The sequence below is a fragment of the Nymphalis io genome, chromosome 26, assembly GCF_905147045.1.
Source record: "Nymphalis io chromosome 26, ilAglIoxx1.1, whole genome shotgun sequence".
NCBI lineage: Eukaryota > Metazoa > Arthropoda > Insecta > Lepidoptera > Nymphalidae > Nymphalis > Nymphalis io.
The window spans coordinates 7731597-7999080 of record NC_065913.1 but is presented as its reverse complement, the minus strand read 5'-3'; the positions used below and the strand labels follow the sequence as shown (position 1 = coordinate 7999080).

General features: G+C 34.1%; 9 protein-coding genes, 8 non-coding genes and 2 pseudogenes across 22 annotated transcripts; 10 read left to right on the top strand and 9 right to left on the bottom strand.

The window, feature by feature from the left end:
- The first annotated feature begins 47338 nt into the window (after window positions 1–47338).
- Trnak-uuu (transfer RNA lysine (anticodon UUU)) lies at window positions 47339–47411 on the top strand. The gene has a single exon. It is a non-coding gene; the product is annotated as a tRNA-Lys (tRNA).
- Window positions 47412–55798: 8387 nt separating this feature from the next.
- Trnak-uuu (transfer RNA lysine (anticodon UUU)) lies at window positions 55799–55871 on the bottom strand. The gene has a single exon. It is a non-coding gene; the product is annotated as a tRNA-Lys (tRNA).
- A 10115-nt stretch (window positions 55872–65986) lies between these two features.
- LOC126778561 (neural/ectodermal development factor IMP-L2-like) lies at window positions 65987–71897 on the bottom strand. Its single transcript, XM_050502230.1, has 7 exons — window positions 71799–71897; window positions 69919–70076; window positions 67514–67683; window positions 67255–67417; window positions 66717–66904; window positions 66480–66612; window positions 65987–66169 (listed from the first exon to the last, which is right to left on the bottom strand). Exons 2-6 carry the CDS (start codon window positions 70031–70033, stop codon window positions 66484–66486), a joined length of 765 nt encoding a protein of 254 aa, XP_050358187.1. The 5' UTR covers window positions 70034–70076; window positions 71799–71897; the 3' UTR covers window positions 65987–66169; window positions 66480–66483.
- An 18572-nt stretch (window positions 71898–90469) lies between these two features.
- LOC126778560 (neural/ectodermal development factor IMP-L2-like) lies at window positions 90470–165393 on the top strand. Of its 2 annotated transcripts, none has more exons than XM_050502228.1 (7): window positions 90470–90862; window positions 158014–158149; window positions 159612–159772; window positions 160324–160486; window positions 162328–162521; window positions 163549–163671; window positions 164047–165393. In XM_050502228.1, the coding sequence occupies exons 2-7, from the start codon at window positions 158041–158043 to the stop codon at window positions 164065–164067; spliced, it is 771 nt and encodes a 256-aa protein (XP_050358185.1). In that variant the 5' UTR covers window positions 90470–90862; window positions 158014–158040; the 3' UTR covers window positions 164068–165393. The 2 variants fall into 2 exon arrangements, with proteins under 2 accessions (XP_050358185.1, XP_050358186.1); XM_050502229.1 differs by having other exon boundaries at window positions 90472–90862; window positions 159615–159772.
- On the bottom strand, window positions 106166–106238 carry Trnan-guu (transfer RNA asparagine (anticodon GUU)). Its single transcript has one exon. It is a non-coding gene; the product is annotated as a tRNA-Asn (tRNA).
- Window positions 165394–169774: 4381 nt separating the features above from the next.
- LOC126778401 (uncharacterized) lies at window positions 169775–171505 on the top strand (annotated as a pseudogene).
- Window positions 170046–170118, bottom strand: Trnak-uuu (transfer RNA lysine (anticodon UUU)). Its single transcript has one exon. It is a non-coding gene; the product is annotated as a tRNA-Lys (tRNA).
- Window positions 171506–178668: 7163 nt separating the features above from the next.
- Window positions 178669–182955, top strand: LOC126778559 (pro-resilin-like). Its single transcript, XM_050502226.1, has 8 exons — window positions 178669–178746; window positions 179076–179113; window positions 179642–179700; window positions 180049–180147; window positions 180697–180974; window positions 181367–181437; window positions 181881–182015; window positions 182429–182955. The coding sequence occupies exons 2-8, from the start codon at window positions 179108–179110 to the stop codon at window positions 182558–182560; spliced, it is 780 nt and encodes a 259-aa protein (XP_050358183.1). The 5' UTR covers window positions 178669–178746; window positions 179076–179107; the 3' UTR covers window positions 182561–182955.
- A 2075-nt stretch (window positions 182956–185030) lies between these two features.
- LOC126778468 (uncharacterized) lies at window positions 185031–217164 on the bottom strand. 5 transcript variants are annotated; one of them, XM_050502046.1, is made up of 15 exons: window positions 216895–217164; window positions 214574–214716; window positions 206344–206436; window positions 197209–197223; window positions 196298–196451; window positions 194994–195187; window positions 193405–193605; window positions 192633–192782; window positions 191574–191781; window positions 190683–190858; window positions 190003–190255; window positions 188672–188823; window positions 188225–188384; window positions 187613–187716; window positions 185031–186980 (listed from the first exon to the last, which is right to left on the bottom strand). In XM_050502046.1, the coding sequence occupies exons 2-15, from the start codon at window positions 214708–214710 to the stop codon at window positions 186899–186901; spliced, it is 2079 nt and encodes a 692-aa protein (XP_050358003.1). In that variant the 5' UTR covers window positions 214711–214716; window positions 216895–217164; the 3' UTR covers window positions 185031–186898. The 5 variants fall into 5 exon arrangements, with proteins under 5 accessions (XP_050358003.1, XP_050358005.1, XP_050358004.1 ...); XM_050502048.1 differs by lacking the exon at window positions 206344–206436 and adding an exon at window positions 200093–200155; XM_050502047.1 differs by lacking the exon at window positions 197209–197223.
- LOC126778566 (uncharacterized) lies at window positions 204691–205760 on the bottom strand (annotated as a pseudogene).
- A 1707-nt stretch (window positions 217165–218871) lies between the features above and the next one.
- LOC126778557 (uncharacterized) lies at window positions 218872–223744 on the top strand. Its single transcript, XM_050502224.1, has 2 exons — window positions 218872–218936; window positions 222524–223744. Exon 2 carries the CDS (start codon window positions 222528–222530, stop codon window positions 223335–223337), a length of 810 nt encoding a protein of 269 aa, XP_050358181.1. The 5' UTR covers window positions 218872–218936; window positions 222524–222527; the 3' UTR covers window positions 223338–223744.
- A 1676-nt stretch (window positions 223745–225420) lies between these two features.
- On the top strand, window positions 225421–237812 carry LOC126778399 (uncharacterized). Its single transcript, XM_050501888.1, has 11 exons — window positions 225421–225436; window positions 226297–226415; window positions 227583–227767; window positions 228576–228728; window positions 229191–229401; window positions 234026–234201; window positions 234737–234989; window positions 235845–236002; window positions 236555–236663; window positions 237172–237275; window positions 237725–237812. Exons 1-11 carry the CDS (start codon window positions 225421–225423, stop codon window positions 237810–237812), a joined length of 1572 nt encoding a protein of 523 aa, XP_050357845.1.
- Trnak-uuu (transfer RNA lysine (anticodon UUU)) lies at window positions 235157–235229 on the bottom strand. The gene has a single exon. It is a non-coding gene; the product is annotated as a tRNA-Lys (tRNA).
- A 1674-nt stretch (window positions 237813–239486) lies between the features above and the next one.
- LOC126778586 (pro-resilin-like) lies at window positions 239487–250201 on the bottom strand. The gene is made up of 6 exons (XM_050502263.1): window positions 250136–250201; window positions 246457–246592; window positions 246257–246390; window positions 240972–241107; window positions 240099–240185; window positions 239487–239749 (listed from the first exon to the last, which is right to left on the bottom strand). The coding sequence occupies exons 1-6, from the start codon at window positions 250148–250150 to the stop codon at window positions 239652–239654; spliced, it is 606 nt and encodes a 201-aa protein (XP_050358220.1). The 5' UTR covers window positions 250151–250201; the 3' UTR covers window positions 239487–239651.
- On the top strand, window positions 242517–244244 carry LOC126778553 (ommochrome-binding protein-like). The gene is made up of 2 exons (XM_050502220.1): window positions 242517–242543; window positions 243226–244244. The coding sequence occupies exon 2, from the start codon at window positions 243231–243233 to the stop codon at window positions 244071–244073; it is 843 nt and encodes a 280-aa protein (XP_050358177.1). The 5' UTR covers window positions 242517–242543; window positions 243226–243230; the 3' UTR covers window positions 244074–244244.
- Window positions 244391–245563, top strand: LOC126778551 (uncharacterized). Its single transcript, XM_050502218.1, has one exon. The coding sequence runs from the start codon at window positions 244630–244632 to the stop codon at window positions 245488–245490; it is 861 nt and encodes a 286-aa protein (XP_050358175.1). The 5' UTR covers window positions 244391–244629; the 3' UTR covers window positions 245491–245563.
- Trnak-uuu (transfer RNA lysine (anticodon UUU)) lies at window positions 247772–247844 on the bottom strand. Its single transcript has one exon. It is a non-coding gene; the product is annotated as a tRNA-Lys (tRNA).
- An 8884-nt stretch (window positions 250202–259085) lies between the features above and the next one.
- Window positions 259086–259158, top strand: Trnak-uuu (transfer RNA lysine (anticodon UUU)). Its single transcript has one exon. It is a non-coding gene; the product is annotated as a tRNA-Lys (tRNA).
- A 2259-nt stretch (window positions 259159–261417) lies between these two features.
- Window positions 261418–261490, top strand: Trnak-uuu (transfer RNA lysine (anticodon UUU)). Its single transcript has one exon. It is a non-coding gene; the product is annotated as a tRNA-Lys (tRNA).
- The last annotated feature ends 5994 nt before the right edge of the window (window positions 261491–267484 follow it).

Sequence of the window (267484 nt, the reverse complement as noted above, 5' to 3'; positions counted from 1 at the left end):
TGCACCTGTGTTTGCGCACACACTTGCGCACTATAATATCTCCTGCGCAGTTGGCTAATCTCTCTTGAGATTGGCCGCCGTGGCCGAAATCGGTCTGGAGGACATTATTATTATTATTATTACTTCTATCATTGTGTTGACGAGACGAGAAGGGACTTAGATACATGTGGACGATGAAAGGTGATTCCAGGTCTAGTAAAGTTGAGTTAGACGTTAGTTAATAACAAGTTTTTCTGAGTTCGATGATCGCTTCAAGCTATTTACTTCATTGTGTTAGTGTACGATACGACGAATTATCATTATTGCAAATTGCGGTGTAGTGATGTGCTGATAATTATAATGAAATATATCGATAAATCTATTTTATTAATTTGTCGTTTCATATAGTTTTAGAAATTATTTTCTTTTTTAAATATTTTAGTTTTAATAAACGCAAAAATGACAGATGTATTATATAAATATATCAGATAACTTAGGTCAGGTGATGATGCTGAGCAAAATGTTCTTATGTGTTCATATTTATGGCTGGTAAATGATGGTTCTGTGCCAATAAAAACCGTATACTTGGCCATTTTTTGAACAAATGTAGGATTTTGTTTTTTAACGTAATTTTTATTTTATAACGTACTTTATTGTGTAATAAGCTTTCCTTATTACTTGGCGTTAGAACTTCGTGTGAGCCAATCCGGGTTGGTACCTTGGTGGCCAAGGTTGGTGGCGCAATGCCGATGTATGTTATGGCTAATATTTCTTGGTGGTGACCATTTACTGTCAAGTGGTCTAAATACCAGTTCACATACCCATTATATAATTTTAGATTAATCCACATTGATATTAAAGTATGTATGTATAACAACTGCGAATTCCTTTTAACAAAGTAATTTGGAACGTTTCTTGTATTATATAAAATATATTACACGCAAAAATATGTTAATGTTATAAATTAATGTTATAAAAAAAGACAATTAATCGAATATTTAAAGCTTTCTCTTAATACCGATTGTATCTTATAACTCGTAAGTTTGAATGACAGGCGTTGGTATCAATCTGAAATAATCGAATCGTTGTTATTATCGAAGTCAATTGCTAATCGATTTTTTAATCGCTTAAACATAAATTGAATTGCATAATCTGCAATTATCTATTCTAGTTTTTATTTCTGTGTGAAGTCAGCTTGACCTATTCCTATATATTAAATATAAGCGAATCAACTGTTTTGTCTGACTGTACTTAATCTTAATATTTCAAGTAACTCATAACACAATGCTATATTGTATATCGTAATAAATAGTTTTGATTCCAAATTGCATGTTATAATTTAAAAAATTTGGATTGATTGATCAAATTTTAATTAACTTGAACAGGGATTTTAGAGACTTGAAAGTTTCTACCGAGAAGACCCGACAAGAAACTAAGTAGTCACCATTTTTCACCTATATTAAATACCAAATAAACTATATATATTGAGCTGTGGGTCTATTTCTTTCAACGCGTTAATCTCAGGAATTATCAAAGCAATTTGTAAATCTAAAGTCACGTTGCGACCCACGGGGGAGGAGCATTAACGTTTAACGCGGGTGTCTACACGGAGTAAATTATTATATAATAGTTTTTCTATTAATAATATATTGAGATAAAAATATTTATGACTTCGTAGCTTGTTAGGTAATGTATTTAACTGTTATATTAATAAAACTTTTGTTATATTGATATCGCATGTTATGTGGCCATACTAATGGTTATAACCATTATATAAATAAAAATATGTGCGGTATAAAATAATATCAGTAACCAGCAATGTAAATACTGTGGTATTTAAAGTTAAGAGATGAATCTGTGGTTAGACAGGGGTCTATTTTGGGGGGGGGGGGTCTTATTAGTAGTAGGTTCATATCCTGGCACAAGTGAAATTTCTTGTACTTAATCTGAGTAATAATCTAATCGCGTCAATAACGCAATGCTTTATGGGTAGTCTAGTGATGTAAAAATCATCAAGCAGGTTTGATTCTGACCCTTTGGGCTACTGTCATCTCCACTTTTGAGGGGTAAATAGTAATATTAATAGTAACAGCCTGTTAATGTCCCACAGGCTTGAGCTTATTCCACCACGCTGCTCCAATGCGGATTGGTAGAATACACATGTAGCATAATTTCAATGAAATTAGACACATGTAGGCTTTCTCATGATGTTTTCCTTCACCGTCAAGCGCGAGATGAATTATAAACACAAATTAAGCACATGAAAATTCAGTGGTGCTTGCCCGGGTTTGAACCTACGATCATCGGTTAAGATTCACGCGTTCTAACCACTAGGACATTTCGGCTTTTAGTAATATTAGTAATCGAATTCAAAATATTAGCAAATGTATATAATTAAAAGACAATAAGCCTAAGCATGCTTAATGTTACAGAAAAAATCAGCTTCAAATCTTCTTAAGGGACGGGTTTAAAGACATTGCACACACGATTAATAGACCTTGCGCCCGCGATTGCGTCAAGACAATATTTTGTTTTTGTTTTATATAATTTGAAGATTACGTTTGATTGATTCATCGTGTTTCATAATATAATAAATTTGTTATAAGGTATAGTCTAATAAATGTTTCGCAATTATTAGACTTATTTTTTATACTATGATTTGAGAAAGATGGGTCAATTTTGTTGCATCTGCGAGCATAGCCGGTGACAGTTAAGATTTTACTGTTGATTACTATTCCTACTTATAGGGAAAGAAGAGAACTGCTTAATATACATATTAGATATTGTTATTATTCTATTTTTAACATAAAAAATAATATACAAAAAAAATATAATCAATTTTCTTAGTAACATTAAATATGTTTTTAATTTTACTAGTAAAACAGTAACAGTAACAGCCTGTGAATATCCCACTACTGGGCTAAGCCTTCTCTCCCTTTTTGAGGAGAAGGTATGGAGCTTATACCACGGAGCTGCTTCAATGCGGGTTGGTGGAATACACATGAGGCAGAATTTTAGTGAAATTAGACACATGCAGGTTTCCTCACGATGTTTTCCTTCACCGTATAGCACGAGATTATTAGAGAATTATATTCACAAACAAAATTTTACTAGTACCCAAAATTAAATTTTAAACATTCCTTTTTTTAAGAAAACCTTTTTTGTAATTAATAATTTAAACGAAATACAAATTATGTTGACATTTAGAACTATCGATATCGACAAATTGATTGAAATCACTTAACGCATCGTGCAATATGTAATGTATGTGACGAAACTTGGATTACGAGAAACTTGAATTAGCTAGATTACTACGGAACGGACTGGGATTTATATTTTATCACAATTTTTTATTCAAATCATCGAAACGCGCGTAAAGTCTGTTTTTAATGACAATAATGGTAATTATACATAAAGTAATACAGTTTATAGATAGCCACCAATTGAATAAACATAAAAATTGGACAAATAGATAAAATAATTGCATACGTAAAAACATTTCAGTGAAATAGAGTACCTTCTTTTGTGAGTCCGTTAAATAATACTACTTAACTCCATACAACTGTATCTAATTTCGTTTAGTACTATAATATAATGTTCATAGCCTGTTACAAGTTGCAAAATTTCTTTGATAAACAAAAAACTACAAATTACCTCAAAATCGTTTTAACCAATTTACGTATTAGAAACAATATTAAAAATATAATATCGATTAATATGATAGATACGAATGGTTTGTTGACTTATCCTTGCAGGTTACTGGGTGGTAGGGCTTTGAGCAAGCCCGTCTGGGTAGGTACCACCCCATATACCACACCATAAAAAAACAATTATGTATTATGAAAAAATTACCTTTCTTGTTGAGAAAGACATCTTCAATCTGAAAAAAGAAACAAATAAATTAAAACTACTAAATAATAAGATTATAGCAAATAAGTTATATTGACAACAAATCATCTTTTCATTTCTATCGTAATTTGAATTTAGAATAAGAATACTTTGATTTTTTTTACTAGGAAGGCAGATGAGCAAAGGTCCTCTTTATGTTTACTCTAAAAACTGTCAACACTGGTACTGCACGATATACATATATAAATATAAAAATATATACAGTAGTACAAATAATATTAAGTAAAATTTAAAATTTTTATTTGTCAATTTATCATATCATAAATTTATAATTGATATCCAATAAAATCTCACAGACAAAATGATGGTCGCAGCATTACTTTTATAAAAATACATTAAGTTTATAATTCATGGTTAAGCAAATTATTTAAAACCAAACCTTACGACATATTGCAAAAATAACAGATAATAAAAGTTTAGATTGATTTATTTATAGGTGATTTTATAGGTGTTTTATTGCCAATTAATTAATAAAATAAATTAAAAATAAATTAATCTTTTTTATAACAACCTCCTAGCTGTCATAAATTTAAAATATTAATATAAATCAATTAGAAAATATTTGTTATTATGTAAATTTGTTACGAATTTATTATGAATGTTTATTCGCTTAATAGAAAATAATTTTGGCGTTATTTATTAGATATTTTGCCGTTAGTCTTTAGAATAATAAAAATTGCAAAATTATATTTATTGCTTATTGGCATTTAGAACAAAATCTTCTTTCCGTTTCGAAGTGAATGACGGATGTGAACTGAATTTAAAATGTCGGTCGTGTTAATGTTTTTTTTTTTGTTTATATGGTAGATTAAACAAAGATCAATGTTTATACAGACTAATTTATTTTTTAATAATGATTTATTATAATCAATTATTTAATTTATTGTAATTTGTTGCACGTCCAATCTTCTGCCCTTGGACTACTGTTGTTCCATTGCTAAGATGAACTTAACGCGTCGTTAAAATTGTACATATAATAATATTAGTTATTATTTGTGTACATTATACTATGTTTGATTTAGAAAATACTTACATGTACTTGTTTAATTAGTAAGTAAGTGAGTTGTGAGTGGTTACCACCGTCCTTAGACATTGGCACTGTAAGAAATATTAACAAACCCCTATCGTCAATGCGCCACCAACCGTTCTTTTTTTTATTTCTTTTCGTTTCTTTATTTATTTCCTGTTGTAACACTGTCTCACTTACCCTTCAATCTAGAACACTACAATAATAAGTATCGTTGTCAGAATCAACCGTGTATAATGACTATTGTATAATAAAAGCTGCTAAGCACCTCCAGTTATTATACATAGTATAAGTATTTAAATAGATGTAGGTATTTAAAATATCAGTCTTTCCTTTGTAGTTATATGTAATAGTTTATTGGATATGTCAAATTCGTGATGCAGTAATCTTGTAAGGTCGGTGCATAGGAACGCTTCGAGTCAATAAGATTTAATTAGTTAGTCTAGACTTGCAAATGGACGGTTATTGAAAACTAACAATAAAAAACATGTTATTGTTTGTTTTTTTATCGTCTATGATTTTTTTTTTTTTTTTTTTTTTTTTTTTTTTTTTTTTTTTTTTTTTTTTTTTTTTTTATATTTTCGCCGGGAGGGCAAATGACTCTACTCCACCTGTTGGTAAGTGGTAGTAGAGTCCAAACGCGACGACGGCCAGTACAGACGGGAAAAACGTTCTGCACTAGCCGCCTTCGCCTTGCCGGCCCGCAAGATGCCTCTTCACGCCTCGTTTGAAGGAACCCGGGTTGTAAGAGGAGAGGAACACGTGAGCTGGTAAGGAATTCCATTTTTTGGAAGTGCGACAAAGAAAGGAGTTGCCAAATTTCTTTGTTCGCGATGGAATTGATGTCACAGTTAGGCGGTGACATCGAGAACCAGCTCGCGTGGACTTAAGAAGGAAGGGGGAAGCAAATTATCCTATTATATTATATAATTATATATTATTTTATCGTCTATGATTGTACCTTTGGGTTATAAGTTTAAAAAACAATAATAAAAGGAAACGCTGTGTACGGAAAAATAATACAAGCAAATATTTATACAGACGTAAAACTTGGTATGACGTCTGGGCTTCAATCAATCTGTAGAAAATAAATAAATAAAATAGTTAAACTACTGGGTTTTACCATGCAAACCGATAATTTAAGATTTATTATCTAATATGACACTTCAGCTGTTTGTAAGGGCTTAAGAAGAGAAAATACTTGCACAGCTGTAAACATTTATAGGCTTACTTACTTTACTTTCAGCTCTTTCCAAGAATGATTATATTGTTATACAACTCACGACCTTTGATGCAGTAAACCGGTGCATTCTACCATATGGTAGTTAAGGATACTTAATATTATTATTATATAAAACCTTGCACTCTGAGATCTTGAACTTAAGCTTAATACGCTATTGTAAAACATATAATGAAGCTTTTTAGTCAGGCGAGGTCGTAAGTTCGATCTCGATTTTGTTAATTTTTATAATAATATAATAAATAATTCTATTTTGATATAACAGGAAATTTCATTTGATCTCTTAATATATTATATAGTTTATTTATTTTGAAATAATATACCTTTTGATAAAAACAAAAGAGAAATAAGAATCCGCTGAGTATCTTTCGCCGGTTCTTCTCGGGCAAATGGGATACCTGATGACAAGCGGTCACCAACGCTCGTAGACATTGGCGATGTAAGAAATAATCACAATTCCTTACATCGCGAATGAGCCACCATCCTTGGAAACTGAGATGTTATGTCCCTTGTGACTGTAGTTACACTGGCTCACTCACCCTTCAAACCGGAACGCAACAATATTAAGTATTGCTGCTTAGCGGCAGAATATCTGATGAGCGGGTGGTACCCAACCAGACGGCCTGCACAAAGCCCTACCACTAGATATACGTTGTTATTATATATAAGAATATATTATTATTTATAGTAGACTAGGAAAAAGGTTCTCGGCAAGGAAATTGGCAACGATTACTTTTCGATTCGATTTCGATAGTGTTAAGTTGTTTGTAGACTTAGCTCCCAGCTCGTATAGTAAGTAACAGCCTGTTAATGTCCCACTGCTGGGCTAGGGCCTCCTCTCCCTTTCGAGGAGAAGGTTTGGAGCTTATTCCACCACGCTGCTCCAATGCGGGTTGGTAGAATACACATGTGGCATAATTTCAATGAAATTAGACACATGCAGGTTTCCTCACGATGTTTTCCTTCACCGTCAAGCACGAGATGAATTATAATCACAAATTAAGCACATGAAAATTCAGTGGTGATTATAATTCATCTCGTGCTTGACGGTGAAGGAAAACATCGTGAGGAAACTTGCATGTGTCTAATTTCATTGAAATTCTGCCACATGTGTATTCTACCAACCTGCATTGGAGCAGCGTGGTGGTATAAGCTCTAAACCTTCTCCTCAAAAAGGGAAAGGAGGCCTTATCCCAGCAGTGGGACATTAACAGGCTGTTACTGGCTGTGTTACTGTATACTAAACTATAATACAACAAAATTATAATTGTGTGCTTTTATTGATTTATATAAATACGTTATCTACTAAATAAAATAAATAGCGGTCATAGCTATCGCTTTTAATATACTCAAACGATTTTGATATGGTATAATTTTTACTTTTTAAGATTACTACAACAGAACATACAAATGTTTTTTTTTTTAATTAAGTTGTTTTTGTTTTAGCAACGTTCAAAGAGAATAAAAAGAGGATTTCGAAATCACAAAAATATACTTAAATTTTATTATAATGTTGAATAATGAAAGTAGTTGTGGGAAGATATTTGAAATAAAAATCGAGATTGCGCAGTGAATAGAAGACGTGGATCTTAACTGAAGACTGCGGGTTCGAATCCAGGCAACTTTATCGTATGTTTAATTTATATTGACTACCTCGTTGGTCTAGTGGCTTGATGTATGACCGCAGACTCGGAGGTCCTGGGTTCGATTCCCAGGTCAGGCCAATAAAAAAGTTATTGAGTTTGTCTGTTAGAATATTCGCAGTAGCAGCGCGGAGTCTGGAAGTTGGAAGTGTGTATACCCGTGCCTCGAAAAGCACGTAAAGCCGTTGGTCCTGCGCCTGAACTCTTTCCGTCCCATCGGATTATGAGAGTTAGGGAATAGAGAGTGCACCTGTGTTTGCGCACACACTTGTGCACTATAATATCTCCTGCGTAGTTGGCTAATCTCTCTTGAGATTGGCCACTGTGGCCGAAATCGGTCTGGAGGACATTATTATTATTAATTTATATTATTATTTATCTCGTACTTTATGGTGATGACGTAATATCCATTTGTAAGGAAACCTCCATGAAATAGTTTTCATTTTATCAGCCAAACTGACTAGCAAGTAATGGCTGTAGCTACACTGGATCACGCACCCTTCAAACCGTAACACAACAATAATAAGGTATAATAAGTAGCCGCTTGGCCGTAGAATATATGATGAATGGCTGGTATCTTCTGAGACGGGTTTGCCCTACCACCAAACCTAAGTTCTGTCCTTCTATTAGAAAAGGATAGCGTAATAAATTCCAAGACTTTTTAAGAGGTATTTACCCAGCGATGGGAGACTTACGAACGATATTATAAACGAATATAATATAGATAATCCCACAAACCTTAACCTTAAATCTGTTTTGCACACCATCACATAAACAAAGAACATTGCACGGCTGTTGCGAAATAATCCCACGCCGCACAATTGCGATGTTTGAAACTATACATATTGAACAAAATGGCTTTGCTTCAAAAAATGCAAACGATACATATTATATTATATCAAAATCTTTGCATTTTCTTTATATTATATGTATGTATATTTAGAGTAATCATTATTATTTATATAAGAAAAACACTTTTTTTTTTAATTATTATATATTTTCTTTTAAACTTTCATTAACTGTTATTTATATTCATGTATATATACTTAGTTTTATATTGTAAGGTTGCGCAATTAATGTAATTGTAACAAGTTTTGCGAACAAAATAAAAAAGTATGCAAAAAAGTTTTGGAGATCTACGAATAAATTAGATAACAAGATCATAGAAAGTGTTTTATTCAGCCGCGTTTACACGAGTATATTTATTAAGCTGAGCGTACATGTGTGTATTTGTTAAGCGGAGATTACATTAATGAATGAATGTTTTAATTAAACCCAGTTTGCATGAGTGTATTAGTAAAAGTTTTGCTTCGTCGAACACGGAGTTTTTATCTGTTTCCTTCGATGGGATATTTAAAAAAAAAGCATTGTTTAAGTAATAAACGCCCCTTAACATATATATGTATGCACGTTTGTAAGTGCGCGATTATTATAGAAAGTACATAAGCAAGGAAAAGTAAATATAGTTAAGGTAATATTTTAGTATGTAAAATGATAAGTTCATTCCTATGTTTAAACTTATTTATATAATGAGAATTAAATAATAGCCTTTGCTGGGTACGCGGTGGGAACACGTAAATGCATGTTTCAGGGACAAAAATAAGAGGTCTGTTACTGGATGGGTAATTACATACTGCCCTTTAGTATTATAATGTCATATCCTGCTCCCTCATAAATAAATCACAGCGAGGAGGGTACAAATTTATTCACAGTGATTGCCATCTGCATCACATCAAGGGCGAATAGTTAAGATGGGTTGGATCAATTGAACTGAAGATTTTAGATGAATGTGTTTGTGTGTTACACAATAACGTGGTGATATTTGAAAAGTCGAGGCTGTTCAGAGGTATGAGGACGATGCGAATAGGCTTAAACTAGTTTAGGTACAGTGTGAAAGGAATTCGTAAGTGCTTTTGAAGGTATTAAGTATTTGTATCTACAGCTGGTGGATTATATACGAAAATGCTGCTAAATAAATGTAGGCTCGTATGGAATTACCGTAAAGTGTAAAAACATTTAAATTATATATATCTACTAAAGACGTTTTTGTAAATGTTTTAAAGTTACTATGGAGTGATTGATTTTATAAAAAAAAATATTTTCTTAAAAATGTGATAAAAATTAGCAAAGACAAAACGGTTCAACATTGGTATATTTTTAAAATGACGATAAAAAATCCTACGTATGTAAGTAATAGATTGTAACTAAGCAATATATCATTTGAATTTAGAATTAATTTCGAAATTTGAATTTGTAGAACAATTTTCGTGTGGTTCGTTTGATCGTGACACACGAAAATCGTTACGTGGAGTTAAGTAAGGCCAAGGAACAAAATATAATAAATATAAATATAATATAATGATAAATATGGCAGTTTTTTTGTATATTTAAGTAAATATGTAAAATTTGCAATTATTAATAAGGTAATGAAAATCTGCAAATATGTTTACAATTAATAAATAATTACTTAAAACGCGCGAAATATCTTCCAGTAGGATATTGAATCAAATAATATACTTATTATTATAATAGACATTAAAAACAATTTTAAATACAAAATATTAATTACTAATTATTTGTATGTATTTTAATTAGTAAAATGAGTAAGTATTGAGTTTATTATCGGTTCCTATCTATGTAGAATTTTCATTACCAACCGGTAGTAGCCCGCGACATATATAATTAATCTTGTAAGATGACGATTTAAAAGTATGAACCTAATTGATTGTTATTGTACAATAATTTCGGCGTTTATTTTATCTTATATGTAGGATAATTATTATTTGCAAATGATAAGTAGTTATTAATTATCTAAACTCAAATATACCTGAATGCCACGACCATCTATAAAATACCTCAATTTAAAATATATAAAACGCACAGTTTATATCGAAATATTTTATATCTGTTTAAAATTAAATGTTATTTGTTGCAAATAAAAAATGTCGTCATGAATTGTTCTTTCCCGCCAAAAATGTTATCTTTGATTGCAAAAGTTCGTCATTTTTGTATGTTTGTCGATATATCACTCAAATAGTTTTATTATTATACAGACTAGGATGAACGGTAAAAAGTGACAGTAACAAAAATGACATATTTAATCTGTGGCGTGATTTAATTTATATATATTTTTTTAATTGCAAAATGAATTGCAGTATCTTAGGTTAGTTTTAAATACTGTTATCTGTAAAAGAATTATGTGAGAAAAATTAAATTGTTTCTTGTGCATTACAAAGGCATTATTGTTCGTCTCGGTTTGGTTTTGTTTTTAAATAAACGATGTCTTAACATGTTAAATTTTCGTTCTTTATGAAGTTAATTGAAAATTAAAAACATATAATGTCTAGATTATTGATTAAAAATATAAAATTATACTTCAAGTCTTTTATCTCACCGACGTTCCGTTTAAGGAATTCATTTAAACCATTAAAACGGTTACAACAAATTGACGTCTCATTTGAATAAAGTCGATGAAAATTAACATACTCACAAGTGCAAAAACATTATTCTCTATATTTACTGCTTTTTAAATAGCTTGTTTGGAATAAAAATCAATTAATAAGATATGCCTTAATGAAATAGTTAGAAAAATATATAGAAAATTTGAATATAAAATAGTGTTTATTCATAAAAACCGTTACGTTTAAAATAATCGCAAAAAATTACGAATATTTTAACGCGATTTTCATAACACATACTAACACTGTTGCGGATAATGGCAACACTAAATAACAATAAAAAAAATAATCACCTTTATTTTAATCCGTAACACAAACACAACACACACACGCGTGTAACAACGTGTAACGTTCAACTGAACTGCGTGAAAGGCAACCATCTTTTATAATATTCCTGACGAGACAAGGATGCGTATAGAGGGGAATTTTTCCGGAAGTTTTTTCTTAATAGATTGACTTAGATCACGACTCCTCTAAGAAGGTTTAATGTCTCGATAGAGTTTTTAAGTTACAAAAATATTGCAATGAAATTCGATTATAATTTTTGATTACAATTTTTTTTATTAATAATCATTAATCTTCTTACTGATACAGTGCAATGATGATCAGATATATTTTGTACAAATTTATAGTGATTAAGGAGATAACATTATAACATCGTAAATCTACATCGCTTTTCTCGAGCGGGTAATGAAGTTGTATACTTTCTTGCTAATCTGTGTTACATTGATAATTGCGTCAATAGGCCGTTAATTCAAATTGTTTTATAATTGAATAACATCTCACAGTATTATTATGTAACTTTTTAAAAATTACAAGGCGACTTTTTTCCTTATTGTTTGCAATCATTATTGTAATTAAACGATTGGCTAATATTAATAACAAATATTGTTATTAAATAAAAGTATTTGATTGATTTGTAATTTTTATATTGCAATAAGGTTAAATAGATATACTAACGATAAAAAAATATTGTTAAGTTTTATCCGCCGGTTCTTCTCAGGCCGGGTATTTTTTTTTTAAATAGGATGTCGTTATTACTCTGTATATTAATTTTAAAGAATGTTGTAATTATTTCAACTAAGCAACCCCTCTTTCGTAAGCCGTCCGATCTTTAGCGTATGGTAATACACACATGATTTCCTTCCCGATGCGGTCGGCGTCTAAAGCCGAGGTTCGGTGTCACAGATGGTACCCTAAGGACCGTATTGTGAGCCCTTACGTGGGCTTACAACATTCAGCCAAATGTTTATTAAGTGTTTAAGACTTGTCGGTTGACGATGGCCATCGAGGCCATTTGGGCCAACAGCTACTACGAATTCGAAAAAAGAACTCAGCAGAATAGCCTGTTAGAAATAACTGATATATATATATGTTAGTAATTACTGAGCTTCTCGCTGGCTCTTCTCGGTACAACCTACATTTCGAAACGGCGGTAAGTTTAGCTATATAATTAAAATTAATTAAAATGAGCCAACTTAAATAAAGTATATTTTGATTTACACAAAAAAAACTTTATAATCTGTACATATATTTTATAATATAATAAACAAATTGCCACAGCTGCGTACTGTTATGTACTTCAGGTACAGGAGTTTTTATATATAGGCAAAATTACAATCTAAATTTCAAATTACAAGTTGATTGAGTGTAATTCTGGATTCATAGGCTGGACTGGATTATAATCGGACAGCCTGGGGCCGAATTCTACTAATTTATAACGATTACGATACGTTCCCGATTTAATTCCGATCCAACTTTGAATCATCTGTATTTATTCGAGTCGGAACCGAACCGGTAATATGTTAACATATACCGTTATGTCAAAATCAAACGTATTTGTTTACTTTTATGGCTATAGTCGATAAGTAAATAAAAGAATAGAAAAATGGTAAAAAACGGTAAAGATCACGTTTCGATTCGCTCCCGATAAAGTGTCAATTTGTTAATAGAATTGTCCCCCAGTCCCTGATTGAGTTATCTTTATAATATATTGTGATTTTTATATTGTTAAAATATATATTATTTATTTATATAAAATATGACAAAGTTCGTTTAAATATATACAGTTTAAAAAAATAGAATATTACAGTACAAATCATGACTGCGTGGATTCATTCTATTAGCGAAAAATTAGCCCTTCCATCACAGAATAACGCAATGAGACGAAGGATTTCTAATTAAAGTAGCTTTAAAATAACTTCGATTATATAATTTAAAAACAAACTCGTTATTAATACCCGCTATTGTTTAATCAATATATGTACTATTTAATACAATTTAGTATATATATATATGCTATTCAAACTTTATTATATAATATTCAAACTTTTTATTCTCTACAGAGGTATTGTCCATGGGTGTATCATGTCCATTGTGTAAGCGTAAAGGCTTCTCTCATCTTGAGAACCTCAAGATACGTTTGGAGCTTATTCCACCACGCTGCTTCAATGCGGATGGATGCACATGTTTTTTTAGTTTTTGCCACCAAAATACTTGCTGGTTTCCTCGCGATCTATTCCTTCTTTTCCGACCACGAGATTAATTATAAGTATAAATTAAGTACATGAAAACTCTTTGGTGCTTTCCCCGCAATTGAGTCATATCGTCTCATCAGCTTGCGTATCTATCTATTATTTGGTTGAGTTTGGTAGTTTGATGTGCCTGTGTGTATTTATTTAATATTAATATATAATACTATATAATACTAATTACATATTGTATCCAGCAGAGCTATTCTGTAAGAACTCACTCACTTGACAACCGATTTATATTGATACGCTATTTTGACGCATGTATCTTTTAAATGGTTTACTTACTATTATTATTATTTTTTTATATGTCCGGGATGGCAAATGACTCTACTCCACCTGATGGTAAGTGGTAGTAGAGTCCAAACGCGACGACGGCCAGTACAGTCGGGAAGAATGTTCTTATTATTTCATAATAGTTATGTTTAAAGGCTACTTATTTTGAGTCGCTCTCAAATTTAAGCGTTAGTTAAAATTGATGTTGAGTATGCGAAATTTTAAGTTAACGGCGTCTCAAATAATTTAGTTGCACTTAAATATTTGAGTGACGTTTCAATATTCGGCCGTTAATGTCTTATATTACTTTTTGAAATTATACAATCGTATTCTGACTATTTCAAGTTATTTCTTACAGAATACAGCACTTAACAGCGTGTGCGATCAGATCAATTAATCAAACATTTAACGTGAAATTAAATTAAGGATTGTAAAATTTACTGCATTAATTTAGACACACGTTAGATAATATTAGTACTTGATCTTTCAATATATTATTTTTGTAAATTAGGTATATATGTATGGACATTAATGCTTAAAAATTAGGTTTAAACAATTAAATAAATAACTAAATACTACCTTATTAACATACGAAAATGCATGAACATTTTAATGTTATAGTAAAAACAATTGTTTTTGTTTAATTCATGTATGGAATATTGTATTTAAGCTAGGAAATTAAGTTTATAAATAAAAGCTATGTAGTTTTTGGCAATGGCATAGGCAATTAGGATGGTTATATGCTCCTCCCTCTGGAGAGTGGTGTTCTGGATCATCATACGCAACCCATACCAAGGAGTGTCAGAGAAAAGATTCCCAAGGAATTTCATCAGGCAGGCAGTCTGCCATTTGAAATTGTCTTACAATGTTATGAATAAGAATCAGTTTGCGTTAACCCTAAAATGAGATGAGTGGAAGGACTTTTCGTTGAAAGGTGGTTTACCAAATATGCATGCTGATTTTACGTGATCACTTGCCCCCATTACACTGGTACTGATATTGTTGACTTCTTACACCAATGTGTCACCAACCATGCATAGGTAGCAGCACTGAGCGCTTTCTATCGACTGTATCACGGCGAGTGCTCTGAGGAATTATTCTCTCTAATTCCTGCTTCCCCCTTCCTTCTTAAGTCCACGCGGGCTGGTTCTCGATGTCACCGCCTAACTGTGACATCAATTCCATCGCGAACAAAGAAATTTGGCAACTCCTTTCTTTGTCGCACTTCCAAAAAATGGAATTCCTTACCAGCTCACGTGTCCTCTTACAACCCGGGTTCCTTCAAACGAGGCGTGAAGAGGCATCTTGCGGGCCGGCAAGGCGAAGGCGGCTAGTGCAGAACGTTTTTCCCGTCTGTACTGGCCGTCGTCGCGTTTGGACTCTACTACCACTCACCAACAGGTGGAGTAGAGTCATTTGCCCTCCCGGCGAATATATATAAAAAAAAAAAAAAAAAGGTATTGAAGATGTTATTGCCCTTGTGTCTGTTATTACACTAGCATGCACAATTCAAAAAGGTACTACGATTTTACAGTTTGAAAGTTACATAACTTGCCATAACAAAGCCCTATCCCCTTCAAACTATGACCATATTTCCCTTTTTCCTATTCCTTCCATCCAAGCAAAAAGGATATTGTTTTGAATTTACGACGTTTATAACTAAGGACTATTAATAAAAATCTATGGCTGAATAATTTAATTCATTTAAAATGCGTGCAAATAGACGTCATCTAATTTATCATAATTTTATTTCAATTAGACTCATGTCACGTCAATCAATTTGTTAATAATTTAATCGCAACTTACGAGCTGTCAATCATAATAACATTTATTTAGTAGAGTTTTATATACTGCTAATGTTCCATACGGCCCAGTGGCTTCAACTTTAATTTCAAATCAAGCATAACTGATTTTTCATTGGAACTTATCGTCGGATAAAATTGTCGTTTATACTTTTTGAAGTAATTATTTGTAAGCGGTTGAAATAAAGACGAGGGTTTTGAAGTAGGATGTCCTACCACTATGAAGAAGCGGTTACTGATTAATTAAAAAAGCGTTTACTAATTTATGTCATAATATTTCTCCCGCGCGTTTTGTACGCTTCCTTTTCCCGAGAGATAATACTGCAAACCATTTAAGGCCTCCTTAATTTTAGTAGGAAAACGCAAATAAAAGTAAGTCAATAAATCGTGCTTAATTGTTTAATTATCAAATAAAATACTAATTACAAATAAATTAAAATATTAAAGACATTCAAACTTCGTAATCTTCTGTCATTTATGTTAAAGTTATAATCAAATGAAAATAAGGGATTAAGACGTCGACCATCTATTATTTTAAAAATACTAGCTGTTTGTCCGTTGATGTATACGCATGTAAAACAAAACGCACGAAAGTTATGTCGGTATCGATATACGGGTACCCGTGTCCGCTCCATCGCCGTGATAGGATATTTTACCACGTGAGTCTCGTCTTTATTTCAAGCACTTATTCAAGTAATGTCTATGTAAAGTAAAAATGTAAATTTTCTTCGTGAATTGTACGTTTTTTTCCGAACAAAAAAAGGGTAATCGCTATGGGCTCTTATGAAGTCAAGTATTTTAGGTTTATTATAATTTATTGTATTAGTATAATTATTGACGGGCCGGTTGGCTCGGTTGGTAGGTACTTGCCTTTCACGCCGAAGGTTGTTGGTTCGATTTCCACCAAGGACAGATATTTGTGTGCACGAACATGTCTAATTGTCCTGAGTCTGGGTGTAATTATCTATATAAGTATGTATTTACAAAAGAAAAGTAGTTTATGTAGTATATCAGTGCCTGGTTTCCATAGTACAAGTTCTGCTTAGTTTGGAATCAGATAGCCATGTGTGAATAATGTCCCAGGATATTAAAGTTATTTCGATATTTTTGCCGACAGTGTACACAGTTTGTCTTGTCTGAAAGTGTTAAATATTGTAACTGACATACGCAAAGATTTACTTGCTTTGTCTGTTCGTAAATATCGCTCGATGCGTCCTTTAGAAGTTACTTCTAGATTAGCAACTTTGTTGTAAGCTGAACTGTATTATATCTAATACTATATTTTATATAAAAAGGGTATTTCAGTTTGTCTTCATATTCGCAGTGTAATCAATTACATTACAGACGTGTTGTCCAATACACAAAGTAATGGATTACATCGATTGTTATTATTTTTTTCTCAAAAGTAATATTGGCCCAATATATTTGCAATTGACATTTGGAGTCAATAAAAATCCACCGCACTGCTTCAATACAGAATTGGGTGTCTAAAGTTTTCTCAAAATTTGCATGAAAACGCACGAAATACTAACGACAATGACGTCATAATCAAAGGACCATCAAATGTGACCTTTAAGACGCATGTATTCTGAGATATAAGTAGGATTGGTTTCAGGAAATTAGTTTTATATAAATCACACTTGGTATCTCTACTAACATTATAAATGAAACTATGTGTGTCTGTTACGCTTTCATAGCATTTTCAAGCATGCTTGAACCGGAAGGATATAGGCTTTACTTCCAATTTTATACATAACACTTATGAACACCGCACATAACACTAAATATTTATACTGGTAGTAGGGCTTTGTGCAAGCTCGTTTGGGTAGGTACCACCCACTCATCAGATATTCTACCGTAAAACAGCAGAACTTGGTATTGTTGTGTTCCGGTTTGAAGGGTGAGTGAGCCAGTGTAATTACAGGCACAAGGGACATAAAATCTTAGTTCCCAAGGTTGGTGGCGCATTGGATATGTAAGCGATGGTTGACATTTCTTACAATGCCAATGTCTAAGGGCGTTGGTGACCACTTACCATCAGGTGGTCCATATGCTCGTCTGCCTTCCTATTCTATAAAAATAAAATAAAAAATAAAGCTGTTTAGTGGTAGAATATCTCGTGGTTGGTACCCAGACGGGCTTGTATAAAGTAAATTTCGAGCGTATATATTTGTTAATTTAATTTTATCTAGCTAGATATAATATTATACAGCTGTGTGTTCAATACACATAGTAATAAATATCAGAGTAATTAATGTAATTATATGCAGACAGTAATCGTAAGCATCCGACATTATGAAGCATTTATAATAATTATTATTATTTCATAATTATTATTGCTCATTAGAGTTATCTTCTACATTCTTTGAGATATTATAATATTCAACCCTTCGAAAACTGTTGCGGGTCTTATATGCCTTATGTGCTTAACAATTAAGGGTAATTTAATACCCCTATTCTTTTGTCTGGTATTTATTCTAGTAATTTTAGGTTATGTAAAGTACATATTAAATACAGTTAAAAGTAAATAAAATTTGACTTAATTGGTTTGTTGTTTTTTATTGATTTCTGACAGTGAATACTAGCAAAACCGCCGGCTTCGTCAGTGTCAAATTCTGTTTGTGACGAAAATCTTTAAAAATCTGTCCATTTAACGTACATATATTCCAATTATAGGTACCTCTCATTATTCATGTCTGTCATAGGAGCGACTAAGGGGTTAATAGACATAAAATTTTAATTTTCTGACTTTATCTCGACATTATAAATTAATTAAAACTAGACTTTTTAATAATGTTGTTAAGATGAATTGTTTTATTTTATCTCCATCTATAAATGAATATGTTTTTATAGTATATATATCACACGCGCAAGTATTTTATGTTGAAGCATTGTCCATCTTTTTATTTATTTATTAAAAATATTTGCTTCACGTATCAATAATATAGACGAGCAAATTTATATGTCGTTTGAGTTCCGAAGATAATCTAACCTAACCTAACGTCATTAGGACTATAAAGATAAGACGCCTGCGGTGAACAGGGCACGTAGTACGAATGGACGAGGTCAGAGTACCCAAACGCCTCCTGGAAGGCCGGCCGGAGGGTCGCAAAGGTAGAGGCAAGCCCAAGCCCAGATGGTTAGACGGCGTCGAACGGGACACCAAGATCTTAGGGGTGACAAGTTGGAACAGGGAAGCAACAAATCCTTAAGGAGAGCTCCGCCGAGCCACGAGCGGAGCAAAGCACGTTAGAGGCCGCGGATGCGTTATATAAACACGATCCCGCAGCCTCTCCGATCCGTGCCGAGGACGACCATCGCAGTGGTTTTAGTGGGTAAGAATCTCACATAACCCAGTACCCCCCATGGGGGCTGGGTACCTTTCTGAAGGTTTCCACTGCGAGAAAAAAAAATGGAAGCTACAAATAGATCGATCGGACTGGAGAGATTTACTGGACCAGGCTAAGGCCCACAGATGATGATGATAAGTTCCGATGATAATGCTTTTTTATAGTATGCATGACCTGATTCTACATTATTGGTACAGTAAGATGGAGGAACCATTCAACGGTCAGCAATAACGTTTTATTATCATTATTTTTTATTGATTTGTTATTATGTAATTAATCTTATTGAAATTAAACTTTGTGGGGTATTATTGACACTTCCGTACTGCCTCGTTTGTCATTCATTGTCAAATAAAACATTACACATACTACCATGCATTTGGCACACACATTTTTTGTTGTAAGCATTGTCCATCTCTTTATTTATTTATTAAAAATTTTTGCTTTACGTATCAATAATATAGACGTACAAAAAATTGTGGTCAAGTGTAGTATCGACTTAACATCGCTGAATTATTATCTATAGGAACGGTACTATTTTTATTATTAAAAAGTTTTGACTGATTATTTATTTACTAAAAAGTTATCGTGTTATCTTTGATTTTACAAAAGATTAACTGTGCAGCCTTGGCGAAGTGATATTGTAGAAGCATAGACTTTGACAATATAATATAATATAATATACCTTAATAACGTCCAGACTTAAAATTTAAATAAATTATGGTTGAATTTCGACCACTGGGCGACCTCTAGTCTGTCCGTTGACTTGCTTGAGGTAAATTATCGACAGGATCTAGGGCGTAGAACGCTTGCCTAGTAGATACCTGTTTACTCTGGATTTGAAGACAAAAATGTCGCATATTATTTTCTGTCATATTACGACCGTTTTCTGCGGCGAGTTTCAACTTTGTTTTAACAGAACAGCCCTACAGAATCGCGAAACAAAGTAATTTATTCTTCATCCAATATCTATACATGTTCCTAAATAATTGTAATTCTATATAACATTATCGTAAGCGAAATCAACCAAGTGTTACATAACGTAATTAATTATATAACGTAATTCATGTCTACGATATGTATAATTCATATTTATCTGGGTTAATTATGCTCTACATCGTTAATTATATAGTTAAATACAATCACTTTGATCTCATAATATAATGTATAATATTAAACAAGATGTACGCGGTCTTATAAGATTATCACATTGGTCATTTTTGGTACATTGATGACATATCCATGATGTCGATGATGGCACACTGGCTAATGGGGTATCTGATAGTGATCTCCATCCCGTATGCCCCACCAGTCATTGGCTAAGATGTTGTGCCCTTTAAGCCTGTAATTGCCCTGTATTCAAGCCGAAACACAGCAATGTTGAGTATATTGCTTATTAGTAATATTAAGTATTATATCCACAATTCTGGTGACCGAAGAGCTGGCGCTTATTTAGCAAAAGGCTGAGTCTAGCGGTGCAGAGAGGATAGTGCCAGCGTCTTGTTTACAATGCCACAGGAGAACCTTCTAGACGGCGTGTTTTTGCTATAAAAAATTGTAATGTGTATTTTGTTTTTTTATTTTGATTTTATATATTATAAAATTTACTGTACATAATTTACTAATAAATATATAAGTAATTTAGTATAATATTTAGTGAGAGAATATCTAAAGAGTGGGTGGCACCTACCCAGACTTGCACAAAGCCACTATCAAATAAAAATCTCCAAAGAGAGCCAACTGAGCAGGGCATATAATGAATATTTATATGTATTATATAATTAGAATAAAGGTGCTTTCTATTCCCTGACTCTTATAATCCGATTGGGTAACCCAAAACTACCGGTAGGAGTGCAGGCACAGGACCAACGGCTTAACGTTCTTTCTGAATTGCGAGTGCGCCTTTTAATATTAGTCAAGAAGTTATTCTTATCCATTGAGTTGGTTATTATGATTATCGAGTTTAATATGATAAAATACGTTTAATATTATTAATTAACAATCATATTAATTATTTATTTCGTTAATATTGAAATTCACAAAAGTGTTGACCGTGCTTTTTGGGTATCCATTGATTAATTCAATCATTCGATCATTCAACCATTCATTCGTTCATTCATTCATTATTTTTGTTTATTTATTGTATTAAATCGAAAGCCAACGTGATACACAAAATACTAAATTAAATAACAAACAGATTATATTTGAATTATATAATTATAATATATAATTAAATAATTGATTGTTTACAATTGTGTATTATTATTTTCAGGATAACTAGGTATGTGTAACATTATGTCTAAATCTTACTCTTGTCTGTTAAAAAGTACAGTACATACATACACAACACATGCATATATGATGTCCCAACCCTCTTGACTGCCTCGTTGGTCTAGTGGATTGATGTAAGGCCGCAGATCCGGAGCCGGGCCGGGCCGGAGTCTGGAAGTTGGAAGTGTGTACACTCCCGTGCCTCGGAAAGCACGTAAAGCCGTTGGTTGCGCCTGAATCCTTTTCGGTAGTGTCGGATTGCCGTCCCATCGGATTATGAGAGTTAGGGAATAGAGAGTGCACCTGTGTTTGTGCACACACTTGTGCACTATAATATCTCCTGCGTAGTTGGCTAATCTCTCTTGAGATTGGCCGCCGTGGCCGTAAGTGGTGGAGGTCATTATTATTATAATGACGTCCTGACTGATTTTGTTATTTTCTATGGCTTTTATTCAGGTTATTTTCAATATTTAAGTATTTTTATTTTTAAACAGAACCTGATCTTAAACCTTGCCTTCTCAGAATCAATAATTTCGTTTGACATAATAATTATTTGTCACAAAACGGGAATCGAATTGAAGGTTACGATGTACAGACTGTGTAATTATGGTCGATTCTAATAAAAATGCTAATTATTAATGTTTGAGTAACTTTTTTTATCGCCGTGAATAATTTTTAATTTTGAATCTTCTTTACCAGTGGTTCTAAAAGTTTATGTAAATACATTTTTGTATGTATGTTAAAACTGCTGCAAACATACATATAACCTATTTGTGGGCGTTCTATTAAGTTTTCAAATTATTTTAAAAAGCATTATATGTATTTATTTATTTATTTATTTAATAGGAAAACTAGAAATATACATATTAAAAGTAAATAAACAATATACATACATAATACAGTGTCTTTGGATATTTTATGATACGTATATCGATTACAAGCTTACACAACATTCACAAAGTATCGCGTTAACATAAAAAAACGTAAAAAATAATAATTATTGACCTATGCTTTCTTCATTAAACATAAATAAAACAAAAAAAATTACAAAATACACCAAAAAATCACTATTTTGATGATGGACTCGCTGATAAAAAATTATCCATGAGCTTTTTTTTAAAAGTAATGAAGCTGTCATGAACTATTTCAATGCCATATATAACTTTTGACAATTCATTATGTCGAGCACATATGCGCACTATCGGAATCAGCTTTCCAATGGGTATGGAATATTTTAATGATATAATTATTGTGAAATGATATAATTCTTATAGTCAATGTATCACAACGTATGACGTTCAGACATTTGACGGTCATGTTCAGAGTTTATTCGTACTTTTTGTTTTAAAAAAAAATAAAAAAAAATAACGTTTTTGCAAATATTTATAAGTGGACATATTATTTAGGTCTTTATTCAAGCTTGTTACCACCCATCAGATATTCTACCGCTAAACAGCAATAGTTAGTATTGTTGCGTTCTGGTTGGAGGGGTGAGAGAGTTCAACTACAGGCACAAGGGACATCTTAGTTTAGAAGGTTAGTAGCGCATTTCCGACGTAAAGAATGCTGAATATTTCTTACATTGCCATTGTCTATGGGCAATGGTGACCTACCATCAGGTGGCCCGTTTGCTCGTCTGCCTACCCAGAACATAAACAAAATTATACAATTTGCTGTTCGCTTTTAAGGATGTTTTAATAGCGATGGACATTCTTTCACACATTGCCTCAAAATAATTATCACTTAAATCGTAGTAATTATTATAAGTTTTGTAAAAATGACTTTGTATGGTTTGTATATTGATACGATTGGCAAGGATCAAAGATCAATAAATACGTATATATATATAAATTTTCGCCTCAAGGTTACCTATTATTAGAAATAAAATATTTAATAACAAAAACGCATCACAATACAAGTTTGAGAGCCGCTGCCTCAATCTAAGTCGTTATTATCTGCCTACGTCTCGCCCTTTACCTAAATGGTATTAAATACTTACTTACTTTCTTTTGGTTCTCTACACACATATACAATCGAAATTAAAATATACTTTATTGAAATAGCATTTTTTTTTCATTTACAGGATTAAATAAAGTCGGTGGTATGTATGTACCACCTGCCGTTAGATTCCAGCCTTATTGATTTTGTTAGTTAATATTTTTGAAGTAAAACTTCTTAGGCGGGGTTGATAGGTAGACGAATAAGGATGCTTCACGTTTAGGTACATTTCGTTAAATGAGAGAGAAGTAAGATTTGACATTAAAAGAAAGAGAAAGAGTATTATATATTTCGATGCGATAGAAAGCGATAGAAGAAAATAGCGTCGCGCATGCGCGTGTTATAGATGTACGCTTCAGAAATTGAACGCACGCATGAATTTTGCTATTAGTATAATAGAAGTTTCGAGAAGAAGTACTTTTTTTATTTAGATTAACTTATCTCACTCGTGAAATGTCGAAAAAAAACTTACGATGATATATTTTGATACTTGTATCCTTTTAATGTTATAATTACTACAGGCAATTCGCTTATTAATTTCTGATAATTTACCATCGTGTTCTGCTTCGTTGTTATTTTAATAGAATAATTATACTGAATCCGAAAAAAAATTAAGTATATATATATAAATAAATTGATGACGTTTTGAGGTTCTTTCTATCGTTATTAGGGTAAGTGAGCCAGTGTAATTACAAGTACATGGGACAGCATATTAGAAGTTATGGTCGGGGGCGCATTGACAGTATGATACTCATATTTCTTACAGTATCAAGGTCATACAACAATCATTAAAGCCTTATAAATACAAATTAAAAAGTAAAAAATTGTTACTGTTCAAATGGTGACCGCTTGGAACGGTGGCACGAATGCTAGCAGCATTTCCCCGTTGGATAGCAATTCCGATTCTCTGGGCGAAATATAACAATATATAGCAACGTAGTATATATAAATACACAAGGCAATGGAGAGCAGTAGCGGAGAGACATGACGTCATAAGAGAGCGTCATGACGTTTGCCGTCACGGCATACAAGTCAGTCTTCCCCCCAAAGGGCGCGCCATAAATATTTCACATCGAATAACGAACATAAATTATCAATCTCTACACAGAGGTTATCTGTGATATGTAATCATGACAATTTGAAATAATAACTATAATTACGATTACGCATGTAATTTATTTTATTAATAAAAACAACTAATTCGACAACGGAACTCTACGAGGCCTGACACGAACTTGACCGAATTATTTTGTTATATTATCCATTTATGTGTATGATAATAACCCGAGGGGTTTGTTACGAAACTTATGGTTGTAAATTAGACCTTTAAATCGATTGTAGCAATTAAGTAATCGATCGTCTTATTCTTTTATATACATAAACGACTTTTTTTATGAAAATAGGGTCTTTTTTTATAAAATAGGGGTAAGTGATGGTAAGTGGACATCACTACAGACATTGGCGCTATAAAAAATATTAAACATTCCATAAATCATCTTTAGCCACTGGCTGACTCATCCTTTATACTTGAATACAGAATACATTAATATTTGATATCCATATCAATGTTTTCCTCCATTGACGTAAAACGCGTTAAGCGTTTCCCCCACGGGAAAAGTGGGGGGATATGTGGGGCTCGCCGGTGTCCAAGGCGCCGAGTGCGCCTCGAACATCGGAATACCCACTAAAAAACCAGCGGTACCCTTTTCGTCCTAACGAGGAGCGCCACGGGATGGCATTGCACACTACCGCCAAACATCACTATAGCCTGTTCCAACCGCCACAAGAGTAAAGACAAATAAGCAGCTTTGACATTGAGTTGAAGTCATATCATTGGTCATTGGTCGAGATACTAGTACAACATCATTGTCTAAATTTATTTATAAAGACTTCAAATCGAGAAGTATTTTTAATTTTTTTTTTTTAAATTTATTTAGCCTACAGTTACTCTTTATTGTATTAAATTGGCGAGTGTCGCGAGTTAGAGACTTTGAAATCTGTCTGTTGATCAGCCGATAGCCGGCAGCATCAGCTGGGGACGTCAGAATCATTTTCCGTCTTTCCTCCATAAGCCGTAGGGTAGAGGCAGAGATCTTTTTGGTTCCTTTTGTACGGCTGGTCTTGAAGGTCTTAGACCCAGCCGTATGGACAGCTTCCACAAGCCTGTCGTTGTATGTGTCCACTTCGTCGCAGTCTGCTAGGCAATCGAATCGGTTTTGGAGTTCGAGCTGAAAGGCTTCGGGATTTCGGATACTCTTTATAATTATTTATAAATCTGTTCAAATTTTATAGACTTATATTATATACTTTCTGTTACATTAAAAAAGTAATACTATGTATAGATAAAATATATGCTTATAACGTGTGCACACACGACGGTCTTATATCTTCGTGATTAACTTAGATTTGAAGTTTAATAAAACAGTGCTGAGGCTTTAAAAAGCGCATACTATATATATATATACATTCATTTTACTGGTGGTAGAGCTTTGTGCAAGCTCGTCTTAGTAGGTACCACCCACTCTTCAGATATTCTACCGCAAAACAGCAGTATTGTTGTGTTCCGGTTTGAAGGGTGAGTGAGCCAGTATAATTATAGGCACAAGGGACATACCATCTTAATTCCCAAGGTTGGTGGCGCATTGTCTATGGGCGTTGGTGACTACTATCAGGTGGCCCATATGCTCGTCCGCCTTCCTTTAAAAATAATAATATATATATATTTAAATTAGTTAACATAACTGTAGAGCTATTCTAGTTAGAACAAACTCGAAACTCACCGCAGAAAACGGTCGTGAAATGTCATAAAGTGATACGCGACATTGAACATAATAATTATAACATTACAAGAATACACGGATGAGTAATCAAGTAAGTTTTTAATAGTTCAGCCGTAATTAGACTACGTAAGCTTTTAACGAAAATTTAAATTTTAATAGTTTTTGAGGTTAACACTAAAAAACAAATGCGTCGTTTTGCATAATGTTGCGATAGTAATAACTTTTGTTTATTATAATTTAATTGAAAAAATCCACACCATAGATTAACTGACAAATACTTTCAACAATGCCGTTCAATGCATAAGATTTCTGATTGACAGCTAGAGGTCACGGGTTCGTTCCCAGGCTAGGTATTTTTCGACAGAAGGACGCGCCTTTTAGAGCGTAGGAATGTTGTTTGATTTTTTATGCACTAGTTGTAACTCTTGACTGTGTTCGATAATTTCATTTATTTATTTGAACTTGCGTTATTATTGCAGAAATTATCTCTGCACAACAAGGAATAGAGATTATTCCACCACGCTAGGACTACTAGGAATGGTGGACATAACTATGGCAGAATAATCTCTTACGACGACTTGCTTAATCGTCAAATATCATCCCATGAATTAAACTCAAATTAAGCACCGAAGTAAGAACATTATTAAATTTGATACCACGATACTCGATTAAGATCCTCGTGTTTAATCACTGGACCATTGGAGTTCGTTACAACATCTTTTCTTAAATTCATTCAATAAAACTAACGACTTTTACGATTGAATTCAGTATTTACGTTTTTTGTTAGAATGAAAGACTCGAGCTCATCTAAAATTACTATAATTCAACTTACGTAATACTTGAATGCAACTTGATAGCCTAACGCGCCGATAATGCAACTTAATATATACATTCATATTATGAGATCAAGAATTCGCTGCGATAGAATCTTGACACGACACTGTGGAGACCTCGGCGGCGCCTAGTAAAATCAACATCTAACGCGGCTTAAACATTTAACGCAATTACTTTAGTAACAACAGACAACATCTCTGTTATTTTTAATTGTAATTACAGGCACAAGGGACATAACATCTTAGTTCCCAAGCTTGGTGACGTATTGGTGATGTAAGCGATGGTTAACATTTCTTACAATGCCAATGTCTATGGGCGATGGTGACCACTTACCATCAGGTGACCCATATGCTCGTCCGCCTTCCTATTCTATAAAAAAAGTGATATAATAATTCAAAATTATTGATATTTACGTATATTTAGTCCACGTTCTGGGCCGTCCTGCATGGCTGGAGGTCTGTTGCCTTAGAAGCGCTCATGCTCTCACAGACGAGATCGCACAAGCAGACTTCTCCAGTCCCACGCGTTGGCGCAAACTGTCTCAGAGCGACCCACAGGCCGTGGGAAGCCAGCTTTGGAACGTGTCAGTGGGTTTATGTGAGTGTATGTATGTGTTCTTTATTCTCATACCTTGAACATGATATATGATACCGATTTCAACTTAATCCGATTAGTAAATTATATGCGTAATAAATAATTAAATATAGGATTCATTGAAATCGATTTAAAATGTTATTAACAAAAACTGCTTAGAAATTGGTAAATATTATTTTTAAGACACTATCGGTGGTAGGCTCTAGAGCAAGCTGTCTAGGTACCATGCGTTTATAAGATATTCTACTCTCAAACAGAAATAGTATTGTTATGTTCTGGCTTAAAGGGTGAGTGAGCTAGTATAAATACAGGCACAAGGGCATAATATTTTAGTTTCCTAGGTTGGTAGAGCATTGGAGATGTATGGAGTGGTTAATATTTCTTACATCGCCAATGTCTATGGGTTGTAACCAGATACCATCTGGTGGCCCATTTTCCTACCCATCTTTCTATTATAAGATCTATAAATAATTTAACCACTATTAAACCCTATGAAAAAAATAAAATGACAATTAAATTAAGTAAAATAATTTCAGGCATATATAATAACATATAAGTTAAATAACTTAAGCAACAAAGTACTTAAGTCAATGTATTTTGCATATGTACATGAATTACTTGACAGTAAGTCACAACAGAATCAAAAGGCTTTATTTAATATTGAAGTATCGCACTCATTAAATGTCAAAGTGTTATGACATAATATGGGCATAAACATTAGCTATGTAATTGAGGACACTTTAACTTGGTGCTTAGTGCGTGTTATTATACTGGGTCACTTAATTTTGTTACTAACGCATAGCCATAGTAAAATCAATATATTCTTCATTCAAGTAGGCTCTCGTAGGCACTAAATCGTCATGTTACAGGTTTAAATTAAATGTAAAGCTGATGCCCTACTGACCGGTTTCGACCACGGCGGACATTCTCAAGATAGATTAGCCAACTGTACAGGACATATTATAGTGCACAAGTGTGTTTTCAAAAACAGATGTATTCTCTATTCCCTCACTAACCCAAAAGAACGGTATTCCGACACGAACGGAAAGAGTTCAGGCTTAATACCAACGGCTTAACATTCTTTCCGAGGCACGGGATTGTACATACTTCCAATTTCCAGACTCCGGGCTCCTGCTGAGAATTTTCGACAGAAAAACCCAATAATTTTTATTAGCCCGACTTTATGTTTGAACCCAAGACCTCGATATCTGCGGTCTTATATCTAGCCATTTATCCAACGAGGCACTCTCTATTTAATGTATGTATGATATATGTACGTATCACATAATATCCTATATAAATATCCCAAAGCTGGGCAAAAAACTCTGCCACTCGTCCATCGCGCTAGTCCACTGCGGGTTGATATATATAAGGTCAGTATTTCTTCCGACATATTCAGGTACCTTCACGATGAGAATAATAAACACTTTATACTAAAAACAATTATTACATATTAACTGCACATTACAAGAATATATTGGTGATAAAAGAGCTAGTTAGTATACATTGATTTCAATAGTGAATATACAAGATTAATCGCCTATAGTTGACTAGTTTACGCCCGCGGTTCGCCCTTTTTTTCTTGTTAGAAAATAGGTGGAGGTGTAGATAGGCCTGACGGTAAATGGTCGTCGATAGAAATTGGCGCAGTATGAAATATTAAGCATCACTCACATTGGCAATGCGCCTGTTGTTTACATCTTTAAACGTATCAGTTTGTAAGAGTATCTGTTTAAGTCGTTAATTTTAAATGATAAGTTGATGATGTAACTCTCAAAAAAAATAATAATACATCAAACCTGGGCACTAAGATTTTATGCCTTTGTGAATGTAATTCATCTGGCTCATTCACACATCAAACCTGAATATAAACATACTAAATATTGCTGTTTGGCGTTTGAATATCTGATGAGAGGACTACACAGAGAGCACACAAATCTCTTCAACCAAGTGAATTAAAAATAGAATACATTTAAACATACGCCCAGCGAAGCGTTTATATGTTTAATAAGTTAAATTAATCAAGTTAACATAACGGAAAGAGCCGTACCATACATTATAACGTACGATACGATAGACTTACAAGGGCATATAAATAAATTGCAACTGTACTATTCAATTATTTACTTTGATATTATTATAATATATAATAAAACTAACATTAACACCAGCAAACAATAAAGGCATCATTAAGACGCCCACTCACGTAGAATCCTACACCATTACAAAATCCATTGTCATAGCAACATACTGATTCATCTCAACCTTACAATATATATTATAATAACTTACGCATAGCTATTCTAAATATATTATACGCAACGTATTATACAATTGTACTACAATTGCCACAAATTCACGATAAGGGAAACTTTAAATTACAATAAGACCAATTAATTAAATAAAACTCAATAACCGTGAGAATTTTATAATTTTTTATAAATATTTTAATGAACCCGATAGACATATGTCATTCTGCCACAGATTAATAAGTCATGAATTAAAAACGATATCCATGTTAAAAAAATGTATTATTTTCAATTAACATAATATAGTAAATTGGTTGAAAAGACTGACTACTGAGATTCTTGCCGATTATTTATAATAGGATACACATTCCGAATCGTTGGTAGCATTACATTAATTAAAATATGTCAAAAGTGCCTTAAGATACTTCTTAAAGAGTATTTTGACTTTATAAAGAGCTGTGGGTGAACTTAGTTCTTTTTTTATAAAATATGAGGATGGACCACTTGATGGTAAGTGGTCACCGCCAATCAATCATTCCCTCCACCGCCAACCTTAGAAATTAAGATGTTGTCTCTTGTGCATGTAATGTATCTTGTGTCTCTCATGTGTCTTGTTTGTATTAACACTGCCTCACTCACCCTTCGAACCCAAAACATAGCACAAAAATACTAACTATTACAGCTTGGAATTGAATATATGGGTAATGGGTGGTATCTACAAAAACGGGCTTGCACAAAACCTTGACAAACTTGAAAATTGAAAATGAAGTCTTGTTTTAATGAACACTCAGAAGCCAAAATACCTCTGTCAATTTGCCAATTTTTAAGCTTATACGTTCCATAAATCAAGCGATTTCACATTAAGCCTGTTATTGGTATTCGATTTCAATACAATTATATATACATTTCGTACAACCATGTTGAATAGTTAATGAGTAATGTTAACAAAACCAATCATTAGTTATTGACTAATGCCAGACACCCAATTACGATATCTGATTAATGATATAAGGACGTACAATCAATTGTTACACGTTCAAAATACAAACCGACCAATGAACGCGTAATGATATCATTAAAGCGATACCAATATTTAATGATTAAAAAAATTCACACAAATATCAGAAGCAACGTTATTTATTTTATTAATCGTGTTAATAATATTATTAGAATGAAATGATTGATGATTAAATTTAATGATGATAATGAAATCTAAAGTTTTGCTTTTGTTTTAAGATGATTTTGTTACGTCACGATTGCAAGATAAGTGGTCAGTAATAGTACACGTTATATGTACACGGTTATAAGGTAAAAGGCAAACTGAAATTATAATGGACTAATGATGATGTCTTCCTGACGGATTTCGGCCACGGTGGCCAATCTCAAGATTACCCAACTGCGCAGGACATATAGTGCACACATCGGACGGGCTAATGGGCTACCTGATGTTAAGTGGTCACCACAGCCCATAGACATTGGTGATACGCAAATAACAACAACTTTGGGATCGAAGATATTATGTCCCTTGTGCATGTAGTAACACTGGCTCACTCACCCTTCAAACATGAACGTAACAATATTAAGTATATAGCTGTTTAGCAGTAGAATATTTGATGAGTGGGTGGGACAGATGGGCGTTCTTACTCTACACCTAGTAGACTTAAAACGCTCAGCCAAATTGAGCCTAGAAAGCGGCACTTTGGAACTTAGGTTTATTTGATAAGAATACGAAAGATTTTGGGAAATTTCAATATTAAAAGGAAATGTTAGATACTTCGTATGAAAATTTTAATCGTACGAAGCCGGAACTGGTTGGTAGCAATATTTTTAACCTCAATAATATTAATTGTATTGATAGAAATAATGACAAGCATTGCATAAGCACAAGAAGTAAAACACAGTCCAAGGTTCCTAGTGTGGGTGGTCCCTGGATTGTAAAAGGGTAATCGTGAATTAGGCTAATCTATATTTAATGCAATAAAAAAAAATATCTCGCAATATACAAAAATGGTAAATATTCACTTTGAAAAACGTTGGTCTTTGAAACGTCTATGTGAATTGATTACTTAAGGAAGTACACGTTATATACTTTAAAATGTCTAGACATGACATGAATAAAAATATAACAAGTTTATGTATGATTAAAAAGCAAACGCACAACTATAAAGTGGGTTTGTCAACTTTCATGGTCATCGGTAAAACACATGAACAATTTTTTTTTATATTTACCGAAAGGCAAATGTCTCTACTCCACCTCATGGTAAGTGGTAGTAGAGTCCAAACGCGACGACGGCCAGTACAGTCGGAAAGAATGTTCTGCACTAGCCGCCCCCGCCTTGCTGGCCCGCAAGATGCCTTTTCACGTCTCGTTTGAAGGAACCCAGAAGATTCAGGTGCAGTAGAGCCATTTGCCCCCCCGACAAATAAAAAAAAAAGAACTATGGCCAATTCAAATATTAGATCTGCACAACCTCACAGTAACAGACTGTTAATGTCCCACTGCTGGGCTAAGGCCTCCCTTTCCTTTCGATTAGAAGGTTTGGAGCTTATTCCAGCATGCTGCTCCAATGCGGGTTGGTAGAATACACATATGGTAGAATTTCAATGAAATTAGGCATATGCAGATTTCCTCGCGATGTTTTCCTTCACCGTCAAGCATGAATGAGATGAATTATAAACACAAATTAAGCAAATGAAAGTTCAGTGGTGCTTGCCCTGGTTTGAACCCACGATCATCGGTTAAGATTCACGCGTTCTAACTACTAGGCCATCTCTGCAAAACATTAATTAATGTTTATTATCTAATTAATATTAACACCTCTAGCATTTAAAACTCTTTCCAAGATAATAAATCTATTAGTAAAAACGCTGTACATAGAGGACATTAATAAAACAATTATAGAATTTTATAATATAAAATAATTTTGATCCGTCTGTTCGAATGAACGATATTTTGTTCGGGGTTTTTTTAGACTATCAATTGATTGTTTAAAAAAATCATATAATTAATTTCAACTAATAAGTATAAAATAACTTCAATTACTAAAATGCATACTAATTATTATTTTGAGTATATTATTTTGAGTCTATTTATTTATTTATTTTTTTTTATAGAATAGGAAGGTGGACGAGCATATGGACCACCTGATGGTAAGTGGTCACCAAACGCTCTTAGACATTGGCATTGTAAGAAATGTCAACCATCGCTTATAGCCAATGCGCCACCAACCTTGGGAACTAAGATTTTATGTCCCTTGTGCCTGTAATTACACTGGCTCACTCACCCTTCAAACCGGAACACAACAATATCAAGTATTGCTGTTTTGCGGTAGAATATCTGATGAGTGGGTGGTACCTACCCAGACGAGCTTGCACAAAGCCCTACCACCAGTAAGATTTATGATGAAAACTAACTTGTTACATTTAAAACGAAGAGCTAATTCATGATTATTATATAATACTTCAATTTATTACATACATTCAACGCTATGTGCGTAAATGCTTCGTCAGAGCTATCCTGCCGACCTTCGAATCTTGGATGCCATGAAAGCGACTAGTCACCTTCCGACTCACGCAGGTAATATGCGTTTATGGTTGTTTTGACGAATACCTGTGTCAGACGGGAGGCGGATTGGTCACAAAATTTTACTACTGTGGCGTGGCGTAGCATACCCTTAGTATATGTTGGGTGGTGTGTCTAATTTCCTCATCAGATTATGAGACTTACTTAGCTTTTCTTTAAAAAAAATACCCCTCAAATTAAATGTAAAGCTTCTGTTAGGATTGGGGATGACAACAGCCCAATGAGACGCCATCGAAAATGCGACGTTTATATCGCCAGGCGGGCCAACCTAAGCCATTGTGCTATTTGTGAGTAAGAGAATAAAGTGGACTTGTTTTTGCGCATACACTTGTCAATATTAAGGGATCTATAGACCACCGTTGCCGAAATCAGTCAGTTAATTACGTCAACCGTAATGATCATTATGGTATTCCAAATAAAATACACGCAGAATCGCGTGTAATTGCTTTACATTACATCAATAGACGAACTACAACACCGCACTAAATTTATTGACTTCTTTTACTATGTGACCTTTAGATATTTATAGGATGTAATGCGATGGTAATTATTGCTAATAACGGTGGTGGCATTTATAAGATGGTACCTTTAAGCAGTAAAAAACCATAAATCGGTCGATTCATGTTTAAAAGACACAAGTATTACTGAAACGATCATCAAGAAATCATTCATACACGTCGCAAGATAGAAAAGGACACAAGACCTAACCCGTGTCCCACTCACAAGCCGCGGGCGGAAATTAGTAACAAATAATCTCATTCAAGCAGATTTATATTATAAACATACAATACAAAAGTATAATTTTATATTGAAGATTTATGATAGGTAAGGTTAATCGGAAGTTGTTAAAGGTCAATAAAAATGATGAGTTATTCAAACGCAATCCGAGTGCATTCGTATAATTAATATAATTATGTATAATTGTATAATAATACACCTGCAAGTCAGAGGAAAACGAAGGAGTACGATGATACTTATATGAGATTGTAGAATGCTTTTTTGATGAAATTAATTATAATATAATAAGTAAGCATTGGTAGTAAAGGTGGAATATGATGGTACTAAGTGGTTATATAAATATCAACCAACCTGCATTGAAGCAGCGTGGTTTAATAAAATCCAAATCTAATCCTCAAAAAACGAGCTAGCCCTAGCCCAGCACTGGAACAATCACAGGCTGTCACAATACTATAAGTGCTGAAAACATTTGGTCTTATATGGAAATGTCACATTATGTCCTTTTAGCCCGTTTGATTACCATATGGTTTGTATTATTACTTGCATTGTTATGCGGCGAAGCTCGCCCCTTGCTCCGCTCCGTCGAGCCACGAGCAGCATGGGCCGCGAATGCGTTATATCAACACGATCCCACAGCCTCTTCGATCCGTGCCGAGGACGGCCATCACAGTGGTTTTAGTAGTTAAGAATCCCACATAGCCCGGGGCCCCCATGGGAGCCGGGTACCTTTCTGAAGATATTCAATGCGTGAAAAAAAATATGGTTTGTGGCATCACAGTATTGACGACAATATTGTGTAAATCCATTCTATTATATCATTGATCATTTCAATAGAAACAATGCCAGGCATTGTATAAACACGAGAAGTACGAAGAACTCGTTACTCCAAGTTTCTGTCTCCGTAACTTCGATTCTTCCTTGGGGAAGGTGTATAATAATGCAATTGTATTTAATGTACATATGTAAGTTTAAAAAGAGTAAATACTGAGTTTCTTGCAGGTTCCTCTCGGAGGAGTCTGGTTGTTGCTTTCAATTTAATTTAATCTTGTAAAATGACGATCCTTGCAAGAGCCTTCTTGAATAAAGTTTATTTTGACATTGAGTGATCACGTGACCAATGGAAAATTAACTTAATTTTACAAAATGGTACAATGGTATATTATAATCAAATGTAAATAGACTATTATAAAAACATCTTGAATTTATATATAAATTACGAAAATTCTTTTATACCGACCTTATATTATACATTATTACAAACATTGCATGTGGGTAGTTTTTGTGGAATCTTAACAACTTCGGTCAAGGTTTTAAAACAATCCTACGTTTACAATTTTAGCTTTCCAGGCGCAGTAGTTATAATATATCAGTCGTAGGAAACAATTTTATAACTAAAGATATTATTAATTAACTTAAAAAGATCGTATAACATCCTGGGACATTATTCACACACGGCCATCTGATCCCAAATTAAGCTTGTACAGAGCTTGTACTATAGAAACCAGACAACTGATATACTACATATACTACTTTTCTTTTGCAAATACATACTTATATAGATAATTACACTCAGACTCAGGACAAACAGATATGTTCATGCACACAAATGTCTTTCCTGGGTGGGAATCGAATCCACAACCTTCGGCGTGAAAGCCAAGTATCTACGCCCGCCCGTATAGATAGGCGGAACGAAGAATTTTATAACTATGCACATTATTAATTATTAATTAACTTAAACAGAATTCAACAAAGTCTTCAAGTCAACTCGTTAAATCATTTGACGTTGAAGGTTCCCGATAGAATCTCGATAATGTATCATTTGCCTCGGTGACATGTTTATATCTGTTTTCGTTGTGAACCAAGTAAATAATTATAATATTTATAAATCATTGTCAATTGAATAACAAAATTATAATATCAAATGGTATTTCACGATCTTACTTATAAAGTTTAGCGGGTGGTTAGTTAAATAATACGGTCTTCTTCTTTCGATTGTGAAATCAATAATGAGAGAAAGAGATAATATGTGTTTGACTAAACAGCCGCGAAACTTTTATAATTAAAGCAGTCAATGTTAAATTAACATATATTTATAGTTAAAAACTTAATTGTTACATTTCTGAATCTAATTGCTGCATTAAAATAATATTAACACTAAAATGATTAGAAAAAGATTTATCGAATAAAGCATTTTTTAAATCTGCTGTAGATATTTATAGTACAATTCCTTAAATATCTACATGTGAATAAAATTTAAATAGCAACTGTATAAATAATGACCGCGTGTATTGGCAACTAAAATGCTAACATTATTCCATTAATTACATATAATACAATGTATATATATCATTTTATGTACACGATTTTTGGTGCGTTTATTAATAATAATGTATGTTTTTATCTCAAATATTACTAAACCTTAGATTGCTTAAAATATATCCTTATAAAGCCCACTGTATTACAACATTTCGTTAATAGCCATTCTGAACCTCTGGGTAATACATGAACCAGTTACCAGAGGAGACAATAAGATTAGGAATTAATAGATTATGACCAAATTAACAAACATCATTCTGTAAGAACAAACTCAAAAATCACCGCAGGAAACGGTCGTAAAATGTCAGAAAGTGATATGCGACGTTGACCATAATAATTATAACATTACAAGAATACACGCATCAAAATAGTATGTCACGATAAGTCAACATTTTACGGCTGAGTAATGAAGTGGGTTCTTACAGAATAGCCCTTCGATAGCGCGAATTAAAAACTATTGAATTCATACCGTAAAGGTATTTCACGATACCATAACGGAGTACGAAACATACTGCCACCAACCTTGAGAACTTAGGTGTTAAGTCCCTTGTGCATGAAGTTCCACTGGATCACACTTAAAATCGGAACACAACTGTACTAAGTATTACTGTTTGGCGTTAGAATAGATGAGTATGTGGTACGGCAAGGTTTTTAAGGCAAATTTGCCATTATAATATTTATATGATAATAGCAACATATAATTTACTTTATATTGCATATATTTTACTGGTGGTAGGACTTCGTGCAAGCTCGTCTGGGTAGATACCATCCACGCATCAGATATTCTACCGCATAACAGCATTGCTTGGTATTGTAGTGTTCCGATTTGAAGGTTGAGTGAGCCAGTGTAAGTACAGGCGCAAGGGACATAACATCTTAATTCCCAAGGTTGGTGTCGAATTGGCGAAGTAAGCCATGATTAACTTTTACTTACAATATCAATTTCTATGGGCGTTGGTGACTTACCATCAGTTGGCCCACCTATACGATAAAAAAAAATTGAAATGCTTAAGATGTTAGGAAGTACGGATACAGCAGACATATTGCCTGTTACACCTTATGAGGCACCACATGCATGATGTATGTCATCAATTGCAATATTATCAATTAATTAATGTAGTCTCTTTATGGTGATCCACTATGACCTTTAGCTTGTTGATTCAATAAATAAATGTGTTTTCCTTTACGGAACTGTACAAAGAATCTTATGTATATATGTTAAAAGAATGTAAAGGAAACAAACAATTTGTAATATTTAAAAAGTACTTATTATAAAAAAAAAATCGTCGAAATAGTTCATCTAGAGCATGTTTATCATGTTGTAGTATGGGCCGGTTGGCGTGATTGGTAGATACTTGCCTTTCACGCCTAAGGTTTTGGTTTCGATTTCCACCCAGGACAGACATTAGTGTGCATGAACATGTCTGTTTGTCCTGACTGTGTAATTATCTATATAAGTATGTATTTACTAAAGAAAAGTAGTATATCAGTTGTCTGGTTTCAATAGTTCAAGCTCTGTTTAGTTTGGGATCAGACGGCCGTGTGTGAATGATGTCCCAGGATATTATTCCACCGCATGGGAACACGCTTATACACCGAATAAGCTTCAAATATTCCCCATAAAATAGAGGTTTTGCCTAGAAATGACTAATTATAGAGCTGTTACTAGAACAAGTAATGTATTTTTAGAAATAAACAAGTAAATGTTTTATATATACAATTATATATTATGTATAAAGATTTTGATTTTGATTTAAGAGTAAATAGCCTGTAAACGTGTGGGACACTTACAAGCTCACCATGTTCCACAAATACCGGCTGGTGAGCACATATGTAGATGACACCCGCCACATGCAGGTTTATTCACCTGCAATCGAAATTTAAGATTCACATATTTTTCTAACTGGGTTAAAGGGCTCGGAGGCTTTCAAGATGATCGTCAATAATTTTAAATCTAATGAGTAATTTAGAAGATTATTGTATAGTAATTATATATAGTACCATAATTAGTATTCGATGATTTATCATACTTTAAAGTTCAGTAGTGCTCCTTTAATGTGCACTGTCAATCGTTAAGTACGGTTGACAAAAAATATATATTTTATATATTTTATTTTAAAAACTACTCCTAAACACCACACTGAAAAAATCAATTCAGTATTTAATAACATAATAATACATTTTTATACAATAAGGCGGTCTTATCGTTTCATAGGGATTTATTTAAAAAACCTAAGGATTAGGGATAAAAATATCAATAAATTATATTTACGGAATTATAATACCTGTAAGGTATGTAAAAACGTACATAATATTTTATTTCTAACCGTACCAAATATGATTATGAACCTAAAATGATATGTAATATGGATTAATTATTTATTATCTAATTTGTGGAATACTATTATAAAATCATTACTTCTTAATTTTGTATCATTATAATATAATGAAGCCGAAATGACGCAATGGATAAGTGTTAACGGGTTTAAATCAAGGTCACCACAAATATGTGAGATTTGACTCTTTTATGCAATTATTTCTAAAGATATTCTGACATATTAATATTTTGCAAGTAGACAAGAAGGTTATTTTTGAAAAATAGATTTTCCTACAATGGAATAAAGATGCGTATTGCATCTAGTCCGACTTACGCAGGTAATGTCCGGTCACGGTTGCTTTGATGAAAACATATGTACAATCAGACGACGCGATGACGATCTGTCACTGATATGGCACGGACAAGGACACTGCCCAGCATGCGTTGGAGACAAGCTCCGCAGGGAATCGGTAAAGCGATTGCCTCCTTCTGTGAGACCATCTTACACCAGAAGGAAACGGCCGAGCGGGAACGGGAAAAAGGGAATCTTGCTCGTAGAATACGAAGCAGGCTTCGTTTTGATCAGCTTCCTATGCCCAGCATTACATGATAGGACGTAACCCTGGGATCGTGGAAGCGTGAAGTAGGGGCTCACGTTTCCTAGTTCGGGCAGCCTCAGGAAAACCTCGCTCTGTCGTACGCACTAGTAAGGAGTGCGGGGGGAGGGAGGCGATGTCAACTTAGCCCCTTGAAGAGAGCTCTACCGAACCACGAGCGGAGCCCAGCATGGTTAAGTACACTCGGAAGCGTTATATCGACACGACCCCGCAGTCTTAAAAAAAATCATGATACTGTTGATTGATACATACATAATACATCAGCATCGTACTTTTGAATAATATTCTGTCACTGTTTGTCTATCTGTACACGAAATGACCTCGAGATCAGAGCAACTACATTCTCGTCATAAAATGTGCAATAAAAATGAACTACCTATAAAATAAACTAATTTAATCTAAGCGTGTATTTGAAATGAGTTTAATTAAAGTGATCATTAGTTTAACGAGATGAGATTTTATTTATAATTACGTGAATCCTTTGTTCGTTAGTCAGTATACCTTTCGATCAGTTTATGGGGGTGGCGTGTTAAGATTAACATCCAAAAGTCAGTATTAAAAAGTAGTTAACTGATTTAAATTTATGGAAAAAAGACGCATTATTATTCATGATCAATCAGGTAGTCTTCAATTTCTTTTAGAAAATTAAATGAAAAATTAATAACCAATAATTATGGAATGCACTTAGATTGACCTTAGGATAAAAACTAACTAACAACTCATAGTTTTCCTCACGACATTTTACTATCCAAGCACGTAATTTTGAATCCGAAACTAAGATACACGCATTATATCCACTGGGCATTCGGTTCAATATACATAATATATTACAAAACAATAAAATCGATTTAAAACAACAAACGAGACACGATTCGAACTGGACAACGTTATGTAACTTTAAACTATCTTTAATTACATCACCAGACAAACTAGATCTTTCTCACGCATAGTAAATACACGACAATATCCCTTAGAAGTCATGGAATAAGAGCTATTTTCGATTTACATAAATAGCATTGTGGTTTAAGTTGGTCGGTGAAGATGAATCGGTTCCGCTGTGAAGACGAAGCTAATTCATGTTGAATTTGCACCAATAGCAACTAAATTGTACCTCGAGGCGTCGAGGAAGGTTCCTTCGTTATTTTTTAAATTGAAATACGATTATATACCTAGTCACCCGTCCTGACTTCACACGGCAACAATTTGGATTATTGACATTTTGTAAATACAATTAATATTTTGTAAGTCGAGATGGCCTAGTGGTTAGAACGCGTGAATCTTAATCGACGATCGTAGGTTCAAACCCGGGCAAGCACCAATATTCATGTGCTTAATTTGTGATTATAATTCATCTCGTGTTTGAAGGTGAAGGGAAACATCTTGAGGAAACCTGCATGTGTCTAATTTCATTGAAATTATGCCACATGTGTATTCTACCAACCCGTATTGGACCAGCGTGGTAGAATACGCTCCAAAACTTCTCCTCAAAAAGGAGAGGCGGCCTTAGCCCGGCAGTGGGACATTAACAGGCTGTTATTATTACTACAAGTATAATTAATTTACCATTTAACAAATTAAAAAAATATAATAAGACATAATTGATCAATACATTTTATTACTCATTAAAGTAACACTTTATTGGATGTTTGTATTTTAACTCGGGTTCCAGGACTAATCGGGAACAAAAAATATTTGTGAATACTAACCACGTTATAAATCTGGGGACACGGTAGTGCACCCGCCAAGACGAGACAACGGAAGCGCAGGGCACTACCTACCTTTTATCGAATATAAATAAAAATTAAATATCGCATTTCGTCGTATTTTTATACCCTCATAGATTCGGTCTGGACAATGCTAGAAAAACCAAATTCTCAGGATATTATGTCAATCAACAGCCAATCATTGTCCACTGCTGAATATAGGCCTCTCCCAAGGTGCGCCAAAGTGATTTATTTTAATAATGCAACTACGCGATTTTTTGCCGTTACGTTTCGCTGGAGGCTGATTTGCTTTGAATCATTGAATAAAGTACATTTAATTTACAACTTTTACAAAATTACAACTTTAGCTTTAGTTTACTTAAGCTTTAACATAGATTAATTGTTAACGTAATGAAACATGTAAACAACAAGCAAAGTTCAGAGCAGAGATAATTGTACCGTAACAAAAAGCTGATGCTGTGCCCTTGACATTTATGAGGAACCTTTGAAGTGGTAAGAAGAACAAATTCCTTGACAAAGATTTATAATCGTTTAAGCTAGCTGTTTTCCGAGATTACACCCGCGTTTAATTTGTAATGAACATGGCTAAATGCATAAAAACTTTTTGTTGTGTATCATAATAATATTATAAATGCGAAAGTAACTCTGTCTGTTTGTGCCTTTCACAACATGAGGGCTAAGCCGCGGGCGACAACTAGTACGTCTATAAATTTCCTTAATATAGGGGAGGTCATTCAATAAACTGATGATAACGAAATCGATACATAAACTTTAGTGTTGCATCTATCAGTTACATTCAAATTATAATACACCACTCGATAGTTAAAGGATCAAAAAATTCGTTAACTTGAGTGAGGACTGTGTGACGTCGGTAGCATGCGCGAGCGATCCCTTGGCGCTCCGTTAAGACGGAAAGGGTATCGCTGGTTTTTAGTGGGTATTCCAATGTTTAGGGCGCACTCGGCGCCTTGTACACCGGCGAGCCCTACATACCCTCCCCCCACTGTTCCCGTGGGGGAAACGCGTAACGCGTTTTTCCAGCTATAAAAAAAGGACTGTGACGTAAGCGTCACGGTAGCATGCGCAAGCGATCCCGTCGTTAAAACGGAAAGGGTACCGCTGGTTTCTTAGTGGGTATTCCGATGTTCGGGGCGCACTCGGCGTTAAAAAAAGAACGCGATACGTTCGCGTGCTGAGGAGGAACTGTTTCAGATTACTTAAAAGTTGTTAACTTTATACTGCGTAATATGCTAAATTTTATTTAATTATCATACTTCATACTTCTTATAGCGGACCCTGACGTTACTAGGTCTGGAAATCGATAGGCAGAAGAATTTTTTGTACTTCTTACAGATATTATATTTCCGTAAATATATTTACTTTAAATAATATAATTGTTAAGGGCAACAAATATAGTTGTATTTTATGACACTTAGTGATGGAATGTGTTTGCTGCAAATCGATTAATCGGAAATAATAATTTTATACAGAGATATATTAGTATAGGAAAAAAATGACATCCACTGAAATTTCAATAAAACAGACAACAATCCTAATGATCTTAATATATAAATAAAAACCAGTGAAAATAAGCAATCAAATAAATATTTACAAGTTTTGTTACAATATATATGTATTTAAGTTAAACTAAAGAATCGAATTGATTTATTGTATTCTATAATTTGGAACGTTATTTACTTGAGCCTTATTTATTAATAAGCCCTTCTTAAAACATCATATAATATAATAAACTATGTATTCAGCCTTATATTCTAATCGGCTTCAATTTATGTAAACAGGTCAAATTCAATTAAACAATACATTTCTTCAATTCAGTTACAGTTTTCGACCTGGCCACAGTTTCGACACTACGATAACATCGACATACCGACAAATGTCTTCCACTCATTGTTCTGAACACAATAATTCCTCTCTACGGCCTTGACTTGTTCGGTTTTAATGGAGCATCTGCGGATATACATGTTGCGTTCGTGCGATTTGCTCGGAATTTAACCGTGTTATATATAAAGACAAAAACTTATAACAACAATTACGACTTTGACGGGCCGGTTGGCGTGGTTGGTGGATACTTGCCTTTCACGCCGAAGGTTGTGGGTTCGATTCCCAATCAAGACAGGCATTTGTGTGCATGAACATGTCTGTTTGTCCTGAGTCTGGGTGTAATTATCTATATAATTATTGTAATCCTATAAATTTTATTTTTTCAATATTTTAATTTTTATTAAAATATTGTATTTATTTTACCTAATCTAACCGGTTTATAAAATAAATTACGGTTATCTAATCTGCATTAATTGTTTCGACATTTATTATCTATGCTGTTTGAGAGATGACAGCACTACGTGGTTCGCCGGTCGGTCGTCTTTTTGATCGTTGAGCAGGCGCCGGTCGCTTATCGACGCCTGTCAATTTTAAACGATCAAATATATTTTCTGAAAGTATATTCGTTGAATTTAGTGGATTATTGGCATTGAATATATTGTTGATACATTTCGTATATTGGTTTTTAAATTCGTTTTAGATTATATATAAAATTATACTAACGGAGAGTTGCCTACGTCATCTACTTTGTAAAACTTATTTGAGAGGTTCGGGTTACCAAACCGTAAGTAAAAAACGTTGTATTCGTTTGGTCGAAGCATATTATTTGTTATTTAAGTAGTATTTAATCGATTCTTCGTTTAATTCCAGTCTTTGTATCAAAACCGTGCCACGTGCAATATAAGTCTTTCAATTGCCTTATTTCTACTTATTTAAACACTCCTGAGGTGAAGTGATGCATAAATTACATTATATAATCAATATACCACATGGTTCATTATTTATTTTTATCAATTTGTTCGTATTTTATTCAAAAACTGAACATAGACTTTGTCAACGTACTAGGTGACCTGGGTCGAATCCTAGTGTGATTCGAATTGTTTAAAAGCTTTGTTTCATTAATTTAAATATAGTTCTTGCTTTCTAATATTATTGTATTGCTAATTAAGCAATCATTTTCCACATTCTGACACTTTAAAAGATAACTTTAATAACCTCAATTGTCTAGGATATTACTTGGTTTTATTAACTTATTTTTCTTTGTACCTGTGTCTAGGGCATTCTTTGGACCTTCTTAGTGTTTATGCAAGATAGGTAATAAGCTGTTTTGTTCCCTGTGAACATTTGTTTATTTTTCCCTGTGTTTATTTTTCTTTAATTTTATATACACTTTGTATATTGCATTACAAATTAATATAATATTGTTTGGAGGACTCAACCGAGGAATTTTTGCTGATTTGGAGCTGTTGGAGGCTCTGCTGTTTTATGGAGGAGAGGCTGCTTATCCAGTGGCCTGCTGTTGCTGCTGGTACTTTTTGCTGCTTCGCACTGCTTTTATTTATTTGCTCACTCATTGTGACACTGCGTTCAGAGTTTGCAATATCCTGCTTATCTATTTAAATCTATCACTTAATTTTAACCACTGCCAACTTACTTACAGCTAACTCACTTGTAATATTTTATTGTATTAATGTTAACTTAATTGACCAGATACTGTCAACGGCCCACCCCCTGAATTTAATTAAAATTTTCTAAGCTTTATGACGAGTTTTATTAATGTAACGGTCTTGGTGGAACGAACCCCGTAAACATGAGAACCCCGTGACAATAAATATTTACAAAAAAAAAATATTGGTAAATGTAGTAAATCAGTTGTCTGGTTTCCATAGCACAAGCTCTGCTTAGTTTGGGATCAGATGGCCGTGTGTGATTAATGTCCCAGTATATTATATTACAACTACGACTAACTACAACAACCATTCTTTTGTTTGTTCGTTACGAACAGCAGTGTTATTCAGTAAGAGCTCAATTCATTACTCACCAGTAAAAATGTTGATAACCGACTTATGGTGACGTACTATTTTGATACGTGTTCTTGTAATTATTATGGTCAATGTCGTATATCATTTTGTGATATTTCACGACCGTATTCTGCGATAAATTTCGAGTTTTTTCTTTTACAGAATATACGTACAGTGGAGTTATTCTGTCAGAATTCACTTCCTGTCTCACAAGTGAAATATTGAAAACCGAGTTACAGCTATACGCACGCTATTTTGTTACGTATATCCTTTAAATGTTATAATAATTATAGTCAAAATCGCAGATCACTTTCTGATAATGCAATGAATTTCACGTTTGAAATTTTATAAAAGACAAATTTTGTATAACACGCAATAAATAACATAGAGACAAACTAGTCGATATAAAAACGTTATATACGCTAAAACTTACTTTATGAAGAAATTACACACATTTTCTGTTGTTTATTTCATTAAAAATAAATCTTATTATGTTCATTGACTGATAGATAATGTGAGCTTCATATGTTCAGTTTATTTATATAATTAGTTTATCATTAATTATAGGAAACTATGTACAATAATTTTTATAATATATAAAATTAAAATAAAAAAACAAAATATACATTCAAAAATACACTTCATTTAAAAAGTTCTTCTAACCGTATTTGGATCATTTTTCAGGACCGTTCCATATATGCGTCGTGATGCCTAGTGGTTAATAGACGTGAATCTTAACCTCATCGGTTAAGATTCACGTTCATAATTCAAACCCGGCTTGCTTACTATCGACTGAACATGTAATTAGTGTTTATAATTCATCTCGTGCTCGACTATGAAGGAAAATACCGTAAGGAGACTAGCATGAGGCGGATGAAAAATGCATATCCACAAATACGCAATGGAACCGCATAGGATACTCTCCAAATCTTCTTGTCAAAAACGAAAGGCCCAGCCGTGGGAAACATACAGGCTGTTATTTTACTTTCCATACGTGCATCTGTTCTCAAAGCACAGCGTTAATTCAACACAAAAAAAAAATACTAATACTTTATAAGTCAAAGTAAAACAAATAAATTGTAAGCTAATGTTAAACAATAGAAATCTCAGTGTAATTGTTACAACATTTTTTAAAATAATTACTATAGATTCGTAGCTTTAGTGTCTAGTTCTCATTTGTTATATGTTACGTGTATACTAATCTCGGTTAGGAAAGTGAGACAACACAAAATTGATATTACTTAACTTTAAAGATGAAATGAAGCTTACTTCTCAACACTGCCTTATTGCGGATGTATATATATATATATATGTACATATATATATATATATATATATATATATATATATATATATATATATATATATATATATGTAGGCCTGCCTCGTTGGTCTAGTGGCTTGATGTAAGGCCGCAGATCCGGAGGTCCTGGGTTTAATTCACAGGTCGGTCTAATAAAAAGTTATTGGGATCTTCTGTCAGAAAATTTTCAGTAGCAGCCCCGAGTCTGGAAGTAGGAAGTGTGTACACTCCCGTGCCTTGGAAAGCACGTAAAGCCGTTGGTCCTGCGCCTGAACTCTTTCCGGTCGTGTCGGATTGAGAGATGAGCCTGTGATTCTTGCCTCTCATTCTTCCAATATATATTATATATAATATGTTATTTAATTAATGAAATAGAGTGATTAGATTTTCTTGACGATTTATCTTTCAGAATTGCTCCCAAGGTTGGTGGCGCATTGGCGATGTAAGAGATGGTTAACATTTCTTACAATATCAATGTCTATGGGCGTTGGTGACCACTTACCATCAGGTGGCCCATATGCTCGTCCGCCTACCACTCTCATAAAAAAAGTTACTAAGCGTTAATACAATACCTTGACAAATACAATCCACATTTGTCTTTAAAACGAAATGAATTTTCAAGATATATATTCAATTTTAACTAGTAACATACAGGTTGTATGTCACCAGTTAAAGTTCATTTACAAAATTAAACATAAAATTGATCTAGCCCGGTGATTATACCGCCTAATAAAAATTGAGTCCAAGGTTCGATCTTTTACAATCGTTATTAAATATGATGAGTGTGTGTTTTGTGTTACGTTCTTATAAAACCTCGAGTGTGAAAGAAGTAACCGAATAATCGGAATTGCGTAATTACTTCCATTGTTTTATAATTTTCTTCACCTTTACACTAGCCACGATCTTGTTATTATGCCCTAAATATTCAAGTCATTAAGAGCCCGGATAGCTCAGTCGGTAGAGCATTGGACTTTTAATCCAAGGGTCCAGGGTTCAAGTCCCTGTCCGGGCGGTTTTTTTTCCCAGACAGACCTCAAAATTAATGGAGCCACATGTATATAAATAATGCCTTTAAACTATCAAAGAAAAAAAGCACACATTTTTTAAAATAATTATTATAGGTAGGCAGACACATGACCCATAGCCCATATGCATTGGCGCTGTAAGACATATTATCATCCCTTACATCGTCTATGCGCCACCGACCTTGGGAACTACGATTTTATTTCCCTTGTACCTGTTACTTTAGCTCCCCAAACCGGAACACAACGATGACAAGTATTGCTGTTTGGTAGTAGAATATTTGATAATTGGGTAGTTCATACCCAGAATGGCTTTCATAAAGCCCTACCATCAAATTAATAATAAAGAACACTCGTTATACATGTGTTTCTCATTCATTCTGTAGTAGCTTATTTGACTTATATTCACTTATATTATAAGATAAATATTGGCTATTAATTTCTTTTATAAACCCACTTATAGTCCATTTCTGAATAACTAGTTACTTCCGCGGCTTCGCGCGCGTGTGACGTTTTTGTGTGTTTGTGTCTTATATCCTTTTCTATTACACTGACAACGTGTATGTATTTCGTAACGATCGGTTGAGATGTTAAAATATAAAAGCGTAACAAACATACTCATTTACAATATTAGTGAGGATTTTGTAGATTATTAACATAGAAAGAAATTATATTTATTAGATAATAAATTTCGAATAGATTAAGAAGTGACATGCGACATTAACTATAATGAATAAAATATTACAAGAATTACAAGCAAATAGTATATCACCATAAGTTGGTTGTCAACATTTCACTGATGAGTAATGAAGTGAGCTTTGAATAGAACATTATTTCATTTAGTATATTAAGAGACCGCCAAAAATTGGAGCAAATCAGATGTTATGATTATTATATTTATAAAGCTGAGTTAAAAATACGCCGTAATAGTAAAAATTTCTGGTCATTTGTAAAATCTAAGAAATCATCTTGTGGTCTACCCAATAATCTATTTTTAATGAATCGTACTGTTTGCGGGGGGAGGGTTGTATGTTCACTTTTTAATGATTATTTTCAATCCGTTTATGAAATACCAGCCGCCTCTCCAACACTTAAATGTTCTTCTGGTAGCAATAGTAATTTGGATATTGGACATATAGAACTGTCTGCAGCCACTGTTGAAAAGTATCTGCAAAGGTTGGCTCTTAATAAAGGATATGGTCCTGATGAAATTCCACCTATATTTCTAAAACCTTGTTACAGATCACTTGCTTATCCAATTTTTATTCTGTTTAAAAAATCACTACGTAGCGGTGACATTCCGGAAATATGGAAGAGATCATACGTTGTTCCCATCTATAAATGTGGAGATAAAACATAACGTTCAGAACTATAGGCCAATATACAAATTTTGCACAATTGCAAAATTGTTTGAGAAAATTATCTATGACAGCATCTTTCCCTTCGTGAGGGGTACATTGTTTAATGAACAACATGGTTTTGTGAATAGAAGATCTACTGAGACAAATGTTTGTGAGTTGACACATCATGTTGCCATGGCTATGGATAGGGGCTATCAGGTTGACGTTGTGTATACTGACTACTCTAAGGCTTTTGATAAAATATCTCATACAATCTTATTGCATAAACTATAGCAAGTTGGTATACATGGCGACCTGCTTCGTTGGTTGTCCTCATACCTTCGAAACAGAAGTCAATCGACAGATCAAGGGCTTCTGTTCTTCTTTTGTTCCAGTTTCTTCTGGTGTACCTCAGGACTCTCACCTCGGTCCGTTATTATTTAATATTTTTATAAACGATATACATAAATTTTTGATCTTACATCTATACTGTTGTATGCCGATGATATGAAAATCTTTAAAGTTATTGCTAATCCTTCGGATTGCAGCCTTTTGCAAAATGATCTATATAAGTTGTGTAACTATTGTAACGAAATATCACTGTATTTAAATGTTAAGAAATGTTGCATTATTTCTTTTACATGTAAGTCAAATCCAATAACTTTTAATTATAAATTGAATAATGACAATATTACCCGAGTAACTGAGGTGAGAGACTTGGGGATATACCTAGACAGCAAATTACCACTTAAATTCCATATAGATTATATAGTTGCCAAGGCATTTCGAATGCTTGGCTTTATACTCAGGGTTAGTAAAGATATTAAAAATGACACAACCTTTGTCCTTTTATATAATTGCTTTGTCCGTTCATAGCTGGAATATGGTTCTGTAGTCTGGAATCCACAATATAAAACTTATACTGATACAATAGAAAAAATTCACCATAAATTTGTTAAATATCTTAAATCTAAATATTTCACTCTGAATCGAAATCCGCCTAAAATGATTTCCTTACTGGATCGTCGTACAATGCGAGATTAAAGTTTTTTATTTAAACTAATACATAACTTGAATGATAGTCCATCTTTTAAGCAAAATTAACTTTAGATGTAAAAAAGTGAACACAAGCAATAGTGCTGTATTCCACTTACCCTCCACTCGAACCAATTATGCTCAAAACGAGTTTATATATACAATAGGAAGTTTATTGACTTGGACATGTTTTATCTATTTATTTTTTATTATATATACATATTATTGTTTTGCTGTTTGTTAACTGTTTGAATCTTCATAATTATTATTTATAATTTACAAAATTGCTTGTTTACTGTCATACATGAATTAGTTTTAAGTGGAAACTTGATTGGTGTGTGAGCGAGTTAATTATTGTATAATGTATCTGGTGTGTACTGTATGTTTCCCAATTATAATAAAAATAAAATAAAAATAAAAAACTGCAGATTGCGTTTAGAAGTCAAATAAGAACAGCTACGTTTTATTTAATACTTTTCATTTTATATATAATCTTTTCAATATTCACGTACACTTGTTCGTGTCTTTGATGTTTCCGTCAAGTTTGATGGTATGGTTTTAATAATGATAGTAAGTTTTTTTTAAATATATATTATAGGTATGTGGACGTGCAAATGGGCCACCTGATGGTAAGTGGTCACCAACGCCCATAGACATTTGCAATGTAAGAAATGTTAACCATCACTTAAATCGCCAAAGCGCCACCAAATTTAAGAGCTAAGATGTTATGTCCCTTGTGCCTGTAATTACACTGGCTCACTCACCGTTCAAACCGGAACACAACAATACCAAGTACTGCTGTTTTGCGCTAGAATATCTTACATTACATTATAAGTTTGATAACCTATTAGTAATAAAAAATTCTGTAGCAGGTGGACTCGCTATTTAATAGCAAGAATAACTTAATTGCATAACAATTAAATGATATAAACATAAATATATATAAAAAAATAATAATAGAAAACTTAGTGGAAAAAAGCAAAATTATCCTAATTATTTTATAAACATGCATACAAGAAATAAAGAAGATTAAGACAAGATGCCCTATTGGTAAGAACGCGTGAATCTTAACCGATGATCGTGGGTTCAAACCCGGGCAAGTACCTCTGAACTTTCATGTGCTAAATTTGTTATTATAATTCATCTCATGCCTGATGGTGAAGAAAAACAACGTGAGGAAACCCGCATGTGTCTAATTTCACTGAAATTCTACCACATGTGTATTCCACCAAGTCGCATTGGAGCAGCAGGATTGAATAAGCTCCAAACCTTCTCCTCAAAAAGGGAGAGGAGGCCTTAGCTCAGCAGTTGGACATTCACAGGCTGGTACTGTTACATGCAAGAAATATGTGTATGAGGTGTGACGTGTCTGTCTACACACAGTAGACTCGTAGTCTGGTGAAGTATTGCATGAAAATATTTACTAATAAATAAATTCATGTTAAATAATAATAATATTAATGTCCTCCGGACCGATTTCGGCCACGGCAGCCAATCTCAAGTGAGATTAGCCAACTGCGCAGGAGATATTATAGTGCACAAGTGTGTGCGCAAACACAGGTGCACTCTCTATTCCCTAACTCTCATAATCCGATGGAACGGCAATCCGACAACATTTTCTGACAGAAAAACCCAATAACTTTTTATTGGCCAGACTTGGGAATTGAACCCATTATCTCCGGGTCTGTGGCCTTACATCAAGCCACTAGACAAACGAGGCAGTCAAGTTAAAAAATATATATATTTGGAACACCAGCATCTTTCATATTTTTGTGAAAAATTAGCGTTTTTTATCACAGTTGAAAAGCAAAACCTTATTTATATACAAAATTTGAGCCAAAAAGTCGTTTCAAAGATACATGAAAATCCTATATTTATCCAAAAATGGCTCATTTTATAGTATAAGATTAAAATATACTAATAATTATAAATCGTACCAATCTTTACGAGTTTATATAGAAGATAAAGCTTGAAGTATCCGTTGATTTTGACGAGTCGGTTGACGTGTTTGGTACATACTTACATTTCACGCCGAAGGTTGTGGATTCGATTCCCACCGAGGAAAGACATTTGTGTGCATAAACATGTCTCTTAGTCCTGAGTCTGGGTGTAATTATCTATATAAGTATGTATTTACAAAAGAAAATAATAGTATATGTAGTATATCAGTTGTCTGGTTTCCATAGTACAAGCTCAGTACAAGCTTAATTTGGGATCAGATGGCCGTGTGTGTTTAAAGTCCCAGGATATTATATTTAAAATTTTGTTACATACATAAATATAATTGAGTTCAGTTCAGTTCGTTCCAGATTTTAATAGCCTGAATTGTAAAAGAATTACAAGAAAAGAAGTATTGGAACGATCTTCCTTTAAATATTCGGGAGGCCAAATCCATAGATATTCTTCAAAAACTTGTGAAAGTCCCTTTTTGTCTCAAATGCCTTATTACCAATAATTTCTTTTATTGCAGTATTTTTTGTGTTATTCATTTGCTTTTCTTTTTTCTTTTTTGTTATGTTTGAGGACTTATCGTTTTATTCGTTGTTGCTGTATATAGTATGTATTTATATCATATACTTATAATATTGTATGTACTGATAATATAATTTATTTATGGATATAAGTATAGTATGTGTATTTTATATTTACTTTTGTTAACTGTTTTTTTTAAATTAAATATTAATATTATTTTATTCATACCACCACCTACCTCATATCCTATCTGTAATTACTTACACTCGGTTGCCTGGAAGAGATCGCTATGTAACGATAAGGTCGTATAATACATAATTGTACATTTATTTAGGCAGTATACATGTTTTGTTTTTTCTCTTTGTGGTGTGATGTACAATAAAGTATCATAATTGCATTATGTACGTGTTTAATGAAAAGAGTGACTAATGAGTTTGTAGTCGGTTCATATTTATAACATTATCATACAAAACTGCTTGGATGTCTACTTGAATAAAGCTTATTATAAATATCTCTATTAATATTATAAATGCTAAAGTAACTCCGTATGTTACGCTTTCACGGCTAGAACGTACTATTTTGATGAAAATAAGTATGAAGCGAGCTTGAAACCTAAGAAAGGACCATAGGCTGTTTTATAAACCAACCTTTCCCCTCAACACCAACATCTCTCCCCTAAAATTCTTGCGAAGCCGCGAGCGAACACTAGTTTATTATTTGTTAATAAATCTTCTAGTGAGTATGTTTAAAAACAAAATCTATCATAATATTATAAATACGAAACTCTGTCTGTTATGCTTTCACGGGTAGAACACTGAACCGATTTTGATGAAACTTGGTACACAAAAGCTTGAACACCAAACTCGAACATAGGCTCCTTTTATCTAACCTCACACGCCAGCAAAGTCGCGTTCGGAAACTACTTATAAGTATTGCAAGCTGACTGTACTTAATCTATTGATACTTAATATTTTTTTTCATTCTTAGTTTCGTTAAGACCTCAAGTGCATTAAAAGGTCATAAAGTACGTCAAACTAAAGTGCAATTTTGATAGCAGTCATTACGTTTGGTGTTGGTATTCATATAATAGCGATCAGAAGGCTAATTGCAGTCGCAATGGTATTCATTTATGTTGAAATTGTTGTATATAATTAAAATTAGAAATTAAATTATAATATTATATTAGTCTGAGTATAATGGGTTGTAGAAGTCGCTGGTGCATTTACATATACCCCACATGAAGTGGTGGTATGTGGGACTCGCCGCCGCCGTGTGCGCCGGAATACCCACTAAAAAATAGGTAATACCCACGTTGTCTCTTCAGGCTGCGCCACTGGCTCGCTTACGCATACTACCGTGATGCATATTGCTATGAAGACCAAACGGTTGGCCCGCCAATGCAGGGAATATAGGGAGGTTCAAAGAACCCTACTATTTCTGTTGACGCTTTCTGAAGAAGGCCCGCATAGCATCGACGAGGAGCTTTATTGTCGTCCACACGAAGCGAGGGCAATACATGGCGGGACGTGCTTACTTGGGGAGGAAACAGTTCCCCAATCGGGCAAAATAGGAGCGTCAGTGGTAGTGTTTCCGTCGTGGTACGCATATAAGTATATATGTATAAGACTTGGTCTTGACATTACCAGGAATTCGTTCCCGTCGGTTTATTTTCACTGCTATGATTGCATGATTAACCTGGACTCTGTGTATGTCAAATTGAATTAAGTCGCTCTGTGTCCCACTTGGCACAGAGGTTGTCCATTGCCATACAGCGCAGAAATGCGGCCTGCATTATGGGCAGCTTTGCGTCGGGTGGGAATCGGGAGGTACTATTTTAAATTTGACTAAAATAATAAACATGGAAAAAAATTGACATTAATCATCCAATAAAACCTTTATTAAGATAATAAAGATTAAATATATATATAAAAAAAATTGAATTAAGATCGATTTAATAGTTTACTCATTAAGAGGTAACAAACAGACCTAGCTAATTTCATCCTTATAATAATAGTCAGATATGGATAATTATTTTTTCGCAAGCAAAGCCGTGACCTGTTTGCGAAAAAAACTGTAACGTTTTTACGAAAGATTAATTATATATGTTATATCGACACAGAAGTTAAGATAGAATACATTGATCTTAATCTTAGGTCGCGGGTTCAAATCTGAACATGTAATATTTTTCTCAAGCTCGTACGTAAATCATTGTCAGGTGACCTGCATTTGTCAAAATTCTGAAATGTTACTTTGTTTATCCATTAATTATACGCTCATTGACTGTCGATCTATTACGGACTTAGAAAGAAATACCTCAGATTCTATAGGAACCGGTGGACGAAATTCAGCGAGACTATAATTTTTTTATAAACTATATCATTAATAACCCGATATTTATACATAAGGTATGTATTATTATAATCATGTAAAATGTCACTAATTTTTACAATATTTTTTTTTATATTTGCCGGGAAGGGAAATAACTCTACACCACCTGATGGTAAGTGGTAGTAGAGTCAAACGCGACGACGGCCGGTACAGTCGGGAAGAATGTTCTGCACTAGCCGCCCCCGCCTTGCCGGCCCGCAAGATGCCTCTTCTATTTATATCATACGCATACACATAGATACACGTGTGTTAGATTTTCACTCGTCATATTCACGTTTCTCCACGAAATGTACCTTCACCGACGAAATGAGACAAATTATGAGCAGTCAATGATTGGCCGGGCTTGAACCCGTTATCTTAGGTTGGGATTCAACCGTCCAATAAATTTAATAAAACATTATTTTTATTAGAAAAGATCATTCCCAGATCACTCATTATAATTATTAAGACGTTGTTTCTATTAATGGAATGAGATATGGTCGAAATAAAAAAAGATAAAATTGGAGAAAAGGAAATAGTTTTTTATTGATTAAAAAATTTAATGAAACATCATAAATAACATCTGTAAATATTGAAGATTGTGCAAGCATAGCTGTCTTAATTACATTAATAATTTTTATCTGTACAGCTTTATAATTCATTTATAAGTACATATGTATTTATTGCAGGGTCCTTATATATATCCAATGTGGTTAAAGTGCAGTTACAAAAGCAGTCATTACATTAAACGTCTAGTAATGAGCAAAAACTCGTTTGTCGTGATAGGGCAAACCTTGGCGGTGATTTGTCAAATTTGGATCAAGCGGACATCTTTAATTTATGTTCTGATTTTAAAATTAACGCTTGTTTATGCACATAGCTTGTAAATTGATCAATTGATACTGGCTGGTATATTTGACGTTTGAATTTTAGAATTAGCATTATACGTGTATTATGATTCTATTCTTGAATTGCTTAACATTTGGTATCCATTTTGAATTCATGTTCTGTTTTTAAACTTTGATATGCGATGCTTCGTCAAGAAAAAAGGTTTTTCTAATGACAAAATTAATGACGAAAGAAATAGAAATTTGATTGTTAATATACACCTACGTGTTATTAGTAAAAAGAGATAGATGCTATTACTATTTGTTAAAAAAAAACGCCCGGACAGGGACTTGAACCCTGGACCCTTGGATTAAAAGTCCAATGCTCTACCGACTGAGCTATCCGGGCTACATGAGGGGTAGTTAATCTATGGACTTATAACATACCCAACGGTAGTGCGTAGGCCTGGATGGGAAACACGCAGTCACAATTGTTTTATGGTTAAAATCGGGATATGACAAATAAAATCATTAAAAAAATTTTGAAAGTTTATTTTATACCAACGATACATTTTTTTCGAAAAACTAAATTATGGTCTAGTTCTTTTACAATAATCTATTAATCAGTGGTCCTGTTTTAATAAGAAATAAAGACGAATTATAAGATGAATTAAATTTGAATTAATACAAAAATAAATTAAACAATTAAAATTTAGAATAAAATAAATAACATTATTAATTAATTTGTATAAGTATTTAACTTATTTTCCTTCTTAAAACTAGCAAGGGTGTCATGAAAGATATCAATTTCATGACACCCAAATTTGTATGTACTTTACACATAAAGTTGTATATCTTATAATATGTATTACAAGTATCGCCCTGAAACTATTTTATCCCCATTTAGAACATAAAAATCTAATTTCACTTTAAAAAGTATCTCAAATTTATTTTGTATAATTTGTGTTTATTGTATTTTATATATTTTTTAAAAATGTGTTAATTTAATACAATACAGATAACCTTTATTTACTCTCACACCAATATAAAGAATAAGTTTGTAATAATACAGGACACCAGATAATGTCTGTCCCACCCAGGACAGACATTTGTGTGCATGAACATGTCTAATTGTCCTGAGTCTGGGTGTAATTATCTATATAAGTATGTATTTACAAAAGGTAAGTAGTATATGTAGTATATCAGTTGTCTGGTTTCCATAGTACAAGCTCTGCTCAGTTTGGGATCAGATGGCCATGTGTGAATAATGTCAATGATGTTCCAGGAATAGCACACAGTACAGTGTACGAACGTCGATGGACCGACCAAATAAAAACAACTGTCGGCGGTCCTTTGCATGAATGCACCAGGCTCACCACTGACAGGGACATATGGCGAAGGCTCGTGAGGCGAATAATATCTGCGCCGAATAATTCATAATATTTCATGGTGACCACGACCGCTCTGACAAGAATGTCACGACAAAGAAGAACAGTGTACGTTAAACAAATTAATCTTCTTTTTTTTCAGATAGGTTGAGAGTTGACACAGATGGTAAGTGGCCACAATCTGGTAAAGCTTTGTGCAAGCTCGTCTGGGTAGGTACCACTCACTCATCGAATATTCTACCGCAAAACAGCAGTACTTGGTATTGTTGTGTTCCGGTTTGAAGGGTGAGTGAGTCAGTGTATTTACAGGCGCAGGGGACATAACATCTTAGTTCCCAAGGTTGGTGGCGCATTGGTGATGTAAGCGATGGTTAACATTTCTTACAATGCCAATGTCTATGGGCGTTGGTGACCTCTTATCATCAAATGGCCCATATGCTCGTCTGCCTTCCTATTCTATAAAAAAAACCGTCCACTGTAAGATATATTAATCACCCCTCACATCTTCAATGTGCCACATACAATAACAACAATTATATAACAATACTGAATATTACTAGTGGCAGGATATGATGAGTGGTACCCAGACGGGCTTGCACATCTCTACGACCAAGTAAAACCAAGTGTGTTGCAACTGGTCCGTGTAATAAAAATATAATGTTACATAAAATTTCAATCTGTCTAAGCGGATTTTGATGTAGCGACGCCGTGATACGAACAACCTTGGCGGTGAATAGAATTACATCTTCATATTTTTTTACATTCCAAAATATTCGTGGAATGGTTTCACGAAATTCGACAATGCTGAGAGATTATGCTAATACATATTTACAAATTTATGGCTCTAGTGTTTCTGTCTATTAAGAACTAAATTATATTACGTAAAACCACAATTATTTTAAATAAATAAAGCAGTACAGCAGCAGTACATACATATATACGAAATAATAAATCAACCAAGTTTCCACTAATAACTATTACAGATAATTTAAAAAAAAAACCACAGAAATTGGTTTTAATGTTCACTGGTGGTAGGGCTTTGTGCAAGCTCGTCTGGGTAGGTACCACCCACTTATCAGATAATCTACCGCAAAACAGCAGTACTTGGCATTGTTGTGTTCCGGCTTGAAGGGTGAGTGAGCTAGTATAATTACAGGCATTAGGGATATATAGCATGTAAGCGATGGTTAACAATTCTTACAATGTCAATGTCTATGGGCGTTGGAAACCATTTACAAAAAAAAAAACTTAAAAAAACAAATAAACTAACATCGTCGTTATATAATTCGATAAAAATTACATTTATAAAATAATATTTGATTAATATTTCCCATTAAGATAATCTCAGATCTTTATAATGCAACGTAAAGACAGTCACGATATTATACTTACATATAAAAATAATATCAAAAGTTCAACATTGATATTCGAAGCATCAAAACGAAGTCACGAAATACGATCGGATTTGTTTTTAATGAAATCATTGTTATGATGCAATCATTGAATAAAACGGAGCGTAAACGATACTTTTAAGCAGTTTCTACACTCGTCCATAAAACGCTGCGAACCTTAGCCGCGGTTATTGAGCGAAAAATAGGGCCCTCTACAATCGCAACGTTCACGGTTACGTTCACAGTAAAACAGTTTAACCAAGCGCGAAATCGTTATTGAAACATTGATACCAAAACCAAAAGCAAAGTACCAACGCTAAGCCGTGAAACCATCTACACTTGCGTTTCGCAGCTTATATTATATCGACGGGTATTATAATCGACTATCTCACGACTTATGTTTGCTTGGTACTTATTAGCTGTCTCTTCGATCTAGTAACTATCTTATACTTGATGAAGAGAGCTGATGAGATTGACCTTGCGATGCCAGCGCTGTTAGCATCGGCGAGGATTGAGGGGACGATATCACTTATTTATCCCCGGAGGCAAGCTCCGATGAATGAGAGGCCGCTGATAAGTTACTCGAGGATTCTCCAGCGTAAAAAAAATACAAAACTTATAACTTTAAAAATACATATATGGCTATAAATCTCAGGTCGGAATAATATAAGTCTCTAGTTTTTTCTAAAAATTATGGTAAATTAGTGGTTCTGCGTCTGATTTCGGCTCTTGACGGATTGCTTCCCCTTCGGTCTCCAACTGGAGAGCGAGGCACTTGTGTATGCGTTTGTGGAAAATCATTCACCAAGAAGGCTCTTACAAGCAGTTTTGAATCATAAAGCTACCCGATAGATTGTCTGGTTAGAAATATTCATTTCTCATTAATAATAGTCACGATAAACTCCCTTACATGATAAAACACAATAAAAATGGCATTCACTATATGCGAGTATACAAATTACAAGTAATACATATTATGAGGGTAATCTTTAAAAATTATATTAAAAGCGACACACAAGTTATTTGTTTATAAAATAGAAAGGTGGACGAACATATGGGCCACCTAATGGTAAGTGGTCTTTAACGCCCATAGACATTGGCATTGTAAGAAATGTTAACCGCTTACATCATCAATGCGCCACCAACCTTGGGAACTAAGATGTTATGTCCCTTGTGCCTGTAATTATATGCTCACTCACCATTCAAACCGGGACACTTCAATACCAAGTACTGCTGTTTTGCGGTAAAAAATCTGATGAGTGGGTGGTACTAACACAAAGCCCTACCACCAGTTAACGAAACAATACATAGCCGGGTATAAAGAGTAAATGAATCTTAGTGGCAATAAGTTATACCGAGAAAAATCGGCAAGAAATGCAGTAGTTGGTCTTTTTCATAAATAAAAAAAAAATACACTATTATTTCTTGTATTATGGCTGATTTGTAGTTTAATTATCATATTGGAATTTTACGCTTCTCTTGATATTTTTGCTCTACAAGAGTGTTACTTATTAATGGCTTAAAATGTAATTAATGTTATATTTGGATCATTCAGTTGACATAAAAATAAGCATGCTTTTAGCTTACATTGTTTATGTATATTGTAACTTTTGGTGATAGTACGATATTAAATAAATAAATATGCAATTTATTTATTTTTAAGAAACGCCACATATAATAAACATATATTCAAAATTAACGACAAAAAATTACAAAAACAGTAGGCTAGTAAAGTGTGATACACAATTATGATTATGAATAACAATTAATATGAAATTACGATTATAAAATAAACAATCTACCTTTATATTTATAAAAATTATATCTTAGGACATTTTTTTTTCACACACGGCCATCTGATCCCAAATTAAATTTGTACAGAGCTTGTACTATGGAAACCAGACAACTGATATACTACATATACTATTTTTCTTTTGTAAATACATACTTATATAGATAATTACACCCAGACTCAGGACAAACAGTCATATTCATGCACACAAATATCTGTACTGGGTGGGAATCGAATCCACTACCATCGGCGTGAAAGGCAAGCATCCACCAACCACGCCAACCGGCTCGTCAAATCATTTAACTTTTGTTGTATTATTTTATATCTATATTTATTTTTGTTTTACTAATTTTCGTAATATAATTAACAATCTATAACTCATTACGTAATGTTTAATGAGTCATGTGACTCTGTCTGTTTGTCTGTCACACAGTAGCACGAGTTGAACATAACATCTTATCTAATGAACTTGATTGATGTTTTAATTACCGCTTAAATTAATTGCATTACATACATTATATATTGTTGTTGAAATTTATAAGAAATCATGTTATAAAAACGATATCAGATTTATTAATTAAAAAATATGTATAGAACATTATATACAATATGGATACATTGAATACGATTTAAAAAAGAAATGCTTAGCTTTTCCAAAAATTATTAAAACGTATTTAAAAAAATTGCCTGAATTAATGATTAAAATAAAATATCAGACTTTGAGATGGGTCCTTTGCCTATATTAAAAACAACGCACAGAAAAAAAACATATTACATACATAGGATTCACAGTAAGCTATCTCGGTTCGAACGATCATCTATATAAATTATTTACGTTTTACTGAGAAGTAAGATGACTTATATATTTATATAGATCACGATTTACATTATATATTCAAATATATAAGTGACAAGGATGTATAAATAATGGTAGGGTTTTTAATGTTAGATAAAAGATTATTAAGTATTTCATGGTTGAGAATGTTTATCACATAAACCGGACATATAACGTTATTTGTTTAATTTAAATTATTTACCTAATGGTAAATGGGTCTCATACACATTGACATGTTAGAAAATAAATCCCTTGAACAACTGCAAAGGCCGCCAAGGCCTCCGGTGTTGCATGTGTCCATGGGCGGTGGTAGACACTTTCCATTAGGTGAGCCCTGCCTTTCCTCCTATTCTTAGAGATAATGATCTTGAAACAGCTGAACAGATTTTCTTTAATCATAACTAAGAACGTTCTCGATGTTGATAAAGGTGATTAAGGTGAAATGATAAAGGTACAAACAAAAAAAAAACATAATCGGGTCATCCGCTTAGGAGCTACAATGCCATACAGACGCATAGATATGTCCGCCTAGGTATTCTATAAAAAAAAATATAAAAAACATCTACGTTGAATCGCAATTCCGATCCTCTAGATAGAAAAACTGTCGAGTGTCCAGTGGAAGCAATATATAAAACGTTTATAGTAAAAAAAGATCAAAATATAGAGGAGTCTGTAAAGAAAGGTACACCATAGATCAGTTCAAGGCAACGCGCTCACATTCAATAATATGCTACGAATTGTCCCGACGAATGCTATGGAGTCGATGCGTTTTATAAATTTTTATTACTAATTGTATTATGAAATGGGAAGGTAATAATGATAACAATATATCAATAATCGAATGTATATTTCTATCTTAATGCTTTTTTTTAATGATGAGCCGGTTGGCGTGGTTAGTAGACACTTGACTTTCACGCCAAAGGTTGTGGATTCGATTCCCACCCATTACAGACATTTGTGTGCATGAACATGTCTGTTTGTCCTGAGTCTGGGTGTAATTATCTATATAAGTATGTATTTACAAAAGAAAAGTAGTATATGTAGTATATCAGTTGTCTGGTTTCCATAGTACAAGCTCTGTACGAGCTTAATTTGGGATCAGATGGCCGTGTGTGAATAATGTCCCCGGATATTATTATTATATTATTATTATTTTTCCAATTCACAACTGTTATTTTCCGTTGTCATGGCCACATCATCTCATCCGTAATTTTGGTTGCCATAGCAACATTTTTGTACAAAAACGAATGACGTTCTGAAAGGAGCCGATCGGGTATTAAGTTCTGTTGTCACTCGAATGTGATGCCAGTAATGGTTACAGGCGGGCTTGTTGAACAGTACTGGCTATAACTGTCGTGGTATGACTTGGCTTGGCTTGGCTTGGCTTGGCTCGGCTCGTCTCGTCTGGTGCGTAGCATTATGTAAGGTGGCGTTATGTGGCATGACGTTATAATTATTATAACTATTATTCTTTATATACCAATTCATTTTACACGTATTAATTACTAGGCATGTTACTAGCAGAACTCACACGTAGCCTTATAGCGTACTGTCAATACTAACCAATCAAAGATATTAAAACCATAGACAATTTACTACTTTTTAGTGATTTTTAATATTCCTACTATTCATCCTTTCTTTAAAATGTATTATTTTACTGTGTATGATTGTATAAAATCAAAATAAACAACGAAAACCCGGCAAGTACGTCAGTAGTTATTTCTATCCTATTCTATACCTGTCAAATACATAATACATACTAGCCTCCCCGGCTAACGTATATACAAATAAATCTTTGTATGAAAATTAATAATAACTAACTGCACGCTAATATATAATACTATTATTCTTGTATTATTTAATTAGCTTATTTCTTTTTAAACATAAGATTTGAATTTATTAAAATTAACATTATTAGGTAAAGTTAAAAAAAAACAATATCTTTTATTTTTTTAATGTAATAATTTTACAAATTATTTATACACTGATACACACAAAATATTAATAAATAGCATGTTTTTTACATACACATATATAGAATATAAATATATTCTGCAATACAAAAAAAAATTAAGACAATTTTTTAACGACAAAAATAATACAACAAATATCGACTCTATTGCTTTGTTATTAACAAAACCTGCACTTCGTATCTGACCGGTTAACATTTTACAAAGGTTAAATTTTCTAACATACATCACATTAAGGCCATAACTCTTATCATTAAAGTAATAAGAGTCAATATGCCATAACAAATTATCGACAAATCGACCCACAGTATACATACTTGTAACTAAGTCTTATTCTAAACGTAGTAGAGTGCATTCTCGCATAAATTAGTTTACTTTATATATTTCACACGGTAATATATTGACTGTTAGTATTATATGTTATTAGTGCCATATTTAAGGATAATATTCGGATTCTGAAGTATATATTATAGCAATTTCGGGTGATGTCAACTTAGAAAGGTCAGCATAGGTTACGCGGTCTTTATAATATTCTGACTGCTTCAGTGGCTATTTTATAAGACTGCAAATCAACGCCCTGGGTACAAGCCGAATATTGGTAAAAGAAATATTCAGTTTTTTTTTTTCGATAAATTCTCAGTACAAGTTCAAAATTACCCGTATTTACAATACTGTGTCTCTGAAATCACGTCTTACGCCTGAAGTCTTTCAGGCCGGATTAGATTTATGGAAGATGAAAATTATGTATAATATTAAGTACTTATAAAAATAAAAGATATACAAAATATCACCGACAGCAGAAAAATTAATTTTTCTGCTGTCGGTGCACTACTACAAACGCAGAAACGTCTCCAAACTGAATTGACTGTCATAGATATTAATTCAAGCTATCTATTGGTACTGAAAAAAATTATTTCACGCTTCATGCATTTTTTAACGAGTTTATGTAACACATGGCATGACATTACATGCTAGTAATATAAGAAAACCTGATCGTCAAATTGCCAAATTGTAAATGGCAATGATTACAGTATGACGATAAAATTGAACAAAATATATGTTTTTTTTTATTTTTCAACGCCCAGAGACGTTGGCATTGTAAGAAATGTTAACCGTCGCTTAAATCGCCAATGCGCCACCAACCTTAGGAATTAAGATGTTATGTTCCTTGTGCCTGTAATGACACTGGCAATTTTGCGGTAGAATATCTGATAAGTGGGTGGTACCTACCCAGACGAGCTTGAACAAAGCCCTACCACCAGTAACTTATTTATAAATAACTAGTTTCGGCATGCGACTTCGCGTATCATGCGACTTTTCAGTACCCCTGAAAACGTATATGTAAAACTCCATGATGATCGGTTGATCATATAAGTGATCTAAATTAAAATATATAATCCCCTTTATAAAATTACTTTACTCTTTATAATATTAAGTATTTTTTTTAAAGATCGAAGATTTCCTGCATCAATGGTGGGAGTCACGGCGACGAATTGCTTACATTCCATCGTAAGGTGTGGAGATATGGACGAAGCATTCGCTGTGGCATTTGAGGGTACACTTAGATCATGAAAGCCAAGGTTAGGGATTTATTTAAACATATTACGAAAATATTTTGATGATTATATTGATAATAATAATAATAATGTCCTCCAGACCGATTTCGGCCACGGCGGCCAATCCCAAGGGAGATTAGCCAAATACGCAGGAGATATTATAGTGCACAAGTGTGTGCGCAAACACAGGTGCACTCTCTATTCCCTAACTCTCATAATCCGATGGGACGGCAATCCGACACGACCGGTAAGAGTTCAGGTGCAGGACCAACGGCTTTACATGCTTTCCAAGGCACGGACGTGTACACATTTCCAGCTTCCGGTCTTTCGGGCTGCTATTGAGATTCTTCGAAAGAAAAACTCAATAACTTTTTATTGGCTCAACCTGGGATTTGAAACTATGGTCTCATGGTCTGCGGCGTTATATCTAGCCACTAGAGCAACGAGGCAGTCGTAGTTCTATAGATTACATACAAATTAAAAAAAATTATTAAGTTAAGTAAAAGAAAGAGAAGTGAAGAAGTGTAACTACAGGCAAAAGGAACATAATATTTTAGTTCCCAAGGTTGGTGGCGCATTGGCGATGTAAGGAATAGTTATATTTCCTACGTGTATATGTATATAGGTCGTGAAGACCATTTACTATCAGATGGCCCATTTGCTTTATCACCATCACCAAGTATATCTATGTATATATTTTGTATTTTTAGTTTATTTACTTTCAGATATTCTTAATTTACTTTATTGTGTCTTCTACTTTTGGTATGTAAATACCAGTAATATATCTTGAAAGGAACTTCGGTCCAATCGTGTATCCTACGACGACAATATATATATAATAACAAATTAATAATAAAATATCTATATATTTATAATATATTATTTAATAATATCTGCTTATCATTATGGATTGTCCTAATTGAGGAGAGAGGCTGGCCAAAGATCTCCTTTCCTCTTGTTAGGAATCTTATTTAAGCACTTAATAGTATTTAGCCAGTATATAAAAATGACAATGTCAGCAATACCAGTTTATCAAAAAGGTATTATAGATATACTAATGTATATACTCTATGGTCAGTGATACACGTCTTGGAATAGGATGGATGTGTAAAAGAAAAACATATTTAAAACATATATTTGTATTTAATCACAGAAGACATTTATAAATATGTTAAACTTAAGCAAAAATACATTAAATTTAAAACGTTTTAAATGATTTTATTACAAATATATATTATGCGTGTAAAAATTAAAAAAAATATAAACAAAAAAAAATATTGTATGTATAAAACCTATTACTTATTTTAATACTAATATATTTCAATAAATTAAATATATTATGAAATAAAGTTTAAACTTACATTCAATAATAAAAATTAGTAATTTCATGATATTTTATCGCTCTACTAGCGCCATCTGTTATGTGGTAGCTGAGTTAATATTAATTTAATTATAATTATAATAATAACGAATGGCCTAATATCGACTTTAAAAATTAAACAGATATAATAGAATTATTTTAATATTTTTAATGAATTGTAACATAATTTAATTAACAAAGTCGTTATTTAAAAATATAATATTATAAAATAATAATCGCTTTAAGTATTAAGTACACAGAATGCCATTGACAAAGTATTTCTCTTCATGAGGACGTAATAACACATATTCCTTATTCTAAAAAAATAAGTTAGTCATAATAAATATATAATGTAGGAACATCGCACAATCATCGGCGGGTAGCTAATTTGGTCGCTCGTAGACATTCAATTGTTCTGAAACAAAACAATTTGTTTTAATATAAAAACATTTATAAGAATTGTTTACAGACAAAGGCTATATTATAAGAATCATATATAAATGTATGTCTATTTGTTTCCTAATCGCGACCAGCCCCAGATTTATGCCTAGGCTTATAAGGTAAGGGCTTAAGGTCTCCATCCGCCGAGGGGTCCTACCCAAATAAAAATAATATATTTTTACTCTAACCGCTTCAGAATTGGGCCCCAAAAATCAAAGTACCTTGGGTCCTAAATAAAATAAAAAACTTTTGTACTACCCGTATAATAATAATATTTTATTAACCTGTTTAAGGCTTAACAGGATAGAGGAAGGTCTCAGCCACATCCTTTCCATATGCGTTCTTTGCGGAACATGTGTAGCCGCCCATATCGGCCCACGATATCGCCTTTATATGTAAATCGCCGGATGGCAGCACCTGCCAAGAAAATATATTTTAAAGATATATGATAAAACTAGATGGCGCTAGTGGATCATCTAAATTATCTATTTGTATGTTACAATCTTTGATGTATAACTTACCCTAACTCTGCTATTTCCATAAATAAGTTTATTGTTATTGTCAATCCAGTACACTTGGGCCTTGGTAGGGCTGTAAACCCGACAGGGCAGTGTCGCGCTAGTTCCCATTAATTGAAAGATATCGTTGTAAAACGCAGTGATAACAGGTTTGGTTGGAATCAATGGAGAAAGAAGATCGGATTGTTCGCCTGAAAATAGAAAGGAGAACAATAGATTGACACATTTTAAATAATTGTTTCAGTGAATGTTGAAAAAATTAAAGCAATAACTCGAATATACCAAATTGCCTGTGTAAAACGATTGTAAGCAGGTTTTCTTGGTCTGGTTCTATTACCATAAAAAAATGTATTTTTATGTTCTGGATAAAGATTTGTATGACAGTAGTAGTAGTGGCGCAGTAACGTAGTAAAGAATGACCAAGTTTTGTTGTTGTTATTATTAGTAATTGTTCAACCTATTATTAATACAAAAAAAAAACCTTTTTTTACTGGTTTGTAGTCTTTTCTTTAAATTTTATTTATATAATAAAACAACTTACCTTCAACAATAACAGTAGTAGAAGCGCTAGTTTCCCTCAGGCCAGCGGTAGCGACACAAGTGAAAACGTCACCATTGGACGGCGAACGCACCACGAGTTTGGTTGTCATGCGCGCAATGCTGAATGTTGGTGGCGAAAATATTTCATTTACGTCTTCCTCGAACTAAAAATTTAGATTATCATATAAGTTAAATATATATGCTATTATTTATTTATCTTGATCAAAACTAGATTTTATATGTTTTCTAATTTAACTTACATCAGATATAGGTATGCCATTCTTCATCCAGCTCGACATTGGAGCAGGATTGCCCATCACCTCACATTCTAACACTAGAGTAGAGCCGGGCATGTGTCTCACTGTCTCGGGGGGGTGAGACGTTATCTTTACGTATTTCTGCACGACGCGACGTCTGGGAGGTGGAATATCTGGAATAAGAATAAATTTTACCATTAATGTCAATATGTGCCATCAAACCCAGGCTTGCATCTTGTGTTCGGTGGTGAAGAATAATAATTCTGTGCTTCATGTGTACCAATCAATACCAGCTTAGTGGAATAAACCACAAAATTGCTATATTCTACATATTAGACGCAATTTTAGAAAATCAACTATTATATTGTCTTAAAACATAATATTTAATCTCATATAAATTATGTATGAATAGGAAAATGAATTATCGATTAAAGAAATAATATCGATCGATCGACATATCGAATATAGCCGTTTGAAAAATCAGTAACAAATAGCCAAAATATATTTTGCATTGAATTTTTTTACGCGAAAAAACTCATTATACTTTAAAAACGTCTGGATTTTTGTAAGTCAAGCGCTATGACTGACCAGATGGTCAATTTATTCCGAATAATCTAGCAGCTTAGTTCTTATTCATACATTTCTTGGTATTAAAATTGACCGATTTCGGCTTTTCCATTGTGATAAATTGTAAATTAAAAAAAATTGAGTTCATTCGATTTGAGGGCTTTTTAAAAGGTTATTTTTTTATATAATTAGAAAGGCAACGAGCATATGGACCACTTGATGATAAGTGGTCACCAACGCCCATAGACATTGACATTGTAAGAAATGTTAACCACCGCTTACATCACCAATGCGCCACCAATCTTGGGAACTAAGATATTATGTCCCTCGTGCCTGTAACTACACTGGCTCACTCACCCTTCAAACAGGAACACAACAATACCAACTACTGCTGTTTTACGGTAGAATATCTGATGAGTGCGTGGTACCTACCCAGACGAACTTGCACACTCTATCACCAGTATATTATTATATATATATAAAATATATATATTATAAATATAACATAATCAATAAAACGTACAATATTAACGTTAGACAAACAGAATAAGTTATTTTTGTTGACAATTCCGGTAGTTATCATTTCAATTTGGCGATAGGTTTACTTATAGCATGACGTGTACGAAGCTTGCAAACCTAGTTTGAATATATTTATTATATGATTTCGATGAATATTACATGTATATGATTGAGGAAAAAGGGTAATTACTAAGTTTCTTGCCGATTCTTCTCTCTTCATTTCGTACCGAAAATGTGTACGCCATTCAATGCGCTGACGCAGAATAAATGGAATCGGAGAGTGCATGATATTGATACTTTACTACTTTAAGCTTTGTTTACTGAATTATATTATAATAAATTATTAATCGATTTAAACAATAATTAATAATTCTTCTTTCCTCTTTTTAGAGTTAAATTTGATTTGACGATTCCAAAATAGATGTAAATAATAACTTACGAAAGAAAAACTCGATACGAATGAAAATGAAAAGTGTGTTCTCTCCTGGGGTGTCATTTTTTGCGATTATATTTAATGACTTCCTTGAATAAATTGTTTATTTTAAAGGAATTGCGAAATGTATAGAAGGTATTTTATGTTTAAGTAAATATATATTCTTATATGTATTTATATAAAATGGACTAAAAGTCATGTCTTTCTGACCGATTTCGATCATGGTGGTCTTTCTGAATGAATACCAAATGCACAATAGTGTTGTGCACAACCAGTGCATACACTCGTGGACTTTCATACCTCTTTCTTCGATTCCGATGGGAAGGCAATACGATACAACTGAAAAGAGTTGAGACACGGGTACAACGGATTTACGTACTTTCTCCTACTGAAATTTTATTGACATAAACATCCAATAGCTTATCAATTTCATTATATATGAGAATTATTTACTCACTCATAAATATATAAAAATTGTAACTATAACTTTTTATTTGTGATCAATCAGTAATTTCACAAGATAAATAAAAGTATAACTTTTGTTCGGAAAGCTGATTTTAAGGAAGATTCGAAGTTTTTTTTATAGAATAGGAAGTCGGACGAGCATATAGGCCACCTGATGGTAAGTGGACACCAACGCCCATAGACATTGGCATTGTATGTACTGTAATTACACTGGCTCACTCACCCTTCAAACTGAAACACAACAATACCAAGTACTGCTGTTTTGCAGTAGAATATCTGATGAGTGAGTGGTACCTACCCAGACGAGTTTGCGAAGTCCTACCAGTTAATGTTGATAAATATAGAATATAGATAAATCGGTCCGATACGTTGTAATTTTCAATGAAACTCAAATTCAAAATTTATTAAAGCTTATATTGCTCACCATTTGGTAACAAATTGTTGTCCATCTCTAGTTTCCTTTCTATCTGTGCATATGTATGAACAGAATGCAGCGACACTAACGCCGCAACGACGAGTAGCGAGACTAAGCTGAACATGTTAATGTTTCGCTAGATGGCGATAGTTGAGTATTAATAAAGTCTGAAAAAAATAAAATAAAATAAGGCAACAAATAATAATTTATAATGTTATATCTTTATAAGATTCATATTTTACTTCACAGTAACTTGATATAACTATAAGGAACAATTATCAAAAGATTAATTTTAATAGGAGTAAGTTAATATATTTATAACATAAATCGAACGTAATTTTACTTGGTACTTGGGCTCCCGTTCATCAGAGTCCATCGCATGGACCATGTAATGGTTGGGTGATATTACAATGTCTATTGGCGGTGACCATTTAGCGACATTACTAAATATTGCTGTTTAGCGATAGATTATTTGATGACTGGTTCCTAAACCTGTTAGACAGACTATCACATACAACTAATAATAATAATATCCAGGGACATTGGGACATTCACACACGGATCCCAAACTAAGCAGAGCTTGTACTATGGAAACCAGACAACTGATACTACATACTTTTCTTTTGCAAATACATACTTATATAGATAATTACACCCAGATTCAGGACAAACAGACATGTTTATGCACACAAATGTCTGTCCTGGGTGGAAATCGCACCCAAAACCTTCGGCGTGAAAGGCAAGTGTCTACCAACCACGCCAACCAGCCCGTCGCACTCGTAAATGCTCGGCTAATATACTGTGATGTCCTGTGTTTTATATGTATAGCACAGCGTTTTTTCAATTACATGTATCTCATCTGGTTTTATAATAAATATTTAAACGATGTATGAGTTACGTCTATATTCGATGTTCTCGAATATAGTATTCGTCTAAAAGTTTCTTTATACATAAATATTGTTATACATATGTATTTATATATTAAAGGTTAACATATTTTACGTATGTCTTTTATTTGAAAACTTTTTGTGTTCCAATCCAATCCGAAATCTAATGCGATTTTTCAATGTGACATTTATTTAAACGTTAATATCAAACCACTGGACCGATTTTGATGAAATTTATTATGAAGCAAACTTGGACCCTAAGAAAGGACATAAGCTCTATCGCGCTAGTGAAGCCGCGGGGGAAAATTACTAAGTAATGAAGTATAGTGTTTGTAACGGGGTCATTATTTAAAAGGATATTGTTTTTAAAAAGAATTATCTTAAATATTATTTTTGACAGTTCGATCGTGTCTGAGAAGTAAAATGTTATATATCGAGCTCATTATTTTATTTCTTAAATACTACATAAAGATAAACGTAATGGTCTTGTAACAAAAATATATATATTTTTAAAGAACTGCCGTAAAATATTTGGCATATATTTTGCTATGTATTTGACAATTGTTTATATCATAGAAAATATTTCTTTGGTTTCATTCAATAATTTTTTGAAGGATAAGAAAATAGTTTTATAGGAGGAATGATAAATTATTAAAATATATAATACAATACACGAAACTAGTTGAATTACGCTATAGATCACGTGTTGTACTCATTTATTATAAAATAAAGTTTCATTAATGACACTGCAATTAGTTCATAATAAAACAACACTTAATAAAAAATGTGTTCATTTGATAAATTATTCAATAATTATTATTTGTAAAATTTAAAAACTTTTAATTTTTTTCTTATTTAAAAAAAATACCGAATGTTAGATATATATATAGAGGCAATATTATAACGAATCAAATCGATGATAATATTTTAAAATCGCTTTTTTTTGTCAGACTAAATATATATTTTTTTTATTATCGAACTAAAATTGTACTCAATACATACCTTATAAATCACTTATAAAACACAGATACGAACAAGTCAGGTCAACTAGGATTGTCCTAGATGTTTCCAGGAATATGGTTTCTAAGCGAGTACTCCGATTGAATAGAATTCATCCCTTATATATGCTGCGAGCGGCTTAAACACACTACGCGGTTTTTCGTCTGCAAGATATTAAAAAAAAAAGTTGTTTTAATTTTTTTATATCCGGTAAAAAATTATAATCTTGTTAGAGATTATTAATAATTTTAAATTTTTAATAAATTAATTTAGTACATTAATATATTTATATATTTAGTATGTTATTAATGTTATATATTTGGATGGACCAAAAAGATCTTGTAAAATACAAATTTAATAGACAAATAAAAATATTTTTTGACAAGTACAGATAATAAAGGTAAATTCCTTTCATTATGTCTCCAATACAATTCTTACATCATCATCGCTTTCAGAGTACTGTCAAGACACCCAAGTGAGTCATTAAGCTAGTTTTAATAACGATTTAACGATTGTACAATAAATTAATAATATATATAACGGAACACCGACTTATCCTTTTTGATAATTTTTAATAAATATATAATTAGAACTTAATAATTAATTTGTATATTTAAATGACTTCATTGTATAATGAAAGAAATATAAAATAAAATGAATGAACTATGCACACATAAAAAATACTAATAGATAGGGTTTATTATACTGTACAAAATTACATAAATAAAAAAGGGCTTAACGTCAGTATTATATTTAAAACAAGTTATATAAACAAAATTGTATCGTACTATTGTTATGAACGCGAACATTTGTAAGGATGGATGTTCTTTTGTTAGTCTTTCAAAAACTACGAATGGATTTAGGTATAATTTGGTATAGAGTTTATACCCTTTTTTAACGCTGGAAAAACGCATTACGCGTTTCCACCACGGAAACAGTAGGGGGGTATGTGGGGCTCGCCGGTGTCCAAGGAGCCGAGTGCACCCCAAACATCGGAATACCCACTAAAAAACCAGCGGTACCCTTTCCGTCTTAACGAGGAGCGCCACGGGATCGCTTTCGCATGCTACCGTGATAGAGTTTATACCCTGATTTAACCTTAAGGCTACCTTAACCCCCTCAACTCACACGCTCCAGTGGAAGCTAGTCATATCATGTCAATCGAAGTCCATTGTAGTTCTCATAAGAAAATACACGATTCAAACTTGTATATTTTTTGTATAGTAAGTTTCTCGTCGGTTCTTCTCGGTAGAATCTACATTCCAATAGTAATTTATATTAAATTCAATCTAAAATGACAGTGACATAAGTGCTTTTAGGAGTTTAATCAAATAAAGTATATTATTAAAAGTTTAAATCTATAATATTTAAAATTGTAAAACAATTTGGTAACTTGTGCTTGGAGTCATACCAAATGTCAAAATCTTGGTTCAACACAAGCAATCCAACAGCAAGAGTTGTCCGCCATTAATTATATACGAAAACTGGTGGTAGGGATTTGTGCAGGCCCAGGTCTGGGTGCGTACTACCAACTCATCATATATTTTGCCGCCCAGCAGCAATACTTAGTATTGTTGTGTTCCGGTTTGAAGGGTGAGTGAGCCAGTGTAACTACAAGCACAAGGAACATCAAGGCACATCTTAGTTCCCAGGTTGGTGGCGCATTGGCGAGGTAAGGAATGGTTATTATATCTTATCTCGCCAATCTCTATAGATGGTGGTGACCACTTACCATCAGGTGGCCTCCTGCTCGTCTGTCTGCCTATAACATAAAAAAAAAACTTTCTCCGTAACACGCTGCAATTTCTGGTATAACTTTTACATATTTTGGATTAGTTTTTTAATTATGTAATAAGTTACGGGTTACATTTTCTTATTGGTTATCAAAGATCCACCATCGGTTAGGAAACAAACAACTCAGAACTGAGAAGAACAGGTGAACGTAACTCATTAGGATTTTGTATCTTAAAGGTTAAGCCAATGTACTCACATTATATTTACTAAATGCTTAATATGAAGCCCTTTGGTAATATAAGGTTTGGTTCATACTGGCTACAAAGAAGATATCTAAATCAAGTTATCTGCTTTTTAAAATTCCCAGAAAAAGTGTGGTAGCAATTTAAGATTAAATTTAAATATCTAAGGTTAAATGTTATCTTTATTATATAAGCAATTTAGAGCAGAGATGACATAGTGGTGAGCAGGCGCGAAACTTAACCAATAATTTCGGCGTCAAACCAAAACTTAGGGTGAAATCCGTTACAATTACTCGATTTGGGTTTATAATTCAGCTTTGCCTGTGGGTAAGGATACATCTTGAGGAAGCCTATATGTGTGGGGTGAGAATCTTCCACTTACGTTTCAACTACTCTGCATTGGAGCAAAGTGGCCATAAGCTCTAAAATCTCCAAGTCGTGGAACATTTACAGGTTTATTCTCTTATAAGCAAGTGGCTTTCGCCTGCATAGCACGCTATGCCCTTTACTATAAAAACATACTTTCGCACTTCTAACCTAGGATTATACATAACTTTTTTTCATAGATATCTAATATTATTTTGTAAAGTACAATAATACGAGTTTTATATATGTATTTGTTTTTTATTTTTATAATGCTCATGGAATCGATTACACGACATAAAATTTTAAATGTTAGCTATTAATAAAATGATTATACATTCCCAAAGTATTCTATACCGAGATTTTATCTGAAGTGACTAATACGACGTTTCTAGGAATCGATTCTTATCGTTTAAATTCAAAAGAAGAATTACTGTTAAAATAATTCATAAGAAAATATAAGACTAAAAGTTAAATTATTCTTAAACACTCAGTACTACTTTGCTTGAAGATATTTTTTATAAGAGTTAAGTGAGTGGATTACTTTTTCTAGCTCCAATTAGAATCATTGTTTTGGTATAAATGACAAGTAAGCCAGTGTAAATACAAGCACAAGAACAGATTTCATGGCAATGAATTAATGGTAAATGTTTGTTATACCTCTAAAGGCGGCCGTTTATTTTCTCACAGGCCTCCTGAGAAGGTTGGTCCAGCTCGTTTCTCGACACTTCTGCAATGCAGGATGGTTACATATGTGACTAAATATCATCTGACACAGGCAGGTGTCCTCGCAATGTGAATACAACAAATTACATGAAACTCAGTGGTACCTGCCTGGGATTGAACTTGGAATTATCAATTTCTTATGTTTCATCTACTGAGCCATCTTGGCTCTTGATGCAGTTTCGATTTATACGTTGTGTTCACTTACCAACAGGTGACAATTTAGCTTTCACTTGTGACCACTTGTAGTAAGTAAAGGAAACAGTAAGTAGAAAAGAATAATACTATCTGGATCGTGGGTTTCGTAAGAGCCGATGGGAAATATTTGTATATTAATAGTAGTGAGAAACCAACTCACCAGCAAAAGCATTCCCAAGAATAACCTTCAAACAGTCCTCCGGTCTTAAAAGTCTATTCAATCCTATTTCTTACAAGAACAAATTGCGTTAAATATCGAAAGAGATAAAATAAAAAAGATGTTTTAAATTTCGAATAGATCGCTGTGTATGAAAACGTTGACGACCCACAAATAATTTATAATAAAAATGTAACATATTTTTTTACACATAATTCGGCAACGTAAAGCATTACGAAGCACGTGGTACGTATGACGCAGTTACCTCCACAATGCTATTGTTAGGCGTCATCAAATAAATCATTGGCCGAGCATTTTTAAGTGGATCATCCACAATATCTTATTGATATAGCAATAAAGCTCAAAGTTGCTTGACATCAAAAATGTTCTCAAGAGTTACGTGACACAAAAGTCTGATTATTACATTTGAATGAATGGAATGTTTATTCTGAGAAATACTACGAAGTGCGACTTACTATAAGAGAATTCGGAACACACGTTAACATAAGTAGGTATCATAGTTGAAGCAAATGTTGATACATTGTTTAATGTTTCTTATAATTCGTTTTGTAATTAGATATTAAGCTACTAGCAGACGTATATAGGTAACAAATTCAAAGGATATCTAATTATTCTAATAAACAGTAGTACTTGGTATTTTTGTTTTTCTATGAGCAAGTGTAGAATACACATGTGACAGAATTTCAATGAAATTAGACACATGCAGGTTTCCTCACGATGTTTTCCTTCACCGTCAAGCACGAGATGAATTATAAACACAAATTAAGCACATGAAAATTCACTGGTGCTTGCCCGGGTTTGAACCCACGATCATCGGTTAAGATTCACGCGTTCTAACCACTAGGCCATCTCGACTAATTACAATTACAGGCACAATGGACATAATATCTTAGTTCCTAAAGTTGATGGCTATGTAAGCGATGGTGAACATTTCTTTCAATGAAAATATCTATGGGTGGTAATGACCATTTACCATCAGGTGGCTCTTTAGTTCCTCCACCAACCTATACCTATAAAAAACACAATAAAAAAAATATTTAGGTTATTTCAATCTAAAAATCCTTAATACAAATACAATGATTCCATAGAATTATTAAATGCTACTCATTTCCTGTTTAGTTACTACATTAATCGCTGTAAGCATCTGTAAGTAGGAAAACCCCTATGTGATGCAATATTAGGAATTGTACATGACATAATATGTGTTCAGAATTCAGATAGCCATCGTGACATAAATGGTGGTGATTCTAGCTTCATTGCTTTAATTGTGATTATTATTATTTGAATTCCAAATGATGTATATACTTTGTATATATATATATATTTTTAAAAGAATTTGATATTTGGGACAATTGAGTTTTTATCAATTTAAAAAAACAATGTTAGATCATTAATAAATATAAGATAAAGAAAATGACAAAATTGTTCCTTGTGGGACGCCTATATCTACGGTAACCTCATTCCAATTCGATTTTTATGTATAAACGGTTTTTACAGTATATAACATTATATTTTCAATTGCCACGATCAAGATTATGAAATCAGCAATCTTTCGACGGTAATTTTTTTTTTATAGAATAGGAAGGCGGACGAGCCATATTGGCCATCTGCTGGTAAAGTGGTCACCAAACGCCCTTAGACATTGGCATTGAAGAAATGTTAACCATCGCTTACATAGCCAATGCGCCACCAACCTTGGGAACTAAAATTTTATGTCCCTTGTGCCTGTAATTACACTGGCTCACTCACCCTTCAAACCGGAACACAACAATATCAAGTATTGCTGTTTTGCTGTTCTGTAAATGACAATGTACAACATTATTTGGTGGTAGGGCTTTATATAAGCCCGTGTGGCTTAGTACCACCCACTTAGCACATATTCTACCACCCAACAGCAATATTGCTGTGTTCTAGTTTGAAGGGTGAGTGATATATATGACATCTTAGTTTCCAAGATCGGTAGCGCGTTGACGACGTAATGAATGGTTAATAATTCTTACAGCTTGTGGGCGATTCTGACCACTCACCGTCAGGTGGCCCGTTTGCTCGTCCACCTATCTATTTTATAAAAATAATATCACGACGATTACGAATCGTAACTTATACGATTAGACGATAGTAAGTTCTATAAAGTAAGTAAGTTAAAAAATATATTTAGTAATTTTACCGCCTCTTGAAATCTCCGCCTTGTGTTCCGGCTTAAAAAAACTACTTTAATATTTTAAAAATAATTTAGAAATGAACTCATGTTATCTATTATAATATAAATCGTGACTGCCTCGTTGGTCTAGTGGCTTGATGTAAGGGCGCAGACCCAGAGGTCCTGGGTTCAATTCCCAGGTCGGACCAATAAAAAGTTTTTGGGTTTTTCTGTCTGAAAATTCTCAGTAGCAGCTCGGAGTCTGTAAGTTAGAAGTGTGTACACTCCCGTGCCTCGGAAAGCGCGTAAAGCCGTTGGTCCTGCGCCTGAACTCTTTCCGGTCGTGTCGGATTGCCGTCCCATCGGATTATGAGAGTTAGGGAATAGAGAGTGCACCTGTGTTGCGCACTCACTTGTATCTCCTGCGCAATTGGCTAATCTCTCTTGAGATTGGCCGCCATGGCTGAAATCGGTCTGGAGGACATTATTATAATATAAATCATATATAAAATCAAACGAATATAATTATAGGGGTACCCCGATGGGGTAGCTCGAAAGTACGAGTTACTACGACGAGTATCTTAAGAACCATCTAATCTTTTTTATTTAGAAGCATCTCCAAGTATCGACCTCAAAAAAGACCGGAAGAAAAATTCACACTACCCCAAATAAATATTAATAAAACCAAATTATAACACGAATTATTGTTTGTAGTTTCATATTTATAAAAATCACCTAATGTGGGCCGATGATATCCTTAATGTTATACAAGAAGCAGATAATTTCGGACACGTTTAGTCTCAGTATCAAGGACATGGGATCGGACAGAGAAAATTTTAAATGACTTTTTTTTTTGTCGATGAGTAAAGCCATCCTGAATCTTTAAGCTGAGTCTTTAACTGAGTCTTTAAGCTCGTATGTGATTTGCCCTCACATCTGATTATAAGAGAGTAAATGAGATAGATATAATGTACTTTTATTTTATTTTTACTAAATGTTAGCTCCATTTGGACCTGTGATATTTGATGACTCACGCTCGGCACTCGGTTAAAGAAAATACAGAGGGAGCCTGCTTGTCCAAGCCTTGTCCTCGAGAGAAGAGGCCTTTTCCAGCATTTACAGGCTAATTTACTTTCAATGTCTTTAAGTAAATTTAAACCAGTATTAACGTTAAATATTCCTTGACTAACATAATGTTTGACCTATAAAGCATTGGTATAACTAAAATGGAGCCGAGCAGAGCTAGTTTAAGGTAGAAAGAGCTAGACATAACAATATATAATGCTAACATTATATATTAACGGTGGTAATTTTTTATTTTTTATTATTATTATTATTTTGTTTCACCTTTAGGTCTAGTAAGTTATAGTTTAATTATTTAATATGCTCTTTTTTGTCTGCAATATGAGGTATTGATGCTTTCTCAAAATGTCTATGCAGTTGATTTTATATAAATCATATTGGTAAGGCTTGCTATTGGAGAGCCAATAGAAATGCCATATATTTATATATGCCTATGTCCAACAGTGGACGAGAACAGGATGCTGTTGTTGTTGATGACGATGATTGGTAAGTTCCGTTAACAATAATTTTTTCAATTAACAATATTTTATGTATATAGGCCAGTCTGTATATCACTTTGTCAGCAATTATCTACCGCCAAAAAGCAATTCGTTGTATTGTTGTATACGGGCAAATTGACGGTAAGAAATGGCTTAAATGGTTTTCATGTATATAATATTTGATTACTAATTTTATTCACATTCACTATAAAATCGTTATTTATTATTAAATTAATTTAGTTGACACGCCTATGTCATTTAAGTGTCGAAAAGGAACTACTGCTTCCAGTGTCCTGGAGTAGAGCGAAAGGAACGATCACTCGAGTGATTTTTCAATTTCCAGGAGTACGTAAGCGTTGTTTGATTTTTCTAAATGTAATATTAAATGAACTGCAATTTATATGAAATGAAAGCATCGACCAAAGAGCCCTGAAAGACAATCTCGCTCTACTCTGATCAAGGGTCAGGTCTGGCGCTGACTGTGTCCCTTGCCAGTTCTTCTCGGTAGAATCTACATCCCGAACCGGTGGTAACTTTTTATTTTATATTTTAAGATGAATTTGATTCGAAGCTGATAGTTTCTAGATACGATTAAATACTTACGACTTCGCCTATAAATGACGTTAAGGTATAATTAGTAAAAAAAACACCTACCCTCTTCATGATGATGATGACAGAAAGAGAGAAAATAAGGCCGTTAATGTTTAATGTTTTTGGTGAAAATTGACCATAAAAATAATAATAGGAGTTTATTAACACCTGTTTGTTACTGTTATAACCTTATGATGTCAAAAGCATCGCCACTGTTGAGAAGTTATGGAACTCGAAGCTGCATCAGTGCAGGTTGATGCTGGATTTGAACCCGCAGCCTTTGGTTAACATTCACGTGTTCTTTGACCAGCGGTGGTATATTTATATGCACTTTTATCACGTGATGCATGCACAAAGACAAGCTTAAAAATACAGTAACAGCCTATTAATGTCCCACTGCTGGGCTAAGGCCACCGCTCCCTTTTTGAGGAGAAGGTCCCTTTTAAAGCGCATTGGAGCAGCGTAGTGGAATACCACCACGCTGCTCCAATGCGGGTTGGTAGAATATACATGTGACATAATTTCAATGAAACTAGACCCATGCAGGTTTCCTCACGATGTTTTCCTTCACCGTCAAGCACGAGATGAATTATAGTAAAAAATTAAGCACATGAAAATTTAGTGGTGCTTGCCCGGGTTTGAACCCACGATTATCGGTTAAGATTCACGCGTTCTAACCACTAGGCCATCTTGGCTTTTTTAGCTTAAAAATATTGAAAGACATATTATTTATATGTATTTTTCTTTTTATTCTCTAAAACATTCCTATACCAAACAAAACCCCATCACCGTTTAATACGTATAATGTCAGTAAATTGGGCATAATTATGTAACAGCGGGTGTCGTCGACTCTTAATAAATACGAGATGTAACCTCATTAAAAGTTGTTCAGCCAATGATTGCCACTCGGGGGGTGATAAGGATCGTTCGATATAATAATTGCAGTTCTTGAATCAATTGAAAATGTCGAACGATAGGGAAAATTATGGAGGATTTTTTATGTGTATGCAATGTTTCACGATGATCGGTTGACTAGTTGAAATTAATATAAAATCATTATTTTTTAATATTAGTTAGGAGATTGGAAACTGTTTAGATATGATCTGTTTGTTGTAGGATTTTTGTATTGTATCAGCCTTTTGCCGTCCATTGCTGGACGAAAGCCTCCCCATAGAACGCCGACCATCCCGATCTTGGGCAGTCCGCATCCATCCCGAACCTGCCACCTTTTTTAAATCGTCGGCCCATCTTGTCACAGGGCGTCCTACACTACGTTTGTCTAAGCGTGGTCTCCACTCTAACACGTGTCGGCTCCATCGGCCATCAATGCGCCTGGAGACATGACCAGCTTACTTCCACTTCAGCGAGCTAATTCTATGTGCGATGTCGGTGACTTTAGTTCTCTGGCGAATGTCCTCATTTTTTGTAATATTATTATACAATTACAATAGTTGTCTCTTTATTTTTTGGCTAGTATGCCGTGACGGCAAACGATATAAAACTCTCTTGTGCGTGTATATAGCTTATTACATTAATACGATAAATGGTATGTGCAGTGATTTTTTTTAAATTAAATTTTAATTTTATATATTATAAATGGTAAGTGTTTATTTATTTTACTCCATATTTAACTCCCAATATCTGAAAAAAAATGTTTTTGGGTACATACGTAACATCTATAATCAATTTGTCTGGCTGTCTCATAAAAAGTTATTATATATATAGTATATATATGTTATTGTAAACTACTATAGTACATACGTCGAAATTTGCAAATATAATGTTGCAATATGTGTAATGGTAACAAATTATAGTCCCTAATTGTTTTAATCATTATAATGGTAACATTTATGTTATAAATATTTATAGATATTATATTGTTTAATCTCCGCTGTATTAATAGGAAATCTATAATATTTTTACATAATAAAGGGGAGGTATAAGCTTATGTCTGTTGAAGACAGACTGGCGACAAAAAGTCTTCATTTTCGTAGCAAAGCGTATCTGCAATCGGTGTTTTTTTGTTTAGAAGACCAGATCTTTAATATTGAATATGATTGGGTTTCTATTTCTATTATAAGGATTTTATATTCTTGGTATATATTTATTTATGTAAACTCCTCTTAGGTACCGACTAAGAGGGGCTTTCATCAGACATTCTATTGTCCAACAGAAAAACTTAATATTGTTGTGTTACGGTTTCAAAGATGAGTGAGCCAACAACAAACAGTAACAGCTAAGTTCACAAGGTTGGTGGTGCATTATCCATCTAAGGAATGATTATTATTTCTTATATTACCTATGTCTATGAGCCTCTTACCATCAGGTGGCCCATTTTTTTCATTTTACAGAACAGTAAAGATAAGCCAGTGAATAATAAACGTGGTTTTAAGAGAAGACCGCAGTTTTCAATGTAGCTTATTCCATGGTTGGTCGTAAAAATAAATCATCAAAATATTTTTTTTTTTTGTTGTGTATCCAGGCATCATGGTAGAATATACTCTAAGCCTTTTCCCTACCAGGAAACCTTTTTAAAACAATATTTTTTTTGGCTGATACCATTTGTTCTACGGCCGTTACTGTGTTATATAATGAATTAATTACGTTTTAAATATTTTTTACTTCTGTACATAGTGTAACTTGAAGTATCATGTTTTTGACGACTTAACTTTTCAGGTAGCATCACACGTCATTCGGCTACCCCTATAAAAACTATATAAAGTAAAACTATATATATGATATTGGAATTATAACTTGAAAATATTAAAGTCGTTAGTTTGCGCCCAACCTTATCTGAGATTAGCGTGGGCCGAAGATTAATATATTAATTATAGCATTTGTCAATACATAGGCGTTCCCATGCAACAGGCACGGAGCAAACACCATCACCCTGTGTTTAGTTAATTAATCAAAGTAGCTTATATCAGATTATAGTGTAGCGAGGTCATGATATAATGGGGTTTTTTGCTGTATATTATAAGGTGAAATATTTGAAATAATAGTTTAGCGTGAAATATTTAAAGTAATATGCATAGCATGGTAGGGCTTCGTGCAACTCGAATATGAATCATTCGTTTTTACCGTCAATTTTGTTTTAGTACTGATATGATTGGTGAGCCAGTGTAATTACAGGCACAGTGTATAGGATAATTAAATGGTATTTTATAATTTCGATGTGGCCTTGTTATCATTTATATAATAAAGATTTATTATGTACTTATATTTTTATTTATTAATCGCATTAATTCGGTGTATACTAAGTCGAGATGGCCCAGTTTTGAACCCACGATCATCGGGATCGTGGGTTCAAACCCGGGCAAGCACCACTAAATTTTCATGTGCTTAATTTGTGTTTATAATTCGTCTCGTGCTTGACGGTGAAGGAAAACGTCCTGAGGAAATCTGCATATGTCTAATTTCATTGAAATTCTGCCACATGTGTATTCTACTAATCCGTATTGGAGCAGCGTGGTGGAATAAGCTCCAAACATTCTCCTCAAAAAGGAGAGGAGGCTTTAGCCCAGCAGTGGGACATTAACAGGCTGTTACTGTACGGTGCCATACTGGGCAGGAAATTACTGTCGTTGGGTCGCTGGCGAACAAAATTTGTATATAATTTGCTTATGTGGCAGATATTTATTAATAGTGCCATAAGAAACATTGAGAAGCATGTCTGTCACCACGGTCGCGCTGCGTTTTCAATTGTCAAACCTTTGAATTTTTAAGAAATACTTTATTATTCGTCTGCCAGACGCTTAAGTAGAGGTACAATTCTACCAACAAACTGTCATTTTATCGCAATCGATCGTAAATCGTTGCTGTTTATCCGTTTTTTTTTTAATTTAATTACCGACTATCGGTATACAAGTTAACAATTAAGTTTGGTTTTAACAAAACGGTATATGCTAACATCATATTGGTTCGATTTCGATCTGAATAAAGATAGAATAGTTTGGATTGAAATTGAATAGAGAAGGTATGGTAATCGTTATAGATTAGAAGAATTGGCCCCTAGATTCCTTCTAAATGCGAAATCTGAGAGGCACAATCCAGGACTTTGACCTTTGTAGTAATAATTTAAAAAAATAAAAATATTTTGTGCAAACCTGGCAGACCTGAGTTGCAATGGTCTGGCAGTGTTGCCATCGCGTTGTCAATTGAGAACGTTTCAAAAATGTAAAAAATTATGTGTTATGTAATTGTCTCATTGACCTCTTGGGAGATGTTAATATTTCTTATAAAAAGAAAAATGTCGGCGTATGAAGGAGATTTGTATAAACCCATTTCCTTATCTATACCATTGACAACATATATACAAAATCACATGATCAGTTGAATTAAGACTACAAAGCTTAACAAACAAACACACTCTCGAATCCATAATATAAGTAGGATATTAGCAACAGTAAATTTACAATAAAATAAAATAAAAATCATCTAATATTTCTAATTTTAACTGAATACCGATTGGGTTGAATCTCAAGTGGACCATATTTGTTTGAAGTCTAGATTAAAACTACGTGACGACACATAATCGTCCTTCCATTAAAACGTTTTAAGCGTATTACTTAAATTATTGTTTGAGAGCTAAATTTAGTTTCGGGAAAGATATCTTTGAAATTAGACGAGAATTTATCGATAATCTGATATATATAGTTGATGGATTTAGGAATAGCTTATTAATGTGATGGCCTCGTGGTTAGAACGCGTGAATCTTAACCGATGATCGTCGGTTCAAACCCGGGCAAGCACCACTGAATTTTCATGTGCTTAATTTGTGTTTATAATTCATCTCTTTTTTTTATATGCGCCGGGATGGCAAATGACTCTACTCCACCTGATGGTAAGTGGTAGTAGAGTCCAAACGCGACGACGGCCAGTACAGTCGGGAAGAATCACCTTGCCGGCCCGCAAGATGCCTCTTCACGCCTCGTTTGCAGGAACCCGGGTTGTAAGAGGAGGGGAACACGTGAGCTTGTAAGGAATTCCATTTTTTGGTAGTGCGACAAAGAAAGGAGTTGCCAAATTTATTTGTGCGCGATGGAATTGATGTCACAGTTAGGCGGTGATATCGAGAACCAGCTCGCGTGGACTTAAGAAGGAAGGGGGAAGCAGGTAAAAGAAAATATCGTGAGGAAACCTGCATGTGTCTAATTTCATAGAAATTCTACCAACCCACATTGGAGCAGCGTGGTGGAATAAGCTCCAAACCTTCTTCTCAAAAGGGAACGGATTCCTTAGCCCAACAGTGGGACATTACAGGCTGTTACTGTTAATGTTATTAATTTATTTTATCCCTGTTCAAAAATTTATCGATATGTTGATAGTTGATGGGTTTAGAAATACATGAAATGTTTAATTTATTTAAAGCTCGTTGGTTTTACTATATGATGCCGAGTCCCGGGTTCAAACCCCGATTTAGGCCAGTATTTTAGTTTAGTAAAGAAGTTATCAATAGTAGCTCGCTGTGTCTGTGTAGTACTCACATACTCAGCGGTACAAATTTGAATCAAATTTTATCAAATCCTACTGAGTATTTATGTGTTTTGTTTCAAATTCATCTACTAAAATACACTACACATCCACGAGCGAATAAGAGCTAAATGAGACGAACATCTTGCAGATAGTCAGTTTGGCTTTCGAATAGGAGTAGGCACGAGAGAGGCTCATTTTGCAATGCAGGTTCTCGTACAAAAATGCAGAGACATGCAACAAGACGTTTTCCTTTGTTTCATCGATTACGAAAAAGCCTTTGACAGAGTACTGCACGACCGTCTAATTGCAATATTACATGATATCGGCTTAGATGACAAAGATGTACGCATTATCCAGAATCTGTATTGGAACCAGAAGGCTACTGTACGAGTTGACAATGAGGAGACTAATGAGGTAGAAATAAAGATAGGAGTCCGACAGGGCTGCATATTATCACCCACGCTATTTAATTTGTACTCGGAAAAAATAATAGCAGAAGCAATTGAAGGCCAAGAATGTGGAGTCAAAAAAAATGGCCGTTATATTAACAACATCAGATAAGCTGACGATACAGTTCTAATAGCATCATCTCCTGAAGAGCTGCAATTAATTATGAGCCGTGTTAATGAGTGCAGTGAAAACGCTGATCTGAGGATGAACCTATCAAAAACGAAGATCATGGTGTTATCTAAACATAGCTTCGATGACATTGCTATCATTGTAGCAGGCCAAAAAATTGAGAGGGTGCGAAAGTACAAATATTGGGACATGTCTTAATGACACCTGGAGCTGTGAACAGGAGGTAAAGAATCGCATCGAAATAGCTCGAAGTGCCTTCTGCACGTTGAAAAAAGTACTCTGCAATCGCAGACTTAAGATCCCTGTGCGCATACGACTTCTACATTGTTACATCTGGCCTATACCTCTTTAAGGATGCGAGGCGTGGACAATTAAAGAAGACCTCAAAAAACGTATAGAAGCTTTCGAATAGTGGGCATATACGTATGTTGGCCATTAGTTGGACTCAAAAGGTCTCGAACGTGGAAGTTCTGCGACGCGTCAACCAAAAACGGCAACTTTTGGAGACTTTCAAGAAGAGAAAAGTTGCATATCTCGGACACGTGCTTAGGCATGAAAGATATGAACTTTTGCAACTGATTATGATGGGAAAAGTTGCCGGAAGGAGAGCTGTTGGGCGCAGAAAAAAGTCTTGGCTGTGCAACATCCGTGAATGGACGGGAATCGCGAGTGCTGCCGAACTCTTTCGCCTCAAGAAGAACAAGAAGGAGTATTTAAAGCTGACTGCCAACCTTCGCTAGTCGGAGTGGCACTCGAAGAAGAAAATAAATGCGAAAGTGAATTTGTTTGTTATGTTGTTATATTTTAATTACTCAATCGATAATCATGAAATCATGCATTTTTAAGGCATTTCCTTGTATGTATGTAACCACTTTGTACCAAATTTCGTCGGAGACTTTTTTCAAGCCTGTATGACAAAGAAACCTTCAAGAAAAGAGTGTATTCATTCCTTAAAGGCCGGCAATCCACTTTTAAGCATTCTGGTGTTGCAAGTATCCAAGGGTGATGATAGTCACTTTCCATCAGGTGAGCCGCCTGAAAAAAAAACTAAAAAAAATGATAATTTCGGAAAAACTGCCTCATCTTTGCCCGCGTATAAGGGAAGGGCCCATATACGCGGGCAAATCTGAGGGCGGAAACTAGTCATTATATAACGAAACAGGAAACATTGCATAGTTCTGAAGCAAATAAACCGAGAACAGTTTTCTTAATTAAGGTAATTTCTGTATCTGTTATTAAATGTATAAATAACAAATATGGCGACCCGCCTTCAACCATAAGTCTATTAATGCGTACTATTATTAAATGCTATTAATAATTATTGCTTATTTAAATTACAAGTTTTGTGTAAATCAATTTGCGTCAGATATATAAAAAAAAGAAACATTAATAATAATATAATATTTTTGTATTGTAACAACTCGTTTATTTAAAAAAGGGGTAAATAGTAAAGCGACATCCTATAGATATCCCACAGCTGGGCTAACACCTCTCCGTTTGTGGAGAAGATTAGGAGCTCATTTCACCACGCTCTACCGGGTTTGTTTAATATACATGTGTGAATTTTTCATCCAACACATGCAGATTCCAAATCTCGTCAAGTTGTTCCCTTCGCCTTCGAGCACGAGATAAATTATGAGAACATGAAAGTTAATTGGGTTAAAATATTAACATCTAAATTACAAAGATAGAGGTGCTCTAACCACTGGGCCATATTTGCTTTTAAAAAGGGCACAGAGTTTGGAATATAAGAACGAAGTCACGTGTAAGCGTTAGTACATATATATATACAACTAAATAAAATTGAAGTGTCTTTCTGTGATTTCTGTGTGATATATATATTTCATTTATACGGAACTATATAATGTATGTTACTTATAATGGTACCATTATTCAAACAACTTCTTACACGCGTATTGATAATTTGATCTACGAGCTTTTGTTATTCTAGGCGCACATTAGTGACTTTTTAAAGTGTAATTGAATGTTGCTATTAAAAATATATGTTTTGACAATACTAAGTAACTAGTTTCCGCGTTTTATCTGGATTAAAATGTGATCCTTGTATAGTAGCGTGATGTTATATAGTCTATAATCTTTCTTAATAAATCGTCTATCTGACGCATAAGTATTTATTCAAATTGGCTTCCTGGCTTGGTAGTCCCTGAGATTAGTAAGTTTTATCGAACAAACTCTTCAGTCTTATATACTAATATTTTTAAGATTTTATTAACAACATAAATTGTATTTTTATTTAAATTAAACATTATTGAATTTATGTTTATTATTTTATCTATATTTTATATTTGTTTTTTTTTTATGAAAACAAATATTTGATTCATAATATTATTCAACAAAACAAAAATTATATTTCAATATTTTTAAACATCAATTTAAACTTGTGTGCGTTAGGCTTAAAAAAATATTATCTTTGCCAGATAAATTTCAAGTACGCCGTGACGACACGACACGCCCACGACGCGTATCCGTAGTGGTGGCGCTTGTATCGATGATCTATTTCATTAAAATAAATAATTTTATAGGGGGATTAATTTATTTACTTTTAATATTTTTTTATAATCAAACAATTTAGTATATCTTTTAATGTTAATGATAAATAACATTTTTTAATTTGATTTGATTAATCTTAACAATATTATAAATGAAGGGAGTTTGTTTGTTTGTTACGCTTTCTAGTCTTAACTACTTAACCAATCATCATGATATTTTGCATATGCGTACAGTTAACCTAACTACACCCCTTCTTACTTGAGGGTGGAAACTAGTAATTGTGTAAATATTTATTCAAATATAATAACACCATATTGTTTTTAAAGGTCATTTGAATTTTATTTTTAATCGCTATTTATGTTTTTATCTAAGCTTTATATACCGTAGTACAATTAGAAAATAGGTTTGTAACGATATCCGACTGTAATGTGACGTGATCTTGTGTTGCGTGATTAAAAAATTACGCTGTTATTCGAGATCATGGGTCAGTGACTTGTGCATCCTATGTAAAACCATAGCAAACATTTTGTAATGTATTTATAGTTTAATATTTGGAAAGTTAAGTTTTATGTGAAAATTATTTGGTAAATGAGAGAATATAACATAATAGAACCGATATTGATGTAGATTTATCAACTTGTACTGCCTTGTCGTTAGATTGCCTAGAGCCTAGATATAAAGTTGCACTTTTCGAGGTCCTGGGTTCACACCACATGTCAGACTGATATTAGTGATTAAGATTTGGGGCATAGCTTTGAAAATTACGACAGGACAATGTGTGAAATATAAAATAGGTCCACTTCACACTTCTAGTTGTGATGAGTCAGTAGCTTTTATTATATCAAGATTGTATAACAAATCGTTAAATTAAATATTTATTATAATACGTATTGTTTTGAGTCCTATTATATAACAATGGAAAAGACACACGCATCTATATGTATGTAAGTTACATATTGTGGAAGAGTAATTACGTCATTACTACGGACGAGCATATGGGTCACCTGATGGTAAGTGGTCACCAACACCCATAGACATTGTCATTGTAAGAAATGTTAACCATCGCTTACATCACCAACCATGCGCCACCAACCTTGGTATCTTGACCCTATGTTTTTATGGACAGACAATAAGGCGCATTCACCTCGTTTAGTAAACATAACTTTAACAATAAAGTCCACAAATTTTATAATGTTATCATTAAAAACAAAATAGCTATCACTTAATTTAAGCCTTTAATAGGCCATTTTCTGGAGGTAGAGCTTTGTGCAAGCTCGTCTGGGTAGGTACCACCCACTCATCAGATATTCTACCGCAAAACAGCAGTACTTGGTATTGTTGTATTCCGGTTTGAAGGGTGAGTGAGCCAGTGTAATTACAGGCACAAGGGACATAACATCTTAGTTCCCAAGGTTGGTGGCGCATTGGTGATGTAAGCGATGGTTAACATTTCTTACAATGCCAATGTCTAAGGGCGTTTGGTGACCACTTAGCATCAGGTGGCCCATATGCTCGTCCGCCTTCCTATTCTATAAAAAAAAAAATATTGCCAATTGCCATCTGTCAATAGACATATTGCGATGTTAAAATACAAACATATTTATTTCCGAACGCAGCTAAATATTTATACGTAGAAATATGTCTATTTCTTTCAGGTATTAAAAAAAGTCACGCCGTTAAGGTTTAAAAGTAAAAGACATACTTATAAATCAATTACATCTCTATCATTTTTCATGACATATATATAATATATATGTAATTAATCTTTATATCACTAAAACACGGAAACGTTTTACCAATTCATTGTTTCTTGGCACCGATATTGACTAGCCCGGGCCAATTCGTATGATATTTTCAACACGGAATCAATTATTACCACTATTGGAAATTATGAAATAAAACTTTGTACAAAATCTTATTATAATATCGTTATTAACTACAGTTATACAACGACATCGGCTTAACAGCATAAAAGTATTATAGATATAAAGTATTTTAATTTAGTTTAAAATATATAAGGAAGTCAACAAAATATTAATCGTAAACGCATTCACATTAAAACGATTACACAGGAAAACATAAAAATCATGCATTATGAGTATAAAGTATTAAACACAAAGATAAATATAAAAATATATATTATTATATATTATTCGTATCATAAAACCTTTCACGGTGAATATATTTTAATTAAAAAATTCCCATCGGTGAATAACAAAAGCTTATGCGCAATCATCAATGTTAAAATGTGTGTTCACGGCAATCGGATTCTGATAATGCGGAATAATCGAAAATCGATACAGCCGTGCAATCGTGCTACACTACTGTCAATAATGTTGATATTACATTCTTTATGTTAAGCTACAAACCACTGATAAAGTACCTTCCGACTTGGTATAAGACTCGGCATTCGACATTGCGCAGTCGCGAATAAAAGACGTGTATATTTTTATCGATTTTATCGATATCCGAGCATTTTGAGTGTACACGTCACTATTTTCTCTCCGACGGGACTCGCGTTCGATTTTGAAACATACCGCCATATTACTATTTAACTTTTTTTTTCGTTTGTGTATTTTCGCGCGTTTTTGTGATGCCACTTATGTATCTGTGAAAACGTGGGGATCATTGCAATATACTTTTTTTTTATAAACAAAATGTTAAATGTGTCTCGAATACAATATTATACGTATTTTGCTATAAAGTAGTTCAATTTGAATAAAAACTCTGCAAGCACATCCAGTATTACTGCGTGAACGCGCCTAAAATAGGTAAGTTTTTATTTAATTCAATTAAAAAATTAGCTTTGCTTTACAAATATGATTTTTATACCAAAATAACAGAGTGCATTACAGCATAAACGATTTATTTAAAAAAAAATAACTGTTTCTTTGTAACGCAATAATTAAGAATACAGTTTTAAATTATTCTATTAGTAGTTTCTGCCATTTTTTTTAACAATTTTAAATTTAAATCGTCAAGTGGGAGTTGATGTCATAACCAAAAATAGATAAGATAAGATTATATTTATATCATAATTAAGATATGTAACTGAACATAATTTTTTATGTAACTTATAAGAATCTTTGTCCCATTGAAATGCATCAAAACATATTGTTAAAAAAATCAGTGTCATTAAATTGTAATGACAGTACTAAAGAGGTTACGATTCCGGATTAAGCCGGTTTTATTTGGATTGTATGACATGCGAACACTTTTATTGTTTATTTTATGGTAATTTGCTATCGAGCGATTATTTTATATTAAAATTTAAGGGATATATTAAAAAAACTGAGTTTATAATTTAATTTTAGATAGTCAATGACATTAAAAGGTGTCCTTATAATTATTGTAACAAATTTTAAGTGGTTTTTTTTTTAATTAGTTAATTAAAAGACCCTAATCCATTTATATTCATCCAAAAATAATAATTAAAGCTTGCAATTAATAATGTTTTGTCTAATCCCTAATGAAACAGAATATCTTTACATTCACTTATATACTAAAGAAATTATGTATTAATTTTTTATTTCATTTTTTAAATTAAAACTGAATCAATTCCGGAAATTAATGCTATGATAATATTTCTTTTTTCTCCAATTAATCGCTTATACGTATTTCTTAATAATTCAAAAGAAATCGTCACGTTCTTGAGGTTTTTTTTGGCAAAGTTTTGGTAGCCGTTGTCTATTGGCAGGCATTTTTTACGTCGTACTAACAACTTGGCGTGTCGCAGTGGTGCTAAATATGTAGGAATCTAAAATTTAGGAATCGTGTTGACACAACATATAGACACAAGTATATAAGCGTAACATTTTAACGCAATTAATTAAAAAAAACTACATTGTTATGTTGCATCGAACGAAGTTATTTGGGGTTATATAGACCCTTAAGCGGAATGAATGAGTTGAGTATATAATGTACATAAACAAGTACTAATTATATCGTTGATTACTAGCACTATTAGATATCATGTCTATTGTAGCAGATCCCAAGACCTCAGCAGGTCTGGAAGTGTGTACACTAAGGCACGGGACCTCGGAAAGCAAGTAAAGCCGTTGGTCCTGCGCCTGAACTCTTTCCTGTCGTGTCGGATTGCCGTCTCATCGGATTATGATAGTACGGACGAGAGAGTGCACCTGTGTTTGTGCAAACACTATAATATCTAGTTCGCAGTTGGCTAATCTCTCTTGAGATTGGCCGACATCAGTCTGGAGGACATTATTATTATTAAGCTTTCTTAAAAAATGTTCTATCTTATACAATTTTTTGTATCGAGTATTTTTTGCTATAAGCGTGCACTAACAAACAAACTCATTATGTATTAGTATAGATAAGCAAAATTCATACTAAGTCACCAAAATCATGTGTGGCAAACTGGCTTTCGCCCGCGGCTACGCCTGCCTATGAGTGGAATAAGGCATGTGTTAGCGTTAGTGTCAATATAAAGTCTATTCGAAATTTCATCCATAACCAGTCAGTGGTTTTTACGTGTAAGAATTGCAAAGATCGTACGTCACATTCGCGTTTATAATATTAGTAGACTAATGTTATGTTATGCTTATGTTAGAGGGGAGCAAACTGTCAGGAGGCTCATCTGAAGGAAAGAGACTACCACTGCTCATGGACACCTGCAAAACCGGAAGGCTTACAGCGTTGCCCGCCAATAAGAATGATTACGCTCTTTGCTTGAAGGTTTCTATGTCATATCGGTTCGGAAAAGTCGCCGGCGAAAGTTGGTTCCAAAGAGTGGTTGGGCGAGGTAGCAAATGACTTAAAAATCACGCTGTTATAAATCTACATTGTACCAACAGATGTAGACAATCCCTAATTCAAATAAATGAGATTGTAAAATTTAAAATGAACACCTTTATTACATATTTTGTTATTACGTTTTTGATATGTAATGCCAATGCGCCACCAATCTTGGGAACTAAGATGCTATGTCCCCTGTGCTTGTAATTACATTGGCTCACTCACCCTTCAAACCGGAACACAACAATACCAAGTAATGCTATTTTGCGGTAGAATATCTGATAAGTGGGTGGTACCTACCCAGACGAGCTTGCACAAAGCCCTACCACCAGTATAATCTATTGGCGCGCCTTGGGGGTAAGACCCGCTCTCTTACACCGTCACGCCCCCTCTCCGATGCCACTCTCTATTCCCTTATGAATGCGTGGCGCGTACCATATTCTACGTTGTCATATATTACTATACTTATAAGAATATATATATATGTACTTAACAAAACTAAATTGTAATTTATTTTTTTATAAATATATATTAATTTAAAGAAAATAATCTATTTCGACGTTTAACATCAGCCGGTAATCTCCTGACTTTCACATTTATATTTTTATCATGATTAATGTTCAATGAAATTAATCATGATTAATGCTTACAAAATGAGATAAAAGTTACGCTCTTTAATTACACTAGTTTAATTATTTAAATGTCAAGGGAATAGAAATTATTTGTATTACCTTAACATTTAAAAGGGTGTTTGGCTTTTAAAATAATTGGCGATGTTATAACATACTACCAACAATGTTGCCTTCAACGCGGAATATATACTAGTATTTTTAATTTTATCGCAGACGTATTACACTTCGAACCTGTTTGAGCTTCAATTGCAAACTTTGGCCAAGCCTTGGATCCGACGGAATCCCTGCAAATATTAAAAACGAAATGCTTAAAATATTTTACACAAATATGCAGTATATTCAACTCTTTATACAGTGTATATGCTAGTCGACACAGCCATGTAAGTAATGACGTAATATATACAGATTTCTTCTCGATATTTTCCTTTACTGAGCTAATTATAAATGAAAAAAAAAACAAATGAATTGAGTTGTGTTTGAGTTAAGATTAAATAAACTATATTTTGATATCAACTTTGAACTTATGAAGACATAATGTTTAAACTTAGTCAAGTTAATATATTACAGTTCCAATATAGCCGTATTGAATGTAACTGAAATTTCTCATAAATTCAATAACTACAGATGCTTTACTGGTGGTAGAGCTTTGGCAAGCTCGTCTGGGTAGATACCACCCACTCATCAGATATTCTACCGCAAAACAGCAGTACATGATATTGTTGTGTTCCGGTTTGAAGGGTGAGTGAGCCAGTGTAATTACAGGCACAAGGGACATAACATCTTAGTTCCCAAGGTTGGTGGCGCATTGGTGATGTAAGCGATGGTTAATATTTCTTACAATGCCAATGTCTATGGGCGTTGGTTACCACTTACCATCAGGTGGCCCATACGCTCGTCCGCCTTCCTATTCTATAAAAAAAATGTTAATCGGCTGTCACGAGCATTGAATGAAGGAATGAGCTGATATGAGTCACTGAGCGGTGACACCAATGAGTGTAATTATTTACGATGATTGAGTGAATGGTGAATAAAGTAAATTGACCTCCATACATTTTTCAATGTTATTTAAATGTATGTGTACGTGATAGCAGTCTTGTATGTCTGATAGTGAGACCTTTACCTTAAACGAGACCCTGTATAGGGCAAGTCTAGGGCTGCCACTCACTAAAAATATTATTATATACTACCTAGCCACTTCACAATTATTGTATTTTTTTTTTCTATTAACAATGATAATTAATTTTATTATAAATTACAATTTATACACTGCTTCAGGAATATTTATTAGCTTGTAATCTATATCATTGTTATACTCTTAATAAATGAGTTGTTTTATAGCGTACCTGATGAAAGTACTAAATCAATTCGATATTCTTTATTCCTTTCATCACTAGAAAGTTTATCTGTAATAATATTAATATCCTCGGACATTGTTCACACACGGCCATCTGATCCCAAACTAAGCAGAGCTTGTACTATGGAAATCAGACAACTAATATATACTACTTTTCTTTTGTAATTACATACTTATATTGATAATTACATCCAGACTCAAGACAAACAGACATGTTCATGCACACAAATGTCTGTCCTGGGTGGGAATCGAGCCCACAACCTTCGGCGTGAAAGGCAAGGTATCTACCAACCACGACAACCGGCCCGTTATATTTTAATATTAATTAATATAAAATGTCAGTGTATTTGTTTAATAATTATTATTGAACATTTATAATATACAGTCATAATAATTAATATAATTGTAAGAAAGCTTAATAATATTCAGATAAATTGACATCCATGATTTAAATTGGGAAGGGTCATTGACCGTTTGACGTTTCTAATCAGATCAAGGCCGAACACTATCATTACGCGTCTCCTAGACTTCGTTGCGTATCTTATATAACTGTACATTTGTTATGAATAATCTCTTATATATATATTACTTTTAATGTGTGTTTTAATTCAAAGGACGTGAAGAAAGTCGCGAGAAACTTCTAAACGAGAATATATCGGTGCCTGGATTCGAATCCGCAGTCATCGGTTAAGATTCAATTCAATATATATAAAAAATACGAAAGCAATAGCATTACTTAGCACCGTCATAAGTGCTGTTTCTACTTCCGTCAATGCGATCTCTATTCGTAACGGAACTAAAAATACTGATAGCATAGTATGACCATAAACACCTTCGTGGCTTAATGCAATATTGCTTTTTTAATATACCAGTAACAGCCTATGAATGTTCCACCGGTCAGCTAAGGCCTCCTCTCTTTTTTTGAGGAGAAGGTTTTGGAGCTTATTCCACCACACTGCTCCAATGCGGCTTGGTGGAATACAAATGTAGCAGAATTTCAGTGAAATTAGACACATGCAGGTTTCCTCACGATGTTTTCCTTCACCGTCAAGCATGAGATGAAATATAATCTCAAATTAAGCAAACGAAAATTCAGTGGTGCTTTAACCCACGATCATCGGTTAAGATTCACGCGTTCTTACCACTTGGCCATCTCGGCTTTGTATGAAATTTCTACTACCTGATTGTAAGTGGACTAGACCTACCACAATCTTGCTGTGGTGGTGCATCAACCACATTGGATCAAATGGAAGTACTTTATATCAAGACTAAGAGCTTGGCAAACAGCTTCACAATGCGCACAGCCATATTGGAACTCACAATCGGCATCTATATTTCCGGTCACTTATAATGTTTTAAAAGTTGTAGTGAAAAGGTATTCGATCACATTTTTACGGAACAGTTCAGATTAAGGTCAAGAGCAACGTATGTATATATAATTTTAAAAAATGGTCACATTACATAAAATGATCGCTTATAATTTTCCACACGCGTAGAAAACAAAAGTAGACTCACACTAAGATACAGTAACTGCACGATAAGCGTACGTTAAATTGGTCAAACGTTTATCCTTAGACATTTTACTAGACTTTAATAGGAATTGAAATAGTATATAAACGGAAATTGCTTCCCTGTCGATCGAATATAACCTTGTTGCAACAATGATAGGAAATAACAGTAGCATACACTTATATTAAGTTCCTTTAATATTATATTTAGTTTTAAATATAATAAATTATTACTTGATAAGAATAATGTGGAAGTCACAAAGGCTCGACAGATGCAAAACGTCAATAAAATTGTAATTAAAGAAAACCGATAATATATATTTATTTAAAATTAATATTTATTAATATATTCTAAAAACTAAAATAAAAACAAACTACACATTACAAATTTATAAAATAATTAAAGTTATTTTATAAATTTGAGAGAAATTCGAGTAAATTTTATAAAAACAGTGATTTTAATAAAATAAACATATTTTTTTGTTATTATTATAATAATAAATAGCAAGGTGTATATTATACATAAAGGACTGAGAAAGCACGAAGTCGTTTGTTCTCACGGCATAAAAGACGGTCCCTTTTTTTTTTTTTTTTTTTTTTTTTTTTTTTTTTTTTTTTTTTTTTTCGGGGAGGAAAGGCATTTACGCCTGCCGCCCGGTCCGGGGGGACCGGGACGGGTATGTGGGACTCACGGGGCAGAGGGCCACCGTCCTACCCACTAAAACCTCCCCGGATTTCCGCCTCTCCGCAAGGCGGCGGGGTCACGGGAACGTTGTGACTTACAACCGCAACCCCGCCAGCGGTCGTCGCCATAAGGCGACCCATCTCGAGAGCGCGCCAGGATGTTGGGGCGCGCCTCCCTCCTCTCTGTGCCTCCGTCCTGTTACGTGACGGACTCCCCCGAGTCCGCCACTGGAGGCTGGGCGTCAGGGCTTGAAGCCCCGCGGCGGATCAACAGACTGGCTAACTCTGCGGCAGCGTCCGGCCTGCGAAGGCACGTCGCCGTCGAAGAGGTCTCCTTCTTCGTTGCGGGAGCGAGTCCACGTCGTCCTCCCGCTCCCGCTCTGCCTCCTCCTTTTGCGACATGACACATGCGCTGAACCGTGACACTGCCGCCCAGATCTCTTCGCTTCCGGCCATCTTCTCGACGACGGCCGGAAGCGACAGGTCCCCACCTACAGCCGTGGATAGGACCGCGCGAGGCTCCGCCCAAGCCGGGCACTCTACGCGCGTGTGTTCCGCCGTATCCACGGCTCCTCCGCCACAATGGTGGCACTCCACCGTCGGCTCCCTACCGACCACCTCACACAGGTACCGGCCGAAACAACCGTGGCCGGTCAAAAGCTGTGTGAGGTGGGTGGGCCGTGCTTGCGCTCGACCCACTTCCTCAGCACCGGCCGAATGGCCGCAACGAGGTCCCGGCTAGCACCCGGGACACCCAGTCTCTCCGACCACTCGGCGAATACCCTCTCGCGGGCCTCCTCTCGCCACGTCCGAACCTCACGTGGGTGGGGCCGGTTCTCCTCCGCTCTCACTGCCGCCTTGATCCGCCAATAGACCCTCGAGTTAGCCTCGGCCTCGAGGTCCCATGGCGGGCTTCCGGCGAGCAGGCACGCCGCGGTGTACGACACCGTGCGGTACGCCCGAGCCGCTCTGAGCGCCATCGCTCGCTGCGGACGTCGCAGCGAGGCGACGTTACGGGCGCTCAGAGCGTCCGCCCATATCGGCGCCCCGTAGAGCGCCATCGAGCGCACGACGCCGGTGTACAGGCGCCTGCAGGCACCTCCTGGCCCACCCACGTTCGGGAGGATCCTCCCTAGCGCCCCGGCTGCAGCCACCAACTTTGGGGCCAAGCGCCGGAAGTGCTCTTCGAACTTCCACCTGCCGTCGAGCACGAGTCCCAGGAACTTCATCGTCGACCCGACGGCGATGGAAGTTCCGCCCACCGTTATCGCCGCCCCCGGAGGTGGCGCGTTCCGAGGCCCGTGAAAGACGAGGGCCTCGGATTTGTGTAGGGCCACCTCGAGGCCCAACGCGCGGATTCGGTGGACTACGTGCGCCACCCCAGCCGTGGCGCGATAGGCCGCCTCCCGGTATGAACTGCCGCGGGCCGACACGAGGGTGTCGTCAGCGTAGCACGTGACGCTGACCCCCCGCAACGTGGCCCCGCGCAGCACCCAGTCGTAGCCGATGCACCACAGGAGCGGTCCTAGTACCGACCCCTGCGGAACACCGCACGACAACGACCTGACGGCCCATCCGTCCGCAGTCGGGAAGGCCACCGCCCTGCCCGAGAAGTAATCGGCCACGGTACGCCGCAGGTAGCCCGGCACACCGTGGAACCGCAGGGCCTCCATCACCGTTTCCCAGGGCAGGGTGTTGAAGGCATTGGAAATATCCAGCGACACTGCCAACACCACCCCGCCCCGAGACACCTCCTCCTCGGCCAGGCCCCTCACCCTGGCGATCGCGTCGAGCGTCGAGCGGCCGGGACGGAACCCGTATTGCCGCTCGTCGAGTCCCGGCTCCATACTGCCGACGAGACGGGCAGCGAGCACCCGCTCGAAGAGCTTGCTCACCTCGTCGAGCAACACGATCGGGCGGTAGGCTGACGGCTGATCGGACGGACGCCCGTCCTTGCGGATCAGAACGAGCGTGCCCGTTTTCCACCGTCGCGGGAACCTACCCTGAGACAGGCATGCGGTGAAGAGGCGCCGCATGCTCTCGCCGAGTTCCTCCGACGCGATCTTCAGGGCTCGACCGGGGATTCCGTCGGGCCCAGGGGCTGTCTTTTTCGACCCTAGTCTGATGACAGCCGCCTGCAATTCCGCCTCGGTGATCGGAGTCACCGGTGACCCGTCGTCCTCCTCTTGGGGCCTGCTCGCGGGCGGCACCATGGCCGGTGGCACGAACTCTCCCCGCTCGGGGAAGAGCGTGTCCACAACCCTCGCCAAGAGCTGCGGCTGGAGACTGCTGGTCAGCGGAGGAGCCCAGGGTCGGAGCTTTTGTCTCACGACCCGATACGGACGCCCCCACGGATCGCCGTTGAGCGTCTCCAGCCATTCCTCCCACGCCGCCTCTTTGGCCTGTGCTATGGCCTTCTGTAGGGCCTGGCAGGCGGTCCTATATCCGGTGTAGAAAACCCCCTCCGCGCATAAAAGACGGTCCCACCCCAAGTCCATAGATTTCAAATAAATAATTATATGTAAATTAACGTTTTCAATTATAAATGAATACCTGAATCAATTATTATTTATCCTGCTTGAAAATCAACGATTGCCAAAAGCACGATCTTTATCATCAATATAATCTTTTATGGACTAATAACGCCTTATATATAAAGGTTTTTTTGTAACATGTGATATAAATGTATAAATTGGCAGAATTAAAAGTACCTAAGGATTTTTCTTATAGTTTTAGAATATACACATAGTTTGAGAGTTTGTATGGCAGAACGTCCGAATATAAGGTGGACTTAAATAATTCTTTGTGCTTTAGTTAATCCTTTTATTTTTATCCTTTTATATTTACTGGTGGTAGGACTTTGTGCAAGCTCGTCTGGGTATACCCGCTCATCACATATTCTACCGCAAAACAGCAGTACTTGGTATTGTTGTATTCCGGTTTGAAAAGTGAGTGAGCCAGTGTAATTACAGGCACAAGGGATATAACATCTTAGTTCCCAAGGTTGATGGCGTATTGGCGATGTAAGGGATGGTTAACATTAATTACAATGCCAATGTCTATGAAAAATTACCATATAAATATTGAGCGAAACGGTTACTATGAACATATTATAAAGTCTAATAGTCCCGGCTTCGCACGGGTAGATAAGAAGAAAGAATTATTTTGGATAGGATTTGCGTAAAATCCGTTCCAAGTGAGCGTCTACGTCGGGGAAGGAGTAACTGTGACAAAAGCCGAATCAATCGGGCGGTAAGTTTAGGGCCTCTCGTGATGAGTAGTATTTCGCCTATATATAACATTAATTTGAAAATGTCCCGCTAATAGTTAACCGCAGTCGTCTGAAATCGCAGGACAGCTATAATAAAGCGAATTCAGTAAATTTATACTAAAAAATACCGGTCAAGAGCGAGTTGTGTCTGTGACAGTTTTTTTTTCGTTTGACCTCATTACACAGTTGTCTGTCTAGTTTTTTTAACAAGGATAAATTGAATAGCGTTGAATTTATCTAGAAATTTGAATACCTAGCTTGACATTCAAGATAATGTGTTCCATTTGATTAATAGGGTTTAGGTTCAGCCGATTCAGCGAATAAAAAAAAATACTAAACAAAAGATGATCTCTTTTCAATAGTGTATTAAAAAACTTTATTTAAATTATACGTTTATTTAAATTGTACAACTCGGTGTTATTTTAACGCTTTCTTATCTAAATAATTAGTCGTAAATTATTGACGACACTACTAAAACAAATGACATTCCTTTCTCATTGTCTGTTCATAAGATTCTAGTATATAGCCATATACAATTTTTTGAGAAAATAAAAAAGTATAGCTTTGTATTTGCTATTGTGCGATCATATAAATAATACAAATAACCTTTATATGCATGTAATATATAAAATGAAATCAATAAAGTCTTGCTTAAAATATTAGAAATACAAATAAAAACGTTAAAGCAAAGAAGCCTTTTCACATAGAGTAGTATTTTAGAGTAGAGCGTCAAATTTTCAAATATTTAGATTGTTCGCGTTATAATGTATAAAAATAGTCTTTAATTAATCAAAGAAAAAAACTGCATATAAAATTATTTATAAAATTATTTGCAAGATTTCACCCACACATACACAAATGCAGATAGAATAAAGTTTCTAAAATGGCTTCTGAAACAGATATAATGTTCTTTTGCCTTTATCTTAAGTATCTTGTCTTGTATTATTGTATTATTAAGAAATCTAGAACGTTCCTTTGTCTAGCAAAACATTACTAGATTAGACCTCTTTCTCATTTAACTAGAGATAATCTGAGCCAGTCAATTGTGGATGTGTCGAGATTCTCTGTTCTAATGTAACAATGAACCTTCGTGTAATAGCTTTTGTTTTTTTTTTTAAATTTATGTATGTCCAAGATTAAAAAAGTGCTTTCAATTATTATTAATTATTTAAAAAAAAATTTAGATTTCTTAAGAACGGAATCTAATAAAAAAAGCAATTCGTCAAGCAAGTATATGTTGAGGGTATTGCTAACATTCAAATGTGAATTTTTTATAAAAACCCATAAAAATCCCATACAACTTGCCACACATGACAGTAGAATCATTTTTGAGTTTAAAATAATAAGAACAACTTAACTTACTCTACATTAGTAATAGTATAACTCTACCAAGTGCATTGTCCTCTTTACCTTCGTAGTTGGGTAAAGGTATTTCATGTCATTTTAATTTTGTGTCATATTATTAATAACCGTATCGAGATAGTATGTCGAATTCCTTTAAAATGTATGTTCAATTTTATTGATTGAATTTCAACACGTATCAAGGTCATTGACCTTAGCTGTATCTCACGTACTGTGTAGTTACAACTATTATAGCTTATTTTATGTATTATGTATTAGTTAGGTATGTATCAAACGAGTTGTTTAAATTGTATATAAGAAATTTTATATATTATATTAAGAACAACCTGAATTTTGGAAACGTTGTATGTAAAGTCCCTCCCATGCTTGAAAATTGATTACAATCGTTATTAAAAAATTACATACGAACTCATCCTTTTTTTATAAATCTTTTTTGAAATAGTAGTGTGAACATATATTAAAAGATAGCCTTAGCATCCTAAGCTAGGAAGACTTCTTTAACTTTAACTGGTGGTAGGGTTTTGTGGAATCTCGCGGGCGATCCGCCTTGGGAGCTCCAGGCGGAGGTGCTCGCGGAAGTGTACCGGTTCCGGGCGGAAGTGAGGTCGCGTGGCGACCGTCCAGGGTTGGAGGAGGTGCTGCGAATCAGGACTCTCGCCCAGCAAGCCCTGATTCGCAGGTGGGAGGAGGATCTGAGGTCCCCATCAGCAGGCCTGGCGACAGTGGAGGCGATCCGTCCCCACTTGAGTCGCTGGGTAACGAGAAAAGGCGGCACACTGACCTTCAGACTGACTCAGGTGCTTACTGGACATGGGTGCTTCGGTAAGTACCTGCACGGAATAGTCAGGCGGGAGGTAACGCCCTCCTGCCACGAGTGTGGTGCGCCTACGGACACGGCATGCCACACTCTGATGGAGTGTGCCGCTTGGGGGCCTCAGCGCCTTTCCCTGGCGACTTTAATCGGCGGAGACCTTTCGCTGCCGAGCGTGATAAATGCCATGCTTGGTAGCGAAAGGTGCTGGATGGAGATGGTCTCCTTCTGCGAAAATGTCATGTCGCAGAAGGAGGCCGCGGAGCGGGAGCGCGAGGAGAGTGCCTCCGCTGACCCGCTTCGTCGAAGAAGACCGGGGAGAAGACGCCAGCGCTATGCGCATCTTCTCCTCCCGCCGTGAGTGTCGCCGGGGCCAGAGGGTCTCTGTACCCCGAGTACCCCCTAGGATTTGGAGGCCCGCAGAAGCGGGCCAACCGTCGGGACGGCACGGTAGTATGCGCAAGCGATCCCGTGACGTCCCCCGACAAGATGAAGTGGGTACCGCTGGTTTTTAGTGGGTATTCCGGCGCCTTCAGCGCCGGCGAGTCCCACATACCCCCCCACCTTATGTGGGGGAAACACATAAATGTGTTTTTCCAGCGAGAAAAAAAAAAAAAAAGGGTTTTGTGGAAGCTCGTCTGGATAGGTACCAAACCGTCATCATATATTCTACCGCCAAGTAGGAACTTTTAGTATTATTGTGTTAGATCCGGTTTGAAAGATGAGTGAGCCAGTATAACTACGGGCACAAGGGACAGATATTATTTCCTATTTAGTTCTCGTTAATATTTTTTATAATTCCAATGTATATGGGTGGCGGCGACGACTTACCATCAGGTGGCCCAATTGCTTCATTATACATTTACCGAGTGTAAGCACTATCAACTTCCAATCACCGAGCTGCCTGTTTCCCTGACGATAAAACCTAATCGTTATTAGCCCAGTAAAGAACCCAGAAATTTAGGGCTGAAGCTTAATAAGCGAGCCACTAGACTAAGAGGCACTTGGACGAATAACAGCTTAATTATATAATATTGACCAAATTTCTGGTGATTTAATTGTGCGTTGTGTCGGTGATAGTTTTATCATAATGTTCATACGTCATCGTGACGCGATCTCCGTCCTCGACCGACATACATCTTGGATGATTTCTTTTATTATTATTCATGCCTGTATACTTGATAACTTACATATCCGTTTTAGTGAAACATGCTATCATTTTTTAGTGACAGAAATTAACTTTAACTTAAGGAAGTAAAGTGTAGGTAGGCAAAAAAATATTGCTCGAAAAATTCGACAAGAATTCACTAACAGTTTTTGTATAAAATATAATATATTATACAGACACTTTATTATTTATTTATTATTATTTTTTTATAAATAATAAGCAAATCGGCTACAAATTATGTCCAGATATGATTAATTAGAGTGATTTATATAATATGGAAAGTGATTGTCACATCTTGTCAATAGACTTTGGACTTCCATTTTATCAGTTAAGTATCTCATTATCATCTTTTGATTAATCTTATTTACTTAGGGTTTATAAAACTGCATTAAATAAGATGTTATAAAGGCTTGGTACCCACCCTCATAGGAAATGATTTTGCTAGAGAGGGTTACCTAGTGGTTTTCTATAACCTAATCGTACTAATTTCGAATTTTTGAGTAATGAACATTGAAATACATATTTTTTTTTAATATAAATAATAAAAACAGCTGAGCTAGACCAGTGGCTAAACACGTGAATTTTAACCGATGATAGCGAGTTCAAAATCAGGCAAGCACCATTGGAGCAGTTTTGGGGCATAAGCTCCAACTCTTCTCCTCAACTAGAAGCTTCGGCCCAGTGTGAGTCTCTGGTTACTGACTAGTAAAAAATAATTGAAGTATCGATGATATATTTACCAGTATGTCTCTTAAAAAGTTTCTTAAATTATCAAATGGAAGGGTCTAAATAAGTACACACTTAAATGAGTTGACATTCAATGAGTGGGCAATAGAAGTAATATTCAATCAATGAGACCACCGGGCATGAACTGACGCAGTTGTTGCTACATGACAGAACACAGAGCAGAGAAAAAATAGAGTTAACCTTTTTTATTTATCCTCTTTTCAATATTTTCACGCGAAAAAATCCGTCACTGTCAATTTTCCTACTTTTAAGAGAAAAGTCAAAAGTATAACAACATGCAGCCTCGTTTATAGTCATAAAAATTTAATATCATTTATTTTCTCAATGTAATTATTGTTGATAAATAAAATATTTCAAATAAAAAGCAAGAATGTACAATATTAATTATTTATACATTTTTATTACTTATTTAATATGCATTTAAACAACTTGATAATGAAAAATATTTCAAAGCCTTAATCACTCATTGTTTGAGCAGTCGTGTCTAATACACCGTTTACAAAATGATATTTCAAGGTTTTGTTTTATCTATTATGCAATAGAATATTATAGATAAGAAATGTCGCATTATAATTAATTATTAATGCTTTTATTTTGTTCGCATTCCTTGATTTCTATTTAGGTTAAAGTTTATATTTTTAATCTTACTCTTCAGCCATTTTGAACACATTACAATAGTGTATCTATGGACTATATGATATATGACAGCCGAGATAGCCCAGTGGTAAGAACGTGAGAATCCTCACCGATGATCGTGGGCTGAAACCTGGGCAAGCACCACTGAATTTTAATGTGCTTAAATTGTGATTATAATTCATCTCGTGCTTTACGGTGAAGGAAAACATAGTAAGGAAACCTGCATGTGTCTAATTTTTGAATTCACTAAATTCTGTCACATGTGTATTCCACCAACCCGCAATGAAGCAGCGTGGTGGAATAAGTTCAAACCTTCTCCTCAAAAGGGAGAGGAGGCCTTAGCACAATCAGTGGGACATTCACAGGCTGTAACCATTTATGGAATAAATAAATGTACATATGTGTATTATATAGCCGAAAATATTTCTTTTAAACAATCTTAAGGTTTTACAGTGTGTATATATATATATATATATATATATATATATATATATATATATATATTAAATAAATAATATATGTCACGTTGTTGATTGCACAGTAACAACTAATATAATATGTTTGTCTCTGTCAAATCTGCTCTGCGCAAGCGCAGTCAATTGACTTCAAGAGACTGCATGGCGACACTAGATTGGAGTGCTTGCAATCATTTGATGGACTTTGGATCGTTGCATCACACCAAATGAGTCGATTTTAATATATCACTATACGTATATATATATATATATATATATACACTTTTTTATATAGAATAGGAAGGTAGACGAGCATATGGGCCACCTGATGGAGCTTTGTGCAAGCTCGTCTGGGTAGGTACCACCCACTCATCAGATATTCAACCGCAAAACAGCAGTAGTTGGTATACTTGTATTCCAGTTTGAAGGGTGAGTGAGCCAGTGTAATTACAGGCGCAAGTGACATAACATCTTAGTTCCCAAGGTTGGTGGCGCATTGGTGATGTAAGCGATAGTTAACAACAATGCCAATGTCTATGGGCGTTGGTGACCACTTACCATCAGGTGGCCCATATGCTCGTCTTCTCGTCGCCTTCCCATTCTATAAATATAAATATATATAAACAAAAAAATAGATGTCAATGCAATAAGATAATGAAATATGATTTATCTTTCGTTGCAAAAATATATTCGCCCCCGGGTGGGTTCGAACCACCAACCTTTCGGTTAACAGCCGAACGCGCTAACCATTGCGCCACGGAGGCTATATATCAAGGGTAGGAATTAGAAGAACCCACAATCGAGATCCACTTGTTTCATTGAATCATTATGAAGTCCCTTCACGCATTATCGTTGGTATTATATATAAATCTTTATCTGTGACTCTTCATACATCTACATACATTCGGGAGGGAGATGTTAGGGTGTATGGCCTTTTGTATACTCCTAATACAGTATGCAAAGTTTCGTGATAATCGGTTGAGTAGTTAAAATGTTAAAGCGTAACAGACTAGCTCACATCTACTTTCGTAACATGGATCGTCATTTAACATGATAAATTAATGAAACCATCGGTTAAATTTAATATAATAATATATTAGCGAATAACACAAAATTACACATACAAAAATTAGGTTAGTAACAATATTTTTTTTAAAAAACGTAGTAACGTATGCTAATCCCTTGAAGAGATTTATTTCAGAACACCTAAGAAAGAAAAAAATATTATTTATTCAAAACAAATCAAAATATCATTCAAGTTCACTTTTAAATCGTTATTTTTCATGATAAAATAAATATAAAGATATGTGGTATCAGAATGTAGATTCTACCAATTAAAACCGGATAAAAAATCAGTTTTTGGACAGATAATTAAAATGTACATACAAAATATACTGTAGTTACTACTCTTTCAGACTTCTAATCTTCGAACTATCTTTTACAGTCGAGGATTTTTGTAAAAAAAATAATGTAATTTTTTATGTACTAGCATTTTATTGTCTCTATATTTCCATATCTAACTACTAAACTCGAAATAATAGAAAAACAGACGCAGGATGACACGTCTCTGGTGATTAAAAAAACAAAACAACAAATGAAATAGAGTAGCTATTGAGCGTTATGCGTAAAAAAATTGTGTAGACGTAATTACACGGTCGTCTTCGTGACATCATAAATTATAATCTAACTCGCAATTATCTTAAATAAGTGTCATTTTAATTATATCGTAAAATGAAACGGTTATAATTATATCTTTGTATATTATAGCTTATATTTGGGTATAATTTTGTTCTTTATAGGCTACTAAAGGAACTTTTGAATAGACATTTTACAAATCAAATTTAAAACCGTTGGTATGGAGAATTTTGAATGAAAAATAAATATGAAAATACTACCATGATTAACTGGAACGAGACTCATTAGTTGCTCCTTTTCATTAATCATATATATATAATGAAATGAATAATCATATTTAATTTGTAGGCAAACACAAAACGGTTCATTACCTATTTCTCCTCTGTTTTGTCAACCGATTCTCTTTTTATTTTGTTTGCTTGTTGAGCTTTCGTGTTATCAACAAAAAAATATAACAAGAAAACAAATTCATTTATATTGTTTCAAATTTTCAATACTGATTACGTTCATATTACAAAAACTAAGCATGTTTTTTTTTAAATATGACATACGATTACTTCTGTACAATACCAATGACATTAAATGTTATTGAACATAAACACAACTGATTTCAATACATTGACACACCTCTCAATTAATTAATATATAAATTGCATAGATTGCAAGAAAATTATATTTGATTGGACAATTACTTATTATATATATATAGTAATTTGGAGAAAACCTTATATATATATACTTTTTATTTAATATTACAGCACAAACTTCCTCATATCCCATGAGTTGTTACTTACACCGTTGGTTGCCTGAAAGAGATGGCTATGTAGCGATAAGGTCGACAAATTGTTGTGTTGTACAATAAAGTATAAAGTAAGTAAAAGTAAGTATATTTATGTGTTGTCTCAAATCAAAGTCTTAAATACTAACATACGTAATGTTATGTGCTTAGTAAGAGCCAATGGACTTCTGGGTGTGAACGCTTGCAGGTATTATATTCCACATATAAAACATATTTAGCATGTTTTTCCTTCACAACCTATTACGAGAATTATTTATAATAAATTAAGAGAAAATTCAACTCGAACCTAAAAACTAAAGGAAGATTCTCGTGTTCTAAAAAGAGCGCCATCTTGGTTAAAATGTAAATTATGTAATCTAACAGACACTCCCACTTTCAACAGCTAGCATGGCCGTTATCCTTCTCCTTTTTCTTCTACCATCCTCTTATTATCCATGAAATTGATATTCAAGTGAACAGTTATCTCTAAAAATGAAATACAATTTATATTTTGGGGTCATCTTACCTTAAGTAATGGTAATGTGGTCAGTGATAACGGATTCGTCAAGTATTTGCATTTATATCACAACGAATATGAAATACAACTCTAATGTTTTAAGCATTATTATACTACTAGCTGCCCGTTCCGACTTCTTACGGGTAAAATTCATATAATAATAATAAAATTTTTTATTTTTTTTTTTATAAAATAGGAAGACGGACGAGCATATGGGCCACCTGATGGTAAGTGGTCACCAAACGCCCTTAGACATTGGCATTGTAAGAAATGTCAACCATCGCTTACATAGCCAATGTGCCACCGACCTTGGGAACTAAGATTTTATGTCCCTTGTGCCTGTAATTACACTGGCTCACTCACCCTTCAAACCGGAACACAACAATAATAAGTACTGCTGTTTTGCGGTAGAATATCTGATGAGTGGGTGGTACCTACACAGACGAGCTTACACAAAGCTCTACCACCAGTGATATCCTGGGATATTATTCACACACGGCCATCTGATCCCAAAGTAAGCAGAGCTTGTACTATGGAAACCAGACAACTGAAATAAATAAATATACTTCTTTTGTAAATACATACTTATATAGATAATTACACCCAGACTCAGAACAAACAGACATGTTCATGCACACAAATATCTGTTCTGGATGGGAATCGAACCCACAAACTTGGGCGTGAAAGGCTGAAGTGAAGTTTTTACCAACCACTTACCACATTTACCACTCCCATTTACCATTCAAAAATTGAAATCCTTTCCTAGAGGATGCTTACTTCTCCATGAAAAAATAAATCCGAGTACCATCTTTTATGGTGATCTATCAAACGGTATCGGACATACCTTTTTATAATTATCTAATATTCCAACGACAGTCTAGTACTGACTTAACAACTTAATGATGGTCAAATGTTTTTTAATCGCAGGAAAAAATTTTTTGACCCTCGACTCGATTTCTTTATAGAAATTAATATAAATTATAGTTATGGGCTTAAAAAAAAACAAAACATTTATTTTTTGGTTAAAATTTCTTCATTAGTTCTTCGAATTATGACTAGGGGTCATCCAGAGATAGAAATTCGGCCGTAATTCAATAATTTCGTAATTTGTAGACGTGTAAGCTTTTATAACTTTTTATGTATAACATAAATTTCATATTTATAATCTATTCTTCCATGAATGCTATACTTGTAAAATTCATACTCCTCCGTGAGTGCAATATATAAATATTATAAGCGAAAGAAGACCGAAAATGAAAGCGCATTTACGAGTTTTGTGAGCAATAGTTCTATGAGTGTTTATATTCCTAGCAAGCTTACTTTGCCCATCAAAAAAAACATACCATCAGATAACTCAAGGCCTTTAAAACAAAAGAATCTCCAGTTAAATTTTCCAATAATACGTCACAAAACTTCACTTTCTAATTTTAATTTAATCCACAATCCACAGTCATGAAGCTCGCATCGCATGCATGATGTGTTGCTCTCATGACGTATATGCAAAACGCTCAAAGATGCTGACCCAGATATGTCGTTGCTACGGTGGACATGCGTCACACTCATCTTGAACAAATGGAATATACATACAATTCAAAGTTTCACTAGTTATTGAAGTGAAAACTTGTTTAGGCGCGCTGCGCTGGTGTATCGTAGGGGATAAACTCGTGGTTTTGCGTCACCGACATGATAATGTTAATATAATAAAATCGTTGAAAGTACAAATTTAAGTATTTGAAATTTATGTGCTATGCACCTGGATTGCCAGCTTCCTACACAAGCGTAGCCTTCGTGTTTTAGTAGATATGTAGTGAATGCTGGAGTCATTTGCCATCCCGGCGCATATAAAAAAAAATACTAACAGTATAATACAGATAATATGAGTGTATTTTAAGTACTATGTATTTAAGCTGTATTGCGACATACTGTGTATTTATATATATATATATTGTATGAATATTTATTTATTTATAATTGTACGGTGAAGGAAAACATCGTGAGGAAATCTGCATGTGTCTAATTTCACTGAAATTCTGCCACATGTGAATTCTACCAACCCGCATTGGAGCAGCGTGGTGGAATAAGCTCCAAACCTTCTCCTCAAAAAGAGGAGAGGAGGCCTTTAGCCCAGCAGTGGGACATTCACAGGCTGTTACGGATTGTATGAATAAAAAGCTGTATAATGAGAAGGGATAGAACATTGATATATAAAAAGGTTTTTTTTATCAATGGAATAGAATTATTACTCGGAGTGCCAATAGTTGTGGAAATCGGACATATATATTTAACGGTTTCAAGTTTTCATTTCTATCGACAGTCCTTATGACTTCCTGTTTTTCATATAATATGGTAAATATTTTGTATACAAAAATTGGTGCAAATTACCAATTTTTATTATAGTTAGAACACGTAAACCTTAATACTCTTTAATGTTAATTTTTGGTCATAATTTATTTCATCCTCGGTGGAAGGAAATTGTCGTGAGGAATGTGTCAACAACAGCCTCATAAAATCAATGTTGTTGATAAGCATCAAAGTTTCTCTTCCAAATTAGATTAGGCTTTTGCCCACCAGGGAGACAGGCAATGATCAGCAGAGACTAGCCTGAGACCTTTCCATCGAAATTTCAAGGTAAGGAAAAAGACAGTGCATTTGAGTTTCTATATTATACATACATTTGTGCACTATATTATGTGCATTTGGGAGGCGTTGCGATTGGGTTACAGGCTTTTTAAAAATAAAATAAATAAAACTCTTTTCTCACAAGTTGGGACGGGCAGCTAGTTACTTATATAAAATGAAGCCTAACCATAAACACTCTCTTTGGTGGTTGGTATGTGAAAGCCTATCTGGCCAAACAGCAATACTTAGGATTTTTGTGTTCAGGTTTAAAGGGTGAGTGAGCCAGTTTAATTACAGACACAAAGGGTCATAGCATCTTAATTCCCGTGGTTGATGACGCTTGATGATGTAAGGAACGTTTAATATTTCTTACAGCGCTATTATCAATTTAGTCCATTTGCACTTACGCATACCCATTTTATATAAAAAAGTGACAATCAATAATCAAGTTTAATTCATCTTAACCGATTTTATCGACGTGCCTTTCACTATATTTAAGTAATTTATGTAATACAGTACACGAGTTAGTGAGTCACAAAAAATAGTTAAAAATATTCTTAACATTAACTAAGTGTACAAAATATGAAACCGAATGTGTCATCCGAGAAATCAATTATAATTATATTTAATTTTATACATACATTAATCGTACAAGAATAAATTCGGACCAAAGACTTGAATTAAAAAAAAACTCGGAAATGACGTCACAGGTTACGCAACGTTTTACTTTTTATTGCTCAGTTTTTTACTTGCCTGGTTTTGGATTACCGCAAAAAGTAAAAGAGGTCAGTATCGGTTGTCATATGTTCATCCTGTGACTTCGTTTGATAAATATAAGTTATATACGTTTCTATCTTCTTACGTAACAAATGTCAGGGAACGAAATATTTTAAGCAGATACAGGTAAGTTAGGATAAATTTTATTTAAAAAAACCATGTTATAATGGTTCATCCCATAACTATACAGGTGTAGTTACTGTCCCTGTTGAGCTGAGGCCTACTTTCCTTTTGAAAAGAGAATTGGAAGCTTATTCCACCATACTGCTCCAATACGGATAACGTCACTTGAAGGTTTCCTCACGATGTTTTTCTTTACCGCCGAGCACGGTTTAAATATAAACACAAATTAAGCATATGGAAATTCAGTGGTGCTTTCCTGAACTGCCGGAAATCACTCCAGGAAATCATCAGGTTTAAAGAATTTTTCTTATTTAACATTAGTCACACACATGAGAACAATATATATAATTAGTTAATATTTACACGGTGCGGGTAGATAGAAAAATAAGGTAAAGAATACAAAGTTAGTTTGAGTATCGGTTATTAACATTGAAGCAACTTCATTGTTGTAAGGTGCTGGTCCAAGTTTGAGCCCACAATCATCGATTAATATTCACGTATTCGAACCTTTGAGCCATCACGGAGTATTTTATACAGACATAGTATTTTTTTTAATGTCAAAATTGGTCTGATAATTTATTATTATTGGATGATTCAATGTCAAATAATGTTTTTCATAGAATGATCAACTTCGAAGCTGCCATTGCCAAGTATTTCTCAACAAAAACCCGTAAATGGAGTCATCTCTTAATAATAATAATATAAGCATTTACTTGATAGCATAATTGAAAAAATCTTAATTCGAAATCATTGTTATATATTATATATTTATTTACATACAGAAAAACATTTATATATATATATATATATATTAAAAGGAGACAAGGTCAAATCCTAACCAGTTTTCGTCTTACGTCATATACATTACTAACTTTTTTTTTAACTTTTTTTTGTGAGAAATGAATTAACACACGAAAGAAATTCTTTTTCGAGGTTTTTTTGTTACCATCCAATGTAAAAAGCCATTTACAGGAAAACGGTCTTTATATCACAATTATAAAGGTGAAATTTGTATGTGAGGATACTAGAAGGTATGTTGTTCAATATTTATATGATTTGAATGTAATGAGTGTTAAAATAAAATAGGTTCCGTATGAAAAACTAGTAACATAAAAAAAATTATCATTTTTTCAACGTTCAACGGTCAAACGTTTAAGATTCATTAGCCTTGTGAGGCTTATTTTTTTAAATCATCTATTAAAATATAAAGCTGATAATATTAGGTGAATTACGTGTTGCAACGATTTGTAATGCTATTTTCCAGAAATTACAGGCATCCCATTATACGTAAATCTTAAATCCCATGCTTAGTGCATTAACTATACCAAGAGTAATTTAAGCATCTTGCAGTGCCAGTCTCTATGGGAGAGGGATGGGAGAGGGTGACGTTAATCAGTTAACCAATTCGCTTATCTGTTTTCCTGAAAAATATTTAAGCCGTCAGAGAATACTCGGGAGATCTATCACATCGAAACCAATTTTTATTTAACGCATTTAAATGTAATAAATAAATAAAAACATAGTTTCGTTAATATATATTTTATACAGTTCTTATTATTATAAAAGTATATAAAAATGAAGGATATAGTATATGCGTCACATACACAAAACCTAGGATATAATATATACAAATATAAAATGTCGTCAACGTAACGATCGTTTTTAAATGTTGCCAATATAGTTAGCAAATGACGGTAAGTGCTAACTACCGCTTAAGAACATAACTAGTATAAGAAATATTAACCATCAAACCATTTAAATTGATGTCATGTCCCTTTATGCCTCTAGTGACATTGAGTCAATATATTGATTCTAATGGAGTTGAAGACATAAGTCAAAGCTATCATGAAACATAAAGACTTGATAAGAAAAGAGAGACATTGAGATTGAAACAGAAGTGTTTGACAGTTTTATGTTTTCTATTAGGTGTTCACATCTATGTACAATAATATATTAATTAGTATTTTATAAAATAAATATATATTATCTGTGTATATATTATCTGTGATCTCGGGTGACACATCGCGGAGCGCGGGAAAATACAATAATATATATTGGAATTATTGGCGCGAAGTGAAAACGGTGTGTGCATAGCGAGTTGATATATAAAATATAATAAATCTTATTTAATTTGTAATACCGGCAATTCATCCATTACGTTTATGTCTCTAAAGTTTTGAAACTTGATAGCTGTAAGTACCATTTTGTTTTTTATATAGTAGCTTAAAACATTTATTGACATCTTGAATTATGAATGCAGTTTTTCCTTATAATTTATAATTTAACGGATTCATCGTTTCAAAGGATCTCTAATACTTTTTAAATTCACAAAGCGACTTTCATCGGCACTCGTCCTTCGTACACACCTGCTGGGTCGTTTTTGCTGATTTTTTTGTCCGCCATCTTTTATACCGCTGAGTCATTGGTAACTAACGCTTTCTTGTACATTTAAAACTGATAGTGTGCAATTTTTTATAAACTTTATTTTTTGTTATGTTAACTTTTTTATATAACGATGCCTAAAGATCGCTTAAATACAGCATAAAAAATAACGAGTTAGTCGAAATTAATTATTTAACATTCTGAGTATTTGAATGGTTTTTTTTTTCTTGGATGATCACACAAGCCATTGTCCTTGGCAAGATGTACTCTTAGGAATAATCAATAACGCATGGAATGACTATGTGGTTAGAACACGTGAATGTTAACCAGTAATTATGATTTCAAACCCAGACGAGCACAACTGAATATTTATGTGCTTAAACATTTTGAAGAAAGTTGCATGTTTCGTTTGCTGATGGACAGCATTGTTGATTAAATTCTAACCTTAAAAGTAAATGGAGACATAAACCCAGCAGTGGGACATTTACAAGCTACTTTAGACTTTTACTGGTGGTAGAGCTTTGTGCTAGCTCGTCTGGGTAGGTTACCACCCACTCATCAGATATTCTACCGCAAAAGAGCAGTACTTCATATTGTTGTGTTCCGGTTTGTACCATCAGGTGGCCTATATGCTCGTCCGCCCTCCTATTCTATAAAAAAAAGGTAGACGCGGCGAAAGGACTTTGTTTTACAATATGTAGTGACTTAGAGATACTGGATTGGAATGTTGATACTGCTGGGAATATTTGGTAAGAGACACTGGAGTAACGCTCTGTCACGATTTACACATTATTTAATTATTTAATTATAATAATAATAATATCCTAGGACATTTTTCACAAACGGCCATCTGATCCCAAATTAAGCTTGTACAGAGCTTGTACTATGGAAACCAGACAACTGATATACTACATATACTACTTTTCTTTTTTTAAATACATACTTATATAGATATTTACACCCAGACTCAGGACAAACAGACATGTTCATGCACACAAATGTCTGTCCTGGGTGGGAATCGAACCCACAACCTTCGGCGTGAAAGGCAAGTGTTCTACCAACCACGCCAACCGACTCGTCTAATTTACAATTAAATTTTACGAAAATAAATGAAATATCGTTAATTTCTTTTTTATTATCCGTTGCTATTGTTAATGATAATGATTGCATGTGCAAATTGATTTGCAATTTTAAGTTTTTTTTTTAATTGATTGAAAGTAGTGTCAGCATAATGGCAAACGGATCACCTAGTGGTGGTCACCAACATTGGGAACTAAGATGTCCCTTGTGCCTTTAGTAACACTGGCTCATTATTTAAACCATAACACAACAATAATAAGTATCACTGTTTTGCGGTAGAATATATAATGTGGTACTACCCAGCAGGCTAGCACAAAGTTCAGAGCGTCACGGTAGCATGCGAAAGAGATCTCGTGGCACTCCTTGTTAAGACGGAAAGGGTACCGCTGGTTTTATAGTAGGTATTCCGATGTTCGAGGCACACTCGGCGCCTTGGACACCAGCGAGCCCCATATACCCCCCCACTGTTCCCGTGGGGGAAACGCGTAACGCGTTTTTCCAGCGTTAAAAAAAAAGGCTAGCACAAAGTCCTATCATAAAGTAAAAGTTCATAGCTGTACATTGCCATTCTGAAAGAATCTCATTTCGTGTCGCACTCGTGAAGTATTGATACAGACTTTGATACGCGATTTTGATTCGTGTATCCCTTAAATGTTATAATTATTATAGTCAAAGTCACGTATCGAGCTCTGCTATTTCATCTTGCAGAATAGCTGATGGTAGCGCTTAAAAGCGAGTCACAACTAATTTTTGTATATAAGAATTTAAAACATAATTATTTCGTATCTAGTATTTACTCGTTGTGACAGCCGAGATGGCCCAGTGGTAAGAACGCGGGAATCCTAACCGATGATCGTGGGTTCAAACCCGGGCAAGCACCAATAAATTTTCATGTGCTTAATTTGCGATTATAATTCATCTCGTGCTTTACGGTGAAGGAAAACATCGTGAGGAAACCTGCATGTGTCTAATTTCACTGAAATTCTGCCACATGTGTATTCCACCAACCCGCATTGGAGCAGCGTGGTGGAATAAGCTCCAAACCTTCTCCTCAAAAAGAGGAGAGGAGGCCTTTAGCCCAGCAGTGGGACATTCACAGGCTGTTACGGATACGGATTTACTCGTTGTTTTGTGATTCCAAGTAAAACTTATTTGGTATTTAAGTGAAATTGAGAACTTAGACGGCACGTGTAAATAACTTCAGTAATTGCTTAGTGATGTTCAGATATTTTGTTAAATGTATATCGATATTATTTAAAATATATTTAATCGAAGACTTATTTTTTGTTATCATATGATTCAATTTACATATACATAGTTCAATTTTAAGTTTTTTGCATCGTGTATTTTTTACAGTAGTATTTTTTTAACGCGTTACGAAGGCAGAGCAGGAAATAAACTATCAGACAGTATGATGTGTGTAATTTATATTCACCTACATATAATGTATCAACGATTTGCTTCCTCGTTTCTGATACCGCACCTACAATATGGGTACCTTCAAGTCAAGAGTGAATAGGCATCTTCTAGGCAAGCGCTCCACCTTAGACTGTATCTCCACTTTCCATCAGGTGTCAACAGTCAAGCGCTAGTCTATATATTTAAAAAAAAAAAATCTGTCAGATATAAGGCATTCTGTTCATTTTAGTTTATTGACTCCTATATTTGACAAGAACATGAAATTCGTGTTTATCACATCAATAATCTAAATATAAAACGGGTAAAACTGCGAAGCGCATTTACTTATACAATAATATGATATAGTAAAACCTTCGAAACGCTTTGCATCTTGTGATATAATTTATATATATATATATATTGACGAGCCGGTTGGCGTGGTTGGTAGAACTTGAACTTGCCTTTCACGCCGAAGGTTGTGGGTTCGATTCCCACCCAGGACAGACATTTGAGTGCATGAACATGTCTGTTTGTCCTGAGTCTGGGTGTAATTATCTATATAAGTATGTATTTACAAAAAGAAAAGTAGTATATGTAGTATATCTGTTGTCTGGTTTCCATAGCACAAGCTTTGTACAAGCTTAATTTGGGATCAGATGGCCGTGTGTGAAAAATGTCCCAGGATATTATTATTATATTATTAAAACCTTATAAAACATATATATATATATATATATATATATATATGTTTATATATATATATATATATATATATATATATATATATATATATATATATATATATATATATATATATATGTGTGTTTTATAAGGTTTTCAGTTTGAAATTAAAAAAAAAATTAGTATAAATTTGTTTAAAAAAAGTGATTTATTTACAATAAAGATTGTGTTATTTATCATTATTATATAATATTATCGACGTTATATGATTTTGTTATTTATCGACATTTCGTTATTAAAATTAAATAATTAAAATTTCAATAAAAAATATCACTTAGTGCACAACACTAGACTTAATTTCAATACTCACATAATTACTAGGTTTGTTTATTCTCGATGCCCATACTAGATCCAATTTCTGAAATTAAGGCAACAATGTTTCATCATAAAATATAAAATAAGCCTTATTACAAACGCTTTGAAGTTGAAATTCGAATGACAAGAAATACCCATAAATTTACTTGCTAGTAATTTTTAATTTAATGACTGACCCTTGGTTTTTTTTCTGAGTTTTTTTTTTAGAAAAAATAATGTATGATTAGTACATTTTGATAAATCTGTTATTTGCCAGTGCTTCTCAAAGTTAATTTATTATTAATTTAAGTTTTATACAAATCAATATTAACAGCATATTTGCAACTTTAGATTGCGTATATATCATTCGCATGTTTGGATCGCACTGAATGGAGTTAAATTGAAAACAAGTTGTGCTTAAAAAATATTTTACATAAAGACACCTAAATATTTTTTATCTGAATCATCTATTGGCGCAATAAGAAAAAAAAAACGTTATATTATTTTATTGGTAACCTTTATATATACATATATTTATATAAATGATTTCAATAACAACCAAATTCGACGTTTCACATCTTTCGGGTGACCCGTGACGTCACATTTATTTAACAAAGTTATTTACAAGATCCATTGTTTTTTTATAAAATATCCAAATATTTGTAATAACATTTTATATTAATTTAATTATGTGTTAAGGATATGCATGAAATATGAGAAGTCATCGAGGATGGGATATAATATTATCATGCAAATACCATTAATTATAACATGTTTTAAAACGAAAATCCTCGGTAAGGACTCATTTAATAACTCACCCGTGAAATATTGACAATCGACTTATAGTGATATACTATTTTGATCCTTGAAATGTAATGATTATTAAGGTGAATGTCGCATATCACTTTCTGACATCTCACGATCGTTTCCTGCGCTGACATGAAATAAAACTCAATTAATATTTTTTGACATTAGCAAATTAGTGACCGATGTTTGGGAGCCGCTGCCACATATGTATATAAGAATAAATTCGTTCTTTACACGCGTATTGTGTTCGTTTGAGTGTGTGAGTGTGTGATTAAATTTTTAAATAAAATGAACGATATTTATATATAACACAAGGGTTTATTTATTAGGTATGTATAACTATGACATTATATAAAGAGCTTCCATATCAAAATTTACTTTATCCAAGTAGACTCTGAAAAGGATTTTGGACTCATTCTATACCTGGATTTAATATAAAGGTTTGGAAAGTAGATTATATTGAGAAGAACCGGCAAGAATCACAGTAATTATCGAATTATATTATAGTCCTGACGAGCCGGTTGGCGTGGTTGGTACTTGCCATTCACGCCGAAGGTTATGGGTTCGATTCCCACCTAGGATAAACATTTGTGTGCATGAACATGTCTGTTTGTCCTGAGTCTGGGTGTAATTATCTATATAAGTATGTATTTACAAAAGAAAAGTAGTATATGTAGTATATCAGTTGTCTGGTTTCCACAGCACAAGCTCTGTACGAGCTTAATGTGTGAATAATGTCCCCGGATATTATTATTATTATTCAATCATTTCAATTTCAAGCTCTTTTATTATGTGTTAAATTAAATAAGCCTTTACAGTGTAATAAATCGGATTTAATAAAAAATTTCTCAACTTAATTTATATAAGGCGATTCCGAGTTCCTGGGTTCAAGCCTCGAGTCGGGCCAGTAAAAATGTTTTTTGGTTTATCTGTGCCACAATCTAAGTAGCAGCTCGGAGTCTGTAAGTTGGAAGTGTGTACTCCCGTGCTTAAAGTCCGCCAGAACTAAATCTATAAAATATAATCGAAGTAACACTTTATTTTAATTATTTCTAATTATCGTTACATAGTTTGTAATAATTTTAACGGTTTCCACGTAATGCCTTCACGGATAAACATGAATTAATAATATATTAAATATTTTTTATTATTTTGTAAAATTTTAAATTAAAATATATATAAAACATATACCTCGTGTATATATAATCTAATAACTATATACATTATATTATAGGGCTCGATGGTAAGGTCACTTTCGTCTACAAACACTGGCGGTATTTTTTTTTTTTTTTTATAGAATAGGAAGGCGGACGAGCATGTGGGCCACCTGATGGTAAGTGGTCACCAAACGCCCTTAGACATTGGCATTGTAAGAAATGTCAACCATCGCTTACATAGCCAATGTGCCACCGACCTTGGGAACTAAGATTTTATGTCCCTTGTGCCTGTAATTACACTGGCTCACTCACCCTTCAAACCGGAACACAACAATATCAAGTATTGCTGTTTTGCGGTAGAATATCTGATGAGTGGGTGGTACCTACCCAGACGGGCTTGCACAAGCCCTACCACCAGTAAAAGCTTTATATTACCAATGCGCAATGATTATTATTTCTTCAATTACCAATGTCCATGGGTGGTGGTGACAACTTACCATCAGGTGTCATTGCTCATCCGCCTATGATATAAAAAAATGTCTCTTGCGGTACATATTGTAGGTAGGTCTTTAAATATTCTTTATTTATAAATTCTATTTGCAAGAACGTGCTAGAATGATTACAGACCCATAGTATTATAAACATATCCCATGGTAAGATTACTATAACTATGTACAGACATTTTTATAAAATACAAAAAACAAAATACACATTACAAATTTATAGCAAAAACACGCCGTCTAAAAGATTGTCCTGTGGCATTGTACCCAAGACGCTGGCATTATTGCTAATGAACTTGCGATTAATTATACTTAGTAATAAAAAAAAACTTAACATTCAATTAAACTCTAAAGCAAGACTATATCAAATGGACCTTAAATTAAACACAGAACAACTCGTGACCTCTTTTTTAAGATATTTTATCGTCAACATCATCGTGACTATTTATTCTTATGTCAAGATAAATATATTTACAACGAGATAACGCAGTTCATTAAACTCATATATAAAGACATATTAATATATAAATTGTGTTTAAATATAATATAACAATAACTATTGATATTTTTTTTTATTAACCGCTTTATTTACATTTTTCAATGTCCTCCTGACCGATTTCGTACACAGCGACCAATCTCAAGAGAATAGCCAACAGGTTATAGTGCACAAGTGTGCGCAAACACAGAACAATCTCTAGTCATCCAATATCAAAATCTGATTGGACGACAAACCGACAGGACCGGAAAGAGTTCAGGCGCAGGACCAAAGGCTCTACATTCTTTCCGAAGCACACCCTATCAACTTCCAAACTCCGGGCTGCTACTGAGAATTTTCTTACATAAAAAACTCAATAACTATTTTTATCGTACCGACTGAACCCAGAGCCTTGGGATCTGCGGCTAAATCTAGCCACTAGACCAATGAGACAGTCAATATACTTAATTCGCGGACTCTTGCAAGGACATATGAACGGTCATTTTATAAGATTAAATTACCGCCACCACCGGTTCGCAATGTAGATTCTATCGAGAAGAACCGGCAAGAAACTCAATATTTGACCAGAATTAAATTATACAAGTAATTAAATTAAATTTTCTCGCGTTGTCATACAATCGTGAGGTATATTCATAACTTTAAGTCTGACTCATCAGGAAGTTGGTTAAACATCAATTAAAAAAATCTACCTACACAGCACCTGTTGTTGCCCAAAGCGAATAATAAATGTTAAATGTAGAAATAAAAAGAGCTGTATGTTTCATAAAGGTATATCTTGTTGCATAAACATTAACAAAGAAATATAAAACGTTTCTGACTAGATTACGTCCGTAGTTTTACCCGTATGAGGGACGGGGGGTCATGTTAGATATATAGTAAGAGTCTGTGAATGTCCCACTGCTGGGCTGAGGCCTACGATTGCGATAAAATGAAAGTACAGTAACAGCCTGTTAATCTCCCACTGCTGGGCTAAGGCCTCCTCTCCCTTTAGAGGAGAAGGTATGGAGCTTTACCACCACGCTGCTCCAATGCGGGTTGGTGGAATACACATGTGGCAGAATTTCAGTGAAATTAGACACATGCAGATTTCCTCACGATGTTTTCCTTCACTGTCAAGCACGAGATAAATTATAAACACAAATTAAGCACATGAAAACTCAGTGGTGCTTGCCCGGGTTTGAACCCACGATCATTGGTTAAGATTCACGCGTTCTTACCACTGGGCCATCTTGGTACTAGATATATATCCTATGTCTTTTTCTGTAGAACTGACAACGTGCATGAAATAATTCATGATAATCGGTTCAATAGTTAGTGAAAGTGTTACAAACAAACTCACTTTTACATTTATAATATTAGTTAGGATACCGTCAATATCCAATTATGGGCTCTGTGATATTATGTCCCTTGTGCCTGTAATTACACTGGCCCACTCACTTTTCAAACCGGAATTCATTAATACAAAGTATTAATGTTTGTTGGTGGAATAATTGATGAGTGGGTGGAGCCAACCCTACCAGCCCTACATTATTGCTGTCCGTTCTCAAAACTGACTTGGTCTGTCTAGCTATAAGGCCGCAGATCCGAGGGTTCAAATCAAAATTAATCCATAGCAGTCAAGAGTCTGGTAATTGTTAGTAATTACACTTCCACGGAAAGCACGTTGAGCTTTTGGTTATTCACTTGAATTATTTTTAATAGTTTAGGATTTGCCGTCCAATCGGACTATGAGAGTCAAGGAATAGAGAGTGCGAATATATGCGCATATATTCCTGCACTATAATATGTCCTGCGCAGTTGGCTAATCTCTCTTGAGATTGGCCGCCATGGCCGAAATCTGTCTGGAGGACATTATACCTTAGTACCCACACTTACATTCATTACAATTATAAATTAAAACGTATAAAAAGATGGTTAAGTGGATAGAACACGTGAGAGAGTAAAAAGATCTTGGGTTCAAACCCGGCAAGCACAACTGAAGTTATATGCTTTATTTTCATTATAAACAAATCCATCTCGTGCTCAGCCATGATAAAACATTATAGAATTGGGCAACGTCCTGCGGTCCAAACATTCAACATAAGAGTAGGAGTTGTTTGCCCAATTGTGGGCCATTTACGGTTACTTACTATCAACTTTAATAATGAAGTAAATTAGTGTTTTTATTCAACTTTCTATAAGTGACTCATAAAATAAAATGTTATTGAAATGACTAAATTTGGAAGCAAATAACTTAAGTACTAAAATTGTATGAGTAATGACTAGTTCGTTGTATATTTGTTATCGGATAATTCTAATGTTCGTTAGTTTATAATAAATCTAGGTATATTGTATACTTATAGTAAATTTCGGAGGAGAGAAGAACAGGTGCTAGGTATAAAAAGTACTCTATATAATTCCATGGAGTTCAAGGTTACTTAATACCGAATTTAATCAAAATCGGTTCAGTGGTTCAGCTGCGAATGCATAACACACAGACAGACTAACTAACTTTCGCATTTACAATATTATTACAGATTATTCAAAACAGATATTAAAAAGTTCTTTACAATCTTTAACGCGAAATTCCCATGTTTAATTATATGTCTAGACAATCGTTAAGACATTCAAATAAAAAAAATACTCTGAGCCTTTTTTTAAGGCAGGAAGGACGCTACTATCTCATCAGATAGTGACGTGTGCTTCTCGGAAGCGAACGCATTCCAACGGACAATCTATGAATGACCGGTGATGACCACACTCTTTGGAAACACGTGGACAAGTCTCTTCTCATACATTTTATTAAACGTTATATAAACGTCTTAACAGTAATTGCCTTATGTGCTAATTTGTTAGTAGTTATAATGACAGCTGGACTGGACAAAAGGGAGTGCACACATTGTGTGAACCAGGCACAAGGTTAACGAGTAGGCTCCTGTTTAAATTAAACAAGACGCAAACACGGATCGCACGTTCCGCGTGGACTCGCGTTAACACGCTCCGTTTAATTGCACCCTTGGTTCTACGTCGAGCTTATTAACTTGACAAAGAACTCGATTATGAATTTTTTGAAACCAATATGCGATATCGTTTACAATAATTATAACATTTAATTGATATACGCATCAAAATAGCGTATCACCATAAGTTGATTTGTCACGTTACACGTTTGAGACACGAAGTGGACATGAGAATAAGCTATGATATTTATCATAAATATTAAACTTCATTGATTAATTTTAATATGCATTCATTGAAATGTATACTTACATACAGATATATGTATGTGTATATTAAATTCATTCATCAATATTTATTTAAAGTTTAGTTGAATTAATTATGATTAGACGAAGAAATATTTGCATACTGTCTCAGATATGCTCATAGTATATATGTAATGCAAATAAAGAAAAAATAATAATGTATTACTATTTATATATGACTTAGTAGCTCCCCGTTCTGATGTCGTATGAGTAAGCATTTTATCCCGTGCTATTATAACATAAGGATTTGATATGATCTATTAATGTGCTAATGTGTCATGAAAAATGTCCCGCATATTTTTACACGCGTTTATTAAAATATCATATTATATTAGTTAAATTATTTTTTTATAATATTTAGACTAATCGTAAGTTAAACTTGTAAACATATGAATTTCTATTACATAGTTTTAGTACATTTGTTATCGTTTGGTTTTGGTTTTACCGGTTTGGCCGTCGCTTCAGAAGTGCGAGAACAATTTCCTCTTCGACACCTATTAAGCTATTTCTAAAATCACACGTAACCGTCCTGAATCTATAAACTATAATATTTTAACTCAATTAACTGTTGTAAGACTTACCGTATCAAAAAATGGTGTAACCCTAATCAAATTTGCTGGATTCTTACTTTTTATCATAGAGACTTTTGGGGTTTCCCAAAATACCGTTTGTACGAAGTTATGAGTAAAATATCTTATAGTATAAAAGATAAATTAAAAAAAAAACTAACCCGGAAATCGATAAACGTACGATAAATACACATATCGCAAGATAGAACTATCTTTTATCTTTTTACCGTCTTATCGGATAACTTACAATGAATGATATGCAGTTTGTTGACTTTAGGCGTAAATTTGTAACCTTTTCTAGACATTCCATACGATGATAAGAGTCATATTACCGATTTTATCTTACTCGGAGCAAATTCGTATTTTAAATTGCACTCGATATCAAATCACAATTTCAATTTATTTAAAAACTAACAAAGATAAAATTAGAAATTAAATGTATATTAATATAAGCATCTTTCTTACATATTAGGTGTTTAAGAACAAAATGAATAGGAAACCAACCATTAGCATTAAAATCATGACATAAGTTCCAGAAAGGCGAACGTCGAGAAAGGATTTGCCGCTTTTTTTATAGTACTGTGTTTAAACAGCCTTATGACGAATAAGGCAATTAATATTAGAAAAATAACAGAAAAAGATAAATTATTAAACTAAGGCGTCTATTTTTTAATTAATTTTTCAACGATTTTGCAAACAAATCTAATCAATCTTTTTTTTCTATCATGGTATGAAATCATTAATTGAACGCGTGATATCTAAACCTTAGGACAAACATGACAAGATAAAGATAAAAGCTATTTGATATAATTTACAACTAATTAAATATTTCTCAATCAAACAAATATTAGAATGCTTAACTGTCTCAAGTAAGAACTTACGATAATTGTGTAAGAATTTTATTGTAAAATGATGAAATAGGTACTAAAATTTCTAAGTCCAAACGAAGGTCACTTCGCAAATTCTTTCTAAAACCAACATTATCTATAATAAAAACTATTATTGTTTAATGCGTTGGAATTTTAGTAAGAATATCATTCCGCGTCCAAGCATAATATTATATACTTAAAATTGGTATTGCATTTGCTTTGAGTATAATTTGTAATTGGACCGTATTACCAACAGAAATTTTAATAGAATACATTACGATTTTAAATAGAAACCCATATTTAGAGTGACATAATGTTATGAAATGTCTTTTTGGATTGGTACATTTCTGCACAACACGGTCCAATTTATCGTAGACATGTTGACTATAACATCGCAAATATCGATCTAATGTGTTGTGAGGGGCATAGTTCACCAACCCCTTTAATATAGAACCTACAATTTACAATGACCTTGAAATGTGTTCAAAAAGTTGACCAAAACGAGATTTAAGACCTTTATTCCATAAGCATTGACAGAATTCACGGCTATATTACAAAGGTGTAAGCTTGAACTAGTTATTTAATAAGACTATTATGGAACCATACAATATGTAACACAGAAAGGCAACATAAGTCTATGAAGAAAAAACGACTGGATTTAAAATGAATAAATAATTTCTCGAGAATTCGAGAACGTTCAAAGTCAAGATGCATTATCACAAAAGACACCTTCAGGTCGCTTATCTCACTGACCTTGAAGCCAACCGCAATTCATAACACAGACAAAAAGCATGGAAATCAACCCATAAGAGTAAGCGCCCGATGTTTATCTTGATATCAATTGATATTGAAGTTATTTTACTGACCCACTTTGCTTATCAAACGACGGTGCGATGTATTTCGCGTGGACTTTATAATATTCAGACCTCTAAGGCTGTACTTATACAAAGCTAAAATTTCCATGCGGACGCCGCGCGGTTGCTCATTCAAGCTTTATTGGAAAAATGAGTTATATTTACTACGTAACAATGTTTAAATTCACCTAAGCATAAGTGTTTTCCTTAACCCGTTTCGTTCAGTACGTAGTCGCGTCGTATTTTGGTGGTGAACTCGTGGTCAATGCGTGACGGTCCACTATGCCCAATTTTTAACGATACTTGTACAACAATAGCATAATTAATGTATTTTTTACACATCGTAATTTAAACATAGCAATGAGTTATGTGTATATAAACTGACACACGCACAATAAACGAAAAAAATATCTTTATCAGGACTGTCCTACATATATACGTAAAGATAGCGACCCTACTACGAACAGGAAACACGTGGATATCGTACGATCTCCACTCATGACGCAATAGTAAAACCGTTCGACTCCCGGGCCGAGCAAATAATTGAGATAAGGTTTTAGGGCACGGCCATACTTACTGTCCCATTTGCAATTTGTTTTATCTCTAGTTTTTTTTAATTTTCTTTCTATTACATTTTTAAGTCTTTATGTCTTATGTAGTAATTGTATATAAAATATTTAGAAATTCCGTCAATGATATTGATGGGCATGATACAAGGGATTTCGCAGATGTTCTTGGATTGTTCACATATTTATCGAAAGTATATCTATTATTTACTAATATTATAAATTCGAATGTATATCTGTCTGTGTGTTACGCTTCCACTGAACCGAAATTAATGACATTCGGTATGAAGCAAGCTTGAACACCAAGCTTGAACATAGGCTACTTATATAACACCTAAGACCTGACCGTACGAAGCCGCAGGCAACGACTAGTTTTATATATTTTAAATTGTTATAAAAATATAATTATAAAGATCGCGCAGTAGTAGTATTATGTTAACTTGCTCGAATATATAATATATAATATATAGTAAATATATACTAATGATAAAATTAAAATGACATTAAAATCCTTTAGTTTGTCAAAGAATATGAATTATTATTTAAATAAATAACAGTAGTAAGTAACCTACTGGTGGTAGGGCTTTGTGCAAGCTCGTCTGGGTAGGTACCACCCACTCATCAGATATTCTACCGCAAAACAGCAATACTTGATATTGTTGTGTTCCGGTTTGAAGGGTGAGTGAGCCAGTGTAATTACAGGCACAAGGGACATAAAATCTTAGTTCCCAAGGTTGGTGGCGCATTGGCTATAAGCGATGGTTGACATTTCTTACAATACCAATGTCTAAGGGCGTTTGGTGACCACTTACCATCAGGTGGCCCATATACTCGTCCACCTTCCTATTCTATAAAAAAAAAGTTTATTATACGTTTTCTTACAATGAAAATTGCAATTCACACTTTGCAATAAGGATAGTTGTAGATATATTTCAAAACGTGGAGCGAACAGTAAAGCTGGCTTCACACGACCTGCGGTTTCACGTGCCGCGACGAGCCGGCGCCAACATGCCATGAAGCGCAGCTCCCGTGCTGACGCTGGCTTGCTCGTCAAATCCCATTGGAACCACCACGATAACTTCAAAGACCTGTATCACAAGCCACGCATAGCCGGTAGATATTTCCGTGTAGAGTTCTCCAATAAATTGATATTTTAATCGATGCAAACCAGTTTGATCCGGTTCAGAACGAATGATTTCTATGACAGCGATAGATTGTCGTTTGACCTCTATAGTTCTTTGCGAGAGAATTAAGTATATTACATATGATGTTATTTTAATTGGTGATAGAAAAACAATTTTACAATATAAAATATAAAAGTAAAAATGCTGTTTGTTGAATATTAATTAGTTTTTCTGACTGTATTCTCTTTTATTATTTAAAAGAAAAGAAATTGGTGGCAAACTGGTGATTATCTGATGAAAAGTGCTCACTACTATATTTCTTACATTGTCACTGTAATAAATATTAACAATCCCTTACGATGCGCCACCATCCTTAGACGTTAAATCCCTTGTGTCTGTAGTTACACTGGCTCACTCACCATATTAACCAGAACACAACAGAACTAAGTATTGCCGTTTGTTGGTAATATATATGATAGGTAGGTTGAGCCATACTATTAAATGAAATAATACTCGTCAATAGAAACCATTGATTCATTATACACAGCTAGTACAGGAACAGCCCATTCAACTTCCCACGGCTGGGCATATTCCTCCTCTTCATTAATCCTTTATATTTACTAAGGAACTATGTACATTTTTTAAAGAAACTTCGCTCGCATCACGTAATCATTTAAAAATTATTATCATTTCACTAAACACGGGAAAAATCCTATGCAAAGTGTAAATTCGGTTTGCCAAGCGATATTGAACGTTATCACAAAGAACTAAAGGTTTTAATTGTATGACAAATGTCTACATGTTAATTGATATGTCGTCCGACCGTCTGTCCGTGCAGCATGTCACGTAACCGAAAAAAATATATATTTCCATTCTATGATACGATCCGTTTTTTTATATGGCAACTCATTTTTTTTTTTTAAGAAATCGGGCTCGGTGAGAGAAATTTTAAATTTTAAATGGCGTGCAACGTTTTAGTTCAACGATTTTGACGCAAAAAGTTCTTACTTTACACGCTTTAATTATTATTTAAACATGAAAGGAAAATAAGTGCAACCTTTATATATAAAACGTTTCTGACGCACAATTTTTTTTACCTCACTCACGTGTTCTTAGTTGTACACATTTTAATTATTATTATTATTTTAAATAGTAATAAAAATCTCTACTGTAAAGAAAAATATATAGCAGCTTATTTATCGTTCTACTCAATACCATTTACCACTGTATGTACCTAAATACATATCAGAACATCTCCCGACATAAGTAGGTTTCCTCACGACGTTTTCCTTCACCTTTGATCACGGAATGTATTATCTCAAGCTTAGCATATGAAAAACTCGGCGGTGCTTGCCCGAACTGAACCCGTGACCTTCGGATAAGATCGATACATTATCAATTGGGCCATCTTGTCTGAATATTCATTCATATTCTAAAAAGATAAATATGTCTTGCTAATAAAATATTTCAATGGCAGCCACTTTAATACGCATCATTTTTAAACGTTGATATCGAGAATTATTTTGGTAATAAATTACAAAATAGCTTGTCATAAATATGACATTTATAAAAGGCATACGAACAATGAATTCAAAAACCAATAACAGTTCATAAATATTTACAAATGACTATAGTAAATAAAAAAAAACATGTATATATAATATGTAGATATAAATAATACTAATAAATGTTGTTCTCCAAACCGATTTCGGTGGCAGCATTCTCAAGTCAACTCCGCAATACATAATATTATAATGCACAAGTGTGTGGCTTTATGTGCTCTCTGAGGCACGAAAGTGTACACATACAACTTAGAAACATTAAGCTGCTAACAATAATTGATTAAAGCCAGGACGTCAGCGCACAAGGCAGTCACCTTACTAAAACATATAAAGAAATACGGCTGAAAACTTATTTATGTATCCCCACACACACCAGTCACACACACATGCCAGCAAGTCTAATAGCGTATTTACACAAGGCCAATAACCGAGCCAATCCACTAAGCATTCGACATTAAGCCAGTCCACACACGAGGCTTTCTTATTTTTTATGCTAGAAATCGTTCTATTTCAATAACTTGATCAACGGCTTTAGGACAATAGGAAGAATGTCTTTACTTAGACGAAATAAATATGAGATTGGCTTATTGGATTGGAAAGTAAAGTCAGAGATTCTGTTGCTATGTGACAATGGAAACGCGCTCTTGCATCTGGGTCGACCATTTTTTCCTTATATGTTAGTAATCCAAACTTTTTATTTGAACAGGTATAAAAACGTTACATTATCGTTTAAGCTTTACGATTTCCGAGAGAAATCGGTATTGTACCTTTTCAACTAAAATAGATAATGGCGCGATGAAATTTGATACGTTTCTTGTAAGCAATTAGAAATAAGGAAACAGACATTCTCCTTTTAAGGTTTGTTTTTTTTTTCGAATCGTTTATATTAAAGTACTAGCTGCCTTCGTACGGGTAAAACTCATACAAAACCCCTCCCATTTTCCCCGTGAAGTTGGAATTTCCAATAGTCCATCCTTAGTGAGATTCTATGGAGTAGCTGATGATGATAATGAGATAATGTAACCTCATATGTTTGTATACCGTAGCGGCCTGCAAATATTCCATGCTGCGAATATCCCATGGTTGATGCACATGTTACAGAATTTCATTTTACACGTCATACATTTCAGGCCATGGTTACCGTCACCACTGAGCACGGAATGAATTCTAAGCACAAATTAAGCTAAATAACCTAGTAATACTTGTCCAAGTTTGAATCCGTATCTTTGATTGAGATTTACTTGGTAGTAGGGCTTTGTGCAAGGCCATCTAGGTAGATAAATAAATCGAGGTGGCTCTATTTCATATTCTACCACCAAAGCTTAATAATTAGTAGTATTTTGTTCCAAACATTAATACTTAGTGTAACTACAGGCACAAGGGATATAACATTTTAATTCCCAAAGTCAGTTGTGTATTAGCGATGTAAGGAATGATCAATATTTCTTACAACGCTAATAATTATGATTGGTGATGACCACTCACCATCAGGTAGCCCATTCGCCACGTAAAGATCCAGGAGATGTTCTAGGCTAGCCGGTGAGCCATCTTGGATTTGCGTTTGGAAGTCATGCAAGTACGGTTCTATAAAAAAAATCTAATTATTTTGAAAAGTAATTGAAGTAATAAATACGCATATTGTCATACGATCCTTTTTTATTGAGCGCAAGCTGTGTCAACATGAATTAAGCATATTTCAAATTTGTATTATATTTTTAAACATTCATTGCATTGGAAATTTTAATTCTACCCGCGGTTTCATTTTTTTTCATAAATATAAGCATTGACAGTATAAATTTAAAAAATGGCGTATTTATTTTTCCCCTTTTTTATATTGTTTTTGGTGTAGATATTTCAGGAAATTTTAATATATTTCAGGAAAATAAACACTAATCCATAGTTTTTTACTTACCAGTTCCTGATATTAATATCTCACGTAATAAAATATACGTTCATTCGTGTAACGCTCGCCGATCGAGTAGGTCGCGCGCGCTGTTATTTGTTGACGGTTTATACTAATTGTCATCAATTATTTTATCTGCTACGGCGGCATCACGCGTGTGCCTGTACATAACGCTTGCGGTCGACTACTGACGCGCAATTGAAGTTAGCTATGCCGGTTAAATGATGATGGCGTGTATTAATATTTTGTCTGATGATAATACTATTACTGAAGAGAGAAGGACGATTGAAGAGGACCTTACACATACGGATTTGTCCGTCATTGCTGAACAGACACACTCACACTCATAGTAACAGTAACAGTAACAGCCTGCAAATGTCCCATTGCTGGACTAAGGCCTCGTCTCCCTTTTTGAGGAGAAGGTTTGGAGCTTATTCCACCTCGCTGCTCCAAAACAGATACACTCAAATTCTGCAATTCATAGGCGAACGAGGGAAGTTGATGAGAACGAAATGTGGAATGTTGTAACCAGATCAGGTAAACGATATGCTCGTAATATAAATGATGAGAGAATAGCCGGAGAAAATTTTGAAATTAGTATTTTGTCTGAGAAGCCATTACCTAAACAATTCGCGTTTGCCCGTTTATCAAAATGTTTATATCGAATATACTCAAAATTAAATATGTTAACGCCTATAAAATATTTATTCAATTTGAAAACGAATCAAGCGTGTCTAAGCTTTTGAATAGCAAGGATATTAAAGAAAAAGAATGGAACATACAGAGAACTTTAGAAGTAGGTATTTCATATGGAGTTAATAGAAATGTAGAAACCAAATTATCAGCCAACGATATTACAGGAAGTTTAACCTGTGAGGCTGACTTAATTTCAGTAAAACGCCTTAATCAAAGAAATGAGAATGGATCGGGATGGTCGGAAAGCGAAACGGTCTGCTTATGCTTTAAAGCTTCTTCTTTACCGTCTAATGTTATATACATAAGATTATGATTATTTCTATATTCATGAAGTTCGGGGCTAAGTTGAAACATATGTTTCCGGTAACAGTATTCAAACTTGGAAATTTGGTTATTCCAAGAGAGTGTGGTCTAAGAAGAAAGCAGTTTGTCCTAAGTGCACGAAAAATCATGAAAATTGTGAAGCTTTCACGTGTGTAAACTGCAATGGCAGGCACGTGGCCCTCAGCAGAAATTGCTCAATTTATAAAGGAAAAGAGAATAAGATAAATTATAGCGGAATTCAATTACACTTATAAAAAGGCACTCACTATATATATTCCAGTGGAGACACCTATTCCCAAAGAAGACATTCTTCAGTGTCCTGCAGTATTATATTTCCAAACAAACGATCGAGACTTGCAAAAATTAATTTCTCCTACATCAGGTCCTTCTTATGCCTCTGTGACAGCCTGAACATCGATTAAAAGAAATAAAGATGCAACTGAAAACCTATCCAAGACTAGACAGAAGAATTATACTACAAAAAAAGATGTAAACAAAGTAACGATACCATAATGGAAGAGAGAATTATTCAGTCATCAGAGTCAATCGAAATTAGAAACGCCTGAAAAATCGAACACGAATACATCTAAAAGAAACAAGGATGATAGAATCGGGAGAATCTTGTCATTGAACTCGATAGGACGTTAGAGCTCATCGCCAAATGGGATTTTGATAATCTTGTTGAGTTTAATGCCAATGAAAACACAGGTATGCGCTCTCACAGCGAAAAAGTCACCATTTTACCCTCATCCCTCCCTCTGTGGCACACCGCTGATGATACAAAGCAAAATCGCCATGCTGGGGATGGACGTTCGCTGCGACCTTAGTCCAAGGGATTACATCGAGGCTATTATAAAAACAGCTTCACGGAAACTCGGAGTTCTGAACAAGGTGCGGCGTTTTTTCACGCCACAACAACTGTGCCTGTTATACAAAACACAGGTAGGGTCTTACGTTGAATATTGCTCGCACCTTTGGGATGGCTCCGCTAAATTCCTACTGGAGACCTTGGACCGGTTGCAGCGACGCATTATTGGCGACGTAAAGGTCACAAACACCCTTGAACCTTTACAATTGCGTCGCGAGATAGCAGCACTGAGCGCTTTCTATCGACTGTATCACGGCGAGTGCTCTGAGGAATTATTCTCTCTAATTCCTGCTTCCCCCTTCCTTCTTAAGTCCATGCGAGCTGGTTCTCGATGTCACCGCCTAAATGTGACATCAATTCCATCGCGCACAAAGAAATTTGGCAACTCCTTTCTTTGTCGCACTACCAAAAAATGGAACTCCTTACCAGCTCACGTGTTCCCCTCCCCTTACAACCCGGGTTCCTTCAAACGAGGCGTGAAGAGGCATCTTGCGGGCCGGCAAGGCGGGGACGTCGTCGCGTTTGGACTCTACTACCACTTACCATCAGGTGGAGTAGAGTCATTTGCCATCCCGGGGCATATAAAAAAAAAAGAAGAATTTATAATTTATTAGATAAGTTTAAATATGTAATTTTGAATAAGTACAACACAACTCAAGATAAAGTAATAGAATATATTAAAATTTGCTTTAAGTGGCTAATAACTATGATAGCACCTTACATTTCTAATTTTCACTTTTTCGAAAGCCTTTTTGATGGCTTCTTATAGACTCATAAAGCAGAAATTGAACATTATACAATGGAATTGCCAAAGTTTGACAAATAAATTAATATCCTTTGAACAGCTCTTATCAATAGATAAAGTTAATATTGCTGCATTAAATGAAACATGGCCAGACGACGATTCAGGTGCGAGGTTACAATATTTTCCGTAAGGATAGAAGTGATGGTTATGGTGGTGTGCCCATATTAACTAATAATTCTATTAAAGCTCAAGTACAAGACAAGAAGTAATTACAGAGAATTGAAATCTTACATATTAAGGTATTTAACTGCGAGGTAATACAAAATATTGTATCAATATCTTGTTCCCTCTCTGTTAATATGCCAACATGATTGGGATTTTTTCTTTTCATTGTTTCCTAGAATAACGCTGTAAATCGGAGATTTGAATGGTCATCACACTAGCTGGTCAAATAAAAATGACGCTAGAGGCAATCAAATATTCGAATCTTTGTTAAATCTTAATCTTAATACCCTTAATGATAACGGCCCGACTCCTTTCCAATTAGTAAATGGAAGACTTCGTCAGTCCTCTCCGGATATCTCGATAGTTACACCCGATGCTGCAATAAATTATGATTGGATCACTTTAAATGAAATGTTAGGTAGTGACCACGTGATTATAAAAATATTAAATATTTCTGTGCTTCAACCTGCTTTTATGAAAAAGAGAAATGATGAAATATGAAAAAGGCTGATTGAATTTCATATAGCAAGGTCCTTGAATATATATTCGCAAATTTTAGAATGCTTGACAGTTTTCAAAATGCTTATGATTGTTTTATTGAGGAATTTAACCAAGCAACAGACAAATATATACCTTTTAAAAAAATAGTCAAAGCCCCTGTGCAGTATGCGTTCCAAAACATTATTGGAATATTAACTTGTCAAAAGCGGTAGCTGAACGTCGATTAGCGCTAGGTAACTTTAGACGTTATCCTACTCCAAATAATTTGACTGTCCTGCAAGAAAAAGTCAGTGAAGCTCAAAGAATCAGTCGGCATGCTAAAAGTGAAGGATGACATAAATTTTGTTCATCAATAGACCATGTAACTACAAATGAAATGTGGTCGAAGATGAAATGGATGAAAGACTATAAAATTCAAAAGTGTATGTAAAGAAGAACCAAGCAAGGGAACTTGAAATTGAAAAATGTACAAAAGCTTCTGACACAGCTCAAGGATATGACAACATATCATTTTCCATGATTAAAAATTTGCCTCTTATTGGTAATCCTATTTTAACCTTCCTATATAATCAAATTTTGACGTATAGTTATATCACAAAGCAATGGCGTTATATTCGTATACACCCGATTGCAAAACCCAGCGGGGATTCTTCATCTATATCTTCAATTAGACCAACTTGCATTATTTATTATTATTTATTATTATTATTATTTATTAACTTCATGCTTTATATTATTATTATTTATTACTATATTATTATTTATTAACTTCATGCTTATGCAAAATATTTCACATGATTATTAATAAACGCTTAGAGTGGTATTTAGAAAAAAAACTATATGTTTTCACCGTTCATGATTGGTTTTAGGAAGTATCGATCTTGCACTGAAAGCTTAAGCTACTTGATTACAAACTTGGTTTTACCAAAGGTCAAGTTATTTATTATTGATATAAATAATGCGTACAATAATGTCAATATTAATAGTTTATTATTACTTTTAGACAAAATGGGAATAGGAACGAGAATATGTACATATTTATGGATTTTTTTAAAAGAAAAAAAGCTTAAATACAGTTACTGATAACCTTGTGAATAGTAGATACACTGGATATGGTTTAGTCCAAGGAGATCCACTCTCTCCACTTTTATTTAATGTCGCTACCATTATTATTTTTAACAACGAAGTATGTATATCTCAGTACGCAGATGTTTTTGTTATTTTTGTTACGTGTAAAGATGTTAGCAAAGCTGTGTCAGATTTACAATTTGCACTAAATTACTAGAAGATATAGGTTTAGAAGTATCACGAAACAAGAGTAAAGTTTGTATGGTTACTAGAAAACCTAAAGCTGTAAGAAATTATACTGATCTTAACATTAATGATACTAATTTAATTTAGAATTCGTAGATAATGTTCAATACTTGGGATTGTGGCTGGATCGTGCCTTAAGATGGAGTAAGCATGTCAACGACATTAGCACCAAAGTTATAAAATTTTTAAACATCTTCAAAGTATTATCTGGCCCTGCTTGAGGCATACATCCCAAGCACCTTAGACGCCTGTACATATCTATAATTCGAAGCAGACTAGATTACGCGAGTTTTCTCTACAATAAGAGCTGTAATTTACATTTATATAAGTTTGATGAAACTCAAAACCAGACTACGCGTGTGATAGGTGGATTTGTAAAGTCTACTCGTATACGTGCAATGGAATCAGAGCTCTGCTTACAAAAAATAATCATACTTTCAATAAAAATGAAAGATATCTTTAATGTAGTATTTTACATACCTTTGTAATTTAATTGATTGAAAGGATTACACTGACCTTCTTGCTTCGTGTATCTTCGCGATGAATCTACTTTTAAGATTAACACATCTTAACCACTGGTCCACCTCGGCGCAATAAATAGTTAGTTATTGACAAAATCGTTTTAATAACAAATACCAAACTTAATAACAAAAACAGTTGCTTTCTCTCAACTGATTCATTGTAAGAAAATTCCAGGATCCAGGAAACCGCTATTTAGATCGTGATTATAATGAATCGATCAAATTGTGGTTGTTTTCAAAATATCGCATACCGTGCCTAATTTAGAATACGAACGTACATACATACAGACGAAAACATACACATATTTTAAGCACCATCATCAACATCCTCCACGATCATTTTTGTTGCTTCTTTTTTTTAAATGTAACTATCGATGGTTTTTTCAAAGAAATATTAAAACTAGTATTTGGTAAAGCTTTGTGAAAGCCCGTCTAGGTACCATCCGCTAGTAAAATATTTTTCCGCCAATCAGCAATATATAGTACACATTTATATGCTATTTGTCCAGATTTAGACCCACGGTGTTCGGTGATATTCTGATCTATATCAGGTATCACCCATCGGGTTATGCGAGAGCGAGAAGTACATTAACGTTTGCGCACACACTTAATCACTCTAATATCAAGGATAACGTATTATATCGTATCGCAGCTATTAATTGAAATAAATGTGATTGATCACGTTTTATCACAACATTGCGAGGGAATTTCCATGTTTCAGAAATGAAGAAATAATTTTTCCAACCAAAATGTACGCGGGTTTAATGCTTCTCACTAATATTATGATATTTTTCATGTTTGTTTACGTTTTAAGATTTACGCAAAACGTAAAATCCGATTGATGTAGAACTTCTACTTCGCGGTAGCTTAAAAACTTTCAAAATTTCCATCAGCTGCATTCAATACGTCAATATTTTGTTCATTTTATATGATATGTCTGAAGATATCTGATTAGTTGGAAGAAACATGGGCCAAATAAATTGGTTACATTGCATTGGTCAAATAGCTCCTGTATTTAACAAATGCCAACTTATGACAAACATTCTTGATGTGAAACAAACATTGGCCTTGGGAGTAAGTATTGGTCTCAAATACTTGGCTACATAGAAGTTTAAAACACAACCGTTTTTTTTATATTATGTTCAAAAGTTTCAACGGTCATAATCGTATGACGTCAGCTGTCAATTTTTTTAATCATTTAGCATAATTAAATATTGTTTTCGATAATCGGGTTTTTTGCTATTAAGAAAAAAAACATAACGTTTACTGATATCGTTACTTATTTAAAATTACCTAGTTACCGTTCGCGGCGTCATCCACGTGTTTAACCCCCCCCCCCCCCCACTTAATTGTTATGTATCGTACGTCCTTTTCTGTATTAGGAAGAAAAACAATTTAATATTGCCAAGAAAGAAGCGCGTTTACAAAATTGCTTTTTATTTCGCTTTAGATACATATATTATAGCCTGCCTCGTTACTCTAGTGTCGAGCTTTTAAGGTTGAGAACACGAGATCCTGGTTTCAGTCCATGACGCCGTCCGCCCGCTGTCTCAGCATAACATAAGTGTCAGATGAATTTTTACTATTATAACCAACATGCAGTGAGACGGAAATCCATTAAACGAAAATATATTTTTAAAAAAATGGAAGGTGCAATTTAAGTGAATATTTCCCTACTGAGAATTTTTTTATTTAACAAGGCTCCACTGTCGACTGGATATATTATACATGAACTTGAAATTGACAAGCTTGTCATGACAATCGTCTAAATTTAAAGCGGGTGAAACTGCGAAATGCAAATATAATAATATTATGTACTAAAATCTTCTCAGTATATAACATATATGTAGTAATATTTTCAGTTCAATATTCATTACAAAGGACGTCTCTTCATTTTTTAGTATAGAAAATAGATATGTACTTCCAGAATACTCTGATTTCTTCACGGTTGTATCTTTTTTTTATATTTGCCGGGAAGGCAAATGACTACTCCATCTGATGGTAAGTGGTAGTAGAGTCCAAACGCGACGACGTCCTGTACAGTCGAAAAGAATGTTCTGCAGCCGCCCTCGCCTTGCCGGCCCGCAAGATGCCTCTTCACGCCTCGTGTGAAGGAACCCGGGCTGTAAGAGGAGGGGAACACGTGAGCTGATAAGGAATTCCATTATTTGGAAGTGCGACAAAAAACGTAGTTGATAAATTTCTTTGTGCGTGATGGACGACGATTTGTTGACGAGCCGCTTGGCGTGGTTGGTAGACACTTGCCTTTTCACGCCGAAGGTTGTGGGTTCGATTCCCACTCAGGACAGACATTTGTGTGCATGAACATGTCTGTTTGTTCTGAGTCTGGGTGTAATTTTCTATATAAGTATGTATTTACAAAAGAAAAGTAGTATATGTAGTATATCTGTTGTCTGGTTCCATAGCACAAGCTTTGTACAAGCTTAATTTTGGATCAAATAGCCGTGTGTGAAAAATGTCCCAGGATATTATTATTATTATGATTGATGACACAGTTAGGCGGTGACATCGAGAGCCAGCACGCGTAGACTTTTTTTTTATATATGTAGTAATTAGGTAGGCGGACGAACATATGGGTCTGATGGTAACTGGTCACCGACGCTCGTAGACATTAGCATTGTAAGAAATGTTAACCATCGCTTACATCGTCATTGCCTCACCAACCTTAGGAACTAAGATGTTATGTCCCTTGTGCCTGTAATTACACTGGCTCACTCACCCTTCAAACCGGAACACAAGAATACCAAGTACTGCTGTTTTGCGGTAGAATATCTGATGAGTGGGTGATACCTACCCAGACGAGCTTGCACAAAGCCCTGCCACCAGTAAACTTACTTATAAAGGAAGGGGAAAGGGGGATGAGAGAAGTAGGAATTAGAGAGCATAATTCCTCAGAGCATACGTGATACAGTCGATAGAAAGCGCTCAGCGCTCTTTTACAATATAGCAAATAAATATATTGTATAACAGTTATCGAGGACGCGTACAAGTCAAAGGTCCTCTAATTATATAACCTTCATATTTTCCTTATCATATACATCATATACGTGATTTTCTATCCATTGGATTACGTATTAATAAACTCAATCAGGATATTGTTACATCATAATTAATTTAAAAATTAATAAACCTGAAATTTGTCATTGAAATATTAATGTGTTTTTTTTTAATATTACACAGCCGACGGTATAAACGCGAACGTCCAATTTCATTTCGAGTTCAAACTAATGAATCAAGCGTAACAAATTATAAACTTTTCACGGATGTATAACAGAATCTCTCAACGCTTTTAAACTATTTCAACAAAAATAACCTATTTATAAAAATAATGTTTATATTAAAAAACGGATAATAAGCACATGGCGTTGAAAGATCTTGTACAAGCAAATCGATTATTTGCTGTTATTAAGCTTGATTGACTAAAAGGTTCGTTTACATCTCACGTTGTTTTGTCTTAACGATTTCTACGAATCTGATGTTTATAAACGGATAAGAATATTTTGTAATATTAAAAAAGTCAATTTGACGTTAGTTTAATTTAATACATAAATATTGAAAAGGCTTATTAATTTTGTTCGCCATGTCAAGCTTTAGTTGTTATTCAAAATATACTTTATACAAGTAGGTTCTTATATGCACTTTTGAATCGCGAAAATTCACGAGAATCGGGAATAAATAACATTACATGTACATTAAAAACAAAGAGTGTGATTGTTGAAACGATGGAAGACTGCCTTATGTTCCATGATTTCCACACAATCTTTTGTAATTTGTGTACAACATAAACACATTGTAATAAAATTATTAAAGACATTGCCTTTTAACACTTTCTGGGACAGTAAACGCCGGTAGACATCGTAACACTAACTTAGCTATTGTGTACTGTCCCTCAAAGTATTAATTTAATAATCAAAAATAACTGGGGACACACACACACATTAAAAAATCTAAAGGCAAATCAAATTGTAATACTGAAATATCAATTGCGATGCTGGCTGGAAATAAACATATACAGTTAATGAAAGATTAATTAAAGAAAAAAAAATAAAGCCAGGCTGAAATCTAACTCACTCGGTCATATATATAATACTGGAAAGGAAATATATTATTATCAAATGACATATTACTTAACTACCTTTGCTTCGATATATGAAAGTAATTTAGCTATCTTTATATCCCGATATACGAGATCCAATTATCTCGGATTTCATAATTAGTTTCTATATTTGTAACTTATAACTATATTAATATTTCTAATCAAGATCATTTCATTACTGTAATAAGCCCATCGTAAGTGCAGGAAGCGTTTATTTATTGCATTACACTTTCCATGTTCCATTTTTGAAATTTTGAGACCTTCGTTCAATTTACATGGGGGTACCTCACAAGCCAGTTTCGGTAAAAAATAAACCATTTTGAAAAACTGTTGCACATTTTATACCTACATTATTTTGAGTAAAGTATCTATAAATAGCAAAAGAAAGTTTTAAAACTGATTAAAAGGAGATGACATTTCATAATGACACCAAAATAGTCTTTACGTATCAAAAATGTCTGTCTAGTCTGTAAATGTTTTCATTGATGGGCAAAATGTTCGTATTTCTTAAGAAATTTTTGAGCTAAATTATGAGCATCGAATTTAAGATTTTTTGGAAATTTTTAATATTCCACGTTCTTTAGAAATAACGAGGCGAAAATCCTTGAAAATTGAAACATCTGAATGGAAACACGTGTAAGATTTTCGTCTAGACTGGAAATTAGACGATAGATAATCTTAATTTTTAGACGAAATGAATAAACAAAACTCTTAAATAGTTACGATTACTGGTTAAGAATTTTCAGATATTATTTCTTGGACCAGCAATATTATTATGTAGGCACACAGTCCGTATCTTTTTAAATATTGAAAATCAACTTACGGTGATATTTTAAAAATAATACTAAAACACTGCTTATTTTTTTTTTATTACGTATATGGCATATTTATTTGCCACCGATAGTAATAAATTTCACATACATTGCTTATTAAGGATTTTAAAGATTTAGTTTTCAATACTATTTCAGTTTTTTTGGGGAGTGAAAACTAAAGCTTAATACAAAAGTTTTGCTTAACAGAATTGTTAACTGGCGGACCTAAAATAGGGGCCAGGACACTACTGGAATCGATATTTATTTAACACATAATCTCAACATAAATTTTACAAGCTAATCGAAGTGCTGTACACAGCTTTAACATAGCCGAATGAATTGTAGACAAGTAGTGGTCAAATAGTGTAATGATAAAACAAAATACAAAAATTAATAAACTAAATAGACGAATACAAAAAATAGGAAACTAGTTATCACCCGCGTATGAGAAGGAGTGGCAGTCAAAGTCAATCTTTGTTCAATATAGAAGCGTGAATCTACCACTGGTTCGGAAATAAACACCTCAGACCTGAGAAGAACCGGTGAAAGAAACTCAGCGGGATTGCTTTTTTTTATATGTCATATTTTACAATCATAGACAATACACAATAACTTTTTTTTATTTGAAACAGAAAGTTTTAGGTATAAAAAAGTAGCCTATGATTTTTATTTGGCTACGATCAAGTGCTTCATACATCATCAAAATCGGTTTAGTGGATAAACGCCGTCCAAGTAACTATCTCGTGGTCAATACATCAGTGCTATGACTCTCAATTGCTTATAACTTGAAGTAAGATAGCGATGCAGTAAATTATTACGTTGTCATATAAAAAAGTACAGATTAAGGTTTCGTGTAAATTGGCTGAAATAGGTCGAAGAATGACGCTTTACTTACGTGATATAAAAGTTTTAAGTACACACTTACCTGTGCGAAGTCAGGACGAGTAGCTAGTATTATATAAACTTCAAATACCAGTGGAATTATTGAGCTTACTCTTATCATCTAAGTATGATAATCATAAAAGTCGAATAGATATATTTCGTAACACAATCATGGCTGACTTACCTGCGTCAGAGTGCGTACGTGACGTAAACGGCGTAACGACTTTTACTAAAATCTTTGAAGACTTTAAACATATTCTTTAACTGCAATTGTTATCGGTTTTAGGCGGGACGGAATTTTAGAAATTAAACGAGTGCCTCCTGGCTATTTTTTACATTAAATGTTTTTTCCTGCGCTTGCACTCTTACCGGTCGTGTCGGATGGCCGAATTATGATAGTTAGGGAATAGAGTGCACCTGTGCTTGCGCACACACTTTGTGCTCTATAATATGTCGTGAACAGTTGGCTAATCTCCCTTGAGACTCGCCGTTGAGACTGAAATCGGTTAGGAGGACATCATCATCATTAATTTATTAAATAATAATTGTAAATAAATACAAAACAAAATTTAAAATGCACGCTTTTCATTTTTTTCGCTGGTCTTCTCTTTGCATTTCGGTAAGTACTCACTTCATTACTCAACTGTGAAATATCAACAACCGACTTATGTTGATATACTATTTTGATCTGTTTATTCTTGAAATGTTATGACTATTGTGGTCAAAATCGCATATTACTTTTTGATATTTCACGACCTTTTTCCGCGGCAAGTTTTGATTTTATTCTTACAGAATAACCTTACTTGTGGTAGTTTTTACTTTGACTATTGTTATATATGAAAATATTTCAGCATTGAAAAATCACGTGTAACTTTTAAATTAAATAACTATTTTTTTTATTAATATTATTATTATTATATACAATATCAAATTATTATTCTTAGGTAAATTTCGTTTGTATGTTTGTTTCTACAAGCTTATACATAAAACTACTGCTCAGCTTGATATGCTAAAGTTATTGCTTTCACATTATATATGGGCTACAATTTATAACGTATCGCTTAGAAGCAAATACCAATGATAAACTATAAAGCGCTGTAAAGCGACAATATTGTAAATCGATCGTTGTTATGACATTCGTACTTTTTAAACTGAAAATAATTTTCCATTTTTTCTCTATACTTTTTTTAATTTTGCAGTGGTTTCCTTTAACATCGATACGATATTCAAAACGGTTTTTTTTGTCGTTCCATCTGTTAAGCATATTATTGTAACATGGTTACTTACAAACAAAAACTGTTTACATTCGTAGAGTTCGGTAGCCAAATTAAATGAAATTTAAATGTACCGGTAAGAAACAGTAGTTACTTTTCGACACAAATTATATTGATATTTTTGATATTTTACGATTTTTGATATAATTTAATACAATTGAATTAATATTTATCCATCATGGAAATCAACGAATACTAACTACATTTTTTAATCACCTATCTAATAATTTATCGAGTCTTTACTTTATTATATTTTATATTATTTACTTTATATTACATTTATTTATAATACGTCTTATTACCAAACTATATAAAATATACTGTTAAAAAAATTATAGAAAACACTATTTTTTTTATTTTTATTACTTACATTAAAGCTTTAAATAAATACAAGTCAAAATTAGAAATTTATGGTACAAATCGTGTCCGCGTGGAATGTTAGCAAGTTTGCTAGCAGCATTTGTCCTTTGAATCGCAATTCCGATTCACTGGACGAAAAATGAACGAGTCCTCCTGTCACCAAAAGCACCTTTTTGCACTATTACTCTAAGGTCCAAGCGTTTCCACTGCATAAACATAATAAATTTGTTAAATGTTAAAACACGAACTGTATATATATGTAAAATTATATAAAAACATTACCATTTTAACATGTGGATTCTTCGTAGACAGAGTGTCTCGTTAGTCTAGTTTCTTAGAGGCCCTGGGTTTAAACCGGATCCGAACGATAAAAAAATATTGGATATTTCTGACGAAAATATTATCAGAAGTTAACAGTCTAGAATCTAGTTGCTATAAGTACGCTCCCGTGCATCGGACAGCACGACAAAGCCGTTGGTCCAGCACCTAAACTCTTACTGTCTTGTCCGATTTGCTGTCATCTCGGATTATGAGCGCACTAGTGGCGCTGCAATGTCTTTCGCATGTCACCGTTGGTAATTGCCGACTTGGCTAAAACGATATAGCGAAATCCATAATTAAGTAAAGTTATATATTCTGCAAAATTCTTTTTTATCATCCATATAATCTTGTACAGCAGTGGTATTCTATAACTCACTTTATTTCTCACTCGCGAAATATTAAAAAGTGACTTTTGGTGATACGATGACGCCATACCCTTTGAATGTTACAAGTATTAAAGTACTTACAGTATAGCTCTATACCTTAATATATAATAAATATAGCCTTTTTTGTTTATTTTATTTTGTAAATTAATTGGACAAGCGTCACCTGATGGTAAATTATCGCCGAAGATATCGGCACCTTAAGAAATGTTGACCATCGCTTACATCGCCAATGCGTCACCAACCTTGGGAACCAAGATGTTATGTCCCTCAACCTACAAACCAGAACACAAGCAAAGACTGAAATAATTTTACATATAAGCAGAAACGTTGTTTTAAAGTATTCCCAAAACGAAAGAAAAAAGTATCACTTTAGAAATATATATATACGGAACCTTAACAATATTTACGCTTGATTACTTGGAACATATCCGCGATGAAAAAACGGAATGAACCGTCTACCTACTTACGGATTCGTCACGTTGTGATTACAGCAACATTACAAAAGTTACATAATGCTGTAAACACCGGTCAAGGTTGGTGTAGATTTTTCAGGAAGTTTCAAAAGCAATGCGCTGTGTAATAATAATATTCTTTTTTCAAAAACACGCGACCACATTCAAATTACATTCGAAAAAAGAATACGCATTGAATAAAAGAAAAACTCCAGTAAAGTTTATTAATATCCCTTTTTGTCAATAGGCTGTGCCAAGTACCTTTGCCTAAAGTCGGACAAACAAAATTGTTTAACATATTTCCTACTTTATTGCTGTGTTCAGATTTGGGTCTAGAAATCTAGGGTCTTTGACCCACAGCAACAACTTTGACAGCAGCAGACCCAGTGCTTAGAACACGTGAATATTTACCAAAGATTGCGGGTTCAAACCCGGCGGAGCACTACAGAATTTTCATTTGCTTAATTTGCGTTTGTAAATATCGGGCTCGGCAGTAAAGGAATGTATCGTTATGAAACCTGCATGCGTCGATTGAAAATTTATTATACGTTTCGACCAATCCATATCTAAGCAGTGTGGTGGCTTAAGTGCCAAACCATCTTAAATAGAAGGAAGGACATAGCCCAGTAATTATAGACTGATACTTAACAGCATGGTTATGGGACGCTTTGCAATATCAACGCTGCTTTGATCCTGGACTCTTGGATTCTCTGGAGGGTGAATACTATTATTAGAAAAGGTTTAATATCTTAAAAGTACTGATATCAATAATGGTAACTACACTAATGCGTGATCCAGAGCCCGGCTATCTTCATGCCATAAATAAATAAAAAATAGATAAATATTTGTTTATCATGACGTTGGTCATAAGGACGCGTCGCGTTAACTTTTCGTAACGTAATTTTCACATTACTCCCAAATTGAAATGATGGAATGCTATCATCATTCAACGGAACTTTAGATATTTATATAAATAGATAGCCATCCGTATATAATATTAAATTTAATATATCCCTGTATTATATATTACAAATGTTTCAGTTTACTATGTCAATATAAATAAATATATGACAATGGAAAGACCCACCACTACCGACATGTTCACCCGCCGCATTATAATGGTATAAGCCACGTCGGAAGAAAACGAATCCTTTTCCCAGCAGTCTGTGAGAAGTTAACAAGTTCTTATTTATTTTTTTACTTATTTATCAAGTAGAAAAAAAAGCTAAAATAATACAATTTAATATACTTGTGTAGTCGCCAGAACCAAAAGTCCAATAAAAACGATTCAACGTGAACGGTATCGGATTAGAATTAATCCTATACGAACCTCCGTACGAAACCCCGTACCATCTGTGACTTCCTAATATAAATATCTTGACAATCGTTTACCATTTAATTAAAGAAAGAAAAAAGTCTCATGACTTTTCCATTTCTGGCTATTTTTTTTATAGAATAGGAAGGCGGACGAGCATATGGGCCACCTGACGGTAAGTGGTCACCAACGCCCACAGACATTGGCATTGTAAGAAATGTTAATCATCGCTTACATTACCAATCTGCCATCAACCTTGTTGCAAATTTTCTAAATCACACTATTAACATTATTTATACTTTCAACGTGTTCGTAGATTACTTTTTTTTATTAAATCTTTTATGTAGATGTGACCTGAGAATAAATTGTATATTAATTAATTCTAAAACAACGTTGAATGTGCTTTATTTAATTGAATTTCAAATTAATTTATTCAATTTAGAAGCTTTACTAATTGATTGCAAATTAAAAACTACCATTTAAATTATTTGAGAGTGGTACAAATCTGTTTTCAGACGGATGTAATGCAATATTCGATAAATTAATGCTATTAAATTAAAAAGCTTCCCCATAGTTGTCTGTTGTATTTTATACATAGCCATTAATTTTTTTTTTTTTTGATAAGTCAGATGTTATATCCTGCCTGTAGTTACTCTGAGTCACTCACTTTTCAAACTGGAACACAACAATACAGAGTGTCTGGTACCTACCCAGACGGGCTTGCAAAAAGCTCAACCCCAAGTAAATTGCTATTTGCCACTTACTGACTTACATACAGCAATCGTACTTTTACATCGATAACGTAATAAGCTTAAAAAAATCGAACATTAGTTTTTTATACTTTTTTTTATTAATTAATAATCTGTGGTTGTATTTATTTTTCTTACACTGAGTCATATTATCAAATATCAAATCGTGAATCATTCGTTTAGAGATCCTTATAACGTCTCAGTGCTTTGCAGTCCAGACCAGTTATAACTAAAACGGACATATTGTCGTAAATTAATACTGTCGGATGAGAGGGATTCCCCGAACGGCTTAAGAGCAGATCAATAATCGTTCTGAATTCGGTTGTACAAAACCATAGATTACAAATGTTTAAGGAGACAATACCTAAAAAAACAAAGCTGGTGCGAAATTAATGTACAAAAAACCACACAGCTCCACAGTATGTATCTTCACTAAGCTTATAATTAGGATCATGTCTTACGATCAGTATGTTTTAATACTCACGATCAGTATAAAGCCATATCTTCATGGCTTTTATGGTGAATAAGCCGAGATGGTTAGTGGTTAGCACGCGTGACTCTTAACGATGAGTCGATGATCGCGGCTCCAAACCCTGGAAAGCACCACAGAATTTTCATTTCCTTATTTGTGTTTATAATTCATCTCGTGCTTGGTGGTGAAAAAACCTACATGAGTCTAATTTCACTTAAATTCTGTCACATGTGTATTCCACCTTAAGCCTTCTCCTCAAAAGGGAGAGGATGCCTTTGCCCAACAGTGGGACATTCATAGGCTGTTACTGTATCTGGTATACTGGCCCAAAATGTATCCTATAAACAGTAACAGTACTGTTTATAGGATACATTTTGGGCCCTACTTATATAAAACACGTTCACAGCTGAAAATTACAAATTACAGCTAGTGATGTATTTAATAAACAATAAATGTGAATATAATGAATATTAGCGTCAAAAAACTTCTGGACATATAGCAATAAGCTAGCAGGCGATGACGCTTCGTTACAGTGGAGTTTCAAATAAGTGATGGAAGATTCTCGAGAGAGGTTTCAGAGTTTATTCCACCACGCTACTCCAATGCTGGCTATCGGATACACATCTGGCTGATTTTCATCTGACACATGCAGGATCCCGACATTGTGGGCTCAATCAAACTCAACCCTCGGCTGTAAAACGTTTGGTCCTGTGCCTGAACTCTTTCCGATCATGCCGTAATATAACATTGAGAATGGCGAAAAATAATACTTAACTATATCCGATACCAATTTAATTGAGAAAATGGTTTACCCAAGCTTAGAGGAAACTAATAGAAATCCGGCTTGCGTAAAGTTACAATTTCGGCCATACCAACAAGATACTACACGCAGAATATTCGTTAACGTAAATATTGACCTATTTCTAAAATTCAAATACGGTTTTCGCATACGAAACTATTATAATTTCAATAAGAGCGTTTGTAGCAGGAAATCGTATGAATCGTTTTAAATAATCGTCGTATTAAGTGCTGTTACTTATTTATCAATATACATTATGTAATAGCAAAACCCTTGTCCAGCCCTTGAATATATAACTAATAACTGGGTATGAAATTCGAATTCTGGAGCCCTATTTAATAACTGGTTACAAAAAAGTAAAAGGTTAGTCCCGGTCACTGAATTTCACTAGCAAACATCTTATCAGAATTCTTAAATCTATCCTTACCACTTCGATATCTAAAAACCCACAACAGCGCGATTTTCTGCCTCCCTATACTCATCTGTGGAATCAGCTTTTATCAAATTTTTCCGGACCGTTATGACATAGGTTTCTATGTCATATCGGTCAAAATAAGAGCATACTCATTCCTTAATGGCCGGTAACGCACCTGCAAGGCCTCGGGTGTTGTAGGTGTCCATGGGTGGTGGTAGTCACTTTCCATCAGTGGAGCCTCCTGCTCGTTTATTATTTCACAGGATTTCATTTCAGACTACATTGTAACGTTTACAGGAAAAATGGCGATTTCAAACTGAAGGAAAAAAAACGCCTCGATTAATTTAACATTCGATTTAATTTTAAATTCAATGACAATTGGTATCATATTCAGGCCACGATATGTATCCTCGTGTCTTGTAAAGCCTTGAAAATGATTCCTTACATGCGTATCATTCAAATTTTACTAACCTTAATGGAAATATTTCATAATTCTGTATGCATTATGTATTTATTTCTCTGCGTCACGAAAGGTGATGAAGCAACTACTGGAATTAGAAGTTGTCATCATCATTTTCTTAGATTTATTGCAATGCATTGAACAGCAAAATTGACTAGGAAAATGTGATGCTCTGGTCTCCTATCACCACTAGCTAACGCTGTAGCGTCATACCACATCATTGTGATGCCATAAAAATTTACTGGTCTCTTGCAAACTCTGATGTCGGCGTATTAACTTCTTAAACGGCGATCAAACACTTTAAGCTGTCACTCTAGTTATTTACATTGCGTTATTGTAATAAATATTCAAAACAATTGAACGCGCGTCCATTATTTAGCTCTTAAATGGAACATATTATTTTTTAAGTTCTTTCATTTATAAATTCTTAACTATATTATAATTGATAACCTAGTAACTTAATATTTAAGTTCGTTTAGGTTTGTTTTATCTCTTATTTTTTAACACTATTAATTTAATCGACTAGCCTCTTACTTGCATTATTGTCTATTATATTGTGCAAACATTCTGGCAATCAACGGCCTTATTTAAAGACGTTGTTTCGCTGTTTAGTTATTGATATCTCTCTTTCTGTCATCATTGATTTGACATTTGAAAGAAGAAGACGCAGCATTGTTAAGTATGCCCTAGAAAACATTTATAAGGCCGTAATTTATGATATTATTATTATCATAAGTTATTTACGCATTGTATGGATGAAATCTTTTCTCTGTGTAAAATATTTTTTCAAAGGTTTTTAAAACTCTGTCGATACATACAAGTCAAATGAAAACTATGCATCGCGATTTTATTCAGAAGAATAACTTCGTATTTAACTCGTTAAATGTTAAAAGCCGACAGCAATACGCCATTTTGATGTATTTTTGTTTTAGTGATATAACTATTCATATATATATATAGCCAATGTCGCATATCACTTAATGATATTACACGATCGTGATCGTGAGTTTGTCTTAAAGAATAGTTTTTATTGGTGATAATAATAGAAATATCTAGAACAATATATTTTACGAATTAATTCTTGACATTTAACAAACATTTAATACGCTATAATTATCATAATAATAAATCATTTTTTTAATAATTTAATTCAACAACAATTACATAACATCGTATTATATTTAGTTAACAATTTAATGAACAGAAATATTGTTACCAACACAAGTTGACGACAGAAAACTTTCAATTTTACTTTTATATAGATATATGATGAACAATCCAATTCATAGATGTATATATTATATAGAGTTTATTTACCTCTAAATATATTCGTCTGCGCATCTGCGATCGTCTTCTTGAGACGAATTTATTTAAATTTATTTATGATAATTCTCTTTTAGAACAATCGTGTGATTTTTTGCGTCTTAGTATATTTCAATAGCCTGTTGATATGCTATCGATAGGCTATTGAAATATCCTTTAAAACCTTCACAAAGGTACCCGGGTCTTTGTTACCCGGTTATGTGGGATTCTTACTCACTAAAACCATTGTGATGATCGTCTTCGGCACGGAACCGTGGTGTGCTTTACTCGGCTTGGCGCAGCTCTTCTCAGTCTTGCACTTCACGCTAGTGCGTACAGCACCGCGAGACCATTACGGCTGCCACTCTCCTCAGTTCCATCTGAAGCACACAACAAACTACGCAAATTAATTGAAATATCCTGGTTTAAAGCATTACAATTATGGCAATCAGCGAATATACAACCTGTGTTTACACACACTTGTGCACCATAATATCTTCATTTATAAGATGAATTCTGAAAAATCCTTAGTACTCATCTACCTTCCATATGGAATTTCATCTTTATTTGCTTGTTATATGCAACTTTTTTTATTATTTTATTTAAGATTTACATTTGTAAATAGGCAACGTTAAAAATATCTGCAGAATCTTTATATAGAAACGAATACCCCAGGAAGGATGTATTAATTGACTTTGCGGAAACTTGTTGTTATTAAACTATTAGTACTTCGGTTTATCCGTCGTACGTGCGTAATAACGAACTCCATAAGGGCTTTCCTAATCTCCAAGTATCTCAGAGTCAATTCAGTACTTTGAAAAGTCGCCGAACCCACTGGATATACAGGGCATTGAAGATGCCTTGAGGTCGTCAAGTTGTCGAGGGAGACTAGCCAGCTGCGCAGCTCAGTTCAGAAGTGTGTGCGCAAGCACAGCACCCTTATGCACATAATTCGATGGGAAGACAATCCGACACGACTGGAAAGAGCTCAGGCTCAGGATTAACGGATTTACAGCTTTTCGAGATATGGGAGTATCAATATTTCCAGCAACCAGATTCTAGGTTGATATTGAGAATTTTCCCGATCGAGGTTTGAACCCAGAACCTTATGATCTGCGATCTTATAAGCTAGCCTCAAGACCGTCTTCTCACATTCAGACAATTCAAGCGGTGACGCGCGCTTCAATTAGTGTGTCTACTATTAATACCATTGCTTGAGATTGTATTTGTGTGGCAAGTTTTTGCGATGAATAAAGTTCCTTAGATCACCAATGCGCCACCAACCTTGGGAACTAAGATGTTATGTCCCTTGATGTCGTATTTACAATGGCTGATTTGCACTTCAAACATTGCAATACTAAATACTGCGTGGTACCAACTCAGATGGGCTTGCACAAAGCCCTATCCCTTAGTTAGTAAATATTTGACGATATATATATTTGAAATCATATAATATATCCATGCAATGATTTCAAATAATATATCCATGGATATATTATTTGAAATCATTGCATGGATATATGGATAATATATCCATTCAATGATATATATATTTGAAATCATATAATATATCCATGCAATGATTTCAAATCAGTCGGAACTATACACCACACTTACACCGTTCCTACCGGCGGACACGAGGAACTCCATTTACGTCACGTCGCCAGACGCGCTGACCATACGCTGTCCGCTTAGCGCCCTGGTTCCGACATCGATTTAAGCCCAGATACGTGCAATCTTAAGAAATTCGCCTTACTGAGTCCTTAGTTCTCAGCCTCCCAAAGTCAGACAGCCTAAAGCAATTATATTAGACTATCATTTTGATTATTAATATTCATTTAGTTTCTATAATTTCTGTAAAATTAAGTTCTTGTAATGACAAGAGATTAACCTAAAAATTACTTAAGCGAATAAAAACCAACTTTACATCTGTAAGGATAGAATTTGAGGCAAACGTTTGATGTGTAACGTTTTGACTTAAAAACGTTTCACTCGTGTCATGCGTGATAACATGATACAAGTTGACGATTTATTAATTTTATATAAAAAAATTTAAAATAAGAAATTAATTAATTATAAGACCTAAATAAATCTTGGAATCGTTACTTCGCATGAAACGTAATACGTGCGGACCTTCGCGTTCACATATTGCTATCAATTATATGGTTTTGAAGTGCAGTAGTCAGTTAGCTGGAAGTAGACATTTGTCGTTTCCTTGGTCGTGGGTTCGAGGGAATTAACATACAAAACATTCTTGCAAGTCTTATTAACATTTAAAACTTAAACAGTGTAAGTCAAAATTGATGTTTTTATTCTGGAATGTAGATAAAATTGTATCTTTTATTAAAGAGAAGTCTCCCGACAAGGAAATGACTCCATTGAACGCCTTGTTATTCAAGGCAAGGTGGATGGCATCAGACCACGTGGAAGGACGCTCATGCGATGGACCGACCAAATAAAAACAACTGTTGGCGGTCCTTTGCATGAATGCACGAGGCTTACCACTGACAGGGACATATGGTGCAGGCTCGTGAGGCGAATAACATCTGCGCCGAATAATTTATAATACTTCATGGTGACCACCACCACACTGACAAGAGTGACACGACGAAGAAGAAGAATTAAAGAGAAAGAGGGGTGCGGTTTAATCAAACTTTTTTTTATGTATGTTGGTCGTTATGTTCGTCGATTGCCACTCTAGCAGCGGTCTTGTTTTAATCAGAAGTAAATATTATAATATCCTGGAACATAATAATTAAAATATCCTGGGACATTATTATTATTGTATTATTATTATATTTATTATATTATTATAAACACTGGGCGCTGATTGGTTGACTGTTACGTCATCAGCTATCACTGACCAATGGCGATTCAGATTGATTAATCTGACTTTGATTAGTGTTTAGGAACTGGATATTACTTTAAAAACAGTTTAAGCCCTATCCTTTAATATATATGTTGGTATATATATGTATGTGTTATATTTATCATGTGTTGCACAATAAATATGATTGATTATTAAGTAAAAAGCCGTAATGAACTATTTGACTCTCACCCCGTTACGTGCCGATCAATTGGTGACTTAAAGTTGCAGGGACATTGCGAAACAAGACAATTATGTAGGGTCTTAACCTACTTATTCAATATCCTACAATCTATATATATATTTTTAAATATTAACAGTATTCACATATTGTAAAATTTTACTTGGGCTTTATTGCCCGTCTGGGTGAGTGCCATCTGTTTATTAATTATTTTACCGCCAGACAGTATTACTTAGTATTGTTGTGTTTCGGTTGAAAGTTGAATGAGCCCCAATACAGGCACAAGGGACGTAACATCTTAGTTCCCAAGGTTGGTGGCGCATTGGCGATGTCCCTTACATCGTTAATATTTCTTACAGCGCCAATATCTAATGGGCGGTGCTGACCATTTACCATTAGTTAGCCCAAATACACGGCCACCTGCTTTTATAAAAAAAAGACATAAATAATAAATCCTTATATCTCTAAATTGAAAACTTCTTTATTATTCTATATAAACAAAACTTTATTGTAAGCAATCGCCTCCTTACAAATTTATTAGTGTTATCAAATGGTTGGTTGTTGTAACAGTCGACTGTGAGATTTTTTTATGTTGAGCTGAATTGACGCTTTAAAAATCTATATGGTAACAGGAAATCAACCCACAAGCAACCCAAGGACGGTTAGCATTAAGCCGATGGCCATAACCATGATGATACATATAAAGACCCGAGCAAAGAAGAAAAAAAAACTTTAAAAAAGCATCAGTCAAATTACTAATTGTCTTATTTCAATGTTTATCCGCAACACGTATTTCTTATTGAATTGATACATATTCGCTTAAATGAAAAACAATTATACTAACTGTTCGAAGGAAACCAATTCGTCACATTAATTGCACTAAGACTCGAAATCGTATAAACTATAATTACATCTTACGACCTTTTACATATAAATTATTATTAAAAAACGTAAATGTTATACTTCAAATTGTCAATATTTACTCAATAATGAGTCTTATTATCATTCAGCTACAGGTGATTCCAGTTCGGATTCGAGCAACACTGAATTTTCATATCCTTAATTTGTTCATAATTCTCGAGATATATCCTCGGCTGCGTCGGAGGAAAACATCTTGAGGAAGCCTGTTTGTGTTATAAGAGTCTACTTCATGTGTATCCACCAACCCGCATTGGAGCAGCGTGGTGGAATAGGCTCTCGTAAAAAAGAGATGAGCCCTTAGCCCAGCAGTGATATTATCATCATCAATATTGAAATAAATCAATCATTTTATTTTTAATATAATAACGAAAAAAAATATCTTTATATAATAATATAATCGTACACATGTATATATGCATGTTCAGATCAATCTCATAAAGGAATATATTGCTCTTGTTTCTATAACGACAGTTTTATCAATTTTGAATTCAACAGTGCGTAACGAATTCAGGGCGACCTGCTTATTAACTATATTATTTTTTATCATTGGGATATTAAATGGTAACAAAATTATATAACAGAACATTCTAGAAGGTTCTCTCAACGAAACTACGAATTGCAAGAATTAAAAAAAAACGTTATCTATAAAAAATAAAAAATAAAACAGATTAATTATTACAATTGGCAAAGCATTGGCAACTTTGGTCAATTTTTTCTAGAATTCTACCATAGTCCATTTTCCTAAAAAATATACAGTAATAAAATTCCCTAAGCGTCCCCCTTTCCTCTTCCAAGACATAAGGAATTAGTGTTTAAGTTTCCAATATGAATGTGTGCGTGCATTTTTCAATTTGGAATTCAAGAAGTCCAGCCGACTATATATATACCGCCAATCATGTGCCAGCGTTTAGTCCGGCCAATGCTCTTGCACGCACGCGCCTATTTTCAAAAAGTGTTCAATTTTTAATTGTCCAGAATTTAGAGCTGTCCTTTAATAATTTTTATCTGTTTTTTTTTTGTTCGTTATAAATTATTTTTTTATTTTTTAAATTGTTGTCAGTGCTTGTGAAGGTAGATTTAGTGGATAGGTTTTTTATCGGGAGTGATTTGTTTCTTTTATCTGCACAGTTGTACGTAAAAAAGGTATTTATTTATTTTTTCTATTTTTTCATTATGCCTCTAATTAATTTAAAAATTCAATGATTCTAATTACAAAATTATTACAACTATTTAAAGCATTTAGATTACGAGTAATAGTAAAATACTAGACAAAATCACCCGACCGTAAGAAATGATGCAATTCATGTCATGTATTTCTATGCATAGAAATGTAACAGAAACCTTTATCTTTTCCATAGATAAAAGATTAGGGACTCATTCTGTGTGAACTAAAAAAAGGGCCCTTCATTTTTTTTTTAATAATTCTTTTGTAGTGATTCATAAGTGAATTTTGTATAACATAATTTTGTATAACTTAAACAATTAAAGTAAGTGTCTTTTTAATATTATTTAAAACATAATTTGTTTTGTAAAATGAAAAGAATAATTTATTTTAAATATATTTGTATTAAGATAATTTATATCTTTTTATAGAGGGATTATTGTCAAAGGGAAAAAAAATTAATTTCGATTTTTTTAATTATTTAATTAATATTTTAATTGCGGAAATTTGTATTTTGAATAATTACTAGCTAATTATAATTAAATTATGGCAAAATTATATCATTGTTTACTTTTAATATATTTAATATTTCAATACTATTATTTATGTAAAAATACTAAGTGAATTTAATATTTTGTTTTTAACAAACCTCAATAGTGTAATTAATTAGGAAATCCGCTTACCAATATACATATATTATTTATATATAATATAATATTATAGCAATTATTTTATTCATCACTGTTAAAAAGTATATTATTAATTTATTTTGTTTACTCATTCGTGAATTTAGTTATTGTTATTGAAATTGAATATTTGTTGTAAATAGAAACTACCGGGTTTCTGACCGTTGCTTAGTATATTCTACATTCTGAAACGGTAGCAGCTTTACGTTTATTTCAATATTTCAACATGACTTATATACTATTAGAAATACATTCGAATATGATATAGTATTTGGTATATATATATTATATATGCGTTTAGATATATATCTAAAACATTGATTTCTATGTATTTTTGTTTAAGTATGTTCAGAAATTAATTTAAAATTGTATTTGCTTTCTATCATGGCAGTTCTTTTAAATCTTTGCAATAGTTCATTTATAGGTTTATTAAATAAATATTATACATAACAATGTTTTAACTGACATCATAAATATAAGGTTCCATATATCGGCGTATATTTGTAAATATCGTTATATCATATCGTTATATGGGTGATAGTAATGATATTTATATTATAAAGCCTTATATGTAAATTTTATGATATATGATTAATACATATAATTTGGTTAATGAGACAGAGTGATAAGGAGCCGGTCCTCGCTAGAATCTACATTCTGCACCGGTTGTATCTTTAGTTTGATGATTTGATTTCGATTTAATAATAAAATTATTATACGCCCGCAGCTTCACCCGCGTGTTAGATAAGGGGGGAGATGTTGACGATGGCGGGTGGGATTGTTTTACAAAAGTAGCCTATGTCCTTCCTTGGGGTTCAAACTTGCTTCATACAAAATTTCATCAAAATCGGTTCAGTGTATTAACCATGAAAGCGTAACAGAGTTACTTTCGCATTTATTAATTGGTAGTATAAATATTGGTAACCGTATATGTATATGTACATATTTTTTTTGTACCTTCTATAAGTAAGTTAAGTAAAGCCAAAAATAAACCCCCCTTATGCTAATCGTTCTTAGCCGTCTAAGACGAGTTTGCGAATAGATTCCATAATCTTATCTGTTATCAATTTGGCACGTGGCGGTTTTCTCGCGTTATCTTCCATTTCTGACAATTTAAATAACAAACTTATTACATTTACAAAGCGAAAAATATGTGACTCAGATTTGAACCCGTATTATTCGCGTTAAATATAATAATAATAATATCCTGGGACATTTTTTCACACACGGCCATCTGATCCAAAATTAAGCTTGTACAGAGCTTGTACTGTGGAAACCAGACAAATGATATACCACATATACTATTTTTCTTTTGTAAATACATACTTATATAGATAATTTCACCCAGACTCAGGACAAACAGGCATGTTCAATATTATTACGATTTTCTATACACTATATGTCAATTCGTTTGTTTCAGATAAGACCCAGAATCTCAATATACATAATGTATCTTATATACATAATCGCAGTGGTGCTGGTGGGCTGTGGGAGGGCAGCAAATGTGAACAGACACATGAAGTTACTAGAAATTGAAAATCACATAGATAGAAGCGGTGAGTACGGCGGCCATTTTAAAAAGAGACCAGCCAACTGCGCAATACGTATTTAGTGCACATATACTAAGGACTCTATTGCTTCAATCTCATAATCTCACTACAGTAACAGCCTGTTAATGTCCCACTGCTGGTCTAAGGCCTCCTCTCCCTTTTTGAGAAAGGTTTGGAGCTTATTCCACCACGCTGCTCCAATGCGGGTTGGTAGAATACACATGTGACACAATTTCAATGAAATTGGACACATGCAGGTTTCCTCACGATGTTTTCTTTCACCGTCAAGTACGAGATGAATTATAATCACAAATTACGCACATGAAAATTCAGTGGTGCTTGCCCGGGTTTGAACCCACGACCATCGGTTAAGATTCACGCGTTCTTACCACTAGGCCATCTCGGCTCATAATCTCATGGGAGTTCAAACATGACAACTCACAAAAACCTCAGTTGAATCATAACTAGTAGTCGATTTTACTAATTCTTACTGGTTACGATACGTTCTTGATTCTATACGGATTCAATTTCAACTGAACAGCAACTTGATCGTTGGTTGTCAGAATAGAAAAACGGTTAAACGGCATCGATTGCGTTTCGATTCGATTGCGATAAAGCGGCAACTTGCTAGTGGATTTGATCCCTTGGTGTATTTATTTGTTACGGGTTATGTAAAAAACTATCATTTGAATTTTGAAATCTTTTATAGTTATACAATTCCTTATCATCATCAGTTGTTCTTGTTTCGCTAAAGTTTTTTATCGAGGAAACTTGTCGTGAAGACATGTTTCGTTTAAAATTACTTCGGCGATAAAATCACAAATAAAATCACCTACGAAATTTCGAGCAATCTCGATAAACAACGTGACTGATACGGAACACCGTTCACCATAATTTTATCTATATATACCTATGACTTGACAAATAAAGTCACACTGTGCGGTTTAGTGAGGAGCCTCATCAAAGTGTCAGGCATAATAATATCGGACACGTGTAGGTTTCCTCGCGTGTTTTCCTTCACCAAGAACGAAATGATAAACAAAAAATAACGCATGAATGCATGCTAGATTTGAACACACGAATTTCGTTTGGAATCCACGTGTTCTAGTTACTGGGTTACGTGGGTGGTCGTTTCCAAAAACTCTCACTGAAATAACATTTTCTTGACACTGAAGATATATCGATGTCATTTCGCTTATTATCCAGTTATTTTATTGCAAAATAATTGTTTTTATTGTTTGAGTAGTGAGCGAGCCAGTGTAATTACAGGGACAAAGGGTATAACATCTTAATTCCAACGGTTGGCGCCGCATTGATGTTATAAGAAATAGTTAATATTAATAAAAGTAATTATTCGCCAGTTGCCATTTGATCGTCTGCAATCATAAAATAAATAACAATACAAACAAAACACAATACATAAACAAATAATACGTTTACAATAATTTAAAAATGTTGTTTCTTTTAGTAGCACAGACGCACCATTCAAAACGCTTCATATCAATAACAAAGAGGCCCGGACCCCACAGTCTACACAGGCCAGGCACCACACTCGAACTAACTTGCGAAGCGGTCGCTGCACCAGCACCCTCTGTACACTGGTACAGAAATGACGCACCTATTTATGAGGTAACTATATATATATATATATATACAAAATACTCATTGCAATTTTACTGGTGATATTTATACCTTATTCCAGTATAGGTAAACAGACCTTAGACATGCATATTCCATGCGATCTCTACTATGTTATGCACTGCAAACAGTTCTTGATGAAACATCTCTATTTATAATACACTTCTCCACTTAACTACTTATATCCATTACAATTTTACTTCCAAAGTTACGATAACAACTTCGCCAATATTCAACACCAAATCGAGAATCCAAAATGATTATTATGGATTATTCTAGAGCTCAATGATATCGCATTAATTCTGTGGTTCCAATCTGTGGTTGGAATAGGCTATAAGTACTTATAAAAACAAATTAAGCACATGAAAGCTCCGTGGTACTTGCCTTGGTTTGAACTTGCAGCATCATGTCTCGCTACTGGACTAAGGCCTCCTCTCTATTATGAGAAGAAGATTTAGGGCTCCAAAGCGGTTTGGAAGTCATAAATGGTTGACGCATATTTTATAATTAAGAATTTTCAAAAATACTTCGTTCTATTTCAGTACGATAAAGAATCAATTGAGATAATGGATACGAATCCGACGTCTGTCGCGAGGGTGGCGTCAACTCTGCTCATTTCTCGGTCAGAGGCACCGGCTGAGTACTCGTGTCTGATTGTAGCTGGAACGAAAACGGCACGAGCCTCAACCATTGTGTACAGCACAGGTAAGGCATTATACATCACCTCTCGACACCAATCGACATCAATTGGACGAAAGAATTTTACGTCAAATCTCTTGCCTAACGGTAACCTAAAATGGTAGTAATTTTTCTTGGTCCTTCATCTACTTTTACTACACTCTCAAATTGGGAGAGAACTTCGTACAGCATTCTATTCAACTACACGACATAGGTATACCAACCATTTTAAAGAATAATTACCACTATGGGATTCCGCAATGTAATTGTGAGTGAGGCAGTGTAATGAAAGTAATTAGGCGTAATAATAAGCATGGCAATATTTTTAGTTTGCGAAAATATTTACTCGGCAGAGAAACTTCTAAAATATTAACTTCTAGTATTATCAATTAATTTATAGACAATTTATTTCTAATATAGCAACTCAAGCAAATAATGTCTTTGTTGTAATCAAAGTCGTAAGCGTGTTGAAGATATTAGAGCTTCAAAATCTGACACTCGTTTTTTTTATAGCTGATAACGAAAAAATTTAACACATGTTCTGCAATGATGAATCCAACCTATTTTTATGCACGTGTCAATTTTTTTCTACTATTAAGATAAGATAATACGTTGTAATATTTTAAAGAATGTGTTATAAAAAAAAGTTTGGCTGTCAGGGATCGCTCTGCAGATGTGAAGCAACGTATAATAATAAAAAAAAAAAAAACAAATATTAAATATGGAGTAAAATGAAAACGAAAAAAAATACAATAAATGGTTTTCTTTATTATTATAATTATATTAACAAAGTATATAGTTTACGCGCTAAAATATGTTTCATATAAAATTGAGTTATTAATTGTAACTAACGTGTGTTGTAACTTTGTTTTATATTAATATATTATACTTAAGTTAAATAGGAAATATCTTATTATATATTAATATATATAATTTAACTGCGTCGTTGGTTTAGTGGCTTGATGTAAGGCCGCAGACCCGGAAGTCCTGGGTTCAATTCCCAGATCGGGCCAATAAAAAGTATTGGGTTTTCTGTCGGAAAATTCTCAGTAGCAGTAGGAAGTGTGTACACTCTTTGCCTCGGAAGGCACGTAAAGCCGTTGGTCCTGCGCCTGAACTCTTTCCGGTCGTATGGAATTTCGTCCCGTCGGATTATGAGAGTTAGGGAATAGAGAGTGCACCTGAGTTTGCGCACTGTAATATCTTCTGCGTTGTTGGCTAATCTCTCTTGAAATTGGCCGCCGTGGCCGAAATTGGTCTGGAGGACATTATTATTATGTATAATAATAAAAAACTTGTAAAGTTAATAAAACAAAAAGTAAGTTGACGCTAAATTACTAATGTTGCTATAAAAATATGATTACCACATAACCGCCTGTATAGAAATAATAGCAAACACATACAACAAGGGAATAACTATAAAAATCATATACTATGCCATAAAAACTTTTATAAGGGCTTTATGAATTGTCATTATATCAACGACATATAAGTTTTAATAAGGTTTTTTCTTTAAGTTATATTCAAGTATATTCAAGTTGATAATAAATTTTATCAGTCGTTTTTTTATTTACTTCTTTAATACAGGTATTTTGTACACATAAATTTAATTATATTAGTAATACATGCGTATGAATTCAATTTTTATATAAATATAAATGCTCATAAATGGTTGTCTGATGTTGGACACCATGAAACAACACACTTTGAGGATTTGGAGCTTATATTAGATATAAACAAAAATTAAGCACATACAAATTCATTGGTTCTCGCCTGGATTTCAACCCTCGATCATCGGCTAAGATTCACGAGTTCTAACCACTGGACCATCTCGGCTTAACTTATATGTTTATTTTTTTCTTCACCAGATGGCAGCACAGAAAGAACAGAACGTTCCAAGCTTGTACCTTTGTCGCCGAGAATCCTCGTATCATATAAAGTTTTCGTAGACACGATAGGAAGCAATATTGTGCTACCTTGCAGAGTCAAAGGTCACCCTCGACCGGTGGTGGTATGGAGAGACAAAGACGGTGTGGTCATTGAGAACGACGGTAGAATGAAGGTGAGATTATCTACATAAATAAATACTTGGACTTATGTATCAGTCACTCCTTACTTCAAATTAATTTATAACTTATTGAAAAATGTAGAGATGGCCCAGTGGTAAGAACGCGTGAATCTCAACCGATGAACGTGAGTTCAAACCCGGGCAAGCACCTCTGAATTTTCATGTGCTTAATTTCTGTTTATAATTCATCTCGTACTTTTCGGTGAAGGAAAACATCGTGAGGAAACCTGTATGTGTCTAATTTCATCGAAATTCTGCCACATGTGTATTCCACCAACCCGCATTGGAGCAGCGTGGTGGAATAAGCTCCAAACCTTCTCCTCAAAAAGGGAGAGGAGGTGTTAGCCCAGCAGTGGAACATTTACAGGCTGTTACTGTTGACACTAAAGTAAAATTTACTTCTGATTCTGAAAAATAAACACTGACATTTGAAAAACCGGCGAAAGAATAATAATAGATGAACAGCCAGGAGCCAGTTCCGTTTGCAAGGCGTGCTTTTATCTAAATTCACTAATTTCATAATAACGTATTCAACAGAAACGTTTCTTCTTATAATTTGATTACAAAGCTGTCTACTTAAGCTATTCACTTATAGATGGCGCAACAGTGGTAGGCTTAATTTATCATTAAGAAAATAGATGGCGCTACTGGTATTAAATGTGAACTTATTGTTTAACTACAATCCCATATTACTTTAGAATATTGTGAAGCAGGAAAGAAGGTTTTGCCTGTATCTAACAGCTAAATTGTTTAATTAAATATAATGTCTTTGTGTAATCAGACCATGATGCATTATAGGACCCGTTGAAGATGTTTGTTTCCGATTTGTTTTATTCGTTAATGATATGTACCGTCAGCATCTAAACTGTGATTAGAAAACAATATTTTTGATGATAAAATATTTTTGTAATAAAAACGTACCCAAAATTCGTCAATATCGTAGAATCTACATTCCGGACCGTTTTACCTTTACATACGATAGATACTTATAAAACTATATTATAATTTTTTTGGTGTACAGGTGCTGCGATCTGGTGAGCTGGTGATAACTTCGCTTCTATGGAGTGACATGGGCGAATTTACATGCAGAGCTAGCAATCTCTTCGGAAGCACACAGATCAAGACATTCGTATATCCAGCACGGGTGCGTGTTAAATACTCATATATAAAAATATCCTATGTTCTTTACAAAGTTGGTTACCTGGAAGATAGCTATGTAGCGATAAGGTCGCCAAAGTTTGAAGGTTTGGAGCTTATTCCACCACGCTGCCCCAATGCGGGTTGGTAGAATACACATGTGGCAGAATTTCAATGAAATTGGACACATGCAGGTTTTCTCACGATGTTTTCCTTCACCGTAAAGCACGAGATGAATTAGAAACACAAATTGAGTACATGAAATTCAGTGGTGCTTGCCCGGGCTTGAACCCACGATATATAGTTTTTTACTTCTTACAATGCAGATAATATATATATTATATATGAACTTATTATTAAACACTTTTTTAATTTTTTTCAGCCGAATGAAACAGAAGGATAATCGGCGGCAAATAAGCAAACGAAGTTCCTCTTGATAGTTAAGATTGTAAGAGCTTCACACGCTCGCCGAAACGCTGCGATGTATTTAAATATATAAAAAAAAAATCTAAGTATTTTGTTTATATAATGTTATTTGTAAATAACTTGAACGAAATATATGATATAATAACGGCTGGTCCGAAAGTATTAAATTTTTATTTAAATTATTATACGAATTATATATGTATTCAGAACCGTTATATAGCAAAAATAATTCAAGATGACGCATTATATCGTTACCTTGCAGTGATAACCTTGTGACTGTAAAAATTACTAAGCAGAAGACAAACTGTTTGGTGATAAAATTTTAGTAACGTTGGTGACCACTTACCATCAGGTGGTCCATTATTCTATAAATAAATAAATAGTAATATAAAATCACAATAACAGAAGTCGCGACTTCTTTACTACCTCGATTGATCTTCTACTAGGTTCTTATTACCATTAAGGCTCATCAAAGTCTCCTTCTAATTGAGAGTTTTGTCATTTAGTATCGAATGAATATATTAAAAAAAAAATTAGCTTAGAAGTTCTTACTGCAAGTGGACTGCAATGAGTTTTATATATCTCAGGGATAAATATTGTATATATATGTAACCAGTGATTGGAAATGGTAGAACAATATCTGTGTGATATTATTTGATTTGTTTTTTTTTTATATATATAAAATAACATTTTTATTTTAATGGGTTTTAAAAGGAACGAGATATTGTAGGAATTTGAAAAATTTGCAACATTTGTTACAATTCCCGATTATATACACGAAAATTATATACGATTAAGCTGCAATTTTTCGCTTGCACGTTTTTTAATCACGTGACATGTTTTTTTAGACAAAGGTTTGCAGAGAATATAGTCTTTTTTTTTAAAAAAAAAAAGGACTTTTTAGGTTACAATCACTGGTTGAGGGCTAAAAATGTTATCCATTTATTAAATGGCTTCGTAAATCGGTACAGAGATGTGACGTATTTTTATAATCTGTATTTATAATGTATTATCGTATTTCATTTTCAAGTCAAGGTAACATTGAAAAAAAAAAAATATATATATATATATAAATATAAATATTGTAATCGCAGCGTATTATAATTCGTGTGAAGATACTCTAACTGAACCGAATCTGCCTATTATTTTATTTTTTTAATAAATTATAATATAAATGAGTATAACTTAATAGATAAACTATAGTTTTTAATATTTAATAACTATTGTGATCTATGATACTTATTATTATAGTAGACTGTGATGCAAAATAGATATTGGAAATAATAAAGAAAATAGAAAACCACTTTTCTTTTATTATAATCCTTTATTAACAATTATTAATAAACATTAAGCAATCATAATAATTATATAGAATTTGATCATACGAGCATTTGGGCCACCTGATGGTAAGTGGTCACCAACGCCCATAGACATTGGCATTGTAAGAAATGTTAACCATCGCTTACATCATCAATGCGTCACCAACCTTGGGAACTAAGATTTTATGTGCCTTGTGCCTGTAATTACACTGGCTCACTCACCCTTCAAACCGGAACACAACAATACTAAGTACTGCTATTTTGCGGTAGAATATCTGATGAGTGGGTGGTACCTACCCAGACGAGCTTGATCAAGCTCTACCACCAGTAAACTTAAAAACTGAGTCGGCTCAGTGGATAAAAAACTCTAATCCGGACAGGCCCAGATGAGTTTTCATTTTTAAATTTTACTTATAATTGAACTCGAGTTGACACATGTGTATCCGCTCTGCGAAAAAGCTCCAGCTCCAAGCATCCTTGAAAAGCTGAGGCTTTTATTCAGCAGTGGGACATTCACAAACTGTTACGTTGCGTTCGCCGATTGTGATAATTACTCAAAGAAAGGTTAATATATTACACCTCGTGTGTTCTCAAGACTTGTTCATGTTATTATAAGATCATTTAGCTCTTGAAGCACCGTTAAATATACACAAAATATTCCGTCATAGCATTTGCAATATGCATTGTACAAGCGTTGTTATACAATGTATAAATTCATAATTTACGCTAAAATATCTGAGACAATAACACTTGCTTTATTAATAATAAATATGTTTCAATAAAGCTAAATCTACCAAAGTTTCGAATGAAAAAAAAACGATAAACCGAAACTATAGACTATAAATAAGAATAAACTGCCTAATATTATTTAATTATCTTTTTGTAGTATTTAAGAATTAAATAATGAGCTCGATCTAAAAAGTTTTATTTCTCAGACACGAATGAATGAAAAAAAAAACAGTGTAAATAATGAAAATAACAATTTCAAATATTTTTTCTAAAATCAAAATATACTAATAACCCCGTTACAAATACCATACTTTTATATGACTTGTTACGATAATATAATTAGGAGATTCCTTGATCCTACAACATCGTCGTTAAAAAAAAAAAGATGCGCGCTAATTTAAAACCGCCATTTTGTTGATGGGCAGACAGGTAATTAATTCATTATTGGCGCGAACTGTGATTTGTTGAATGTGTCAAACTGTGTTATTTGAATTATAATTAAGTGAGTTATTTAAATCAATTTGTATGATTTGATGTTTTATTTTTAAACAGGCCAATTCGATTTTTTTTAAATCAGTTATACTTACTACTCTATATATGTTATAATACTGATAATTGACTTTTTTTTTTTTTTCAAAAAAATATATACACTTAGTGATGGTATAGAATGTTTTTGCTGCAGATGCATAAATGGAAAGATATTTCAGGATATATCACTATCGTAAACCCATACAATCATCCAAATATCAAGTTGTCGCACTCATTGGTTTCATCTGTCAAAAAGCGAATAATCCAATGGACAGAGTATAAAGATTTTTATATATAAAATAGCTTGGAGGTGATAGTTTATTTCCGACACCGTATATATGTATTTTCCATAGAACTTAACATTGTAATTACACTAGCTCACTGACCCTCCAAACCGGAACAAAATAACACTAAGTACTTGGCAGTAGAATATCTGATGAGTGACAACTCAGACGGGTTCTCCCGTAACATCGTAATTACATGGTGGTAGGGTTTTTTTTATTTTAAAGAGTTACTCAGTCTGGCCTAAGCCCAGCAGTGGCACATCTACAGTGCTTTACTTGCAATAATTAACAAATAATAATGTCCTCTAGATCGATTTCGGCCGCGGCGGTCGATATTATATATTCTAGTGCACAAGTGTGTGCCCAAACACAGGTGCACTCTCTATTCCCTAACTCTCATAATCTGATGGGACGGCAATCCGACACGACCGGAAAGAGTTCAGGAGCAGGAACAACGGCTTTACGTGCTTTCCGAGGCACGTGAGTGAACGCGCTTCCAACTTGCAGACTCCGGGCTACTACTGAGAATTTTCTGACAGAAAAACCGAATAACTTTTTATTGGCCCGACCTGGGAATTGAAACCTCCAGGTCTGCGCCCTTACATCAAGCCACTAGACCAACTAGGATGTCATTAACGAATACAGCAATGAGCTGTTAAGCAATATATCCAAAATCAATTTTACAAAATTAAGATATGTGCATTACTTTTGTGTCGAAATATGAAATGTTTATGTATCCTCGCTTTGATGTTCGACGCCATCATTACAGATGAATTTGGACATACAGTTCAGTCTAGCGAATTCGTGCGGTAGGAAAATTGCGTACTACATTTGTAGTTTATCTGTGGTCCGAGTTATAAGAATCAATACAGTAAATTGCAGCCGAGCGTTTTATAAGCGTTATATGTTTTTTTCATAGTTACACTTGAGGCACAGGGACTTCATTACGATATGATTATCTTCGTAAAATGTGCAACGAAGCGATAATTGCACGACAGCGTATCCCATGTAACGCGTCACACGAAGAACTTCGTGTTATTCGAATTTCCCCGCCGCGTCATCACTGCCCTCGGTGATAATGTCTTAACTAGTAAGTATAACCTTAGAATGGTGATCCGTAATATAGGCGACCCCATCATGTACAGGCTGAACACCTTAGAAGCAACAAAGGCGCGGACAACTAGTCTGTGGAGACTGCAAAACAATATAACAACAAAAATATGTATCTAGCATCCAAAGGTGAAACTGATTTTATAAAAACCTTTGGTCTTTTTAACATAGAACACGAATTCATATAAATTGATGTAAATAACTCACTCAATTATTCTTAAAAATCCAAATAACACATTAGAACACATTCAACAAAACACAATTCGCGCCAATAATGAATTAATTACTTTATGTTTCTGTCCACCAACAAAATGGCGGCTTAATAGCGCGCGTCGTTTATTTTTACAAACGCTGTTGTAGGCATCAAGGAGTCTCCTAACGGTACATTATTTGCATGTGTTATTTTTACATTAAATATAATACAACACGCTTCTCACTGCTAATTTAACCACACACACAAACAATTAATCGATACCAGAGCGCGGTGAGACGGCTCACGATTCGAGATTAGGCAACGCGGACTTCAGTGACACCGCTGGTTTAGTATGTTATGACGAAAATCCATATTACATACACATTTTGATTGGCCGATGCACAGTTGTTGCTCTCCAGGATTGTGGATTTGATTCCCTTCCCAAATCTTGACGTATTATGTATTTATATATGTATCGGTTGTTATATATAAACATGCATTAAGTTGCTTACTTTAGGAACAGATGACCGTTGGTGTAAAAATATATACTATTATTTCTTATATTACAAAAACGTAAAAGCTGTTTGTTAGTTATATATTTAATCGATTATTGAAATACTAAAAGTATTTTCATAGGTTAGGTTAATTATTCCTGATGAAGATGATAACCGCGATAGCTCAGAGCTAATGTGAAAAGCCTGTGAATATCCCACTGCTGGGCTAAGGCCTCCTCTCTCTTTGGAGGAAGGCTTGGAGCTTCTTCCATATTTTTGTTCATGAATCACTTATTATACCTCATGGTGATATAGACGTTAAATTTTATATCCAGCTTATCATATTGGTTCACTTCAGATCTTCAGAGTCCAACTATAATACTAAGCTTTCGCAATAAAGGGACTATCCAGATAGAGCGGACTATCGGCAAACAGAGCGTAGAGCGCTCCAGCCAAGTGGAACGAAACCAGGTGTAGTTAGACTTGGGAGGAAGGCGAAGATTTTTGCATTCAAGACTTCGACCTATGTTCAGCAGTGAACTAACAAAAAAAAATGAACAATTATTGTATATACAGTAACAACCTGTTAATGTCCCACTGCTGGGCTATGGCCTCTTCTACCTTTTGAGGAGAAGGTTTGGAGATTATTCCATCACGCTGCTCCAATGCGGGTTGGAAGAACACACATGTGACATAATTTCAATTAAATTGGACACATGCAGGTTTCCTCGCGATGTTTTCCTTCACCGTCAAGCACGAGATGAATTATAAAAAAAGTAGTGGTGCTTGCCCGGGTTTGAACCCACGATCATCGGTTAAGATTCACATGTTCAAACCACTAGGCCATCTCGGCTATTTATTAATTATTGTATATATATATATATATATATATATATATATAAATTTATATCAGTTTTACTCATAGTGGTAGATCCGGTTACAATTATACAAACCCATACAAACTCTCCAGCTTTAGCATATACTAATTTCCGCCCGGGGTTCACCCGTGTGTAGAGTGTGTGGAGTGATGGAGGCAGGAGGTAGGTACCCTATGTCCTTTTCTGTAGTCCTGACAACGTGTATGCAACATTTCATGATAATCAGTTGAGTAGGTTAGACGTGAAAGTGTAACAAACAAACAGAGAAAATCATTTTTGTATTTAAAGCAAGTATCACTAAATAAACCTAAAGAAATGTAAATTGCGTACTATGTATATAAAAACATTAAAAATAAACACCATTATTTTTCAGTTTGCCGTAATTCATTGAACATTAAACGGTAAAATAAAAAATATGGCCGCCCGAACAGGGACTTGAACCCTGGACCCTTGGATTAAAAGTCCAATGCTCTACCGACTGAGCTATCCGGGCTCATGTGCTTACAACTAAAATTACAAATTAGGATGATACAGCAAGGTGAACAACAAAATATACATTTTGTTTTTAGCTTAATTTCCTAGTCTCGTTTGTTTCATAGACTATATAGATTGTTGCCAACTTTCGCCAAGAACGGTTTCAAGAGAGAGGGATGGTCATAGGGGTCATGACCCTGAGCAGATCTTACGTTGTGTTCTTAACTGATGTTATAATGTCTTATAATTAAATACCTAACATAATCAAAATCTATAATCATTATTAAAAACGTAATTTTAGTTAATTCAATTAATTGATTGTTTTAATTTTTTAGGAATATGTCAATAGTAAATTGGCTTAAATAAAATCATCTTATCTTTGATTAGCTAAGACAGCCCGCCACAAGGCTACGTGAGTAGGCTCTATGCCGGATACCTCTGTCATACTTAACGTCTAAATATTGAAGTCAAATAAACAAGACAAAAGGCATGTACAATACAAATACATCATATAAGTTAATGATTGTTATTGTTTGCGGCTATGCGCTCGCGTTGGTCATTTGATTGAATAGAAACTTTGTCCGTTTTAAGTTGTTCCAAAGATTTGGCCTGCCCGGTGTACTTCGGTGCATAGATTGTACTTATAAGTATTATATTTTATACTATTGTATTTTATCTTCTTTTACCTTTTACTGCACTGAATATAACGTTTGTGTATATGTACAAGGCGTAGACTGAAAAGCAGCCTAGCTGAGACTACGACCTTTTCACCAAATTATCAAATATCACATTGTTAAGGTTAAAGGTTTTAAGGTTTTGTACCTTAATTTTGTCGTTTCTTTTTGGTGAATAAAGTTGTCTTATTATAATTATTATTATATATTGTACTTGTATCTTTGATAAAGCCTAACAATGAAGATCATCTTTTTTATAATAGAAAAGCGTATCCTTCCTTAAATGTTTAAATGGTAGATATAATATTTATTTGTACTGTATGGCATGTTGGAGCGAGATAAATCAGTTTTATATTCAGGTTTGTGATAGTAATCTTTTAATTTTAAATGTAAATGCAAACTTTGGTGGAGCTAGAGTTGAATCATACATGCGTGAACTTCATCAAAATAATAAGCAAGTATAGCTATTAGGTAGGTATTTATAATAGTAAAAAGATTTATAGGAGCTTACTTGTGACTAACAAAATTTTAAGCTAATTTTTCAGGTGACTCTATCCACAACGCCCTTGGCTCATGACACCTATCCTCAATGCAGTTCAAGGTTCTAGGAAGACCGATGCACTCAAATGCATGTGCAAGCCCATAACTGTATTGAGCGCTGTTTTGGATTACTCAAAGCACGGTGGAGATGTTTGCTTGGAGACAGGGTTCTGCACTATCATTCTCATGTAGCTAGCAACATTACAATAGCATGTTGTGTGCTACACAATATAGCTTTGCAAGCTAGCTTGCCACCACCACAACCACTCCCTGCTGCACATGATAATGGGGATGATATTATCATGCAAGATCCCACACCCACTGCGTCTGTAGGTAGCCAAAGTGAAGTAATCCACGAAAGAGCCATGCCGAGTTGTTTATTGAATAGGATAAAGTAAGATTCTTTTAAGCTTTAATAAGATTTTATTTTACATTTCGTAATTATAAATTAAACTTTTTATGTACTCTATATTTAATTTATCTTATATAAATATTAATAATAAGTTTTTATTTGTATTTTGAACAGGTCCACTTAATTTTATTTTAAATGTAATGTACTTAGATATTAAATAAATAATAAAACAGATTTATTATTACAAACAAATTGATATATTATTTTTATTAAAATACTAACATTTATAGTTTGTTGAGGACGAAGATAAAAAAATGACAAAAACAAATTAAAAAAAAACTGATATTGTAGGCAATTTGAAATGTTCATAGCCCACAGCTGAGACCGCTATTACTACAGTAGACATTTTATGGAATAATATCTGTTGAAGGGAGCGCTAATGATCTCGACTGTGGTAAAAATTCCATCAATTTATCTATAGTATTAGCTAAATAACTTAAAATTTTATTCTGGTTTTCTTCCATTTCAATTTTTCTCGATTCCAATCGTAGCCTTTCCAGCTCCCTCTTATGATTATTTTTGTCCCGGTCTGCCTCTAGTTGCAGTCGGCGATTTTCAATAACCACAAACTCGCTTGTGGCTCGTTCGAAGGGTGTTTGAACCCGGCGTGTGCGCGTTCGAAGCAATCCGTGGCGCCGGGGCGTGGATGTGGTGGATGACGCTTCAGGCGACGGGCTTGTCCGATGTCACCGCCGTTGCGGAGCCCCCCGTGACGTGGACGCAGTAGGCGACGTCGCTGACGACATCGGCGCGGACGTAGTAACTGGCGGCAGCGTTAGCACTGGTGAAGTACCAGAAGCCTCACCACGTTTTGCCAAAGCTTTTTTCTTACCTTTCCAGTCTGCCCACACCTCGACATTATTTGTTAATTTTTGTCATGAATATTTTCATCAATCATTTCCTAGTCTGAAGTAAGCTGATTGATAATAATGAAATGAATGAATGATAATAAAAGAAAACCACAAAATAATATTTTTACAATGGTTTTGTTTCAAGCTTTCAAGTGCTAGAGTATGATAGATTTTCAAATAACATAGGAATATATTTACGAAATAACTAATAATTTACGTACCTTTCCATGAATTCCAATAAAGCTACAAACTGTTCTATGTTGCTCGAGATTTATAAACAGAACAGTTCCAGTTCCATTCTATAAAAGTTATCACATCATTTAAGGTATCTTTCATTCTTAAGAAGGAAAATAATATATAATTTCGAGTCACAGTATTGTTTAAATTTACATTCCGCACTGTGATATTGTTATAAGCCAATTACAAGATTAGCATATACCCACCCTATTTCATTTACTTACCTTTTTAAAAACTTAAAACAACACCCACCCACGCATTAATTATTACAAGCCGTAATGGATAATTTACAATAATACAACGCCGGACTTCTGGTATTAGATATAATTTTTAATAATAATTAAACACGTACACAGTTCATAGTTATATCGTTCATTAAGCAAGGTCATTCAATTGACCGATATTATTACGATGTTACAGAAACTACCAGCATATAATATTTATTTTGCAACACTTGCTAATGTTTTAATATTAAAATGTATTATTTTGAATTGGTTATTAAATTCTCGTGTAAGTATTTAATTCTTATGAGAATAACGAAGATCTAATGAAAAAAAGTTAAAAGATATATATCTGTTTAGAAGAGTAATACTGCGATTCTTGCCTGTTCTCCTATGTATATTCGTAAACGACTTAACATTTAAATAATCTTTTAAAATAACGATTCAAAAGATTGTACTAAATTATCTTTGAAAAGCAGAACAGTTTGTGGCGGTAGGGCTTTGTGCAAGCTCGTCTGAGTAGGTACCACCTCACTCATCAGATATTCTACCGCAAAACAGCATAACTTGGTATTGTTGTGTTCCGGTTTGAAGGGTGAGTGAACCAGTGTAATTACAGGCACAAGGGATATAATATCTTAGTTCCCAAGGTTGGTGGCGCATTGGTGATATAAGCGATGGTTAACATTTCAATGTCAAAACAATGCCAATGTCTATGGGCGTTGGTGACCACTTACTATCAGGTGCCTACCTTTTCTATAAAAAAAAAAACAGACAGACAAATAAAAAATTGCAAAATAAATGGTTTATAATATTCGTATTTAGAATTTTTAATTGTATTTAATTTAGTAATTGAAATTAATTATATAATACAACACTCTAGTGTATACCAACAAATATAGAAATAAAAAATCAGACAAGAATTACAAGAGGCCGCCTTATCGCCAAGACAGTGATCTATTCCAGGCACAGGGCTATTCTTTATGAAAAAAACTCTAAACTCATCGTCAAACGACATTGACCATTACAGTCATAATATTTCAAGAATACCCGCATCAAAATTCTATATCACCATAAATCAGTTGTCAACATTTCACGAGTAAGTAATGAAGTTCTTACAAAATGGCACTGCAAGCCTTTAAGGTAGAGGAAAGAAACAAGAGAAATGGTGATGTAAATGACATTAATAAGCCCAATATATTTAAATACATTATAATGAAATTACAATAACTTAAAAATAAGTCAATACACAGATAAACATAAATATGCGTATACATACAGACATATATATATATAAAATAAAATTAATATAACGAAGTTAATGAAATCAATAAGATAGTGTCGTTTAATGTAATGTGATATACAAATCGTGACTTCAAATCTGATTGACAAATTAGCTTTAAGAAAAAGCTAATTCCGGTGACTGTGCATAAATCCTCACGGCTTTATCATTAAATACACCCGATGTTCACCGAAATTGCTAGTCGAGACCTTGCTCCGAATCAATCTAATCGATATTCGGATGATCGTGATACGCTTGTCATAATAACGGACTCGTGCGCTTGCGAAACGCTAGTGATGTTATCTTGCTTATTATTTCAATACGAATAAATCCGCTATTCGATTTCAAACATGCCTGTGGTCTAAAATTTATTTTGACAGATTCATAGAAAGTATGTAAAATTATCCATCGTATAACAGCTTATAAATTAGGGTTATTATACATTATTTTTTAAACTTTTTTCTATTCTGGCACATTATACACACATGGCCATCTGATCCTAAACTGATCAGACCTTGTACCATGGAAACCAGACAACTGATATACTACATATACTACTTTTCTTTTGGAAATACATTCTTATATAGATAATTACACCTAGACTCAGGATAAACAGACATGTTTATACACACAAATGTCTGTCCTGGGTGGGAATCGAAACCACAACCTTCGGCGTGAAAAGCAATCTACTAACCACGCCAACCGGCCCCTAATTAGTGAGTTCATAGATCATAAAATGCGTTTGTCGGCTGAATATCTGCCACATGTGTATCCACCAACCCGCATTGGTGCAGCGTGGTGGAAGTATTGAGAGTACCAAGTTATGAAATTGATTAGTTAAGTTGAAAACCCTTGGAAAGCATGTCAAGCCGTCGCCGCCTGGTCTGTCACCGGTCTTTTACATCCGATTACGAGACTTGAGATTGTTGGCGAGATGTCGTTGGAATTATACTATTATTAAATTTTAAATATAAACTTTCTCGCAAAATGGTATCGCACGCACAGAGAAATATTAATCTTTTTTTTTAAATGGGATTCTTAGGATTGTTACTAAATCCACTGCGAGGGCCGTTATCGGCACGGAACGGAGAAAACGCGGGTTCGAGTTGTGAGAAATGCTATGTTTTATCCATTAAAATTATATATTCGTATACCATAACATCAGCATGTTAGCTCGAGGCTGTAATAGTAACAGTCTCTAGTTGCTATCATGAAATTATCGATCTTTATCGATGGTAGCGGCGCATCACTAACACTTTTTTTTCATCTTCGATAATTGGCTTTAAACGTAATTATATGGTATTGTTGCATACGTATTAATAACACCTTTTTAATATAGTTTATAAATAGACGTGTTATGTAATATTTCTTTTTAGTATTACCGTTAGTTAAGAAATATTTTTTTTACTGGTGGTAGAGTTTTGCGCAAGCTCGTCTGGGTAGGTACCACCCACTCATCAGATATTCTACCGCAAAACAGCAGTACTTTTTATTATTGTGTTCCGGTTTGAAGGGTGAGTGAGCCAGTGTAATTACAGGCAAAAGGGACATAAAATTTTAGTTCCCAAGGTTGGTGGCACATTGGTTATGTAAGCGATGGTTAACATTTCTTACAATGCCAATGTCTAAGGGCGTTTGGTGACCACTTACCACCAGGTGGCCCATATCTGGCTCGTCCTCTTTCCTATTCTATAAAAAAATAAAAATTAAAAAAAAAACTTTGTTTAACTGAATTTTGATATGTAATTCGACTGGCGCGCCTCGGGGTAAGACCTCGTTTGCCGTGACGACAAGCGACTTGATGCTTTCTTATTTCCAATCGCAGGGGCCGATCTCCTATGTGTGCGTTACCTGCTATGAGACACTATTCTACTTCATTGATGTATAGTATTATAATAATAAGAAAATTATATTTATTTTATTAAAAAAACTGTTTCTTATATATTTCACTCAATATTTTTTGATTGGCTTTCAATCAATATCGATGTTTCTCTTCTGCTGAGGCCCTGTAACGATCACATTATTCTTTAAATAAGCTTTATGTATCAAAGATAAATTGTTCAAAGCTATAACATATTATCAGGCAAGGCACTACACGTAGCAACTTATCTATACGCATCAATTAAAAAACATATGGTCTAACCACTGAGCCATCGCGGTTTTAATAGAAAATAGATGTCAACGAACTCAATAACGTTATCCACCAAATAGAAAAATACATGATCTCCCAGCTCATTACCTTCTGTCAAAACAATTATTTAATTTTCGACGAGCAAATTCATTTAAATCCCGTTTTTGTAGTCAATAATATTTTTTTCTACCGCGAAACTGTAATCTGATCTTCTCTAGTTCTAATCACATTCAAAAGTTCACGGGCTTGGGTTAGTACCATCCACTCATCAGATATTCTACCGCTAAACAGCAATAATTAATATTGCTGCGTTCCGGTTTGAAGGGAGTGAGCCAGTGTGACTGCAGGCAAAAGGGACATAACATCTTAGTTCCCAAGGTTGGTGGCGCATTGGTGATGTAAGCGATGGTTAATATTTCTTATATCAACAATGTTCACTTGCCAGAGAGGACAAAACTTGTCCCAGCAGTGGGACATTTACTTGCTACTACTTTAAACGTATAAATAAAAGCTGGCGTCCATTTCTAAGAAAATCGTAAGGATATTAATATACAAGTAAATAAACGGTACGCTCAAATAGTTACAAATTACTCATATAAGTAATGGTTGCATTGAAATAGATGAAGCTCGTATTACATGCATTTAACTGGATCACGACGCATCTTTAGGTGATTGTAGTGCTCACGCCTTGGATTATACTCTACTTTACTAATTGAAAAGCTTAAAATTTTAAAGTTAAAAAAATATTTCATAAAATATATTATTGCTTTAAATGTTTAACTAATACTACTTAAAATCTAATACTTATTAAAGAAAATATAAGAACAAGTTGTTTAACTGAATTTTTACATGTAATTCTACCGGCGCGCCTCGGAGTAAGACCTCGTTTGCCCTGACGACAAACAACTTGATGGTTTCTTATTTCCCATCGCAGCTGCCGATCCCTTGTGTGTGCATTACCCGCTATGAGACACTAATATTAATGTACTCTAGACCGATTCCAGCCACGACGACCAATCTCAAGAGAGATTAGCCAACTACGCAGGAGATATTATAGTGCACAAGTGTGTGCGCAAACAAGGGTGCACTCTCTCTTCCCTCCCACTAATAATCCGATGGGACGGCAATCCGACACGATTGAAAAGAGTTCAGGCACAGGACCAACGGCTTTACGTGCTTTCCGAGGCACGGGAGTGCACACACTTCCAACTTCCAGACTCCGGGCTGCTACTTAGAATTTTCAGTCAGAAAAACCCAATAAATTGTTATTAGCCCGCCCTGGAAATTGAACCCAGGACTTCCGGGTCTGCGGCCTTACATCAAGCCACTAGACCAACGAGGCAGTTATGAGACACTATGTACTTCATTGCTATATATTATTATAATAATTAGAAAAATATATTTATTTTATTAAAGAAACTGTTTCTTATTTATTTTACTCAGTATTTTTATTGTATTTAATATATTTTTGCTTTTAATGTGTAACTACTACTAGTTTAAATCTAACACTTATTAAAGAAAACATAAGAACAAGTGTCCTTCGTTTTCTTAAGAGATGTGAAAAGAGAGTTGATATTCTGCGAAGGTACAAATAAATAATTAAGAAATTAACAAATCAATTTACATCGCTTAAAATAAAATACTTGTCAATGACATACGTACATATATAATGTACAATGTGTGTCTTTTATTTTATTAAACATAAAATATGTTCTTTGTTTGTTTATTTTACCGAAGATGATGATATAACGGGCCGGTTGGCGTGGTTGGTGAAAAGGCAAGTATCTGCTTTCACGCTGAAGGTTGTGGGTTCAATTCCCACCCAGGACACACATTGGTGTGCATGAACATATATGTTTGTCCTGAGTCTAGACGTAATTATCTATATAAGTATGTATTTAGAAAAGAAAAGTAGTATATATGGTATATCAGTTGTCTGGTTTCCACAGTACAAGCTCTGCTTAGTTCGGTATCAGATGGCCGTGTGTGAATAATGTCCCAGGATATTATATTATTATAACCCTCTTACCATACTCGTATTACTTTACTTCATTACGAACTTTTACCTATGTATATTGAACAATAGATATCGAAATAAGAATCTTAGAAAACTAAACCAAAAATAAAACTGTTAGTAGAGCATACTTATATGCGTGTCCCTTTCTTATGAGATGCGCCACATATTTAGTGTTTAACGATTGAAGAGGTATATAAGGTGAGGCGGACTTACGTTAGATCATTCCAAAACATTCTCCTTATCAAATAAGTTCTATCAATAACTTGGTGTTGTTTTTACAAGGTACTTCATTACAGTTTATATTTTATATATGTATACTTTATATATGTTTACCTGCAAACTAACCCATATATAATACTAGCTTACTTTTATTTAATTGTTTTTAATAAAATAAAAAATAATAACCTATACAGTTTTGTAACATTATATTATGAAATCAATTGAAAGAGTAATTAAAAATAATGTTATCGAATATTGCAAGTTCTAAAATAAGATAAGTTACTTCACTAAATATGAGATAAAAATATAGAATATAATAAATAATAATAATATATGAAATACAGATAAGTATTTTTTATTCATTGCTTCATAAAATATTTTGTGTTTTTAAGGTCATCCCACCGACTTGTTAACATCAGAAAAAATGAAGGTAAGAAATATATTTAATTAATATAATCATCAGAAGACATAAGATGGCCCAATGGTCAGAACAGAACACAAATTTAGTGGAGCTTTCGTGTGCTTAATAATTTTTTATCATCTCGTACTTAGCTGTGTAGGAAAACATCGTGAGGAAACATGTGTTGAGAATCGGCCACATGTTTATCCGCCAACTAACTGAGCACAAAAGGAGAGCAGGATAGCCCAACAGTGGGAAATTTACGGGCTGTTATTTTTATTTATAAATAAATGACGTGATTTGTTCGCAATATGATAAATATATATCATACGCATATTAATCATATTGTGTTCAGCATCCTCAATAATATTATAAATGTGAAAGTAAGGTTGTAACACTTTCACGTCTTAACTATTGAACCGATTATCATGAAATTTTGAATACACGTTGTCAGGGCTACAGAAAAGGATATAGAGTATCTACTAACACCACCTCGCATACGCAGACGAAGCCACGGGTGGTAACTAGTAAATATATATAAGAGATTTATCTTTTCAGATCTTCATACTGTGTGTGTTTCTCATCGTTTCATCGTTAGCGGAACCGCCGGTTAATAGGTAACGTATTTATTATATTATAGCATTTAGCAGATTCTACTTCGCGTTATAATTCAAAATATCATCAAGCTCTGAGTAACGAAATATAATATCTATAAAAAGAAGTATTAAAAAATATTATTTTTAATTTATTATTGCAGTCTATGCTTTTGTCTTAGAGCCAATAAAATGGCATCTTTGAATATTTTTTGTAAAATTTGATACTTACGCACGAAATATTTTTCGCTGTTTTGTTTTGCTATAATCATTCTGAAGAACTCAATCGGATGAAAAATGAGTGGGCGCTTGGAATACAAACAAAAGCAAACATTAATATTTATATTCATTTTTGCTCATGTTTCGTTTCAGATACCTCCCCCCACAAGGGCAGAACAGAGGATCTTCACTAACAAAAACATACGGAACTCCAAGCTTCGGTAGTCAGACGCAAACCGGAGCTGTGTTCAGGTCTGTACTTTTTAAAGAATATTGGAAATCTCTGTTTCAAAGAGCTAGAAATAGTTATATGTCTTGTTGATCCTGCGCCTGAACTCTGATTGAGCCAATGTACTCAACTACAGTCACAAGGACGTAACCTCATAATTACCAATGTTGGTGTATTGGCGATACATCGCTAATGAGAAATGCCTTACACGGCATGGTAATATTTCTTATAGTGCCAATGTCTATGGGTAGTGGTAACCACTTATCAATAGGTGGTCCATTTGCCAGTCTGCCTACCTATTGTAATAAAAAATACTCGGTCTAGTCTAGTAGACTAGTCTTTCTATGGAATAGCTACGGTGACTGGAATCGATTAGGACATTACCAACAACCATAGTTCTAAATCCCCTCCGATTAAGCGTAAACCTTATGTGGCGATGTCAGTAGTCTAAGGTCGATCGTATGATTGAATCTGCGACTTCTGTTATACATCGGTTCATTAGAAGAACTTATTTAATTGCATTCGCAAAAATATGCTAACCTTTTAGTATCACCATATATTTCTCATTTCAGGCAACCTTCCTCAACATACGGCACTCCATCCAGATCACGTCCTAACCCCCAATACTTGCCACCTTCCAACCAATATGGTCTTCCTCGTTCTGATTCCCAATCACCAACCAGCCAATATCAAGCACCAGTCAGCCAGTACCAAGCACCAACAAGCCAATATCAAAGTCCATCGACTCAATACGGTTTGCCAAACCAAGCTCAAAGTTTTGGTCAAAGCGGTAGCGGCATTCAATATAACGCACCTTCTCAGGAATATGGAACTCCTGGAACCGGACGAGGTAATACAAAAACATTTATTTCTGCAATCATTTGAAATATATACTATATATATATATGATGAGGAGGATGAGAAGGTTTGGAGCTTATTCCACCACGCTGCTCCAATGCGGATTTGTGAAATACACATGTGGCAGAATTTCAGTGAAATTAGACACATGCAGGTTTCCTCACGATGTTTTCCTTCACCGCCAAGCGCGAAATGAATTATAAACACAAATTAAGCACATGAAAATCAGTGGTGCTTGCTCGGGTGTAAACCCACGATCATCGGTTAAGATTCCCCCGTTCTAACCACTGGGCCATCTCGGCTTCGGCATATATATATACATAACACATTTTCATATGTTACTTATGTTATATTTGAATGTTTTCAAGAGTAATATTTCTACAGAAAACAACTACAACCAGCAGAGCAGACAATATCTACCCCCTGGCGGTGGGTACGATGACGGCAGCAATGGGGTCAGTTTTTAAATATTGTTTTACATTATACATTCGTAATTTTCTTTTACTGGACGACCTCGTTTATCCTAGGTTAAAATTCTGGGCTATAATTTTACTGGTTATAAGAATATTAAGTTATTCAAACCTGAAATTTTCAATAGAAGTCCTAAGTTGTTGGATTGCCTTTACATCAGACTAGAAGAGTGAATAGAGAAGGTATGTGCTTGCCAACACATTTTTGCACAGCCAGCCTGGTTGGACAGTCCTTGATTAATACGAAAACATGTATCTGACGACACGCTTAACGTTTAATATTATGTCTGTGTAATCTAGTCTGTCTCACTAAATTTATGTTTATTCATTTATTTATTAATGTTTATCGTCAAAATCTTCAATGTAGAAGATTTACTCTACATATTAATTATAAAATAGACACAATATTAATTCTAAGTCTTCCACAGGAACCAGCAAACTATAACTTCGAATATATGGTAAAGGACACGTTCTCGGGCAACGACTTCGGTCACCGGGAATCTAGACAAGGCGACAGGGCTGAAGGCTTGTATTACGTTCTGCTGCCAGATGGTAGAAAACAGGTGAATACGACACTTATATGTCACATTGTCGTAATAGGTTATATTTCATGTTTAGACATTGCGGGCGGTCTGTGAATACGGGTCAAATAAATATATATAATACTTGTTGTGTATTCAACTGTTTCGTTATATCATAATGATCCCGAAGCCATAAAAGCAGCACTATATTTAAGAAGTCCTTTACATCAGTCACTTCTACTACGTACACAATATTTTTTTATGTGCTTTCGGTGCAGTGTTTAAAATTTCAACATAAATAGCGTAACAAGTAATGACTTTTAATGAAACGTTCTAACGCTGAATGTTTTTCATACCAGTCACGTGTTCAGAGACGCTTAGCTTAATATATATATGTCATAATCATACTGTAATATTCTTTCATGCCTATGATATGAACAAATATTTGTTTATAGACCGTACAATACGAAGCTGACCAAGATGGCTACAAACCGAGAATATCGTACGAAGACACCGGCGCACGCGCAGGCTACAACGGTAACAGCCAATCAGGTTACGACGATCAATACTCTAGCGGACCATACTAAAATTGAAATCAATTTTAAATTCTTACTTATTTATTTTAAAAGTATTTATATATAACAATTTCTTTAAAAATAAAAATGTATAATACTTGCTTAAATTGCAATATATTTAAAAATAATTATTTTATTAGATATGCCATTATCGTTTTCATTAACTGTAGCAGTCTACAGATTAATTAATAGTTTTTTTCACGACTTGGCTATGATAATGGATTATGAGCGTCTGTTGTACATAGGTATTTATATACATTATATAAATATACCTATTTAAGACTTAGTTTTGTATTAATAAACGCAATCATTTTGCGGATAAATGAGGCCAGTAAGCACAAAGTTACTTTATTAGAAATGTTATTTTTAGTAACATATTTTATAATCTGTAAATATTTTAAATAAAACACGCTTTTTTTTAAATATGTATATCTTTTATTTTACCTTATTTTTAAAGTGTTTGTAAATTACAACTTCATTTCTTTGCCACTTCACACGGCCATCTGATCCATGATTTAAACCAGACAACTAATATGCTACATATACTACTTTTCTTTTGTAAATACATACTTATATAGATAATTACACCCAGATTCAGGACAAACAGACATGTTCATGCACACAAATGTTTGTCCTGGGTGGGAATCGATCCCATAACCTTCGGCGTGAAAGGCAAGTATCTACCAACCACGCCTACTGGCTGATGCTGAAGAATTACACATATGAGATTAATTATTATCTTTTATTTTATACTTATTGTGGAACTAAACAACATGTCGACCTTTCTCGTTGGTTAACTATAGGGTTGTATGTATAAGACTCCTTATAATGCATAATTATGTTATCTTATGATGATCTTTTTGGGAGAAATTTGATTTTTTTTTATTTTATTTACTTGTATTATTAATACAACATTCATTTATGTGAGAAGGGATCTGAGAAGGCTCTCTAAATATTAGAACATATAAAATTTAGCCCCAGATTGGAGATTCAAGGAAAACATCGTAAGGATTCTGTCGCTTGCGTATCTACCAACCTGCATTGATGCGATCAGCTTGGTGGAACAAGGTCTAAGCCTTTTCCTAAAGGAAACAATAGTATATAAATTTTAGTAATTCTTTAAAAATGAAACCACACGCTTTAAAAATGAAAAAAAGCATGTTATTTCACAGTTTTTATTTCTTACAATTATTTATATATAAGTTACAGACATCGATGAAAGATGAAAGTCGGATGTACACAATGAATGTCACCTCAATTATTTACTTTTCACTAGTTACCATCATGATACAGGAAATTCCATATAATGCGTACAGATAAACATTTCGAAAAGTACATTAGTATGGACAGCAAAAACATTTTATTTTCTAATGAAACTAACTATATGAGATAATTTGTGCTTATTTTAGCGTTGCTAAATTCAATTATGCAAAGTAAATAAAATTAATTAATAATTATATTACAATGTAAAGTCTAATTAAAAAAAACAATATATCACTGGCCATTTACCCACCATTCTTGACCATTTATCCGTTATTCTTATAGTAATTTTAAGTCAGTTATATAGAGTCGATATACATATATTTTCAATGAGTGATTACTTTGGTAACAAAAAATATTCGTCTTAATCACGTCTTTATGTCTTCTTGGCGACAAATATATAATTTAAAAAAAAACGTTCAAGAAAACAAAATCGTTTTAAAATTAGTATTATCTGTCAACGGTACATGTGACCCGCCACATGCTGATATCCTTAATTATATTTTTTAAGTGAACGGAAAAACCAAAAAATAATAATATATATGTCGCGGATTCAAATGGATTGCCATGTAAATGGCCGCCATTGTCGTCCAATAAGTTGATTTTATTAAATCAGTCAGTACGCACATCGACGCTTAGGCGTATGACGGCGTTTAAAATGCACACGTCCTTCCCTCCCGATATCAACGGCGTCCTAAACCGAGGTCCGGCCTCACAGGAGGCACCCTTAGGACGTCCGTCTCACTTGAGCCCCTTGTGTGGCTCCCAACATCCAGCTGAGTTCATCTCGCCCACCCGCCCTGTGACGCTGAAAAGGCCACTTAGTCTAACAGCAACTAGACAATTCGAAAAAAAAAGACGCTGTCCCCAGAGCAAGGAGACCGCGGGGGTCGTTCGACACACGATCACACGCATGACATACATCACCTTTGTGTGGTGTTGCTATTCTAATAAGTGACGTCGTATACCCGAATAAATTTATTATCTCTGACATATATATCTTAGTTCGTTCGTATCGTACAATAATTGCATTATAATTCTTTTTATTTCCATGTATTAAAATTTATCTGATGAATTTAAGACAATATGATATTTACTTCAATTAATAATAATATATAATTTAAAACGTAGATTTACATACTCCTTGCGGTTTTCTAAGCATCTTACTTATATCCAATGTAATTTGACTTACATTACATGCACATTCGAGACAAAATGGCGTTTGACACCAATCTATAATGAATACCACAGATAATATAGATCTCGACCAATGACGTCATGTCAATTTAATTAAGGCTATCGCTTGCAAATGCATGGAAAAACATTGGGTTGAGAATTGCATTGGAAATTTAAATTTTATTGCATTTTAAAACTTTTATTTTATTTTTTTACATTTTGTATTTTTACAATATATTTCTGAAATAACAAATCTATACTGCAATGGATAAAAAAATTGAAATTATATTAAATTTTTATAGGATTTTTTAATCAACCACGGTTAATATGATAAAATATGAGACAAAAATATAATGTTTTTAATCATCCTCAATCATCCCCCAAACAAAACTGAAATTACCTTTATAATCACTTTCATTTTCACTTAAAACTTATATTTATAAAGAAATAATTATAAAGAAAAAAAATTTATAAATGGCGCAAAAACTTAGATTTGTACGGACAGCAAAAAAAAAATACTTTTTATAAATTATGTAATGAGATCAATTTATGTTTCAGTTAGGCGTGATTAAATGATATTTGAAAAAATAGGAACAACAATCATTATAGCATAATAAAATAGATACCACTTCAAAGAATTACTTTTTAATGTTTCATTACAATTCTTCTTTTGTCTTTTTTTGCTGTGATGCACAATTAACGCGCTTCAAATGCAAATTTGCAAGGTTGCAAAGTATTAACGTTCTTCAATATTTTTTTCCGACCGTAAACCTGAGATGCAAATTAGTGTACAAGTAATGCAGAGAGGGTTCGGCCGCCATTTATGAATAACTGTACAATTGTTATATAAATAGAATTTTCCAACATTATATGAATACCTGATATTAGTTTAATGTCCGGCCGTTAAGAAAATACGTCCAGAGAGATTATCCATACCATAGCCATTATCGAACGGACGAATCAACTATAGGCCGACGAAAAAACTACGATAAAAATATGAATTCAAAAATAATATAAATAAAAACTATATCATTACGACTTACAATCCAGTTAAACAATATATTTTTAATCCATACTACGCTTTTACAAGGTTATCAACTGTTCATATTTGTAGAGTATAAGTCTTTCATGACCAACACTGTGCCTAGTACCTGTTTTTACTTATTCATTAACAATAATATGTATTTTATTTATTTTTTGATTCAACAGGAAGAATTACACTTATCCAACATATTTTTTTTATATATTAGAACTAAAGGCCTTCCTATTAAGGTGAATACCTCACAGAACATAAAAGGAGAAATTACTTATGAATTTACTTTAAAACAGCGCCATCTAGTGACAATGATCGGAATTCCATAAAAATCGCAGTTATGTATGGCAATGCTAGGCACACTGATACACCCTTCATATCTCAGTTTTCAAAATTTGAATTCTTGCCTTAATTTTATGTTTTAATGTACAATAGTTACATAAGTATATACATTAAAATATAATTAAAAACTTTAGTAATATCGACTAGTTACAGATTTCCATGTTATTGCATAATACATAATTAATATCTTACACAAATTACAAATTAAACTTACATTAATCAACAAATTGTTATTAAGCAATAGGAACAACGTTATCGAAACTAAGATATTATATAATATACAGATGAATTTTTCGAGTGCGCTTGTATTTAAGTCATTCTATATAATAAAAATTGTTTTTGGTGTATTTCTTAACATAAAAAACACTGATTTCATTTGTTTTATATCTCATAAATTAAAAAATATATATAATTTCGAAAAAGAAAAACAATTCAAACGAGCGCCAAATCTAATTGTAATCTGTACGCAACAAGTCTACAGTAAAGCAGTATCCAGACATGCGCGTATTTCAATCGCTCGAGTGATTGTCACTAGCGCGTTAGTGTATGTTATCGCGGCAGTAACAAAACTTGTTGAGATGAGGATTGGTCGCACTTATACAGCTTGGCTCGTCGTTGTAACTGAAATATATAAACTTTCATTATTTACTAATATTATAAATAAAATATAAAAAGTGAGTTTGTTTGTTTGTTTATTAAGCTTTAGCGTGTTAACTATTCAACCGATCATCATGAAACGTCGTTAGGGTTTTTTTTTTAGAATAGGAAGACGGACGAGCATATAGGCCACCTGATGGTAAGTGGTCACCAAACGCCCTTAGACATTGGCATTGTAAGAAATGTCAACCATCGCTTACATAGCCAATGCGCCACCTACCTTGGGAACTAAGATTTTATGTCCCTTGTGCCTGTAATTACACTGGCTCACTCACCCTTCAAACCGGAACACGACAATAACAAGTACTGCTGTTTTGCGGTAGAATATCTGATGAGTGGGTGGTACCTACCCAGACGAGCTTGCACAAAGCCCTACCACCAGTAAAAAACAGAAAAAGGTACAAAACCCTGCATCTACCCCCCCCCCCTTCTCACGCTCGGGCGAAATTTAGTTACATAAATCGTTGGCTTGGATAGCTTATACGAGTCCAAATCAATCGGTCCTAGTCCCTTCAAACCAGAATACAACAAAACTAAGTATAGCTGTTCGGCTGTAGAAAAAGTTATAAAGCAAGTAATTCAACAAAGGAACTCACGCGTTCGTCCGTGATATATCCCTCGTATTAATTTCATATCTGTCTTCTTTCACGACGTACGACATCGAAGCTTCGTACATGCCGCTACCTGGACCCACCTCAATCTGGAATAATATAATATATTTCATAACAAAATGCACTTAGCTGAGAAGTGTTAAATGTCGATACGTGTTTGTGTGCGTGAGTTATTGTGTGTGTTTTTAAGAGAGATACCCACAGGTATTTTCACTGTGGACTAGTGCGCATGTGCGTATTTCGTAATTATAATATTTTTCTAATACATTTTAATATAAATTTTATGACACAAAAATACCACTACTTTATCACAATATATCCTTCACCTTCGAAATGTACCTAAGAAGTTATTTCTTTATAGAAACATTAATTTCATATGAAATCACGTGTTCCTTTTACAACCCGGATTCCTTCAAACGAGGCGTGAAGAGGCATCTTGCGGACCGGCAAGGCGAAGGCGGCTAGTGCAGAACATTCTTCCCGACTGTACTGGCCGTCGTCGCGTTTGGACTCTACTACCACTTACCATCAGGTGGAGTGGAGTCATTTACCCTCCCGGCTAATATAAAAAATAAAAAAAAATTATTACGAACTAACCTTTACTTGATAGTTTTCCCTTTCCTGCTGGACCCGGGCACCGAACCTGCCCACGTACCCGTCTGTGTCCTTGGCCTCCACGAACGTCAGCACGCCGTTGTTGGCGACCTGCTTCATCACCCATGGGACCGACTTCAGAGTGCGGACGATGCACTTCGACCTGCAAAAATAAAAGGACTCCCGTTGAGAGAGTTCATGTGCTGTGCGGGTTGTGTGCGGGTGTGTACGGGTATGTGCGGATGTGTGCGGGTGTGTGCGGGTGTGTGCGGGTGTGCGGGGGTATGTGCGGGTGTGTGCGGGTGTGTGCGGGTGTGCGGGGGTATGTGCGGGTGTGTGCGGGTGTGTGCGGGTGTGCGGGGGTATGTGCGGGTGTGTGCGGGTGTGTGCGGGTGTGTGCGGGTGTGTGCGGGTGTGTGCGGGTGTGCGGGTGTGTGCGGCTGCGCCCACCGCACGCTGTCAGTGAGCGCGTTGACGTGCCGCAGCAGCGCGTCGGCGGCGGCCGCGTGTCGCTCGCTGCCCGACGGCAGCTCCTCCCACGACACACACGAGCACCAGTGCGGCTCCACACCTGCCTCACTGCACGAACGATTCTGTGTTATCTGGAAATTTTATCGAGCCTATGTAATTCCTGTTTTAATTTCATACCAAATTAAAAAACGACACTTTTTTTTTTACACATACCCATCCCATTCCGACCACAAGAGGAGTGAAGACAAGTAAACGACTTCGACATTGAATTGGCGCGATATCTTTGGTCGCAATACCTATCTAACTGCGGCTGGCGCGAGTGAAAACCGCTTTGTGAGTTCTTACCCTTACCCTTACCGTCCGCGAAATTGTATTAGGAACTTAGGCAGTTAAACAAAAGTGGTTATAACTAGTTAAGCGGAAAAGTGGTGTATTATAAATAAAGTCTTATTCCGTTTAAATTCTATTTCTTAGTCGATTGGAATAGAGTACAGAAAGAGTCTTCGCAATACACGAGCCCCTGTGGCAAATTGGGATGTGGGCGATTATTGCCATGAGTAATAATAGCTGGCTTTGTCGTGGGTTTAAAAGGGTCGCAGCGTCGTTTTTTTGTAGCGCATTCATTGCTCAACCATTGAACATTTTCACGGGAGCTGGAGAAATATTAAAGTAAAATCCTCACCATTCATATCATGCCCGAGATATTATACATTTGGATAGAATACTAAAATATTATACATTTAGACAGAAAACTAATAATAAGTCGAGATGGCCCAGTGGTAAGAATGCGTGAAACTTAACCGATGAACGTGGGTTCAAACCCGGGCACCTCTGAATTTTCATGTGCTTAATTTCTGTTTATAATTCATCTCGTGCTTTTCGGTGGAGGAAAACATCGTGAAGAAACCTGCATGTGTCAAATTTCACTGAAATTCTGCCATATGTGTATTCCACTAACCCGCATTGGAGCAGCGTGGTGGAATAAGCTCCAAACCTTCTCCTCAAAAAAGGGAGAGGAGGCCTTAGCCCAGCAGTGGGACATTTATAGGCTGTTACTTAATGAGATAGAATACATTTACGAACATATTTCTTTATATCTATACGCATAATAAACGCAAAAAATAAAGCATTCCATCTGTCAGTATGTCGTCACGCTTTCACGGCTGAACCACTGAACCGATTTTGGTGAAATTTGGTATGAAGCACGCTTGAACAGCAAAGTAAAGACTGGGACTTTCCCCCATTATATAATGCTTCAATTCAAAGACAGGTCAAGTTTTATGTTAAATTGTATTAAATATTTTACTCACAGGCCGTAGAAGACTGAGGCCCCTCGTCAAATCTGCGCCGGAAACCTTGTATGGATTCCAATATTTCCTCAAATCGAGAAAATCCAGCACCGTCGCGTGTATGTCGTGGGGGGTTGTCAGTACATCGGCATTGTTATCAAGGTTGTCCTGCATCTTCCAATGCTTTATTCGAAAAGAGTCCGGCAATCTAATCGCCATCAGTGGTAATCTCTCTTCGAGTTTCCCTTGAAGCGTGTTACGGACTTTTGCGTATCTGAAAATGTTTTTGGAAATTATTACAACATTTTTGGAACGTTTTTGGGTGGAGTTTTGGAACAAACACACACACAGAGATAAAAAGTGTCGGGAAAATATTTGTTGACTTATGACTATGTATGAGCACACCTCCCTCAGTCCCCTCAGTCTTCACACCCCGCACCCAGTACCGCGCAGGTGAGGACTCATTAAAGAGATCATACTATAGTTCGTATGTTACGTAACGAATCGTTATTGTACATAATAATATTATTATTATATTATTATTAACAGTAACAGCGTGTTAATGTCCCACTGCTGGGCTAAGGCTTCCTCTCCCTTTTAAGGAGAAAGTTTGGAGCATATTCCACCACGCTGCTCCAATGCGGGTTGGTGGAATAATGATGAAAATCCTTTAAATATATGACCGAACGATAATAACTTACCTAGGTCCATGGTCGCCCATGACCATCAGTAATGTATCTTCTCCCATTCCCGATTTTAAAAAGTTAGTCAGGAAGTCGGCTGTATCATCATCAGCGGTTGAAATCATGTTGAAGTCATCATGAGTTATATCCGCTATGAAGGTGAAACAAAATCGTTTACCATCAAGACGTAAGAACTGAAAAAGAAATAATATATATTCTTTTTATTATCATGATAGTTTATTAAAAGCTACTACGCGGATAAATATGTACCAACTGATTTAATTATTTATTTAAAATAGATAGGTAGACTGACAAATAGGCCACCTGATGGTAGGTGGTCACCACCGCCCAAAGACACAATAAGAAATATTAACCATGCTACGCTTTAACACCTTCACCTTTTACTGGTGGTAGAGCTTTGTGCAAACTCGTCAGGGTAGGTACCACCCCAGCATCAAATATTCTACCGCAAAACAGCAGAACTTGGTATTGGTGTGTTCCAGTTTGAAGGGTGAGTGTGCCAGTGTAATTACACGCACAAGGGACATAACATCTTAGTTCCCAAGGTTGGTGACGCATTGGTGATGTAAGCGATGGTTAACATTTCTTATAATGCCAATGTCTATGGGCGTTGGTAACCACTTACCATCAGGTGGTCCATATGCTCGTCCGCCTTCCTATTCTATAAAAAAAAACCAACCTTGGGAAATAAGATGTTATGTCCTCACTAGCTCGCTTACCTCTAAGCATCGCTTTTAGGCGGTAGAATAAGTGATGATCGGGCGGTACCTACCCAGACAGGATTGCACAAGCCCTACCACATAATGGTAAATGGTCACCAGCTCCCTGCTCCCTTCGACATTGTAAATTTGGGATATAAAGTATAGACTAGATTGAGGAAATATATACCTGATCAGTAATATTGAGCATTAGTTTATACTGTGGCGTGTCTCCCACACAGTATTTGATCTTGTTGCTCGACCATTTCTTGCCGTTATGAGATTCTTCGAGATAGAACGCTCTGAGATAATGATCCGCCGGCTGGTGCATGAAGCCGTTGAAACGGTACTGAAACGTGCCGATCCAAGGCATATCTTCGAAATACGCCGTGCGATACCTAAAATAAATCAAGAATAAAAATATATATTTATATGGTATGAACAAGGATGAAAGAATTCTTTTAAAATACAGTACAGTACAGTAACAGCCTGTTAATGTCCCACTGCTGGGCTAAGGCCTCCTCTCCCTTTTGAGGAGAAGGTTTGGAGCTTATTCCACCACGCTGCTCCAATGCGGGTTGGTAGAATACACATGTGGCATAATTTCAATGAAATTAGACACATGCAGGTTTCCTCACGATGTTTTCCTTCACCGTCAAGCACGAGATGAATTATAATCACAAATTAAGCACACGAAAATTCAGTGGTGCTTGCCCGGGTTTGAACCCACGATCGTCAGTTAAGATTCACGCGTTCTAACCACTAGGCCATCTCGGCTTTTTAAAATACGTTTTTTTAAAAATACGTTTATACTTAATACTACACCTATTACATAAGAGGGTACTGCAATACTTAAAAATCAATACTGGGCACTTTATATATTTAAAGTAATAACATTATAAATACTACATTTTCTCCTCTGCAATAGTATTAAACAAAAAAATATACATATATATTTTTATAAATAACAAAAATTGTATAAAATACTCTATAAGCATAACTATTATTAAAAAAAAACATATATACAATTTTGCACTTCGTTAAACTTTATTATTAATAACAATAAAACTCATCAATACCAAAACAAAAAAGACGCTGAACTGATTTGTCGTTATCTATTATATTTATATATTATTATTCATCAAAATATTAAATAATCATTACCACTACCCACTTATATAGACACGTTAAATATTATATAAAGCTATGAGCGTAAATAAATAGTAAAACAAAGGGATAGCAAACTTACCCATCATCTTTCAGCTTTTTAAATATAAACGGCATTGAGTCTAAAGTTGCGTTGTTCATCTTCCTCCTCACATCCGGTAGTTCTAATTCAGTTTTACCGGTTAGTATTGGAAACAAGGCAGCCGGTGTACCATCACCAACTATGTTGTAACTGTAGAGTCAATGATGTATACAATGAATAATAACGGTTCGAAAATTGAACCCTGTGGTAGCCCAAATTTCAAATATATATTTTTTTTGTAGTATAGGAAGACGGACGAGCATATGGGCCACCTGATGGTAAGTGGTCACCAACGCCCATAGACATTGGCATTGTAAGAAATGTTAACCATCTCTTACATCGCCAATACGTCACCAACGTTGGGAAATAAGATGTTATGTCCCTTGTGCCTGTAATTGCACTGGCTCATTCCTAACCAGACGAGCTTGCACAAAGCCCTACCACCAGAAAAACACATACTTTTCACTCCTTATTTTTCATTTATCGAATAAGGCTTACCAACTAGAGTACATACAAAAGGTTAATTACTAAAATAAACCATTAAACAAATACTTTGTTTTAAATACATTACTCTAAATAAGAGGCATGGACAACAATTTATAAGTATGCATCATTTTTAAAGGTTAAATATGAACTGATATTTGGCACATACGCTTCGCTAAAATGAAAGTTAAGATAAAAAAGCCCGATAAATATAAAATTTTACATATGTGTTGTCAAGGACACAGATGGACATAGGGTATCTAACGAGTTCAACTGGTATAAAACTTACCCGTTCAATACAGTAGCACGAAGTTTCTGGGTCAAAATTTTGTAACTCTTCGGCATACGCCTTATGAAACCGTTCTTTGAGGTCGAATCGAATCCCAAGATGAGCACGTTCAGCGAATCCTCCCTGCCTGGTGGCGGTTTCTTCGGTTGGACGGAGGAACGAAATCCAACGCAATGACCTATCCACTTTACTGGAAGGATGCTAAAATGTAAACAAAATCCAAATTAAAATTAAAATAGCAATTTTATATTATATTAGTATCTATGTATTCGTGACATATGATTTCTTTTAAATTCATTTCTTTTGCACACCTTCAAAGGTTTCTGAACATCCTAAGGTCGGCTGGCTTAATCGCCATTTTAAAAATATATGTTGTATGTCGTGGAATACGGCAAATATCAGTATAATCAGCAAACGTCCCACAGCTGGACAAAACTAAAGTTAAGATTGGATAGAGTTTACTAAATATGTTTATATGAGCATTTAATTCTACACGTGCTGGTTTTCTCACGATCTTTTCCATCAACACCAATACGTTTAATAAACATGAATGAAGGTCACGGGAAGGTCATTTTGTATCCGCCTGTGGTATCCACTTGGCTACCGTATCCGAGCGGCGTATTGAAATTATAATTATATGTATATCTGTATTAGTTGATTAGCATAATAGTATCAATATGGCGTCACGTTTTTCCTCGTTGTTTGCTTTATTTACGATATAATAAAATCATTGTTAATCTATAATAATATTATAAATGCGAAAGTACTGTAACTGTTCTTGTTCCGCTTTAACGGCTAAACCACTGAAGCGATTTTGATTATTACTTTTGTTATATCACCTTTTTTTAACGCTGGAATAACGCGTTACGCGTTTCCCCCACGGGAACTGGGGGGGCGCCGAGTGCGCCCCGAACATCGGAATACCCACTAAAAAACCAGCGGTATCCTTACCGTCTTAACGAGGAGCGCCACGGGATCGCTTTCGCATGCTACCGTGGCGTTGTTATACCACCTGCCTTACCCCCAACTATTTTCACCTAAATTATTATGTGTACATGTGAAATCCATATTTATGAAGAACTCTCGCCTGCCATATCGGATTGCCATCCCATCGGATTATAAGTGCACCCGTGTGTACTCGAAAACTATAATATCTCCTGCGTAGCGGACTATTCTCCGTTTAGAACGGTTCTGTCATCAGTGAAGGCAATAAGACGGGGTGTTATGTTTGTTCCTTATTTTATTTCTTTCCAATAGGTGACCAGAAAAGCATGTGGACCACTTGTTTTTTAGTGATCACCGCCCATAGACATCAGTACTGCAAGAAATATTAACCATCCCTTACATCATCAATGCGTCACCGACATTGAGAAATAAGATGTTATGTCCCTTGTATTGTATTGTTGCTTATAGTTCACACTGGCTCACTCACCCTTCAAATCGAAACATGACAATAATGACTGCTGTTTGGCGGTATATATGATGAGTAGGTGGTATCTACCTAGACGGGCTTGCACAGAGCCCTACCGGCTAATACAATAAAATTATTAAAAGATTTTTAGCACTACTAATAAATACAACGTTCTTACCTATCTTTATGTGTCCCAGAGCACTTAACTTTAACGTGGTCACTTTTCGTAAGTACATAAGCATCGGCTCCATAAACCTCGAACGGCTCACCAATTACATACTTCTGATCGCTCTCGTATATAATATCGCTATATGTACAGACTATGTTTCTCATCGTGTCTAATATTTCAGGTACCACTTTACATTGAGAATGCTAGAAAAAATGAAGCATTATATATGAACAACAGGTCATAACTATTTTTATGGCCTGGTGATAAATGGCAAAAAATATCTATTCATAGACAATATCAATCTTTCTTTTGGTACGGTACAGTACAGTACAGTAACAGCCTGTTAATATCTCACTGCTGGGCTAAGGCCTCCTCTCCCTTTTTTGAGGAGAAGGTTTGGAGCTTATTTCACCACGCAGCTCCAATTCGGGTTAGTAGAATACAAATGTGATATATTTTCAATGAAATTAGACACATTCAGGTTTCCTCACGAGGTTTTCCATCATCGTCAAGCCTGAGTAAATTATAAACACAAATTAAGCACATGAAAATTCAGTGGTGCTTGCCCGGGTTTGAAGCCACGATCATCGGTTAAGATTCACGTGTTCTAACCACAAGGCCATCTCGGCTAATTCTTTTGGTAATAACAATAAAAACAAAAACGGAACAACTTTATTTATTCTATATTTTCCTTAATCGATTTCATTTAACATTATGTTTATAACTCAATACTACATACAACAAACAATAAGTACATTATATAAAAACGTTGATATTTCAATGTACGAGTTTTATTGCTCGCTCGAACACGTATTTTAATTATGTTTTAGAATGATTGCGGACAGTAAATACGCTAGCCAACCAATAATATTCAATAAAAATTATTTGCTCGACACTTTGAATATATAAACGAAGTATTTCAGTTCAGAGGTGTGGTTAAGTTTTAAATGACTCTCCATATTAATTAAAATTAATTGTATCATAAACTATTCAATGATCAATATCTGAATTACATATATTAAAATATTGAAAACTATTGCATATTTTTATTTTATTTATTTATTTATTAGATCACCAACAAAGTACACACAGATACATGACAGGACACAGTTCATAAAATAAGAAAAAGAAGTGGTACCTCAATTACAGGTGATAACTAAATGAACAATAAGACTGTATTAGCTCAAAAAAAAAAAATACAAATATAAATAAGTACAATAAAATAATTATCGTACAAACCGTGACCTTGGAATTGTGGGGATAATGCTAGCGGGCTATTTATAATATAAAAAATATAAAAACACTCGACTTACATAGCACTTCACCCAATCCCTCCCTTGACAGGCAACTTTCGGCATTTCCTTATCAAATTGCGTCACTTCCTTCGAAAATGGATCTAGCTTCGGTATCTGACATCCCGTCCCCTTATCCTGCTTCAGCGCTTGCTCTAAACGTCTTTCGATAAACCTGGTAACCAATCACATGCAATTAAAATACAAAGTTTCATGAAAACTAATCATTTTCATTTATTTAGTATTCAACTATTCGATTTCCATTATTTAACGTATACGATTTAAATTAAGAATTAAAAAAAAATTAACCGTTACAAAGTTTATAAATTGGCAGTACTTGAATTGGTTTGATCAGTTAGGATGAACACAATATCTAAATCTAAACAAAACAAATAAAAACAATGACTTCCGAAACGTTTAAGGTTATATTAAAATAGCACACTATGTTTTTTATAATCGAATAAATAAAGTAAAGTCAAATTACATATTACCTTCTAATTTTGTGTTTAACAAATAAAGCATAACTACCGAATTACTGGTGGTAGAGCTTTGTGCAAGCTCGTCTGGGTAGGTACCACCCACTCATCAGATATTCTACCGCAAAACAGCAGTACTTGTTATTGTTGTGTTCCGGTTTGAAGGGTGAGTGAGCCAGTGTAATTACAGGCACAAGGGACATAAAATCTTAGTTCCCAAGGTTGGTGGCGCATTGGCTATATAAGCGATGGTTGACATTACTTACAATGCCAATGTCTAAGAGCGTTTGGTGACCACTTACCATCAGGTGGCCCATATGCTCGTCCGCCTTCCTATTCTATAAAAAAAAAAAAAAAAGAATATTCAAACATGCGAATATTTTTTAGTGCAGATCATTTTTTGTCAGCCATTACTTTTCAAGCTCAATTAATAACAAAGAAATAAAAGCTACTTACTCGATTACAGATTTTCTGAAAAAGAACAAAACGTTAAATTAATCGTAAATACATGCATTAAATACATAATAACAACAAATACATTACATACAATTTATATATATATGCGTTTTGCGTAGACACATGCAAAGTAGAGACCCCTTTTTAATAGCATACAATTCAATTTGTGCGTATTATATTTTTATTATTCGCTATATAAATATGTATATGTTTGAGTTATTAAAGCAAAAATATTAGAATCATCAATGTTAGTCATATAAAGCATAATCGTTAGTTTAGTGACAAATTATATATTTATGAACAGTTTCATTATTCAATAAACAAATATACGTAAATATTGCCGGTTTTATATTCAGATTTAACGAAACAAAACAACATTCCGTTGTTTATATTATTTTAAAACGTATTTATTTATTTAAATATGATAATTACTTTTAATAATATCAATACATATAACACAATAGACATTGGTATTGTAAGAAATATTAACCATCGCTTACATCACCAATGCGCCACCAACCTTGGGAACTAAGATGTCATGTCCCTTGTGCCTGTAATTACACTGGCTCACTCACCCTTCAAACCGGAACACAACAATACTAAGTACTGCTGTTTTGCGGTAGAATATCTGATGAGTGGGTAGTACCTGCCAAGACGAGCTTGCACAAAGCTCTACCTATTCTATATATCAACTGAAAAATTCCTATTATTTATTTATATTCTTTATCCTTGTAGTGACGGAGAAAGAATACATTTCACTGTATGCGTCGGTCCCTTGGAAGGAACGTTGCTTCAGTGGGAATGACCCGACAGCTAGTGCCGCTGCTGTTGCTGACGAGATCATGTTGGGAATGGAATACTACATTCCTAGCTCAGATCTCGTCAGTAGGGGTACGCGTAACCGTTGGTTCACTCGTGAATGTACCGATGCTGTATCATCTAAGCAGGCGGCATATCGCAAGTGGATCAAAGGCTGCATTAGCGGGGCATCTAACATTGACTCACTGAAAGTAAACTACAATAAAAATTCCAAATCCTGTAGAAAGGCATACACGAGAGCGGATGCACAGCGCATTGTACAGATTGGTCATGACCTTGTTTCGCATCCTAGGGGCTCCCGTCGCTTCTGGCGTCTGACCAAGTCTGTGCAAAACAATTTCTGCCAATCTTCGCTGCCACCGCTCAGAAATCCGGACGGATCGCTAGCTCACAGTCCGCAAGAACAAACTGATCTCCTGGCTAAACTCTTTGCCGATAATTCCGTCATCGATGATTGTAGTGCGCTGCCACCTACAATACCTTCATGTGGCCATACGATGCCTGACATCAAAATCAGGCAACGTGATGTGCGTGCGCAGCTGCAATCACTTGATGTACGGAAAGCTAGCGGTCCCGATGGAATACCAGCCATAGTGCTGAAGAAGTGCGCAGCGAAGCTGTCTCCTGTGTTAACGCGCCTGTTCCAACTTTCTCTCTCTTCGGGATGTGTGCCGGAGGCTTGGAGAAGAGCTCATGTGCAAGCAGTTCCCAAAAAGGGGATCGGTCTGACCCGGCAAATTATCGGCCAATAGCTAACACCTCAGTACTTAGTAAGGTGATGGAACGGATTTTAACCAACCAACTGATCCATTACCTAGAAGATCACTGGCTAATTAATGATCGTCAGAACGGGTGTCGACCAAAAGGGTCCACAGGTGATCTTCTAGCGTACGTAACACACCTCTGGGGTGAAGCTATCGACAAGCATGGAAAATCGTTGGCTGTCAGCCTCGATATCTCCAAGGCTTTCGACAGGGTCTGGAACAGACGTCTTCTCTCCAAGCTATCGGCATATGGTCTGCCCGCTCAGCTATGCACCTGGTGATACAAAGCAAAATCGCCATGCTGGGGATTGACGTTCGCTGCGACCTTAGTCCAAGGGATTACATCGAGGCTGTTATAAAAACAGCTTCACGGAAACTCGGAGTTCTGAACAAGGTGCGGCGTTTTTTAACGCCACACACCTTTGGGATGGCTCCGCTAAGTACCTACTGGAGGCCTTGGACGACGTGCCGTACGCATTATTGGCGACGTAAAGGTCTCAAACACCCTTGAACTTTTACAATTGCGTCGTGAGATAGCAGCACTGAGCGCTTTCTATCGACTGTATCACGGCGAGTGTTCTGAGGAATTATTCTCTTTAATTCCTGCTTCCCCCTTCCTTCTTAAGTCCACGCGAGCTGGTTCTCGATGTCACCGCCTAACTGTGACATCAATTCCATCGCGAACAAAGAAATTTGGCAACTCCTTTCTTTGTCGCACTTCCAAAAAATGGAATTCCTTACCAGCTCACGTGTTCCCCTCCTCTTACAACCCGGGCTCCTTCAAACGAGGCGAGAAGAGGCATCTTGCGGGCCGGCAAGGCGAAGGCGACTACTGCAGAACGTTTTTCCCATCTGTACTGGCCGTCGTCACGTTTGAACTCTACTACCACTTACCACCAGGTGGAGTAGAGTCATTTGCCCTCCCGGCGAATATAAAAAAAATATATATATTATTTATTTTATACAATATATATTTAGCGTGTAGACTATCTTGAGATACTGAGGTATATAATATTCAGAGACGGATCCAGGTATGAGGCTAGGCAATACTCAAAGACCGAAGGAATAATATATTTTTATTTACGACACATCACAATTGTTTGAGTACCCTGTACTGACTGATTGATTAATGTATTATAATAATCTAATAATAAATTGTTATGATTTCGTCGTGCCAAATATGGAGTACAAATAAAAAGGCGATGTGCTGACGGCACATATACATTTAAGAGGTTTATTCTCTATGTACTACAACATATAACAATGCTATCGCTATGACCAAACAGGAACACAAATCTTACCGATTATACATCTTTGTTTTCAACCTCAAATCTGATCTTACGTTAACAACTTCATAGCGCTTACTGCGAAGTAAAATATAAATAAAATTTTCAATATAAAAATTAGACTACAGACTGAGGTATACATTTAAAATATAATGATTTGTTTCATACTTTGTTTTATTTATATAAACCAAGATACATAAATTAAGATTTTTTTTTATAGATTAGGAAGGCGGACGAGCATATGGGCCACCTGGTGGTAAGTGGTCACCAACGCCTATAGACATTGGCATTGTAAGAAATGTTAACCATCGCTTACATCACCAATGCGCCACCAACCTTGGGAACTAAGATGTTATGTCCCTTGTGCCTGTAATTGCACTGGCTCACTCACCCTTCAAACCAGAGTACTACTGTTTTGCGATAGAATATCTGATGAGTGGGTGGTACCTACCCGGACGAGCTTGCAAAAAACTCTACCACCAGTAGAGATTTCAGATTATATGAAAATAAGTATATTCGATGTAACAGGTGATATCGCTAAGGCAAAACACTAATTCAACCTATACATTTAAAATATAATGAAACTTGAAACAAGGCACTGCCATATACTTGAACGTTAATTTTTTTATAACCACCATAAAACATTTATTCTGATGTTATTAATAATAATTTTGTCATCAAATTTAAGAAAAGCTTGCCGTTGAATTAGCTAACCGTCTAATGGATAAGAATAGAAGTTGAGATTTTTTAATAACTAGATCTTCTGTTTCAAACTGACACAATAATCAATTAAAAAAATGAATAGAATTCATGATAATAATAAATGATTTGCTGATAATGATTTGCATGAAACATAGTATATATTTGTTTATAATAGAAGTACTGATTATGACGAAAATTTCTATTTGAGGGGGGGAACTATCTTTATCCTTGTTCCATAATCCGATATACAAGAGAAAAATCAAGCGCACTACCAACTGATTTACGAGGTTTCCACGTGGTTTTAACCCATTGGTTAAAACCATCGTGGGTTCAAGCCCGGGCAAGCACCACTGAATATTCATGTGCTTAATTTGTTATTATAATTCATCTCGTGTTTGACGGTGAAGGAATACATCGTGGGGAAACCTGTATGTGTCGAATATCACTGATATTCTGCCACATGTGTATTCCACCAACCCGCATTGGAGCAGCGTGGAATAAGCTCCAAACCTTCTCCTCGAAAAACGGGAGAGAAGCCTTAGGCCAGCAGTGAAACATTCACAGGCTGTTACTGTAGAGCATGCAGCCCTATAACCTAACCACTAGATCAATTGGGTGATTTTTTATCATTGTAGTAACAACCGGAAACAGAACAGATGCAATTTCACGGTAGCGACAACACAACAGCACTAAATCTATTGTTGGATTTTTTTGGGTAAATGTCACAATGATTATTTGCAAATTTTATTGTTAGCTGTCACGCCAATGACATTTTATCATTACATGAACTATCTATACTCGTGCATAGGTAACAAGATTTTAAACGATTATTTCAACGCATAACCGTTTTTAATCAGATTTAATTAACGTCTTATATTGGACATTTTTCTGCAACCTTGGATAAAGTTGAGAAAAACCAATGACGTCGGTTATCTTACATTATCTTACTCCATTAAGTCCAATTTATCCTGGTACTCTGGTTTGAAGAGTTACGGCCGAATATTGAATACTTGAGCATACAAGCACATAGTTGAGCTCCACTTAATTTTTTTGAGCAGCTCATAAATTTAAACGGAATTCTTAACATTTTTAAAATCTTACAAAACAATTAAAATAAATTCAATAGCAAGCGACCACTCTCAAATTTAAAGCCGTCTCGAATAATATTAGCGGCCCATTTGACACTTAACATTTTTTAAATGTCATTTCAATGTGCGATTTTAGCTTTGAGTGGCGTTTAAAGTGTTAAAGGTTAGGTGTTGTAATTAATGATCAAAATTAACGTTTAAGTATGCGAAATTTCAAGTTAACCGCGTCTCAAATATTTCAGTTGCACTTAAATATTTAAGTAACGTTTTAGTATTCGGTCGTTACTAAGTTAGTGTAATTAAAAAGTGGTATAACGGTCCATTATCTCTGATAGTGCCAATATGCTAGTCTACGAGTGGACCACTTACGATAAGGTATATTTGCCTACCTTGTCATAAGCGATAAGACTATCTTATTTATGACATAACCAGATTGTCACGCGTGGAATGAGGGTTGGGTTAGGTTATGGTGCATGTCAGTCACCTCCACGTGGTGCACCCTGGGCAACGGGGTCGACCAGCAATTCGATGTTTTTCCGGATTGCTTGTCGATCGTGGCTGAGACTGACGCGGCGGCAGTGTCGCGAGCCGCTCCTGGGACTTCTCTGTTGCGCAGAGTGGACGAGCGAGCGGCTTCTTGGCAAATAGGAGGACTCCGGTGTCCTTTTGGGCCGCCGGAGAGAGGAGGAGTTGATCTCCGGAGTCCTTTCGGGCTGCCGGAGACAGGAGTAGAGGAGTAGAGGAGGAACGAGAGGCGGGTTCGTCCAGTTTCGGTGTCGATGCTGGGCGGACAGACTTCGGTCACCGCCTTCTCAAACTCGTTTCCCCAACCAGGCGCCAGCCTGTGGTGGGACCGAGGGCCTTGCCTTCACCGGCCGGGCCGAGAGGAGAAAACCTCAATAAAAAACAACAGGTGGGTCGCTCACCCAAAGCGACGGCCGCAGGTGGGGTCGCGGTGGTGTGCTAATGCGTTCCCGTAACCCCGCCACCATGCGGCGAGAAGGAAACGAGGAGGTTTTAGTGGGTAGGACGGTGGCCTTCTGCCCCGTGAGTCCCACATACCCGTCCCGGTCGTGTCCGGGCGGCAGGCGTAAATGCCTTTCCTCCTCGAAAAAAAAAAGAAAAAAGAAAAAAAGAAAAAAAATGGTTATGAAAATAAAGCATCTGTCCTTTCTTAAGGTTTCATACAAAATTTCATCAAAATCATTTGGTATGTACAAGTTATTTCAATACAAAAACCTAATCTTATATAAATAACGACTTATTTATGCAGCAATTTAATCATGACGACGAAACAGACAAACGGATTCTTACATTTTTATCGAACTCTGGAACTTTAGCTGCTGTAAGTTATCCCCATATTAAAATACAAAACCATTGATATTCAAAGTCTTTTGTGAGAGTTATTTAAATGAACATAATTTGCATTTTCATATTGTAAACATACATTAATTCATGCAATATTCATTTGTTGATCATGCAAAAACATTCGTGTCGATCCTGTAACAAATCTCACTAAACCCACGCGAAATCAAAATAATGATAACTGATTTTTATATATGTCTTATGCAGAACAGTTTTATGATAATATGCAAGATAACAACGCTTTTAATCCTCACGAATAAAATTTCTTAGTATTTAGAATAGAATAGAATATGCTTTATTGTACATAAAAAGAGTTACAGAACCATTTTAATCACAAAAGAAACGAAAACTATTTTGTACAAAAGGCGGTCTTATCGCTAAAAGAGCGATCTCTTCCAGACAACCTTTGGGTGAAGGACATGAAATAAATAAATAAATAAAGCGGTAAGGAGGTGTGCGAATCATCTCAATTTTTATTCTTTAAATAATTATAAATATATATATATATACAGTACTATAACTAAATATACATACATATAAATAAATAATATATACATAAACATACATATATAATATATAAAACAAAACATTAAAAAAAAAGAATGTTATTATGATAATAATAATAATAAATAGCAATAAAGTGCGGCAGATAATAAAACAACACTCCCTGATAATTATAAAGATAAATAATTGCCTTGAGTCGGATTTTAAATGTGTTAATAGTTTGAGATTGTCTTAAGTGGAGTGGTAAAGAATTCCATGGGCGAACTGCTTGGACAGAGAAAGAATTGGTATAAAAAGAAGAAGAGTGAGAAGGAATTTTAAGAATTAGATTATCGTCAGATCGTAGAGTGCGGCCGTGCGAGTCCTTAAGGAATTCAAAACGGTGTTTAAGATAGTGCGGAGAATTTGGATGAAAAAGTATACAGTAAAGAAGAGAAAGAATACGAGTATTCTTGCGAAGACGGATTGGGAGCCACTCGAGTTTTTTGCGAAATTCAGAAATGTGGTCAAAGTACTAATATATAAATAAATACAAATAAATAATAAAATAAATACAAAAATATTAATAATAAATAAAATTGATAATAATAATAAGTATATTACACAATAAATAAGTAATAAAAATTATGTGTACCTATAAGACTAATGTAGCATGTCCATAACCCGCCAGTTAGCATCTCAAAAGAAACAATAAAAAAGGAAGTTTCACTTAAGGTCAACAACAGAACCATAGTAACTAACAGAAATAGGAGAAGAAAAAAAAAATACACAAGCTAATAAAAAGAATACAAAAGTTAATAGTGTAAAATAATATCTCTCTTCTCCCATAATATTCTTAATAAATTTTTAATCTACAACAGACATTGGCATTCAACATTGACATTTGACAATGACAAGTAGATGTATTCAACGACGCGAGACACTTAACATACAAAACAAAAGAGTATATATTAAAAACAAAGCAAACTACAGAAAATAGTAACAATTAATAAGGATAAATATCGCAAGAAAGTTAAAAATCAACTATTACTTTTTAATCATCCTTTTAGTGCGTGAAATAGTCACCCTTTCACCTTTAGACTCGGTAGTCTTCATCTGAACGGAAGACTTCACATTCGACGAGAATTGAATAGCATTGAGATCCAAAAAACATTCGACTTTATGCCGAGTACCATCTTGAGCTATGATATATATAAAGCCATCCCGTGTCCAGCATTTGTCAATACCGAAACGAGATCTTGCTTCAAGGAAGACATCATGCCTACTTTTTGTTAAAAATTCCGATTGCGTGACTCCAGTTCCTTTAAATTTTGTTTTGGCGAACCATATTTTATCTCGCATCGTGACGTCACAAAACTTGACTACAATAGGTCTAGACTTCTTATCATTAAAGCGACCTAAGCGGTAGGAATTTTTTATACATGTACTGGAAAAATTCGGCAGAAGTAGATGTTAAACTACGAGACCAGTGACGCGGGATGTTGTTTCCTCCGACTTCGCTTCTGGTACTCCATGTAAAAGAAGCATTCTTCGTCTTCTACGCATTTCCTGACGATCCATCTCTCTTGCAAGAAACTCAACTTGTCGCTGCAATGTGTTAAGTGCAGAAATAATAAATGACTTAAAGGTCGTGAATTCTGAAGCCAGAGAAGAAGTTGTAGTAGGCGAGGAAGATTTTTGTAGATCCTGCTGGAACTCATTCATTTTGTTGTTAAACAATTCTGTCATGGCAGACAAAGACTCTTTAATGGTTTCCATAATGTGCTGTTGTGATGTGGTAGTGATGATATAGAGTAAAATTATACAGGAGAATACTTGCTGAGGGGTAATGAGATGCTACATATGTTTAATCTATAATAACATTCACTTAAGATATTTTTTTAAATAAAAAGTATTTATCTCCGAAACTAGGCCTTGACTTGAAATTCCGGGGCCGAATTCTACTAATTTGTAACGATTACGATACGTTCCCGATTCAATTCCGATCCAACTTTGAATCATCATCTGTATTTATTCGAATCGGAACCGAACCGATAATATGTTAACCATATACCTTTACGTCAAAATCAAACGTAATTGTTAACTTTTACAGAATTAGTCGATAATTAAATTAAAGAATAGGAAAACGGAAAAAACGGCAACGATCACGCTTCGATTCGATTGCGATAAAGTGACAATTTGTTAGTAAAATTGTCCCCCAGCATAATTACTACTAATCCTAACCAAAATAAATTTTTCATCATATGAAATTTGAAACGTAAATTTTTAATTAAATTAAAAAAACAAAAAGGATTAAATCAATATATTCTTGAACAGAATAATTACATATATATAATAACATGATAATAACATGTTAGCAATAATTTTTAATTCTACCAAATTAATTCAGATATTTCATTACTTAGGTTCAGCAAGAAAATCAAAGTCAAACATACACACAGAACCTGTGGTAGCTTTATATTTAGCATTATTTAGTATAATCGTAATAATTATAACGATTCAAAAGTGTTCGCGAAAATCTACTCGATAAAAGAATATTTTGATTTCGATTATGTACAGAATCGACACTAATGTAGCTGTCATACATGCGAAACTAAAAAAAATTACCTGATGTTAACATTTGGCGGTTCGAGCAGATATGCCACCTTAGACACAGATACCAAAATATCAGAGCTAGGCTTGCTAGTTATTAATTTTAGCCTAGAAGTGCAAACAAGCAACAAGTGAAATAGCAAGCCGATTATAATTGCATTTCTTTGAATTTTAATTACAATTAATATGTAATTAGAAATCAAAGTCAGGTACATTAAAATAAACACAAACACTGGACAAAAAAAATTGATAATAAAAAAATCACTAAGAATACTCATCTATTGTCAAATTGCTTAAAAAACATATTTTACATGAAGGCGTTTTTATTTGACCAAAATTAAATAAAAAATAAATATTTATAATTGATAATTTCCAATATACCATATAATAAATAAATAATTATATAGGTATAAAAATATAAATTCAAAAACATTTTAAATGAGAACTATTTATTAATCTGTCTGTAGTGGTAACTATTTAGTAATGCTCGCTCAAAAAAAAAAAAGAAAATATTTACTTTAAGCTCCGTATACGATACAAACATGTTTGTGTTGCTTTCGACCATTCGACATTCGACCGTAAACATTATTGATTTTTATTAATAGCGTCCCTAGCTATCAATCGTGCGATAAGCAGAGGAGAAAAATAGGTAATGAAGCGAATTTATTATTGTATTATTCTCTGCGGTTTAAAATAAGAATATTATTTTAATGATTGTCAAAAAAAGTATGACAATAAACATTTATAAAAAAAAATGTACATAATGAATATGTGTAAATATTGTTTAACGAAAGCAAAAACAGGTTATTTATAATATTTAAGCTGAGTATTTATTATGTAAAGTAGTTATGACTAAATAAATGCTAACAAAATCAACTTGATAATTATTATTTGCAAGCCAAATAATGATGCTTTCGAAGATATACGTACTAATATTATAAAGCTGGAGAGTTTATACGTTTAAGCGCTATAATCTTAGATAACGTCATAAGGAAGAAATATTTTTAGGTTCCGATAGCCCGTTTGTTAAACGAAAGGTTATATATATAATGAACATTTTAAGTCTAAGCTTAGTAAATTTATTTATCTTAGCATTATAAATGCTAAAGTGAGTTTGTTTAATTGTTCTTTTGTAACGCCTTAGCTACTCAACCGATCATCACTAGTTTTGGGGTACGGAAAAATACATAGAGTACCAATACCCCCCACCGGACACATATAAGGGGGCAAAAAAATAAATCAAAATATTACAACATTATCAAAGATTACATCCAAGATATTTCAAGGTAAAATGTAACTGACTAATTTTATATATAAATTTACTTTGAAATTAAATTAAATTTGAAAGTTAATATGTTATCATTTTTTATTAATTATTTATTGAACTGACCTATTACATATAAGTTAAATAATCTCTAGCTTATCAAAACGTATACGCCCACAAACCGACATCATTTATTAAGCAGATGTAGACGACATTTCCCAACGTTTTAAACTTAATACAAAGTAACTATCATTCAAATATTATCGATCATATACGTTAATAACACTTCTGGAAAGAAGTTAACGAACATGCATTTAAACTATTCCAAGCACTGCCTCGTTGGTCTAGTGGCTTAAGGCCGCAGACCCGGAGGTCCTGGGTTCAATTCCCAGGTCAGGCCAATAATCGAAAAAAAGAAATCGGTCTGGAGGACATTATTATTATCATTACATTATTCCAAGCACAGCAGGAATAAACCCAAATAAACAACTTGCGACAACGATATCATTGGTCACCGATATCAATTGGCGCGATATTATTGGTCGAGATCTTGAATAATCTATGATATTCAATATGGATTCGCGAGATGACCTAGCCGAGATGGCCGAGATGGCCTAGTGGTTAGAACGCGTGAATTTTAACCGATGATCGTGATTCAGACCCGGGCAAGCACCACTCAATTTTCATGTGCTTAATTTGTGATAATAATTCGTCTCGCGCTTGACGGTGAAGGAAAACATCGTGAGGAAATCTGCATGTGTCTAATTTCACTGAAACTCTGCCACATGTGTATTCCAGCAACCCGCATTGGATCAGCGTGGTGGAATAAGCTCCAAAACCTTCTCCTCAAAAAAGGGAGATGAGGCCATAAACCAGCAGTGGGACATTAACGGGCTGTTACTGTTTTTTATGGATTCGCGAAAATATTGCCTTTTCAATGTCCGCGAAGTTGTAATCAAAACTTCGAAAGTTAAATTAATGTGGCTTTAACTAGTTAAGTGGAATAGTGTTGTATTATAAATAAAGTTAAAAATAATCAAGAACTGTTTATAGTGCGTACTACAGCAGAACAATTATAAAATCGCATGCAATTTGTATATCTAAGGTTTATTTACCTTTATTCCTACTCCGATTTGAATAGGGTATACATACTGTCTCATTATTTACATAAAGGCAATATTCTTTTTTGTCCCTTATTATTATTCAATCATTAAAATTGTGATGATAAAATTTCACTAATTACGTATCAAATAGAACATAGTCCTTTTGAACATGGAAGCTTTACACTTACTTCTTGATAGTGGTGGTAGGGCTTTGTGCAAGCTCGTCTGGGTAGGTACCACCCACTCATCAGATATTCTACCGCAAAACAGCAATACTTGATATTGTTGTGTTCCGGTTTGAAGGGTGAGTGAGCCAGTGTAACTACAGGCACAAGGGACATAAAATCTTAGTTCCCAAGGTTGGTGGCGCATTGGCTATAAGCGATGGTTGACATTTCTTAGAATGCCAATGTCTAAGGGCGTTTGGTGACCACTTACCATCAGGTGGCCCATATGCTCGTCCACCTTCCTATTCTATAAAAAAAAAAAAAGTCAAATTAGAAACTATCACTGGTTCGGAAAAGAAATATTCTAACCTGAGAAGAACCGGCGAAAGAAACTCAGCGTAATACGTAACACCATCCCAAAGACGCATATTTGATTATCACTTTTAATAAAAACCGATTCAACATTCGTAAACACGGCAGAGAGTAAACAATCCATGATAATATCACACTTTCGCTGACATTTCATAATCGCTCACGAACACATGCGTAATTATCATAAACATGTGACATATTATGTTTGGATGGGTGTAGTATAACTTCTGCGCTAACGTGAGTTGGAACCCAAGCGGGCATTACTGAATTTTCCTTTGCCTAACTTTGAAGGAAATCATCGTGAGGAAACCTGCATCTAATTTCACTGAAATTCATTATTAGAAGTATGTGTGTATTTAATCTTGTAGTATCTAACTTTCATATTAATAATATTTCTTACGCGCAACGTCGAGGCGAGCCGTAAGCGACAGCTGCGAAGATGAGTGAGGAGGTTTTCGTCAGGCGATGGCATAGCGTACTGCATGACGTACGGGACGAGCAAGATGTGGGCTTATATATGTATATAAAATTGTTGTATTTTATTCAAATTAAAAGTATTACATAATAGCACGATTTTGTATAAAAAAAAGTGTTTTATTGTCCAAATCAGTAATTGACATATTAGTAAGGATTGAATGGCGGCCATTTTTTATTGAATAGTTTTTGTTGTATCGATTTAAAATAAAATGACTTTCGATCGAACAGTTCATTATTTAAAGTCGACTCGCGAGAAGCCGCTTTTATTTGCTTTAGACGCAACGAGCACTAAGCCATTCCAGGGTCACCGGTGCATTTGTATCGTGTGTATAAAAGTGTTTAACATAAAACATTGCAAAGTAGTTACCGCGACACACTCACACTACCGCGTGTAAAGAGGGGGGGGGGCGTGTCAGATGTTAGTAGCCCTATATACATTCGTACCTCAAACACGGTCTATGTACATTTCTTGAAGCGTAACAAACAAACATACATTAGTATCAACAAAACGTACAAATTCTCATTAAATACAGTTATGATATCTTACAACATAAAAACCACGGCGCGGTGCTGTTTTTTAATTAGCAATAAAAATAATATGTACAAAGTTGTAATAAATATACATAAGTAATTTATCGAATATTTTAGAAAAACTTTTATCGTCTTATACTCATACACATTTAACGACAAAATTGTTAGGTGTTACGTAACATAATATAAATAATATCCTGGGACATTTTTCACACACGGCCATCTGATCCCAAATTAAGCTTGTACAAAGCTTGTACTATGGAAACCAGACAACAGATATACTACATACACTACTTTTCTTTTGTAAATACATACTTATATGAGAATTTCACCCAGGCTCAGGACAAACAGACATGTTCATGCACACAAATGTCTGTCCTGGGTGGGAACGCCACGCCAACCGGCTCTTCTCTCAATAATGATACGTGTATTATGCACACAGTATATTCAGGGTTAATTCTCCAATCACTATTGTATTTATATTGCATACCAAGTGACTTTGTAAATAAATAACTTACGGCCTTACTTATAAACGTTCTTGAACGAGTGATTAGTTAAACAATGGTGCGTCTTCTTTCGAATCAGTGTTGAACTAAATAGCCACTAATATTTATAAGTAAAACCTTTGACTCCTTGCGTTATGCAAGAGAGTCCACAGAATCTCCTCCGATATTTTGGTCAGACTTTATTAGTCTGATTTCTGATTTGCGCGCTAGGAGAGATTTTATTTGGGGAGACTTTGTTATTATTATTATCTATGTTTCACTCGATAGTGTTCTTTATCTTGGTTGGTAATATAATATGTATGACGGCGTCTTCGATAGATCAGCGGCACACCCGTCATCGCTTGGTGCTTCTGGTACAGGGTCCATGGCGTAGGTCTCAGGCAATTAACCACAAAGATACAGTATGGTAATTCTTGTATTTTATGTAGGTAATCAGCAATCACAAATTACAAAGTAGGTATATTATAACTATCGGAGTTGCGTGACCCAACGATCCCGTTTGGAAGGTCCGAACTGTATCGCTCTCTGTAATGAATTGAGCTTCCGACTCATCGCTCTCTAACCATTAAAATGTGACAGTTGCCCCTCCAAACGATTCCGATCACGTGACTCATTACGTCACGGCGTTCACACCCTACCGATACAATAAAATCAAATGAGTTACTAATTAGTCGTAATCGACGACATGTATTAACATATTATATTAAAAATAAATATAAACTTATAAACTTTTATCAAAAAGACATTAGTAGTATATAATTTGACAATCAATAAGTAATGCATCTATGTTGAATAGAGGAAATTGATATATCCGACAGCGACAACGATTAAGCACTTTTGATGTTACCTTATAAATACAATTACATTACCTATGGTGAGGTATGAAATGGTACCATGGAAATACCAGAGGGAATATGAGTATCATATTAATAAAACAAGGAAATAATCAGTGTTTAAATAATTATGTAAAGTACATAATATAATCAAAACATATCACAATAATAGTTATACATAAATCAACCCACGATTACGCGTCTGGCTATCCTTTCAGGCCGGTTGGCGAGGTTGTTAGATACTTGCATTTCACGCCGAAGGTTGTGGGTTCGATTCCCACCCAGGACAGACATTTGTGTGCATGAACATGTCTGTTTGTCCTGAGTCTGGGTGTAATTATCTATATAATAATACTTACTGTATTTACAAAAGAAATGTAGTGTATCAGTCGTCTGGTTTCCATAGTACAAGCTCTGCTTAGTTTGGGATCAGATGGCTGTGTGTGAATAATATCACAGGATATTATAATTATATTTTTAACCACTACAGGTCAAGTACAATAAAAGCTCTAATACTGGGCATTAATAACTTTAATTACGTAAAAAAAATATAATTACCGTACATTATAATATTTTAAATTTAAATAGGCAAATTGTTTTCTGTTTATCAACAGATTTTCACTTTTTTTTTTGTAGTTTTAGTGTTATTTTTAAAATAGTTTTAGGAGTATTTTTTAAATACAGTTCACACACACACAACGGAAACGGTTTTCGTTTGTCATTATTATTATTGTCAGTGTTTAAAAAAAAAAGTGTGACGTCATGTCTTTTTATGAAATAATGTCTGAAAACACCGGTATTAACGTAACGATACAGATGTCAAAATTTGTTTTCTATTATCTGTACACAAAAGAAACAACGAAGTTTTTTTTTTAATTTTATATCCGTGTTGTTGTTATACAAAAAAGGTTGGTTTTTAAAAACTAAGTAGAAAAATTAAGAAATACCTCATTCGTATAAAATGGCATTGCAAATCTATCTATACTGATAAATAAGGGTTTATTTTTGTAATGGCCATTTTTTTTTATGGACCACCTGATGGCAAATGGTCACCAACGCCCATAGACATTACCATTGTAAGAAATGTTAACAACCGCTTACATCGCCAATGCGCCACCAACCTTGTTAACTAAGATGTTGATCATGTCCCTTGTGCCTGTAATAGCACTGGCTCACTCATCCTTCAAACCGGAACACAACAATACCAAGTACTGCTGTTTTGCGGTAGAATATCTGATGAGTGGGTGGTACCTACCCAGACTATTAAACCAAGATAGTTAAGTAGTCGTCTCGGTGGGATCTACATTCAAAACCGGTGGAAGCTTTCAATTTAATTTCTAAAATTACGATTCTTAAGTTATCGCAAAAGCCTATCTAAATTAATTATATTTTAATTTGATTTGTATTTATATTTGTCCTTATATTAGTATATAATATAAGGAGCTGTACTTTGCGGTTTCACCCGCTTTAAATAAAGAATATTGAGGCGACAAACGTGTTTTATATATTCGAAAAACAATTGATCATTCTGTAAAAACACAATAAAAACTCAGCACAGAACACAATCGTAAATGCCAGAGATTTAAAAGACACGTCAAAATAGCGTATCACGATGTTGTTTTTAACATTTGATCGAGATGCAAAGTGAGTTATACAATAACAGCGGGTTCAAAACTATTTATGCAACTTTTAATATGATTACATAATATTAATGTCTAATTAGAATATTTGCATACAATATTATACAATCAAGCATTATATAGAGAAAAGTATATAAAAGAAGAACTAAATACACATTCATGTAAATAAATCAATTAACTATGTATTACATAAGTCGATTTCAATCCAATTTGTACAAAAGGTATTTATATTTATATATATTTGCAAATGGTAACTAAATGTGTTATAAAGCTATAAATTTATAATAACTATTTATTTCATACGGCAGCTAATCTCAAACTAAGCAAGTGCGCAAGCAAGGATGCATTATCTGCTCCCTCACATTCATAATCCGATGAGTCAAAGTAAGTCAGTAATCCGACAAGATAGGAAAGAGTTAAGACACAAGAGTATAAGCTCCTTGGAAACTCCGGGCTGCTACTCAGAATTTCTTGACAGAAAAACCCCAATAATAACCTTTTAAAGGTCTTCATTAGGGCAACTAATTAGTCATTGTAAAATATTACATAATATTTGTATCACGTCCAAACATAGCAGTACTTTTAAAACTTTTCAACATATAAACGAAAACGGTTTTGAAACACATATACATATAATGAAAACAAAACACGGTCGCTCGCCGGTGTCCAAGGCGCCGAGTGCGCCCCGAACATCGGAATACCCGCTAAAAAACCAGCGGTACCCTTTCCGTCTTAACGAGAAGCGCCACGGGATCGCTTTCGCATGCTACCGTGTAAATAAATAAATCTATAGCCTACAAAACTATACCAATCGCAGAAGAATTAAATGCATCATTTTGGTCGAGATCTTGAAAGATGTTGCAGAAGTTTATATCGAAACTTTGAAGTAAAATTAAATTAGTTATAAATAGTTGGATAAATAAAGACATTTATCAAGAACTGTTTATATTAGCGAAACGCTACTCCTTCTAATAGAATACTTTATAATTATATATACTTGTATTAATACTTGAAGGGGATACCTTGTTAAGCATCAGATTAAGAACTAGAAAGAGAAAAACGAATACATAATAGCCTGAAGGCTATACTACTCTAGTCGTATTAAAAACTAATAATAAAAATGATCTACGAATGTCAGTTTGTGTTAGCGATGAATTACAGTTGAAAACTGGATGAGTAGTAATTTTTGTTGTGTCAATGTATATGAGCAGTGAAATTGCACTACATATTCAAAAAAAGAAAATACAATACTCTCAAAATAATAGTTATTTTTTTTAAAATAAATGGGATAGAAAACCTTTTTCTAGCAAAACCAACAAGCAAAAAAAATATTAAAAAAAAAAAACACTCACCGCCTGGTCACGTCGAGGTCTGGTTCCGTATGTAGACTATCACTTAACGATATGTAATATAATATAAGAAATATTATAACAGTTACGATGATCATTTGATTCCTCCTCGAACGGTACCATCTTTTTGATATCGTCATTGTTATCTGAAAAGAAAAATTGCATATAAAGTGATTGAGTGATATCAGACACATTAACTCTAAAGAAGCTTTACTCGAGTGATTTTTTTGTGAAATTGATTGGCGGATGGGCTTGAGGGCCACCTAATAGTAAGTAGTTATCTCCGTCAACAGACGTTGGCGCTGTAAGAAATATTACAGTAGAAGCCTGTTAATGTCCCACTGCTGGGCTAAGGCCTCCTCTCCCTTTTGGTAGAATACACATGTGACATAATTTCCATGAAATTCGACACATGCAGGTTTCCTCACGATGTTTTCCTTCACCGTCAAGCACGAGATGAATTCTAAACACAAATTAAGCACATGAAAATTCGGTGGTGCTCGCCCAGGTTTGAACCCACGATCATCGGTTAAGATTCACGCGTTCTAACCACTAGGCCATCTCGTCATCTAGAAAGAAGAAATATTAATTGCAAGTTATGTCCATTGTGCCTTAAACTGGCACACTCATCTTTCGAAACGGAACACGGCCATACTAAGTTTTGGCAGTGGGATATCTAATGTGTGTCGAAAGCCAGTATCGTTGGATCGGTTCACTATTGATTTCATTTGTTGCAATTGTTTCATAGTCATTACTATTTGTATTTTTAAGGCGTAAAACTTTGAACGAAAGGTGTACAAAGGAACCGTCTCATTCCACCGTAAGTGACGCGACGGGCGGCCGGATGATTAATTTATATACGTATGTCCGGTTACTATATTCGTTTTGCTTTGTAGGTGGTAAAATTGTCTACGAAGCGAAATTCATAAACGTCCTTATAAGTAAAGAAGTTTCGATGTTGGTATGTGACAAAAAATCTTATAGGACTTAAGGGCTCGTTTTTAGGAACACATAATATACCGCTGAAAAATCTCAGTCAATAAAAAGTTATTGAGGTTTTCTGTCGAAAAGTCTCAATAGCAGCCCGGAGGCTGGAAATTAAAAGTGTACACACTCCTTTCCGGTCGTGTCAGATTACCATAGCATCTCTCTTGAGATTGGCCGCTGTGGCCGAAGTCGATCTGGAGGCCATTATTGTACCGCCAAACCAAGTGAATTAGTATAACTAAAGGTATAAGGAACATCAGGCATATACATTTAGTATATTAAAAAAACAAAAAAAAAAATAAGCACTTAGTCAAGTAAAATAATGATCTGTTAAACATAGAAACCCACCAATTAAATTACAATTAAATATCTGTGTAATTCAGTCCCCAATTCTCCCTGTGCCTATATGCAAGGTAATGGTAATAAAAAATCTATTGAAAATTAGAATTTAAGGTAATTCTTTAAAAAAAAAATAATGTCGGTTTTACTAAGATCTCTATTGTATTGGATAATTGAAATTAAAGTACTGTTGTTGTACATTCAATATGGTACACTCTATATATTTTATTTTATTCAATTATTATTAAGTAAGGAGTATAATTATATAACAAATTATTTAATTATATTATAAGTATGATACATACATACATAAAATATCTCGAAAGTAATGATGCAAATAAATTAAAATAAATCTTTTTTCCTTAATTTTGAGGGAAATAATCACCAAAACTATAAATGGAAACTGGTTCTCATCAATCATTTTGAATAACTTATTACTCTGATTAGAATAATTACATAATTTTTTTAACTACAGTAGTCAGAACTTTTTACAGGCCTATTTCAAGCAGAAATACTTTGTATTGCCATATTCCGTTCTGAATGGTAGACATAGATAAATGTTAGATTTTAATGTGTGTGGAACATTGAAGACGGTCTCATGTCTACTTACTATCAAAAAGTTCATTACTCGCCCCAACATCACCTTACAATGGATAATTCAATATATAGTAATGTAAATTAATATAATTTAAATAAGTCTTGGCCTGTTTGAACATCATTCTATTGAATCACAGTTAGAATATCCTGTTATGTATGCACTAGCAGACGTGCCATTAAAAATTATTTTTAAAAAAAATTACATCATTTAGTATATTTAATCTCAATTTCAACTATATCATAATTATATGGACAAAAAATATGATTTCTAGTTTGTTTCTATATTATATATTTGATCAATAAGGCTTTATAAATTTCATATTATATTTTTTATTATAATAAAATATATAAATCAAATTGTATATGCACGAAAATTATAATTTAATAAAGTATTTACTTACTTGCAATGATGCAATTAATATATTCTATAGAAACCAATTCCACATTTAAAGCACTTTTTTTAAATACAGAAAATTAAAAAAATATATAATATTACGTATATTCTCTTTTAGTGGGAATTTAAAATAGCGCGCTTATTTAAGGCGTCATCACCGGAATATAATTGAAACATTAGATAAACGGCACTGTAAACTCGACTACTTAGGTACATGCAAAAAATACGTATAGTATTGCGATAAACAAATGAAATTAAATAAATGATCGTATGTGACGCGCCTAGCTTGACAGTTCTAATAGCAACTTCACCCTGCAAATTACGTCAATCCGGTGCACAGAGTACATAACCTTCTAAAAAAATCAGTGCTGCTATGTTTTATTGTTTAAAAAAAATATAATTATGTATTGTTTATCATTATTGTTTATAGTTTTTTTACGTATTTAAGATTATATATTGACCGTGATGATTAATTTGTTTTGTGTAGTCGGCTTTTTTATTTTTTGTTAAGTTTTAGGGAAAATTGATACTACCCTTGAAATTACATTAAAATATTCGATTATTACCTATACCTATTTAATTTAAAAATTATTAAGATAGCAACACCTATTTTAAATTTCATATTTATTATGTTTTGACCGTAGACAGAGAAACTAATCTCTGTCTACGGTTTTGACATTCGACATGAATAATGTATTTTATGCATTTAATTAATTAATAACTAAGCGTCGGACAACCGAGTTTCGCTCGGCCCTAATAATTCGTTATAAAATTATTATTTTTTATGAAATATTACGTTACTTATAGAAAATAAACACATTTATAGATAACCTTCAATACTTATTTAAATAATAACATTAGAGCCGTTGCCGAGTTCCAAGAAATAAATGTATGCACAAGTTCACAAGGGTTGCTCATATTATATTATATGATTTTGATATTGACTAGTTGAAAACGAGGTTGTACTATATAGGACGTGGCACGTTATAAAATTAACAAAAAAATGTTTGTTAGTAATTTATGTTTTGTGTTTTTAAATGTATTTCGTTATTTGCAACATTATACAATTTTGAAATATCCTATTTATCCAAAGATGAAAATATATTTTAAATAATTAACTAATTCGTTAAATAAAGATGAAAATGTTTGTATATCTGTCCTTTACTCGTTTTTAAACTAATTATGATGAATATTTAGGGAATTGTTCTGTATATGCCCTGGGAAGGTTCCTTATGTTTGACTTTCAATATAAATGTTTTATTTAAACGTTATTATTCTACCTCTGCGAAGCTGAAACGGGAATCCAGTAGGTATTAAAATATGGTTTTTGAAATCTGTATAACTATTATAATATAGCTAGCAACTTAAATTAGTGTTATTTTTGTTATTATACTCTAAATATGTATATATATATAATAAGTAACATGCAAGAGTTTAAAAAAAATAGCTTTCGTTCCAAAATACATAATTTTCATTACTTACTTTAATATAAAACAAATTTGAAAAAAATATCAGGAGTATTTTTTTTAATTTGCTGTATAGAGATAACGTTATCTATCAATTAATTAATTCACAATTAATTTTTATCATGTTTAGATTTAGTATACACGTTTAATATATTTTTGAAAATCTTAAAGGTCTTGTTCTCACGACAACATAACAATGTGTCTTTTTGTTTTGATGTTGGGCACCAATGTTAGTATTACAAAACGAAAGAATAGTTCTTTGACATATTAAATTTAAAAAAAGACCTATGCACGATCAACAAAATATATGTACCGAAAAACTCTTTTAGACCTTTATATTTTTAAACTTTCAGTAAGTAATTGGAACAAACTTGTACAATACAACATCATGACCATAAAACCATCGCCCTTTCAATAAGGCTTACATAACAATGACGTACAATGGGTACCAACAATAGATTTTATCGACACATGAGTTTCTCTTCCCTACATTAGTTCAATGATATATATCTATTATTCTCATCGTAATTCATTAGTGATCATTCGCACATTGGATTGTAGTGACGTCCGTCAAAATTCTAGAGTAAGTTTGTTTTTTTTCTCGGTTAAATGTTTATCGCTGTAATTTCCCATTTACGGTTTTGTATTTTTGCAAAAACACATTTTAAAGAAGTGAATTTTTGTGTTGTTTTGATTTAATATGATAAGAATCGGGTAATGTTTTAAGTTTTTAATTTAAAATAATCTTCTGCTTATTTTTGTGGATCGATCCCATTTTCTAACTTAAAATTTACGATTGATATTTTAACTCCTCTCCAAGATTTTTTTTTTATTTTAATTTTTTTTTTAAATCAAACATTGAATATAATAAATTCATTTTATACAATAATAAATAAATAATTGTCTTAATGATTTTAATAACCAAATCTAAAGTTTAAATACAGCTTTGATTGTTTAATCAGTACTTACTGTACCTAGTATATAAATTAATTTTAAAGTATATCTGACTCATGTTGGCATACGGTTGTATGAATAACTGATATACAGGGTTACAGGGTAATATGTCACGATCCTTTTAAAAGGTTATAGTTCAGGACAATAGCTATCAAATGACCCCCAAAATGCTTATGCAAAAGTGTATCGTTTTCGAGTTATTAATTTTTTAATATTTTTTTTATTTAAAGGATGTTTAAGATTCTAAAATTCAATAAAAAAAAATCAACGTATTTTCCCTATTTTTTTTTGTATTTCTTGCTAGGGTACATCCTAGTTAATAATAACCAGTTATAAAACAAAAACAATCTTCAAGCATTTTTAAATTACAGATCCAAAACTGTACAACTTTTCGATTTTTAATTTTGATTCTTTAAGTTACTCGCAATTTTTTTTGTAAAAATCACTATGGCTCTTATCGTGCGGATCATTTTAAAAACATCTGCGTTTCCTTAGCTATCCATCGGTACATAAAAAGTACAGTAACAATCATAAACTCAGGAGAAAATTAGATAACAAAGAGACCAGGTAGGAAATTCTAAGAAATGCTATTGTTAAGAAATTAAATCTGGATCAAAGACAAAAGGACCTCAATGCAAAGTAGTTAAAGATTATTTTTAATAGGGGTAATAGGTAAAAAAGGAGAGATAAACCAGAGCTGTCATTGCAATTTTGAATTTAAATCAAAAACAAAATACTTAATCTTTTTAGTTACTCCATACTTTCGAAATTACACTGTTTATTATTCATAATTCGTGTTCAAAATGAGATCCCCTATTTCGTATACAAATACGCATTCTTTTTCTTAATTCACTTTTTACTACAACACTACTCAAGCTATGTCGAATAGAATTTGCAGCATTCATTATTCTTGTTTTGAGTTCTTCAATTGTTTGTACTGGTGAAACATCATAAACCAGGCTTTTCATATGCCCCCAGACATAATAGTCCATCGGAGTCAAATCTGGACTTCTCGCTGGCCATGGGATTGGTCCTCCTCTGCCAATCCATCTATTACGATAATTGCTGTCTAGCCACTGTCTTACGGACATTCGAAAGTGTGCGGGGCAACCATCATGCTGGAATATCATTCTCTGCCTAAGTTTCAGCGAAACATTTTCGAGTAACTCATGCAGGATTTCTCTAAGCAAGCTTTCATAACTTTCACCATTTAAGTTATCAGGTAGGAAATGTGGCCCAATAAGATTATCATTGATAATCCCCATCCAGACGTTTACCGAGAAACGTCTTTGGGAACCGCTTAATCGCTTTTTGTGAGGGTTTCCCTGTTCTTTTTGAGACCAATATCGAATATTGTGGTAGTTAGTAATACCATCTTTGTCAAACTTTGACTCGTCTGTCCATAAATTTTTTCTCAAAAAATTGGGATTTTCTGCATCACAGTGTAGCATAAATTGGCAAAAATCTAAACGTCTTGCAGGATCTCCTTCTTCAATCACGTGTACGGGTGTGTAATGATAGGGATACAATCCAGCCGCGTGGACAGTAAACCAGACTCTCCATTGAGATACGCCCAGTCGGTTTGCCACAATATTGGTGGAAACTGTAGGGTCCTCTCGAAAATGACGAATAATTACATCTTCTTCATCTGGAGAACGGACACGAGGGCGTCCGGAATCAGATTGTCTCCTTTGCACGCGACCAGTTTCTCGAATTCGACGATACACACCAATAAAGACACTATTGTCAGTTGTCCGGCGATCCGGAAATCGACGATTATACTCACGACGAGCAGCTACGGCGTCACCGTTACAATATCCATAGCAAAATAAGATGTCAGCGTATTCCTCATTAGAGTACGGACGACGAGAAGAATTTTGTTCTGCAGCTATAATAGTCCTTTTTACGCGCCAAGTTATCATAAACACAAATCACAAATTCCTTTTAGCTAGCCGAGTCACGAAGTTGTAAGAAACAGCGTCCAGTAAACGAAGCGGTTTTTTTCAAAAATTTAAGAGATCAATATTCACTAAAGCGCGTCCACACTATACGAGCAGTGCAAGTACAGTGAGTATTATGTACTCCGACAAGGTTTTATTACTCTTATTCCTAAAAGAAATGAGATAAAAGGAAATTAGAAAAAATGACGGTAAATTCAAAGGAATTGATAATAGTATTCCACAAACAGCTCTGGTTTATCTCTCCTTTTTTACCTATTACCCCTATTAAAAATAATCTTTAACTACTTTGCATTGAGGTCCTTTTGTCTTTGATCCAGATTTAATTTCTTAACAATAGCATTTCTTAGAATTTCCTACCTGGTCTCTTTGTTATCTAATTTTCTCCTGAGTTTATGATTGTTACTGTACTTTTTATGTACCGATGGATAGCTAAGGAAACGCAGATGTTTTTAAAATGATCCGCACGATAAGAGCCATAGTGATTTTTACAAAAAAATTGCGAGTAACTTAAAGAATCAAAATTAAAAATCGAAAAGTTGTACAGTTTTGGATCTGTAATTTAAAAATGCTTGAAGATTGTTTTTGTTTTATAACTGTTTATTATTAACTAGGATGTACCCTAGCAAGAAATACAAAAAAAAATAGGGAAAATACGTTGATTTTTTTTTTATTGAATTTTAGAATCTTAAACATCCTTTAAATAAAAAAAATATTAAAAAATTAATAACTCGAAAACGATACACTTTTGCATAAGCATTTTGGGGGTCATTTGATAGCTATTGTCCTGAACTATAACCCTTTAAAAGGATCGTGACATATTACCCTGTAACCCTGTATACGCGTTTAATTACCAACTATAAAGCTACCGAGTAATTTAAGGATATAGAATAATAGAAACAGTATTATTTTCTTTAAAAATAAAATCACTTCTACAATTCTAAAACATCATAAATACGTGTAACAAAATAGCGGTGTTTTTTTAATTAAGGGTCACATAGACACGCGGTTAGAAACGTGAACAAGTCATCCGACTTGTTGTTGCGATCGTTACTATAAAGCTACTAGCACACGTGTGTATTTGATAGTTTATTTGCGATCATAGCTTAATTAAAATATAAACAACATTATTTATATTGATTAGTATATATATAATGAAGATAGGACATAATGATCCTGGTAAAGGATTTGTAAAATAAATATCCACTATGTATATTATATATATCCATTCACATTAATAAAATTATTTCTATTCCAGAAAGATGAAGATTTTAATATTTCTAATGATGGCGGCCATGACATCGGCTGATAAGCGATGTCACGGCATTGATATTGCTAATAGATATTACAATTTATACATTATCAAGGACGGAATAAACAACATACATGATTTGGTTTTAAATCGCAACGACAATACTGTTTATTTTACATTCGATGACGTATCAAAAACACCAACAAGACTATTGGCTCATATAAACACGGAAACAGGCATAGCGACTGTCATTGAAGGTGTACGTAACGCAACAGCCATTGCAATTGATCATTTCAATAATAAAATATACGTCGGCGGATCAGACGGTCTCTACAAGATAAACGAAATGAAAGTAGCTGAAAAACTGCCCATACAAGAAGACATTAAATCAATGCATTTCAAAGATTATTTATACTTTATCAACCGTAAAAGAGAAGCCTACAGATTTGAAGATGGCTTCGCTACGCTTGTACCTGAGCTACGTGGCGTTGAAGTCGATAGCTTAGTTTTAGATGATGATAATAATATATTCTTCACTCAAAACAGTAAATTATTTAGAATAAAACTAAACACACGAGCTATAAACACACATGAAAGTTATTTAGCGAATGCAATCGCAACTGATTCGTATTCAAAAGTGTATATTTGTACGAGAAATGGTTTATACGTTTACAATAAATATAAATATGTTTTTGATAAAATTGCTAGTTTAAATAATCTTAAGGCGATTACATTTAATAAAAAGGGTGAACCCGTATATGCTGCAGCTGATTATATTGTTAAGCTCAGCTTAAGTGAAATTGGTTGTTTTGAGGATTAACTAAGTAAGAATTGTACTTAAGAAAGAACATAATTAAATGTTAAATTATGTTAAGAAATAATTATTATCAAAATAATCTTTTGATAATTTATTCTTAATCTGGATAAGATAATTTATAGATAACAATAAATATAAGAATTTTCTAATAAATGTTAAGAAATACCAAATCTTTTTTTAATGGCTTTAAGGTGTGTTAAATGAGTACAGATTATATTTTTTTCAATGTCACGTGCCAATTTCAAATCATTCCAAGACTATTCTATAATTTAATTTAACATTGAATATGTCAATTATTTTTTTAATTTTTTTTTTCATTGCTTAATTGTATTTAATAGCGGCGTTTTATTTTGTGCATAGGCAACTTAATTTAGTGTAAGGAGTTTTACAAATAAATCAATAATACACAAATCATTATTGTTTTTGTTACAACACACGACATCTTATCTTAATATTATCTTTGAAAAACAGGAATAGTGCTCACCAAAGAGCAAAATATATATTTATTATTAAAGCATTGCACTTCTTCGTCGTGACACGCTTGTCAAAGTGGTCGTGGTCGCCATGAAGTATTACGAATTGTTCGGCGCAGATGTTATTCGCCTCACGAGCCTCCGCCATATGTCCCTATTAGTGGTGAGCCTGGTACACTCATACAAAGGGTCGCCAACAGATGTTTTTATTTGGTCAGTTCGTCGCCATGCGATGTCCTTCCTTACTTACACTTACTTATTCGGAAATACATTTTAGGGTTTTATTATAAATGGCAAATTGTAGTGTATATGTCAATAATGCAATATCAAATGTAACTCAATCAAATAAAGAAATATATGTATCTTTGTGTATGTATTGTTTACATTTATATATATGTATGTACAATGCACTCGCCCGTTAGGTCCTGCCAGCATCTTAATGCAGGGTTGTCTGGAAGAGATCACTACTTGAGTGATAAGACCGCCCTTGCACGCATCATGTTGAGATCCACAAATTTTTTTTTATATAATCGCTTTTCTTGAACTTTTGTTTTTCTTTTTTTTTTACTTGTGTTTGTCTTTTCTTTTTTCGTTGTGAGTGTGTAATAAAGTTATTTAATAATAATAATAAAGAAATTGAATTGAATTGAAAAAGTCAGAAAGTGATTAAAGATTACAAATTTGTAATGCGTATTTTGTTTTCATTTTAGTTTTAGTTAAAGAATATATTAATTTATTCCATTGTAAATTTTTATTAAGTTTCTACTTATGAAATATATGAAAGGGATAATAATTATAACATCGGTTGTCGACATTTCACAGGTAAGCAATGAAGTTAGTAATTACAGAATAGCACTGCTGAGATGAATGGACGAAGAAACTCAACGGAATTTTTTTTTTACAACTAAAAACTTCCTATGGGCTAGATACTGGCTGAAAAGAAAAGACATTATTTTATTGTCAATTGATCCACGTGTAAATACATGATAATTTAATCTTACGCGAATTGTAACGTGGCAAAATATTTTGCGCATAATCGACATAGATAAATAGCTTTTATAATGCAAATAATAATAAAAATATATTAAATAAAATGGAAATCAAGTGGACACTTACGTCCGCCTTATGGAAGGTAAAAATGCATTTCATCTATTAGTAATATATTCTCTTAAGAAATATAATCATTCTTAAAAATCAAATTCTTTGAACCAAAATTAAAACGCGAATTTTTCGTGAATCAAATATGAATATAATTATATTCAAAATCTCGTCTAATAATATCACGTCAATTTAATATCAGTTGTTTATTTGTCTTTAAATCTTTGGCTAGAATCGAAGGTTACAAAAACAAAAAAACATTTATTACTTTTAATATTTATAATAGATATTTACAATGCAAAGTTAAGCAATCTGTCATATACTTAATATTTTACACTATGTGAGTTTCATTTTAGGATTAAATAATCATATGTTATCATTTTAGTTGTTAATAATTTTGAAAAGAACAATGCATCGAGCGAGAAAACACTATTACTTTGTTGGAATTCTAATGTTTATTTTTACTTTCACGTCGTTATATTTATGGAAATGGAATGTGTGTGATGAAGTTATCGATGAATCCAACTACCTGTAAGTCTGTATTATGTTATAATACAAATAGCTACGCGTCCATAATATAATTCACACTTTTAAAATTAAAGCTTTACATTACGTCTCATGAAAAAATCGGAAAATATGTAAAAGTACAATTTAAAATGAAAAAGTGGCTTTTTTTTTAATATATCAATAAAAACTGGACAGAAGTCACGTCTCTATAGAAAAGGCTAGGTGCTTTAATTATACCTGAGTATTGCTGTGTAGATTTCCTCACGATATTTTTTTTATACGATAAATTGACAACTCGTTGGTATCGATTTGTATCCGCTATCTTCGGGTCAGTTCCATATATTGACGAGCCGGTTGGCGTGGTTGGTGGATGCTTGCCTTTGACGCCGAAGGTTGTGGGTGCGATTCCCACCCAGGACAGATATTTGTGTGCATTAACATGTCTGTTTGTCCTGAGTCTGGGTGTAATTATCTATATAAGTATGTATTTACAAAAGAAAAGTTGTATATCAGTTGTCTGGTTTCCATAGTACAAGCTCTGTACAAGCTTAATTTGGGATCAGATGGCCGTGTGTGAAAAATGTCCCAGGATATTATTATTATTATATATTATGTTTACTAGAACATCATTAATTAATTATTAATTAATGAAACCTCGCACTATACTTACAGAAAAAAACAGATCCATCATGTTAGCTGGTAGTATTTACATTTGTACTTGCGTGAAACTTAAAAAAAAAAACATCTTTTAAAACAACGTTTTGTTTTGCCATGTCCACAGTAAAGTAAAATTACTGTTGGGATAAGATGGGAGACCATTTTGAAGTGTTTCATGTCATGTCACCATGTCAACAGATTTCAAAGCAATTCCCGTTTGTATCCAGATGAATCTGGCAGTGGATGTCGATTCCCAGTCATATATCCATTTTCAAGAGTAGCAAAGAAATATGACAGAAATATGCCGAAAGTTGTCTGTGATGGAGAAGATTGGGTCGAATGTAATGTATGTATATAGTTTATGAACTACCTAAATGAACGTTATTAGAAATTATTTATCATTGGTGTTAGGTATAGTCTATGTGTACAGCAATTCTCCCCAAAAACACTCATGGATTACCGTATTTCCAAATATATACAAATTCAAAAAGACCAACAAGACCATAGAGTTTGGTGTTGACGGATTCCGTTGTTTGTCAACTTTTGTAACCAACATACAGGTGGACAGATAAACACATAAATTTCAAACTCAGGTTAATCTATATTGTAAATGTACCGTAAAGACGAACATTCGAAAAAATCTGTTTTTTCGTTTTTCATAGCCCAAAGACCAGATCACCGCATGATCTTCAATTAACCTGAGTCCCTACTGATAAAAATTGGTATTATTATATGCATTGTGACTGTTTATCAAACTTTACAGATGTCCGTCTGTCAAGTAACGAAAAATATTCTCACGAAGATGAAAAACATAGAATGCCATTACAGAGATATTAAATATGTAGACGATCACAAATACGTGATAGCTCCCGCTGTTATAAATTATAACGATGGGAAATACAATTTAAATGCAAGCGATTGCTTCAAGGTCTCGTGCTTTGGACATGATAGAAATGGGTAAGAGTTTAATTAACAATCAGGAAAAGTTCCGCTGCTGTACTCTCTTTTTGAGGGTAATTTTGGAGGTAATAACAACGCGCTGCTCTTATACATATGTGAGATTATCATCCAACACATGCAGATTTCTTCATGATGTTTTCTTCATCGCCGATGTCGAGATAAATTACATAAAAATTAAGCATTTGATTGATGATATTTATTTATCTTTGCACGTGTTCTAGTGGATTGGCATTTTCGGCTAGTTACATATTTAATGGATACATAAATATAACATTATTGCAAAGAACAGTTATCCTGAACGATACAATATATATCAAGAAATAAAATTAAATATTGTATGAATATATTCAGCTTTTCAAATAATCTAAATACAACAGCACCACGAGCTCGGAGGCATAATCGCCATTAGACAAATCTCAGTATGTTTTTTTGAGCCCTTAGTAGATCTTTTACTTGGTGGTCTGAGCTCTTAATGGTTGATATGACGATTTTACTATCATAAAATATAATATAACAGATTTCAATGCTATTCAGTTTTAGTATATTATCAAAGAGATGGCACGGTTACAATTGTGGTATTCGTCCCCACGAACCCCCTCCTTCGGCTCCGGGAAGAGAGAAGACCATAAATGTTTTAATACTAGGCTTCGATTCTGCATCGCGTAACGGTTTCATTCGAAAAATGCCGAAGAGTTATAAATTTCTGAAAGAGGATTTAGAAGCTGTATTTCTTAACGGGTAAGAACTTTCTGATATTATTCCTGACGTTGATACACTGAATACACCATATCAATATGTAACTCACCTAAGGGACTGTTATATTCCTCTGCCGTCTAGTTTCTTTGATTACTTAAGCTATTTCACCAGTGTTTGCGCAAACACTATAATATCTCCTGCACAGTTGGCTCATCTCTCTTGAGATTGGTCGCCGTGGCCGAAATCGGTCTGGAGGACATTATTATTATAATTTTTGTACCATGTAGTAAAGTATTGTACTGTTTGGTACCATTAGTTAGTTCCATTATAGTACATTAATGCGGGACAATCGAATCAAAACTCGGAATAGCACAAGACGGTTACTCTTAGGAAAATATAAATATTAAATTGTAAATAATATCAAAATTTGCAAGACAGTACAACATAATATTTATTTCTGTACCGTACACATATCCAAGCACATGAAAAACAATGCAAAATATACCTTTTTTTAATAACAAATAAATTACGGACTGCCCAAGATAAGGATGGTTGGCGTTCTATGGGGGAGGCTTTCGTTCAGCAGTGGACGGCAAAAGGCTGAAAAAAAAACAATATTCTGATGGTTCTCAATAATTTGATGGTCCCATTCAAGAGTAAATTTTATCTTTTTAATATATCTTATACGTTAAACACTTTTTCTTTAATGCTTGATTAGTTCTGTCTTCTTCATTCAAATGTTGAATCAATGATGATAGAAAGAGAGAATGAGTATTTAACCAAACACCCGATAAACACATTCATAAACAAGGCTATGTTATGGCCCTTAAAGTTACATTATTGTTCACAGTTATAATATAGTAGGAGATGGAACTCCTGATGCTCTCTTTCCGATCCTATCTGGTAGGACTGAACTGCAGCATCCTTACGCGAGGCAACGCTATTCCAAGGACATATATCTTGAGCCGAATTTGTTTATTTTCCATACAGCTAAACAAGATGGGTAATATTTGTTAATCTTTCTAGTATTTTCAACTAGTAGTAGTTACTTCGTTACGATTTCCAATATTCCATTAAAATTTATGTACAATATGAGTGCCACTTCGCTATTTTATTACTTCTTAATTAAAATCAAGACATGATTATAATGAGATTTATATTTTGAAAGCTACCATCTATATGTCAATTATATAGCAGATATTTAACCAACAATAATATATAATTAATAATAATAGCAAACTGCCGAGAGGTTGAGCCAGTTGTAGGTGGGATGATAAGGAATGACTAGACAAGAGGACGCCTTTGGCCAACCGGAGATCCAACTGGGTCATAATAAATAAATAATATCTATATTTGTATTTCACTTTATCTAGTAAAATATGTATTGCTAGTACATAGCTGGTACTATTCAAGGTTAAATGGTGATGATGTTATTTTATAACTTTAGATGAAAAATCTATTCTAGTTATCAAACAGCTTACTACGAAGATATGCCCTGGATAGGATCATTTCAATACCGATACAATGGGTTCAGCAGACGTCCTGCGGACCACTATCTTAGGTCATTCCTCATGGAAGAAACTAATCATGGTTCTAAATGGTGGAAAGGTCTCAACAGGAGATACTGCTTGGGGGCGACGCCGCAGTATCTGTTTTTACTGAATTTGACCAGACAGGTTGGTGTTTTTGTGTGTTATTCGTATTTTAGAAATTATTTATTTTAAAGAAAACTACATATATAAGATAAATATATACATTTTATTGCTGCCATTTACAAGCTACTACTTATATGTATACATTCGTCGCGGATTCAAATGGATTACCATTTAAATGGCCGCTATTGTCATCGAATATGTTAATTTTATTAAATCAGTTAGTGCGCACGTCCAGCGCTGGCGCTGTCCTGAGAGCAAGTGACCAAGAGACCAAGTGTGTCACTCGACAAACGATCACACGCACTACTGGAAGATACACCATTATATTTTTATATTTCAATCAGTCGGCTGTGTAATAAATACCTGTGAAATATTAGGTCTTTACATATGAAATTAGCGTTTTGTCTTACTGACCACTTTGATCTGAAATATCTCCTCTTTGGTTAAGAATTCTAAATTCAAATTTATAAATTTATTTAGCGGGTACATTTGAGTTTTGAAAACACTCATTCATTTGTTTTTTCCTCATTATTTTTTCTTTGGCGTCGCTTATTACCGCACAATTTAAAACATGAAATATCGGTATATTTACGAGTACGAGTTCTACCGTGGCACCAGTGCTGCAGAAACAGCTCGAAGGATTAATGATGTGTACGGCGCTGGTGTCGCAAAAGAAAGCACGTACGTTTTTGGTACCAACATTTTCGTTCTGGAAATTTCGACCTTCAGAACCAACCCCGTGGACGGTCCAAAGTGGGAAATGAAGAATTAAAGGCTATTCTAGAAGCAGATCCATCACAAAGCACTACAGAGATAGCTGCAGGCTTCGGGGTAAGTGATAAAATTGTATTAGTTCACTTGAAGCTAATCGGGAAAGTAAAAAAACTTAAACGATAGGTACCTCATGAATTTTTTTTTTTTTTTTTTTTATAGAAAAGGAAGGCGGACGAGCATATGGGCCACCTGATGGTAAGTGGTCACCAACGCTCTTAGACATTGGCATTGTAAGAAATGTCAACCATCGCTTACATATCCAATGCGCCACCAACCTTGGGAACTAAGATTTTATGTCCCTTGTGCCTGTAATTACACTGGCTCACTCACCCTTCAAACCGGAACACAACAATATCAAGTATTGCTGTTTTGCGGTAGAATATCTGATGAGTGGGTGGTACCTACCCAGACGAGCTTGCACAAAGCCCTACCACCAGTTGAATTGAATTGAGTGAATCGAGCTTGCAAACACGACTGTTGTGTTACTTTGCTCACCTGACACAATAATGATGGGATTTTAAATCGAATCATTACTTGTGATGAAAAGTGGATACTGTACGATAATCGGAAGCACTCGTCGCAATGGCTGAACCCTGGAGACCCAGCCAAATCCTGCCCTAAACGAAAATTGACTCAGAAAAAGTTACTTGTGAGTGTTTGGTGGACTAGCACCGGTATCGTTCACTACAGCTTTCTAAAATCTGGCCAAACGATTACGGCAGATATATATTGTCAGCAACTGCAAACCATGAAGGAACTGCTGCCAAACCACCGAGATTGGTCAATCGCTCTAGACCCATGCTGCTTGACGACAACGCAACCACTAAGTTAGATGAGCTACAATTGGAATATCTGCGACATCCACCGCCTGTCTGGACCTTGCTCCATTAGATTACCATTTTTTCCGGAATTTGGACAACAAGGAAAAAAAGTCAACTCCGATAAGGTAGTCCAAACCACCTTCAAAGAGCTTATTGATTCCCGCCCCCATGGTTTTTTTAGGTAATGACAATTTCATATGTAAGGACCTAATATTATTATATTGTGAAAATATAAGTCACAACTTGACGTCTGACAACCGAAAACCCATAAGCCATCAATCACGTCGTGTTGTGTTGCTATTCTAAAAAAATAAGTGACGTTGTAAATTGTTGCTGAGACACTCGAGCTCATGAGAAAACGACGAGAACTACCATCGTTTTTGTCAGATAAGGCCTTAAACCGAACAATAAAAACGCTGACGCGACGCGATCTCCGACGCTCCAATACCCGTGCCATCAAGGCTGCGATTGAGCAAAATCGGGGATCGAAAGTGTTCGCTCGCAAGTTTGGGAGGCCGCGTCTGACAAAACTTAAAACTGAAAATGGTGGGGTCGTTACCTCTAGGCCTGAGATTATCGGAGAAGTAGAGAGGTTTTATGGGCAGTTGTTCTCTTCAAGATCGGATAAACCCATGGGAATCAGTATTGATGACCAGCGCGCCCCTCTTATGCGCCATTACTCCGAGGAGCTCCCGGTCGTTGACCAAGGAGAGATTAGGGCGGCTCTAGAACAGCTTAAAAACAACAAATCTCCGGGAGATGACGGAATCACAACAGAGTTGCTTAAGGCAGGCGGGACTCCGGTCCTGAAAGAGCTAGCAAGCCTCTTTAATTCCGTCATCCAACATGGCAAGACCCCGGAAACGTGGAGCGGGAGTGAGGTGGTACTGTTTTTCAAGAAAGGTGATAAAACCCTCTTGAAAAACTACAGACCAATCTCCCTCCTGAGTCACGTGTATAAGCTGTTCTCAAGAGTCGTCACGAACCGTCTCGCCAGACGACTTGACGAGTTCCAGCCCCCAGAGCAAGCCGGCTTTCGATCAGGCTACAGCACCGTGGACCACATCCATACTGTTCGGCAGATTGTGCAGAAGACCGAAGAGTACAATCAGCCGCTGTGTATGGCATTTGTGGACTACGAGAAAGCCTTCGACTCCATCGAAACCTGGGCAGTGCTCGACTCATTGCAGAGATGTCATATCGATTGGAGATATATCGAGGTACTGAGATGTCTGTACAACGCCGCTACAATGACTGTCCACATCCAGGACTGTAAGACGAAGGCGATCCAATTGCGCAGAGGGGTGAGACAGGGGGATGTAATATCCCCGAAACTGTTCACCAACGCGTTGGAAGACGTTTTCAAAACGCTGGATTGGACTAGGTATGGAGTCAATGTAAACGGCGAGTACATCTCACACCTTCGATTTGCCGACGATATCGTCATCATAGCAGAGTCGCTGGAACAACTCACCGAAATGCTGCGTAGCCTAGGCGAGTCTTCCCGGTGTGTCGGTCTCGGTATGAACTTGGACAAGACCAAGGTCATGTTCAATAGGCATGTCGTGCCGGGACCGATATACGTCGAGGGGAAACCTCTCGAAGTTGTTAGTGAATATACCTACCTAGGACAGATAATACAAGTCGGTAGGAACAACTTCGAGAAGGAAGCCGATCGAAGAATTCGCTTGGGATGGGCAGCATTTGGCAACCTTCGTCAAGTCCTCAAGTCGTCTATACCGCAATGTTTGAAGACGAAAGTCTTCAACCAATGCGTCTTACCTGCCATGACATACGGTGCCGAAACGTGGACACTAACTGCGGGACTAGTCCACAAATTCAAAGTCGCTCAGCGTGCTATGGAGCGAGCTATGCTCGGAGTATCTTTGAAGGATAAGATCAGAAATGAGATTATCCGGAAAAGAACCGGAGTCACCGACATAGCTTGCAAAATTAGCAGGCTGAAGTGGCAGTGGGCTGGTCACGTATGTCGTACGACCGATGGCCGTTGGAGCAGACGAGTCCTAGAGTGGAGACCGCGAATCGGCAAGCGCAGCGTAGGGCGCCCTCCAGCCAGGTGGACCGACGACCTTAAGAAGGTGGCGGGCACCAACTGGATGCGGAAGGCGGAGGACAGGGAGCTTTGGCGCACCTTGGGAGAGGCCTATGTTCAGCAGTGGACAACGATTGGCTGTTGATTGATTGATTGATTGATTGATTGTAAATTGTTTGTCTCTTGCATATATAAAAAATAAAAAACAAATGAAGAAATTAAACACATCAGAAGACTAACAATAGTAAGGATGTTATACATCAATATGTCCAATATGTTGTAGATACTACAACTAGTAGGAAAAACGAATCGTTTCTTAGTTTAGCTTCAATGTATAATGCTAGTAAATATAAAATAGTAGCCAAGCGTCAGTATATAAAGCTGCATTATTATTTCTTTTGTCTAGTTTATCTATCAATTCACTATATACGTTATTATGACCGAGGTATCCGTCATTGATCTATACTCACACGTAATCACACGATAGCAGCGCTGAGCGCTTTCTATAGACTGTATTACGGCGAGTGCTCTGACGAATTATTCTTTCTAATTCCTGCTTCCCCCGTCCTTTATAAGTCCACGCGTGCTGGCTCTCGATGTCACCGCCTAACTGTGACATCAATTCCATCGCGCACAAAGAAATTTGGCAACTCCTTTCTTTGTCGCACTTCTAAAAAATGGAATTCCTTACCAACCACGTGTTCCTCTCCTCTTACAACCCGGGTTCCTTCAAACGAGGCGTGAAGAGGCATTTGTGGGCCGGCAAGGCGAGGGCGGCTAGTGCAGAACATTCTTCCCGACTGTACCGGCCGTCGTCGCGTTTGGATTTTACTACCACTTACCATCAGGTGGAGTAGAGTAATTTGCCCTCTCGGAAATATAAAGAAAAAAAATACTAACTAGTACTTTTTAATGATCGGACATATTGCTAACAAATACATATATACATTTTTATTAAACGAAATAAATACTTATTACATACATATTTAACTTTCAGTTCATGAATCTAAATGCGAAGCGTTTTTGCTTCACATTCATCGCTGATATATCCCACGATGACTTCAACCTTATATCAACTGCTGATGATGACGTAGTCGATTTTCTTGACCACATCAAGCGGAGTGGGAAATTGAAAGATACCTTGCTTATTGTAATGGGCGATCACGGACCTAGGTAACTTTAACGTTTCCTACCGCGTAATTGATTTGAGTCCAGATTCCGTTGAGTGAGCCAGTTTCATTACACACACAAAGCATCTTGGTTCCAATGATTGGGAAGCACCAACCAGAATCCTAATAATGATTACTGAAAGTCCACAGAGTTAAGAGTCCACAGTGCTAGAGAGACATTTGGTTTCATGTTGAAAATTTAATTTAATTTTATTATTTACATTATTGTTTTTAAATGAAGCAATACTAACAAAGCTTTACGACATTTTTTAATTACTTCTAAATCTGAAACAAATTGCCGTCATTTGGCTTTTTAATTAATAAGGAATCGAGTGTGACAAAGTATTACATAGAATGTTTGCAGAATCAGATGTTTGTCGCGTGAATAGTTATGGAAACGTTTTTTAGTAAAATGATATTTTTTTTTAAATATTATGGAATCATAGCATTGAGTTTAATATATCTTCCTCTTTAGTAGCTAACTAATTTTTGGTAGTAGTTCTTTAAGTAAAAAAATTAATGAAACATTTCAACATTAGGTTTTCACGAATGCGTGCAACATATCAAGGCAAAATGGAAGAGAGAATGGCTTTTATGTCGATAATACTTCCTGAAAGTCTAAAACTGGAACGACCTGATTCACTTAAGTCATTAAAATCTAATTCTAAAGTACTCACAACTCCATTTGATATCCACACAACGATATTAGACGCGATGGGCTTGGAGAATTTGGCCAGTGATTTTGTTGTACCGAATTCGAAGATACGGAGAGGATTGAGTCTTCTGCAAAAGGTATTTTACATATTAAACACTTTAATTACACACAAGGTATGAAATTGATCAAAGACATGCTTATATGCCCTTATGGATAGATTTATTCCCTTTAAATTATAATGTACTGTAGAAATATTCAAATTTGTTTTGCTATGTACTTGAAGTTTTCTGACAAAAATGTATATCGCCCGGACAGGGACTTGAACCCTGGACCCTTGGATTAAAAGTCCAATGCTCTACCGACTGAGCTATCCGGGCACATGATCGTTGAATTAAATTATATATCACTAAGCGATGTATATTCAATCCTATTAAAATATAAAAATGATACAAAATATATGTATGTCCTTTATGAAAGTAGGCTCTTATAAGAACCTTAGTATCGTATCGTCTACAATGTTAATTTTATTTCCTTAAAGAATAACATATAAAATATAATAAGAAAATAACTAAAATTTAATTAAAAACGTACATAACCGATACCATAAAAACATCTGACAGGTAATAAATCAAATGTGTTTTTTGAACCTTTAAATTGAATTACATTTATATGATTGATGAAAAATGGTAACGGCTGCGTTATTTGAGGGCTCTTCTCAGTAAAACCTACATGGTGCGCCTTGTGAAATGATGATGAGAGGTGCTCATAAGCGCCTATTTGAAAAAACGTGGACGGGCAGATGGGCCAACTAATAATAAGTGATCTCCACCGCTCAAAGCCTTTGGTTCCGTAAGAAATATCAACCATTCCTTACATTACTAATGCGCTACCATCAAAATTACACTGGCACACTCAATTTCAACCGGAACACAAATATACTACGTTGCTGTTTGTGTAGAATAGAATAACAGTATCCAAATTTCCAATTTAAGATACCGAAATCCCGTACTTGTGACGAAGCAGGAATACTACCGCATTGGTGCGTCTGTCTTAATATAAAGTGGTATAATGTTAATAAAACTGATCGAATGTACCAAAAAGCCGCAGATTCTCTAAGCGAATATATTAACAATATCACTGAAGAGAAACGGTGAGGCTTAGTATATAAGACTAACTTTTACGTGTGTGTAGTTCACTAGCAAAGTGAACTTCGACGATTTGGTGCTTCATCGATGCAAGAATTTCACCAACATTGTCTCCTATTACATTTAGTAATAACTCACTTGCTACAGCAACATACTAGACTGGATTTATTTCAGTGCACAAGTGTGTAAGAAAATACCGATGCAATCTTCTATTCCCATCCTATATAAAGTATTTTAGGGAGATTTTTTTAAGTCTATCCTACAAAGATCCAGTATACGTAGGTGGATTCTCAGCCAGGACTGTATTATATGACATATATATTTTATTACGATGTATTTCTTTACCGTCGAACTCAAGATGAATTTTAAACAGAAAAAAACTTCGAAATGAATACTTGAAACCTAAGATCCCTTATCCCTTATACCTATATCCCAAAATACTGGAACACAACAATATTCAGTACTGCTGTTTCGCGAAAGAATATATGATGAGTGGATGGTACCTACCCAGATGGGCTTGCACAAAGAAAGCTCAATATAATCGTATATTTTTTCAGCTCACTGTGCGTAAAAAGAAAATTAACTGCAATAGAATGGGTGACACGCGAAGGTTCAAAAGATAAATCAAGTAATAATTTAAGAACAAACGTGTACTATCAAATAATGGTGAAAAAACATTTTTATTATTATTAGCATTACTTTACACAAACACAGACACATATTACAATATACACAAGGGCTTGTTTATAAAAAATATTTTTTTTTGGTACTGAGCGGTCTGGCTTCGCCAAGGAGTCGACTACTTGCTATATGCAAGGCATCTTGATATGCTTAAAACATTTTCATTAAATAAAAAATTTAAACGCGAAATGTATTTGTTAGTTTCTCATTCTTTTATGAGCATCGGATTGTCCTAATTTTTTGCAGGCTTATTTAAGATCCAGGGTGTAACATAAGCTACTTTTTATATAGTGTAAATATATACATTGAAATAATGCCGCAAGTATGGCTAGTTACAGGAAAAAATGTACTGATCTTACTTAATTTAATTGATCTTATCTTTCAAATTAGTTCAATTAAAATTGGACTTTAAATACTTACAAAATCGCATCATTCCATAATCGAAATTGCTTGATGAAGTTTTACGATTTATGTGTATTTAAATTGATTCTAGATTGTAATGAGTCCTGGTCGAGCTGTGTATGAAGGTTCTATGCAATACGATACTAAACTTGATACATTTATTATTTTGGATAAGGATGTTTCTAGAATTTCAGCGTAAGTAATCGTTTCCCGCCATCATTTTGATTGCATTGTATTATTACATACAAGTATGTCGTATAATTGCTTACGATTTGCTCCTCACCTTTTCCTGAAACGTAATAAAGGACTTAATCCCCTACAAGGGCACACTTACTGACTGTTAATTTTCTCCTTTTGCCTTTATGGCTAAGATAAGTGACACGTGTTTTATATCATATAATATTTTTGATTCAATTGATCATGGCATTTAACTAAGGTTTGGTAGATCATGGTAATTGGACTAAATGCTAAAATTATTTACCAATATTCCTATTTATTAAGTGTACAGCTTGTGAAGAAACGACAATACTTCAAGGCATCAGGATCGAACCTGCGACTTCTATCATCGCTACGCATAAACCATTGCGCTGTTGACGTTTAAACTTCAGGTTATTCCTCTTTTGTTTAATTGAAGTATTTTTCAGTTACGGCGATGAGCCTGCATGTGTGAGTACGACCGACCCACATCTAAACAAGTATTGTTATTGTAAAAATATACAACTATACAATTAACAAATATACAATATAATTTTACAGAGCGTTTAATTTGTTGAAATTCACAAATAATACGACAAATCGCAAACTATAAGTGTTTTTTTTTAATTTTTCAATAAGATTGTACTACTTTATTTTTATACATTTTTCTTAAATTGACGTGGGACCATTCTAATAATAAATTGTCACTTTATCACAATCGAATCGAAAAGCGATCGTTGCCGTTTATCCGTTTTAATATACTTTAATTTAATTATCGATGATTGGCATAACATTTAATAATTAATTTTGTTTTTGACATAACGGTATGTCTTAACATCATATCGAATATACATATAAAATAGTCAAGTTGAATTGGAATTGAATCGGAAACGAAAAATCGATATTAGTAATATTGGACTTCGGCAAGTAACAATTATGTAACGATTGTAATAAATATTCCCCAACGTTGTGACTTTCAGAATATTCAAACTTGCACACATATTGAAAATCAATGAACGCACAATAAATATATTTAAATTAAAACTTAGAAAGTTTGATTTGATGTTTTTTTTAATACGAAATTCAATTGAAAATCATTATTTTTTTTATTCATCGCGATGGAATGTGGAAGCTGTGTTGATGTGAATATGTTCAAATGTTATACATAATTATTTCTTTTGTGGTTCTTGTAAATAAATGATCTTCTGTTTTAGTAGAATAGTACTTTTTCTTCGCTTAATAATGCTTTTACGTATCCCATTTCCGCTAAGTTTTTTTTACAGTAACAGCCTGTTAATGTCCCACTGCTGGGCTAAGGCCTCCTCTCCCTTTTGAGGAGAAGGTTTGGAGCTTATTCCACCACGCTGCTCCAATGCGGGTTGGTAGAATACACATGTGGCAGAATTTCAATGAAATTAGACACATGCAGGTTTCTTCACGATGTTTTCCTTCACCGTTAAGCACGAGATGAATTATAAACACAAATTAAGCACATGAAAATTCAATGGTGCTTGCCCGGGTTTGAACCTACGATCATCGGTTAACATTCACGCGTTCTTACCACTAGGCCATCTCGGCTTTTTTTTATAGAATAGAAAGTCGGGTGAGCATATGGGCCACCTGATGGTAAGTGGTCACCAACGCCCTTAGACATTGGCATTGTAAGAAATGTCAACTATCGCTAACATAGCCAATGCGCCACCGACCTTGGGAACTAAGATTTTATGTCCCTTGTGCCTGTAATTACCCTGGCTCACTCACCCTTCAAACCGGAACACAACAATATCAAGTATTGCTGTTTTGCGGTAGAATATCTGATGAGTGGGTGGTACCTACCCAGACGAGATTGCCCAAAGCCCTACCACCAGTAAACTAGTAACTTTCAACTATCCATTAAAAATCAGAAAAACATTTTTACTGCCTTAAAAAATACTAAACTAATACCAGTTAATCTATATACGTATATATAGCTTAATAGCCCGAAGTTATTTGTATCTATTTAGTACATTTTATTAAATCCAGTTATAACTCGTTTGTCCCTATATTATTGAATCAATACATAATAATTTTGCATTAAAATACACGAATACTATTTATTATTTTATATTTTTATTCATTTATATATATGTTTTATCGATTGAAGAGTTATTTAATTTGTCATATTGGTCGCAACGTTCAAATTGACAAAAGTATGAAAATAAAATTCAAAAATTGTGTATAAAACATGTATTGAGGCACTTAAGTTATTATTACAATTACACATACATTTATACTAAAATCTCTAATAATACTTATTTAGGTACATCGGTATTTCGTTTAATTAAATTATCAGTGGATTAAAAACCCACTAATACTCAAAACCTTATCAAAATCTGTTCAGTGATATCCAGGAGGTCCGTACACAGGCTTATAACCGGAGTTACTTTGAAAACCGGTCAATGATCCGGAATAATCCGGTGTGTTGTAGTTATAACCTGAAAACAAACATTTAATGGGTAAAAAATACTTTTTAATAATTACATATAGTTGCGTAACAAAGAACAAAGAAAAAGCCCCAAAAAGATCGAAACAATTCAGACGCAGGACCAACGGCTTTACGTCATATCCGAGGTATGGAGGTGTACACACTTCCAAAGTTCAGACTCCGGTGTACTACTGAGATTCATCGACAGAAAAACTCATAACTCTAATTGGCCCAGAATTTGTGGCCTTATATCTAAAGAACGAGGCAGTCAAAGAAAATTGCCTCGTTTTTATACTAGATTAAAAGCTAGAATTATATAATAAACTATGCATTTAAATAACAATTTACAAAAGAAGTACCTTGATTGCTTGTTTCGGGATAACTCGCCTTCCCTTCATACCTTACGTTCGCATGGAAACCAGTTTGCCAGTCCGCGTGATAAGTTACTGAAAAAATAATATTAACTGTTATTGATGTAAAAATAGTAGCGTGTACCTTCGTGTTAACGAGTCAAAATACAGTTTTGTATCACGATAGTTATTATATCGTTTGGGTTCTAGTTTCAATTGTAAGTTAGTAAACAACAAAACGTAACAAAAACACACACATACACACGCACTCACATAGACTCGATCATTAGATTTCCATCTCTTAGTAGTTTTAATTTACTGTCTTCGTGTAATTCAATATATATTTATACTAATTGTGTAATCCAATGTTTTATTTCGTTTTATATTATAGGCAGGCGGACGAGCATATGGGCCATCTGATGGTAAGCAGTGGCGCCCATACATTGGCATCGTAAGAAATGTTAACCATCCCTTACATCGCCAATGCGCCACCAAACTTGGAACTAAGATGTTATGTTCGATGTGCCTGTAATTACACTGGCTCACTCACCCTTGAAACCGGAACACAACAATACCAAGCACTGCTGTTTTGCGGTACAATATCTGATGAGTGGGTGGTACCAACCCAGACGAGCTTGCACAAAGCTCTAGTAAATAATATTATAAGTAATATATTACGGTCATTACGTAAGTAATATATTACGGCCTTTTTACATAAGGCTTAATATATTACGGTCTGTTATTAATGGTTGGATTACCAAATAAAAAATAAAGTTTTAGAATTTATATGTCAAATTTCATTACAATCGAGTGAGTATTTAAGTTAACTTACTTTTATACTTAAAAGTTTTAAGCACATTACTAGAAGTCCAAGAATCTTACCGATTTGTGTCCGTCCGTCTGGCAACTGCACTCTGTATTCACCTTGCACTACATTGCCGTCCGACATCTCTCGCCGATCATAATCGTTGCCCGACTTAGCGTCCTTCACTGAATACCCAAACTCATAGGATTTTGGCTGAAAATATTTAAAAATTTATAAACGTTCTATTTAGATTTCCGATTCTAAAAAGTTAAAAAATATTTCCTGGATATTTGATTCTATAATCAAATATCACAAACGTTTTTATATTTGCTGAAAAAAAGCGTATGTTGAAAATTCATTGATGGTAGTAAAAGAACATTTTAGTTTTTTTTAGTGTATATTATATATAAAAAAGCCGAGATGGCCTAGTGGTAAGAACGCGTGAATCTTAACCGATGATCGTGGGTTCAAACCCGGGCAAGCACCACTGAATTTTCATGTGCTTAATTTGTGTTTATAATTCATCTCGTGCTTAACGGTGAAGGAAAACATCGTGAGGAAACCTGCATGTGTCTAATTTCATTGAAATTCTGCCACATGTGTATTCTACCAACCCGCATTGGACCAGCGTGGTGGAATAAGCTCCAAACCTTCTCCTCAAAAGGGAGAGGAGGCCTTAGCCCAGCAGTGGGACATTAACAGGCTGTTACTGTAGTGTATATTTTGTTATTTTTTAAATTGTTTTCCGTATATTATGTATAATGTACATAACGTCATTGAATTTAATTAATCTTCAAAAAATAATGTTAATTAAATTATTTGTTCTAGTTACAAATTACGGAGATTTGACTATTGTACTTAGTTATACGATTTAAATGTTATAACAATTATTTATGTATATATAAATAATTGTTATATATAAATAAGTGTGAAACTGATTAATAAGCTGTAGATAAACTTAGACTTCATAGGTCAGGGACCGTAGAGAACAAAGAGTAATAGAGTTGACTTGTTTATTTTAGAACATTAAAGTTTTTACATTAAATTAAAATTTAAAATGAAACATTTTGTAATGTCTTGTATTTAGCATGTATGGTAAAATCTAACGGCGGCCTACTAGGCTTAGCGTGTTTGAGTAGCGATATCGCTTTGTTTTACCAAGCATCTGGTATAATCGCAAATATTAAAGTAATACACAAAACCAAAATATTTTTATACAGGCATTAGGGATAACATGAGTAATACAGAGTCAGAATATGAAAAATGGACATTTGTGGATACATATGTATTTTTCAAACGAAAACTACTCAATAAAAAAAAAATAATTTTATTAGAATTGTGATACTAAAAAAAAGTAACGTCTCCTAAATTTTTTATACTCTTAAGGAAGCATGGAACACGTGGATCGGAAGTTCCATGCTTTCTTAATTCGATGCGCCATCATCAAATTGAATGATAAAGAAAAACCTATTCTATCTCTATCGAGAAGAACCGGCAAGAAAATCAGTAACTCATTTTTACAAATATGATAACAATAAATAAAAAGTAATTTCCGCTCTACGGATTCTTTGTTCACTATGTAGTAATTTTGTATATGTATATTATTAGTACAATTTATTAGTTGAACATCAATCAACAAGTACGAACGGGTACGTTTTTAAATTATATAATATATAAATATTGTGTTTTTTATTCAAGATGGTGTCGATAGAATAAAGAGCTTTCATGGTCCCTATATGTCCTCCTGGCCAAATTTCGTTACGGCCTTTCTCATAAGCGCGCAAAGACTGGAAAGAGTTTAGGCGCAAGACCAACGGCTTGTACAAGAGTCTAAACACTGGCAGGAAAAAACAGCTTTTTTTGGCCCATCTTTATATTTCTCTCCTTTGGAATTGCGTTGACGTAACCGATGTCGTCTCTTTGTTTTTCTACTAAATCACATAATTACCTCTAATCATTATTTTTTTAATTAGGAGACTGAAACACTGATCTAGGTGAACACTGGCTCTAACGTCACTAGAAACGAGGAATATATATAAATTAAAGTTATGTGACAGTAATATTCTTGGCTAAGTCTAGACATCAAATTCCATAATTATTTAACAAAATGATACCTGTAATGTTATATATACATATGTACACATTATGTTAATGGTTTATATGAACAAACAGACACTAGTCTTAAATATTAATTTATTATAAAAGATATGATCTTGGGATGAATAAAAGAATATCATCAGCATTAATTTATCTGCTAGAATTAAAAAAAAAGAAAAATAAATCGATAGATTAAAAACATTACATTAAATTATTTAAACTTATATTTTTCAGCTAAAATGCACCTGGTCCTGATTTTAACAACAGCCGCAATCATACAAGCTGCAGTTATCAAGGAAGATGAGGTTAAGCCTTGTGACGGAGTCATTATCGATGATGTATACCATGAAATCGAAGAACTTAAGAAAGATATCGATCGACCGTATTCACTTGCTGTAGATTACAGCACGAACAGGGTTTACTTCAGCTACAGTCTGAACAAAGACGACGATGTATTCAAAACAGCGTATGTAAATTTAAATACGAAAGAATTTGCGAATATAGAAGGTGTTAACAATGGCTTCGCTCAAACAATCGATCATAAGACCCACGAAGTTTACATCGGTGGAAGTGATGGCATATATAAATATAATCAAAAAACGAAATCAGCTGAATTCTTTGGTGAAAAAGAAGCAAATATTTGGAACATTTTCTTCAAAGATGTACTCTATTTTTCGATATTTCCCTCACAATTCTTATTTACATACATTAACGGTCAATCGGTTAGGTACAGAGATTTAGAAGATACAAAGGTTGATCAATTTATAATTGACAATGAAGATATAATGTTTTTTACAAATGCAACAGGATTATTTAGTCAAGTTAAGGGAACGAAACAAGCGACTCTGTACCAGGAATATCCAAATGAAGGTGTAAGAGGACTCGCGAGTGACGTCAACGGAAATATATATTTGTGTCTTCGAGATGGCATTTATAAAGTAGACAAATCCGATGTTTCCTTGAGGAAAATTGTAGAAATTGATGACGTTTTCGGTTTGGCATTTGATAATGACAATAATATAGTTTACTCGGATGCCACTAAATTGATTCGACTCAAACCTAATAAGGATAAGACTTGTTAAACTTAAGTACGTAAATACTTCTCAGTATAAACAATGTTAGTTAACGAAAATTCTCTGTAAGTTTTAAACACGTTCCGTTTCATTTGTAGAACGAAATTAATATAAAAAATACTACACTAAAAATAAAATACTAATGTTTATTAAATATGAAAAATATATATAGAATTTTAATTTACGTTTTTAAAAATATGCCATCAAAATTCTAATGTGATATAAAGTGGAATTCATACACGCTTCAGGACAATAAGTGCATGAACTCCATTAACTAGAATAATTATGATGAGCTGTTCAAAACGACCTCTACGCTTGTTTATAACAATTTTCTCAACACATCCGCAATGACAAATACCAAATGAGTAATTGTGAAAAATTCCAAAATAATACAAGTACCTTATCTTTATACACATAAGTATCATAATCGAGTGCAACCTAGTCGTTTTCAACGCAAACATTTAATCTGTTTTAACCTCAATGAGATAAAAGATCAAAACATTTACCATTGAAGTCAGTTTTAGACGTAAAGTGACTTTACGTGCACGTGTCAAAACCAGAAACAATGACATCAATAAAAAGTATCCTAATATCAGTGATAGTAGTTTGTGTCAATGCTAAGATAAATATATACCTCACAGACACGCCGATAAAGAAAATAGGTACTAGATTATATAAACAAGAATTACTATCAAATAAATTTAAAGACGTCAAAGAGCTAGCATACGATTCAGCGACTAGAAATCTATTCTTCATGTTCATGGACGACTCTATACAGAACTCGGGACGTGCTTTCATTAACGTTATAACAAAAAAGGCAGTGAAAATCAGTGGTATTGAAAAGAATAAAGCTACCGCAGTCGATCCAGATACAGGAGATGTTTATTTCGGTTCAGACGATGGTCTGTACAAGTACGATCCCATAGCAGAAGAAGCAATCAACATCGGCTTATATAATATGAATATATTCAAAATAGTTATAAGAAATAATGAAATGTATCTCATTGATGCGAATAATCATATGATATATAAGATATTCGATCAAGCTACGAAAGCTGTTTTAGTTGGAGACATGAAAACAGTTATAGAGTTTGATGTTGATTATAAAAAGAATATACATTTTGTGACGATGTGCGGTGTTTTCTGTGCAATCGATGGTGTTGAAGTTGTTAAAAATAAAGATCTGAACGTGGTCTATCATTTTATATCGGATGAGTATAAGACGTTTGGTGTTACTGAAAGCGGTTTGTATGAAATCGATTGTAGGAACGGGACAGCGAAATACGTGGCTTACTTAGATTTCTTTCCGCGTAGCATTATTTTCGGGGACTACGGTGATATATTTTACGCTGTCGACGATAATATATACAGATTAAAGCCAATAAACTCTTATACAATTTACAAAATACACAAACATAAGTCTTAAATTTATAAATGTTTTAATAACCATTTTGTATATAATAATATTAATTAATTAAAATTAGCTTGCAAATGTTCAATATTGTTTTTAATTTATAAAAACATTTTATGTAGACGAATCGTTTTTAATGTTTGAATGTCAATTTATATTATTCGTCATTTTAGTTTAAAATTTAGCAAAATTAAGTAGATTAAGAACTCATCAAAAATTATTTAATTTCAAAAGTAAATAGTAAGAGTTGTGCCGTTGTGTTATTTTTTAATTGTTAATTTTCCTCTCCTTTTCAAGGAGAACGGGCCGGTTGGCATGGTTGGTAGACACTTGCCTTTCACGCCGAAGGTTGTGGGTTCGATTCCCACCCAGGACAAACATATGTGTGCATGAACATGCCTGTCTGTCATGAGTCTGGGTGTTATTATATATATAAGTATGTATTTACAAAAGAAAAGTAGTATATGTAGTATATCAGTTGTCTGGTTTCCATAGTACAAACTCTGCTTAGTTTGGGATCAGATGGCCGTGTATGAATAATGTCCCAGGATATTATTATTATTATTAAGGAGAATATTTGGAGCTTAATCCACCACGCTTCTCCAATGCGGGTGCGTATACACATGTGACGAAACTTCACCCAACACATGAAAGTTTCCTCACGATATTTTCCTTCATCCCCGAGCACGAGATAAATTATAAACACAAATCACGTGAAAATTCAGTAGTGCTTGCCCGGATGTGAACCCGCATTTAGTAGTTCTTATTTACAAGTACGTACCACTTCGTTCTCATTTCCATGATGGTGACTATGTTCATGGTCATAATTATGACTATTACTCTGCCTATGGTCATAATTGTGGCCACTTCCGGTGAAAGAGTTCGGTGGCAGGTAACTGCTGGGTAAATTTAAACCTGGAATATTCAAATTTAATTAATAACATTTATTTATTTATATATCACGTATTTTTTGTTACTTACTCGTTTTTGCAGGTAAATAACTACTAGTGGGTGTGTTAAATGTATTCGAATGATAGTTATTTGGTTCATAGTGGTATCCTTGCACTGGTGGCTCGGAGTGCACCAATGCAATCAAGCTCAAAGTGACGCAAATAATCTGAAACAACACAAATTATATAATTGCTACGCTAATTTATGTTTTATGGTGTCGTTCTGGCCAATTGTGGACCCTGCGGCCACTTTAAAGTAAGAATAGCCAACTGTACCACATATATTTATGTACCATATATATATTTATTATACATATGTGCATTCTCTATTTCCTCACTCTTATTAAATCTGTAGGATCCGACACGACCGAAGACAGTTCATGGACTGTATATCCATAGGTCGCTGGTTCATATCCGGCTCGAAGGACCATTTGTTAGCTTCGTTAGCTGCTTTTGTGGTGGTAAAAATAACGAAGACTTTGGAAATTGAATACTTGTATTAATGATAAATAATTATAAGATGAAGAACTGATGTGTGTCGCGCACGCGAGTCGAGACGACAAGTGAAGTAAAGTTGGTAGGCGCGTCCCCGCACCCCGCGATGATAGATAGTGAAGCGCCGCAACAAGAACAACACATGGGAGTATAAAAACTGATATTTTCTAAATCCAAACTGCTAGTGAGAAATCATGCCAGAAAAACTAAATAGCTTTAACCCAGGACCACCTAATCCAGGAGCTGTTAGCCATGTTCAATAATAATTTTAATGTTAAAATTATTTCCGGAAACATAGGTTGGTTGCGAATTGTCTATGCAATGAATGGTTAACAATTCTTAGTGCCAATTCCTATGTGCAGTGGTGACCTGTTATGGTGGCCATTTGCCATTTTACCTACGATTTTAAATTAAAAAAAAAAAATTGACAACTTTATGAAAGAAAGTGTGGACAATAATTATTTTCCACTGTTATCCAACGATTACTTCGATATTTATCTGATGACCCGGCACATACAGACAGTGTAGGTTATGTTACATGGCAGCTGTCATGGGAATATTGCTTTCGTGACTTAATTGCGACGGACGGACTATTGTGTAGTCCGGTGAACTAGTATTTAGGTAATATTTAAGTATAGGTATACGGCTTCATTTTTATCTTCATTTCTAACGAATAGTGCTCGAGATTTTTTAATGATTTGGAGTTAAAAAGAAAGAGGTATTGCTAATTAGCAGAAAATTATTTCTGGTTTGTGTTCGTTGTCTTCTAATAAAAATGAAATACTGTTTTTATTTTATTTTTAATACCTACTTAAACGAGATAAATTAAGCTGATTGAACAAAATTACAATCGTTCGGATAGGGACTTGAACCCTGGACCCTTGGATTAAAAGTCCAATGCTCTACCGACTGAGCTATCCGGGCTACATATTTCTATACAAAAAGTACTTTATAAGAATTCCATTGGCCTCGAGCCATTATTACAGAGAAAAGGAGAGATCTTACAGCTAGTGGTTCCTTGATAGTGTAATCAAGGGCTTATATTTTTTAGTTTCGGAAACGTTGATCAGTCAGATTAACAAATTTGATTTAATTACGCTCATTGGTAGGTATTGCGTCACGAGCTGTCATCAACCAACCACGGCTTATCGACACCACCAAACGATACCGCTGGTCCTAGACAAAGTCACACAGCGATATTGATTTCATTTACAGACCAAAATGTACGGAAAGGAGATATATACTCTATTATTAGCAGAGGGATTGAAAAGCAAAACACCATAAAATTGTTTCTTACACTACGGTAAGGAGGCATTTATTAGCTTGACACACGCACACACTTGCACACACTCGCACCCGCACGCACACAGAGAGACGCTTTCTCTCTCTCACAAACATGCACAAAAAAATTTTCACACACGTACAAAAATCAAATTCATGTAAATTGTAAATGTATTTTAACGTGACGTCAGGAACATAACAAAACATTTCACAGGAAATTTTCATCTTGTTATCGTTTGAAAATAATTGTGATTGTGTTGCCAAACACGATTGTCCTTTCACCATTATTTCTCATAAGAAAGCATTTTTATATAGTTACGTTATCTTTATTTAACTTTTAAAAAAATAGTTATTTTTAAATATCAAAACGGAACCTGCGATTTTTATATCGATAGTCCCATAAACCAAACTATCTTCAAATATTATTTTTATTTCATTATGCTACAAATACGCTCAAACGTGTCGGGCTGTTTCTTTATATTTTTTTTATATGTATTTTTTTACCTGATAATATAGTCTCATTGTAGTAACAGTTCGATTCAACTTACAAATTTGTTCAGTGTTCAAAATTGATTTTTATATTTACTCTTAATATCATTTTTTTATTTATAAATATACGCTAAAACTCGTGTAAAAAGCTATATCAAACCCAACGCTGACCACTTCACCGAACACGGTTTCTAATTATTATTCTTAAGTAATCGACAAACCGTGAGACATTAATTTACATATAATGTGGCTATTTAAATCAGCGGAGAGAATTCACCGGTTCATGGGACCTATTGTTTAAATAATCCACGTAACATAGGACCTAGGTAGAAACTATGTAGGCTAGGTTACATAAATATTGTCCAGCCCCTTGATTGGAACACGCGGTTCGGTATTAACGACACTGTGTTCCTAAACATGCCGTCCTTTTTTATTACATAGGGAATACCTTCAATATTATCTTTAATAATATCCTTAAGAATTCAGGTTACATGGGATTTTTAACCAATTTAAACGATGTGATGGCCGTCCACTACACAAATTGAAGGGTCTACGAGATCGTTCCAACTTGGAACACCAAAGGGAAAATGAGATACTCGACTCCTAAGTTGCTCATCACTCAGTGGAAAGGGAGAAACTGCGTAAACATGCCTGCACATGCTATCGATACTAATCTGATAAGTTGAAGGTTGATACCTTCAACTTATCCATCTAAATACTAATCGCTTACAAATATCTTTAATAAATATTATTTAAGCATTTATGCATTATATGCATTATGCATTATATATTCCACAGTGAATGCTTAGGTGATAAACTATTAAGCAAATAAGCGCTTCATTCATTCATTTTAAGAGACGAGATAGCCCATTGTCTGAAAGACATGAATCTTAATAGAAGATTGCAAGTTCAAACACGTATAAAAAGCATATAATTGAAAAAAAAACGAACTTCCAAACGTAGACAATGGCATATTATTTATTTATATGTACAAATTAAATAATCGAAATGTACAAAGTTGTATGAGATGAGATAAAGCAGCTTCCATGCAGCCTGTGGTCGAAGACCAATTTTAAAATATGTGGAAAGAGGCACAATAAAAAAAAGTAAATCTATATATGAGTGGGATTGGCCAATTTTAGCATGACTAATATCAATTACAATTACAAAATACCCAAATTACATTTCATGACAATGTCGTCATAGCTATAACGTGAATGTAATGTGTTTAATATCCGTTAAAAATAATAGTCACATAAATTGCAATTTTTTATGTATACATTACGATATTGCGTTACGTTTTTGTCCGTTATTGTATTTTTATTAATCACTAGCTTCCAACTATGCGTGATAGAGGGAGGGGAATATATATATATATACGTAGCACATATATATGTATAGTAGAAGAGATATAGTATTTTGTATTAGAGCTTAAAAATGATTACCTTGAAATAAACCATATTGGTTGAGTTAAAAATCTGTAACAAAAAAAAGAATTAATCAATAAATAAACATACAAGCTGTTAGCCAATAATATATGGATGGAATTAATATATATATAAAAGTAACAGTCTGCAAATATCCCAGTACTGAGCTATGGCCTCCACTTATTTTGGGATTCTTTTTTATAAAATACTCGTAAGTAGGCGGAGGGGTAAAAGGCCCACCTGATAATAAGTGGTTACCACCGCCCATAGACATTGGCACTTGAAAAAATATTAACCGTTCCTTATATCGCCAATGCACCACCAACCTAACTAAGATATATATCCCTTGTGCCAGTAGTTATACTGGCTTACTCACCCTTCAAACCGGCACACAATAATATTAAATATTGCTGTTTATCGGTAGAATATACGATAAGTGGATGGTACCTACTCAGAGGGGCCTTTTTATTTAACGCTGGATAAGTGCGTTACGCGTCTCCCACACGGGAACAGTGGGGGTTTTGTGGGGCTCGCCGCTGTCCAAGGCGAGTGCGCCCCGGACATCGGAATACCCACTAAAAAAACCAGCGGTACCCTTTCCGTCTTAACGAGGAGCGCCACGGGATCGCTTTCGCATGCTACCGTGACTACTCAGACGGGTCTGCACAAAGCACTATGTTGGCTATATTTTAAATTACATATAGTTATACAAAACAATAACAAAATTTTAAAATACTCAATAAAACTTAACAGCCATTAATAACGATATTATTTCTTGTTTACAGACCATAACCAGAACAATTACCTATCTAAAATATTAACGACAAATACGTGTTGGAAACAAATGACAATGACATAAAATTAAAAAAAAAACGTTTTGGAATAAATTTATCATCATCGAAGGCATTAAAAAAAACATTTTGAAAAAACCGAATCTAAGCGCTTCAATGAAAAAATACGAAACTAATTTTTAAATATACAAATTATCCACCGAAATGCGCTCTATCGTTGAAAAAAACAAACAACAACATCATATACCTCATGCTATTTATGGTGTTATTTTGGATATCATTTACATGAATTTATAAGCATTATATGATATTACATCATTCAGAAAACATATTTGTCTTTAACTAGATCATCTAAGTTAATAAACATGACTTAGAACATTTAGACCAGTAAACTCGAAACTAGCCGCAGAAAACGGTCGTGAAATGTCAGAAAGTGATACGCGATATTGACCATTATAATCGTAACAATACAAGAATACACGCATCAAAATTGTATATCACCATACGTCAGTTGTCATCATTACACGGATGGATAATGAAGTGCGTTCTTATAGAATAGCACTGCAGGTTTCAATTAGCAATAACGTAAGTACTCCAATTAACACAACAAATTCGCCCTGGTCCAATTATACAATAGTTCCGTAACAGTATGTCACGTCCGACAACGTTACGTCATAATGCCGTAACCCCCGATAAAGGCTGGAAGTGTTTCGATGCGATTCGGTTCGTTTGAAACATTATGAGCAAAATCAGTATGACGAATTGAGTAATATTTGGCTATTGTATACAAAACACGACGATTTAATAATAGAAAGATGGTAAGCGGAAAGATCGCGATAATCCATTGTCATTTGACATTCTCTGTGCAAGAAGATTATAGAAATATAATAAAATAAAAATATTATATTTTTATATATAAAAATATATTTTTATATATATTTATTTATGTATCCTATATATACATATATATATTGTATCTATTTTTTTTTTTTATGTATTAAATAATTGTACACCCCTACCATCCTATCTCTCTCCTCTACCAAAGGTTGCCTGGAAGAGATTGCTGTTTTAGCGATAAGGCCGCCTATTGTACATTTTTCTTTTCTTTGTTTTGTTTTACTCCTATTATTTTTGTCTATATTGGTGTGCAATAAAGAGTATATAAATAAATATGTATGTAGGTTTATTGCATATTTTTATTAAGTTTCTAAGGATTTAAGAAATTTTATAAGTTGATTGTAAGTGCACACAACGCCCGATTATTGTTCCTGGAAAACTTTAGTTATAGAGGTTGCCTGGCAGAGATTACTGTAAGTGATAATGTGGGCTTTGCATACCATATGTAATAATGTCCTCCAGGGCTGATTTCGGCCACGGCGGCCAATCTTAAGAGAGATTAGCCAACTACGCAGGATACATTATAGTGCACAAGTGTGTGCGCAAACACAGGTGCACTCTCTATTCGCTAACTCTCATAATCCAATACGACCGGAAAGAGTTCAGACGCAGGAGCAACGGCTTTATGTGCTTTCCGAGGCACGAGAGTGTACACACCTCCAACTTCCAGACTCCGAGCTGCTATTGAGAAATTTCTGACAGGAAAACCCAATAACTAACAATTAAAAGACAAAAATCCTTCAAAATCTGTCATTTTTACATAATGGCTATTTTAATTACTATAATGTTTAAATTATTAGGTAGACGTGATATTCTAAATAAATAAACTTTACTTTACTTTACTTTATACTTGATTGTACACCACAAAGAGAAAAAAAACATACAAAACATGAATACAACCTAAATAAAAGCAGCATACAACTTTAATAAAGCTGCTTGTTTTGGTTTTGCTCTCCCAAATAGCCATATTAACATAAAAAGAAGCAATTATTTTGAAATCACACACAGCACTTCTATGTGTTGATTATCACATTTATTATTGAAATTTGGTAATTAATTCAGTAGTACACTAATGATGATTACTCCACACATTTTAATTTGATTCTAATCTCGTAACAGTTCATTGGTCAACATGGCGTTATTCATTTTTATGTTTACGATTGACTAAAATCATTCCTTTTGTTTATATTAACCATTATATGTCCTGATGTAAGTTACAAAAACGTGGCCGTCACAAGGTCCATGGAAAATGTCAAACATCGACAATTATGATTATTTATTAAACGAATAAATACATATTGAGTGAATTGAATTGAGTGAATAAATACATACGCGCCACGCATAAAAAAAAGGAGTAGAACGCTGGCGGAAACGGGACAACGGTACAAGAGAGCGTTAAGCCGTTTGTCGGCTGTCGTCACGGCATACGAATCGGTTACCAGTTAGTATTTTACAAGAAGCGACAATAGATTTTTCACATTAAAAAGCTGCTTATTTACTTGCTAGTTTTTTTTATGTTTTGTTAGACCATTTATCAAGGCTGCAAATTATATGACATTATTATTACTAGCGATCAATAATATAATAATTAGTTTAAAAATTATGTTATTTTTTTAGGAAAACACCTGTATAGATAAACTTAGAAAGCCAAACCTTATCTTAATATAAAATTTGAGTCAAATCGTTACAGCCGTTTCCGAGATTTACGAAATAAATTTATATAGATTATAAAATACATATACAAGAAATGCTTATTTAATATTATAAGATATCCATACGAATATAAATATCCTTGATCGCTCATCTTGCGTGCTCAATAAATGTGCTCTCTAAAGCATGGCAATCGCACTCCCCGTACCCAAAGACATTTTATCTAATCCACACATCTCTAGATGGAACATTAGAAATAATTTGTAAACAATCTATTTTACACCTACAATATTTCATGCTTTGCCTAATATTCGTAATTTCGTTTTCAAAATAAATTCAACATACAACGTACAAAAAAGGTTTATTTCTATAGTACATACATGCATATATATGGTGATTACTAGTTTGAGTGACTCAGAAACGCAATTGAAGAATGAGATACAGCTGAAGATAGTTTTTATTTCATTCGATTTTTAAATAATTAACTATAGTAATTTTTTTATTACAATTATTCCCCGATTTGCTCTTATTGTACCGGTAAATCAGTGTCACAAAGGAGGTCATATTTGATTCACAGTGCATTGAAAAGATATTAGTGAACCTACTTATAAGTATTTTTTTAAAAAGGACTGAATTGAACATAGATATTTATAATATATCTTTTTTTGTTTTTAAAATTATATTTCATATATAATTGTAATTGTTTTTATTTAAGTTGAGCAATCAAGCTGTATAGCCCTATTTTTTTTAGTTTCATTGTCAGTATTAGACAATAAAACTAAAAAAAAAATCATTTTACATATTGTAAGCCTTCGAAAACTTACCCCCGGCCCTTAAAATAGAAACCATGTTATATGGGATTCTTACCCACTATGATGGCCGAATATTTTAAGGGCGATACTAATCTACAATTAAGAAATTATGGCAACATTATTTTATAAAGCAAAGTAAAAATATATTTTACTTTTAATAATAATAGATTTAGATGATAATTGTTTGTTTTCCAAATTAAGAATTATAATACTAAATTTGTGAAAACATACATTTTTATTTCAACGTTGACTAAACTTTTAATTAAATAATTATCTGTTCTCTAAAAGGGGTGTGTGGGAATGTGTTTAGTGATATACTCCGCAAAAACGTGTGGTATAATCCACTTTACGGAAACATTCCAATCTTATAAACAAATTCACATAAATATTCGATATCTATGATTAATGAAAATAATTTTAACGCATTAATTCGAAATGTATTTGAATACATAAATATTTCTATACACACTTGTTTATACGTTTGTTAGAAGGAAATACACATGTGTAGTTTTTCCCATGGAGAAAGTAAGTTAATTGTAAAACGTAAACAACGACAAATTTAAATTATTGTGTGAATACTAACAAGTCGTTATTAAAGTATATTTGCCTTAATAAGATATTGGACGTTAAAAAAAGGTATTCAGCCGAGACGAGATGACCCAGTCACAACGCGTGAATCTTAACCGATGATCGCGGTTTCAAACCCTTGCTGGGCTTGAAACCGCGAACACCACTGAATTTTCATGTACACAAAATAATAAGTTATACAGTTATAAATATATTCATGTATTGATTTTTTATGAAACTTGTTGTTGACAAACAATATTTTTTATAGATTATATCTGATAAAGCATAATTAATATCTATAGTCTCCGTACAGACTATAAAAAAATTATTTAACTGAATAATTTTTAAAATTAAGATAAAACGGCTTTTAATAAAACTCTCGCCTAGTAGAACCTTATTTTGTGCGCGATAAAATACCTATTATAAATTAAAAACACTCAAATCCCAACATGATAAATAATGAACAATATCATAAAACACAATTACATTTAACACATATCAACAGATAATAAATAAAAACCAACCAACCTTCTTAGTAAAAAAAAACAAAAAACTTTTGCAATAACTTTTTAAAACAGTTGTAGGAACGCGATATAGTTCAACGCTCTCGTTCAACGTACTGCGATGGTTACGCGGGAAAATGTTTTTATATAGAGATGGGGGCCTTTGTTACATATTTAAAATCTTAAATCTCGTCCATCCATCTGCATCTAACCTTATAAGTAATTTTCATGCAAATTGCAAAATACCTTGCTATAATAATTTTTATTAGTATGTTTGCATTGATTGAAATTAGTTTATTTCATTACTATTTTAAAAATAATAATAAAAATCGAAGCAATAAAAAAATAATATACGCAAAATAAACTATTTTTGAAAAGTATTAATTTTAAACTGTACAAATTAAGAAAAAATATATACGTACTTCCACACAAAAAATAGCCTGATAAATTGTCGATATTACCGACTCTTTATTATTATAAATTTAAGAAAAAAAACAAATATTTAAATTAAGTTTACATATAATGTGAACGCTAACATTTTTGTTAAATACTTGATCGCGAATTTTTCTTTCTACATAAAAACGCAACAGACGCATATTATGCAAAGTTTTATGTGATTGACTGTTTGTAACACAATGACACTACAATTGTGTATATCTTATTTCATCGACAGCCTCGTTGGCACTGCCTCGTTAAACTATATATATATAATCTATATCGAGGTCCTGGATTCAAATCGCAGGTAACACCAATAAAAAGTTATATAGACACTGGTCGCATTCAGACATCAGATTTTAATAGTGACGGAATAGAGAATGCATCTGTGTTTGCGCACACACTCGTGCACGCACTATATCTTGCGTAGTTGGCTAATTTACTAAAGCCGAAATATGTCAGAAGAATTCTTATTTATTTTAGTGTTAATAAAAAAGCTTAACAATGTCCATAATACAAGGGCGAAGTGTGGGAATGGAGAAGAGTATCTTCGATAAAAAATCTATGCCAATGTTTTGACAAGAGCACCCTGTTCAGAGCCATATCATTTCACAAGTGGTAGGGCTTCGTGCAAGCTCGTCTGGGTAGGTACCACCCACTCATCAGATACTCGGTATTGCTGTGTTCCGGTTTGAAGAGTGAGTGAGCCAGTGTAATTACAGGCACAAGAGGCATAACATCTTAGTTCCCAAGATTGGTGGCGCATTGACAATGGTGCATTACAATGCCAATGTCTATGGGCGTTGGTGACCACTTACCATCAGGTGGCCCATATGCTCCGCGTCCGCTTACCTATACTATAACAAAAAAATAATTCACATTCAGGACCTAGCCCACTTGTTTAATACAGGTATATATAGTAAAAAAATGCCATATACCAAAATAAGTACTCATTTCCATAAACGTTTAAATAGCGCGGACTTCAAAGAAACGTGTAATAAAAAACTTGATCATATCTAAACAAAAGGCATTGACCTAGGATGCAAATTACGAAAAATTTATCATCCTCATGTAAAACGAAACATGAACGCCACGTACACTTTCTCGTGAGAATTATAACCAAAGCGATATTATGGTGTCTCTGTATTACATGATAGATGAGTTAAAACAATTACTTTACAAATTATTACCGAGTGGAATAGTGCCAAGATTAGTTGACTCGTTTCCTTGTTGATTTGCAACGTTCATTATCCGTGCGAAAAATTAACGCCCGCCTTAAAGAAAGCACTGTCGCCATGTAAAGTTTGTATTGATATACTATACTCCTTAATTTTTTTGTGTTAAAAAATATAGGAAGATGAACAAATCGGCCATTATGAAAGACGAAGAAGGTCGAGACTTCCCATTATGATTCCATCCCTCTGATAAAGTCAGGATTTCGCCATTTTTTTTTTTTTTTTATAGAATGTGAAGGTGCACGAGCATATGGGCCACCTGATGGTAAGTGGTCCCCAACGCCCATAGAAATTGACATTGTAAGAAATGTTAACCATCGCTTACATCACCAATGCGCCACCAGTCTTGGGAACTAAGGTGTTATGTCTTGTGCCTGTAATTACAACGATTAAGACGAATCGAAGGACGGGATTAAGTCTCATAAGATAAAGAGAGGGAGGTCACAGCATGGGAGCGGCCCCGGATGCTCTCCTTCCTATACTTACATAACACGCCTATCGGAATCGGAACAGTTGTAGTGGGTAAGAATTCCATCTTACCCGTATTCCTACTTAGGGAACCATTAAATTAAAGGTCAAGCTAAAATCGGTCAAGAGTACATCATCATTATTGTAAATTCACATAGACAGGAAGGGCTCGAATGCGCTCAAAGAATAACAATTATTGTATGCAACGGGATATTAGTGCTAACATATGACTTGAACATTAACAATGACTTGTATTTCTATTAAATACTAATATACATAATATATCCCTACTAATATTATATGCGAAAGTAAGTTTGTTTGTTTATATGTCTGTTTATTTGTTAAACTCACGTCTTCACTATTCAACCGATTATTATGAAATTTTGCATACACATTGTGTTTAGTACAGAAAACACACCCCATTCTCCTCACACACGGGCGAAGCCGCCCGGCATAATAGTAGTAGTCTATAAATTATTATTGGTAAATCTGTTTAAGATACTTGGATTTGGACAGTTTGACCGATCACTATTTATAGATTTAAATACGGGAATGTTTAAAAAAAATGTTAACAATAGTTTCATGAAAACTATCTTGATGCTACACATAATTTGAAGGTAAAAATGACAAGAAACACTCCATGTTCAATGAACTCTTTATATTTTTCCTGGTTAAGGTAAAATTTTTACATATACATACAACAGAGTAGACGAAAATACTACAAAAACAAGAACTTGAAACATAACAAGAGCCTGTCAACAATGTACAACAGTTATATAATTTTATAACAACATATAATATAGTACTAACAGAAAAAAAATGTACAATACATGAATTAAATCGAAATGTCTTCTCAAATAGATGCAGTGAAGACTAGCCCTATATAGACGCATATGGTGTTGTCAAAAATCGGTTATGTAGTTTATAAGTTTATCGCTTTCAGACAGACGAACAGCCGGATAATTTGATTTATTATATATATACTACATTATAGTAAATACAAAAATTCATCGTTGGTCTAATGGCTAGCTTTAAAGCCACAGGACCTTGGTTCAAATCTCGAGTCGGGCCCATAATAAAAAAAAAGATCTGTCGATAAATTTCTTGTGTTTGCGCACACACTTGTGCACTATAAGTACATGATTTTTTTTTTATGTTGTAGGTAGATGGACCGGCAAATGATAAGCTACTTGATTTTAAGTGGTCATCACCGCCCATAGACACTGGCGTTGTTAGAAATATTAACCATTCCTTACATCGCCAATGCGCCACCAACCCTGGAAGCGAAGATGTTATGTCCCTTGTGCCTGTAGTTACACTGGCTCACTCACCCTTCAAACAGGAACGCAACGATAATAAATATTGCTGTTTAGCCGTAGAATATCTGATAAGTGCGTGGTACCTACCCAGACGGGCCTGCACAAAGTCCTACCACCTAGTAAAATGTCCTACGCAGTTGGCTAGTCTCCACTAAGAAATTCTTTCATATTTTGAATACATGAACGTTTTAGTTAAAGTTACTAGCTGCTTGAAGACACGACAAACCGAGCTACCGAGGGTTTATTGGTCATGTGGCCTTGTATAACCTAATTTAGTCTAATTATATCGAAGCCCGGATAGCTCAGTCGGTAGAGCATTGGACTTTTAATCCAAGGGTCCAGGGTTCAAGTCCCTGTTCGGGCGAATTTGATTTTGTAATTCTGTCATAAATATAATATTCTGTCATAAATGTTTATTTCATATAATTATTTATATTAATTTAAAATTAATGTCAATGTTTACATTTGTTGCCAGATGTAAAATTGTGAGAGATTAAATTACGTTTTTTTTTTAACTATAACGTTAAAGACGATTTAGAATACAAATTGAATATCGAACACAATTCGAATTAATCGATGACAACCGAATGACTTTCAATTAGATGTTAATGAAATATGTTACAGAATAAATTACCCACACGTTGATAAAACATAAATGGACTTATGTAGAGTCGTTATTTACTTTAAACTCGCATCTGTTTCATCCTGTCCTCTAATTTAGAACTAAATAGAATGAATACCGTTGCTTTAAATATATTTTTACTATACTGAAATAGGGAAGTTGGCAACTTTTTTGTTATAACCAAAATATTGTGAACTGCTTTTTACTTTTTCAATTATTGCAAACGGTTGCCAATTCAGAAATAGCCAAGAATCAAATATATCTGTTATACCAGGGCAAAATATGGGCACCAGATCAAAAATATTATGTTTTATGCTATTGTTGCAAATGCCTATAACGGTGTATCACACTGTGTTAATCTACTATTGTCGTTTTTTTTTGTTGTTTTTTTAATAATAATGGATGAATATGCCGTTTCTTATGCTCTATATATTTACATTTTTTGTTCAAATCTCACAATACACCACATTTATCTAATCGCCAACCTTGTAACTTTCACCTCGTTATTAACTGTATTGTATAGTTTTGTAATTATTTCAATACGACCGGCGCCTATTATATAATATAAACAAAAAAAAAACAGCTTAAATCTCGCTGCTGTTCTAAGCCTCTTGTGGAGAAGGCTTGGAGCTTAGTCCATCACAATGCTCCAATGCGGGTTCCTCTCCAATTCGTAGGTTCATTGGAAACACATGTGACCGAATTTCATTCGACACATGTAGACTTCCGAACAATGTGTTCCACGAGATGCGTTTGTAGCACATATTAAACACTTAAGAACTCGCTTGCTTGCTTAGGTTGCAATCCGCAATCTTCCGATGACTTATGTGCTCTATCCTAGTGGATAAATAACCTAGAGGCTCTCGGCTCCTTTATTGCATTTCTACAATTTTATAAGGAACTGGTAACTTTCGTGGTATACTTGGTGGCAAGGCTATATATATAACGACGAGCATATGGGCCATCTGATGGTAAGTGGTCACCAACGCCCATAATCATTGGCATTGCAAGAAATGTTAACCATCACTTACATCACCAATGCGCCACCAACCTTGGGAACTAAGATGTAATGTCCCTTGTGCCTGTAATAACACTGGCTCACTCACCCTTCAAACCGGAACGCAACGATACCAAGTAATGCTGTTTTGCGTTAGAATATCTGATGAGTGGGTGGTACCTATCCAGACGAGCTTGCACAAAGCTCTACCACCAGTAAAGCTTTACGGAATCCCGTACACATACCGAGAAGAAGCAATACTTAATATTGTTGTGTTTCGGTTTGAAATGTAAATTGGACAAAGGACATAACATGCAGTTGTATAAAACAAACGGAAAAAAGGCTCACCTGATGGAAAGTGACTACCACCGCCCATGGACACTAGCAACGCCGGAGGGCTTGCAGGTGCGTTGCCGGCCTTTAAGGAATGAATACGTTAAAAGTATAAAATCCGTTATAAATCATTGATTTTATATTTAACCGCCAAATAGTTGGTAGACTTGCTCACCGAATTCGCTTTGAGTCGTTTATTTTCAATGCGTATTTCTTTAATTCCACAATCAAATTATATTTTGTTAAAGCCGCCTTATTTTAAGTCACTCCTACATTGTCATTCTACAACATGTATATGAAACATATATGTATGTATGTTCATATGTATCATCCTATTTAAAAAGAAGGTTTTACCGATAATAACTTAATACAACGTAGCCAATATTTTTATATAAATATTTTTTTTTTATTCAAAATATATACATACATAAATAATATAGACTATATAGATAAATTACATTTAAGTTTAATCCTATAAATAAATCAACGAATACTAACTTCCAGCTTATTTATCATTTTTATAATCTTGTACAAAATAATATTCATTGTTAATGCTTTTTTTTTTACTTTTGCTATAAAATTAATTTACAAGCTATCAATATTATTCGTCATTTACTGCTTCTGTATTTTTTTGAACTATTATGAACTACTTTTATAACATTTTCAAAGAAGCCCGGATAGCTCAGTCGGTAGAGCATTGGACTTTTAATCCAAGGGTCCAGGGTTCAAGTCCCTGTTCGGGCGGCCAATTTTTTATGTTTGTGTTTATAACACTGGATTTTAATAATATTGATCAAATAATAAACTATATAAGTTGTAACATGAATTTTATGATTTTAAAAAAATGAAGTACGGCCTTATTTAACGTTACTTAGCGTGTTAGTTTGAAAGTCATATTCATATTCATAATGTGAGAAAGATAGAACTTACGTTTATAAAATAAAGATAACAACAATCCGTTGCCAATAAAAAACAATAAAAGTAGGCATTTCTATATAATTTTCTGTTATAGTTTTTTATAGATGGCGCGCGAGTCGTATCGTAAAATATTGTTATCAAAAAAATAAGTATTCATAAATTATGAAATTCCTAAACGAAAATATAAAGACACCGTTTATAGACGGCAATTAAATAATAGATCATTTAAAATATGATTTTCGAAAGAATCGAGAAAGCTAAACATCATTTTACTAGGGTTATCAGCTCTACTAATAAACAAAAGCACATTGTTGCGGGTTCTATTTGTATTCTATATTCAATTATTTAAAACTTTATTTTTTTATTAAACAATAACCGAGGTTAAGGTAATTGAAACATTTTTTAATATAACGCTGTTAGTTTGATAGAATATGTAAAATAAATCCTAAAAATTACTTAAAAATAAAAAAAATCAAAAGTTTCTATGTGTATAAAAGTATATGTAGGTTCGTAACCAATTTTATCTGTATAAATTAAGCTTAAATGTAGCTTGTTTTACTTCTAAAAAAACTATAACTTTTTTAGATAGTCTTAACAACCCTACGACACAAAATAATAAGTCCAAATTCGTTAATCACCGTGAAGGTCGATACAAGCACGGACTATGTTGTATTGTATATTATCATTTAAACGTTATTAAAATCGATAAATTATAAAAATTATCTACGTAGGATATATTAGAATTTATTATTAAGTCACGGTCTCATTGTAATTGTAACCTTTTCTTATTGAGTCAGAGGAAAATTGTATGTCTTAATACTCTTAGCTCACTGCAATATATACTTGCTTAATATAATCCTCCCATTAGCATTTAAGAATGACGGTTGACTATGTATCGCTTATTATAAATAGCATAGGAATTACTAAAAACTGCTCATTTATTATTATATATATACTAATAAATGAGCATACGTATAAATATATATATTTATACTAATAAATAAGTATACTGGTGGTAGGGCTTTGTGCAAGCTCGTCTGGGTAGGTACCACCCACTCATCAGATATTCTACCGCAAAACAGCAATACTTGATATTGTTGTGTTCCGGTTTGAAGGGTGAGTGAGCCAGTGTAATTACAGGCACAAGGGACATAAAATCTTAGTTCCCAAGGTTGGTGGCGCATTGGCTATAAGCGATGGTTGACATTTCTTACAATGCCAATGTCTAAGGGCGTTTGGTGACCACTTACCATCAGGTGGCCCATATGCTCGTCCACCTTCCTATACTATAAAAAAAAAAACTATTATAGAGTAATCTACATAAGACTAATGCCAAGATTTAAAGCGCGTTTCGGAGAAGATTTTAGTATCTTGGCTTCGCAGTATTACTCGCTTTGAATTCAGACCATTGACGATTTATTTAAGAAGACCTTTTCGTGCCTATGTACCTTGCCAATTGAAATACAACAATAAAGATACTATATAGACAGTCACAGCATGTTATGACTATAAAAGCGTCGCCATTTTCTTGACTAGCTTTTAGTGCAACTATCAAACCCATCCTGGGTTCAAATATCTGATCATATTAATAAAAATTCTCAGGTTTTGTTCAGAGTTATGAAGTTGGCAGTAAGCCCGTGTTTAACAAAGCACGATCCTGTTAATCAATATCAAGCGCATAAATGGACATAACCAACGAACTATGAGAGTGTGTGTCTCTTTGTTTCCGCCCACTCTTCAGCACAGCACAGTCATCTGTGGAGTTAGCTACTCCTTGAAATTGCTCGGCGTGCCTGAAATTTGATCATGAACTTCTCTTTATGCCCGCCCTGATATGATATGATAATTAATAATATATTATTAATGTCGCTAAATTATTTAAAAGAGAATAAAAACATATAATTTTCACTACAATGTATATTTCATTTAAAAAATTGATGCAAAAATTTAATTGTATAAAAAATATTGTAGTTTATTAGTCTACGGTCCATCTGCAAGACCCATCACTGGACCATATAAAGTATTACCCTGATGCTACCACAGATAATTACCGAAAACAGAATAGTTACAACAGATTGCAAATAAAGCAACTGGAGCACAGATAAAATAACGCATACTTAGGCCGTTTGAGAGATAATTTCGTAATTCCTTTTACACAATTATGCAAGGAAAAGTCGGATTGCATTCTATTTCATAAGAAACAAAAACAACATAATTACAGGCAATGGACTTACGACCTAAACCCCTGCTTAATATTTAAATCTCATGGATATACGGAATAGCTCGGCAATAGGTAGAGATGAGTAGGTATTTATGGCCTTTTTCTTGATCTATCTTCTAATATCGAAATTTAATAATCACACGAATTTTGCCAACGTTGTTAGCACTTTGAGCGTTACTTGAATGGCATTTTTAAAATAAAAAAACAGACTTCATTTGTCGTTTTAAATAATACAAAACAAAAACACAAGAATCTATTACACATTTTACACAAAGATAAAAGCCAATCGAGAATGTATTTTTCAGATTTTTCGTCCGACAAATTTGATAATGGATGTGTATCAAAAAAAAAAAAACTATGTACGACAAATACATTATCTATCTGACCTTAAAGAAGATAATTAATAACAATGAATCGGAAATGTCAATAACCTTTTTTTTCATTGTTTTTTTAAGCAAAACCTTACACAATTTTATGCCATTGTATTAAAATTTTTAATCCTTCGTCTAGATCAATATTAATACGACCTTGCTTTCGTTCAGTAAAAGAAATCATCAAATATGGATAAAAACAATAAACAAAACATATAGAATAGAGTATGGTACAAGCGATCAACTTATCCGAGACAAGTTCTATAATCCATAAATTAGTTTAAATCTCTTCGAATAATTTAATTATGATTCATTTTTTTTTATTTAACGTATTTAACAGAAAGCCTTGTTTTATTGAGCTTAATATTATTAAAATATTTACGCCAATTAATTCTTTTTTATTTACAAAATTGAAAAAAATTAAACAAAACCATAAAAATAATTATGGTAATTTACTTGAAATAATCACAAGTACTTTATTCTTTTTCTTTTTTTTTTCTATTCCCGCCAAATCGTACGACTCGTATCACAGACAAAGTTGGCCGGACACAATACGCGTATAATGACGACCTTGCTCTACATTCGACGCCAATACCATAGTCATGCCATGAGATTGATGTTCAGACAGTCAAAACATTATTTAAGTACAAGTAAAAATTAACTTTACGAAATATAAATAAACTAGCTATGATAAGCGGTTTCACCCGCGTTAAGTTTTAATTAAAAACACTTACTTATCTGTGTCGAAGTCATGATGATTTCTTATTTACTTAGATTTCCAAAATGATTCGAGTTTTATCTGGCCATTTTCTCTCTCACTCTCACTTAGAACCTTTTTCAATGTATGGGCTATCTAACTTTTTTTTTACTAGGTTGATTGCCTTAGGTTTAATTAGCGACTTAGTTTGTGATGACTGATCTTAAAAAAAATTACAGTTTTTTTTGTTCATAGATTTCTAGAAAATGGCTAGACTGTATTATATTTAGGTAGGTAAGCCGAAATAACTCATAAATTAGAATACGTAAATCTTAATCGAAAATTGCGTCTTCAAGCCCAGGCAAGCACCTATGAGTTTTCATGTGCTTAATTTATGGTTATAATTCATCTCGTGCAAGGTGGTGAACGAAGAACAGCTTGTTGAAAGAAGATCGGCGATATGTGTATCCATCATTCCGTATTCAAACAGCGTGGTGGAATATGCTCCTAATCTGCCCAAACGGAGATAGCTCAGCAGTGCTATTGCGTAAGAACACGCTTCATTAATTTATATCATTTAATGTGATTGATTTGCGTTGATTTTGATTGAATTCAAATTAATTTAATTTATTTTGGTATTATGATTGAATTCCAATTAATTTTATTTAATTTAAAATCTGTAAAATATTATTATTGTAATTTTTGTCTTTTTATTATTTATTGTGTTGTATAATATCCTTGTTTGGTGTGTATTTTTATTATTATTGTTATTATTACTCATCCGTGAAATAATAACAAACGACTTATTGTGATACACTATTTTGATACGTATATGTTATTATTATTATGATCAATGTCGCGTATCACTTTCAGATATTTCACGACCGTTTTCTGCGGTTACGAGTTAGTTCTTACGGAATAGTCTTACAGCATGAAACATTCACAAATTGTAAGCTGTTACTTTTACGATATGCTAATTATTCGCTCGTGGTTTCGCCCGCGTTGATTAAGGGACCCTTAGATGTTGGTGTTGAGAAAGCGTTTGGTATAAAATGGAGAATAATTCCTCGGGGTTCAAGCTCGTCCAAACCAAATTTCATTTTAATCGGTTCAATGTTCTAGCTGTCACAGTATAACAAACAAAACAGAGTTACTTTCGCATTTATAATATTAGTATTAATGTGTAAATTTTACTAGGTTTTATTTGTGACTTTACATTGCTTTATCTTGTTTACCGACTTCAAAGTACAGAGGAAGTTACGTTTTCGAGGTGTATGATATTTTTGACATATATATTTATCGATTATTTTTTAACTCGTTAGATCGTCTTGGATTATTTAAATCTTTCATTTTTTTATCTTTATCATATTATTAATTTTTATACAAAATTGAAAAAAAATTAAAACGCATTTTGTATATACCGCTGGTTATTATTATTATTATTAACCCTTGATTATAACCCTATAATGGCGTATTTATAAGATATAAATACGCCACATGCACGGGACTGCAGTGATTAGTGCACAAGAGAGAAACACTGCCAAATTCCAACCGTCGCCTCATTTCGAAAATTCTTTGAAAAAAAAAACTCACTAAATCTTACCACACATCATAAAGGCGAACGCTATCGTCAATTATTGACGTAACATCAACTCGAGACAATAAGGTACATTTTAAAAAACCCTGTATTCCATATTGCTTCCAGTGTAAACGTGTTAATTGTAATAACAATCACATTAAAACGAAACCATTATTACCTAATTTGAAAGGCACAGCATTAAAACTAACTAATCTACGCAAATAAATCAGTCTGATTGCCATCTGTGTGTGAACCGAGTTTAATACGCAATGCGTAATCCAAGTAATGTCTTCCGTAAAACATTTTTCGTGTGAAAGATTTAAGCTGAATATAATTATTGAATTTTAATTGTATCCTTGCTATACCTACTCTTATTTAATTAATAATAAAGAACACCAACAGAAGTACATATATCATATATAACTCTTATTAAGGAAACACAACTTTTTTTAATCAAGCTTTCGCTTAAACGGCCATTTTGAACTTGTTACACTAAATTGAACTGTCATAAAAATGTTAAGCAAATTTCAGCACAAACGCTTGTTGATCGTTTAGAAACGCTGTCTAGATTCCATTTAATTCAATTGAGCATTCAAGCATACCTTAATATTGTTGATGGCGGTAGAACATGCGATGATAGGGTGGTACCTACACAGACGAGCTTGCAAAAATCTCCATTAGCAAATTGTAGTGTTAATATATTTTTTAATTGTATATATATTTTATACAGAAAATTGAAATCTCCAAGTTCTACTACACCAATATTCAGTTTAACAAAACAAGTATCTCTTGGTTGTCTAGGAATTTCGAACGCCACCATTTCGAACACTAAGATTTTAACCATGAAAAAGACTACCGCTAGACTAAGAAGGCTAAAAATCTGGTATTGTCAGTACGTCCTATAAACTTTATAAATAAACAAAACTTAGCGTCTCCGAAAAGTAGCGGTTTT

Excerpts from the sequence above, each read along its gene's own strand:
- LOC126778561 (XM_050502230.1), bottom strand. The coding sequence starts at position 70,033 with ATGTTCAGCTTAGTCTCGCTACTCGTCGTTGCGGCGTTAGTGTCGCTG. Across the intron at positions 67,418-67,513 it reads ATGGCATACCTATATCTGAT|TTCGAGGAAGACGTAAATGA; the intron begins GTAAGTTAAATT and ends CTAAATTTTTAG. Across the intron at positions 66,613-66,716 it reads ATGGAAATAGCAGAGTTAGG|GTGCTGCCATCCGGCGATTT; the intron begins GTAAGTTATACA and ends TTTTCTTGGCAG.
- LOC126778560 (XM_050502228.1), top strand. The coding sequence starts at position 158,041 with ATGTATCTTATATACATAATCGCAGTGGTGCTGGTGGGCTGTGGGAGG. Across the intron at positions 159,773-160,323 it reads ATGACGCACCTATTTATGAG|TACGATAAAGAATCAATTGA; the intron begins GTAACTATATAT and ends GTTCTATTTCAG. Across the intron at positions 160,487-162,327 it reads AACCATTGTGTACAGCACAG|ATGGCAGCACAGAAAGAACA; the intron begins GTAAGGCATTAT and ends TTTCTTCACCAG.
- LOC126778559 (XM_050502226.1), top strand. Across the intron at positions 179,701-180,048 it reads GCGGAACCGCCGGTTAATAG|ATACCTCCCCCCACAAGGGC; the intron begins GTAACGTATTTA and ends GTTTCGTTTCAG. Across the intron at positions 180,148-180,696 it reads CAAACCGGAGCTGTGTTCAG|GCAACCTTCCTCAACATACG; the intron begins GTCTGTACTTTT and ends TTCTCATTTCAG.
- LOC126778468 (XM_050502046.1), bottom strand. The coding sequence starts at position 214,710 with ATGACGATATCAAAAAGATGGTACCGTTCGAGGAGGAATCAAATGATC. Across the intron at positions 195,188-196,297 it reads GGGATTGGGTGAAGTGCTAT|CATTCTCAATGTAAAGTGGT; the intron begins GTAAGTCGAGTG and ends CATTTTTTCTAG. Across the intron at positions 188,385-188,671 it reads GCGCTCACTGACAGCGTGCG|GTCGAAGTGCATCGTCCGCA; the intron begins GTGGGCGCAGCC and ends TTATTTTTGCAG.
- LOC126778557 (XM_050502224.1), top strand. The coding sequence starts at position 222,528 with ATGAAGATTTTAATATTTCTAATGATGGCGGCCATGACATCGGCTGAT.
- LOC126778399 (XM_050501888.1), top strand. Across the intron at positions 229,402-234,025 it reads TACTGAATTTGACCAGACAG|TTCATGAATCTAAATGCGAA; the intron begins GTTGGTGTTTTT and ends TTTAACTTTCAG. Across the intron at positions 237,276-237,724 it reads GATGTTTCTAGAATTTCAGC|TTACGGCGATGAGCCTGCAT; the intron begins GTAAGTAATCGT and ends AGTATTTTTCAG.
- LOC126778553 (XM_050502220.1), top strand. The coding sequence starts at position 243,231 with ATGCACCTGGTCCTGATTTTAACAACAGCCGCAATCATACAAGCTGCA.
- LOC126778551 (XM_050502218.1), top strand. The coding sequence starts at position 244,630 with ATGACATCAATAAAAAGTATCCTAATATCAGTGATAGTAGTTTGTGTC.
- LOC126778586 (XM_050502263.1), bottom strand. Across the intron at positions 246,391-246,456 it reads TTATTTACCTGCAAAAACGA|GTTTAAATTTACCCAGCAGT; the intron begins GTAAGTAACAAA and ends TGAATATTCCAG. Across the intron at positions 241,108-246,256 it reads ATGGAAATGAGAACGAAGTG|CCAAAATCCTATGAGTTTGG; the intron begins GTACGTACTTGT and ends AAATATTTTCAG.